The sequence below is a fragment of the Dipodomys merriami genome, unplaced genomic scaffold, assembly GCF_024711535.1.
Source record: "Dipodomys merriami isolate MVZ:Mamm:240054 unplaced genomic scaffold, mDipMer1.0.p SCAF_2, whole genome shotgun sequence".
In the NCBI taxonomy this organism is placed as follows: domain Eukaryota; kingdom Metazoa; phylum Chordata; class Mammalia; order Rodentia; family Heteromyidae; genus Dipodomys; species Dipodomys merriami.
The window spans coordinates 66,190,977-66,479,334 of NW_027203381.1; the positions used below are offsets into that span (position 1 = coordinate 66,190,977).

General features: G+C 38.7%; 3 protein-coding genes, 1 long non-coding RNA gene and 1 pseudogene across 19 annotated transcripts in view; 1 reads left to right on the forward strand and 4 right to left on the reverse strand.

Annotated features, from left to right (window-relative positions):
- Window positions 1-16,395: 16,395 nt before the first annotated feature.
- On the reverse strand, window positions 16,396-27,403 carry LOC138831840 (oxygen-dependent coproporphyrinogen-III oxidase, mitochondrial pseudogene; annotated as a pseudogene).
- On the forward strand, window positions 24,779-47,792 carry Plaat1 (phospholipase A and acyltransferase 1). Of its 8 annotated transcripts, none has more exons than XM_070028702.1 (4): window positions 24,779-24,846; window positions 40,300-40,438; window positions 42,854-43,119; window positions 47,546-47,792. In XM_070028702.1, the coding sequence occupies exons 2-4, from the start codon at window positions 40,300-40,302 to the stop codon at window positions 47,642-47,644; spliced, it is 504 nt and encodes a 167-aa protein (XP_069884803.1). In that variant the 5' UTR covers window positions 24,779-24,846; the 3' UTR covers window positions 47,645-47,792. The 8 variants fall into 8 exon arrangements, with proteins under 8 accessions (XP_069884803.1, XP_069884805.1, XP_069884798.1 ...); XM_070028704.1 differs by lacking the exon at window positions 24,779-24,846 and adding an exon at window positions 26,380-26,425; XM_070028697.1 differs by lacking the exon at window positions 24,779-24,846 and adding an exon at window positions 36,513-36,823.
- On the reverse strand, window positions 28,861-31,396 carry LOC138831649 (uncharacterized). The gene is made up of 3 exons (XR_011373409.1): window positions 31,251-31,396; window positions 30,454-30,553; window positions 28,861-28,881 (listed from the first exon to the last, which is right to left on the reverse strand). It is a non-coding gene; the product is annotated as an uncharacterized lncRNA (long non-coding RNA).
- A 3,622-nt stretch (window positions 47,793-51,414) lies between the features above and the next one.
- On the reverse strand, window positions 51,415-152,354 carry Atp13a5 (ATPase 13A5). Of its 2 annotated transcripts, none has more exons than XM_070029846.1 (30): window positions 152,217-152,354; window positions 132,692-132,865; window positions 131,460-131,606; window positions 130,919-130,989; window positions 130,745-130,825; window positions 124,300-124,369; window positions 119,684-119,818; window positions 114,178-114,250; window positions 112,284-112,412; window positions 106,356-106,484; window positions 102,858-103,015; window positions 100,556-100,744; window positions 97,246-97,307; window positions 94,974-95,124; window positions 92,876-92,962; window positions 92,149-92,305; window positions 88,812-88,929; window positions 84,225-84,349; window positions 83,335-83,498; window positions 80,711-80,836; window positions 78,659-78,738; window positions 76,404-76,446; window positions 73,885-73,994; window positions 69,464-69,560; window positions 67,349-67,421; window positions 63,115-63,289; window positions 60,374-60,576; window positions 57,370-57,458; window positions 54,399-54,479; window positions 51,415-52,367 (listed from the first exon to the last, which is right to left on the reverse strand). In XM_070029846.1, exons 1-30 carry the CDS (start codon window positions 152,274-152,276, stop codon window positions 52,110-52,112), a joined length of 3,615 nt encoding a protein of 1,204 aa, XP_069885947.1. In that variant the 5' UTR covers window positions 152,277-152,354; the 3' UTR covers window positions 51,415-52,109. The 2 variants fall into 2 exon arrangements, with proteins under 2 accessions (XP_069885947.1, XP_069885946.1); XM_070029845.1 differs by having other exon boundaries at window positions 106,356-106,526.
- Window positions 152,355-170,930: 18,576 nt separating this feature from the next.
- Atp13a4 (ATPase 13A4) overlaps window positions 170,931-288,358 on the reverse strand; it is a 125,898-nt gene continuing 8,470 nt past the window's right edge. For 3 of the 8 annotated variants that reach the window (XM_070029847.1, XM_070029848.1, XM_070029849.1), the window contains 29 exons: window positions 261,359-261,532; window positions 253,336-253,482; window positions 248,855-248,925; window positions 248,684-248,764; window positions 246,767-246,836; window positions 244,721-244,855; window positions 235,187-235,256; window positions 222,297-222,431; window positions 218,980-219,150; window positions 217,309-217,466; window positions 216,454-216,642; window positions 214,277-214,338; window positions 209,942-210,092; window positions 207,208-207,294; window positions 206,500-206,653; window positions 205,367-205,478; window positions 201,132-201,256; window positions 197,749-197,912; window positions 196,831-196,953; window positions 194,810-194,889; window positions 193,377-193,419; window positions 192,116-192,225; window positions 188,631-188,727; window positions 186,952-187,024; window positions 182,613-182,784; window positions 181,730-181,923; window positions 180,145-180,233; window positions 176,204-176,284; window positions 170,931-171,599 (listed from right to left, as the gene is read on the reverse strand). In XM_070029847.1, the coding sequence (XP_069885948.1) occupies window positions 171,387-171,599; window positions 176,204-176,284; window positions 180,145-180,233; window positions 181,730-181,923; window positions 182,613-182,784; window positions 186,952-187,024; window positions 188,631-188,727; window positions 192,116-192,225; window positions 193,377-193,419; window positions 194,810-194,889; window positions 196,831-196,953; window positions 197,749-197,912; window positions 201,132-201,256; window positions 205,367-205,478; window positions 206,500-206,653; window positions 207,208-207,294; window positions 209,942-210,092; window positions 214,277-214,338; window positions 216,454-216,642; window positions 217,309-217,466; window positions 218,980-219,150; window positions 222,297-222,431; window positions 235,187-235,256; window positions 244,721-244,855; window positions 246,767-246,836; window positions 248,684-248,764; window positions 248,855-248,925; window positions 253,336-253,482; window positions 261,359-261,532 (3,531 nt within the window). In that variant the 3' untranslated portion in view covers window positions 170,931-171,386. Of the gene's footprint in view, window positions 171,600-176,203; window positions 176,285-180,144; window positions 180,234-181,729; window positions 181,924-182,612; window positions 182,785-186,951; window positions 187,025-188,630; window positions 188,728-192,115; window positions 192,226-193,376; window positions 193,420-194,809; window positions 194,890-196,830; window positions 196,954-197,748; window positions 197,913-201,131; window positions 201,257-205,366; window positions 205,479-206,499; window positions 206,654-207,207; window positions 207,295-209,941; window positions 210,093-214,276; window positions 214,339-216,453; window positions 216,643-217,308; window positions 217,467-218,979; window positions 219,151-222,296; window positions 222,432-235,186; window positions 235,257-244,720; window positions 244,856-246,766; window positions 246,837-248,683; window positions 248,765-248,854; window positions 248,926-253,335; window positions 253,483-261,354; window positions 261,533-273,674; window positions 273,763-288,358 lie in introns of those variants that run through there. The other 5 variants (XM_070029850.1, XM_070029852.1, XM_070029854.1 and 2 more) reach the window with 5 other exon arrangements.

Consider the following 288,358-nt stretch of genomic DNA (forward strand, 5'->3'; position numbering starts at 1 on the left):
GAAAGAAGCAATATTATTAGATCCCATTTTGAGCCTGTACAAGCCTGTACAAGGACTTGTTTGCTGCAGAGTTGGTCAGTCATGGAAACATAGAAAATCAGGTAAGGTCACAAGGCGGTCAAAAGAGAGATGTGAGACTCAAGGCTCAAATCTACTGCTCAAGGATAGGGGTTGGGGATATTTGTGATAAATAAGCAGGGTGGAATGTAAAATGAAGAAAAAAATGCTAGCACCTTAAAAAGAAGCAGAGTAGAAGGTTACTGGAGGTAAAATACCTAGTAGTCATTATATGCAGTGTGTCTTTATAGCATTTTGTGGAACATGTGGCATTAGCAAGGTAAGCGAGTCCTCTCCTTCTTGAGCCATGCATTCAGCCCTGTAATGATAATGCCATATGTATGTGCATAAGAACACAATTAGTAGCACTAGTAGAGCTTAAAGTTAAAAATTATTTAGTTGTCATATAAATTTTTATTAAATTTTTATATAGCATCACCCTTGGAGTATATACACAGGAACATTTCATCTGTTGAGGACAATTAAAAATATATCCTGGGCTGGGAAGGTGGCTCAGTGTTAGAGTGCTTGCCTCACATGCATGAGGCCCTGGGTTCAATTCCTCTGCAACACATAAGAGGAAAAAGCCAGAAGTGGAGCTGTGACTCAAGTGGTAGAGTGCTAGCCTTGAGCTGAAGAGCTGAGGGACAGCACCCAGGCCCAGAGTCCAGGCCCCACAACTGACAAAAAAAAGATCCTAATACTAACAAAAAGCCTCTAGGATATGCCCAGTTTCTTAGAGAAATCTGCTATAGGGTAAAGTGGAAGAGCATCATCCTTTTTATTAAATGCCAGAATAAATGAAGGATTTTTTTAAACTACTAACACCAACCAGATGTTGATCTACATTTATATGACCATTCTAAATGATGTCAGTGATAACTTTCCCATTCAGAGGACCTTCATCTCTGCCCCTGTGATACCAGTATGTCTAGGAATATTCACAGTCATTCCTGTACTGGGAATCCACAACTAGGCTATAGGATCAAACTCTTCTTCCCCTTCACACACCTCATTAAGCCATTTGTGATTGACCTTCTTGCCCTGATATTTAAAGGTTCTTATGAGATTCTAATGGGAGGCATTCTACACAAGTCGATGTTCTGTCATGCTGACTCAGAGCATAATATGGAAATATAAAATCAAGCAAGACAAATGTCTCTTAAGAATGTGACAAACTAGCTCTGATTGAGTACGAAATTATATAAAGCTCCTTTGATGTGGGTGACCATATTTATTTTTTACTTGCTTTTTGCTTCACATTTTAATTTTGAAATACTTTCTTTTACTGCTACTCAGGAAAATATTCTTTCTGGCTTCCCATACTTAAGCCAGCTAATGAATCATTTATAACTTTCCATTAACAGCCAAGTACTAATTTTTACATCTAGACATAATCCCTGTGTCTTTCTTAGACACACCGTATAGGAATCTTCATCACTCTGGGGTGCCTCTTAAATTCCCAGAATTTGAAAAAAATATAAAGAATAGAATTTAAACTTGAAACTGAAAACCTTATTATGTCCTATTTGCTGAATCTTGCACCTTGATCACCTCAGAGTCTAGTTCTACCCACTTCCATCAGTACCCACTATTTTCTGCTACTAGATCCTATCATTTGTATTTTTAAAAAGGCATTAATATATAACAATATTTTAAAAAGTTCATCTTGGACACTCATCATGCTCTGTTTTTAAATACATTTTTCATTGTAAAAATAGTGTACAGAGGGGTTACATTTACATGAGTAAGGTAATGAGTACATTTCCTATGGAGCATTGTTACCTTTCCTTCGTTTTTCCCCTACCATTCCTTCCTGCCCCACCTCCCCAACTCCTCCCTCTCTGCCCCCAACTTGTAAAGTTCGTTATCAACATAATGTCTTGTACATCTCATTGTTACAGTGGGTCCACCTGTATCCCTATTTAAGCATTTTGTTTTTTCCCTTCCCCTCCCCAAATTAGAAAAGTGTATATACAAGATGCAGAGCACCAGAATCAAATACAGTGAAAACAGGGGTTATACAGTGGGAGTGGAACATATCAAAGAAACAAAAAAATGACATAGTACATTATGAGTATGTTAAAAACAATAGAAAGAAAGAAAAAACCACTGTGTCCCTGTCTTGGGGTTCATTTCGCCTATCATCATCTTATATGGTCATATGTACATAGCTTTTGACCTTTTCTGCTTGTCTCAGACATATACTAATTATTACAAATAAAGAAAACCATGGGACCTTGTTTCTTTGGGTCTGGCTTACTTCACTTAATAATTTTTTTCCAAATCTTTCCATTTCCTAACAAATGGGTTGATGTCATTCTTTCTGACGGAAGCATAGAATTCCATTGTATGCATGTATGCATATATATATATATATATATGTCTCTCTCTCTCTCTCTCTCTCTCTCTCTCTCTCTCTCTCTCTATATATATATATATATATATATATATATATATATATATATATATAGACATTTTCTTCATCTGGTCATCTACTGAGGGTCATCTGGGTTGGTTCCATATCTTAGCTATGGTAAATAATGCTGTGAGAAATAGTTGTGCTGGTAGCCTTAGTATGGCCTTGTTTGTGATCATTTGGGTAAATGTCCAAAAGTGGGATTGCTGGGTTATAGGGGAGCTCTATGTGGAGTCTTTTGAGGAACCTCCATACTGCTTTCCAAAGTGGTTGAACAAGTTTACACTCCCACCAACAATACAGTAGGGTTTCCTTCTGTCCACATCCCCTCCAGCATCTGTTGTTGTTAGAGTTCTTGATTATAGCTGTTCTAACTGGGGTGAGGTGGTATCTCAATGTTGTTTTGATTTGCATTTCTTTTATGGCTAGGGATGTTGAGCATTTCTTCATGTGTCTATTGGCCATTCTTATTTCCTCTTCAGAGAAGTCTCCCATTAAGTCTTTAGCCCACTTATTTATTGGGCAGTTATTTCTTTGAGGATTTGTTGTTGGGGGATTTAATTTTTTGAGTTCCAGGTATATTTTAGATATGAGACCCTTGTCCACTGTATGGCTAGTGAAGATCTTCTCCCAATCCATGGGCTTTCTATTGATCTTGCTAGCTATGTTCTTTGCCATGCAGAAGCTCTGCAGTTCCACGCAACCCCATTTGTCCAACCTTTCTTTGATTTGTTGTGTTTCTGGGTCTCTATTAAGACAATTTCAGTCTGTTCAAGTTCCATATTTAAATTAGTATTTCCCTTTCTGGAAGATGTGGGAAATTTGATATGACAGGGAGGAACTTACTGTCAGACGGGCTGGATCCCTTGATGACTTAATTTTAAACTTTGTAAGGTGAGGCTGAGTGCAAACATCGTTCAAATCTCTGTATGTTCCCAGTAGAAGAGTATCATGTTCTATAAGATCTCCTCACTGTGGATGGTCAAATCTCTGTGGTTCCCCATGACCCCTGAAGAGCTTCCCTTGAAGACTTGGCTTGTTCAGATCACAAGAACTTAGGAGCTCCTTTCTTAATGAGTTTCCCCTGTGTATAAGCAATGTTGTAGTTTACCAAAGCAAAGAGGTCTTTTAAGTTGATTTCTAAAGCTCCTTCTCTATGCAGCTCCGCTTTGCTAGGCTCATGCACCCCAAGTTTTGGATACCTCAAATCTCTGCTCCTCAGCAGAGTGCTCTATTTGAGTCTCACTCCTCAAACCCCTCAGGTAAGACCTTAGGGTGAAGGCCTCTCATCCTGGGCTTGCTTTCACAGCTTTCATCTCTTAGGACTCATGCCTGTTGTCTAACATTTCAAAGCCGGACAACAGTTCCTTTGCATATTATGTTGACTTTTGTATTTGTTTTAAATATTATTCCTGACCTTTCAGTACCAGAAGCCCAAGACTTAATTCTTTGTTTTTATTCCATGGTACTCGATTCATTTTCAATTTTAAAGGCAACTTCTTACTAACATTTTTAAAAAGCATTACTTGTACCATTGTGTTTTTTTTAAGAAAGAAAAACATGCTCCATAAAATAGTAAAATGGGCCTGTGATAAATTAACTTCACAAATGCATTTTTCTTGACAGTAGGACACCTCAAAGCCTGAAAAAGCTAGCTCAGATTGCATAATTTCAAGGAGCTACATTACTTTTTTCAAATTCATTCAACCACAGAATCCATTTTTAACAGCTTGTCTTGTGTTGTAGGAGCTTGGGGAAATACTATTTTGTGGTTACTGCTTATTAATTTTATTTTATATGTATATTCCTTATTAAAAGCAAACATAGTGCAGTTGACATTTATTTATTTATTTAGTGCCAGTACTGGGGCTTAAATGCAGGGCATGGGAGTTGTCCCTTAGTTTTTTGCTCTTTAATTAAGCTGGCTTTGAACCATGGTCATGAGGTTTCTGCCTCTTGAGGAGCTAGGATTAAAACTGTAAGTCACTAGCCCCTATCTCTGCAACTACCTTTTAAATTAATTTTTAGATGGAAAGTAAGCTTAGTTGCTCTTTCTCCTTAGTGATACCCTTTGACTCCAAAGTATTCCAGGAAGTCCTTTAGAAGCAAGCACACAGTGATTTATTTGTCTGGGTTCCTAATGGTAAGTGTGTAGTTGTGCCTATGACACATTTCATGAGTTATAAAGAGGTACAATTTCACATTATGAAAACATGTATTTCATCTTGACATGGTTTTCCAAAAGCAAAGGGCATTATTTTAGACATTACAAAATGAAGTCAGCATTTTTCATTCTGTAAAATTTTCGTTGCATACTGCTGTTTGATAAATGAAGTGTCAGGCAGGAGAATGACAAGCAACAGCAGCAGCAGGAAAGGCGGCAACTGGATCTCTTTTTTATGGTTAATAATTAAATTATTTGCAGTGTTTCTTATAGAGCAATTTTCATCCTCCATCATACAAAACTCTGGTACAGCTGATGGCTGTTAGGAGATGGTGGGGGGAGGAGGAGCATTTTTCCCTTTCACATGTCTAAAAATTACATAGAAGTTGCAGAGGTGTCTCAGGCAGGAGGTTGGCTGAGATTCAAGACTGAGATACAGTTTGACTCCTAGATGAACCTCTGCCAATCTCCTGTCTTCTAGATCTCAATTTCCCAGACCAGACAATGTGTTCTTTGGACTGGGTCATTCTAGAGTTTCCTTCTAGTTCTTACATTCTACAAATCCTGTTGAATAATGTTACACTGACTAGAAATTGGTAAGAATGTCATTTCTAAAAAGTATCGCTTTTCTGGCTAGAAGGAGGTGAGCAATATCCCAAGAAGAAAAAAACCAACAACCACCACCAACAACAAAAATATGGCTGTCAAGCAATTTTACCTTTACACCTGTAAACAGAAAAAATAATCTTACTTTTCAAGTTTGGCCTTCAAGACTTAAATAATTCCCCTAATCACAATCAATTTGTCATCTGTCAAAACCCCACATTTTAGCTCTTGCTAAGTGATAAAAGTGATGGCTTTTCTCCTACAACTTTATTTTGACTCAGCTTCCCACTGATAGCAGAAGATTATAAGGCTGGAGAAAGAATTTCTCCCCAAAGATACAATAGGATTTTGCAGAAAACCAGAACAAAAGGTTTCTGAATCTCTAAATGAAACCAGAAAGGAAAAAAGAAAAGAAAAATAAGGCATTCTGATTTCAGTTGCTAACAAAGGCAAAGAAAGAAAAATCCAGTTGCTATGTTACTTCTCCATAAGCAGAAACTGAACACAAAGTGAAAAAGGGTTTCTTGATACTGTACAGCTCAACATTATCTTCAATAGCATTATTGGTTTAGAAACCAGAGCAGAAGGGAAGAATCAAAGATCAAAGCTGTTAGTTTCCCTGGAATCTTCTTTTCACCATTAATAATTAAATCATTAATATCTGAGTGAGCATTATCTGTGGACAGTCTTAGGGAATGCTCTGTGTTCCTGTCATCCCCTGGGCCAGGTGAACTTGGAGAGTTGCCAATTGTAGTCCTTGGGGCTGTGCTTACCTTAGCCCATGTATCTGATTAGGGCTGAAGTCAGTAATGTGGGAGTGGTCCAGACCGAAGTAAGGATTCTTAGGTAGAGACATAGCAAGAGGGGCCATCTCTAAGGGGTGAGGAGACTTGAGCTATAAACCAGAAAAGATGAGTTACAGACTGCTAAGTGAGATGTGAGTTAGGTCTTGGTTCAAATGCAGGAATCGGATGTTTATCTTTATATAATATTACCCAGCTGCAAAAGGTGAAACAGACACCATTTCTGATACTATTTGGGATTGGGTTTATTAAAGAATGAAAGGATAGGAAAAGCAGTTAAAGCAGACAGAACAGGTGTTTAAAAGTGAAAGGAGCAGCAAAAGGGACTCCTTGTACAAGAAAGGGGTGCTGGAGCCAGCATGTCCCACAGTCTCTCTGGTGGGTCTCTAGTCCCTGACTTTATACCACCACCACCGCCATCAAAACATGCCATCCCAAGGTGTAAGATTGTGACCTTGCCTGGTTTGGCCAGCAGCTGAGACACATGCCTGAACATTCATTTTATATGGTTGTGCATCTTCAGAGAAACAAATCTTTTTGTTGCTATTTCCAGCACTCTGGCTCAAGTCTCTTTTATATGTGTGTGGGAGTGTAACATGTGTCCCTTATTTTTAGTATTTTCCCACAAACATTTTTTAAATTCATGATGTTTGGCCAATCAAGTAGTGCTATCACGTTGTCCTACGTCCCATTTTATTCGTCAAAGAGAGCAAGTACAGCGGGCATTTCATTTCATCTTCTCTTAGGCAAGAGAGTGCATATACCGACAACTCGTAGTCTCAACGCAAGTTTTCCACACCGAGTTCAGCCACTCAAAACCTTGCTAAAGCATCTTCTCATGAAATGCCTGACACATCCTTGTGTGTGTTCTAGAGGTTCATTTCGTGAGTGAGGAAAAGAAAAAAGATGCGAAACAAGGAGCAGTCTCCGAGTGGAAGAGGAGTTTGTTGTAGGAGGAAATGGCAGATGATGTGGAAGAGTCAGGGAGACAAGGGAGGTGAGAAGAGAGATATCTAGTTACTATCACACTTCCAAATAGGCTTTCCATTCTACCTAGCAAAACACTATATTGTAATGAAATCCTTATCTTTTGAAAGTTGTTCCCCATCATTATACTGTAGACTCATTAAATACAAGAACCTGCTTCATTATGAGTCTAACATAACCTTAGTCTTGTGGCAAATTCTTAAAACATTTTGAATAGAAGATTGGATCGGTGGGTGAATGTGCAGATGCATGAGTGGGTGGGTGTCTAGATGGATTGATGATCACAACAAGAAGAAAAGAAGCAAGAAGAGTAAAAGTTATTAAGTAGAAGTTACAAAAATATCTAATTTCCCCAAAGCCATCCAGGGCTGAGCCCAGGTACAGGATCTGCTGAGTTTCTTGAGCTGAGAAAGCTCAGAACAAGAGGAAGAAAAAGACATAATATTCAATCAGAAAACAGAATTTTGTATGATAGATGTCGAAGGCTGGGAATCAGAATAAATATATAAATCTGGAGTTAGAGAGAATAACTTGAAAAACAATGGACAGTTAGCAAAAGTAAATCTTTCCCTCTCTATCTATAGGTAGGTAGGTAGGTAGATAGATAGATAGATAGATAGATAGATAGATAGATAGATAGATAGATAGATAGATAGATAGATAGAGATAGAGATGATATGCTTTGGTCTCAATATTGCTCCCATGGCTCCAGCCCAGAATCTTGATCTAAATATGATAGTCCACTTCTCCACCTTTTCAGGTGATGGACAGGGCAGGAAACTTGCTCAAATAATAGTTTCCTGGAGCCAGACCTGCACCAGAAACTCACAAAACTCAACCCTCCAGCTACCTGGGACTCTGCCTCCAACCATTACCCTACTTAAGTCCCTCCATCCTGGCATCCTTATACTTCATGTCTCCTGACTCTCCTCAGGTCTCCATGGCACCCCTATTGAACTTCCCATTAAAATTGATCTGGTCTGCTGCGTTTGCTTTCTGCTCATTTTTTATTCTAATATCCTTATGACTCAGTTTTCTAACAATACTCTCCTCTTGTTTCTGTCTGAAGAACTCTCACAAATACACTGGCCATGAAATGATCAAGGCAATGGACAGTGATCTGTGTTTGAGGGCTCCATAAAGAAAGGGGTGGAGTATGGATACAAAGTTGGTTGGTTTGCATTTGAAAGCCATGAAGCTGGGCAAGTTATGTACAGTGTCTAAAACTTGGCTAGCCCTGGGAACTATAGTCCCTCCAGAGCTAGTGGTGTCAAAACAGCAACACACAGAAACATGGTAAGAAAGGGGGAAGCTGTGGAAACTGACTGTAGCCATTTGTGTTTCCAAACAAAAATGCTTTAGCAGCTGTGATTGAGAAGTTTCTGTGATGTGCCAAGACAAACAAGGTCGCTGTTCTCAGTGCATTTACATTAGAATGGAGTGAATGCCTGCAGATACACAACATGCATTTTTTAAGTTTAAAAAGTCTGGCAAAAAAATAATGTGTGTAACCATACACTGAACTCAAGTAAAGGGATGGTTGGCTTACAGGAATTTAAGACCTAGAGAAATCAGAATAGATACATTTAGAACAGGCCCAGGACAATCCTGAATGAGCCATGACTAAGCTTCTTAAAAATTACTTTTACTATCTTTAGCTGTACAAAGGAGTTGCCATTTTACAAAGGAGTTTATAAATACAGTGCATTTTGATCAAGGTCATCCCTTTCCAATTTTTTACCCTTCCCTCCTCCAGCCACCCCTTCCCTCACTCTTCTTAATTTTGTAGGATATACACTGAATTCTTCAAAGCATTCCCTGCTCCTCTCCTCCTTTTCAGGTTCTTTTAATGAACAATGGAATTCTGTATACACATACAAAAAAGATAGGTGTTGGGGCTGGTATATAATTCTAGGAGTAAAACCAGGGGATGAGAGGCTTTTCCAGTAATTAGGAAAGCACTCTTTTTTTTTTAAAAGCACTACCTTTTAACTAATTTATCTACAGGTCTTGTGTTTTGCTTTTATAATTATTCCAATTTCTTGCAATAGACACAACTAGCAGTTAACCAATTTTATTCCCTCTGGTACCAACAGGTAACTAGCCTACATATTCAGTGAATGGGACCCTAGGACTAAGTCAATACAATGTGAGTAGAAGTTACGGGTACCATGTCCAGGTAAAGGCATTTGGAAAGAGAAGTCCCTCTTCCTCTCTTTTTTTCTTTATGAAGAATTGACTTGGTGCCTCCAGGATGATGTTGTTAATCACAGACTGCAGCAGATGGCAGACACATTGTCACATGGGCACCTGAATCACTATGTGGAGGAAAGCTGACCGGTGGACCAGGAACACATATTTTGGGCTATTATATGAGCAAGTTTGGGAGCTACTATTTTATGTTATGTATATTTATCCTAATTACCTTGATTAATATGAGGGTAAATTACACTGATTTCTTAACTCATAAAGGTCAAAGAGATCATTTTGTCTTTTTTCCTTTTTCTTTGACTATTTACTTGAAGCCATAGTAAATCTGAGGTTTTACTCCAATTTTTGGACTACAGATATGCCTCTGGGGATTAACCAGTCTGTAGTTTTTACAATATAGAGAAAACACCAAGGTCATACATAGGTTACTGAACCTATGTATGTAAAATTGTACTTGGGAGTCCCTCAGGAATGAATGGGAAATGTCACAAGCTTTAATGAGATAGGGAAGTTTTAATTCTTTTTTCTATTTTATTGTAAAAAAAATTGCATGAGGTTTTATGTAGACTTGAGCCACTTTATGTGCAGAGAAATCTATTAATGCTTATCCAATAGGGGTTTCTCTCTCTCTGTCTGTCTCTGTCTCTGTCTCTCTCCATCCCTCTTTCTGCCTCTCTGTCTCTCTGTCTCTATCTCTTTATGTTTGTGTGTAATCGTCATTTTGTTGGCATGGCTGTTTCCCTGCATACACCTAAACAACTAAGCAGAACTGAAAACAGAATAGGGCTTTGCTGTATAAGACTTTAAACTATGTAAATTTGGTTTAATTGTCAAGCATCTGCTGTAAAAGAAACAGGTATGCAGAGTCTAAAAAGATGACAAGCCATATTATATAGTGGTTAAACATTGGTAATACTGCACCTTCAGCAACTTAGAAGGCAGAATAAGAATATTCAAACTCTATAGTTATGGAATAATAGGTAAGGAATAAAAACAGTGTCTGTGTATTCATTGTGTGTGTTTCAAGGTATTACAAAGAAAAAAAAATAAGTTCCTGCAGAGATTGACTGGTTTGAAAGCAGAATGAAGGCTGATAGAAATCTAGAAAATTTGAAGTTGAAAAGCCAACTTCATCTTGGACTACAAATAGTAGGAAATATAAAAGCTGTGAGCCCAAAGGTCTACTAGGTCTTCTCAATTTAATGGGGAAACTCAGTTCTATAACATGGGCCAAAATAAAGCCTTTTTCTGTACAAACTGCTGTTTTTGACATGCACTAGTATACTAACTTCAGAGTTCAGCAGAGAAGTGGGGAAGCAAAGAAATACTTTAAACACTGTGGTTTGGGAAGAACTGTACATACAGTAATAGGCACATGGATTGAATTGCAGCAAACAGAGTTGAAGCTTACAATGTTTTTTTTTTTGAAAGAATAGCATTTCTAAGAGAAACTATAAGCCTTAAAAAAATCCTGATTGTGGAAAATCATTGAATGCCAAGATTTCCAGGCAGCAGAACTAGGGCCATAGAAAACACTAGGGAACTCTTCCAAGAATCTAGGTCTAAGATTTATGAAGATTTTTCCTCCACTGCAGAAAAAGAGTTGTTCAAAGACAATCCATTGGTCTTCCATCCTGTAAATAGACCAGCAACTCTTGTGTTTCCCATACTTCCTTATTCTGAAGGTGGGCTATTTAGATAGACCTGCCTTGATGTTTCAGAGTAGGGACTGGAATAGCAGAAAGTTTTTTATTATGTATAATCAGTCCATTGTAGTCACAGGTTCTACATCTGAAGATTCACCACAGATTAAATATATTTAAAAATTTTCACTTGTACTGCATGTAAGACTTTTTAAAAAATATTCCCTAAACAATACAGTAGTAAGTGCTATTTATAAAGCATCCACATTGCTATATTGGATATTATATAGCATCCAGAGATGATTTAAAGTCTAGAACAGGATATTCATGGGTCATATGCTAATGTAACATTTAAATAAGGAACAAGAGCATCTAGGGAATTTGTCACCCTTGGAAGTAAAAGTAGAGGCCTGAAACCAATCCCCCATGGATGCTAAGGAATGGCTATACGGACAAACCACAAATTGCTATCTCCAGATTGATGGAAAGAACCATATATCTTCAAGAGACCCTGGTCTGGTATCTCTTGTTGGAGTGTTGAAACAAACTAGGTGGGAATTTGAGTTGTCCTCCTTTGGGAGGAAAATGAGGAGAACTTTAAGGTATTAAATGGGTAAAGAAGACTGTACGAGGTTTTGGCTTAAATTATATCAAACTCCATTCACTTCTTTTTTTCTTCAAGTCTGCAGAAAGTACTTAGTAAGGTATTATAAAAAAGAAATAAGTACCTGGCTGGTTTGGAAGAAAAAATAAAGGCCAATAGTGGCTCATATCTGTAATCCTAGACACTCAGGCGGCTGATCTGTGGATAGTAGCTGAAAGTCAGCCTCGGCAGATAAATCTGAGGAACTCTTACATCCAGAAGTGGAAGAGTAGTGCAAATAGTAAAGAGCCAGCCTCAAGTAAAAAGCTAAGAGACGGCACCAGGGCCTTGAGTTCAAGCTTGAGTAGCAGCAGAGGAAACACAAAGTAAAAAGGCCAAGAGGAAGCTGAAAATTCAGATCTGAAGGCACACCTAACTGCATCTGAACTGCAAAGACTGTGAGCACAAAAGGTCTAATATTTTTAGGACTTCAGAAGTGAGAGTGAGTGGGTTATAGCAGAGGAGATGGATTTGATCAAAGTATTTTGTACCCATCAGAATGAACTCCTTTTTTACAAGTAACATATGCAAATAGAAAAAGAATATCAGAAATGCATTATTTTTCCCTAGACAGAATTAGGCTTTTGATTGAGGTATAACTGAGCCACAGACTTATCAAATGTATTTGGCTAAAGAAGTACAGCCTGGGAAAGCCAGCCCTTTAAAATGACCATTATACTTTTATTCCATACAATTAAGTTTTCATCCTGAATCCTGATAATCATTTATTTATTTTCCCTCCAGATTCTTGCTTCTATAAAGGAGTGCAGTTTACTTGGTTAACATGGGTTATTATTTATTTTTAATTCTTGCATGTTTGTGCCATGAGCTGCAAGGCTTAAGAAAGCTACAGTGTTCCCAGAAAATGAATGCTTTGCTTCTTATATTACAAGGCAAAGTGGCCCACAGTTGCACTGGCCTAATCACTTCTGCACCTGGCAATCAATCACTCTTCCAGAGACTGCCGCCTGTTAGGCATCAGCACCAAAAGGACTCTTGCCAACTACACACATGGGCAGAAAAAGCAATTTTGGTCTCTGACAATGATTGAATATAGATTATGCCAAATCTTTGCTCAGTGTCCCTGGATATGAAACATGCACAGAAGAGTTCCAGAATAAGTGGCCCATGCTTCCTTCAGAACAAAGCTGCCATGCTTGCTGCATCACAAATTTACCCATGGCAAGTGCACAATGCTCAAGCTCTGTATTCCCTGGAAACCATGTAACGTGACGTGACAAGTATATTCTCGGAATTCCAAAACACAGTTAAGTGATAAGGAGATAGAACTGGAAATCCCCCCCACCCCCAGCTCCCATGGGTGTAGCTTCCTGGGTGGAATAGTCTGCAATTTAAACTCTCTCCTCAACTTAATCCTCAAAAATGCCTACCTCATTTTGTCCCTTTCACAAGAGTACATTTAAACCCTGATCCTCTCTAAATCAATCTTTCCTTGAATCACAAAAATCACAGAATGTTGGCATAGGAAAGATCTATGGGAAACTTTTTTATGCTTTAAGGGCAGGAATACTAGCCCAAGAGTGAGGAAGTGACTTTTCAGTTTCAGTCAGTAAGCTGCAGATGATGGATTGGAACACCAGGCTTCCATTGATAGGTGGGGATCTAGAGTATTTTTTTCTTTCCTTCATTCTTTTCTTCCTTTCTTTCCAACTTTCTTTCCTTCTTTCTCTCTCTCTCTCCTTCCTTCCCTCCTTCCTTCCTTCCTTCCTTCCTTCCTTCCTTCCTTCCTTCCTTCCTTCCTTCCTTCCTTCCTTCCTTGTTATTCAATAGACTGTTACTGGATAATTTTTCAAGTTGTTAGTTTATTTCCCATTCATTGCATATATTTTAAATGTCTGTGATGCCTGCACAAGCCTGTGATATGTGGGAGATATTCTGTTAAGCTTTACGGGGGATCAAAACCCACAAGGAGCTAGTTCCTATCTCCTAAGAACTAAGAAATATACATGAAATTGATTGTCTACTAAGGGACATAACTTGGATGATTTTGTAGAAAAGGGCCCAAAGGGAACATTCTCTCTCTGCCTCTCTTTCTGTCTCTGTATCTCTTTATGCGAGTACTAGGGCTTGGACTCTGGGCCTTGAGCTCTTTACTCACTGCTGGCACTGTCATTTAGAGATAAAAATATTTTTGACCTGTGTATTTGTGCGGGCTTTGAAAAGAAATACTCAGATCTCAGCCTCCTCAGTAGTTTGGATTATAGGAGTGGGCTACCCACACCTGGGTTCTGTGTCTGTTTTGTAAAGCAGGTGTGACTGACATTAAATAATGACAGACTTAAAGGGAACACTGTGATGTTTTGACATCCATAGATACCCATGAAGCTATCACCCTAGTCAGGCTAATGAACACATCCATCAGCCCACAGAACTGGCTAGTGCCTTTAGGAATCAATGTGTCTTGTCCCTCCTAGGTCCCCCTCACCAGTTCCAAGGGAAACATTGACTTCTTTCTATTAGCATAGATTATGGGTCATTCTGTGCTTTTCATAAAAAGATTGTATTTTTGTATATGTGCATAGTATATACATTAATATATGCTAACATACTAATGTATGTATTAATATACTGTGTATACATATTTCTTTTGATGTCCATCTACATTTTTGTATGTCAGTTTACTCCTTTTTTATTTTTCTAAATAATATCCCACTGAACATGTATCTATCTATATATCTATCACACTGTATATCTATTCATTTTTATGAGGCATTTAAGATATTTTCACCTTGATACTATTACAAAAACTATGCACATTTGCCTGAAGTCTTTACTTAAGTGGGCATGTATTTTCATTTATCTTTAGTAAATACTAGAGAGTGGAAGGGATAGGTAATATGGTAGGTGTTGTACTTAAAATGTTAAGAAACTGCCCAAATGTTTTCCAGCATGGTTGAATATTCTAATATTCTTACTAACAGAAACATGTGACCATTCCAGGTCTCTATATCCTTCCCAACACTTGTTATGATCAGGGTTCTTTATTTCAGCCAATCCCAGAGTGCCCACATTTATCCCTTTATACCTACTGATTTTCAGAGAAGCCGGTAGCCCTTATAGAAAAATTGTATTACCTCATCTACCATTGTGTTCAGATACGGTGCCTGGCATTCTACACTGAACCAATGCATCTATTCACACCAAATGGATGAAGGAAAAAAGATTCTTGCAAAAGAGACCCAACTTAACAACAAAATCAGAAGAGAATGGCAATTTTGGAAAGCACGCAACAGTGAGAAGAGAACTCACCTTGCGAAGTGTGCAGGGGACAGCTCTGGTATGTCCCTGAAGCCTGGTGTCCTTGGAGTGTGAAAGAAACCTTGTTGAAGATCATCTCTTCACAGAAAATGTGTGTTGTCATTTTTATCACTTCTGGGTGACAGCTGGGATCTCTGGTTGAGTTCTTCCCATTCCACCAACATTTTCCCCATCTGCACCTGGTCTGAGGTTATGGTGAGTGGTCTAGGTGGGTGCAGATTTATCATTCCCATTCATACCCCCAAGGAATGATTGGGAAGATGAATTTTTTAAATTAGTTCACAATAAAGTTCATTAGTGGGTGTGTTGTAGGACAGTTGGAGAACTCACACAAGAGCCACACATAATCCACACATTCAAGGTATTCCAGAATAGTACTCAATATTTATGAGACATTTCCTTATAAACTTTAACATATGATGAATTAAAAATATATCCAGGAAGTTGTGCTGTGGCTCAAGTGGTAGAGTGCTGGCCTTGAGCTGAAGAGCTGAGGGACAGTGCCCAGGCCCCAGAGTTCAAGCCCCACAACCGACAAAAACTAACAAAAAAAATCCATATAACTATATGAACAAAAAGATCATGCATTAGATCATGCATTAGGAATTTTGCTATGGCTTTTCTCTTAGAACAAACAGTTGTATATTCTAATTTGAAAAATAGGACAATTTCATTTCACTTTTAAAAAAGCATAAAATGTCTAGGTGTCATACTAGGTAACATTTGCTTTAATTAAAGAAGGAAAATATTTCTCATTTAATCTTCTGAATGAAAAATACTTTCTGAAGTCTGAAGTCACATACTAGAATTATTCTTAGTCCAGATTTCCATGTATAAAGGCCTGGGAAAAAAAACGATCAGAATCCAGGGATATAAGCTTTTGTCTTCAAAGAGTAGAAAAATCTCAACATTAACAAACTATGACTTCACAAAAGAATCGAAAGTATACTTCAGATGTCCCTTATTTAAATAATAATAATGTCACTTTAAAGCTAAGCCTCTGGGTAAGCACTGAATTGTAACACACACAGACTAAAAATGTTTCAAGGCCTTCTAAATAGCTATCATTACAGAAATAAACATTTTATAAAATACTGTGGTCTGTAAAGTATGTGAAAAATCACATCAAAGAGATTTCAGAAATGACAAAGTAAACTTTTACTTTTAAGATGCATTCTGCAATTACCAAGAAGTCTGAACATATTCACTGAATTAAGGAAGAAAAAAACATACCCCAGGACATAACTCTATAGCTAAAATGAAGACTTTAAGAAAAATAAGGACTTTTCTGGTACCTGTTATAATAGTTGTATTCCCTTATCATCACACTGGAAGCTCAACGTAGAACGTTATGAAATAGCCATACAAGATAATTCTGAAAATTTTCTATCAATTGACTGTCAATTAGCTATCTTCCCTCTTACCGGCCCTCACCGACAGGAGACTCATGATACAACCTGCAGCGTGGAGAAGGCTGGAACACTAAAGCACAATGAACTAACGACCTAACCGCCACATAGTAGCAACAGTGCCAGCCAGGGAGGAGGACACACACTAGAGCCCTCCAAACCGCTCGGCCTGCATCAATGCACCCAGTCCTTCGGATGGAGCAGAACTTCCAGAATTTCAGCTTCCTTGGAATTTGCTGAGGGAAAGTGCATGTATTCCCACCGGGCAGTTAGGGGTAAAGACATCAAGATGCTCTCAATCCTGGATCCTGGAGTGAAGAGGCCAAACTTTGTACCTCGATCATACACCAGATTAAATTCTACATGCTGTCCTCTTCGGAGTTGCTGCCACAGCTTCTCCTTGGTGGTGAGGGGAAGGTGGGGTGGGAATCATCACAGTGCTTTTTCACAAGAGGACTGTAAGAAGGAACCACAGCCTGGGCACAGCTCTGCACCAAGCGAATGACATCCTCCTTGGATGGAGAATTGAGATCATGGAAAAAGATCCCACCGATGCCCCTCTGCTCTCCACGATGAGCTAATAAAGAAGTAATCATCGCACCATTTTTTAAATTGGGAGTAGAGATCTGGACCATGTTGGTCACAAGCCTCCTTTAGAGTTTGGTGAAAATGGACGTTGGAGTGAGATCGCATCCACCACCAAACCACCATCAGCTTCTCCTACTTGGAAGTACCAATAGTTGTTGAAATGCATCGTGAGTGTATGAGGGTTCTTGGGATGGATCACAGAACTCACAACCCATAGCACAAAATGGCTTTTTACCATCTTTAGCCTTCAAACGTTTTCCTCTGCTTTTCATTTGCTTTGCTGCTTCCTCGGAAAGGTTTCCATGCACCACAAGAGATGCTCACCCCAGCCTTCTCAACAACACGTCCATCTTGAAGAACGCAGCTGATGCCACCGCCCCCTTCCATCCTCTTCCCATCGATCCACCTAGAAGTCGGCAACTCCATCTACCTGTGCCAAGGCCTGGCACACCTGGGCCTGGGACTCCAGGATCTTTAGCTCCATCTTGGATTTCATGTCACCAGCCGGGTCTCCTCCGTTGCTTGTGCAGGTGGGTCACTGGGGGGCTATGAAACAGCGGCAGCTGTGCGCCAACTCATCCTCCTCGCAGCCGCCATGGGAGGATGACTTTTAATCAAGACTTTATTATGAAAACAGCCTTGAGTTTAATTGAGAAGGGATTGTGATTTCCCTTTTGTATTTCTAAAACAATCAGTGAGAGACTCAGTCATTGGTATTTGGCAGAACTGATGAGTCTACATCTGTACTCACTGGTTGCTAAAGGTTGAGACATCCAGGTCTAATTAAAAAGAGCCATAAAAGATGGATAATGATAGCAAACATTTATTGAAAAGTTAGTGATGCAGTAGTAGTATTCTGAGTACTTTAAATTCTGAGTACTTGGAAAACTCATAACACAGGCTATTTTATGTCATGAGCTGTAAAGCCAAAAGAGCTAGTGTCCTTGTAAACAATGTGTGTATTTTTCCTTAAACTATGGAGGGTATGGGCAATAGAAATAAATTTCCTTTTTATGGCTGTAGCTATGACCTACTGTTAAAGTCATGATCTTATTTTCTGTTGAGGAAATGAGATGAAGTGAATTATCCAAGGTCACATTGCTAAGAAGTGACAGGTCAAGATCAGAATAAGACAGTCTGATTCTAGAACCCATGCTTCATGTTGCTCACCAGTGTTTATTCTAGAAAGAAAAAATACATTCATATTTTTTTAAATGCCACATTATTTTTAGCAAGGAAATAGGAAGAGCTTCCTGAAACATACAATACTTTAAGTTGTATCTTTGAAAAATTTAAAAGTAGAGAGCTTCAGATTTTCAAAAAAATATGTGAGCTTTAACATAATAAAACATAATAGAACTCAACAACAAAAGCCACCAAAGAAACTCCTGTAACACATGGAGGCCGAACAACACACTGTTGAATAACCAGTGGGTCATGGACGAGATTAGAAACAAAATTCAAATGTTCATGATATTTAACAAAAATGATCACACAAATTTCCAGCTCCTCTGGGATACACCAAAGGCAGTACTCAGAGGCAAGTTTATAGCTCTGAATTCCTACATCAACAAATTGGAGAGATCTAAAACCAACAATTTAATGAGACACCTGAACCTCCTTGGAAAAGAGCAGCAAGATAAAACCCAATCCAGTAGATGGAAAGAAACAATTAAAATTAAATCAGAATTAAATGAATTACAATCCAAAAAAATAGAATCAACTAAACAAAGAGTTGGTTCTTTGAAAAAATTAACAAAATTGACAGACCCTTAGCAAATCTTATCAGAAAAAGAACAGAACACACCCAAATAAATAAACTCAGAGATGAGAATGGAAACATCACCACGGAAACAACCAAGATTCAGAACATTATAAGGGAATACTTCTCAAAAATTTATGCTAATAAGTTTGAGAACGTGGCAGAAATGGACCTTTTCCTAGCAAATATCGACATGCCGAAACTAAACCAAGATGAGATAAACCATCTTAACAGGCCCATATCAAGCATTGAAATAGAAACAGCAATAAGAGACCTACCATCTAAGAAAAGCCCAGGACCAGATGGATTTACAGTGGAATTCTACAAGGCCTTCAAAGCAGAACTCACACCAATACTCTTCTAACTCTTCAATGAAATTGAAAGAGAAAGTTTACTACCAAACTCTTTCTATGAAGCCATCATACCCTCATCCCAAAACCAGGCAGGGACTCATCAAAGAAGAGAACTATAGACCCATTTCTTTGATGAACATTGATGCAAAACTTCTCAACAAAATTTTGGCCAATCGACTTCAACAATTGATCCAAAAAATCATACACCACGATCAAACAGGATTCATTTCAGGGATGCAAAGCTGGTACTATATATGCAAATCAGTTCTAAAATTCATCTCAAGAGCAAGGATAAGAACCACATGGTTACCTCAATAGATGCAGAAAAAGCACTGGACAAGATCCAAGATCCAACACCTCTTTATGATGAAGGTTCTGGAAAAACTAGGAATCCAGGGAACATTCCTCAATACAACAAAGGCTGTATATGACAAACCTACAGCCAGCACCATACTTAATGATGAAAAAGTAAAGCCATTTCCTCTAAAGTCAGGAACGAGACAAAGATGTCCACTCTCTCCACTTCTTTTCAATCTAGTATTAGAATGCCTACCTACAGCAATAAGACAAGATGTAAACATAAGAAGGATCCAAATAGGGAAAGATGAGGTAAAACTGTCCCTCTTTGCAGATGACATGATTTTGTATTTAAAGAATCCCATGGACTCCACTCCCAAGTTACTCAAGCTGATTCAAAACTTTGGCAAAGTAGCAGGATATATAATTAACCCTCAAAAAATCAATGGTTTAAAAAAAAACTCAATGGCTTTTCTGTATACCAACAATGAGAAAAGTGTGGTTGAAATCAGGAAAGCAACTCCATTTGTAATAGCCCCACCAAAAAATACCTAGGAATTAACTTAACCAAAGAAGTGAAGGACCTCTATGATGAAAACTTTAAACACTTGAAAAAGGAAATCAAAACAGAACTTAGAAAGTAGAAAAAACTCCCATGCTCCTGGATTGGAAGGATCAACATTGTGAAAATGGCAATACTTCCCAAGGCTATCTACAAATTCAATGCCATACCTATCAAAATTCCAACCTCGTTCTTCAAGGAAATAGAAGAGGCAATCCAAAAATTCATATGAAACAATAAAAGACCCCGAATAGCAAAAACGATCCTTAACAGAAAGAACAATGCTGGAGGAATATCAATACCAAATTTCAAACTCTACTATAAAGCCATAGTAATCAAAACAGCTTGGTACTGGCACAAGAACAGACCTCAGGACCAATGAAATAGAATTGAAAATCCAGAAATCAACTTACAGACATATAGCCATTTAATCTTTGATGAGGGAGCTAAAAAATAGGATGGAAGAAAGACAGCCTCTTCAGTAAATGGTGCTGGCAAAACTGGTTAATCTCTTGTAGAACACTAAAGCTAGATCCTTATATATCACCCTGCACCAGAATCAACTCCAAATGGATCAAAGACCTTGGAGTCAAAGCAGACACTCTGAAAACATTATAGGATGGAATAGGAGAAATCCTAGGTCTCCTTGGCCCAGGCCAAAATTTTCTTAATAGAGACCCAGAAACACAAGAAATCAAAGAAAGGTTGGACAAATGGGATTGCATGAAATTTCAGAGCTTCCGCATAACAAAGGACATAGCTAGCAAGATCAATAGAAAGCCCATGGATTTGGAGAAGATCTTCACTAGCCATACAATGGACAAGGTTCTTATATCTAAATATACCTGGAACTCAAAAAATTAAATCCCCCAACAACAAATCCTCAAAGAAACAACTGTCCAATAAATAAGTGGGCTAAAGACATAAAAAGAAACTTCTCTGAACAGGAAAGAAGGCTGGCCAATAGACACATGAAGAAATGCTCAACCTCTCTAGCCATAAAAGAAATGCAAATCAAAACAACATTGAGATACCCTCTCACCCCAGTTAAATGACTAGAATCAAGAACTCTAATAACAACAGATGCTGGAGGGGATGTGGACAGAAGGAAACCCTATTGCACTGTTGGTGGGATTGTAGTATGGAGGTTCACTCCCCTATGACCCAGCAATCCCACTTTTGGGCATTTACCCAAATGTTCACAAATAAGACCATACTAAAGCTACCAGCACAACTATGTTTATTGCAGCATTATTCACCATAGCTAAGATACGGAACCAACCCAGATGCCCCTCAGTAGATGAATGGATCAAGAAAATGTGGTATATATACACAATGGAATTCTATGCTTCTATCAGAAAGAATGACATTGCCCCATTTGTTAGGAAATGGAAAAACTTGGAAAAAATTATATTCAGTGAAGTAAGCCAGGCCCAAAGAAGCATAGGTCCCATGGTTTCCCTTATTTGTAATAACTAGTATATGTTTGAGACAAGCAGAAAAGGTCAGATAAGTTGGTGTTAGGTGAAATGAACCCCAAGATAAATATTCAAATGCTTTTTCTTTCATGCTATTGTTTCTTACATATTTATAAGATGATTTCTTTGTTGCTTTGTATGTCCCTCTCCCACAGCATAACCTCTGCTTTCATTGTATTTGATGTTGAGATAATTCGTGGAGGGGAAGGAAAAAAAAACAAATTGTTTAAATAGGGATACAGGTGGACCCATTGTAACGATGAGATGTAGAAGTCGTTATGTCAAAAACCGAACTTTACAACTTTGGGGGGGCGGGGAGTGGGAAAGGGGGATTTGTTGTGGAACCGATGAGAAAGGGAAACAAAGGAAGAGGCAAATATGCTTGATAAGAAATGTACTCATTATCTTACTCATGTAATTTTAACCCCTCTGTACAGTATTTTCACAATAAAATATTTTTAAAAAATTAGCTAACTATCAAGTTACAGTATATAATATTATAAAGAGTAGATTCTGTCCATCCATTTTTCAAGACCCTTCATGTAATATATCTTTGTGAATGTGCATGAAAACATTTGAAAGAAATCTGAATAAATTGAATCGGAGTTGAGGCTTTTCCCTTAAAAAAGAAAAGTAGAGAGCTGCAGATTTTTTAAAAAAAATATGTGAGCTTTAGCATAATAAAACATATAGTTAATAAAACATATGAAACATGTTTTAACAATACATATACATGTTTTATTATGTTTACTTATGTAAACATGTGTTATATATTAGTATATTACATATAATATACATAAGCATTATATATTTGTGTGTGTTTTATTAACTTTATGTAATAGAACTACGCAAATAAGAGAACTAAGTTCTCTTTGTATTCTGGCTGCTTGGAACCACCAATTTTTTTTTTTTTGGTCAGTCTTGGGGCTTGAACTCTGGGCCTGGGCACTGTCCCTGAGCTCATCAGCTCAAGATGAGAGCTCTACCACTTAAGCCATAGTACCCCTTTGGGTTTGGAGATAAAAGTCTCACGGAATTTCCTGCCTGGGCTGGCTTTCAATTACAGACCGAAACACTGGCGCCCAGCTTGGAACAACCATTTTTTAAACATAGCCTGGTGGCTAAGCCACACCTGAGTTATGGAATGAAACTTCCTGAACTGGTGCCAGCCATAACTGTATTATTACTCTTCAGTTGGGCAGTGTTGAGCAAGTTGCTTATCTTCTGCTCAGACTGAAAGAGATATGAGATCTTCCCCTCCTTGTATACTCTGTTAGCTGCCCCAGTTTCCTAGACACTGGAAGATTTAGACATTTGACTAGAGACAAAGGACTTTATCACACATGACTACAGCCGTGGCAAAGTATCAGCATTTGTGTCATTTCTCTGTAGGGTGACACCAAGTGGGTAAAGAAACCCCAAATCTTTTACAAAGGGCAATAAGCCACCCTGAGGTGAAATATTGTTTTTATTACATTGGACAAGAAATGCACCAGCCATTTACACCTAAGGGAAACACCATGATTGTTTTTCTATACAAATATCCTTGAAAAGACAGTCTAAAACAAACAAAAAATAACCTTAGCTAATAAAATGTGCAGAAGCCCAAGGGACTTATGGAGAATATGCCAACACTTGTCTGTACACAGTTTGTCCATCAAGGATATGGGAATAATAATAATGATTATTCAACAAGATAGTATTTGAAAATAATATAGAAGGGTTTCTGCTATTTGGAGTAATCAGTAAAATTTAGTGCTTTTGTATTTTTCAAGTTGCTGTAAAATATATAAAATTTACTATCTTAACCATCTTGCTGGATGATAGCTTTATTCTATCTTTAAACTTCTGAGGAACTGCCACAATTATTATTCTAGTTCCTGTTACTATTATTTATTATAATTCTAATTCTTCACTTCCTTCTCCCCCCCCCCCACCAAAACAAGATCAAATAAAACCAAAGAAAAACTTAGCACAATTTCGTTTAACTGCACAAGGTTTTGCAAAGGATTTTCTCAAGATTTATTTATTATCTATTACCCCAAATATATTTCTCACTCAATTTTCTGTTATTTTAATATATACTTCCATCTATCTGTACTCTCTTAGTTTTCCCTCTCTCACTCTTAAAGTTAGCCACAGTTTTGTTCCCAATCCCCAGAGAACAACAAATATTCTTCTGTGTAATCACTGTCCATTGAAGATAGGACTAAAATGATTTTTTTCTGGGATACGACTGTTGGTCATTGTTGTTCCTAGGTATTTTAGCCATGCCCTATAAGAGAGGACCTCATCACCTCACCACTACTGCTGGGAGACCTTGGCTGCATTTTATTTCATTATGCAGTACAATTTACTGCCAATTTACTGTTTTCCCTAAGACTAGCCTGGGGCCTTCATTTTTTATAACCAAAGGATCATTAACGTGTTTTTCATAAATGAGAGAACCAATTTTCCCCTAAGATAGATTCTATAATTTCCCTACAATATACAAGTGGTAGAGGTCAGATTTAGAATAAATAAATAGAAATTACAGTGTTTTCTTCTAGCTTCCAAGGAAACTACTTGAAAAGATTAATGATTTTAAAAACAATCCAGAGAGATTGAGCAGCTTTTTAATTCTGTGTTTCAGAGCTAAACTCATAGTTTAGAACACTTAATGAATCTTTCAGAAAACACACAAATTTGCAGCCAGAATTATAACAAGATAGTACCTGGATGCTTTATATATTTCAGTAAGAAACCTAAACCAACAGGCAGGCAATGATGGTTCAACCTATAATCCTAACTACTCAAAAAATTGAGACCTAGAGGACCTTAGTACAAAGCCAGACAGGTCAGATAAATCTGTGAGACTCTTATCTCCAACTAACCAGCAAAGGGCTGGACTGAGGCATGGCTCAGTTGTCAGAATGCCAGCCAAGAACACAAACATTGAATGAGAGCATAGGGCCCAAGTCCTAGTACACACACACACAATCTAACTATTGTTTAATGTTGTAATGTCTCCATCTTTTATAGCTGAGAGAAAAAGCTATTAACACATGCTGAAAAATTTTAAATGTAAAAATAACTGGTTGTGGGTGAAGTATTTCTTCAGTTACAACTAACTACAACAATTACAAAGAATTTTACTACTCTTTAGCACATTATTTGTAATTGTGAAACAAAGCACCCACTGCCTGAACAATGGAGTGTTTTCCCTTCCACTTCCTTGTGGATGAGATTATTTAGTAAATGAAATTATGGATGGCTGGTTGATTTTCTTTATATTTTCATAGTTTTTCCGTTCTGAATAATCAGATGCACAATTTTAACTTCTGTTCAAAAGCAATCAAAACATTATGTATTTTGTATCAGCATTTTAATGTTTTTCTTTAATGACTAATTCAAGTTGAAACTATTCAACTCTTAACTGAGTTACAAAAATAGAAAGTGATTACATATAGCTTTGAGTTAGGGTTACAGTGTTAGGCAGGCTCAGCAAAGCGCTGTGTAACCAAACTCAGTCGCTCAACTAAGGTGTCTCCTGTTTGTTTGCTCTGGAAAAATCAAGATTTGAAGGGAAGAAGGGCATATTATCAGGTGAGAGAGTATAAAAAGTGTCAATCTTTATCCTCTGTCATGAGAAATCCAGGGCTTTCCCTAGCTAATGTTTTTGTTTGTCTATGTGTTTGGCTAGTTGGTTGTTTGGTTTTTTAATCTTTTGATATTTTCAGAAGACCATGAACAGCCTCATGGGTGCTATATTCTAAAATGGTGTATTCTAAATGGACTCCATATCTAGTAGGGAGGAAAGTATCTTTTCTAATTTTACTCTCCTAATAGAATGTTCTACAATGTCCATTATTTTCTTAATGTTTTTAATAAGTTGCAATTTTCTTTAAGCATTTTGCATTTTGATATCCACTAGAAAGCTATACATTTTAAATGAATTAATTGTATTGACAATTTTTTTCTTAATAGTCTTTGTATTTTCTTTTTTATTTTTTATTGTGAAAATACTGTACAGAGGGGTTACAATTACATGAGCAAGGTAATGAGTACTTTTCTTATCAAGCATTGTTACCTTAACCACTGTTTTCACTGTTTTTGTTGGTATAATTTGTGGAGGGGAAGAGAAGAGGACCCATTGCAACAATGAGATGTACAAGACATTATGTCGAAAAACGAACTTGACAAATTTTTATCTAAGGCTTTTTAAAAACATTGATAAATTCTCCAAGTTTCTGGCTTTCTTCAAAATAGATATTCTTAAAATAGTCAACAAGCACATATCGATGTGTAGCATAAGATTAGCATATAGACATAATTGTGTTAGATTGTTCCTGCCACAAACAGCAGTTAAATGTCTGAGTGCTGACTATTGTCAGTCTAGGAAAGTAGGCAAAAAAGGGGCCAGATAAGACATGAACAACCTGGCTGGTGTTGGTGGTGATTGCAAAGTGTACTGTGCTTTACTGTTTGGTTAAGATGACTTGTGGCATTTGCTAGAAACTTGTTGAGGGGCTTTCCACATTTGAACATTACATTCATTTTATTTTTCAAAACTAAACACCATATGCCTATTCCATCATTCAACAATGCCTCTGTCTCTCTCACTACCTCCTGGCCATTAGCCTACTTTCTATCAATAAATAGTTACATGTAGATTGTCATGTAAACATAATTATATAATTTGTGGTCATTGCAACAAACTTCTTGTACCTAGCACAACATTTTTGAGGTTTCTACATTATAGCCTACATAAGAATTTGGTTCCTTTTTGTGCCTAAATAATATTCAATAGTATAAATAAAACCACATTTATTTAATCTACTGTTTGGTTGATGAACATTTGGGCCGTTGCTCCTTTGGGTAAATTTTCTATTTTGTCAAGTGATTTGAAATTCTTTATACCATGCAAATCTAGAAAGTTCAGCAAGGCAGGAAGAAGTACTCTGTACCTTAATCAGCTCACGAGGAAGTTGAGTCTCCTTCACAAAGTTTATATAGAGTTCAAGCTGCAGAGCCAAGAAGAGAATTTAAGCCTTGTGACAACAAACCGGTGCCTCTTCAGTTCTGCCAGAAAGCAAACCAGCAGGTAAGCTGCTGCAGCACAACTTGTGAGTTGTCAGAAAGCCAGATTTGCAATCAGATTCTGGAACAGGATAGATGACAGCAGGTGAGTAAGAGCAGCTGTTTTTTTTATATCACCTTATAATTTTGTGCTTGGGATGTCCATAGATCATCCTCTGTTTGCCCTCAAAGAGTCAGTGAGCTGCACTTCACTCTCACGCGACTCCCAGATCTTGCAGGGAGACAAGGAATCAGAGCAGAGTGAACTGATTAGCAGGAGAACTCCCTGGTGGAAACAAGAGTCAAGGGAGCTCGAAGTACAAGGAAGTTGATATGAGCTTGTTCCATTTTCATTCCTCCACCGTGCGGTGAACCAGCTTACAGCCACACTCCTGAGGCAGAGATCAGGAACAAAAATAGGAACAATATTCAGCCTTGATACTGAGGAATTCACAATCTACTCTGGAGGACAATGAAACACCCATAAAGACCAGGATTATTATAGAAAGTCGTGGAAGAACATGCAAAGAGAGGGAAAAGAGGGGAAACGTTGCTTCATTGTTGGGGTGATTTGAAGTGGGTTTTGAAATCGAAGAGGCTTTTTAGCTTGTGAAACAGGTGGCAAGTGGCATGAGGGACATGGGGGCAAGGTGCCATCTGTTATGGTCAGGAATTTTAAGCAACTGAATGCAGCTTGACCATATGGTCCAGAGCCTGGGAGAGGGCTGTCCGAGAGGGTGGTAGAAGTAGATGTTGACACCTGAGAGGCAACATGCCATCTGATGCTTGAGATCCTGGAATGGACACTTTATGTTCCACGTGGTAGAAAATGGTTTAATCAGATCAAATTTAGAAGCTTCTTAGGGCCATATGAGACTTAGCCTGGGACAGGTGGTACCGGATGGGCAGGAAAAAAAAATTAACAACAAAAATTGTACACTTTGCTGATAGCTGCACTCTTTTATTTAGTTATTACCTTTCTCTTAAACTTGTTTCTGTTCTTCCATAAACTTGTTTCAGAAGTTTCCAGGCACTGTGGAAATACAAATGCATCTGTCTCCAGATCTGAAGTTATCTCAGTCATCCTGGTGTGATATCACCAAAAAGAAATCCTTATTAATCACATGTGCTGGGCACATGTGGTAACATCCATCAGGCCTATCTGTGCTTTTGTTTGGCTTTCACACCATAGAGCCATGGCAGTCAGTCTAAACATGTCTTTGCCACGGGACCCATTCCAGGCCAATGTGGCCAGTATACATCCTTGAACAATACTTTCTACAACCCCCTGTGCAGTAACCTATAAGATGATCATGAAATCTGGAAAAGACTGATTTGAGAATCAGTAGCCTAAGAACTCTTAACATTCTCTATATCCATAAGCCACAGAACATCAGTATTCAGAGTGTAGCATGAAGCAATGAAGATTCAGGCAGCTCTGGGAAGAATAAAGATTAGTTTTCTGCTTAAAAACAAGGGAGGGAATCTGTTCTTGGCAGTTCTGGAAGACACCTGCTTAACCAGCTCTGGGGCCCTGAAAATGCCATCAGTCAGTTGGGGCAGAGAAAAAAAAGACACTGGAACTCAAAATGTGGTTTCATTCATTTGGATTTCCAGATGCAAATGATGTATTCCTGGCAAAGTTTTCCAGCTTAGTTCAGTGAAGTTTTATGCACACAGTAGTCTAAGCAGAAAGAACTTGGCATTTGTCATCTATCATACATATGGCAATGTATTTAAGAACTTTTTGAAATAAATATTGTTAGAATTCCTTACTAATGAGATTCGCAACTCCATTTTACTTAGAAAATACTTGTTTTCCCCTATGTGGCAATAAAAATAGCTAATCCTACTTACTATTTGTGATTTCTGTTGACTCTTCTTAGTTAGCAATAGAGGTAGGTCTGCATAGGAGATGAGTTGACTGAAGAACAGGAGGATAAGTCACCTGCCACCGCCACATAGCAGTCCATGGATTTTTTTTTTTTACTTTTCAGGGTTCAGCCTGGTCAAGAGGCCATCAGTAACAAGTTCAAGAATTCCATTGAGAGTCAAGTCGTCTCAAGAGCAAGGTGTTCACATTTCATGCCCAATCTCTTTTTCAGTAATGAACAGAACCAAAAGTCATTTTCTAATAGATTGGCCAGCCTGCCCCAGTCTGATAGTGAGACATACTTGATGCGAATGAGAGGACAATAGGCTTATGTCCTCATCCCAGATGCCACATTTAATCAAAGATTTCACAGCAACTGGTGATCTTAATTAGCTCTAATTCACCTGTTTCTTATTGTGCTTTTTTGTTTTTTGCAAAATATATTGGAAGGGACTGGGCATTCAAATGTCATTCAATTTTTGAGTTACTGCCTTACATATCCTAAACATGAAAAGCTTTCTTTTTGCTTTCAGTAGTAATAGACAAGAATAATAGAGTTTTAGAGTGTGTGCTCACATAATCCAGGGCTTGTCTGACAGATGGCAGGGCAGGGATCTGTACATTGAGCCTCAAATGTCCATACCCTCTGATTCTAGGACTGAGATTATGAACCGTTGTTTCCTTTTATGCTAGAGAATTGGAAGTAAAAGACATAGAATCTTGAGATTCAAAGGTAAGGAGGGAGTTATTCTTCCTCTTCTTTGGTCCTAAGGTTATTTTCTAGCCTGACATCTCACATGACAAGTCTGGGGAACAAATCTTTACATTGCTTGACATATTAATTTAGTCATAGTTCATGGAAAACAAAAAGTTGAGAGTTTATTGAGGCTCTCTAAAGCCTACTATGTTTTCTAGACTGTTCTAGAACTTGGATAACAGCAGGAGCCAGAGTTTTCAAATAGAAAAATGAGTTGCTATGAGCCAATGTTTTATATTTACCAATGTTTTATTTACCAGTGTTATTTATCTACTGTTACCCAAAAATCTAGTCTTTGCGCCTTTGTAAAACGTGGGGAGGATCTGAGAAAGAGTCGGAAAGGATCGTCTCTGGTTCTTACCCTTGTTCTTCCTACCCCCAATCCTGCCCTTATCCTCAGAGCATCTGTGTCTCTCTCTAGTGGATCTTGGTGTTTTGTCTTTGTCCCATCCTGAGGAATCCAGGCCTTTGTTTTCTTCATCTGCCTACTGAGTTCTTTCTTCTTGCTATACCTTTCTATCAATCATCTCAAATTGTAAACTTGTGTAAGCAATATTTCCACATAATTACTTGAAATGATTTTCATTTAATAAAAGTTATTAAATTGGAAAGAAAAAACATATAAATGGCTATATTTTTGAGATGCAAAGGTAGATAAAGGTATGAGCATTATAGTATGAAAGCTGTCTACTGAGTGAGTACCTGGATCATATGGGTTACCAAATCTCTAATCAGCCATGTGACCAATCTAGTCATGACATTTTTGTTACACGTAGTTTTCTTCTCCCTTTTCTTTTTTCCATATTATTTTTTATATGTTAAAAAATAATTTATTATCTTTAAGTTGTATGAAGGTGTTGCAATTCAACAAAGCAGTTTATGAATACAATGTGTGTGGATCAAAACATCCTCACCTATTCCTCCAAACTCACTCCTCCTCTCACCTCTCTCATGTTTTTTAAGGTATATATCGATTTTTTTGACTGCATTCTTCTTCTTCTCTTCATTTGTCTACCCCCTCCCCTGAGCCCCAGCTAACTCCCTTCAAGTGCCTGTTTCCTGGTGTTTATTTTGTTGAACTAAATCTACTGAATTCCAACAATACATTTATGTATTTTTTTTTGCATACCACCCAAGGTATTTACTTATATGTTTATTAACCACTTCTACCTTCCACATCTTACTTTTCTTTCTTGAATGTCTCCCTCTCCAAAAGTAGGAAAATATATTTTTCCTAGCCTCTCTTGAAAACAGGGTCGATTTTTGACATAGTTGAAGTCAATAAAATGTAAAAAAAAAAAAATCAGCTAGACAAATTTAGGAGAGACATTTATCTCTCTGGGAAGGCTCTACTTGTAAAAATGGTTGTGTAAAGACATGATGGTGGGAATTTCGACAGCCATCTTGCCTCAAAGAGAAGGTCAAGGAAATGGCAGCAAAACAGAGAAGAACTTGATGTCGTTCAGTTACTGAATCATTCATTTAACAACTGTTTGTCAGATACCTGTTATGTCCCAGGCATTGCATGAACATCTAGGCTTCATACATAAATGAGAAGCTTTATGTTTTACCAGGAGTCAGCCAGTGTCAGGTAGAGTTGCAACCTATGGCAAAAACAAAACAAAACAACATAAACAATAAACTTAAGCAGTATAAAGCAGCTTGAAAATAAAATCAAAGCCCAGAAGCAAAATAAATTGATAAAAACCATCCAGTCCATTAATGAGTATGGATCTCATGAGCAAAAAGTACACATGATGATAAGAATATAAAACAGCCTCAACTATTTTCCCATTACACGGGGAAATGACCGAGCTCAATTCACACAGAACAGTTATTCCTTCTGAGGGCCTTGTCTAGCATTCTAGTATGCTTTACTTATACACTGGGAGTCCTTTGGGGTTGGGAAGATGGGGCTTGTGTAATTGGCCACTGGGCTTCATAGGCTCTGCCTCAGTGCCTTTCACACAGCAAAGAGGCTGATTTTTCTGAGTGATATTGTGCCATAGAAAATTGCATGGGAATAAAAGAGAAACCTGGCTCACAAAGAGATGGAAAATGTAAAGCAGTCTAGATAAAAAAAAAAAAACAATTGGTTGTGAAAAGTATGGCAACCAAGTGTTTTACCAAACAGTAAGACCAAAAAGCAGCTCTTTTCTGAGATCTGTAGACTGTTTCACTGAAGAACTGTTGTTTGATAGAAAGGCAATGCAAACGTCGTACATAATTTTAAATACTTCAGTAAGCATATAAAAATAAAACTCTGAACAGGTGAAGTTTTATTGGGGCTGTGACAAATACCTGGGAGAAGTTAGATCTGTTTCGGCTTATGGTTCATAGATTTCAGTCCATCCTCGGCTGGTGCCATTGCTTCTGTGGTGAGAGGGAACATCATGGCAGGACATGGTGAAACAGAGCTGTTCACCTCATGGCAGCTAGGAAGCAGAAACAGGGCAGGAAGAGCCTGGGGAAAGGCACATGGGATCAAAGTACTGATGATTAATGTAAGAACCAAGTAAGATAATACACATTATTTTTTAAGAATCAGAGAATGTGGAGCATGGTAGCACAATCTACAATCCAGTACTCAGGAGGACCCTGTCAAAAAACGGGACAAGGAATTATACCTTCACAAATGCCACTATTTCTTTATTAGATTATTGATCCTTTAGGTATCTGTAAGTAACTTTACCCTCATTTCCTCTTTTGAAAGAAATCATACCTTCGGAAACATTGAAAGACACATATTCAAATTCCTAGGAATGCCTTTGATAAAACTTGTGGTATTTTCCCCCAGCAGCCATGGAAAACCTGGAGAGGCTTAGAACATAAGTAAAGATGTGTGAGGAAAAGGAAATGATGCTTTTGTTTTGTCAAGCATCCCTAATTAAAAAACTGAGTGGAGGGCCCTGTATTACAAGATATCAATACATACAAATAAACATGGGTTTTCTTAGTAATGTGTGAAATCTCTGAATCCACCCCCTCCCCCCCTCATAATTGCATTTAGCAGAGAAGAACCACCTGCTCCACGCCTGTGTGGAGTAGGTCCCAGCAATCTGTTAGCTTTTCACAGTGTAGTAACCCGCTGATCACCTCCGCAACCCTTTGATAAATACTTCGGGCTGTGAATACACTTACTGAACTTCACAGGTTTCCATGGATACATGAATTTCAGTGCTAAAGCACATTTACTATTACTTTGCTTGTTACCAAGAGTCTTGTAAACACTTATGCTTTAAGATTTTCTGTAGACATTTAGCATTTTATAGAGAATCACTTAGAATTATGTATTACAATGAATGAATTGTATGTTTTTCCCCCATAGGGCAAAGACTCTGCAATCATTGATATCTGTAGTCTACCTTTAGTAATATGCTTTTATATTCAGATCAATAAAACACAATAAGGTCTAACTACATTGTCAATGGTAACTTATAAGTGACATACTTATATAAATGCTATAATAAAAAAATCTGGTTTGCTGATGGCTCATGCCTGTAATACTAGCTACTCAGGAGGCTGAGATCTGAAGTTGCAGTTCAAAGACATCCAGGCAAGAAAGTCTGTGAGTCTTGTCTCCAATAAACTACACAGAAAAAAAGCTGTAAAAGGGGCTGTGGCTCAAGTGGTAGTGCACTATCCTTGAGCACAAAGAGGCTCAGATACCCAAGTTCTGAGTTCAAGCCCCAGGATTGGCTATATCTGAAGTATATAATTATTGGGTAAATTTATTCTTCTCTATATATTAAGCTTTTATATATCTAAAAAGACCTTTGAAAATCTGTAAAGATGGAAGAGTAATACTTTTCCCATTTTGAACACACATATGTTCAGAAGTCCAAAAGGAGACTGTACCCAATGTCATACTGCTACTGAGTGCTGGACCTGAAATTAGAACCTAAGACTCTTGTCTCACCATCTGAGGCTTCTTCGTTGTCATTTTGTCTTTTTCCAGGACAGAATATAGGCCACTTGCAGAGATGGTATACCTCTGTACTTCTTTTGCCAAATGTTGATTGATCTCTGTGCTTCTGCCCTGGATTTCTTTAAATCATTGTCTCCATCTACCTACTTGACTGCCCCAGAAACTTTGTTGAGAGTAATTCGCCAATCTTAGTCACTTATAATAAATTTAGCCAATGGGAAGCAGTAGTCATGGAGAAATAATGAAGTTAGATGTGTGCCACTTGAGGACTCTACAAGAGAACAAATTTCTAGTTCCAATCCTATGAACCAAGCATGAACGATGTGGAGTGAGTGGCAAGCCTGACCAAAGACAAGTCTGAAAAGACAGGTCACTCCAACATTCAAATTAAATAAAAGGATTCTACTTTCAGGCGTTTGATATTTTTTTTTGGTTTGAACTGTTTGAATGACTGTCGACTCATTATGTTCCTATAGATAACAATCTCTGTATTATCTCAGAATATATCTTTGTAAGCTGCAAGTCTTCATATAAACCACTTTAACATTTACCTCATATATGTGTAGGTCTTTTATTGTGTATGTGTGTGCATGCATGTGTGTATATTTTTTAAAGCATATACAGACAGTGGTTATTTATTTTAACTTTACAGAGCTATTTGAGTTTACATTTACCTCTGCTCATTGTTTTCTTTTTTTCTTTGGTTTTGTTTTTCATTGACAAGTAATTGTACACATTGATAGAGTACAGCATAAGATTTCAATACAGATTGCATAAAAAGTGAGTATGTTGATCTATCACTATAAATTTATTTCTTCATGGTGAAAATATTAAAAATCTTTTGTAAATATTTTGAAGTATAAAATAAGTGATTATTAACTTATTATATTATTTTAATGCATAAACAAAGGTTTGGGGGCTGGGAATGTACAACCAGCAGTAGAGCATATTCATGGCACACATGAACACTTGATTAAATTGTAAGGACAAAGAAATAAACAGATAAATAAAGGCCTTTTCTGTCTAGTGAAGCAGGAAGTCTGGCAGAGGAGGGCTGGTGACTTCAGTTCTACCCTAGGAGACCCTGACCACCAGCACCATATGCCAGGTCTCTTGCAACTGCCAGGACCTGAATGTCATAGATTTGTTGTGAGGATCAAGTGACAGCAACCGGATAAAAGCGTTTAGCAAATAATGAACTGTTCTCTCTCAGAGCTTTGCTAAAATGTAGTTTTCACTTATTTAACAACAAACATGACTAAACGATCTCTGTTATAGCGATTTCAATATGCTTCAACCTTGAGAACTCAATGAAGCAGCCCCTGTCAGTGCTGCCCACACAGTACTTCACTTGCATTGTAGACACAATATCAGGAACTGGTTATTGAGTTCTAATCTAACATCTGTTTCAACTGCATACCAAGCACAGCCCTGGAGATCTCAGGATTACAGGCTGAGATTGGGACACACTTTGCCTATTACTGCCCATGCCTCCTCCTTTCTGAATGGAAATGTCATGCTGTGGCATTCATCTGCAGAGTACCACAGTGTGATCAGCCATCTCTCCCATCTGTAGATATGAAGAAAGGCTGAAGCTCTACTGCATGCAAAGGTTTCTCTATTTCCATAAATTCCATTCAGTCATCAAATTAGATTTGCTGCTAACTGAATGCATTTTATCTATACCTGGCAGGGATCTAGAAGCAAAATTACAAGATTTATGTCGTTTTAATTCTATTATGAAGCATTTAATCACAAATACCCCCCAAATGAAAAGCTCATTTATCATCTTTGCTCTGACTGAGCAACTCTCCTTAGTTCTCGTTCATGAATCCATAATGCAGGGAGGAGACTGGATGATTAAGTGTCCGATTAGAGAAAACAGATTAACCTGGCAAACATAATAAATTTAGCTCATAAGCGGGATGGTTTTATAAATGCTCACAAAAACTTTCCTGTTTAACATCATGAGCCATTTCCTTCTGTGATAACTCAATTGAAATTCAAGTTGAAATTCAATTGAAAGTCAAGCTGGATAAGAGATTTGTTCCGTTCTGTCTAGAACCATAATTGTTTCCGGGTGCTTTAAGGGAGATCCCAAACAATCTCTAGTAAGGTAAATGTCTCACTGGGGGAAGCTAACACTGGAGTTCTAGGGGAAGGCAAATCCCTCCTTCCTCCAGTTCTGAATTTGATATTGGTGACAGGGAACCGCCCAGAGGGAGGTATCTTGTGTGTATATTCATTTGCCCCAGATTTTGGGTCAGGGAGGCATACAAATGAGTGTGTGTGTGTGTGTGTGTGTGTGTGTGTGTGTGTGTGTGTGTGTGCATATCTGGAAGGCATGAAGGTTTAAATATTTTTAATCTTTAGTTGTACAGATGGGGTTTAATTCAACATGTCAGTTTGTTAGTACAATGAATCTTGATCAGTGTTACCTGTTCCATAATGTTAAGGCCACTACTGCCACCCTTGGCTGATGGAAAAGCTTTCTTGGGGTGCAGGGAAGTTATTTGTGTGGACCACAGGCTATAATCTGTATTGCTAATGTGCAGACTGAAATATCTCTGGGTTCAATACGATGGGTCATCTTTATAACTACAGCTCAGTTTCTGGCAACTTAAAAGTTTGTTGCAGGAGGATATGAGTGGGAAGGAGGAATATAGTTGTTTAGGTACCGTGCTGAGGCTGTGCTTTGAGCTTTGAGTTTGTTTGTGCTAGTTAGTGGCAGGGCTTATGTTGATGTGCCTCTGATGCCTTAAGGTGAAACTGCCCTTGAGAGGATGGGTGGAGCTCCTAGAGTTGTGGGTCAGGGTCCTGGAGACCATGTCCTGGGACAGAGCATAAAGACTTCATTATGCTGCAATAAACATAGTTGTGCTGGTAGCTTTAGTGTGGTCGTGTTTGTAAACATTTGGGTAAATGCCCAAAAGTGGGATTGCTGGATCATAGGGGAGATCTATGTGAAGTCTTTTGAGGAACCTCCATACTGCTTTCCAAAGTGGTTGAACAAGTTTACATTCCCACCAACAATGAAGTAAGGTTCCTTTCTGTCCACATCCCCTCCAGCATCTGTTTCTTTGTTGCTTTGTATGTCCCTCCCCCACAGTGTAACCCCCGCTTTCACTATATTTGATGTCAGTATAACATGTGGAGGAGATGGGGACAAACAAGTCGTTTAAGGATTCAGGTGGACCTGTTGCAACAATGAGAAGTACAAAATGTCATGTCAAAACCAGCTTTACAATGTCGGTGGGGGGGGAGGGGGGTATGAATGGGTGGGGGGAGGGGGGAGGCTGGGAAGGGAGGTGAAGGGTAAACAAAGGAGGAGGCTGCAATGCTTGGTAAGAAATGTATGCATTATCCTGCCCATGTAATTGTAGCCCCTCTGTACAGTATGTTCTCAAATAAAATAAAATGATATTAAAAAAAAAAAAAAGACTTCATTATGCCAGGGGGTGAAACCAAACCCCAGCCTGAATAAGAACCTGGAAGGCCACGCCCACAATGGGTAGGGTCCTGCTGAGGCCTGGGAGGGGATAGGTGGACCCTGCCTGCTGTGGGCGGAGTCTTGTATGCTGTCTCAAACTCAGGGGAGGAGCCTGGCGATGACACCCCAGTAGGGGCGGGGCTCCGTTGGCCACGCCCCACTCTGGGGTGGAGCCTACTGCCTGCACAACCGCCGCTTGAGCTGAGGGCCTGCGGTCGGAGGACATCTTGGATCGGTGGTGTGGAGTCACGGAGGCTTGGTGTTGATGGATGACTCCGATGTCGGCTGTCCGTTAGCGAGATGGCCCCAGCTGCTGCTGCGAGACCAGTGAGGAGCCGTGACTTGGGCAGCCGCGGCCCAGTGCGGGAAGGCCGCGGGGCCCTCAGCCTGAGAGGGAGGCCGAACGTCCGTGCGTCAACCCGACGTCACAGAGGTCACCGAGGGCGAGTGGACGGGGTTAGAGAGCCGCCGTCTGATGGTCAACCTGCTGGGGGAAACTGAGTCCCCGGGGCGGGGGGAGGGGCAGAACTGCTAACTGCAGGGGTGCAGCTGTGAGGCGGTGGCTGTCCGGGCTGCTTGGGGAGGCTCTGGAGGCCTTCCGCCGGCGGGAACGCGGCGGGGCCTGCAAGGGGACGGGTGGCATCTCAGACCTCGGAGCCGGCCGGGCTTGGCGACCCTAGCTCGGCACGGATGAACTTGTGCTGGAAAAATGCAGAAAGTTCTGCTTAATCCTTCCTTTACTAACCACTCATATCTGCACGGCCGTTGCTCCCAACCCAGCGCTCTGCTCGAACCCGGAAAAGGTCTAGAACAGAGCTGGGTGCTGTAGCTGAGGAGGGCTGCTTTGACCAAGATTCGACCCCCGAGCTGGTACAGTTCAGGTGTGGCCCAAGGATCTATGCAGCCCCCAAGAAACCCGGAGATGAGACAGTGTGCAACCCCAGGGCCTTGTGGAGAGGGGTCCCTGTAGCACTCCTGTGCGTGGAAAGCGCGGCTGGATGGGAAAGGATCCAAATGGCGTTGGAAAGCTGTGGGACAGGAAGTAGCCCCGTCTGCTTCTGTCTCAGGAAGCTGAAATCTGTCTGCTGGTTTGACAGCTGGATATCTTCTTTGGAGAAATGTCTTTTTTGTCGACGTGCTATGACGTTTGCTTTTCTGTTGTCTTGAGAGTTAATACAAAAGCTGTTCTAATTAGTTATTCTAGTTTTATAGTGAAAAAATTTTTTTAAGTGTGTCATTACCGAAGCTTGAATTCAGGGCCTTAAACTTTCACTTGTTTTTTTTTTTTCTCTCTCTCAAGGCTAGCACTCTATGATTTGAAGCATGCCTCCACATTTTCCTGGTTAATTGAAACTAAAGAGTGTCATCTGCCTGGACTGGTTTCAAGCCATGATTCATACTCCTGAGTGCTTAGGAGTACAGGTGTGAGTCTTTGGCACTCAGCTAAAGTTTTTTTTTTTTTTTTTTAAATTTGGAAGATGTCCAATTTGTCAGTTTTTCCTGTGTGTCAATTTTTCAGTATCCTGGTGATACTGCTATTTGAACACAGGGCCTCTCACTTGATAGGCAGACATGTTTACCCCTTGTGCCATGCCCTAAGCCATTTTTACATTAGTTATGTTTATACCAAGACTGGTCTGGACTGCAGTCCTGTTATTTATGACTCCCAAATTGCTGAATGACAGGTGCATGCCCAACCTTTCTTGATAGAGATAAGGGATTTACTGAATATTGTCCATTGATCCTGTCCACCCTCACCTCAGTAGCCAGAATTAAAGGTGTAAGTCACCACTCACAGCCCTCAATTGTAGTTTTGATATCAAATCTAAAGAACCCTTTGTCTTTAGAGAAATTACTACTTTTTCTTGTTTTATAGTTTTACTCTTTTTGTATAATGTATGAGATTTAAGTGGAGAGCTGTTGATAGTGGTGGGATTTTTCTTTTCTAGCCTATAGATTTTCAGCTACTCTAATATCAGTTGTCAAAATTCTTATGTAAAATGGCATATGCCCTTTGCCAGTCAAAAATCTGTCTCCTTTACCTAAAAATAAAAGGGTTGGGACTGGGACCAGAGAGGTATTATTCAAACTTCATTCCTGTAAGTATTGGGATCCCAGGGTCAATGTCATTGGAAGAAGGAGCAGGTGGGATCTCAGCCTGCCTAAACTTACAGTACCAGCAAATAACAATAGGCAGACTGAGAGAGTACTTCACATCATGCACTATTAGTTCTATGACTAGAGGATCTCATTGGATATTTTTCCAAAAGTTGGGATATAATATGTAGTTTTTTGCCTGTCATATGTGATAACAAACTCAACTAGTAATGAAGATACTTAAATAGGGTTAATTGAGAAAGAGCATTTGAAAATTATATTTCAAAGTATTTCCTGTTTAAATGGTGGTTATTATAATCTTGGCTGTAATAATTCTTGAATTTTAGCATACAGCTGTGCATGCTCACTGACTCCTATTCATTAGGAATGTGTTTGTTTATATAGGGGCATGCTATCTATTTTTCCGGATAGAACCCCTGTGGGCAGTTTGTGAACTGCCATATTAATAAGACTCAAACATATTTGAGAGGATGGTTAGACTTAATGTTTCTACAAAGTTGTCTTAAATAGTTATTTTTCAACAGATGGACAACTTACGTGACAGTGTGATGATTGAAGTTTTCAACAGATGTTATACTTGGAAACACCATTGCAATATTAATTGTTGTAAAAAGGATTTTTAGAGTGTCTGAAAAGTGCAAGTCTGTATTCACAGGTCATTAGCCTGTGCTGTTGTAATCATACTTTAGATGATTGGAGAGTTTCCTTTGCTGGCACTTGAATTTATTTTGTAAATGAGCCTCTATATCTGCATTAGAGTGGGATGAAGAGGCGTACCCTATTGTCACTTAGATTCAACTTGTGTCCAGCATTACATCTCCCTTTAGGTTGTGGTTAGATACACATGACTTTCTTTTGCTGCATTACTCTACTTCCACACATAGAAATTGCAAACTTTATTTTTAAAAAACAAACAACTGGTGAGGTTTACATTACCTTTCTGAGAAGTATTAATTTAGAAGAGAAAGAAAATCTTACCAACTTAGATTTTCAGGCACATTCATCAACATAATGATCTTGTTTGCCTTGCATGTGGCCTTGCTTCTACTGTTGACCACCTTACCCTGTTACTGAAATCAATAACTAAGGAGTCAGAGAGGACATGAAGCAGTGAGGGGAATGCTGAAATCTGCGGTGTGGCATTTGTGATTATTGTAATGGCAAAAAAAAGTCCACTGATTTTTGTTGGTGGAAGCTAGAGTGCCTAGACATGCTACAATATACAGCACAATTTTTGAGCAAATAAGTCATATTGTGTATCCTTTATTACGGCTGAATATCTGACTAGACATTCATACGAACATGAAATCTGTGTAAATTAAGTAACAGAATATTTTTGAAGTATAAGGTGTATCTCCCAAACTTGAATGTTCATAGAATATTAACATTTATACCTAACTACTCGTTGATTTTATTATACTGCAGATAAATGGCTAAAGAATTTCTGATCTTATGCTCAAATTCTGACTTTTTCACGTTAAAGTACAAGCATGTAGACACTTTAAAATTTCTTTTAGAGCATATACATAGTAAAACAGAGTATTGTTTCCTTTCATTAATCATTTTTATTTATATAGGGCATTTTAATACATATTTTTAAAATTTAGAATGAAATTATATTGACTGAGAGTTTGTGGATTCAAAGAGAGAATTAACTTGCCTATTGGCATACACATATTGAGTTGGAATCATTCAAAGAAAAAGACAATGAAATGGGTCTAAGTGTTTCATAAGGGATGTATTATAAACAGGGCTTAAGCTGGAACTTCTAGTCATTTGTATCAGCTAGACCATCTTTGTATTTGTCATTGCAGATGGCATTTAATGATTGCTTCAGTTTGACCTACCCAGGCAACCCCCATCCAGGGGACTTGATTGAAGTGTTCCGTCCTGGCTATCAGCACTGGGCTTTGTACTTGGGTGATGGTTATGTTATCAACATAGCACCTATAGGTAAAGTTTGTTTACTCAGCTTCTGGGAGCTTTTGTAATAAGGAATTTCTTGTAATAAGGAATGAGGAATAAAATCAAAACAAAATAAAATGTAGAAAGCAGAAAAATGAAGCTAATCTATGTTTAAGACCAAAATGTCATTGAAGGAATCATGTAGACCAATTTATGGTGATCAGTACATTAAACAAAACTCACGATAGGCTGGGAATGTGGTTTAGTGGTAGAGTGCTTGCTTAGCATGCATGAAGCCCTGGGTTTGGTTCCTTAGTACCACATAAACAGATAAAGCCCGAAGTAGCGCTGTGGCTCAAGTGGTAGAGTGTTAGCCTTGAGCAAAGAAGCTCAGGGACAGTGCCCAGGCCCTGAGTTCAAGCCCCAGAACTGGCAAATAATAATAATAGTAATAATAATAATAATAACCAGATGGGGAAGATATGTGCCACAAATGGCATTCGGTTTTTATGTTCTTATAGATCACATAGAAATACATTTAATTTGAATAACTATTGATGATGGCATAAAATGTGCTGAAAGCTCTTCTAGGCACAAGAGAACATATAGATATCTCCCTGCATGGTGGGACAATAATATATATATAGTAGAGAGAACAAGAAGAAATTATAGAAGTTAGATGTTAAAAGGGAGATTAGTGATATTTTAAAAAATACATCATTGGGATGAGAAGTGCAGAAGACAGGAGATGGGGATGGTAGATGAAGTGATCAGAAAACTATTATAAGTATAGAAAAACTTAAAATGGATAAGAAAAGCAAGATTACAATTAATGTGAAATTGCTAATACTAAAAGCAATCTCCAGATACAGTTCTAGCCACATCAAAATTTAAATTCCATTCTTTGCAGAAGTAGAAAATAAAATCCATTTTAAAATTTATACTAAAGCATTAAAGACCCTGTATAACCAAAGCTTTCCTGAGCAAAACAATGCTAGAGGTGTCATAATACTGGATTTCAAATTATACTTAGTAACAAGACAATACAGTGCTGGCACAAACACAAACATATAGACCAATGGAAGAGACTAGATGATCCAGAAAAAAAAGGTATACAGCTTAAGAGATCTGATGGATGGAAAAAAGATACTTTGGAGAAAAGACAGTTTCTTCAACATATGGTGTCTGGAAAGATGGATATCCACATATAGAGCACTAAAAGTAGATCACTAATTCTTACCCTGTTTTGTAAAAAAAAATCAACCCCAAATGGATCAAAGATCTTAATTCACTATATGCAACTTTGAAACTACTTCAAGAAACACAGGAAAAAAAACTTGAAGATAAAGGCATAAATAATGACTTTGTGAAAAGAACTCCAATCACTTAGTAAATAAGAGCAAGAATTGACAAACATGGTTGTATCCAATTTTAAAATTCCTTAATATAAAATACAATATTCACTAGAGTGAAGAGACAGTCTACAGAAGGGGAAACAATCTGTGCCAACTATTATTCTGACAAAATATTAATAGCTAGAATGTGTGAACATCTCAAAAAAAAATAAGCCAGATCCAGTGTATCACGCCTGTAAGCCTAGCTACTCAGGAGGCTGAGATCTGAGAATCACAGTTCAAAGCTAGCCCCCCTGCGTGAAAGTCCATGAAACTCTTAAAGCCAGAAGTGGAACTGTGATTCAACTGGTACAGAGCTACCCTTGAACAAAAATCTCAGAGACAGCATGCAAGCCCTGAGTTCAAGCTACAGGACCAGCACAAACAAAACAAAAAAAGCAGTAATGTATAAATGGCCAAATCAGTTGGACAATTTTAAAAAGAACAAATTCAAATGTCAAATAAATACATGAAGGAAATGCAAATCGAAACAGCATTGAAATTCAAACTCACATTAGTCCTAACTAATATCAATTATGAAGAAAACAACACAACAACAGATGCTGACAAAGATGTGATACACAAGGGACCCATATGTAAATTAGAAAAACAAGACCCCAGAGGACTGGACTACCACGCAAATTCAGCACAGGAACTTGTTTCACATACTGAAATCTAGTTGAAAGAAGTGTGTGAAGTGTTTAGAATGAGTGCAGCTTAGGTACTAAGGTGACCCTCCTACTAAGCCCTGAAATGCTGATTTTGGAGGATTCAAAACAGAAAAGGTAAATAATAATATCCATACTGCATTAGAAACACAAGGACCCCTATAATATTAATGAATAGGGAACTTAGAATATTCTCATTTAATTTGATCAATGAGAAAGTCATAAATTTTTAGAAAGGTTTTTGTGTCCTGTGTTCTCATTCTTATAGTATTACTAATGCATTTACAGAATGAGTAATTATACCTGATAAGATTGTTATTTGATGGTATCAGAGGAGCAGAGCTAGTTCTTTGGATGATATTGGAGTCTCTGTCCCTTATTAACCAGAATTCTCCTTACAGATGGCATGCCTTCCTCATTTACTAGTGCCAAGTCTGTATTCCACACGAAGGCCCTGGTGAAGATGCAGCTCTTGAAAGATGTTGTGGGAAATGACACATACAGAATAAACAATAAATACGATGACATCTACCCCCCTCTCCCTGTGGATGAAGTCATTCAAAGGTCAGAGTTTGTTATTGGACAAGAGGTGGCATATAACTTCCTGTCCAACAACTGTGAGCATTTGGTGACTTTGCTTCGGTATGGAGAAGGAGTTTCAGAGCAAGTAAGTTTTCTTTAGGAGACACAAGTTTCTTACTTGTAGAAAAAGTTATTTGCTATCATTAGTTATTTGGTATCGTAAAGTTCTCAGTTCTTAAAAGAGCAACAAAACACTGAAAAATATAAGAAGTTGAGTTTCCCAAGATTAAAGAGCAAGTTAGTGGCTAATCAGAATGAGTGTTATAAATTTGGGGCTAGAAGAGACTTGAAGTAAAATCAAGTCCATAGCTGTCTGTCAATCATTGTCTTCTGCTCTTTGAAAAGTTTTCTCATTACTCTACCTTACACAAGTTCCAATTAGTACTTTTGCCTCAGACACTGCAAAGAATGTGCCGAAAAGGATGCTGATCTTGGAGTAAGAGTTCATTTGCTGAAAATATCAATAGCCCTTTGTAGATTCTTTTCCAATCAGGAGGAGAGGCTAACTGATGATGCATCTGTGTGGGTTTGCAAATATTTTCTATTTCCTTGCCATGATAATTTTCAGTCATATATTGTGCTTTAGTATAGATCCTTGTTCATTGAATTTTGGATGCTTTTTAAGGGGTTGACTTTGAAATATCTTAGAGTCTTGTAAGTTTCTACCACTGTTTTGTAGTATCACATTAATTCCCAGTGACCTGGGCTTATGTCAGTTATTCTTTCCCTATCTATATCCCAACCAAGTTCCATCACTGATGACTTAATGCAGAGGTTTATCGAGTCAATGAGACAATGAATATGTCAAATTATTAGAGAAAACCTTCTTTCTCCAAATACATTATGAAACTTCATTTTAAAATCAAATACTAAAATAACTTCATAGTTATTCAACTCTGGAAGGTTGTTTTTAAAGGAGGCTAAAAACTCAATAATAGCATAGGAATCTATGAATATACTGACAACTCAAAATGTATCCAAGGCTTCCTATATGTTGGGGTGGTAGATCAGTTACACCTACTCCTCAGAAATGAGATGTGAGTCCTCTCATGAAAAAAGCTGGCAAAAGAGCTAAGCACTGGTGGCTGATGCCTGTAGTCCTAGGTACTGAGGTGGCTGAGATCTGAGGATTGTGGTTGGTTCAAAGCCAGCCAGAGAAGAAAAGTCCCTGTGAAACCCTTATCTTCAACTAACCACTCAAAAACTGGAAGTAGAGCTGTGGCTCAAGGGGTAGATTGCTAGCCTTGAGCACAAAGAGGCTCAGGGATAGTACCCAGGCCCTGAGTTCAAGCCCCACGACTTGACCAAGAAAAAAAAGAAAAAGCTTGGAAAAGTAGGAAATAGAACATAAAGGAACGGTATATTTATGTTTATTTTTATTTTCATTAGGAAATAATTTAATTGGAAATTCGTTCACATTAGGAAATAGATTAACACAATGAATTTCTATTCACATATAATAAGAAATGTGAGCTAGAAAACAAGCTGCTCACAGACTCATCCTCACCTTTGCATTGGAAATGGGTGGAATGTTAGGAAATAGGCTCCATGCTTCTTCACTAATGACAAAACTGGTCTCTAAATTCACAAGTAGTTTTTGTTGATTGGCTAAATATTTTTGCATATGGGGGAAGCCATTGGTCAAAGAGTATAAATTTCAGTTACACAACATGAATTCATATGGAGATCTATTGTACAACATAGTATCTGCAATTAACATTACTGTTTTATACTTAAATTTTTGTCAAGAGGGTAGATACTTAGATTAGATCCTCTTACCAGTAAACAAATAAAACAAAATAAAATGAAAACATCAACATCAAGAATAGAACTCAACAAAGGTAATAGGGGGAAACTTTTGGGGGTAATGAATAAGTATGTGGTATTACTTATGTTGATGATTTCTTATTTGGATGTATGTTTACATCCAAATACATCAGGTTTATGCACTAAATATCTAGCTTTTTGAAACATTAATCATACCTCAATAAAGTAAAATGCAGTTAAATTGTCCAGGTATGGTGGTTTATCTTTCTAGTCTCAGCTATTCAGCAAGAGGAGATCAGAAGAACTGCTGTTGGAGGACAGCCTAGGCAAAAAGTTAGCAAGACCTCAGCTCAACAAAAAAGCTGAGCTGAGCACAAACCTGTAATTTCACGTATGACAATCCCATAAGTATGACAATCATTATCCAGGCCAGCCTGAGTAAAAATGATAATAACTGACGTGGTATGTAGAGTGCCTGCCTAGCAAGTGCAGGGCTCATCTTCAAACTGCAGTGTCACTAAAATAAATAGCAATTACATTCTAAGAAAGTTCAAAGATTGCATCTATCGGCTTTGACTCTAATTTGGAACCCATTTTCTTTCCACATTTATATCAATATTTATGTTCCATAAAAAAGAAAGTATTCCTCTTCACCCTATAAGCATAGCCTCTTCCACCCTCAATATCTTCTGTGCTCTACCTTTAAATATTCACCTTCCTTTTTGCCTCAGATCCAAGGAAACCACTCATTCCTTTTTAGCTTGTTTCTATACTTTTCTTAAAAGTATATCTGAAAAAGATGGGCACGACCTTTAGTAAGCCCATGCAAGCCAACACAAATACACTCAGACTTTGCTGCGGTGCACCAGGGGTGTCACTGTTCAGGAAAGAGACACTGGCTAACCCCTGCATTCATTTGGAAGCCTGCCAAACAGTATCTGTGTGCAGTCACTCTAGAAACACCTCGTGTTTCACTGGGCATGCATAGATCGCAGAGTGAGACTGTTCAGTGGCCCACAAATAGAAAGGCTCACAAAGGCAGGCGGAGTCAAACTGACAATTTTATTATTCTAAGTAAGCCACAAAATAAATGCTTTGGTGCATGTTAGTTCACGAAGAACATCCTGAGGTGTTAAAATCTATGGGTCAGATGGTCCTAGATGGATTGTTGTCTTCTAGAAAAATGAGTAATTGTCTATTCCCCATGAGGAAACAGAAATGAGGAAGGCAGCACTGTGTTGGTAAGCTCAGTGGTGGAATCCTGTGGGCTGGTCAGAGACTGTGCTCAAATATGACCAGGGTCATATTTATAAGATGATTTCTTTGTTGCTTTGTATGTCCCTCCCCCATGGTATAACCCCTGCTTTCATTGTATTTGATGTTGGTATAATTTGTGGAGGGGAAGGGCAAAAACAAGCCGTTTAAATAGGGATACAGGTGGACCCATTGCAACAATGAGATGTACAAGTCATTATGTTGAAAAACGACTTTACAACTTTGGTGGGGGGGGAATGGGAAGGGATGGGAAGGGGAAACAAAGGAGGAGGCAACAATGCTTGATAAGAAATGTACTCATTACCTTGCCCACGTAATTGTAACCCCCTCTGTAGGGTATTTTTACAATAAAAAATTTAAAAACACAAATATGACCAGGGTCAGCTTTCTGGCTGTTAGACTAGTCTTCTGTCATCTAGCAAAAATGTTTTACTTTGTTTGAAGACCTTGATTCTTAATTCTCAGACAGTAAATGTCATTCTAAGAATATGTGATGACACTGAGGAGTCCAAATGTGACCTTTTGGTCCTAAAATTGCATTCAGATGCATGTGGATAGAAGGCAGTATTAGTCAAGTGCCAGGGAAACCATGAATATTCATTAGTCCCTCATGATGATGATTAATACCCTTAAATTTGGCAGTGTCTGGACTCCTTTATGGACAATTGAGCTTGAGAGTGGCTTATTTTGTCTATATGAGAAATTAATTTGACATGATAGTTAATATTATTATTGACTTTTCTTGAAGTGTGTTTATCAGAACAGAAATTATATCTAACAAAATAAGAGCCTGGGACTGGGAAGGTAGCTCAGTGGTACAGTGCTTGCCTTGTATCCATGAGGCTCTGGGTTCAATTCCTCAGCACCACACAAGCAGAAAAAGCCGGAGGTGGCATTTTGGCTCAAGTGGTAGAGCGCTAGCCTTGAGCTGAAGAGCTGAGGGACAGCGCCCAGGCCCAGAGTTCAGGTCCCACAACCAAAAAAAAAAAAAAAAAAAGAAAGCTTGTAGGTTCTTAGCTCAGTTCACAGCACTGATCTGTTTGACTAATAGAACTCGTTTAGTCAGGAAATGTGCACATGAGCACATGTGGCCACAGAACTTATCCCTAAACATCCTGGTTGGCATGACTTTGGACAAATCACCACTACCTTCCATGTATTGCAGAACAGCAGTAGCACTTCCTTTCTCACCTGTGCACCACGGTAGCAACAGGAATTGTGATCACAATCAGTTTATTTCCTGTTAATGTTCTCCATGTATAGGGATTGTATAACTGTATGGGTTCATCTTTGGCCTAATTATAAAGCTTGTAGTTTTATTTCTTCATCTTCATACAGAATTTTGCCTTGGCATGTTCATTGTACATTAAAACAGGCCTTCAGTGTGAAAAATCCTAATATAACTTTACTTGGGACATTGGCATATCTTTAGCTAAAAGATGCATTTTCTATTTCTTGTTTTCTTTCAGGCCAACCGAGCAAAAAGTATCCTTGGGCTAGTGACAGCTGCTGTTAGTGCCTTCTCTTCTTTGGGCTTGTTTCCAATGAGACGAACAAAATTCTATTAACAAATTACTGAAGAGATATTGGAACTGAAAGAATACACAAGAAAGAGTAAAAGATTTCCTGGGATGAGTACTTATTTTCAGTTCCTCAGCATTGTTCCAAATTTTGATGATGGATAGCCAGTCCTTAATAAATTACTTACTGACATTATCTTCTCATTGAGCCAATGAAGTATATTCTTCTCCTAGCATAGATTTTTCTTAAAATCTATGGCAGCTTAAACAAAAAGCAGTAGCCTTCCAAGTGAAACTGCAAAGGATCTTAACAAAACCAATAGCATATTTTCTTTTACTATAAATGCTGTTTTCCTTTTCCCTAAGGATAGCTATTTTGCTGGAGAGATAGAGAACCAATTATATGGTTTTGAAAGGAATGTTAAGAGCCCAAATTGTTACGGTTGACATTAAATTCATATGCCTTTTCTTGTACAATATGAAACTAAGAAATTAAGTATTTGGGGTAGGCAGCTTAAAGAACTCTGAATGGCAAAACCATTTGAGAATATACTCTTAACTTTTCTGTGCCTGTTTATGTGCTGGAAGGCAGGAAGAGGATAGAAGACACTATTTTAGAGTTTTTCTTTATATGTGCCAAAAATTGGGACTTGAACTCAGGGCCTGGAACACTGTCCCTGAGCCACAGCTCCATTTCTGGATTTTGGGGTGGGTGATTAATTGGAAACAGGAGTTTCACAGACTTTCCTGCCCAGGCTGGCTTTAAACCATAATCTTCATATCCCAGTACCTTAGCTGGGATTTCCAGGCAGGAGCCTGTAATCAAACTACTTTTAAATACCACTGCAGTAGATTCCTTGTTGGCAGCAGATAAAGCAAGGTAGGATGCAGGTCACTAGGTTAAGGCTCCATTGGACTCTGTAACTTCACTCCATACACCACACATCCAGCCTGGCATCCTCCCTGGAACAACATACAACATTCCTGTCAATGGGGTAGGAGTGTGCATGGTGGTGGTAGTGGTGGTTGACAGTGAGATGAGTGAACTAGAATATGGTAAAAAAAAAAATTACCAACTATAAAACTGAACACATGTCTTAGGCCTATTAAGCTAATTTAGACTTTTATTCAAGGGCTATAAATACTCAACAAACTAATTGCAGGGTTAAGAATAACAGTAATAGCCCAGTGCTGGTGGCTCTCACCTGTAATCTTAGCTACTCAGAAGACTGAGATCTGAAGATTATAGTTTAAAGCCAGGCAGAAAAGTCAGTGAGACTCTTATCTCCAATTAACCAGCAAAAAGGCTAGAAGTGGAGCTGTGGCTAAAGTGATAGAGCACTAGCCTTGCATTTTGAAAAAGCAAAGGGATGGCACCCAGGCCATGAATTCAAACCCCAGCACCTACACCAAAAATCAAAATAATAATAATAGAAGGGTTCCTAGGCCAGTCTGCAAAGCTTTCATTTCTCTTCCCTCCTTTCTCCTTAACCAACGCCTTCCTTTCCTATGACACTAACTCTGTCTCTAGATAACCCTCAGACCATCTTCTTCCCAAACCCATCTTCTGTGGAGGTATGAAGTTTAAAAGTATCATTTCACTCTCATTCCAAATTCAGATCTTTGTGGGATTTTTTTAATGTTCTAATCCCAAGTAATCATCAACAAATGAACAGTTTTCTAGAATTGTCAGATTAAGATAAAACTAGAAGTAGCTTGGCTTTTTTGTTTGTTTTTGATTAAAGATGTCTACAGAGCGTAACTCTTAACCCAGAGCAAGAGACTTGGCTTTGGCAGAGGTAGAGCACTGACCAGTGAGAGTAACTGGAACTTGGAACCTTTAGTCCGAAGCTTCTAGAAAATTCTGGATGTCTCCACTCCAGAAAGCAGTCCTTATTGTACTGGGTAGTATCAGAATTACACTTTTGGACTTTTGGGTTCATTTTCTCATAGCAATTGTGTTTGAGCATCAGTGGTTTTTACCCTGAAAAAATCTGTGCTCACAAACTTAGTCATCAGTTCTCCATAGAAACAACCACTCAGGGGGCAGTGCAGCCCCAGACTGCCCATTTGCCAGGTGTTCTTTCAATTGTTATTTAATTTTTGTCAGTTATGAGGCTTGAACACAGAGCCTCGGTACTGTTCCTGAGCATTATCATTCAAGTCTATCACTGTATGACGTTTAGCCACAGTGTCTCTACCAGTTTTCTATTAGTTACTTGGAGATAATAGGCTCATGGACTTTTCTACCTGGGTTGGCTTTGAACCATGATTCTCAGATCTCAGCCTCCTAAGTAAGATTACAGGTGTGAGCCACTGGCACCTGTCTTGTCAGGTACTTTGTTATCAAAATGTTTTTCCAACATTTTGAAACCTTCCTTTTAGCAATCAGTCATGGAGCTCATCTTTATCATGTTCCCAAAAATAAATGTGAAATAAAGACCTATCACCCAACAGATATCTGATAAGTTGTTGGTAAAACGGGAATTAATAAAGGCCAAGCCTTCATTGAATAAGGGATTTTTAAATACCTTATGCAAGTTAAATATCACATTGTATCACTTGAATCTTTTTCACTCTAAAAGTCAAACTAGTGGATGCAAATGTCAGCTCAAGGAAATCTGGCTACCATACTTTTAAGAGTGATAAACATGTTTAAAATTGTATTTTCACAATAAAAAAATTAAATTTAAAAAAACTAAAAAAAGTGATAAACATTTTTAATCATAAGCTGAAAATATACCTTTTTTTTTTGGTTGGTCATGGGACCTGAACTCTGGGCCTGGGCTCTGTCCCTCAGCTCTTCAGCTCAAGAATAGCGCTCTACCACTTGAGCCACAGCACCACTTTTTCTGCTTATGTGGTGCTGAGGAATCAAACCCAGGGCCCCATGGATGCAAGGCAAGCACTCTACCACTGAGCCACCTTCCCAGCCTCTGAAAATATCTTTCTAAAGCCTTTTTATCTTGTTATCAGGAGCCACTAAATTAGGCACATTTTGAAAGAGCTGTGAACACAAGAAAAGGTTAAAAGGCCAACAAAATGTAAGAGGGTTTGTTTTCATAGGAATAAAACTTACAATGTTTATGACCTCAATTACTAAAATACTGAAAACATTTTTCCATTCTGAAGACTTCAGAACTATCAATTAAATGCTATCTTACACAGAATCCACTCCTCATAGATAGGCACATATTTGATACTCATGGAATTGAATAGTCTCCTAGGCTTTTTGGAAATCGCAAGGTAATTTTAAATGTTCACCCAAATGAATTTCCTCTCAACTTCACAATACACAGTAACGCTATAGTGTGCAGAATTTATTCATAAATAATGTACCTTTGTCTGGTCTTTAATGCACATATAGGGTGATTCAGATAATTACGATGAAAATACAGTGTTGAGATACAAGTCTGTCTTAAAACATGAGAATTGCCATGTGTAGTTATAAACATTATGGGTTCCTTCTCTAGGGACTCTTTTTGTTTGGCAGTACAGGGTTTTGAACTTGCTATAATGACACTATACCACTTGAATCATGTCTCCAGGTCTGCTTTCTTACTGTTTATTCTGGTGTTAGAATCTAGGAAACTTTTTCTGCAATGGATGGCATTGAACTGAGATCCTGTAGACCTTAGCCTCCTGAGGAGCTAGATTATAAGCATTATAAGCATGATCCATTAGTTCTCAGCTGCTTAGGATTTTTTTCTGTTTTCCTCTTTTTTAAAAGACAAGCAAGGTTGTGTTTGGGCAGATCTTTGGAATAGAACTGAACATTTTCATGAGTTGGAAATAAACAAGAAATAAAGGTGTGATGCTTTTTAAAGTACAAAGCACATTTAAAGTTTATTATTTTTATAGTATACTTAGGACCTTCTAGGTAACTGACCCCCAGACAGTGTATTTTGGGAATTGCCAGATTTTGATGGTTTGCTCAGGTACTAGCTTTGCCCATGCCAAGAACATATTTAATTACCACAAACCTCTGCAATCCCCCATTTCCACACTACTCTGCTTCACTATACAGTTAGGGTTGAATTTTCTGAAGCTACTTCATATTTATTTATTAAAACCATATGAAAAAAAGAAGAAGAAAGGAATTTAGTGACCTTGGAAAAAATACAAACATAAACATGCTTCTCAAGTGAATGTAAGACTTAAGTAAGCTTGTAATAAGTGTATAACTTTCAAAGACAAAATGTTTGTTTCACTTTCCTTTCTCTTACTAAGGTTCATGCTTCTAATTTCATTACCATGACAGATATCCTGAAATAACACAGTATGAATGCAGTTCATCATTATTATTAAAAATAATAGTCCAAGAATGCATTTTTCTCTGGATAGTAAAGGATGTGATCAAAGATAAATGTAAGGTCAGAATGTAAGGTCAGAATGTTGAGAAATTGCACTTAGAATGCTGGGATGGGGAGAGCAATATAAAGACACACAATTTTCACCTTTCCACATGCAATGGGAAGATGTCACTGTTACACATGCATAATGACAATTCTGATCACAGCCTGGTCCAAAAATGCTGCTCTGTGGTTTGCCCTCTCAATTTGACTTTCCCTTCGGGAGCCTGGTCAGGGTCTTCATAGCCTCTGTTGATATAGAGCCCATTTTTGCCATCATCTGAATATGTCCTGTTGGTGGGAGGCCAGGTAGGGTCAGCTGCCAACTTTCTTTGCCAGATCCTATATTGACTTTTAGAGTAGAATCCAAATTCTTTCTTGATCAACAGCCAGAGCTCTCGATTTTGAAGGACAGCATCCTGGAAAATCAAGTGGGGAAAAGCAAAGCATTGTGCAAGTGTTCTAGCCACCAGGTGGCTCAACGTGGCCTGCATCATCAGGCTACTCCGAGATTCACCATTGCTGCAAACTCAGCTACATCTCCCCATTTCTTCCCTTCAAAATCTGTAGCTGAGAGATCTGCTGAAAGTTTACAGCCTTTTGTCTATACTGACTTCTTGGTCATATCCTAGCTAGTGGCTTACCTAGAATTTTTTGAGTGACAATGATAAAATGATATACAATAATCTACTAAATATCAAGAAAAGCAAACTTGGTCTGGGAATGTGGCTTACTGGTAGAGTGTTTGCCCAGCATGCATAAAGCCCTAGGCTCAATTCCTCAGTACCACATTAACAGAAAAAAGTAGGAAGTGGCACTCTGGCTAAGTGCTACCCTTGAGCAAAAGAAGCTCAGCAACAAGTCCTGAGTTCAAGCCCCAAGACTGGGGGAAAGAAAGAAAAAGAAAGGAAAGAAAGGAGGAAGGAAGGAAGGAAGGAAAGAAGGAAGGAAGGAAAGAAGGAAGGAAGGAAGGAAGAGAAAATGAAAGAGAAAATGAAAGGGAAAAGAAAAGAAGATTTATCACTTGTGCTATTTGCCATGTGCCCCATATAAGGTACCAAATATTAATGCTTGTTGAATGAATGAATGACCTCCAGCAACGTGATAATTTTTGTTTTATATTTTTTGAGTTCTCTTTTCTCTTTGTTCACGTGATCATGCAATTTCTACACATTTATAATAGGAGCCAGGCATGGTGGCACTTGCCTGTAGTCCCAGCTACTCAAGAAGTAGAGGAAGGAGGATGGTAGAGGTAGAAGGATGGCAGACTGAGGCTAGCCTGCTCAAAAGCAGTGAGACTCTGTAAAAAGCAAACTGAAGGCAAATGACTGTGCTTTGGTATAGGTATCAGAGTGTATGCCTTACAAATGTGAAGCCCTGAATTCAGTCCCAGTACTACCAAAAAAGATAATAGAATTAGTCCAAATTTGTACTCCACTAAATTTTCTGCTATACACAATTTTTATGTAATTATATTTCTTACATTTTTGTTTTATTGCAATAAGAATATAGCCACAATCTTCTTAATAATTACCTTTAATTCTATATAATTGCTATATAAGTATTTAAATACAATGTTTAAATTTTACATTTTGCCATGGTAAGTAATAATATGCTGAAAATACATGTAGATTTCTTTCAGCCTCCTTTTAGGTTATGTTTTTAAAATATAGTCTCAAAATTGAATTCCTATACTAAAAGCTTTGAGAAATATTATACTAATTGCACCTTTAAATATATCTATAGATAGAGAGATATATACCTATATATATATATATATATATAGATGGACAGAGATAGATAGATAGGTAGATAACATCTACATATGGTTGATCCCTTTATGCAAGGTAAAATTCATTGCATGATTTTTTTTTTTACCTTTCTCTTTTAAAACCTGCATCTGAACCTTTTGCTGAGTGGATAATTTGCTGACACTGAGTAGAAGAAAAGTGCTAGAAGGGATGCTCTACGAGGGCTGAGATTGATGAGAATGGACAGTGGTATTCTTTGTCCCTTCTCTCTTGATTAAGGAAGGCCTCCTAAGCTTGCTCTTCACTCTAAAAGGTCTCATTGAATTTTAGAGCCACAAGATCACCTGGCCTTGCCTTTTCTAAACTATTGGGAACATTAGAGAAGTCTTAACAAAATGGTTTCATGTGAGGCCCAGTGAGAACCATCTCAGTGGTTTGTTTTCTGTGGCAAAAAGACACCAGGACCATTTCTCAATAGCCTCCAAAATGTTTTGAATCTTTGTCCAAAGAGAACATGTATACTTAAAAAACAAAATACTTTAGTAACTACCATATGTAAAGATCAAAGTAGTTTTCTAAAACGGAATATCTGTTGGAAATGTCACACCCTTCATTTGTTGACAAACAAATGAATATTTGTTTTCCCCTAGAAAAAATATTTTGCCCAGGAAAATATTCAGAAAAATATACGGAATTTACCTCTACAAAGAAGGCCACGCAGAAGTGGGTCAGGGATGCCACCAAAATGGAAACTCTCCATGAAGTTATGGTGGGGATGAACTTTGAAAAAGAAATGAAATCATTACCCATTGCAACAATAAGAAGTACAAGTTGTCATGTCGAAAACGAACTTTACAACTTTGGTGGGGGGGGGGAGGGTTGGGTGGGGGGGTGGGGGGAGGCTGGGAAGGGATGTGAAGGGTAAACAAAGGAGGAGGCTGCAATGCTTGATAAGAAATGTACTCATTATCTTGCCCGTGTAATTGTAACCCCTCTGTACAGTATGTGCACAAAAAATTTTAAAAAAAAGAAATGCAATCATTAGATATTGCATCTCTTCTACTTTAAAAAGCACATAGTCATCATCTTACATTGTCTTACGTACTTGTAATAACCAAGCTTGGAGGGTTAGCATTACTTTCTCTCTTTTCCAACTGATTAGATGGAAGGTCAGTGACGCCCAAACACTGACTCAAAGCCAATAATCAAGGGCAGAGCCAGAACCCAACTGAGAGCTGACTCACTGGGCTGTGCCCTCCCTGGCTTGATAGCATCTATCTAGCAAGCTCACCTCAGGTGACAGTGGTATGATGGAGGACAGCCTGACTCACTTTCATCTGAAATGCAGGGAAGCTGGTGTAAGACTAAACCATTCATCTACTAATTGTCTTGCTTCGGATTCTCCCAAAGAAAAATCCACCTGGAGTTCATTTTATCAGTTAAATTATAGTAAAAGTAAAGTTAGGGCAGAAGAGCAAGTTTACTTTGACTGAGAATGAGTGAAAATGTTTTGAGCAAATAATATTCCTGATCCTGAATTCAATGGCTTTATGAAAAAAAAAAGCCATTTGTATTTTTGCAAGGAGTTTAAACAATACCTTTCAAAGATGCATGGCTCACAAACTGACCACCAGATAGCCTTATTTATTAGCTGTGAGAGCCCTAATTTTCTGTGGTTATGTCCATAGTGAAAGGGTAGCCTACATCTCCAACTTCTGACCCATAAAGGCCTAGGAGTGGGGCTCCCTTAAGGATTATAACCACGAGGTCTTCAATCACACTAAATTCTAATCAATAAACTGATATGTGTTATGTTTGGTCATTTGTTTTCTCAGTAGGGGCAGCCTGATCAAAGTTATGGACTATAGCACATTGGGTAGAAGGGTCTGGGGGAAGATGGGTAGGATCCAAGAGTATATCCTGGCCCTGGCGGGGGCCCAGTGGGATCTCCCACCAACCTGTTGCAGGTAAGCTCCTCTCCAGCTCTTGGTCTGGAAAGCACTTGATTTAGCGTGATTTACTTACACATAAGTCTTCCTTCTTTCTTAGCTTCTGAACAATTTGAGAGCAATGACTTCATCTTATCTTTGTTATCCTGATACTGAGCAAAGTCTAGAGTTCATGATGTTTTGAACGAATGATTCTAGCTTCTCCCTTTGAGGCCTCTCTGCCTTTCTACAGGCCCCTGGCCATCCTACAGTCAATCTGTCTTATACACCTTTCTGAAAAGTCTTCACTGACTTGCTTTGGCATGAAATGTAAACCTCACAGGCTACCCTGGCCCACTTAATCCTTCCTTTATTCTTTCTTCCTGTTCCTCAGACTCCCTCAGTGGTAGACACTCTTCTAAACCCTCTGTAAAGCAAGACTTGGTTTCCATCCTGACTACCCTACATTCTTTGCATTTCTGAGACAAAAGAAGTCCTTTTAGTCAGATAATGTGATGTTAGGAAAATGAACCTTTAAATATGTATTTTAATGTTTTCGTTTCTTTCATGCATGTGTTTCTAACGCATTTATAAGATTATTTCTTTGTTGCTTTGTATGTCCCTCCCCCACAGTGTAACCCCCGCTTTCACTATATTTGATGTCAGTATAACATGTGGAGGAGATGGGGACAAACAAGTCGTTTAAGGATTCAGGTGGACCTGTTGCAACAATGAGAAGTACAAAATGTCATGTCAAAACCAACTTTACAATGTCAGTGTGGGGGGGGAGGGGGGTATGAATGGGTGGGGGGAGGGGGGAGGCTGGGAAGGGAGGTGAAGGGTAAACAAAGGAGGAGGCTGCAATGCTTGGTAAGAAATGTATGCATTATCCTGCCCATGTAATTGTAGCCCCTCTGTACAGTATGTTCTCAAATAAAATAAAATTAAAAAAAAAAGAAGTCCTTTTAATACTTTCTACTTGTATTTAGGCAAAAAGTTATTTCGTGATCAGATGCAAGTCTGTCTCACTTGGCAAAATCCAGCCTGGACCTTAGTCAAGTTCTGTTACTCCATGAAGCCTCTCATGATGACAGTCAAATCCAAAATCATGGCAAGAGTTCTTCAAGCATAGATGGCATCAAGAGGCCAGGACACAGTGTCACTGAAGAATGGTTCATCTTCAATGTACAAATATAGCCTCAAATTCAGTGGTTAACCTTCCCTTTCTCTTATACCTCTCACAATATTAGGTCCAAAAAAATAGATTCAGAACTTGTTAATGAATTTATTTTTAACTCAGTAGAACCTGGATCGAATGATGTCCATTCACAAAAAACTGCACATTGACCATGTGCAACATTCAAATGTTGAGTATGTCTGAACAAAGCATTATTGGCCCATGCGCTTGCATTCTGTTTCCCTTTTAGCATTAAAAATATCTATTAAATGTTTAAAATTACATTTGGAGAATCAATTGTATTAATACATAGTACTGGTAGAATGTGGCTGAATAAAATATGCAAACCCAGTATTTCAGGTTTGAACAAGATAAATGTGCCCAAGGACAACACTAATAATATGAAAACATGTGAGATAAGAAATGTCAGATGGTTTTTCTTTTAGTAAATAGAAATCCACAATATCTAGTGGTCAGAGAGAATACAGAAACAATTGACTTTCAAATTGCAGTATAAATGTGATACATGTGAATCTTACCACACATTCAAATAAGTAGCACTTACCTCCAATTTTTGGTATAGATCTTCACTGTCAGAAAACAGAATGAAAATTGTCATGCCAAAGGCAGATGTCAACAAGAATGAAAATGTATCTGCAGAAACATCAAACATTATTTTTAGATGCTGAAAGAATGTTTCCTGTAATTGGGCACACATTGCAGAATCAATTATCTCTGTTGGGCAAATACTAGATACATCTTCAGATGTGTTGATATATCCTCATATGTTTTCAAATATGTTCAAATTCTTGTAAGATAAAAGGTGATATATTGAAAATCTTTCTCATGAGTCTGGGGCTAGACTCTATTTATTAAATGTATTACAGGAAACCTAAATGAAGTAATCTCCACCCAGGATCCCTGGTGCTTGTATACCTTGCTATGCGATTCCCCTTCCCTTTCCCAAATCAGATAAATGTATATACAAAACAAAGGGTGCCCTGAAATTAAAACAAAATAGTGGCAACAGGGAATAAACCATAGGAAAAAAAGAAAGAAAGAAAAAAGAACTGCAAACAGTACACACACACACACACACACACACACACACACACACACACACACACACACACGCTCTTGTTTCCATTTCTTGGAGTTCATTTTGATAAGCATCATTTTATATGGTCATATGTACATAGCTATTGAGCTATTGTGATCCTCTGCTAAGAATATCCTAGCCATATTTTAGTTACTACAAATGAGCTGCCCCATTTCTTTACTTTGGAGAGACAAAATTCCCAGGATGTGTGGGTGCCAAAAATCACTGCAAAGGCTCAATTACCTCTTGGTGAGCTTAATTTTAACTTAGTACATCCTAGATCAAATGATAGCCATTGATATAAAATTCCACAGTCAATGTCTGATAGGACATGATCTACTTATCAGTCTATATTTTCTTTCCTCTTATAACACATTAAGTATTTAAACAGCATGTGAAAAAAGAAGTTTCATTAATGTATTAATGGATTAATTTCATTGTATTGATATGAGAGAATAAAGCATCTAGATATATTTCAGGTCTGAACTCCAATGACAGTCAAAGATATTAACAGGACACTTTGTAAAATAGAGCTTTAGAGCTGTTTGAGATAAGATTATCATTTAACCAAACGTTTCTGCGAAATAAATGATTCTACAACCCTCATAAGTTGTATTTAAAAATTCCAGTATTGGCGGTCCACTCCTTTCCCTCAGTTCTGTATCAGTTCCCATTAGAAATTGGAAGCAACCACTGCTCCACAGTGTTAGGTAAATTAAATTGGCAGCCGAGGAAAGAGAGAGCAGGGGAAAGGTTTACTTTCAAGCTGTAGGCTACCTCTGGTCAAGTTGGAAACCCACACAATGGGGAAGGGGGGGGGAAGAGGAGGCGGGGAAAGAGTTGAACCACAGCCAGGCCAGAACTTACCAAGACCAGGGGGCAGGAGAAGGTGTAGTCACACCTGATGTGGATGTGACCTCAGGGAGATGGGGCAGGTGACTGCCTCCAGGTGTGCCAGTTAGCTAGGTGACGCAGGTACTGGGCAGAGACTTAGCCAAGAGGAGGGAGGTTCTGCTCGACCTTCCCAGGGAGGACCTTACACACAGCAGCCACTATTTTTGAAGTGAGCAGAGTCCTATTTTACCCTCTGTGCTCATTGACACTCCACTCTCTCATCATAACTTGATGTAGCACCTCTGAGAAGAGGTATCAGCCTTCTTGAGAGGGGTGTGAGGCAGAGAGAAGGAAGGAGGAAGAGAAGAAAAGTGACTTGACCCTCCTGGTGATAAGATCCTAAGATCCTGTTAGTACTGGGGAAGTATTTTAGAGTTTTGGAGTATCCAGCATAAATACTAGACCCTTCCAATGTACTGTGCTAGGCATTTTATATGAAATGCTTCCTTTAAGCTGGATGCTTGTAATGCTGGCTACTCAGGAGGTTGAGATTCGAGGATAGTAGTTTGAAGTCTGCCTGGGCAGACAAATCCAAGAGCCTCTCATTTTCAACTAGCTAGCTAAGAGCCAGAAGTGAAGGTGTGGCTCAAGCGATAGAATACCATGTCTTGAGCCAAGAAGTTAAGCAAGAATATAAGGCTCTTGGTTCAAATCCCAATTTGAGAGAAGAGAGAAAGAGAGAGGGGGAATCACAAAGCTATCAATAGCTTTGTGCATATGATCAATAGCTATGTGCATATGGTCATATAAAAGAATATTTATTGAAATGAACTCTAAGAAATTGAAATAAGGCTTTTTTCTTTGTTGCTGTTTTTCTTTACCTTTTGTCTTGTTAGTAAGATTATCTGTTTGGGGAAGGAAAGGGAGGTACAGAAAGGGTAGAAAAATGGTGAACAGATGCAGAAGTGACTATACACTATGCTGAAAATGAACTCTATAATTTGTGGGTGGGAATGGGAGGGAAAACTGGGAGAGAGCAAGGGAAGGGGTGACATTGTTCAAAAAGAAATGTACTCATTTACCTGACTTATGTAACTATAACTCCTCTGCATATCACCTTATAATAACAATAATAGATATATACTAAAAACAGGAAGAACAAGAAAGAGAGAGAGGGGCAAAGAGTGAGAGAAATAAAGGAAAGAGAGGAGGAAGGCAGGTAGGGTTCAATATAGTTCTCACCCTTAGGATGGGGTTCTAATTATACAGAAGAGGAAAAAGAAGCATGAAATGTTTAAGGTAACTTTTCCACTGTTAAAAAGCTGTCCAAAGACCACCTTGCATTTGAATTGGTTAAAACCTTTTATAAATCACCTTGACATCTATGTTTGGGTAAAAAAAAAAAAAAAAGAATCCTTTAGATTCACAGGACAGGACAAAGACACTATTGGTGTCTGTCCTTACATGGGAATGAATGAGCTTCTGCCCATGGGCTCCCTTACCTGGGCACATTATATGTAACAATCAATCACGAGTAACTCCAAGTGCTTCTACCTACAGCACTGAGTTGCAACTCCAGGGAGGATGGAGAAACAGAAAAATATTCAGAATGCCAAAGTAACTTTCACATACTTACAGTTTGAATAGATGGGTTTTCGAAATGGCTTTCCCTTAGAAAAGATAAATGCCACCGTGATGCAGTTGAAGGTGATTATGGGCCACAGGGTGGTACTCTCAAAACTGACAACGGAACCAGGAACCAGAGTTGCATTTCCAGTCCAGTTCCTTTCCACACTCCCATTGGTTGAGAAATTACTTTGGTTGGCCCGAAAGCACTCGCTACAAAACAATCACCAGCATTTATGGGACCTTCTATTCTCTTTTCACCCGTTAAGTTAAAAAAAAGTTTAATCACTACCATGGGACTTTAGTTTTCAATCTTTTCCAACTGGTAACTACCAAAACATCTTTTGTTCATTTCTTGAAGTGAAAAAGAAGAAATAAAATTCAGAAGCCAAGATTGTTCTTTGGCTGGCACTTCATTTCGGATAAGAAATCTGTCTTTGAAAGCTTGAATGGCAGTTTTCTGGGACTGTTTTAATTCAGAGTAACTGTACCACATGAATTGAATGTGTATGTGTACCTGTCTGTGTGTATGCACATGGATGTATTCTTTTTCATGCGCTTGTGTAACCCTCCTGACTTGTGTCCTGAGTTTGAGTGTTCTTACTCTAATCCTCTCTCCTCATATGTCAAGGGATCTTCCTAAAGGTCTGGACATGACACTTCGTTGATCATGAGGTGTCTATGGTGGTGTTTTGGTACTAAATCAAGTTCAAACTTATCAGATTGACCTAGAAGACATTCCTACTCCAGACCTAATCTACCTTTCTGGCTTTATCTTTTGTCATCCTCCTCCCCCCCATACACACACACACACACACACACACACACACACACACACACACACACACACACACACACACACACACACACACACACACCTTACACTAATAACAATTGTTCTCCTGTTCCTCAAGTACCACCATTTCAAGCATTGAGTCAAGCATGCTGTTCTCTCTAATCAAAGTGAAGTTTATCCTTCAGATCTCGCTATATCTGAAATTACTTTTACTGGGAAATGAATCTACTTCACTCTATTCTGGCCTTTGTTAGTGCATTCCGCGCATAATTTTGTAATTATTTTGCTGATATATATTTATTTCTCAGCTATGGGATGTGAGTTGCCTTAATATGGAAATTTTCTTCTGACATTATTTTGTTTTCTCTCTTTTTTTTTTTTTTTTTTTTTTGTCGGTTGTGGGGCTTGAACTCCAGGGCTCTACCACTTGAGCCACAGCACCGATTCTGGTTTTTCTGGTGGTTTACTGGAGATAAGAGTCTCATGGACTTTTCCTGCCCAGGGCTGGCTTTGAACCATGATCTTCAGAACTCAGCCTCCTGAGTAGCTTGGATTACAGGTGTGAGCCACCGGTGCCTCACTTGGGATTATTTTTTGTTTTACTCAAATTTATAACACAGCATTGTCACTAGGCACAGTTGGGTCGTATTATATGTACTCATAGATTTTTTTCTTAAGATTTGGGCTTTCCCAGCCCTAATTGATATATCTTCTATATTCTTTTTATTTTCCCTTTTCAAACAATGAAATCTAAAACTAGTTTCCTTTAGCTTTTTTGTTTAGCTTGAAACATTTAAATTACTGTTACAACATTTTATAATACAATTCATTTTCTAATAGTGAAAATAATTTTTAATAGGGTTTCACTATGTAGCCCAGGCTGGTCTTGAACTAATGATCTTCCTGTCCCATTCAGCTTTCCACGTGCTGGGATTATAAGTAAGAACAGGCTTGCTAGATTTAATTTTTATTATTCTGAACTCATTGGAGTCCAGAAATGTGGTTTGCAAATAGTAAACATTTAGGCAATGTTTTCTAAATAAAATAATGAAACAATCTGTAGTCACATTTTTACAAAAAGATGGACAGGTAGGCCAGGTGATCTGATGTTTAACACCAAAGAGTACCTGGTTCATTTCACTAAAAAGAAGGTTGAGGGCTGGTTTGGTGCAGCTCATTAGTAAGAGCTAAGTGATTTTCTTGTTTTGCTTTAGCTATACCCGTATTTTTTTTTCTATTTTCAATCAGAATTTGACTTCTCAGAGTTTAGGTAGTCAAATTTAGAGACAAATGTGGTTTTGAAAATGAATGGAATTATTTGTTCCCAATGATACTTGTTGAACTGGAGTCTAAATGAGAGTCTTAAACATCATTTTGTAGTTTTCAGTCTGTGTTTCACTGAGTTTGGTGGCTCCAAGGACTTTAGATTCCAGTGGAGAGAGGGGAATTTATACATGTCCCATTTAAAAAGAGTATTTTCTTTTGTGGTGAAGAAATCTTCCTGAGGGAAAAAGGAGCTTGATAATCTACCTTTATGTTTGAAGAAATTAAAGCCTAAGGAGTTGAAGAGACTTGTGGTATGTAGAATGTTTCAGTGTTTCAATGTTTCAATGCTGTCATGCCATCAACTAGTATTTTGACAGTCACTTGAAAACTACAAAACAATTTAGGCAAGTATCTCTTTTATGTCTGTATCAAGTCCTAACAAACTATGGTTCCAATGCTAAGTCCAACTCACCACCTGATTTTATAAATAAAGTTTTATGGAACACAGCCATACCCATTTACCTACATTGTGCCTATTTTGTGTATCATTTTCTAGTTCAGGAACTTCTCCTATTTACTCATAATTTATGTTTCATAAGCTGGTGACATAATTTTTTAAACTCAAAATATTAAGATATGTCCTAAAGCCAAGTTGGGCGATATACTTAAAACGAAGAAGATGAACTCACCTGTATCGGTAGACCTCACAATACCAAGGCTGTTGCTTCACAGAGAGAAATGCACACACTTGCACAATGCCAGTGAAACAAGTATTCAAAAAGATGGAGAGCAACAGAGGAGGAGAAAGAAGTTGTCCTGCTGGACGATACGGTGCCAGCTTCGGGTAGGCATGAGTCCAGCTCACTGAAAGGTAAGTGCAGTTTTCCCTTTACAACTTTATTACATAAATGATATAAGTGCATATTGCCATGGACCTTGTGTTAGGATTCAGTTGGCATAAACATAAAGCCTATGTTTATGTTTACATGAACACATTAGCTAATTGTGTATTTTGCCTATAGTAATGGGTATTACTACTAGGAGCATTGATCTCATCCATGATTTGATTTCATCTTCGGAGCAAAAAGTAATAAGCTACAAAGTTCTTAGACTAATATTTTAACCAGACATTTGGTGCTAATCCTTTTCCTATAACCAGACTAAGCAGAGATGGTATTTAAAAGAGAGAGATGGGTTTCCACGTGGGTGAAGACCCATTAATATTACCTCTTATTGATGATGGAAAAGTGAAGAACTGGAATGAGGGGAATAAGAGCCTACAAGCCCTCACTTTTCACCATTCCACCATTATGCTCTAAGCACTTCAATGTGCCAGTCACTGGGGTCAGTGCTAGAAGGGTGTTCTGCTCCTTTCTAAATCAACAGGACTACTACAGCTACAGGACCACTACATCCCATCCCGCTGGGAAGAAAAAAAAAAGCCTAAACAATCTTACTTCTTGATAATAGTGTTAAGACATTATTAGGCCATGTTTATTGGCACACATCTAATCCTAACCACTTAGGAAGCAGAGGTAATAGGATTCCAAAGCCAACCTGGGAAATGTTAATACAAAACCCTATATGAAAACTAAAAGCAAAAGAGCCAAAGCTGTGACTCAAGAGACCCTTAATTCATTGCATTTTTATCTTAGTATTTTTTTGATAAATTAAAAGAATTAGAAATAATGAGAAATTAAAAATGATATATAATTTTTAAAAAGATGACTACATCTTACTTAAACACTACATATCCTAATAAGCCCTAGGAAGTAAAATGTATTCAAGTTCTTAAGACATAACAGGAAAGACATGGAGATGTGAGGAGAGATCTGTATTATAGATATGTTTCAGTCCTTGTCCTTATATGTGTCACCTCTACCTTTTCATGGTTTCTTTGTTGCAAAGAAAAAACTAGAATTATATACTTAGGTTTATGTTCATACTTGTAGGGGCAGAGGGCTAGGGAAATGGTATCTATTTCAGGATAACAAAGCTCAAAAGTTGGTCTTCTGTTTTGCCAATGTATGTTCTAAGGGTAAATTCTAGTTTACTCACGTGAACTCTGATTTCTAGTTATCATGTGTAGGATGAGAATGTTGCAATGTTTCAGGTGATACATAAAGGCCCTTCAAACTCATTCTTTCTGAAGCTTTATGTAGCTCAGACTTACGGATCCAGTAATATTACTGTTGTCCCACCAGGGTGCTGGGCTAAAGGTTGGGGGAGGGGTAGAGTGTACATGGACAGAAAAGATAGATCATTTTTCCCCTCAAAATTTCCAGAAGACAATACAGGGAAACTGTGTATTATAGAATTTGGTGGGTCTTTTCCTCCACTCCTTGAGATACATCCTTTTTCATAAGGGTCCCTGACAATTCACACTAATAAGATGACTGATTGTGGATCTGAGAGAATCTATGAATGTCACAAGAATGGTTTGGGTATGCCTCAAAGAGAAACTGTGTGATTTGTATTTGGAAAATTTGAGCTATATATAGCCTGACTTCCAATAGTGGAGGGCTAGGGATGGGGTACAAACTTGTAGCCCATGATTTAGTCACTCACGCTTACACAATAAGATCTCAATAACTCTAAACCTTGAAACTCCAATGAGCTTCTCTGGTTTATGATACTCTGCACATTGTCATAGACCCTGTAAAGGAAAGTCTTCCTGACTCTACAAGGAAAAGAAAAGGAAAGCCTCCTTTGGTATTCTTTTAAGACTTTACCTTGTATGTGTCTCTTTTTGACTGTTTTCTGACTTGTATACTCTTGCTATAACTAAAATTGTAATAGTAAGTCTAGCATTTCCCTAGTTCTGTGAATTGCTGCAGCACTCATTGAAACCAAGGGGAGTGGGAACCTTTATATTTATAACCACCCATTTATTTGCTCCAGGTGGCATACGGACCCCCAAACTTGTGGCTGGTAGCTGAAGAAACATCATCTTGTGGGGCTGGGAAGGTGGCTCAGTGGTAGAGCACTTGCCTTGCATGCCTGAGACCCTGGGTTCGATTCCTCAGCACCACATAAGCAAAAAGAAAAAAAAAAAGCTGGAAGTGGCGCTGTAGCTCAAGTGGTAGAGCGCTAGCCTTGAGCTGAAGAGCTGAGGGACAGTACCCAGGCCCAGAGTTCAGGCCCCACTACTGGACCCAAAAAAAAAGAGAATCATTAAAGTCGTTACTTAAAAAAAAAGAAAGAAAGAAACATCATCCTGTGACGTTTGGTTTAACTCTGGGTAGTATTGAGCACACAAAGAAGGGGCGCACAAGGTGGACTGAGGACAGGGATAAAGAGTAACCAAGCACCTAGATCATAGAAACCACTGGCTTCAGTGCTTGGAGTTCTCTCTGCATCCCACTAGCCATGATGGAATGTGGTTTGCAGACTTCATAAAGAAGCTGTGAGATCAGGTCTAGTGGCACACCCCTGTGATCCCACCTACTTGGGAGGTAGAAGTAAAGATTGCTAGCTGAGGTCAGTGCAGACAAAAGTGAGAAACCCTATTGGAGAAATAAACTAATAGCAAATAACCTGGAAGCACAATTATGAAGCATGAGGCCCTGAATTTCATCTCTAGGAAAAGACTGAAGTAGCCACACCCTCATGGGGATCAACTCCAGAACTTGTTATCCTGACCAAGTGTGCAAAAGCTCAGAAAAAGTTGCTCGAAGTCACATACCAATTCAGAAGCAACACTAGGCCAGTGTGCCATGTTTTCTAATAATGCTATCCTACCTGAATCCATTCCATTCTGATTCTTCTCTAGTGCTCACTGAGTTACCTAGTCTTCTAACAGTAGAGAGGGGACAGGTACAGCATGAGGTCATTCAATTCATTGTGAGTGTTTACTAAGGTCTGGGCTATGAAGTTTTCTACAGGAGTCTCATTGTACCTGACCCTCAGAACACTATGAGGACACTTCTCATGAGGAAAATTTTAATGTCTTAAATTATTTATGAAAGGTCAGAGATTAAGAGAGATGGAAGAGGGTCATGGCCTTGACGTTTGGGCCACGGACTTTGCCTCCAAGCTTCTGTCTACTAGCTTAGGTTTTGGAACCTCCTGGAGTTCCTTTTTCTTTTTAGCACTGTAACCAACAAATCATAAAAATTGCTTTAAAATATCCAACATTATGGAAGAAATATCATTTATTCGAGATTATCCAGCCATGTAAACATTCATATATGTAGAAAAGTATTTAATGGGCTATGAATAGACATTTCCATTCTAATAACCAAAATTGATATTACTGATCACTCAGATACTGCTAAGTTTTGTCATTGGGTTGCTATAATAAAATTTCAATATCAGTATTTTAAGATGCTACATGAAATTCCAAGGTTATTAATTTCTTGCATTGTCTGCTATTCTGTTATTTTTTCCTAACCTCCTGCTGTTGAACAAAGAAAAGAAGGTGACAGCACCATTCATTTTCTGTGTTCTCCCTTGAGGTAGACACCTTTTTCACTTATTAAAAGTTAGTATCAGACTCTGAGTTCCTTGATCAGAAATGCTTTATCAGTGTCATCTCAAAGGAAGGAAATGAACAATAGCTGCTCTAAGCCACACCTTACTTTTGAGAAGATTCAACTATAAGAAAACATTAGCATTTGTTCTCACATGTCAAAGACTTAGCAGAAATCTAGTTTCATGTCAATGTGAGGCATGGCTGAGTAATGGGAAGTGGCTTTTGGGTTAAAAAATCCTTTTCAGATTTTCACTTCACAAACTATAAAGGATTCAGACTATGTCAATAAGGTTTCTGTTATTGGGATATGTTACCACTAATCTAAGCTCAACTCACTTCCACAAATATTACTTTCAAAAAAATCATAGGCTATCAAGTTCTTATTTGTGTATTTCTAGAATCTCACACACAAGTATGACCCGGAAGGTTTGATTTGCTAAAATGCTTACTTGTCAGACAGACCATCAAAGTAATAACCATATCTTGCACGAGATACTGATAATTCCCAAAGATTTGTAGTTGCTATAAAAGAAAAAAAATAAATGTTAAATGTGGTTTCTATCTGCATATTTATTATTCCCAACACTCATTTTTCTTTTTTTTTTTTTTTGCCAGTCCTGGAGCTTAGAACTCTGGGCCTGGGCACTGATGTGAACTCTTTTATTGCTCAAGGTTGGCACTCAACCACTTGAAACACAGCACCACTTCTGGATTTTTCTGTGATTAACTAGAGATAATTTATATAGATTAACTAGACTTGCCTAGGTTGGAAACCATGATCCATCTCACTGGAAGGAATGAGACTGGATCAGTATATGCCAGAATTTACTGCGTTTCATATCATCAATGAGTCAGTCAGACTGGTACCATCTTTCTATCAGTCAGATTAATCTGATAGTTGTCGTTGCAACTTGGGCTGTTGAGTTCTCAATATAAGATATTGAGGCCTAAAAGTTCTTTCAGGAACTTTAGGCTTAAAATTTAAACTCAAGGCCTCAGCTTATTTAAATAGAGTTGTTCTCCATCCTTATCCATGGGTTGGGTCTGCAGCATAGCTTTCTGGGAACCAGTTAATGTTCACAAAATGAACAAGGAGCCTTCCCTAATCAAGCTCATTGCCAACTTTGTAAATAACTGAATAGACACAGAACTTAACTTTCAAGCTCACACTTACAGACTTGAAGTATTTAGGCATAAATGTCAAATCACTACTCTTTAGGAAGTCATCGTCTATAACATCTTTTGAATCTAGCTACCTTTATTAGCTCATATCCACTGACCGAGCTCTAAACTATATCCTGGCTCTGAGAATATTATATATATATATATATATATATATATATATATATATATATATAAGGATTTATACATGTACAAACTATGGCTGACCTCTTAAAGGATGAAACTAAGGCCCAGTTATTTCTGGGTTGTTGTCTAACCATCAGAGTGAATGAGTTCTGAATGGACTAGGTTCTACCCATATTCCTGAACACTTAAGTTCTGCTTCAACTTTTATGGAAAACTGCAAGGCCTATCCCAACTGTTATCTCTTTTATTTCTCCTATCCTCTCTTCTTCTTTTCCCATAAAAGTGGTAAAATTATGTATATGCAGAAAGAGACAGAATAGGGAGACTTTTTCAACATAGTTTTAGTTTTCATTCTAAGATCAGCTTTCCTACCACCCTGAAGGAGATAGTAGCAGCCCACCAGTTCAGCTTCCCAGAGGCAGGGGGTAGATGTTGGCTAAGGGAAAGACCTAATATTGGTCTTGGATGGATGCAGCACTTGAATTCAGGTTACCTGACTCAGTCTAGATCTTATTTCTCCTCACCTGGCCTCTTTATAGCCCCCTGTGTATGGCCTTAGGTGATAATCCACAGGATGCTCTAATCTGTGGTCCTCTCGTGCATCTTTTCACCTTCCCTTACCCCCTCCCCTATCCCCATCAAAAGCAGTGAAATATCTTTTTCCCTATAGTTGTCTTACCCTATTGAAACATTTCACTGTAGAGAAGGCTATGCTTGGACTAATGAAAATTACTTTCAATCTTTATAAAGTTCTAATTCTTAATAGATTCATAATTTAAGCATCTCTTTTCAGCGCCAAAGAACTGCTAAGTCTTTGCTCATTCTATAAGTTTTGGATAGGTTTGTGAGCAAAGCTCCAGTATGGAAGATTTGCAGAATTATAATGATTTAAAATTGAATCCAAAAACTTCTCTCTTTTTTAAATCTCTTCTTAGTCCTTTGCCAAAATTATTCCACAGATGAAGACTGATCCACTTCCTGCTGAGTTATATTTAGGATGCTCTGATGATCTCTTCATACTCAAAGAAAAAGGAACTCAAAGAGGGCAAAAATCCCAACACCCTAGAAAACTGATCCACATCTACTTATTTCTAGTTTCATATTTCATGTACCATTTTACCAGGTTCCTAAGTTTGTAGGCACCATTTTGGGAAATATTATTTATTTATAAAACACTGAATCTTCTGTGGCGGGGACGGGGGGTATACCTCTAAAGAAAAAACCAAGGTTGTAAAAGAAATGATTTTGATTCATACCCAGTAAAGCAGTAAAATTCCAACACCCTGTATTATGCCATACATGGTCAAATACTTAAAGATTCCAAAGGACGAAACCAGAGCAGCTCGGCCCTCTCTGTTCAAAATAAATTATAAAAAATTAGTCACACATACTAGTTAAAATAAATCATATAATTTAGTTGTATACATTAAAAATTATGAAGTCTATATTTCAAAAAATTTACATAGTTTATGTGTATTTTATATTTAAAAACAGTTTGATACTGTTAAATATAATTTTTTGTTATTATTAAGATGTTTTAAAGAGAGTTTTTCATTTCCTGTCAGGTAATGAGTACATAAAACAGCTTGATTTTAATACCCTATTCAAATGCATTGATTTATTACTGATTCATGCTCCCTTATTTACCAAGTCACTGATTCATTCTCTCAGTTACTCTTTCATTCATTCATTCATACTGTCCTTAATCATTACTTCCATCCTTGATTCTTTAACCCCACCTATCCCCTCAAATGACTTTGTGTTTATTTTCACATATGTACATTGACTATTATGGCTGTAATTGCCTACCTTTTCTCTCTTCTTTCATCTGCCTTCCTTTGGAAATCCCTCCTCCTACCAACAAAACATGCTACAGCTTCCTAGTATTTATTTTGTTAAACTGTAAGTTAGTTGTTCAAAAGGGTTATATCACTGGAATTCTCCTCTGTGTATGCCATACTTTCATCATTACATCCCCATTGATTCTTGACTCACTTTTATTTAGGTCTTATGAGATACCAGCTACACTGGGAATCACAAAGAATGTAAAATGTATCAAGCAGTAATTTCCATGAAATAAGATCACCATATATTATAAACACACTGCAACATTATGATAAGGTGCAAATTGCCAAACGTTGACTTGATTATGACTTCTAACAACCTCTGCTTTCTGGGAAATTGTGAGTTCTAGAGGTTCTTAGATGCATAAAGCTAAAGAATGGGAGCTTTCAAATTTTAAGTGGCGTGGATGTGATTAATATTTGAGATAGATAGGTTTGCTGATTTTGATATTTCAGGAAGAACCTGGGGCAGTCATCTAAGCTGGGGTAGAGATCAAAAGATCCAGGCTGCTGGTAAAAAAAAAAACAAAAAACAAAAAAAAACCCAAAAAACAAAAACCACAGCTCAGAAAGTAGATATTCCTCTTTTTTAAAAAAAAATTCTATTTGAGCTGTTATCCTTCAACTGAGCTCTGCCGCAGGATGGATCATAGCAGACCAAGAGACGGCAACGTGAAGAAGCAACACCTGATGGTTCTGCAGTCTCTTCTGCTCAGAGAGGAACAAATCCTCATGGGAGAGACCGCGTCAGTCCTGTTTTTAATTTCCAGCAGGTGACACGGACACTCGTTCTGCTCCAGGACTTTTCTTAACCAAATAGAGACATGAAACTATTAACCACTTTGCCTCAGGCAAGATGAGAAGATGAAGGGTAAGAAATAGACTGGGATGCTCAGGCAGATGTTTTCCATGAGGCGGTGAGGTGCTACCATTTGTTTCTGACACAGAACTGAGCAGGAAAAAATTTTTTTTAAAAAAGCTGAGAAGAAGCCTGGATTGTTTTCCCAAGTCTGACATAAATATTATGATTCTAGCCTTATTCTGTAATTATACATAATTCCAGAAAAATGAAAACACCCAGATTCAAAAGAAAGTGAAATTAAAAAAATTATGTACACAATAAGGAATGTTTGCATGGGACTCTACAATTACTCAGCTCTTAATGATTATGAATTTTAAGTAGCTCACGCGTTTATTCACATATTAGCTAATATCCTTCTAATGTGATGTGCCCAGCTTAGTGATAGGGCATTATGATTGCTAAAAAAATAATGAATTAGATACAGTTCTTATCCTAAATAACCTGAACTATAAAAATTAGTGAATAATGTATCAAAGGATAAAAATGAAAAATGCAAATGTGGATGTATGCATCTAAAAACACATTATCGCTTAGACCCTTCTCCCGATTCCTCCCCCACCCCAGTGCACTTTCTCAGGAATAAGAACTGTCAAGGATCATAAAAGGTAAAATGAGCTTAACAGAGCTGAATCATATCTAATTCTTATGAAGCTGTGAAGTATAAAAGCAAACAATTTCTACCCTGAAGTCTTCCTCTACCATCTGCCACCAGAGACATTTTACATCATGACTTGTATTCTAAACAGCATTTGGCATTCAGAAATTAATTGGGCTACATGCATGAAGAACAGCATCTGATGTTCAAGTACCAACGCATTTTAGATGGGTGAGGTAGCCTCCTTGTATCACTATCCAGGAGGTCAGGCTTTCTACAAGAGCTAATTCACACATGCTCTCCATCTTAACCCACATGGCTCTCATCTAAGAAAGATCCCTGCCAGCTGGGCTAAGTGGCTTCCATGCCACAATCTGAAACGGCCACCCTGTTTGTAAATAAGGAGCTTTCCCCTCTCCCCACCTAGAATTCACTCCTGCGTTCTGTTTACACCAATCCTATTTATCTTTCCAGACCCATGAAAATTTTGTTCATGGTTTGAGTTCTGAAACTCAACTGGAATATTTACTGTATTGTCTGGATGTTCATTTACGTAGAGAAAATTCATGAGGTACATCTCATCATACAACAGGTATAAAATTCTTTGTCTTGTATGGATCTGCATACACACATATACACACATACTAGAATTTAACTCATTCAATGAAGACTGCACTCTTCTTTGACACAGAGAACAACATTTACAAAGAACTGCATGATTTATATTCATGATGGGTATCACATTATTGATGCTATCATTGTATTAAGCCAAGGTTAAGCCAACAGGAATGTAGCCAAAATCTTAGAGAGGTTCGGCAATGACAAATCAGTAAAGTATTAGCCTCTTTGTGCACTCTGCATTCTCAGTCTTGTCAAGAAACATTAGTCCTTACTGCTGTGGGATAACACATGTGATGAGTCAAAATTACTTTGAGCTTCTGAATATCCATGCTTGACTTAAAGGACCAAATTTTCCTGAAAATCAGGGCCTGTGGCACCTGGCACCGGAGGCTCATGCCTATAATCCTAGCTACTCAGGAGGCTGAAATCTGAGGATCACAATTCAAAATCAGCCCAGGCAGGACAGTCCATGAGACTCATCGCCAATAAACCACTAGAAAACTGGAAGTGGTGCTGTGGCTCAAGCGGTAGAGCTCTCGCCTTGAGCTGGAGAGCTGAGGGACAGCATCCAACTCCAGAGTTCAAGCCCCACAACTGACCTCCCCAAAAAAATCAGGGCCTGTGGAGTTGATAAGAGGTGCTACTCTGAAGATAGAAGATGTAAGGATGTGTTAGGTTGAAGAAGAACATGGGTACAGAGTCAATGGAAATGTGTAAAGCTGCCTTGTCTGAAGTCATGAAATTTCAGGTTGGACATTTTCCTTAAAGTAAGTAAGTTGTTGGTCCTGATGGACCAAGGGACATGCTAGAGAGTTACAGGGTTGTCATTTGGGGATAAACCTCAAAGTTTGGTGATGACTTCCATAACACTGACTACATATATGTCTGGAAGTTACCCCCAAGTGCTTAGTAGACAATGAGAAACAGATTTATGAACAAAAGTACAAAACCTACTGTTTCATTTGTAATTTCATTTAAGATATAAATAAAGATCAGATCAGAAATAAAGTGTTGGAGAAAATAAACAGGGAAAATGAACTGCTCTTCCTTCCTTCCGTTGCCTAACCAATCATACTATCTTTTATGTCAACATTTTGAATATTCATAAACTTCCATTTTGGAGCCATACAACAGTATTTGGATAAACTAGTATTGTCCCCTTTTGGCTTTCTAACTCATCCAAAATAGCTGGGAGACATATTCCAGCAAGTATCCAGTATATGAAGTAAAGAGACAAGAAATGCAAACAGGTTTTAAATATCAAATGTCCACATGACAAACCCACCTATTTTTGGGGGTGGGGGTCCGGTCTTGGGGCCTGGGCGCGACACCTTAGCTCTTCAGCTCAAGGCTAGTGAGCCACTTGAGCCACAGCGCCACTTCCGGCTTTTTTTCTTTTTGCTTAAGTGGTACTGGGGAATCGAACCCAGGACCTCAGGCATGCAAGGCAAGCGCTCTACCACTAAGCCACCTTCCCAGCCCAAACCCACCTATTTTTAAGGGTCAATCAGTAAAAGATCATGTGTGTGTGTGTGTGTGTGTGTGTGTGTGTGTGTGTGTGTGTGTGTGTGTGTGTAACTTAGTATTTTCAAACAGCACTAATTGTACCTCAATTTAGTGCTCTATCAGCATTTTTGCCCACATCTCTATCATGGCATTTATGACTTTAACTTATAGTAGAAGTCTGTCCGTCTCCTCAGTCAGATGATGAGCCTGCTGGCCCCAAGGGGAAAAGGGAGGGGAAGTGGCGCTTACCTGATGAGGTGAGGCACACACTCAATGTTGGCTATTTTTGAGGTGAAAGGAGATGCCACTGATGCTTCTTGCTCTGACAGCGAGATGCCTGCATGAGCCATTTTCAGAGCCTGGAATGATTGATCCATGTCAACTCATGATGGCTCACTCCAGATTCTGACTACTCAAATACTAATACACTGTCCATCACATCATTGAGTTGTACCTGGAAATATTTTCTGGGTCTCTAGTTATGCTGTTCTTTAACCTGGTATCTCCTCCCTTTCCTGACCCACAAAGTTACCAATTAAAGAGACATCAATTAAACAGTGAATCATGTTTGCACATATGTGTGTATGTGTGTGCATGCATGCACATGCATCTCTAGGCAGCCCCATGTTCTGTGTGGAAAGAAGATGTCATAAGGAAATATAAGTACTACTTCAAAAGCCTTTTAAAAGTGACAGAATTCAGATGGATTTTGGCTGCGGACCTTCACCATCTCAGCTCTTACATTTAGAAGGCCATGAAAAATGAGGAAAAGAGCTTAATTCCCACCTTCTACTCTACCTGGACCAGCCAACCACTTAAGTGTTAGGATAAAGTAGGAGGCACACAGCAATATCAGTAGATGAGAGACTGGGTTCCACTTATGCTGAACTGTGCTGTCCCACAGCAGTAAGAACTAATGTTTCTTGACAAGACTGAGAACGCAGAAAAAGACTGGTCAATAATCAGGCCAAAGGGCTCCTAATCCTATAAGAAATGTGTGAGCATGAAATGAGATTTGTATTTATGAAGTTCTGTATAATACAAAAGTACCTAGTACCACAGATGATATATACTAGATACAAGTTCAATAAGTATTCAAATATTTCCTCCTTCCTCTTTTCCCCCTAAGTGTATTGTATCTCTGTTAGGTAATGTAGAGTCATATACCATATGTTAGGGTTGTTTTCATGTATACTTCTTTCTTCTATCAAGAGTTCTATAAACTCTTGGGGGAACAGAGACTTATTTTTAGCATTTGTTCTCTTTGTTTTATTTTGAACTCTACATAATTATTAAGAATTGATATTTATTCTACTTTTCAACAACAGACTAAGATCTAGTTTCTACTCATGAAGAATAAGGCAAAAGTATGACCAAAAATTTTCACAGAACTTTGGAGCAAATATGTAAGAGGAAAGTAAAATACCTAGATCTTAAAATATTTAATATGCTTTGGGGTTACAAAGCAATCCTCCTCCTCCTCCTCCTTCCCTCCTCTTCCTTTCTCCTCCTCTTCCTCCTCCTCCTCCTTCTTCTTCACTGGTCCTAGAACTTGAGCTTCTTTTGCTCAAGGCTAGCATTCTACCATTTGACCCACAGAGCTACTCTTGGCTTTTTCCAAGTAGGCTATTGGAGATAAAAGTCTTATGCACTTTACTGCCAGGGTTGGCTTCAAATTTCCATCATCACATTTCAGCCTCCTGAGTAGCTAGGATTACCCATGTGAGCTGCCAGCATCCTTTTGTTCTTTGTTTTTTCTTTAATTTCATTTTTAATATTGTGGGTCACCCCTCTCTCAAGGTAGGCAAGTGCTCTATCACTGAGTTACATATACCCACCTTCTTCATGCAGTATCACACAATTAGCTACTAAAAATTCCTTTATATATGTAATCCTCAAGATAAACTCTTGTTTCAACAACATCTTTAAAACTCACAATATGAAACACATACTTTCCTTCTGTCACGTATGAGAAATAATCTGAGAATCACTCGGCTTTGTTATAGGCTTTGTTATAGTATGTAATGGCAAAATAGCTCAGTCACGATTTCAGTGAGTGCTTTTGGTGAAGCTAAAGTTAAATATGAACCTCAGAGGGGAAGTTTGATGGAAATAAGTAAAATTTACATGTAATTCAAAACTGTAATCCATTTTTAACTTTTCCTTCACTTAGCCTGGCTTCAGTGGCTCACACCTATAATCTTAGCTACTCAGGAAGCTGAGATCTGAGAATCACAGTTCAAAGCCTGCTCTGGGAAGGAAAGTCTGTGAGATTCTTACCTCTAATTAACCACCAAGAAGCCAGAAGTAGAGCTGTGGAACTCTGAGCATTGAGCAAAAAAGCTCAGGAAAATGAATGCTCAGGCCCTGAGTTCAAGCCCCAAGACTAGTACCTAAAGACAAAAACAAAAACAAAAACCCCTCTTTTCCTTCACTAAGACTTTATCAGGTATATACTTTCATTTTATTATTGGTAACACAAACTATTTAAACCAGGTAATGTTGTAAAGTCTCTACTAGGTCTGAAATGTGGGAGTCTGAGTAGCACCTCTTCGTTGTTCCAGGAGTTTCCAGAAAACAGCTGAGTAATTCACCTTAATCTATCTCCCTCCACCCCTCACTCATAGTCAGATAGAGATGAACACATACACAACAAAATGAAGAAATGTTTGCTGGAAGGAGGATGAAGAGACTGACTCAGAGAACTTGGGAGTGTTCAAGGGGTCACTGAGGAACTATCTATGACAGCAGAAGTTATTTCTACTCACCCCACAGTCATTGGCTCCATCTCCACACATGCCCACATAATAACTGCAGGGGAAAGGATATGGAAAATGAATGGTATGACCATACCTTCGCATCATTTCTATCACAACTAACTCATAGGTAATGTGTGTATGGGTGTGTAAGTGTACGCTGAACATACATGCGATCATGCTGAAGGAAAATTACTTGGACAGACATAGTCCCAGAAGAGGAAAGGCCATTGCATTATTTAAATTGTTTCGATCAATCACACTGAAATGGTAGTGATATTGCCAAGGTCATCAGCCAAAACAGTGATGACACACATCAGAACGTGTCCTCTTTCACACAACCTAATACAGAGCTCATCCCCTAACCTGGCTGAATTCTGGTCGCTGATGAGGGTTTAGAGGTCATAAATTTCTATGAGAAACATTGGAGATATAATTTAGAAGACAAAACTAGAGGCAAGTACCCATACTCCTACTGCAGCTCAGAGTGACAATGAAATAATATGCCTCCATCCAAAGCAGTCAGATGTGCTAGCATTTTATATGTACAGGAGTAAAACTTAGAGCTGCTGTCAGAAAAGGAATTTCAGGCACCTTCTATTATTACTAGAATTGATTGGTTATAACACAATAAAGAATTCAGTGACATTTTCCCGAAATCTGATAAAACAATGAAATCAACTAAGGGATGAATATCAGGTTCTTACTGCTGGTTGGGCCAAAAACAAAGACTCTTTTGTAGATCAGATTGGTCAAATGCATATGGTTCAGTCTGATATTGGGCTGAAATATTGGGCTGGATTTGGTATTGGGATAATGTTGGATGGAAATCACCCTATAAGCATATGTACACGTATGTCATCACAGTGCCCATACGAGCTGAGAATGGCTTCCATCCTTCATACGTAATGCATGTATCTGATCTCTGTATCACTCGAATGTCCTTGCCTCTTCTGGTATTCCCTGATTTCAGAAAAAGAATCTGCACAGCCTTATGCACAACATAGATGATAAAACCAGGAAGAAGAAGATGGAGAAATTGAAATGACAGCTTACTCTCAGATAGCATGTGCTTTCCTGAGTTAATTTTGCTTTAGGGACAAAATTTCTCAGGTATTTGAGACATGTGAGTGAATAGGTCACTTTAGATACTGGTCATTTTCCCAGTGGGAAAGCATTATGGGAGCTATTAGGTTGTATTTGACTCTCCCAATTTGTCCTAGTACTCATAAGCAATCATCCAGCGTTTCACTACTCTGTTGTTGTTGTTGTTTTAAATTGCAGTCCAGAAACCGTAAAACTCACAGAAGGCAAAAAGCTGATCTAGTCTCAACAACAAAAAAACTGTTTCTCTCTGATGTAACTTGGCATCTATGTTTTTGAGTGAGATAAGAAAGGACACCGCTATTACAGAGATGCCACTTCACTTCTTGCCAAGAAGGCTAGAAAATTGCTCACCTATCATCTAATGATTCATCCTAGTAGTCACTCCTACACACTCCCATTTTTTCCATGCTAAACTATAAAACTCTTTCCCATCATTTCTTTCCTTCACATTTAAGCAGGAGACCTTCTACAGGATGCTCTTTGAGTACCAAATGGATGCTACAGCAGTGTAGGCAGCTTTAAAATGACCCTCAGTGGTCTGTGGCATCCTGCAATTTATTATCAGTGTGAAATCCACTCTCTTGAATGTAGGTTGGACCTGATGATTTGCCTTTAATGACGAGAAGACAGGAAAACTGATGGGATGTCACTTCTGAGATTAGGATATAGAAAGCAACAATGTCCACCTCTCTGGGTCTCTTTCTTTGTGTCTCTGTCTCTCTAAATACTTCTCTGTGTCTGTTCTCTCTATCAGTCTCTGTCTCTATATTTCTTTTTTGCTTAACCTCATGTAAGCCAATAGTGACATTATGCAAGTTCCCTTTGTGAAATGGGTCATGTCTCAAAGAACTAAGAATGGCTTCTTCCAACCATCAATGAAATATGGAGGTTCTTAGTTCAAAGGTCCACGAAGAGGTAAATCTATCCAGCAACATGAGAGTGATTCTGGTGGTAACGTCAAAGCCTTGAAATGATTACATTCCTGGCCAACACCTGATTGCATCCTTTGAGACCCAGACTTTAACTGAGCCATACCTGGAGTCCTAACCTACAGTTACATAAAAGTGATAAATAATGTTCTAAGCCTCTAAGGACTGGAAGAATTTGTTACACAGCAATAGATAACAGATACATTTTTCCTTTCATGCCATACCACCTACTTTAATTTCTGAAATTCTTCAACAAGGCTTGATTTCTGCCCAGGAGACATTCTTGCAAAAATAGTTCCATTTACCAGAATCTAAAGAGAAAAATAACCATTGCCATATGATTGGTACCCAAGAACATTTTTAAAATAAAAATCCTGAAAACCCATTCCTGGTCTCTGATTTAATATAGCACTAGGAGGTATGTCATTAGAGCTGATGTCAGGAAGGGGAATAAAGGAATTTAATGCTTTAATATAAAACTTTCACTTTAAGCCTTCTATCACAACTCTATTACATTTTTGCAGACCATTTTTTCTAGCTGGGGTGACCTCTAATTAATAATAATAACTAAGAAGCAGCACATAGGGATAAAAATACTTAAGGAAATTCAGCTCTTTTTATTACCTACTGTCTGTCTCCACAGTTCCAGCAAGGCAGAGAAAATAACCATAGGAAAAAAGTTATATTAAGCGAAGCAAGCCAGACCCAAAGAGACATAAGTTGCATGGTTTCCCTCATTTGTTATAACTAGAAAGTACTTATAAACATACAAGTAAACACATTGAATGGTAAAAGGCAAAAAAGTATATTTGGACATGATAAATCATACAGGACTCTAGACATTCACACAATGAGACCAAAGAAGAGATACTCTTCAGAGGAGATCACAAAGGTTCAATTGTAGCTATGGGCATATGATCATATAAAATGATGTTTATCTAAATGCGATCCAAGAAATAGAAACAGGAGGTTCTATGTTTCTTGTTTTTTCTTCTCCTTTGTCACTGTTTTTGATTTCTGTACCTTTTGTCTTATATCTGTTTTGGAGGTGGGGTAAGAGGGATCCCAGAAAAGGCGGAATAAATGGTGAACAAATGCATCAGGGTTACCCTCTAGACACTATGTTGAAAATGGGGGAGGGAGTTGGGGGGAAAACTGGGAGAAAAGGAGGGAAGAGGTGAAACTGTTCAACTGTTTAACTCCTCTGTATATCACCTTTACAATAACAATAAAATTAAGTTTAAAAATTTTTAAGGAAAATAGTGATAGACCAGAAGTTGAGAAATAAGTTCTGATATTAGCTGTGCAAGCCTCAGGAAAATGACTTAGCCTATCTGAGTCTCAACTTCCCATCTGGAGAAAAAAAAAAAGAGCTTGCTATAAGCCTTTCAAGTCCAGATTTGTTGGTCCCTGACTGGCAAGTTGACCATTTTTTTCAGGCCTTGCTAAAAAATAGTTGCTGTCCTCAGCTTTTGCTCCATTTATCTTTTCCACATTGACAGCACAACCCTGCACAGCACTATTTTAAACTAGGACACACAGAGGACAAGATAACAAATGAGGTTGAAAATAAACCACAGGGCCTTTGTTTCCTCCTGCTGTAATTTAAGAATCCAGACAGGCGGGGAATGGAGATCAGGCTGACATGAGCTGGTGGCTTTCAAAGAGGCTGACCCATAAAACAGGAAATACTTTTGGAATGATCTGGAAGTTCTCCAAAGTGGAGAGGGAATGAGGGAGGGCAGCCGAGACTGGATTGAAAACAGGGGTGAGAAGCTGGATCAGAACACAAATTCTGAAGGGTGGCCCTGAGTATGCACTGAGCCAGGTTAGTATAGGTAGAATCAGGAGCTTTCTGTGTGAGCAGTGACTTTTTTTTCCTTTATAATTTTTTATTTACATTTGGTTGTGTTGGGGATCAAACTCAGGACCTTGTACGTGGTAAGTGCTTTATCACTGCACACCTCCCCAACCCATAATTTGCTTATTTACATATGCTAAGTACAGTAGTCTGACTCACTTTGCATACCTTCTGGTATCCAAGGCAAAGTAGCAAAGGATCTCTACATTAGGACTCAGAGATTATCTCAAGAAGTTATAACAAGTTCGACATGAGCCGGGAATTCATTCTACCAAAGGTATCTTGCAAGCGAGCAGTGACTTTTTAGGTATGCTTCCTAACTAACACAGTCTCAGCTGAACATCATCTTCATTGTTCTCTTCCTCTCCGTGCCTCACTAATTTGAAGAGCAAAACAAAACACTTCCCTTCTCGAGTACTTACTTTGAGAAGCAAGCTGTAGAAATGCTGAAAAAGCACCTGATAGGTCTTCCCACTCATTGCAAAATGGTAATGGCTCCCTCTTTCTCCTTCAGGTATGGAACTGTTTCCAAGCGGAATGTAGGCTTCCTAAAATCGAGAAAGAATCATTTCTACATTAGCTATCAAGGACTGTCTCTGCTTTCCTGTGTTGTCTCCTGGAGGAAAATGTGTTCATTTCTCATTGCAAAGTGAAGGGCAGCAAATACAGAATGTGTTACTTGGCTTGGAGCTTTGTTCTCCAGGAAGAGCATTCTCAGAATGCACCCCATATTATATGAATGCATGATACTTACACCTCATGGGTCCTTTCTTAGGAGATAAATCCTTACCAACTAGGAATAGATTACAAGAAAGAGCAGGAAGCATATTTCTACTTCATCCCTCTCCTCACACAGCCTTATGTTTGCGGAGATCTCTTACATTCATTTGTTCAGTTTCTTCACTGGAAAGTAGCTGACTCCTTTTCCAAATGTCTAGGTCCTTTCTGTACCTGATCCCTATCTTTTGTTATGACCCTATTGAAGCAGGTGACCCTGAATGAAGATGATGTTGCCCAGATCTTCTTCTTCTTTTTTTTTTGGGGGGGGGGTCCGGTCGTGGGGCCTGAACTCTGGGCCTGGGCACTGTCCTGGGCTCTTCAGCTCAAGGCTAGCACTCTACCACTTGAGCCACAGTGCCACTTCCGGCTTTTTTTCTTTTTGCTAATGTGGTGCTGAGGAATCGAACCCAGCCTCATGCATGCAAGACAAGCACTCTACCACTGAGCCACCTTCCCAGCCCTGCCCAGATCTTCTTCTACATCATTGCTATTCCTGCTCCTAACCCCCTCCCCCCATTCCTGCCACCTGTCAGTGTTCCCTTTTTCTGTGTTCCAGGCCCACTTAGCTTCTAGCAGCAAAGGAAGCTTCTGATGATGTCAATGCATGTACAGCCTCCACACCTGACCAGTTAATGGTTTTTCATGCAACATTTCTCAGAGAGCCTTACATTTTTGTAGGACTCTGAATTCAAGTACTATAGGAGATGAGAATATTCCCTTCTTTAGAGAAAAATCAAGACCATGTATGGTGGTTCATGCCCGGGAATTCTAGCTAATCTAGAAGAAGAGATCTGGATAATTGTGATTCATAACCAGCCTGGACCAAAAAATTAGCAAGGCTCCATCTCAATCTGTCGTCCAGGTATGGTGGCATACACATGATACATACTGCAAAACAACTAAGAAAGGGCATTTAATAAAGCACTCCACCGGACATAAGGACAGGAGTATCTTTTACTTGTACTAGGAAGGTAGGAAGTGGAAGTATAGAAAGCCAGAGAGGAGGAAGAAACCTAAGACCATGAAGTAACTTCCTCCAATGATAACCTAAATTTCACCAAACATATTAAACCCCTGAGTGAGGTGAGGGCTGTTCGCTAGTTTGTTAAATTCCTGAGTTCTGAGTCTGAGGTCTAAAAGGCCAGGCAACACATATTGATGGAGAAGCAAGTGAGCGCACAAGGAAAATAGCAGCAGAAGGATGAAAGGAGAGAGAGGGAGGGATAGAGAGAGCTATCATCATTTACATCCTATGTGGTTGAAGGGGCAGGGCCATTTTGTACAGTTGTGCAGTTGGTATGGTGCACAAATGTCTACTCTACACTCCACAATCTGAAAGGCTGCTCAGCCTGAAGCAAGGGAGCATTTCTGTAATTCCTCACCAGGAGGCCTCTCTCTTTGAAGTCACACAAAAGCATCAGTGCTACATTTAGTGATGGGATGTCAAGCTCTGGCCATTCTCGTCATATGAAAGAGCTCTCTGTTCTAAGTGCACAGGATGACTGCTGGCTAAAGACACCCACCACCTGTCAGCGTTGTGTCAAAGACACAGTGTAAACAAAATGCCCATGAATTTTTGGTAGGAAACAGACCTGAGTCTGGTTTCTGCTGTACAACTCATCAGTTTATGTGATTCTATTTTCTTTTCTTTTCTTTTTTGTTGGTTGTGGAGCTTGAACTTAGGGCCTAGGTGCTGCCCCTGAGCTCTTTTGCCCAAGGCTAGCCCTCTACCACTTTGAGCCCCAGCACCACTTCCAGTTTTCTGGTGGTTAATTGGAGATAATAGTCTCATGGGCTTTCCTGACTGGGCTGGCTTTGAACCACAATTTTCAGATCTCAGCCTCCTGAGTAGCTAAGATTACAGGTGTAAGCCACCAGTGCCTGGATTTGATTCTATTTTCTTGTATGTGTTCTGAACAATTAGCCTAACTGCATAGGGTTTTGTAAAGATCAAATAGTAATTACATAGGTATAAATCAGACATAACAACACATGGGAACCCCTGGAAAAAGGGGATGATAACATCTCTTCCACTCCAGGGATTCTGAGTTGTTTGGTAAAGCCTGCATTCAGAAGCTTGGACGACAGCAACTGCACTACACATCCAGGACTGAGTTGTGCTCAGAGATGCTTTGCAAACTATAGCCCTCTGGACAGATGTGAGAATTATTACTGCAATGACTTCTACAGCTGAACCAGCTGTGCTGTACCAGGGCCATATGCCACCAGTGCAGGCCTAGAAAAAGGGGCTTCTATATTTGCTCACATTCTTCTTCCCAGGTCCAGTCTCTTGGTTCTCTACCAGCTGCCAAGACACAGATGCAGGAACATGCTCTTCTGGCTCATTGGCTTCCACAGTGATGACTTGACTGCCTGGAGGAATCATTTCGGAATTCTTTGCAACAGTAATGGCTGTTTGAAGATTGTCACCTGAGATACAAAGAAATTTTGGCCTTGTTTTAGATACAAATCTAGCAACAACCAGTACCGAGTTGCCTCCTTACCACCTTTCTTTATGATCTTTGGGGATATTTATTGCTCCCTGGTTTGTTTTATAACCATTTATCTTCTCTTCCCCCCACCCCAAACTGCCTCTAGTGGGTAAACACTAAGTTCACAATACTTAGCCTTGTTTCCAGCCCGCAGTGAATGTGCATGTAAGCTCTTCACAACTGACTGACTAGTCTTGAGGAAACAGATAGTGCTTAGTAGCAACCATAATCAAATTCTCCAGTCTGATAGCATAAGGCCATCCTTGAAATCTGGGACACTTAGAGCCAGACCATGCTTGGGTTTGCAGAACACATATGTCATGCCTGGCTTTTATGCCCTGGGGACCATCAATCAGAGCTCACATCCTTCACATAGAAGTCTTATTGGGACTTTCTATGACAGCACATCATCTGTCCTCATGTTTAAACATTCACCATGAGCCTCCTGATACTCTGCAGTTCCTCACAAAGAGTAATGGACATTATACAGAGAGAATGAGATATGGACCCTGCCTGCAGAGCTCCTGGACCAGTTACACAGGGCTGCTGACCACAAGGAACAAATTGGACATCAGAGTACCTTCTTTTCTGACTCAGTTGCAGTGACTCGTTCAGCACATTATATCCAGGATAAAGTTGGATTGTCATTCCTCTAGAAACAAACCTGTAACCATTATGGTCCTGATGTGGGCCTCACTCAGCTCCTTTAAGACCGGTTTGGTTTCCTTTTTCAAACGATTCTCCATAATGAGAAGTCCCAGAAATGTTAACTCAGACTCCACTTTCTCCCTTTGGATTCAGGAGAAAATCAATATTAAAGCATAATTACTTAGTCTCAGGAGTTGATTTGCTTATCTCTTCTATGTCCACTGTAACATTATTCCCAAAAGCCAACCTATGGAAACAGCTCAATTATTTTTCTTTCTTTATTTCCATTGAACTTCATTTCCATTGAACAACTTCCCATTTCCTTCCTCCACTAGTTCTTGATAATCACCATTTTATACTCTACTTCTAAGAGCTTGATTACTTGAGACATTTTCATATAAATGGGATTGTGTAGTACTTTTTCCTCTTCCCACTGGTTTATTTCACTTAGCCTGATGTTCTTAAGTTTGTCCATATTGTCTCCAATAGCAAGATTTTCTTACTTTTTTCATTTTTTAATTGTCAAGGTGGTATACAGAGGATTTTCTCACTTTTTAAGTCTAAATAATATTTCATTTCATGTATATACTACAGTTTCTTGAGCTATTCATCCATTGATGGATATTAAGGTCATCTCCCTTTCTTTGCCATTGTGAATAAAGCTGTAAAGAACATTGAAGTATAGTAAACACCTCATTGAAACCTTGATTTCAATTCTTTCGGTTGTATTGCTGGACATGGAATTATGAGGTAGCTGGATTATATGGTTATTAATTTAACCATCTGAAGACTAACCACACAATTTTCCAGAGCAGTTGCATTATTTTACATTCCTCTATTTTCTCACCAACACTTTAATCATCATGGGTGAGCTTGTTATGGTTTTGATTTGCATTGTACTCATGATGAGTAAAGCTGTCTTATATGGAGAAGGTCTATGCAGGTCCTTTGCCCATTTTATTTTTTAAGGTTTTTTTATTGTAAAAATAGTGTACAGAGGGGTTACAGTTACGTGAGTAAGGTAATGAGTACATTTCCTATTGAGCGCTGTTACTTCCTCCTTTGTTTTTCCCCTCCCATCCCTTCTCTCCCTACCTCCCAAACTTCTCCCTTCCCGCAAATTGTCGTTTGTTTTCTACATAGTGTCTTGTACATCTCATTGTTACAATGGGTCAACCTGAATCCTTGTTCCAGCATTTTGTTATTTCCCTTCCCCTCCCCAAATTAGAAAAAATACAAGATGCAGGGCACCGACATCAAATACAGTAAAAACAGGGGTTATACCGTGGGGGAAGAACATATAAGAGAAACAAAAAATCACATAGTACATTTTAGATACATTAAAAACAATAACAAGAAAGAAAAAACAACAACAACAAGTTGTGTCCCTACCTTGGGGTTCATTTCACTTAACATCATCTTATATGGTAATATGTACATAGCTTTTGAACTTTTTTGTTTGTCCTCAACTTATACTAGTTATTGCAAATAAGGGAAACCATGAGACCTATGTTTCTTTGGGCCTGACTTACTTCCTTACTTCACTTAATATAATTTTTTCCAAGTCTTTGCATTTCCTAACAAATGAGGCAATGTCATTCTTTCTGATGGAGGCATATAATTCCATTGTATATACATATACATATATATATATATATATATATATATATCACATTTTCTTGATCCATTCATCTACTGGGGGGCATCTGGGTTGGTTCCATATCTTAGCTATGGCAAATAATGCTGAGATAAACATAGTTGTGCTGGTACCTTAGTATGGCTTTGTTTGTAATCATTTGGGTAAATGCCCAAAAGTGGGATTGCTAGTCATAGGGGAGCTCTATGTGGAGTTTTGAGGAACCTCCATACTGCTTCCAAAGTGGTTGAGCAAGTTTACAACAATGCAGTAGGCTTCCCTTTTGGCCACATCCCCTCCAGCATCTGTTGTAACTGGGGTGAGGTGGATTCTCAATGTTGTTTTTATTTGCATTTCTTTTATGGCTAGAGAAATTGAGCATTTCTGCCCACTTTAAATCAGACTTTTTATTCTTTTGCTATTTAATCATATTACTCATATAATATTAATTACTTATCATACACATGGCTTGCAAATATTTTCTCCCACCCGTAGGTTGTTGTCTTATTCTGTTGATTGTTTCCTTTGCTCTGCAGAAAAGTTTTATAGTTTAGTGTTCATATACAAAAGATACAGCATATGTAAAAGGGAAAGATTTCTGATTACCAGTTGGAAATGGAAAACACTTAAACATAAACTGGAAACTGTGAACCTCCTAGAAGAAACATAGGGTTTTAAAAATTATATTTAAGTAGTTATACAAAAGAGTTGACATTAACAAAGCAGTTCGTGAAGTAATTTATGCTGATCAATGTCACCCCTTTCCACATTTTCACCCATCCTTCCCAATTAACCCTTCCTTCCCTCTTCTTAATTTTGTAATATTTGATTCTTAACTACATTCTCCTCCTCTTCTGCTCTTCATCTGTCCATCTTTTTCCCCTCAACTCCATCACACCCTTTTGAGTACTCACTTTTTGGTGTTTTATGTTGGGGAACTGGCCTTTGCCTTCTTAAGGAATTACACTATTTGAGCTCTCCCTTGAAGCTACCATAGTTATGTTAATGTATTTGTATATACTTGCACTCAGTCAACATATTTACTTACAAGTATATAAGCTAAATCTATCTTCCACATACAAGGAAAAACAATTTTGGCAATGATTCTCTTAGATGTGACACCAGAAGCTCAGGCAATGAAATAAAAAATAGACAAAGGTTTTTATTTCTGTTTTACAACTCTTTCATTCCCTGCTTTGGGCATTTTGTCACTTTGACACTCCACCACACTGCCAGTCTAACAGTGGCATGGTGGCATGGGTAAGCACAGTTACTGTTCCAGGTACAGCTCTGTCTCCAAGGGCTGTGTATCTTGCTCTCTCCTTTCACTCAGATCCCTGCTCAAATCTCTCTCCACAATCTTGCCTTCTGTCATTTCCCCACTAAAACCATTTAAGACTTGACAATTACCTAATGCTTTGTAGATTTTCTTTATTACCTATTTCCCCTGATTGATATAAAATTCTTAAGGACAAGAAGTTTATTTTAATCACTTCTGAATGAACCCACAACTTCCTTGAACATCTAATACACTAGACCAATGGAAGGGGTTGACATTTAATGAAATATTTCTTTTGTTTTTTTAATCTAGAGTGATTTTTTTGGCCTAAGAATCTCAATAAACTCTTTTAATTCTCTCTTTGTCACTCTAATTTTAAAGATATGTTTTCTGTTCCTGATTGGAAAACTTTGTTAAATATAATTTGAGAATAATACACTTCAAAACTCTTATCTCTACTGTTTGAAAATAGAAACTAAATCGCATACATGATGTGCTCCTTGTGTCATCTGAAAGAAAAGGGTGATAGTTGGAAATCTAGCATATTTGATCATTTTCTTATTTTAATAATAATATCTATTTTACTATTAGTTCTCACATGAGAACAGAGCCTCATAGCTATGTGGCAGGGTTGATTCCTATGCTCTATTACTAGCTATGTAAATTTTTTCTTCACACAGGACCTTAACATTTACTATTCAAATCGGTGCTTAATAAATTACAAAATCCCATGTGTTTGGGACTTTGCTTGTTCAATAACAACCAAAGCCTAGAATACTGAATCTGTGTGTATTTTAAAATGAGCTTTGTGATTGCATATCAAAGACTAATGTCATGACTGGAAGGTTGATTAGAAATCATCTAACTCCACAGTTTTCAAATGGTGAACCAGGCACAGAATAAGGAGAAAGATTTGTGATTATCTTACATTTAATAATATTGAACTACAGATCTCTGTATCTTATCTGAAGGAGCCAATTGTTTATAAATAAGGGTGGTGTCTCTATCATCAACATAAATCAAATATAAATAATAATATATAAAAATCGATTCAATTTTTGTTTTTCTCTACTTTATTGTCATATAATTTTTTAAATAATCTTTCAAATCTGAAGAATACTGGAAGAAAATTAATATATAGGTTATCCTTTACTGAGGACAATTTCCTCTTAATACAATTAAGAATATTGAATGGTATGTCTTACAAGGAATTGAGTTTGTGCTCAATGTCTCCCTAGATCTAAGGGGGATATAATTGTGAGCCCGGAAAATAAACCCAAGTCTAAAGGATTCTGAAAACCTTTTACATTTTCAACTACTTCCTTCTCTTAGCCCCAGAGAGATACCTACGTGTATGTGAAACACCCAAATAAATCATAATGCTCATGGATGTAAGGAGAGTTGCTTATTTGTAATGGGATGAGAGCAGAGACCAAGGTGGACAGCATAGTATGACGCAGAGCAGAGGCAACACATGGTATCTGGGAGTCAGAAATCTCACCTTCCATTGGTTCTTTCCCTAGCCAGCACCGTGACCTGAACAAGTTTTCTCTAGCCTCCAACTGCCAGGTGAGATTGGTTCTCAAAAGAAGCCTCCTGGTGATGTGCACTGTCCACCTACCTATCTCCAAGACTCCCTCACTTCATGCACACAGAGCCTGCGCCAGTGTGAGTTTCTGATTTCTTACCTTTCTAAGTTCTCCACTTCTGAAAGCCTTCCTGTCTTCAGGGCTCTATGGGCAAGGGCAATGACACGGAAGCCTTGCACTGTGTAGTTCCTCAGCTCCTGGGGGAAATTCTTGGGCACTGTCAGGAAAGAGGGAAGGAGTAAGTGTACGGTGGTGCTCAAGGCTGCCAGCTGTTCAGCAACTGCAGAAGGCTGTCACTGCTCCTTGTTTTAACTTTCCCTTGTTCATAAAAGTGCTTTAGTAGAATAAATACTTTTAACAACAACCCCAAACCACAAACAACTTCATCAGCGCATCCTCATTGCTCTGATGGAAATAATTGCCAAAAAATGTATTGGTTGCCCACTGTGCTGTGGACTGTATGATCGTGGCCCCCCTCCAATTCATACATTAAAGACTAACTCCTAAAATGACTGTATCTGGACATGGAGACTTTGAGATCATGAGTGGAATTATGATACAAGAAGAGACAAGAGATGACCTTCCTGAACTGTGTGAAGATAGAGCAAAAAGGCTACTATCTTCAAGTCAGAAAGACAGCCATCACTGGGAACTGAGATGGCCAGTACTGATTGATCTTAGAGAAGAATTTTAAGAACTATAAGAAATAAATCTCCTGTGTTTAAGACAATCCGTATTTTATTATAGCAGCTGACTAAGGCAAATTACGTGTCCATTTGACTGGGCTCAGTTAGGTCAGATCTTACATAAGTAAGACAAACAGCTCATCTTCTAAATCAGGAGTTGATAAAGTATGGTACACAAGCCAAGTTTATTTCTTGTAAATAAGGATTCATTTGAACATACCCGTGCCTCTGTTTATTGCCTATGGCTATTTGGGAAAGACAGTGGCAGAGTTGAGTAATAGATTTGAATATGGTATGGACAACAAGGCTTAAAAATATGTAACTGGTACTTTACAGAAATTTTTCAACTCCTGCTTTAGATGACAGATAACATGATGCCCACATATGTTGGTGTGTTGTCATGGTGACTACATTCATATATTATAAACTGTCCATGTGGAGAAAATGCACCACAGTGAGAAGTATAGCAGCCCAAGGAGAAAAAAAAAACTGGGTTCTGTTCAGCACTCTGTTCCTAACTAGCTTTCTAGCTTGGCCATGTTGTTTCTCTTCTGCATTTCAGTTTCTCATACAAAAATGAAAAGATTATAGAGCCTTATGTTGCCACTTAACCATACAATTTCTGTCATTTTGAAATATTTCTGGTGATGGGGATTTACTTTCAAGGAAGAGGCGACCCTTCATTTCTCACATGGAGTTATGGAATCATGGAAGCTAGAATTAGCCTATGTGAAAGGTGGTCAGGATTGGAGGAAGCATTGAAATCGTGGTCCCAAGGGAAGAGTAGCAGATGAAAGGCCCAGCACTTCCTGGTAGAGCAGGGGCAGCAGACACTGTCAAGCTTAGAGTCATGAAGATGCTCACTCTGCCTGCACAGCTGAAAACAAAGCAGAGCAAAGCCAAGTACAGATATGGTCTGGGAAAAGGGACGTCATGGGAAATACAAGGAAAACCAAAGTCAAAAAGAAGAGGAGGATTTGTTATTATTATTATTGTTGTTGTTGTTGTATTATACAGAGGGGTTACCATTTCACAACTCAGCCAATGTATACATTCCTCCTTTGGACATCATTCCTTCCTTCATTTTCCCCATTTCCCCTTCACATACCTGCCCACAAGTTGCATACTTCATTTTCCACAAAGTGTATGATGAATATCATGACTGTATTCATTTACCCTTCTTCCCTCCTTTTCTGCGTTCCCCCCTTTGCCCAAGTGGGGCGGAGATTTTTAAAGTTTTTTTTAAAATATTACTTGATGCTGGTGGCTCACGCCTATAATCCTAGGCACTCAAGAAGCTGAGATCTGAGAATCGTTGTTCAAATCCAGCTACGCAGTAGTCCTTGAGACTCTCATTTCAAATTAACCACCATGAAGCTGGAATTGGAGCTGTGAAAACTAGGTTAAAAAACAAGGTTAGAAAACTAACCTTGAATGATAAAGCTAGGGAACAATGCTCAGGCCCTGAGTTAAAACCCCAGAACTGCCACAAAGACAAATGCTAAGTGAAGTAAGTCAGACCCAGAGAGACAAAGGACACACATGCTCTCTCATATGTGGAAGCTAGAACTAATGTATAGATAGATGTACAAGTAAACACATACAGGGTTGTAAGCAATTGCACACAAATGTATTAACTGAAGTATGGTATTTGCAAGTGAGAATTCAAATTTTAAGTCCTTCAAAAAACTAACTCACAGCCCTCCAAGAAACTGACACTTGAAAAGGTGTATGTGTGTATGGGGGGCGGGGATTGGGAAGGCCAGGAGGAGAGGCATAAAGGAATAAAGAGTGGAGGAGAGGAGAGAATGCAGCCAGACAACCGAGAGGAGGGCGTGGTTTGAGAGAGATTAAAGAGAAAAATAAAAGGGATGACATTGATCAAGGTGCATTATACTTATGAACTGATTTGCTGAATAGAAGCTCCTTGGTAGAGCTACTTAAAGACAATGAAAACATAATTTTAAAAGAATCTCCACATACGGAGAAAAGTGAAGAGCAAATTGTCACAAAATCTAGCATTTGTGTACAAGCCGATGGCCACCAACAATCATGAGGAGAATGCAGATGAAAATCAGAGCCCAAAAGGCCAAATTTATCCAAATGAACTCATTTGAATGCAACAGGATTCTTACAAATCTGGCTGTCACATAGAAGGTGATGTGTGTAAGACAAAAACAATGATGTAAATCATCTTATAGTCTGGTCTAGAAAGATAAAATTGCTGTAACAATGATTAATTACTGTCTTCTAATATCTAATTCACTCTAATTACTTTTTCCCCCTAAAAGCTGTATCTCTTCACATTCTCCTTCCACTGATCTGTCTGAGCCCATCATAGTGGAGCCTTCTAGCTCTTCCTAGAGATGAGAGAGAATTCCTGACAGCAGAACGAAAGCCACACACTCCATCATTGGTTTCCTCTGAGGGCTTAGCATCCTCCTCCCTAGTTTCCTGGGAAATGTGCTCCACAGCTCTCTGCAGACAGCCCCACTTTGGTGGTCTCTCTGGACTATGGTCCAAGTCTTCCTCTCTTTCTCTCTACCCTAAAATTTTCCCCTCTGCTTCAAAAGATCCTCTGACCCACTTTCTCTCTACCCCGAAATGACTTTTGCTCCACCTTCATTGATTGCCATCCGTTCTTGCTGTTTTGTGATGGGGTGATGATTGATGATGTTGGTGTCTGCTTTATCTTTGACCATTCAAGATTTTTGTTTTTATCTCTTGAGAGAGAGAAAAGGTGCCAGTACCTGATTCAGGTCTGCAGAACCTGGCCACCATCTCTGGGGCACCTTTCATGTAGACATGGAAATGTCCCTCCCCAGCCAGCTGAGTGATCACAGACATCCTCTGCAGGCTGGAGGAAAATGGAAACTGGCGCAAGATGGTGATGGCTTCCACGGGACTCTGCAAGGGCATCAAGGAAAGGGAGCTCAGGAAGACTCAAAGTGCTACGTAGCAGATGCACACCCGTAAAACTGGTTTGCTGGCAATGAGCCCAGGCACAGTGTGAGGTAATATGTTTTTCACAAGAGTCATATTTTTCTGGCTCCCGTTTGATCTGCTGCAAGATAACTCTCCCTTGGCTTCCTAGAGAAACCCTAATCACCTTCCAACCAGAGCTCACCTCTCTGACTCACTTCTCTCTCCCAGGAGCCGTTTTCCCTCCCACCACTGACTCCTACGGCTCTTTCCCCTAGCCTGTCTTAGAGCACTTGGTACATTGTATTTCACTTATTTGCACCTGTATTGATTTCCTACCATCTCGGCGCTTCTCCCTCCCAGAGCTCAGCACATCTTGCTGAATGAGTGCTGAGTAAACTAATGGATGAATTCAAGCCTGGAAGAATGGTCAAGTCAATGGTGGAATGCATTAAGATACAACTGAGTAATAGAAACATCAAATGTGTGAAAGCCAAAGAAATTCTGCCAATTGTAAAGGGAATAAACGGTATGATTCAGAGAAGCAAATCAGACCTGACTGGCTTTTGGTCCTGGTCTTATTGTTGGGTTTGAATTTGATGTGCCGAATTTGTACAAGTCCATATTATTATCTTCCATTTTCTGTTACAAAATGAAAACATTTATAAGATTCCTTGGAGAAAAAGAAGCAAGAAAAGGGTTTTCATATATATTTTTTATCACACTTTAATCTTTTCAATACCCCTTTCACATATTTTCTCTTCCAGGACAATCAACTGGATGTCACCATTGTCAAATTTCTATTGTGTTGATTTATAGTGTATATATTATATTATATTATATTATATTAGAATGTCAGAAAGACAAACACACTATAAATATATTCATTCCATGTAGTAATTGATTGAAAAAGTGCTAGCTGATGCTCAGTGGATTAAGTAGAAATGTAGTCTCCAAATTTTGTGGAGCACAACAGTTCTCAGATGAGTCAGAGTTCTGTTCTTAGATCAGTATGAGACTATATCCTTTTGAGGTATTTATGCCACTCTTAAGTTAGTTAGCTAGAGAGTAAGTTAGCTGCTAGCAAATAAAAAGCATATTTGAAATCATTTATATTATTCTCTGGATATTACAATGGTAGGAGTCAATACCACCTATAAACCAATGTTAGCCAATATTAAAACATGGGAAAGGAAATCGTATATACTCAATGAAGAGGGAAGATAATCAGAGCAGAGTATCTAGTCTCCACCCTCACTTGGAAGAATCATCCTTTCTCACATCTCAATTTCTTCTGGAAAATATTCTCATACCTTTTCCAGAGCTGAAATTATAAATAAGCTATGAAAACATTTTCCCTTCTCCACTATGTTTAATGGAAGATTCCTAGCAAAGAAAACTCAAGATTGTTTCTGACTCCACAAATAAAATGAGCAAATTTTGCATTTTATGCTTTGTTTGGGTGGACACAGATGCTCTGACAGACATTCTTACAGAACAAATAAGAAAGATTTATGTACCCAAAGTAGACCCCAATGTCTACATCACTTGTATAGGTAGGTTGACTCTCCTAATAGAAAAGAGGGACCCTTCAGCTCAAGGTCCTATGTAGTAACAGGACTGCAAGACATCAATTTCTAATGATACATGTAAGGACATTCTGCATAGTAAATATACTCATTCTTTTCCATTGAGATCCACAACACTGGTTACTACCTTGTCTTGTGTCAAAAATTTCTTCATAGCAGGTACTCACATTTAAATTTATTGATTTCAGAAATTTCCCTTCCTACCAGCTTTTCCCCTTAATAAATTTTACCACCAGTAGAAAAAAAATTCCTTACTCTCCACCATCATGTTGTGGACTTTACATCCCTGAAGTCATTTATTTTCATTCTTTTACAATGATATTTAAATGCTGCCCTAGCCAGCAGGAGGCTCTACAGTTTAAGACTAGCTTGGGTTACAGAGCAAGACACTGTCTCAAAAATTACCAGTCAGTAAATGCATACATAAATAAATGCTGTCCTGTATTTTATGTGTCATTACAAGTGGCTTTAGAATTCTGTTTTGGGAAGGCAGCAGAAAATAATTAAGTATCTAATTAATGAATGCTTTCTACTTGCTTGGCACTTCATAGTGCTAAACCTGTTTGGTCTCATGGTCTTAGTGTTCTCTCGAGTCTATGAATGCGGTATGATTATCCCAGATGTACAGATGAAGAGTCAGAATTCTGGTTCTGGGTTCATACCACAGAGATGGTTTCCTCCCCAACACAGCTGGACAGTATCATACTCAGCCCAAATGGGTCTTCCCGTTTGGTGTGGATAGCTGTTCTACACAATAGAGTAGATACCATCCAGTGTGGCTATTTCAATGTAAATAAAATTAGCTAATAATTCAGCTCATCCATCGCACTATCCCATTTCAAGTGCTTTGATAGCCACAGATGGCTCTGCCTCTCCAAGGGTGTTTGGAGAATACTTGTATTCTGAATTGTACTATTATTGTTGTTATTGTTGTTGTTGTTATTAATGAATATCCTATGCATGAATCTTCTCTGTATTTTAACAAAAGTTCCAAAATCTTTAGCTCTTCCAGTAAGGGCTTCTTCAAATTCTGCTCATTCAACTGAAATAAGCAACGGCCTTACCCAAGCAGTGCCTTCAAACATTTTGAGGTCCAGAGGGTCTCCTTGGATGGTCCCATCCAGAAGGATCAGAGAGTGGCAGCTGGCCATGGCTGCACATAGAGGGCCCCATGGTAAAGCTTTGCCCGACGCAAAGCTATGAACCTCCTGGAAACTGGTGAGGGAGACACTTCAATGGAATTGTTCGTGTACTCTGTCCCTCAAATCTTTCTAAGGTAATACCTCATTCATTAGCTCTACCTTCAAAACCCTTCAGTGGCTCCTCAGGCTTTGGATGACTAAGTTCAGACTCTAACCTGCTCCAGTTCCATCTCATCTTACAGTTGCTGCTTCTACTAATGTCCTTTATGCCCTGATTCTAGATCCAGACCAAATTTCTTTACTTGTCCAGGAATATCCCTGTCCTTGATGCCCTGCTCCCTTGCTTTCTTCATTTTTCAGCCAGAGTATAAAGCCTGCAAGTGATCTTTCTACAACCTTTCTTGGACATTGATATGAATTTCCTTCCTAACTATAATTTCAGAGGGATCAGATACAATCTTAGAGACGTGGAATGTGACTTGTGGACAATCTAAACAGTGAAGAACTAGACCTATGAAGGCTGTGAAATTCCCTATAAAAAGCCATCTGAGCTGGGCACCGATGGATCATGCCTATAATCCTAGGTACTCAGGAGGCTGATATCTGAGGATAGCAGTTCAAGGCCAGTCCGGTCAGGAAAGGCCTTTATACTCCTATTTCCAATAAACCACTTAGAAAACTGGAAGTGGCACTGTGGCTCAAGTGGTAGAGTGCTAACCTTGAGCTGAAGAGCTGAGTTACAGCTCCCAGGCCGAGTTCAAGCCCCACCCCACCACTGACCAAAAAAAAAGCCATCTACCTAAGAAAGAAAATCTCCAGATTCATGAAGTGGCGAGGGTAGGAAAGAAGATTGCCTGGTGGCTCCCAGGAAGTAGTCCCACTAATCAGCTCTTTGGAGTTTATCACCATCCCCTAAAACTCCCAGCCCAGACATCGTGCCTCTAATACCCAACTTCCTCCTTGATAGTATAGCCTGACTCAGTTTACTTTCCTTTGTCCCACCTTACAGCTGAACAATGATTGGTCCAGTTGCTTCTACTTCCCCCAAAGCTTCAGAACACTAGAAGCTCACAGACTAATAGAGGAATAGAAGCTGCAAACATCCTTTCTCTTTCAGTGCTGTGGCCTATAATGGCCCTGCTTGTTTGGACAAAGGACTGGTTGGGACAACTGAGTATCTAGGAACAGACACACATGTGAGTAGAGATAGAGCCTTGTCTTCATCCTAGAACATCTTCTACAACATCATCCTGCCCGGCCACCTGTGTCTCATGACTATGCTGCATCTGGTGCTGTCGCCATCTTGGGGAGTTTCTGTGTGACTTCTCTGACTGACAGCTGGTCTCAGCCCAAATCAGGTATCCTTGCTCAAGAGCAGAGGTCATCACACTCAAAATGCAAAGGCAAAGCTTCGCTCTCCTGAAAGGAAGCTAGTAGCTCAGGGGACATTTCCTGGGGAGGGTCCTCATTTCCTTCTCTAGCTCTGTTCTGGGGTAGGTATGTATATGACTATCTGCTCCTCTCCCTAGGGTCAGCTTATCACCCATATCTGTAAAATTTCTACTTAGGCACCCTTCAAAACCAATCTCAAGTGCTATCTTTTTCAGGTGGTTTTCATTGATCCACTAAATTTCAAAATAAACTTCTACCTTTACTCGCCATGTTACAATAAAAGCATCAAGACTGTGTATTATATCAAGTGCTCTTTATTGCTTCTTCCCTAGTCTGACTCTCTGCGTTCATAAAAATAATTTTAACAGACTGGCTTGTCTGCTGAAGGGAAGAACATCTGAATTCCTTTTCCCCACTTGACTGCATTCCATGAAGGAAGAAATGGGGCTCTTTTTTTCTGGGTCCCCCAACCTTTTCTGTACTAGCCACTCAAGAAGGCTTTGTAATCTTTAGTTAAACATGGTACTAATTTCACTCTTTTCTCCTCAGTTTTATTCAGGTGCTTCCTTAATTACCCAGTTTGTTGTACTCCATTTTTTCATGTGATGTTTCAGCGTCTACTTTTCCTGTCTGCTCCAGAACGTAGAACTCATTTAATTAAACATCCTAGAAAAACTGGGAGCTGGTTTCAGCCAAATACTACACATACGCGACGTGACCTTTCATTCCTCCACTGTGTAAGGATGGATTAAACTAAGGCCACCCTCCTGCCCCATCTCCCATCTTTGCTTATGGGGCCTACCAGCTGTCAGCAGCGGGGACAGTCCCCCAGAGGTCCAGCCCATCTTCTGTAAGAGTGCCTGTCTGAATAAAAAAACAGAATTGGTGTTAACCTTGAGGCTTTTATGTCATGATTTACATAAGACCCAAGCTTCTAAGAAATTACAGTCGATCCACCTGTCCAAATCCCTCATTTGTAAGAATCAAATTTTAAATCTGCTGACACATAATTCTCCAAAGACCAAGGTCATCAATCAGGTGATTCTACTTATGACAAGAACACGCAAGTGCTTTATTTGGGTTTTGTCGATTGTCAAGCTCATTATTGTTATTAAAAGGGGAGACCCAATAGGTGGAAATCCAACAAGAATCAACTCTATTTAGTACCTGATAGCTCTCTTGAGCAGAGTTTAGATTTCATTTCATTTCTTTCATTACTTCACAATTTTCCATCGTACTTTTCTAAAACTATGGATGCTATGGTAACTGTCCAGATTGCTAACAAAATGCTGATGAAAGGCCTTTGGGATTATGGAGAGAGACAAAGGCTAATAATAAATATCAATTAATGTCTATGATTTTATTGTTAGATGCTTGGGAGAGTGGCTTTGCTGTGTTAAGGGAAAGTGTTTGTCAGTTAATGACCAGAGAAAGCAAAGTACTGGGTACTATCTATCACAGCATTGTTAATTTCCTCCTCATTGTTCAATTAGGAATTAAGCAATTCATTCATTCATTGCAGATCCTAGCATCTTACTTCAGTAGCCAGAAGCATCATGCCTTTCCAACACCTGGAGGAAGTGGTCACAGCTGCTTCAGCACTAAGGCAGAAAGGATATTCCCAACACTGTGGACAATCCTGCTTCAGCACTGACTGCCCTCCACCCAGGTCCCTGACATGGATTTTCATCAAAGGTCATCTCTGTATATGACCTTGAAATTTCTAGTTTCCTATCTCGTGACAGCCTGTATCATTACAGCACACCATAATAGAATACTATTTTATGGTGCAATGTTTACTGTGTTTTCCCTTCTTATAACTGAGCAGAGAGAGTAGAAGCAGGGAGAAATGAGATGACCAGTCCCAGTGGACAGTGGCCTGTGGGTTGGAGAGGCAGAAGCTTTCACCAAGTATATTAAGTAAATCCTGCAAGGCAAAGACTATTCTGAATGAAAGAATTAAGGAAACTGCCTTCTGAATTAAAGAATTAAGGAACCCATTTCATCAATTCATTTCAACATTACAAAAAAGTGCTAATATACCTGTGTGTTATTCTCTGAACAACTGTTTTTTAGAAAGCTATCAGCTTCATTTCCTTCCTGTATTCTATAAGTGCCCCAACCTGCACATTTATCTTCCAAATCACCATGGGTTGTTCTATTTCAAAAAGAGTTACCAACTTAATTCTTACTGAAGTGTTTTCCTGATGATGAGATTACATTTTAAAGCATCAATATTTTGAACATGAAAAGAGAGATAATACTACAGCAGAACAGAGATGAGATTATGCTATTTCTCTATGTGTGAAAATGACCCTTATACAATCAAACTAACCATAAATAGAAAGAAAACTAAATTATCGTTGTAGTTCTAAAGAAAATAAGATAGAAAAAGAAAACCTCTTAGTATAAATACAAGCCCAGACTTGGGATGAACTGAATAAATAGAAAGAGAGAATTTATCTTTTAGAATTTCTAACAAATCAATTAAAAATAGAAATATATGTGGAAAATATACTGGGAAACCTTGTGATAGATAGCTTCTAAATTAAAATAATACTAGAGGGTAATTTAATTAATTGTGGAGCACTTTTATCACATCACTTTGACTGAATTTTAGAATGTGAAGTCCTCTCTCTGCCATATCTCTCTTCCAACCTTTCTTACTAATTTCCACTGATAAAATAAAGACACTTGGAAAAATGTCACTAGGGGCCAGGTTTGTGTGTAAAGCATCAATGTGATCCCTTTGGAGGCTGGTACTGGAAGATGGAGAGTTTCAGACCAGTCCAACTACATGGTGAGTTCAAAGCTAGTCTAGCCTTTATAGTAAGTTTAAAACTATACTGGGGAGGGGGTAACAATGCTTGGTAGGAAATGGACTCATTACCTTCTTCATGTAACTGTAACCCCTCTGTATAGTATCTTTACAATAATGCATATATTAAAAAAAAACTAAACTGGGTTACACGAAGGAAACTATCTTCAATAAAAGTAGGGTAGGGAGTTACTAGCCACTAATCTTCTTTTTTTAAAAAAATGGTAAGAACACCCATTCTTCTTCCTGAAAAGTCCTTAATTCTTCATTTGCCAATTTAGACTTCTGGTGGCATTCCAACCAAACAATCCACTTTCCAGCACACCTGGGATCATCTGTCCCCAAATGCTGCATACCTCTCACAGTTCTGGACCAAACATAGGCCACTTCTGAGTTAGAGTGATCCTGACAATGGACACTGCAGCTCAGAGGCAACATTTCACCCACAGCAACTACGCAAGAGCTGTGTACAACTCCCATTTCCCCTGCATCCTCAGCTAGACAAGGAGCTTCTCAATAGCTAGGAAGGTCCCGTTCCTGGAACTCTATCTACAATGGATCTTTGTCAATTAGGGTTTACTTAAAAATAACCAAAACCTTCATCCATTAGTCAAGAACAAGAGAACTGAAGACTGGGAGGGACCAACCCAGACCAACTGTACTACAACCATTACATCAGGCCTGGTCATGCTGAGGGCAGGCTCTGAAATGGCAAATGACTGGTGCTCAAATTCCTCTAGATTCCCATGGAAGAATCATGTGAGGGGAGTCTCTGGACTTGCTTGAGAAGTGGCTCTTCCTACGTGCCACATACTCTCTCCTGTCATTTCTCTAGGCCCTTGGCTTAGAGTGAAAAGGAGAAGGTACAAGTACTGGTCATTGTTTACTCCCTCCCTTTCCTTATAAGAAGCTGAGGAGGAGAGAGGAAATGCTCACTTAAGCTCTAGACAAAGCAATGCTCACTTAAGCTCTAGCCAAAGCACTTCTGGGACAACAAATGTTCCTTAATTTGTGCCTGAAAAGGACAATCCATCATAAAATGTATTAGAGCAAAAAATTGCTTTAAGCCCAAATAAGGCATAGAAAATACTAGAAGGCAGAATTCCTGATGGGATAGCCGAATGCCACCTTTCAAGTCAACAAGGTAGCCATCCAGCATGCAATGTCAGACTAGCTCACCACATGTTCTTATCTGTAAATTACCGTGCTAGACCAAACTCTCTCTCTGACGTCCTTTCCAGGTCTCCTATGCCTCAGAATTATCACTCATCAACTTGGAAAGTTCAGAACCTACTTTGTCAAAGCACACGAGGTTAATTTGCCCACACATGTTGATTCTCTGTGGAGAGATACAGAAGATTTTCTGTTTCTTCAGTCTCTTCTGGGCATACACAATGCCTATGGTCAGAGCAGCTGGGAGCACAGGAGGGACTGTCACCGTGAGGAGGATCAGGGCCATGGTTGCCGTATCTCTTGGAGGAATCTGGAGAGAAGAGGGACATGGAAACATACCGATCCAGCATCATAGCCTGGCACTTTCCTGATCACTGCCTCATGACATATAGAAGGCCTAGAAGAGACCCTGGCTCAAACATGCCTGAATATTCTCCTGGCTCCCATAAGAAGATATTTGAAGCTGGTTTAAAAATAATCTTGCCTCCCACAGCCAATTGAAGGTCTCAAACACCTATTCCAAGGAGTCTTCCTGCCTCTTTCTGAATCCATTTCTCTCTCTATTCACCATTCTTCCATGTACGTTCTGAGCTTAAGACAGGAGGGATAGACTTAGGTGATAACATTTAATTTAGCAGCTTAACTGATAGCGTCTAAAATCTCCCTCCCACACACCAGCCTGCCAACTCCTTCGTACAACGGCTAAAGGATGATGAGCTAAGCACTCATTCATCTTTGAATTCCTTCCATGTATCACTAGTTTCCAAGCCTGATCCCCACACAGGGTCTGGAGTAGAAGAAGCACTCAATACCCAGACTGAAAGAAATGAGAGCCAAGACTCTGCCAAGACCTCAGCATGTTATTAGCTATAGGGAAGTCAATATTAAAGTTCATTTGCTGCCACTGCAGCATTCAGCCAGCGACATGATTTAATTAGTCTTCACAATGGCTGCTTGTTCCTACCATACACACAGAGTTTTGACCCTAATGATTTATCCTTGCACCAGAGGCAGCCAACAGGGCCAGAGGTTGTGAACCACAAGAGATGAAGTTGGGAGCTCAGCTTGCCCCTTGGTATACATTAGACCCTGGTTCTACCAAGGCAGCTGTCATTCCTTCACCATGCCAAGGTTCTCATTTCTGCCCTTCTCCTCCTTGTTTCTACTCCCCAAAGGAAGCACACAGCCTCACATTCTGGCCCAGTTGCCTTGTCATTCTGCCTACTTCCTCCAAGGCTCTGTTCCATTCTTTACTAGTGACAAAATACACTTGCTTCCCTTGCCATCCTTTGTCCACAAGAAGGAAAGGAGGCTTATTTCGGATTAAAATGACTCTTCAGGGGCTCAGTTTTAGAAAGAACACTGCCTAGAAATTCGTATGATTAGGTTCTTGTCTACCAATAATCTCTCTCTCTCTTTCTCTCTGTTCCTCTCTCTTTCTGTCTCCCTCTCTCCTCACTTGCCTTCAGTATAGACACTGTGATTAGGCCACACATGCCTGGGCTCATAACTAGACTTGGATGCTTTATTTACTATTTCCTCTACTTTCTGACCAATGCACACTATTATGATCTCAGCAGGGCTGAGATAGAAACTATATGGTACAGAAGCAGACTTTCAGGACTAGAACAAACCTCAGAGGTCAGAGTAACAGCCCATCTCTCCACTGGCCACCCTACCAGTGAAGAGAGAGGCTTCATCCACATGAACCCAACACCCTCTAACATCAGGGTAGCAGTGCTGTAAAAGTAAGCATATATTTCATTTCAGATTCCAAATAGAAAGCATGAACAAGCTACAGATGGCATAATGTGTTGGGGATTACCTGGGACATTTTTAAGTACTTTAGAAAAGAATTCAGACCAGACTTGTTATTCACTATCCTCTTCAATCTGATCTCTTCTTATCTTGTTGGACTCCTCTATTAATTGCTGATGGGTTTTGAAGACCCTTGTATGTTTCTTTGATTCTCCCTCACTCAAATTAGAACACCTTTCCTATACTCTGATCTGATGGACTATGTCTTCCTCAACTTAACTAGGCTTGAGAAAAACATATTTCCTCTAAGATTATATGAGCTTGTGTACCCTTCACTCCAAATCAAATGATGGAAACAGCCAATGAACTGTATGCACAAGTGCTCAATCCAAGATGATTGATTTGCCACTAACCCGTACAGCTGTTGAACTTAAATGAATTAAAATGAAATACAATTAAATGTTCATGTCTTAATAATGATGCATGGCTAAGTGCTACCATATTGGACAGTGTACAACTAGAATATTTTTACTTTCTAAGAAACCTTTTAGACAGCCTTGATTAACAGAAAAAGTAAGAATAAGGGGCATTCTTACCTAACCCTCCTGAGTTAAGTCAAACTCTTGAGAAAGCTAAATAGGAAAAGCCTTACCACCATTACTTACTTTATGGTACATGTATATACCTAGGCCATAGAAAAAGGCCACAACACCGAGGCAAGCCAGGAACACCATGAACTTGAAGGCATCGCTGTATAGTTTGAAGTTCAGAGGCCGAGGGTACAGGATGGATCTCACCAAGTCTCCTTTTGCTGTGTTATAACCTACATGAAGATGATCACAGACAAGTAAAATCTTTTAATCTAATTTTTCTCCAAGTCCAAAGTGGGTGGGCTATTGGAGTGTGGACTGAATGAAATAGAATTGTTCTGACCTATTATATTTGCCTTCTCTGTTGTAAGTTTTTGGGAACAATCAACGCCCCTCACTCTGTTTAGTTCTTCTTGTTCCTTGGGTCAGTGCCTTGTGGGCAATATCTCATTCACCCATGGGCTGAGAAAAATTAGACTAGGAAGTTGAAGAAACGAGATGCCAAGAGAAGAAGAATATAAAGCAGATATATCTTGAAAACAGAAAGATAAGAATAATTGCAAATTAAGAAAAAAGTATTTTGCAGGGTAAGTTCTTAAGTGTGTGTGTGTGTGTAAGGCTTCTGTATATGTTTTGTGCTCCAAAATCTTTCCCATTTTCTTAGAAGTTCAGACTTCCAAGTACAATATTCAAGGTTCTTTTTTATCTTATCTACTTCTTCCTTACTGTACTGATCTCATAACTATTCACTGGTTCCCATAGATGCTTGTACTTCCTTCTTTTGTATTTTGTAAACACAATTAGCCTATTCTTCCAGCTTTAAAAAAAATAAGTTTTGTGAAACTATCATACAGAGGGGTTACAGTTATATGAACAAGGTAATGAGTACATTTCTTATCAAGCACTGTTGCCTCCTCCTTTGTTTTTCTCTTACCATCCCTTCCCTCCCACCTCCTCAACTACACTCCCTCCCACCTTCCACCTAAATTGTAATGTTTTTTTCAACATAGCATCTTGTACATCTCATTGTTGCAATGGGTCAACCTGTATCCCCTCCTCAAATTATACCAACATCAAATACAGTGAAAACAGGAGTTATACTGTGGGGGAGGGACATACAAAGCAACATAAAAAAATCACATGGTACCTTATAAATATGTCAGAACATTATAAGGGAATACTTCTCAAACCTTTATGCTAATAAATTTGAGAATCTGGAAGAAATGGACAATTTCCTAGCAAATATCGACATGCCAAAACTAAACCAAGATGAGTTACACCAACTTAACAGACCCATATCAAGCATTGAAATAGAAACAGCAATAAGAGACCTCCCATCTAAGAAAAGCCCAGGACCAGATGGATTTACAGTGGAATTCTACAAGGCCTTCAAAGCAGAACTCACACCAATACTCCTCCAACTCTTCTATGAAATTGAAAGAGAAAGTTTACTACTGAACTCTTTCTATGAAGCCATTCATAACCCTCATCCCAAAACCAGGCAGAGACTCATCAAAGAAGAGAACTATAGACCCATTTCTTTGATGAACATTGATGCAAAATTTCTCAACAAAATTTTTGGTCAATCAACTTCAGCAATTCATCCAAACAATCATATACCACAATCAAACAGGACTCATTTCATGGATGTAAAGCTGGTTCAATATATTCAAATCAATTAGTATAATTCACCACATCAACAAGAGCAAGGAAAAGAACCACACGGTTATCTCAATAGATGCAGAAAAAGCATTTGACAAGATCCAACACCCCTTTGTGATGAAGGCTCTGGAAAAATTAGGAATACATAGAACATTACTCAATATAATAAAGGCTGTATATGACAAACCTTCAGTCAGCATTATACTTAATGGTGAAAAACTAGAGCCATTTCCTCTAAAGTCAGGCATGAGACAAGGATGCCCACTCTCTCTGCTTCTCTTCAATTTAGTATTCGAATGCCTAGCTATAGCAATAAGACAAGATACAAACCTAAAGGGGATCCAAATAGGGAAAGATGAAGAAAATTCTTCCAGCTTTATGTCTTTCAGTAAACCCTTGCCATCCCATCAAGCTTGGTTTAACATGCCACATCACCAAATAAGTGTTTCCAGGATATTACTTCCATACTTCTTATCCAAAACAATTATCTCATTACTTGGAGTCCATGTAACACTTGGTAATATGACATCTATCATCACCCATGTTTTACTAAGCTATAAGTCCATCTGTCTCCAGAAACAAAGTATAATCTCTTTAGCATATATTACACATTATTTATTAAGCCCTCAGTTCACACCACCTAGTAAATACCTGAATTATTGGCTGCAATGATTGAGCACTAAATACTCTAGGTATGAGTCAGAATTGTAAGCATAAAGTTCATTTTATTCCTACTATGTGAGGGACACTTGGTCTTCTTAAACATGACCTTTTGTCTTTGCAGAATAAGGTAATAGCTTGAGAGTCTAAAATCTACCAACTGGTTTTAATGCAAAACCAAAAAAGGTTATGTTTTTAATGAAAAAAAATCTGTTAGGACAATTGAATAACAGGCCAAGATAAAACATGGTGACATAGAAGGGCACATTGTGTTTTAAGTCCGTGACTATGTGAAATAGCAGAAACAAGTCAGGAATGAGAACACCAGGTTAGGACCAAGCCACAGAAATCCTTCGTAGTGAAATGCTATGTAAAAGACTAAACGATTGCTGCTATCTATGGAAAGGGTTTGGGTATGGTAGGTGTGAGCTATTCCAAGCTAGGTTTTGAAAGTGTGACTTTGGTGACAGGTTGAGGAACAGTTTAGAAAAAGGTTAGGACAAATGTTGAAATTGTCCGAAAAACAATGTTTTGTTGTAATATTCAAGACATGAAATGATGAAAGCCTATACAAATTAGGAACCACTGAGAGGAAGGGTGGGGACCAGGACTAAAAAGGTACCACTAGAAGGCATCAATCAAATGCTGCACACAGCCAATGAACCATGTGTGCTCATTTGGTCTGAGATAAAGTGAGGAGTTAAAGATGCTATTAAGAGCCTAGACAGTTATACTGTGAACAGAGGCAAGACAGGAGGGTGAGTTCCCATTTAGATAAATGACTTTTGTGTCTATATAGCAACCTGGAGGTGTTATACAGCTGGGAGTTTGATACTCAGTCTACCATGCAAGCTTTTGAAAAGGAAAGGCCCTCGGTCATTTTGGTTGACTTTTTTTAAAATCACTCAAAGCAAACACGGAGGCAATCATGACTCAAAGCAAGCATCAAGCAATACATCAAAGCAATGCAACAAGCCTATGGACACAAGCCAAGCTATGCGCCTAGTTTTGTCTTTCAGAACATTTCTATCATCTGTACCTAGCATTCATCTCATCACATCCAAGGTCTAAACTAATAAACCATTCGGATCAAATGGTAGAAACTTGGAATACAAAGGTCTGGTTAGAAAAGAGTATGGATGGTTAGAAAAGAGAAGGTGGCAAGTTGTAAACTCCTAAACAAAATTTCCCTAATCCACTTCTGCTTGCCACTAAACATGACTTCAGTTTACAAAAATAGAACCCACTAACCTGTCTGTAGTACAACAGCTCTGACTGGGCCCTGACCAGAGGGCCTGACCTGAATCACTTCTGTTCCACAGAAAAGCACGTGTTTCCGGTAGTCCTCCAGACTGTGGGATTTCCAAGGCATGGTGTTGTCTGTGTGGGACAATGGTGTCTTTGTCACAGGTATACTTTCTCCTAAAAAAGATTGCATTTATTTCTGTTGATTCTGGGTAAACTCTGAGAGTTATATGCAACTATTACTTACCATTTTTAAGAAATTATACAACACTCTGAATGTCTAGCCCCTGAGTCAGATGATGGTTAAGCATGCTGGTAATGCAAGCAAAGGTAGACTCTTTTCTATTTCAAATATTTGTCTTAGATCTGTTTATCTTTGCTATCCTTAACCTGAATGGCGTGGAGTCATTTAAAGATGTCACCTCCCAAGCACTGAGTGAGCCTACTATATTACAGACAGTAAAAGATCTGGGAATAACATGGCTACTCATTGTTATTTGTCTTGCATTCACCTGCTTATTCATTCATCCATTCCAAGTGTTCATTCTGTACTAGGAACTATATTGGGTGACGAGAGCATGATAAACAAACAAGACACACAGAAACCCTGTCCTCATACAGACAAGAAATCCTGGCTAGAAAATAGGAGGTAAATTACTAGGTGAATCCTGTCCATCCTCCCCTTCATTATTCTATTCTTTTGCTGAAAATTCTTAGGCTTTCCCCTTTTTACCATTATTAGATAAAGCCCCAGCTCTTTTTATTATTTTTTAAGTAAGTACTTGTACAAAGGGGTTTTCAATTCCACAAGTCAGGTTATAAGTACAATGCATTTTGTTCAATGACTCTTGGTCCATCATTCCCCCTCATCTTTCCCCATCCCATACTATACTTGAGCCCAAACTCTTTTTAGATAGTCCATTCCAGTAAACTGGGGGTCCTGTACTTCCCTTTACTGACTCCCTTCCTGCTGCTATCAGTTCTCTTCCTTTCCCTGATGTCTGTAAGACAGAATATGCAAGGTACAAAGAAAATTGGCTAAGTGTACAGAAAAGATAAATTTCAAAGACAAAATAAAAATGTTAATAACACTTCCTGGCTTACAGATTTAAAAAGCACTTGAATGAATTTAAAATTCCATCACTTTCCTACAAAATGTTCAATTAGAGAGATATTTTTTATCACCTTTCTAATTCTGAAATTATACTATGTTGATGATGGTTATAGATTTATAGAGTTATATTTCTAGATAATAGCTGATGACAGGGACTTTGACATATGTAACTTTTCATACTTATCATTATCCTTAGTGGTATATAGTAGGTTTAAAATACATATTTTTGCGTAACTGCACAGATGAATTAAATAAAAGCAATTACTAAGGTCTTTCTATTATTGTTTTTTCAACACTAGTTTCCTACCATAGTATATTTTTCACAATATAAGGTGCAAGAAGATATAAAATTTTTATTAGTATTTTTGAATATTGTTCAGGAAATTCCTTTTAGCCAAGCATTATCTCTGTACCATTTTCTCTAAAACAGTTATGATACTCACTTGTTGTATGGGCTTACCAACTGAATTTTAAATGACTTTATAAAACAGGTGTAGAACCTTTTGCCAAATCTCTGAATCATCATACCACGTTGCTTTAGGAATTAGTTAGATACACAGAACTTACTCTACCTTTGTATCAGAGATATTAGTTTACAGTCTACACTTTGGCTAGTACGATATAAATGAACATTTCTGCACACAGGCAATGAAAATGGCAATAGACAGATGTTGATTAATCACAAATGAAAATCATCTGGAGATTATGTCCCAAAGACCACGGTCAAATTAAATGTTGTTACACAGAGACAGTTTTCAAGTCTTTTTATTACTTTTACAGAAGAACTCTCATGCTTCAGGCCTACTTGGGAGCCCCCCAAAGGAAGGATTTACCTATAGAAGACTGGGGTTTAAGAAGGTGGGGCTGTTTTGGAGGAAAGTACTGTCATCACTCACTGTCAACTGTGGAGCTGGCTTTTGGGACCAAAAGACCCTTGCTGCTGTCAGATGGAGAATCTCTCTCTTGTCCCCAAGGAGCTAGCTGCATCTTCATGGTGCCAGTATTTGAAATGTCCTGTTCTCTTTATTTACATTTATTCTTCAAAGAAAAAGAAGGCAGAAAGGGAGCAGAAGTTCTGACTTATCCGCTGATTATAAGCTTGTCTGACTACGTATGAATGTGGAAAATTTGACAAGGGGAATTTTTATATTCCAGCTCAGCTGGCTATATATTTCCTGCACAGAAAATTCGTAGTGTAATGAGAAGAGGGAGGGGAGGAGAATTGTGGCAGTCTGAAAGCCAACTCTCTCCTCCAGAATTATCCCTAAGAGAATGAGGAGGCAGTGGTCATAAGGCTATTCTCTGGGTACAAAATGTTCAGGTCTTAATCTTTTGTTTTTCTAAATAAAATGTAATTCTTGAGAGGTGTGGTGGCTCAGGTTTGTAAATGTAGCACTCAGAAGGCTTAAACAGGAGAATCATATTCCAGACCAGCCTGGACTTTATAGTGAGACTCTGTCTCAAAAATACAAAACTAAACACCCACATAATTGTTGGAAATCTCTGCCACTTGTGTATTGTCATTTTCTCTTCCTTCCACTAAATGTTAGCTCCACATAGGCAGAAAATCTCTTCTGCCTCCTCAGGACAGTAACTCTAGTAGATTGCATCTTAATAAACATTTGTGAGGTGAGTGAATGAACATATTAACAACGTGACTCCAGATCTCAAATGCATTGCTTTTTATGTGACCAAAAGCAAATTATTCATCAGCTCTGGGTTGAGATTCACTAACTTTAAAAAAGTTACAGATTGAATGAGATAACATTTAAAAATATTAGTGCAAAATCTCATACATATGAAGAAATAAGAAAAGTTAGCTATTGCTCTAAGAGAAAAAAATTTAAATATGTTTTATTGGTATTGTAGAGGTGATGTACAGAGGGGTTATAGTTACATATGTCATATAATATGTACATTTCTTTTTGAACCATACCATCCCTTCCCTAGCTCTAATTTTTTCCAAGGGAAAAATTTGAAATATCATCACATTCTCCATCCATGAGGATGTAAAAACTGAGGGCAGGTGGCAGTCAGGTTGACTCTCTTTCCAGGGAGACAGGCTCACACAGCTTCGCAGCTTCAGAGTAGAGCAGAAATGGCAGGAAGAAGAGCTATACTACAGCATAAGCCCCTCTCAATGTCCCATTCCTAGGGAAGCCACAAAAGCATTGAGGAGCTGTTAACTGATGGGAATAACTGAGAATTCTTCAAGGATGGCATAGTGAATACTTGCAAAGGTGCTACAACTAAAGCCAGGTGCTAGTGGCTCACACCTATAATCCTAGCTACTCAGGAGATTGAGATCTGAAGATCATTGTCTGAACCCAGCCTGGGCAGGACCATCTGTGAGACTCTTTATCTCCAAATTAATCATGAAAACACCAGAACTGAGCTGTGGCTCCTGTGGTAGAGCATTAGCCTTAAGGACAAAAGCTCAGTGATAGTGCCCAGGCCCTAAATTCAAACCCCAAGACAAGCACACACACACACACACACACACACACACACACACACACACACACACACACACACACACACACACACACACACACACACACACACACACACACACACACACACCTAAATAATTTTTAAATGCCAAAATAAAAATTTTATAGCAACTTGAAGTTGAGCTTTTGACATAGCTGAATTTCAGCGATAGGGTTGGGCAGAGGAGATGGGAAGGAGGAAGTCCTACATTGGTGGGTACTGTGAGTAGGGATACTAGGTAGAGAGTAAAGGGGAAGGGAGGGAGGGGAAAGGCAGCAGCCTTAGAATGATCTTCCTCTCCTATTAGATCCTTTGTGTTTGTGGGCCCGTGCCACTCTCTAGTCTCACTTTTCCTTTGCTCACGAAGCAACCTGGTCTCTCTTCACCTCAGTTCTTTTATTTGTACACTGGTGTTTTAATAACAGTTCATCTAATTTGTTTCATGTCATAAGTGAACTTATACATGACTTATAAAATAGAACTTTCTATAGAAATGCTAGTATTTTCTATACTTACTGCTACATAAAAATTTACTATATAGGCAAATGCTTATTTTTTGTATACCCCTGACACACTCATATACACACCGGAGTCATATTTGTGAACAAACACCAAGGACTACCTTTTTGTGTGTTTTTTTTGGGGGGGTCCGGTCATAGGGCCTGAACTCTGGGCCTGGGCACTGTCCCTCAGCTCTTCAGCTCAAGGCTAGCGCTCTACCACTTGAGCCACAGCACCACTTCCAGCTTTTTTTTTTTCTTCTTATGTGGTGCTGAGGAATCGATCCCAGGGCCTCAAGCATGCAAGGCAAGTGCTCTACCACTGAGCCACCTTCCCAGCCCCAGGACTACCTTTTTGGTTCCAGGAAGTTAACTCTAATCTGAATTGTTCACAGTCCTTTTCTTAAATATAGAGGAAGACCTTGCTGTGTGCTGAGCATGCTGGAACTTGAACAATTTTGAGGAAACTAATTTACATCTCTGTCTGCAAAATTGGCTTTCATTTTCCAGTACTTAGGCTTCATACATGCTAGTGCTGGTGACAGTTTCCAGAAGTGGACTTTAGGAAAAGCCACTTACTAGTAATGGTCATGGAGGTTAATTTTTAACATTTTGTTGCATGGCAGCATGCTTCAGCATTTATAATTTTCTGGAACTCTTTAAGTTCCCTTAAACCAAGGCAAGTTCTGTAGCCCAGGTCTGTGAGAAGAGCAAGAGAAGACTTAAGGTAGGGACCTTTCTGCCTGGCCTGCCTGTGATTCCACTGTTCCGCACTGCCAATCTGCTGGGAGATGAGAGGCACTGCAGCATTTGAGTGAAGACAGTGTTCCATGAGCCTGATGTTTGTCTGTTGGTTGCTATAGCAACATGCTGGATAAAAGATATGATCAGTATGCAAATCCTCATTGCAATCATTATAAGGAAGTTAGATTCTAGTGCATTAAAGAGGTATTTTGTAATTATACCGAACATATTTATGTTTACTACATTTTCCAGTCTCATTTTTAAATTAAGAGACCTATTTTTAATGTGAATTCTGCATCTGCCAAACAACTTAGAAGCAGATAATAAATGTCCATTATATTGAAGTTTTTTGTGTGCTTCCCTCCTCCTCCCAGCCCCAAGTTTATGCCACTTGGAAACAGAAAAAACTTAATAGCCTGTAAACAGATAGTTTTGATTTTTGTGTTGCTACATAATCTCCTTTATATGCTGCGTTTTGTGGTTTTTATAAGCTAAAGGATATTTTATAAATAGTACCTGCCCAGTTAGATAGATACAAGTAGACTTTTAAAAACTACAAATGAGAAGTAGGACCACTTGAACTGAAACTAGAAGCCCCATTTCCTTCCCAGTGAGATCAATTAGATGTGCAAATCTAAACCAGACAGAATTCTGATTCCGTCTTTGTTCCTAAGAGTTAGGAACCAAAGCCTGAGTAGTTTTTCATCCATTGCGAATGGGGCGAGATGACATCTCCACATTCTTCTGACTGTGAAGGTTGGTGGTTTTAGGTTGTGTTTTGTTTTTGTATGGATATAAGCCACCCTCTAACATGTTCAAACTTCTTTCATTAATCACATAGGAGAGTAAGGAGTTCGTCCAGTCTGTATTTATTGTGGTTTAATTCTTCTTATTATGCATCGCCTGCTTATATATATATTATGTCTTTATTTGAATGAAAAGTCTGGATTCATTTCCCTCATCTGTCCTTGGATATCTGAGCATGGGGCCTGGTGAAAGGTTGAAAAATATATGTTGATCTCACCTCATAACAATTGACCTCATGTAAGGCAGAAAGGAGGAAGCTCAATGATAACTGCCTACCTGTGAGCATGCCTTCATTCATTACACAGCTCCCATCAATGAGAACAGCATCACATGGCATTTGAAACTTCCCTGGAAGAATAAGAATATCTCCAGGAACCAAGAGACGAGATTCCAGTTCCTGTAAACCTACAAACAATGAAATCTCAATGACTCACTGACATTTACTGAAGAATTCAGAAGACTAAGAACTCTCATCAACCTGTTGGCCAGAAAGTTGTCTACCTGTTTGCCTGCTCCAGCCCTAGCCCACTCACCTGAAAATCCCAAGAGAATCGGGATTAAAGAGCTGATGCATCAAATATAGCAGAGGAATAATCAGCCACAAAATCTTAGTTTGAGCCTAGTACCTGGTCAGTGTCTTTGAGGGCCTTGGTCAATACAGAAGTGTCAGTTAGGTGTTGCTTGCTCTTAATCTGTGTTCCTAACATGCTATGGCATAATATGTCTCTTAAATTTTCCAGAGGGTTTCTGACTTGGAGGTGGCACTGTTGTTGCTGTTGTTGTTGTTTTCATTGAATTGTCTATTTTGTTGTTAGATAGATAGACAGTCAGACAGACAGACAGACAGACAGACAGACAGACAGACAGACAGACAGACAGACAGACAGACAGACAGATAGATAGATAGATAGATAGATAGATAGATAGATAGATAGATAGATAGATAGATAGATAGATAGATAGATAGATAGATAGATAGATAGATAGAAAGAAAGGGTGATGTACAGAGGGGTTACATAAGTACATAACTCATATGTAAGTATGAGTTAAGTCAAGTAATGAGTACATTTCTTTTTGAACAGTGTCACTCCTTCACTCTCTCCCAGTTTGTCCCTCCCATTCCCACCTACAAGTTGTATAGCTCATTTTCAACATGACGGCTACTGAGTATTACTGCTGAATTTGTACATCCTCTGTCCCATTCTCTCTGTGCCCCTTACTCACCCAGAAACAGATAAGATAAATTTACAAACAAGAAAAAAGGTGCAGACAACAAAAACAACAACAAAGGAAAAAAATCTCTTGTTTCCACTTCTTGGAGTTCATTTCAAAAAATGTTATTTTATCTGACCATAGGCACGTAGCTATTGAGCCTTTGTGATCTGCTTACCCGAAGTCAGACATGGTAGTGCATGTCTGTAATCCCACAGGGCAAAGGCAGAAGGATTGGGAATTTGAGGCCAGCCCAGAAAAGGTTATGGAGACGCTATCTCAAACACAAAACTAAAGGTCTGGAGCATGACTTAAGTGTTAGAGTGCTTGCCTAGTAATCACAAAGTCCTTCGTTCGTTCCCCAGTACTCTCTACCCTCAAAGGAAAAAGCTTACCCAATAATAGTCTTATGAATGAAATAAATGAAATATGGATGGTAGAGAACATTTTCAGTAATCCAGACATTGGGCTGGGATGAAGGCCAGGCAAGCATCAGGCCTGGGGTATGAAGTGAAACAAGGTAGTCACTAGCAGGGCCCTATTGCTATAAGTTTCGTATCAGAATGTTCTTGCCTCAGATTTTATGACTTGTTTGTCTCACCCTAGTCCCAGTACTATGCTCAATCAGACAATCTTCAGTCAGGCAGTGCTGGCTCATGTCTATATTCCTAGCTACTCAGGAGGCTGAGATCTGAGAGTCATCATTCAAAGCCAGGTTGAGCAGATAAAAACTCCAGACATTTTATTACCCATTAGCCAGCAAAAATCCAGAACTGGAGGCAAGGCTCAAGCAGTAGCATACCAACTGTGATCAAAAAGCAAATAAGAACACAAGGCCCTGAATTCAAGCTTTTGTATCAAACAAACAAACAACAATAACAAAAAGACTAACTCTCCTTAATTAATACCTCGGGAGAAATGAGACAGTAGTATGCTGAAGGCAAAAGACAACACTTACCTTTGTCTTTTACAAAGATGGTAACCTGGACTTTGTTGTGATCCTCCACGAGGTTGTGCAGCTTCACTGATTGCTACCAATGGAAAGTCAGAGACATCAGAAAGTCCATGTCTTGAGAACCATACGATCTAACGCTTCCCAAACCCACTTGTGAGAAAGCCAGCCACCTGACCCTCCACATGCAGAAGCAATCAAATTCATTAGTTGAACACTATTTTACTCCTAGGAAAAAGAATGCACAGACTCTGCCTCAGGACCTAAGCCAAGGGTCCAAGGTTTCACTGGTTGAGGCTGCACGTGTGGGCTGGGGAAAAAAAGCAATGCACAGATTATTGCTTTCCTCCTGTTTCCCAGCCTGGAAGCCACAAAGCTACATTGAATCTGTAAGTGCCTCCCACTTGTAGGAGCTGACAGAGGTTTATGCTGAGCCACCCCCTGTGAAGAGCTATGCATGTCCATGCTGGCAGAGTTGCAAATGGAAATGTTGCTGCCAGGTCTTGAATCTCAGTGCTGCCATTTATGACTTAACCTGTTTAACGCCCTTTGGGCTCCTGTGAAAAGGGTGATGATAAAGTGTATCTACTTTGTAGAAGTTAAATCATGTAGCACTATGTTTTATTCACTGTATAAGTATACACTGGGAAAGACCACATGACAGACATCAGCTGGCAAAACTTGTTGGGTACAGAATTGACTGATATATGCTTTTGTAAAACAGAAAAGACAATGGGACAAAGAAAGAGATGGAACACTGTCTCCTATAAGAATCCAGGAGACAGGAAGGAGGAGTTAAGAGATTTCATGTACACACTTCTGCCAACTGTCATCCTGAGTCAATGTGACCCTGGGTCAGCCAGGACAGGGCAGTGGCTTAGGAAGACACTGGATGTCAGTGACTTGGATGCTTCTAAAAAGAAGTTTTAAAGATTGCCAACAGTACTCTCCTACAGCTGAACCTAACCATAATGTGTTTTCCTTTCAGGTGCTAAGTCATTTTGCTCTATTCTGATGTTGATTCTTACAAATGTCATCATGAGGTTAAGATCGGCTTTGCTTACATTTATTCAACATTCCCTAAGAGATTCAGTGTTAATATTTATAGGAAATTTTTTATTATTTACTTCAGTTCTGCATGAAAAGCTAAAACTTAGACTAACTTGGAGCAGTTGAGTGGAAAAAGTTATATTACTGTTGGTTAACAATGAATATAATGAATATGTATTCATGAATACACATTCGATGTTCTAAGGTGGCTTCCTAAGGTTTGTCTGGGATGTGTATGTAAATGAGGGGTTACAGAGAGCAAGCCAGCTGAAAATCTGTTTTGAAAACAGTAGTGTCAGTTAGGACTCCTGAACTGTAAGTCTGGCTTACCCGCTGGCCAGCCACGTTTCACCTTATATAAGTTAGTCATTCCTTTTGTAAACCAATAGCATTAAATTGAATTAATTTCAAGTTACTTTCAAGCTCCAAAATGATTTTATAATGATTTATTTTATGTCAGAGATTTATCTAAAACCCTTAAGGCTTCATAAAAAAATACAAAAGGTATAGAATTGACTTAAATTATTTTTATGATAATTTTAAATGTTGAATAGCTCCTATGTGCTGAAAACTATTGTCAGCACTATTATTTAATTTTTAAAACCTTGGAAATTATTTTAGAATGGCAGTGATATAAAAGCAAAACCAGAGAAACTGGGGGTTGGGAATGTCAAAGTAACTTGCCCACAAGCATGCACTTTTTAAGAATTGAGACTGATAAAATCAGGCTCATCTGACCCTCAACCATTTTCTGTTGATGCTCCCACTGCTTGAAAATAGGTTTTCCCTCCCTTAAGAAGATAAATACCCTTCCTTTTACATTTCTTCAAGTTATTTTCTTGCTCAGTAACTCTTTCAATCAATGCCAGCGTAACTTCAGCCTCGCTTAAGCGGATGATAATCAACATATTTGGAAGTGGTGAAGGATGAATTAATAGTCCTTGACTGTAATTCTCAAGCCTCATTATGCTGTAAAGCTGGATTTGTTTATCAGACTTAGCATGCTGCATAGCCTGCTATGTTATTGCGAGGACTATTCCCTAGAATATTCAGCCCAGCTTTCTACTAGCAGACTCTTTCTCATCCTTCTCATAAAGCCCTGCTTTAATGTCATTGCTATCCCCTAAGTTCCCTCAACCCCAAGAATAATGCATGGTTCTGCTCCCTATGCTTCTGTACTGATAAATTACACAAGAACTGCCTGTTGTCAAGAATCCCCTGCAAGGCTGGCAGGACACAGGAGAAAGGGATTGATTATGTGGTCACCTATGTAGCCCTAGAGTCTATCACGTAGGAGGCTCTCTGAGCATATGTATTTAATAGAACTGAATGCTTTTACTTCGCCCAACTACACTGGAGTAGGATAATGTTAGCATCCTCAGAGCTGATGTACTCAGAAGCTCTATGTGCATTGGTTTCTATGACAACCAGCCAGCTAGGAAAAGGCAAGTGTTGTGAGGCTTGCTATGATTGCAAAGTTCGTTGCCTGATTTTCATTAGGCCCCCTCTGGTTTCTCTAGTCCCTCTTCAGTGGGATCAGGATCAGTTTCCAAGATTAATTTGCATATTGTTATTATTCGGCATCTGTTGCTGAGTGTCTTTGTGTTTGCTGTGGATGGATGTCCTCCAGAGATGAGTAGGGAGGGCATTTCACTTGTGACTGAAGACAAAGCCCTGGGGGCCAGAAACTCTCATTATCTGTGATCGTTTTAGTACCCCACCTTTTCCCTACACCTCACTCTCAGAAATAGAGTGAAACTTTTGAGCTAAGGAACTGCAGCTGGAGTTTCTTGATTTAGGTAAGGTAGGTAGGGTCTATGCAGCATGATTTGGGCCTAGAGTAGCATGTGCAGGAAGATACCTCCTTGCAGTTCTGCGAACATCCTAACAGCTCTTCATATCATAATTTTCAAAAGCTTGTGTTTGGGCTAGGAATGTGGCTTAGTGGTAGAATGCTTGTCTAACATGCATGAATCCCTGGGTTCAATTTCTCAGTACCACATAAGCAGAAAAAGCCAGAAGCAGTGCTGTGGCTTAAGTGGTAGAGTGCTAGCCTTGAGCAAAAGAAGCTCAGGGACAATGCCCAGTCCCTGAGTCCAAGGCGCAGGACTGGAAAAAAAAGAGCTTGTGTTTGTTTAGCTAAGTCTAATTCAGTGAAATGATGGAATTTAGTATAGTTCAATACACTGATTTGGAGATGGCAATGAAGGCTCCTTCCTGCATTTCTGCCAACCTCCTCTCTGCAGATAGATATTACTGTCACAATGAAGTTCATGGGATAGCTTGAGAATGTGCTCCATAGGAATGGGTAGTACTTTGGTTTGGAGTTAGGAATCCTGAGGCTGAAGGCCACAGCTCCTGGCAATTGGGTAGATCTGAAGAAGTCACTTACTTTCCTTTGCCTCCCAAGGTAGGAGAATAGAACAATGACATGGCTCTCAGTTTATGACTTGTTACATAGGCAGATGTATTATGCATGTGGGGTCTGTTGCAAAGTATGAAGTGCTGAAAAAAAATACTGATTCTTGAGGGCTTTCGACTTAAACTGTAAAGATAAAGTTTCAGGAAACAAGCTCATTTTGTATGGCTTTACCAGATGTCTTACATGTTGAGTCATGAAGCTTTCAAAACAAATTCCACCTGCTAATGAGATTAGTGTTTGTCTACTAATTCCTTTTCTTCTTTTGAAAGAAATCCTTTGCAGCCTTGTCAACAAACCTGAAGTTCTCATGTTACTTACTCACTAATTTTGGCAAACAATTTATGGGTTCTAGTAAGACATAGAATCTTAGTGTTTAAAGCTCATAAAGGATTATAAATTAAATACTCAGTAAATCATAAATTGGATAAAACAGGCTCAATGCAAAACAGGAAAGCCCAAATCCATAAAGGAATCACATTTGACTTGACATAATTTTTATTGTATGGCAAAAGTCAAAAATCAAAGGGAAAATAGTAGACTAGAAATAAAAATGTCCACATGTATGGCAGATATAAAGAACCTATCAATACAAAAGATAAATGTAAAAACTGAAAATGTGTCTACTTTCATTAGCAATCAAGGAAGTGGATATTGAAACAGCTGTTTTGAAAAACTTATTGAAATTCAAAAAATGTATCAGTACATAAACTCATTGCTATTAAGAATCTGGGAAAATTGATAGACTGTGTGCTGCTGATAGAATTATTTCCTTTGGAAGAAATTTTTTAGCAGTGTCTATTACAATTCAAATTGTACCTGTTCTTTGATCTAGCAGTCTGGATTTTGGATGTCATGTTAAAAGTACAAACATTAATGCATAAGCAGATGGCTATGCCATAGTTATGTTTAATTTCACATTATTTGCATTGGCAAAAACTGGGGGAAAGTAATCTTAAATTTTTCTATAAATGAGGGAATGCTTAAATAGACTATGATATATCCTTGAATTTTATACCATTATTTTTCATATGATTTAGACTTATTCGCTTACCTGTTACATATATATATATATATATACACACACACATATATATATGTATGTATGCATCTAGCAGGTATAGTATACATATTAATGTACACAGTAAGATCCTATTTAAATTAAAATAAGTGTTCAAAAAGTCTTGCATAATATTTGCATCTAAAAGAGTAATAAAAAGAAGCACAAAAGTATGTTTAGGTAATAATAGCATTAATAAATAAATATGTATATCTAGGATGTTGATATTTGACTATTATTCTCTATAACAATGTTTCATACTATTATAGAATACCCAGCAGTCATGATTATGAAACTATACAAAAAAACGCAGATTCTTGTTGTTACCCTGAATATTTTCACTTAATAGGTCAAAGTACAGACTTTTCTAATAATTCTCTTGTTGTACTACTTCCCTATAAAGTCAAAGCTTTCTATAGCCCTTCCCTTCACTTCCACTCAGAGATATCTGTATTTCTTTTGAGTTTTCTTAAGGAAAGGCATACTTGGATCTGGAGAGGTAGCTCAGTGGTAGAAAGTTTGCCTAGTATGCACAAGGTCCTGAGTTTAATTTTTTTTAAGTATACCTGTATTCCAAATGAAGAAAGAGATATCATAAATGAATCTTAAGAGAAAGATTGAAATTTGTCAGAAACATTAAGATGGAGTATATGTAGAATGAATGAAGTACTTAAGTCAGGGGAAATACATCATGGGATCTTGTCTCTTTATGGACATGCATAGTTGACTCCCGCTCCTCTCTCTTCAAAAGTATGACTGACACTATGCATCCTTCTCCAACACTCAGCCTTTCCCAAGATTCATAGACACAGCCTTAAGAGTACTTCTGAAACTAAATTCAAAGAAGCTTTCAGCTAACATTAGAGTTTTCAAAGAGGTTTAAGTCTATCTGACATTTCTATGATCTCCAAAGATCTCACATTTGCTTTCTTATGACTTAAGTTTGGCTCTCAGTGGAAATTTTATAGGATTTCAGGTCTTACCTGTCGCAAATCATACACACTTAAAACAATGGAGATAAAGGTCAAAATGATGATGGCCACGGAGTATTCTATATAACCCTGAGACAACCACAAAGTCAAGGTGAAGGCTTGGAACACATAGAATGGATTTAAAACCTGTAGGTGCAAAAAATAAGATGAGTCACATATAAAGACTTTGGTAACAATGAAGATGATATTGTTTCTTCATAGAACTTTTACTTATTTATTTATTTATATATATATTTTTGGGTCCGGTCGTGGGGCCTGAACTCTGGGCCTGGGCACTGTCCCTCAGCTCTTCAGTTCAAGGTTAGCACTCTACCACTTGAGCCATAGCACCACTTCCGGTTTTTTTCTTTTTGCTTATATGGTGCTGGGGAATTGAACCCAGGGCCTCAGGCATGCAAGGCAAGCGCTCTGCCACTGAGCCACCTTCCCAGCCCACTTTTATTTATTTTTAACAACATATAAAAACCTCTGATGTGTAACAATGAACATATAAGATGTTATGGGATAAAAGTAAAATTATTTTAAGTATTTAAGTCAGACCCATAAATGATCATTTATATTAGTTTTTGATTTCCAAAAATATTTCACCAGTCACAAAATCTAAGAGTATTTTTATGTTCTTAAACGTATTTATCTACAGCAGAGAAGAAAAATGATCCAGTCTTTTTAAAGTGAACCTTGATTTTGAATAGTTTTATTATAGGTTTATTTTTCATGTAATCTTATGATTCAGACATAGTGAAGATATCCAATAAGAATGAAAGACTCTGGTGGCTTTTAAATAACAAGATTTATATAATACATTGTGGCAAGATCCTTTGCCAGTTAGTGAAGTTTGCATGCCCTTCCTTTGAACATGGAGAGCACAGAAACATACAAACATAGTGAAAATTAAACAGCCCATTGGAACATAACAATGACTTTTCTTGGAGAAGTGTCTTCATGACTTTATAAACTAGATAAAATACTATAAAACTACTGGTAATTTTCTTACTTCTGCTTTCTAAAATGCCCTAATATATTAAATAAAATTCAACTTTTGACCTCAAAATGAACTAATACCTGGCTAATAAGTTAGTTGACTCTACTTTTTTTTTAGGGTTTCTTAAACTCTTAGACACATACTGTGAATTAAAGGAAGGTTTTGTGCTTGTGGCTCACACCTATAATCCTAGCTATTTAGGACACTGAGATCTGAGAACTGTGGTTGAAAGCCAGCCTAGGCAAAAAAGCCTGTGAGACTCTTATGTCCAGTTAATCACCAAAATGCCAGAAGTGGATGTATGGCCCAAGTGGTAGAATACTAGCTGGGGAACAGTGCCCTGGCCCAAGTTCAAGCCTCTACTAAGGCACAAAAAGGAAAGAGAAAAGAAGCTTTTGTTCATTAATGGTTCTTATTATTTCTATCTCAACTGCTCTCCTTACAAATTATAGCTCTTGAATTTGCTTGGTAAAAAAAATAGTCTAATTGTAGATGATATACTAATGATGACATGATTTGGGGTTTATAAAAATCCAATAGAAAATAGGTTAAATACTTCTAGGAAAAAACAGCACCTCAGAATTAATTTAATCCCTCTAATCAATATTCTTTTGAAATGAAACGTAGAATAATTTTACTTCTTTTTTTTTCTTACTAAATGCCTAGCAAACAGGTGCCAGGAAATACTAGCACTCTATAGACAAGCTTGGTACCTGGGAGAGTCTCCAGCAATTTAAAAACATGGTTAGACAAGAACTTTATAAAAGTAGCTTGCTAAAAGTAGTTGGAGAGGTTATTCATATATACAGGGTATGGGAAAGGAAACATGAAGAATTTCTGTACCTGATGCTCCATCTTGCTATAAATTTAAAACTACTCTAAATAAATACTCTGGATTTTCTGTTTTTTTCTGAAATCAAACAAACATAAAAAAAATTCTGATACTTTTTTGTATTAAAAAAGCCCAAGTTCCAAAACAAAATGGCCATCTTCATGGATTAGAAATCGACTAAAAACATGTAGCACTGGATAAGAACCAATAGGTTCTGGATTTAAAAAACAAACAAACAAACAAATAATGATAGCTAAAAAGCTCAATTATAGAGCCTATTGGAACAGAAAATACGGCCCAAAGGGGAAGGAAACAGAAACTATGGTGAAAAATGAGGAGATACTCCATAGTGAGGGTTGATAAAAGTCATAACCAGAAATGGCTCACCACCTGGGAGTTGAGGGAGCTGAATTCTTGGTACAACCATGAAGTGGGCCAAGCCCCATGCAAGCTGTCAGAGTCTGAATCTGACAAATTGCTGAGGGACGAAGATTGACACTCCCAGTGTAAGCTTATTCTAAACAAGCAACCCCCTAGGACCAGTTTGGAAGCAAACAGAACCATCAGAGGAAGCTAGCAAGCACAAGTTAAAAAAAGGGGAGATGGGAAAGGAGGAAATTGTCCTACTTAAGCTTAGCAGACAATATAAAAATTAATAACTTCAATTGTGAAAAAGCAAACCAGTTACCAAAAGAAGCCACTCTCAAGAAAATGGAATGCATAAAATAATCAGTAAAACACCAAAATAATGCATTTCAAATTCTGAGAACTCACAGAAGTAATACTATTGCCCCACAGTGTGGCTAAATATTTGTTTGCCCCCCCACACACCACCACCTAAAAAAGAATTCACATATTAACACCTCTAACTTCTGATAGAATTTGGAGATGGAGCTTTTGGGGAGTACATAGGTAGTTTATATAAGGTCATGAAGTTGGGGTCCTAAGGTGGGATCAGTCTCCTTGCAGGAAGATCAAGAGATGAGAGTTCTCTTTTGTTCCACCATGTGAGAATCCATGAGAGTATGATGGCCTACAAACCAGGGACAGTGCCCACCAGGAAGAGAACAGACAGACTCCTTGATCTTGGCCCTTCTCATCTCACAAAGTATAAGAAATTGTGTTTTCTGTTTAAGCCACCCAGTCTATGCTCTTTCCTTTCAGTAGCCTAGCATAGCCAACACCTCATCACCATCACCTAAGACTTAAGAAAACAAAGCACTATGAGAAAGTATTCTAAAACAGGATTATTAAGAGGATGGGCTAATGAGAGGGATTAGATACATGGTAAAGGGAAAATAGGACATATACAGCCAGACTGCTCAATGTACATTGATGATCAAGGAAGTGGGAAATGTAAAATTAGTCTGGGGGAAAGGGGTAGATAGAAGAGGGCAGAATGATGGAAGGAATGACTCTGATCAAGAACCACTGGACACTTACGATGGACATATTAAATTGTAACCCCCTTGTACAACCTTTTGAAGTTCAGAAAAAAATCATCCAGTAAAAGTTTTGTTTTGTATTATAACAATAAAGTTGTCAGGTGCTAGTGGCTCACACCTGTAATCCTAGCTACTCAAGAGACTGGGATTTGAGGATAGTGAAGCCAGCCTGGGAAGGAAAGTCTATGAGACTCATAGCTCCAATTAACTATCCAAAAGTCAGAAGTCAAGCTATGGCTCAAGTGGTAGAGTGCTCTTAGCAACACACACACACACACACACACACACACACACACACACACACACACACACACACACACACACACACACACACACACACACACACACACACACACACACACACACACACACACACACACACACACACACACACACACACACCATAGGCACAGCACCCAGGCCTTGAGGTCAAGCCCCAGAACCAGCACAAAACAAAACAAACAATAAATTTGTTTCATTTTTCATAGAGAAAAAGAAAAAAATAAAAATGTGAATTTAAAAATCCTGTATATACACTTCTCTAATTTGTGGAGAGGAAGGGAAAAAAACAAAATGCTTAAATAAGGATACAGGATGACCCATTGAACAATGAGATGTACAAGACACTATTTTAAAAACAAGCTTTACAACTTCGGCGTGGGAGGGATAGTTGTGGAGGTGGGAGGGGGAAAACAAAGGAGGAGGGAAACAACAGTGCTCAATAAGAAATGTACTCATTACCTTGCTCATGTAACTGTAACCCCTCTGTACAGTATTTTTACAATAAAAAACGTACCAAAAAAAGAACAAGAATATCTTACACTGGGAAGAGATCATAACATGGATTTGAAACTTAAATAGTGGTGACTGAAATGGACCACTTCAAAATTTTCAAATGAAACATATTTATTCATTGAAATTAAGTAAAACTAAAAATAAACCTCAATAAGCAGACAAGGTAAAGACTAAGCCATTGGCAGAAACAAAAAGAAAGTGATAGAGAGAGAGAGAGAAGGATGAATGCAGTCGTCATATTCAATGTATAAATGTGAAAATGGAATTAGTTAAATTGAGGGGATAGATGGGGCTGGAAGAAATGGAAGGGAATGATGGAAGAGGTAACACTGATCAAGATGCAATGTATTCACCAACTGACATATTGAATTGAAACCCTTTTGTATGACTGAAGATAATAATAATACATAATAATCAAGCATAAACACGAAAAAAGAAATTGCATGAAACACAGATTTCATTCTCCTTGAATATCCATGTGCCACTTGTTTCCTCTGAGTTTAGAAAGTAAAAAGTAAGGAGCACACTTTTTTCTCAAAAAGAAAACACTTACCTGTTTCACAAGCAGCTTCCATATTGGCTGGATTTCAACCTCAATGGCATTGGGCCCACACACTAATCTTCTGTGGGAAATTATTATCCATTAGTGTCACACTTACAAGCTCAGGGATAAGTGAGTACAAGCCAAACTGACCACAAGCTTTTTCTCTGACCTTTAGCAAGTTGATAGCTTCAATTAAACAGCAATGTACAAGTGATTTCGGAGACATCACCCTGAACTACTAATATATTTTTAAAGGGAAAGTCAATGTACGATGAGAAAGGTTGATTTTTTTAACCTCTACGTTTAAAAATGACCTTAGTATAATCCAATGAGTCAAAATAAAATTAGAAAGCATTCTGAAGTATTTTTAAACTAATCTGATCACATTCTAAGACCCAGTAAAAAGACAAGATACAATGTGCTAGGTGGGTTAGGCATTCAGATTCCCCTGGATGCTAATGGTCATTGCTGTAGTATCTTGGAATCTTCAGCACCTAGGACAGATGCTTAGTATGTGAACTGATTGAGCAAGTGTGCTAGAAGTTGACCTATGGTCTCATCTTGTAAACATATACACACAAAGTATAATATATGTACGTATATTACACATTGTACAATGAAGATTTTATAATTTACAACATTCTTATATAAGACTCATGTGATCCTCATATTATTTAAAAGGAAAGGATTAATATCACCATTTTGCCAATGTCCTCAAAGGTAGACCTATCTAATATTCATCATAACAATATAACTGTAGAGCAGAGATGACAGTGTTAGAAACTAAACTTAAGCTTTTAGGGGATTAACTCCTGTAATCATGGCATCATCCCTTCAAGATTTCATTATTTTGGACCCTAAAGAAAACCTGTCTCAGGTACTCAGAGCTAGAAAAAGACAGAGTCAATGTCCCTGCTCTGTCCTCAGTGGCTCCACTTCACAACTCTGCCTCACCAAGTACCACTTTGATATAGCACCAAGATATATCTGAGAACTGTTCATCTGACTTCTAAGCCAGGGCTTTTTAATGGAAATTACTGATCGCAAGGAACAGAGAGGCCTCCTATCAAGATCTTCTGACTCCATACTATGGTACCACCAAGGCTCAAGGGTGTTAAGAGGTAGAGGTGAGAAACAGTCATGTTGTTCTGTGACTTCATTGAAGTCCAAAACTTCACACTGATGCTTGGATGCTCTCCAGATTTCATGAATAAACAGTTGTTGGCCAATTGTGAGAATTTCTCAGGACCCTTAACTTTGTTTCTCTCTTTCCTGCTTTGGACAATCTTCCCACATTCTTCACTTTGGAAATGCCTGCTTAGTCACTGAGAGCCAAATCTGTGAAATGGGTCAGACATAAGGTTTGCATCCATCTAGGCCTTTCTGCCTGAAACCACATGTTTACATTACTTTCACAGTTGCTCCATTCAGCACCTCTGTGTGTGGGCTTTCCTTAATAGCTCTATTGAAAATAGCTCCTCTGGAGGGAGAGTTATAGCTCCATGGCAAGAATGAAAAAGAAAAAGCTACCCAATCACCAATCTATATTCTCTTCATCTCTTTTAATCTACATTATTTTTCTACAACATGTGTATGGGCATTCAAAATTACCACATGTTTTTAACATGCTAATGTATGTACAAACAACAGACTCCATTGTTAAGTTTTCAGAGGACACTGATAGATTCTGAAAGCCAAAAACAGGGCATGATGTATAAATTACTCATCAATTGACCTGTTGGATTGAAAAAATAATTTGGGGAGTGGAAGGGAAAAAACAAATTGTTTAAATAGGGATGTACAAGATGCTATGTCGAAAAATGAACTTTACAACTTGGGGGGTGGAGAGGAATGTAGTTGTGGAGATGGGAGGGCAGGGATGGTAGGGGAAAAACAAAGGAGGAGGCAACAATGCTTGATAAGAAATGTACTCATTACCTTGCTCATGTGATTGTAATCCCTCTGTGCAGTATTTTCACAATAAAAAATACTTATTTAAAAAATTAATTAATTAATACAAAATCAGTAATTCAATGTCATTTGCTTATATTTGAAAAAAAGTATAATTTTGGAATGAATAGCCAAATGAAGAGGGAATCTTGAGAGTGTCATTTGTAAAATGGGCTTGAAAAAATACACCTAATAAAGTTCCAATGTGATAGTGAAATAACTATGTTAGCATTTAACCCTGGTAATTATCATGTGACAAGTTCCCAGTAGATGGCAGCTAAGACAGTTTAACTCCCTCTGGCACAATTAACTCTATTTTTCTCTCCTTCAGCACTGCTTTCTGTTTTAGTAACAGCACTTACCTCATTGAATTAGCACATGCATTTATATGAATTGCCTGTCTCCTCAAATTTCCCAGACTCTCTTTAAAGGCAGGAATGGAACAAGAATTATAACACTGGATCCAAGTCTTCCTGAGCTCCACTCTTCATAGCAATATCAGAAATCAGTATATCAAACAGGAAGAGCCCAAGGGAATTGGACCCTCAGCTTGCCCTGTAAATTGCTTTTTACAACCTATGTGCTGCCTTAGGTGTGTGTCTAGGTTTTGAACCTTGATAGGAAAAGTAGTCTAGATACAAGTTACAATGATATTCATTGTAACTTGCTGGATAAATAGTTGGAAGAGCTCCATTCCTGCCTTTTCACTGTATTTGATGTTAATATAATTTGGGGAGGGGAAGGGAAAAAACAAATCATTTAAATAGGGATACAGATTGACCCATTGCAACAATGAACCTTACAATTTAGGTGTGGGGGGAAGGGAGGGAAGAGGGGGGTAGCTGAGGAGGTGGGAGGGAAGGGATGATAGGGGGAAAACAAAGGAGGAGGCAACCATGCTGGGTAAGAAATGTACTCATTACATTACCTTGCTCATGTAACTGTAACCCCTCTGTACAGTATTTTCACAATTAAAAAACTTACTTAAAAAAGAGTCTAGGAAATTTGAGGAGAAAATTAATCCATGTAAATAAATATGTGTGCTAATTCAATGGGGTAAATGCTGTTACTGAAACAGATCGTGGTGTTGACAGAGTACCTGCTCAGTGTGCTGCCACAAAGTTATATTTTTTTGTATTGTTTTGTTTTTTTTGTCGGTCATGGGGCTTGAACTCTGGGCCTGGGCGCCATCCCTCAGCTCTTCAGCTGAAGGCTAGCGCTCTACCACTTAAGCTTCAGTGCTACTTTTGGCCTTTTCTGCTTATGTGGTGCTGAGGAATTGAACCCAGGGCCTGATGCATTCAAGGCAAGTGCTCTACCACTGAGCCACCTTCCCAGCCCCCCACATTCGGCTTTTTTGAGTAGGTTTATTGTTGTTGTTGTTGTTGTTATTTTAATTATAGATGAGAGTCTCACAGACTTTCCTGCCTAGGCTGGCTTTGAACTGTGATCATCAGATTTCAGCCTCTTGAGTAGCTAGGATTACAGGTGTGAGCCACCCAACCTGCACCAGGCCTGCATTTGCATTTTTCAGAAGCCTAAACGAAGATGGAAGGTGGGCTGAATAATAGTTTCATACTGTCCTAACAGGAAGACAACCTGGCTAAATGAGAATCAGAATTGCCTCTCTTCCCCTGTAGGGCTCCTCCTTAAGAAATAAAGGGAGGGAATGAGAGAGAAAGAGGGAACAGCTTACACTAAGCAAAAGGAAAGAAATGTACACATCACCTGATTTGGAAAAAATAGCTGTAGTGTCAAAGTTTGTAGAGTCCATAAGTTTTATAGACCACGATAATGACAATGCACCTTGTTAAGGTTAAAATGTGTTTGTAACTTCAACTAAGTATCACTATCCCACAATATTGTGAAATTTATGTAATCACTTAATCTCAATTTAAAAAATTAAAAAGAAATAAAGGAATTACCTCAAATGTCTACAAACTCTTTGTCTGACACAGGTATGAGGATGTAAAATTCAGCTCATCTGGGTGAAAAATTGGAACAAAGAACATACCAGACAACTTACTTGCTCTCTTCTTGATGGCTTCTGGCAATTTCTTTCCAAGGTAAAATCAACTGTCCTGATATCTTGATATGCTTTTACCACAGAAAGGTGAAAACTAGGTAGATCTGTGCATTGTGTGCCCAAATGCTAGAATGCCTATAGATTTTAGGGTTTTTTTTTTCATCATTGGAGATTCTTACATGCTTCTTTTCCTTCTTCTTCATGGTACTCTTATTTTTTTAAGTATCTTATTTATTAATGCAAGTCAGTCTAAATTCATTTGGGAAACTGGCAAGCTACATAGTCAATCACATTTCATTTTTTTAATGTCCTCAGTTTTACCTTAAGAAATGAAAGAGAAAATGTTCCACATTCTAATTTTTCTCCTTAGACATGCCTATAAAACAAAATATGCCTATGTTTATAAGATTATTATCTCCTCTATTTTTCATATTTGGGATACTCTACTCTGTCTTGCTTATTAGATTGTCAACTTCTTTATTGTGTGGACCAGATTTAAATTTAATTATGTATGATGTTTGATAAAGCTTGGCACTTGATAAATAAGAACGAATGTGAGCTAGCTACACTAATGGGAAATCTTTCCTGTGGAAATGGTTTCCTACGCAAAATCTATCTATCTCCATCAATGTGATTTCATAAATGCTCGAAATCAATCCTTTAAATATCTGCACTTAGTGTTATTAAACCAATATGTTTCTAATGACTTTGAAAACTCTTTTGTATTTCAATGTGTTAAGCAGTCATCTCACATCTTCTATAATGATACCATTTCAAAGACAATTTGAAGTCTTGTCCTGGTCTAGATACCTGACTCATTTTTCATACTTGTCTGGCATTGTAACAATATAGAAAATTTTAGACTTGGTTTGTTTAAGAATCATGGGGGATTTATAAGATTATTTCTTTGTTGCTTTGTATGTCCCTCCCCCACAGTGTAACCCCCGCTTTCACTATATTTGATGTCAGTATAACATGTGGAGGAGATGGGGACAAACAAGTCGTTTAAGGATTCAGGTGGACCTGTTGCAACAATGAGAAGTACAAAATGTCATGTCAAAACCAGCTTTACAATGTCGGTGGAGGGGGAGGGGGGTATAATTGGGTGGGGGGAGGGGGGAGGCTGGGAAGGGAGGTGAAGGGTAAACAAAGGAGGAGGCTGCAATGCTTGGTAAGAAATGTATGCATTATCCTGCCCATGTAATTGTAGCCCCTCTGTACAGTATGTTCTCAAATAAAATAAAATTAAATTAAAAAAAAAAAAGAATCATGGGGGAATACTTCCTAAAATGCAGAACTTTGCTTCAAAGTACTCCTCACTGATACTATCAGAATTACAAAAATGGCAGCTCAAACTACTATTTTAGGTAGCATATTTCTTCTTAACTTGAGAATTAGTGTTTCTGGGTTACTACAAAGAACACTAGGCAAGCCATGGAGCTAAAACTGGCTGAGAGGTGAAGAGAATTATTAAGATTCTGGGGAAGACTAGCATTATTCCTTTTTAGACTCACCAAGATTGGCCATTTCAAACAATACTTGATGGATGCAGGGAACTCCTGCACTGTGAGATAATACATTGTAACTTTGTCTTAATCAGTGGGTATGTACACATTTCATGATGGTATCACTATGATTGTCTCTATCTCACTAGCCAGTGAATGTCTCTGAAACAATGACTACTACTTTCTCTTCAAATTACTGGTTCCTTGAAAACTTCCTGTCACATCAGAAGCCTGTTGTTGACAAACACTGACACATTTATTTATTCATTTCCTCCACAAACATCCTATCCTTAATCAGGGACTATTCTGGGTGCTGCAGGTACAGCAATAAACAACACAACAAATCCTCATTTCTAGGGCTGCTTGTTTGTAGGGAAAAATGCAATCTGAATTCTGTCTTTCTAGCTCCCAGAAGATCTGGAGAACTAAAAAGTTAATTTTATGGAGTGAGTCAAGACCTTTCATTTTATTTGGGATGGCCCTGGGGCTTGAACTCTAGGGCCTTGGCTCAGTCCCTGAGCTTTTGTGCTCAAGGCCAGCACTCTTACCACTTGAGCTCCACTTCCAACTTTTTGTGGTTAATTGGAAACAAGAATCTCAAGGACTTCCCTACCTAGGCCAGCTTCAAACAGTGATCCTCAGATCTCACCCCGCCCTGAGTAGCTAGCATTATAGGGGTGATCCACCAGTGCCTGGCAAGTCAAGATCTTTTGAAGAAAGAATGAGAAGAACTACATAAAAGAAAAGTACTCTACATGCCTGAGAGAAAAGATCATATTTTTACTTGATTGCCTTGATCTTTGAAGTCTTTTTAATAAGTTTGCTTCAGAGAAGCATATAGAATATCTGCCTGATGCCAGCCAATGATATCAAGCTGGTAAAGCATTTCGACAACAATGTAATTAAATGGCCTTTTTAAGACTTTATTTTCCTACCTGCAGAGTTCCTCTCCCAGGAGCACTAAAGATCCTACCTGACTTCTTGCTCCTCACTGGTCAGACCCAATCCAAATGTGTGGTGGATGTCATAACAGGAGTTGCTGTCCTCTAACAACCTAGGATGTGTCCGGAACAGGAACTTCAGTTCATAAAACTCAATACGCCAGTACTATACCCCTGATGTGCTAGAAAGAAAAAGTCATACTTACCCAACTTTCCGAAACCGCTTCTCCAAGTAATCCCAAACGTACCTGATTTTCTGCACTTGGATACATCGCAACTGTAATCACAAATGTGATGGGACAAGTGTCATTTATGAGGTGAAGCTCATGAAAGGAAAGTTATTCAAGATCCCCATGGGATCTCACTTCTTTGACACATAGCTGCCATTCCCAGCCCAACGGTGTGACAGTCAGAACTTTTCATCAATAAACACATTTTTATCCTTTTTTCTACAAACACAACATACCATTGTGTTCTAAAATAAGTCACTTACCAGACAGGCACTGGCAGCTCATGCCTATAATCCTAGCTACTAAGGAGGCTGAGATCTGAGAACTGTGGTTCAAAGCCATCCTGGGCAGGAAAGTCCATGACATTCTTATCTCCAAATAACCACTGGAAAACCAGAAGTGGTGCTGTGGCTCAAAGTGGTAGAGCACTAGCCTTAAGTAAAAAAAAAGCTCAGAAACAGTGCCTGGGCCTTGAGTTCGAGCCCCACACAGCTGACAAAAATAAAGAACCACTTACTTTTAATTCTGGCTTCATTACAGCTTGGTTTATGACAGAGTGGCGGTCTGCCACCAGAGGTTCTTTTGAGTTCTTGCTTATGGGAAACTTCAGTGTGGCTAAGTAGAGACAGAACACCTTCTTCCTCATATATCTTCGAAATTCATCCTAAGAAATACAATCCCACTCAGAATTTCTCAAACATACTATTAAATAAGCTGCTCAATTAACCCAATGCACAAGACCAGGAGTTCCCAAAGCTTGGGAAAAATTGTGTTTCTAAACAAGTGTATCAGTATTTATTATCAGCTTCACCCCAGTCCTAATGAATTAGAAACTGTGGTGGTGAAGTCAATAATCTAAGCATCAAGGAGCTCTCCAGAGGATCCCAGTATGCACAAGATTTGCAAGCCACTAAGTTAGAACATAAAGGGAGTAGGTACTTTGTAGGATAATTTTTAGTCTAGAAAAAGTCTTTTTTTCTCAATTTTTAGATGACATCTAGGTTTTAAGATGTCTATTACCCTCTTAAACGCATATTTTTGAAACAGTGAATGATCATTCCAATGTGACAGTGTCCAAGTTGCTACTGAAGAGTTCCTAAGATAATGACCCACTGCTGTCAGCCTGCCATGCCAGACATTTCCCCAGAGCTGAAGGGAAGAGAATGTCTTTCATTGCTGTGTTCAGAAAGATCACCAGATTGCAGAGACCACTGTTTCTTCTCCTGTTCCAGTCTGGGAAAACTCTTGACAGGGAGGAAAAACAATGTCTTTTTGAAATATTGGCTAGTCACTATTTAGACCTCAAACATCATCATGGCATTTCTTTCTTTTCTTAGATCTATATTTATTGCTATATGACATTCACTAACTGTATATTTTAGGGGAAACAGTGTGATATTTTAGCACATATATACAGGATATAATAATCATACCATGGTAATTGGCCTACCAATCACCTCTTTCATTTATTGTTTCTATGTGTTGGGAACATTCAAAATCTTCTCTATTAGCTATTCTGAGGTATTCAATTAAGTGTGTCAACTATATTATCCTACTGTGCTATAGAACATTTGAATTTATTTCTTGTACAACTGTACTGTTGTGCCCATTAACCATACTTCTTTATCCTTCCTTCCCCTTGGCTTGATGATATTAACTTTTTTGCTCCCATCTATACATGAGAACATGCAATGCTTGTTTGTCTGTGATGATCATGGCATCTGAAATAGATAACACGGAGGCACATACTGTTGTCCTCAACAAGACAGTGTCTGCTTCTTGCAAAGTACATGGGACACAGTTGCTCCACACCCTCCACTCAGGCCTCCAGTAGAACACCAGTTGAAGGACGCCGCAGGTCAGCATGGATGTAACCAGGCACAGAGCTCTCCGGAGATTCTGGGTATGGTAACCAAACACCTCCTAGAGAATAAATAGAAGAACAATTTATTTTTAGGTTTCATATGAATATATGATTTTATTTCAAAAGACACAAACTTTAGACATAGGGGCATTGTGTGAGAAAAATCCTGAGCCAGACAATTGGATCAGGTTGACTGAATCTCTCAGCTGATATACAATGATAATGAGAACAAAAGCAAGCACTACCCTATCATTTTAAAACATTGCTCAGGAATAGAAAGAAAAGACATATTTAGTTGCTTCTACTTATTCATAAGCATCACCTCAGATTTTTTATTTATTTTTATTTTCATTTTTCATAATTTTTTAAATATTTTTTGAAAGTGCCTCAAGTTTTGACCCAGATTTGTTTTCTTTAGGTATATTTTAAAACATCGATATGAGTTTGTTGGAGAAAGATGATAAAATTATGACAGTTATAATCTACATATTCTTCCAGCTTTTGCCACATTCAAATTTGTTTTATAATAATATTTGGAAGTGTAAATAAATATTCTGTTTTAAGGGACTGTCTATGAAAGGCTTTCAAAAGGCAGCTAGGTAGTAGGTTACTCAACATTTGTCATAAACTGAATAGACTTGAATACAGTTTTAGGTGAGACATAGTTTTGGTTATTCAAAGTCAATTTCTCACTTCTAGCTTCTACAATACGTGTTCACTTTATGAATTTTAAAAAGTAAAAATTGAAGTCCCAAGAGATGCTGATCCTTGTAGTTGGGATATAAGGTTCTGGTTCTTGGTGGCCTTGTTGAGAGGGGACTGGACCATGAAGACATGAATCCTATCTATGGATTAATTCACTGATGAGTTCCTAGCTGACAGGCTATTAAGAGGAGAGGCTTCATTGGAAGAAGTGGGTCACTGGTAAATTCTGACCGAAGGCATTCCTCCCATCGTTCTCTCCCTCCCCTGACTTCCATTCGGTGAGTAGCTTTGCTTTGCCAGGTCCTTCTGCCATATTTCTGCCTTGTCACACTCAATAGCAATGGAGCCTGTTAGTCATGGGCTAAAACCCCTGAGCCCAAATCAACTTCTCCTCATTTAAGTTTTGTTTCCTTCGGGTCTGTGTTTCTTTCTTTCTTGAGATATTTTTATAACAGCTACTAACACACTGAAAATGAACGATGCTTATTGTATTCCTATTTAAGGCTTTGCTGAACTTCGTTGTGTTCTTCTTTCCTATGAATCTGAACTCCAAGATAGCAGAACTGTAATGTGAAGAAAATTGGTTTTAGCTGAATTTCCATAGAACTTTTGGAGCTCAGACCAGTTCAGATCATGGTATCATAGAACAAATCTCTTGGCATGATTCTTTGGAAACATTGTCATCTTATTAATTTCGGGAACATGTTGCTCTTATTGATTTTTCTAATAACTCAGTGGTAGATGATTATAGTAAGAGTTGTTGAAAGTTATTCTAAAGACAATAATAAGTGTTCTGCCTATCTCTAGCTATGTGATCTCAGGTACTTCATTTCACTGTGAAGGAACTAATCCTGTACAAACTAATTAGAAATATGAAACTTACAAATTAGTTGTGCTCAGATAAAACCATGTCCATAAACTTGCTCTTTAAAGTAATTACAATGTGGAGAGCTCCTAAACAAGGTAACTCATGTGGGAGAAAGAGTTCATTAAATTTATAGATGTACTCTTTTTTTTTTTTTTTTTTTTTTTTGATCTGGTCATGGGGCCTGAACTCTGAGCCTGGGCGCTGTCCCTCAGCTCAAGGCTAGCGCTCTACCACTTGAGCCACAGCACCACTTCTGGCTTTTTCTGCTTATGTGGTGCTGAGGAATCGAGCCCAGGGCCTCATGCATGCAAGGCAAGTGCTCTACCTCTGAGCTACCTTCCCAGCCCCTAGATGCATTCTTTTAAGATTATTCATGAAAATGTTTAAAATATAGTACACAAACATTCATTAACTCTGATTTTAAGCATATTTTCAATTCAATTTCTACTTTCTGTATCCATGTTCCTTCAGTTTCTAAAAAGCTTGATTTTCATTAATGAATTATAGCTTTCTTAGAACCATATAAAATATATATGCCAGTTCACATATTATGTGATAAACACCCATTTTGGGGGTTATTTTCTAGGGGGCTATTGCCAAAGCCCAGTTATGTGGAGAATAATTTGAAAAGGTAGTTCAGCTTTAAGCTGAAATGGGCTTATTCTTAAACACATCCTCTTTTTTCTGTTTATTTATACCCAACAATGACTTTGGGAATCATAATTCTGTTACTTCCTACATAGTTGCTTTTTAAGCTAAAGATTAATTCAGAATTCCAGCAAGATTGCAATGAAACCATTGCAGACATATACTTCTAATATCATAAAAAACTAGAATAGTTTTTTAAGAATGTGAACTGTACCGAGAATTATACAAATGATTTCATCTTTCAATCAATAATCTCTCACTTGGAAATATACCTTAATGAAAGAATGCATGCAAGGCAAAGCAAAGGCTCTATGTGCAGTCTATAACAACAAAATGATTAGGAGAATGGAACGTGAGCAAAAGTTCAGGGGGTTGTGAAGACAAGGGCCTTTTGTTAAGTGATCACATCCACATGTATGGCATGAATGTACAAACCTGGAACTTTCTATATTACAATGACAAATGAAAAAAAGAATACACAGAATGACTGACATACACAAATAGCAACCTCAAGAAATTTAAACCAACTGTATCAAGGGTTACATTAAATGTGAATGTTCTTGATACCGAAACACAAAGATGACTAGGCTGGAAAATAAAGGTAGACTGTGTAGTTTGCAAGGTACATACTTTAAATATCAAGAAGCAGAAAAGTTAAAAGAAGGTAAGAACATACCATGCAACACTGAGGAAGAAAAGTGAATTCAGCTGTATTAATATTAGACAAAACACATTTCTTTAAGGATATTAAGGGGAAAATATCAGAGAAAAGGAAAGACTTCATAAGCTAAAGGGTAAACTTAATAGAAAGGAAGCATGATTGTATAAATTTCTGTGTGCACAAAATATAGCTTCACCGTTTATAAAGTAAAATTAGTAGAATTTAAATCCACTCAGCACTAGAGATTTTGATCCACTCCCTCTTGCTAACTAATAAACACAAAAATCATTAAAAACACAGAACTTCAAACAACATCATTTAGCTAACATGGTGAAGTAAACAAATACAGAAGTGTATAGACAATAACTGTAAATTTCAATTTTTTTGCTGCTTCCACTGAACCAGATGGTAACTTTTATACACTAATGAGATCTTCCATAGGCAATGGCTTGGCAAAGGTCACCAGAATGGGTGCACAGTTTGGTATGGCTACCTCTCCCTGTGCATTTAAAGGCTGAAGAGAAAAACTGACTTAGATTACATCAACTCTATTCAATTCAACAAATATAAACTAGCATCTAGGGGCATTGCTGGCTTCTGGTGCAGGTAATGCTTGTTAATGCTAGCTACTCAGAAGGCTGAGATCTGAGGATTGCAATTCCAAAGCCAGATCAGGAAGAAAAGTCCATGAGACTCTTAACTCCAATTAACCACCACAAAAAAACAAAAGTGGAGCTGTGGCTCAAGTGGTAGAGTGCTATCTTTGATCAAAGAGAGGAAAGAAGGAAGGAAGGGAGGGAGGGAGGGAGGGAAGGAGGGAGGGAAAGAAGGAAGGAGCAAAGGAAAACAAAAAAAAATTGGATTGAGTCCTTGCTCAAGAGAAGACTCACAAGGTAAACTTATATATCAAGAGAAAATTCCAGCACAAGAGCAAAGCACTAGAGCATGTGTAGAAGGGAGTCAAAGGAGGCTGAAGGACAAGAGTCCTCTCCAGAGGAGAAAGAACTATTTAGCACCAGAGAAAAATTCAAGCCCCAAATACATGTAACAGAGTTCAATTTTTTTTTTTTGCGGGGGGGGGGGGTCCGGTCATGGGGCCTGAACTCTGGGCCTGGGCGCTGTCCAGCTCAAGGCTAGCGCTCTACCACTTGAGCCACAGCACCACTTCCGGCTTTTTCTTTTTGCTTATGTGGTGCTGAGGAATCGAACCCAGGGCCTCAGACATGCAAGGTAAGTGCTCTACCACTGAGCCACCTTCCCAGCCCCCAGAGTTCAATTTTTTTAAGTAGTCATAAAATAGTTGCCTAAATTGATCATATTCTCAGACAAAATACATTGCAATTAAACTAGAAATTAACAAAAAATATAACTTCTCAAATGTTTAGCAACACATTCTAAATAACATGTGAAAGTCAAATAAGAAATTACAGGGGAAGCCAGGCGCCGGTGGCTCACACCTGTAATCCCAGCTACTCAGGAGGCTGAGATCTGAAGATCACGGTTCAAAGCCAGCCCAGGCAGGAAAGACCATGAGACTCCTATCTCCAATAAATCACTCAGAAAACTGGAAGTGGTACCGTGGCTCAAGTGGTAGAGTGTTAGCCTTGAGCTGAAGAGCTCAGGGGCAGTGTCCAGGCCCAGAGTTCAAGTCCCAAAACTGACAAAAAAAATAATAAAGAAAGAAATTACAGGGACATTGGGGAAGATTTTGAACTGAATGCAAATGAAAACTAAGATGTCAGACCTCAAGGGATATGGTGAAGGGACATCTATAGTTTTAAAAGCATAGAAGAAAAAGAAAAGGAAGTTTAAAATCAATAAAGCAAGCTTCTTCCAATTCAAGAAGTCATAGAAAGAATTGCAAATTAAATCTTATATAATATATGAAGAAGGAAATTTTAAAGATGAGTGCAGAAATGAATAAAATAGAAATCAGACATACAATAGAGAAAATCAACAGCCAAACTGGTACTTCTGGGAGATGTAGAAAATGGATGAACTCATAAATATAAATCCAAATGGTTTTGCGGTTGTTAGCATACATTCAATCTTAGCCAACAGGGTGACTGGGAAAGACAATCACTAGTTCAAGGCCAATCTGAGATATATAGTTGGTTTCAGTTCTCAAGTGGGGAACTCAGTGAACCTCTATCTCAAAATGAAATTTACACAGAAATAAAGGGCAGGAGATGTAGCTCTGTGTTAGAGTGCTTTTATAGTGCACATTAAGCCCTGAGTTCAATCCTATGATCCACAAATAAGAAAGAGAGGGGTAGAATCAGAGGGGGAAAGAGAAAGACAGAGTGGGGGAGGGAAGGAGGAAGGAAGGAGTGAAAGAGGGAAGGAGAAAGGGAGAAAGAAAAGAAGGAAGAGGGAGAGGGAAAGAAAGGGGAAGGGGCTGGGAAGGTGGCTCAGTGGTAGAACACTTGCCTTGCATGCATGAGGCCCTGGGTTCGATTCCTCAGCACCACATAAGCAAAAAGAAAAGAAGCCGGAAGTGGCGCTGTGGCTCAGGTGGTAGAGCGCTAGCCTTGAGCTGAAGAGCTGAGGGACAGTGCCAAGGCCCAGAGTTCAGGCCCCACGACCTGACCCAAAAAAGAAAAAAGAAAGAAAGGGGGAGAGGGGTGGGAGAGAGAGGGAGAAGGAGAGGGAAAGGGGATACTTTAATTAAAAATCCTTCCTAACCAGATGCTGTTGGTTCATGCCTGTGATCTTAGCTATTTAGGAGGCTAAGATCTGAGAAATGTGGTTCAAAACCATTCTAGGCAGGAAAGTCCAGAAGACTTCTATCTCCAAAGATTGGCAAGTAGAGCTGTGTGGCTCAAGTCCTAGAACTGGCATAAAACAAAAACAAAAAACCAAGGGGTAACAATGCTTGTCAAGAAATGCACTCATTGCCTTACTCATGTAACTGTAAACTCTCTATATAGCATCTTTACAATAAAAGAAAATTTTAAAAAATCTTTCCTGCAAGGAATCTTTAAGTCCAGATTGCTTGTGAATTCTTTCTAATATTTAAGGCTGGAGCAGTACCATTCTTATTCCTGCATCTTTGCAAGTCGAGGATATGAGAAGATACTCCTAACTTGTTAAAAAGCTATATTCAGGTACCTGAATCCAACAGGCATGTTGTAAGAAAGGAAAATGATGGACTATGATCTATTATAAATATAGATGAAATCGTTTATCTAACCAAAGCAGTGATATAATAAAAGGGTAATCCATTTTACAAAAATGGTATTTGTTCTAGGGATGTAATAATGTGAAACCAGCACTTTGCAGTGTTAATATTTGGGGGGGAATTCAGAAGGGCATATCAACAGATATAGAAAAATACAGGTACAATCCAATACCACTACATGATTTTTTAAACAGTCTTAAGAATCTTGGGAGGTGTCTTCTTCCTAGCATGTTTAGGGTCCGAGGTTCAATCTCTAACACTGTAAAGAAACATAAGTCAGGAAACCATGTCTGGATGGAAAGCCAAGATCATATTTACTGATGAAATAGTGAATTTTTCCTCCTGAGCTCCACGTGAAGTAAGATCCTCAAGGATTATTACTAATATTCATTCAGTAAGTCACAGAAAAGAAAAAAATAGTTCTAACAACTGGAAAAATTAAGTAAAACTCTCTATGCTTGGATAATTCAGTTACATATTTTTAAATATCCATACATGAATTTATTAGCATTGCTGAATACTAGGTGGGTATAGAAAATAGTTGTATTTGTTTATGCTAACAACTATATGACAATTAAGTAAAACTTTTAAAACTATCAAGAAAGGCATTCAATTACCTTATAATAAACCTAACAAAAATGTGTAAGAATTTTGTATTATTAGTGAGAGATAGTAAAGACCTAAATAAATGTAGCAGCATATTATGTTGTATAGACTCTTACAATCTGATTTAAAGTTTCATCAAACATTTTGTGTGGCCATTAGTTAAATGATTGTAAAATTGGTATGAAAATGTAAAGAACTTAGAAGAGTCTAGACAATAATTCACAAAGGAAGTGTGGTGAATTCATACCACCAGAAATGAAGACATACTACAAAAGCACAGACATTAGGTAAATAAACCATATACAATACAGAAAAAAAGAGCAACAAAGAAAATTGAGAAAGTTAAACCAAATTCAAAATTTCATATGAAATGAAAAACATATTTAAATGTGAAACTTGAAACAATAAAATAATTTGAAAAATCCTAAAGGAACATTTCATGAACTTCTTTAGCTTTTTGTTGTTGTTGGTGGTGGTGGTGGTAGTGGTGGTGGTGGTTGTGGAGTCTGAACTCTGGGCGCTGTCCCTCAGCTCTTCAGCTCAAGGTGAGTGCTCTACCACTTGAGCCACAGCACCACTTCCAGCTTTTTTCTGCTTATGTGGTGTGAGGAATCAAACCCAGGGCCTCATGCATGCAAGGCAAGCACTCTATCACTGAACCACCTTCCCAGCTCCAGCTATTTATTTTTTTATTTTTTATTTTTGTACCAATCCTGAGGCTTGCAATCAGGACCTGGGTGTTGTCCCTGAGCATTTTTGTTCAAGACTAGAGCTCTACCACTTGAGCCACAACTCCACTTTTAGCTTTTATGGTGCTTAATTGAAGATAACAGTTTAACGAGCTTTCCTGTTCAGGCTGGCTTCATACTATGATCCTCAGATCTCTGCCTCCAGAGTAGCTAGGATTACAGGCATTAGCCACCAGTGCCCAGCTCAAGTAGATATTTCTTAAATAGAAATATACATATGTGTATTGGACATCATTAAAATTAAAAGCTTCTTTCCATTCAAAGATCTTTGGAGAAAATCCATTGATTTCTAAGCCCTATTATCTCTATATATGAAAAAGGATTCATATTTGGAATGAATGAAAACATACTGCAAATTGATTCAGTTAAAACACAATAAAGAGAAACAAAATTCTGAATAGGAATCTTTCAAAAGAGGACTTCAAAATTGTCTATACTAACCTAGAAGATTTTTTTATATCATATCATTTAAGGAAATACAAAATAAAGGTACAATGTCACAGCCTAAAAGAGCCAAGAAAACTAAGAAGAAACGAAGCCAAATACTGACACAACCAAATTTGAGTATTTCCTCTGAAGTCACATAGTGGCTTAATGATGTAATCACAGAATGGCCAATTTAAAAATAGATTATATACAGTAATGATAACAGCATAAAGTAACTAGAACTTTTGTTACACATTGTTGATGGAAGTGTGAATTGATAGAAACATTTCATCAAACTCTATTGCTAAGGTATGACAACTAATGTATTCTTGTATAAGAATATTCTTTTACAAGAATACCTTTTACAAGAATATTCAGATCAGCTGTATTCATCAAGCCTTCAACTGGTAACAATCTAAAAGTCCCTCAACAGAATAATAATAATAATGTGTGTGTGTGTGTGTGTGTGTGTGTGTGTGTGTGTGTGTGTGTGTGTGTGTGTGTGTGTGTGTGTGAGTGCCAGTCATGGGACAGGGCCTGGACATTGTTTCTAAGCTTTTTGTTCAAGACTACCTCTCCACCATTTGAGCCACAGCTCCACTTCCCACTTTTTGGTGATTAATAAGAGATAAGAATCTCATGGAATTTCCTAATTTCCTGCCTGGGTTAGCTGTGAACCATGATCCTCAGAACTCAGCTTCATGGGTAGCTAGGATTACAGGTATGAAACACTGGGCCCAGCTAGAATGATAATAAACTTTGTTTGTGAGTTTATTTGGAACATGATCATATGGAAAATAATTACTTAAAAGAGTTAGATTGGGAAAGGAAAAAATTACAGCTTTTTTGCAAAGTTAATAAATAGAGAAGGGCCAAAGAAGAGATTTCTTTTTTCTTTTTTTAATTTAATTTAATTGTAAAGGTGATGCACATTACCTTACATAAGTAAGATAATGAGTACATTTCTTGTGGAACAGTGTAAAAGAAGCAATTTCTGTGGAAGCAGGAGGTCTGGTGACCTGGGGAGCTGGTAGCTATACCTTTTTTTGAGTGATCTGTACAAGCAACTCTCACCAAAGCTGTGGTGAAATCGCATCCCTAACACAGAGCTCCACCAAGACAAGAAAAGAGGATTCTGTAAAAGACAGTTCTCAGGTCTGAGGATATCTTATTATCAAAATGCCAGCAGATGATTTTCCCTTATCTGTTCCAAAGAAAGCGGGGAGCAGGGCAGGAGAGGAAGTTCAGCTGAAAACATAGAGGAAGCAAGAGAAATAAAGGGACAAAGAAGCTTGTAAACATCAAAAAGCAATTTTGTGAAATGTATGGTTCCTTGAGCAAAGATGAATAGAAGCAATGTTTTCACTTCCTTGATAAATTGTTCTCATAAACATTGCTGAAACTCCTTTCTAAATCGGATCTCAGTTTTTCACAACGGATCTGGCTAGTATGAGATTTGAGATTTGGGGCTTAACATCATCACCTTGTATTCTTTTAGCAAAATTCTCATGTAGATTGCCAGGTCTTTTTTTTCTCAGTGTATCACAAATGTTTCTATTCTGACCATTTAATTTCAGTTTTAATGTTTTAACAATTAGTTCTCTAATGTAATCAGTTGTAATCAAATCTACTAATAAACTCAGGGTGGCGAATAGAGAGAGAAGCAACAATTTATATCATCAGAAGAGAAAAGTAAATAGAACCTAGGCATGTTGAAAATGTACAGATAGTGGGAAATGAATGAGGTCATAAGGACAAACCCAGTGTACATGGCTCTTTGGGATAAAATAACTTTTACCTCCTCCTATCCATCTACCTCACACTTCAATTTCCCTAACTCTCAGTTTCCTTGTCTGTCCTTAGGAAAATAATACTAGCACAGGGCTGGAAGCGTAGCTGTGAAGATTACAGAGAGGCACGGTAAGTAAGGTGTTAAGTGAAAAGGATAGTCCAGCAGTGGGAGCAGGTGTTTTGATAATAGTTTCAGTCAAAGGAGAGGCAAGGTGCCTATTGCAGTTTTGGGGTGAAATATTCTGGGTCAGAGTTGGTAATGGAAACAGGCTGTGTTTGTCAGACCAAGAACTGAGATCTGCCACCTATTAGTAGAGCTGAAGAGCACGGAGGATGTCATATCGACCCTTTAGTTTTCTTTCTAAGCAGCATTGTAACCTTCACTTTTTTTTGTTCGGAGCTAGGATCTGAATTCCAGATGCCAGAAATAACACACCTAAGTCCAAAGTACAGAGAAAGAAAGGAATGACAATAAAATACAACACGCTTTTCACAGAAGTGTTGTCTAACATTACAGCTGAGCTCCCTATCTAGACCCAACACCATAACCTCTGTTCATTATTTTTCCTTTTTTTTTTTGCCTTCTAGAAGCTTTCACATAGGCTTTGTGCTCAATCACTATCATCCATGATTTAAACTTACCAGACCATGTTTTTCACATAAAAAGAACAGCTTTGAGCAGCTGGTTATAACACAGTGGCTGGTTATAAAATGCAATAGCAGTAATTTTGCATTGTAGCTAAAAGCTGTGGACATGTCCACATGAGAAAACCAAGCTAAAAACATACTTCCGCGTCCTTTAATGAGACACATGACTTTGGGACATGGGACTTTGGGGACAGACATCTTCTGATGCCTCAACTTCTTCCTACCCTAAATAGCACTAATGACAATAACTGTCTTCTAAATGTGTTGTGAGAAATGAATAAGATGATGCATATAGGCCAGGTGTGGTAGTACATGCCTATATGTCCAGCTTTGCTAAAGGCACATGTAAGAGGATCACAGTTTAAAACCAGCTTAGGGAAAGTTAGCATGAGATCTTATCTGAAAGCCAAATGTCAAGTGGTAGAGCATTTGCCTGGAAAGTGTGAGGTTCTGGATGTAGTATCCACTACCAAACAGAAATACAGAGAGAGAGACAGAGAGACAGAGAGAGACAGAGAGAGACAGAGAGAGAATGCATCCAATGCACATAGCACATTTTGAGCACTCAGTATGTGTGAAGAGTTCATATTACCTTGGGTACTACACAATTTAACAAAATGTCAGTAAGTTGATAGTGGCTAATCCCATTGGACTCATTGTGAAATGATTTGACCACAGGCAACATGGAGAACAAATGTTATTTCCCAAAGTGATTGATCCAATGGCTTAAATGGAGTTTTTACTTTCCCCAAAAGGGCACAAGTTGTCAAAACTGACATCAAGTAGAAGACCAAAAAGAAAACCACTCACCTTTGTAGTGTATGAAGCTGGAGAGAAGGGCTTTAGGATAAACGCCTGGTTAATTCAAGGATTAGCTGAAAGCAGGAGCTTTATGTCAAAGTATGCACACTCACACCAATGCGTGCATTCCCCATTCAAGGGGAAAGCACTGTAACAAAACACCCTGGGAACTCTAGAGGCCTGTGGGGTGAATGGCTGCAGGAGATACGACTTGTAAATGGTGCCAGTAGAAAACTCTGGCGGTGTGCATGGGCATTTGACCTTCTGCAGTTATCTTGTCAAAAGACAGGAGGAGTACTTGTATTTACTCATCTCAGTGATTCCTACCATCCTGGCCCTGTTACCCAAATTACCTACCTCAGTCTTTCTTCTTATCTACCTTTTGGAATGTGCCCTTTTGGTTTTACCCATAGCTTCCATAAGATAGCCCAGGGCCTATCTGAACTTAGAAAGCAGAGTTTGTGGGGGACACAAGTTTGGGTTTACCATCTCTGTTGGTTAAACTCATTCCTTGCCCCATGGATGAAATAAGAATTATAATTCACTGTATGGATATATTCTTCATCTGTCGCCCAAGAATCTGCTGGTCAGAATTGACAGTGTGCTACGGCTGCTGCTTCAGCAGTATGATCTTGTGCCTGTCACTTCCTGTTTGAATCTCCTGGTCAGAATTGACAGTGCACTACCTCTACTGCTTCTGCAGTGTGATCTTGTACCTGCCACTTCCTGTTCCTGAGTTCAGTCACCTAAACTGTTCTATTGCGTGCCCCCTACACAGGCAAATGAGTGAATCAGTGGGTGAACCAAATGCCTTGGAATGGGTGTTTCTGTTCCAGAGTTCAGAACACTCAATCCAGTAATCCCACAGCACAAAGCTGCACATTTTTTTAACTCAACTAAAACATAATGAAAGTCATGCAAACTACCACGATTGCCTTCTGTACACAGTTGTGCCTGTTGTGATTGTGGTCTGAGTTCTGTTGTGTTGTTCAGGTTTCTCTTTTTTTTTCTCTTCAGCATAAAGCATTTTTATATTTTTTAAATGATCTTTAAGTAGTTGAACAAAGAAGTTGATATTCAATGAAGTGGTTTATGACTAAAGTACCTCATCATCAAAGTCGCCCATCCCTCAGTCTCATCCATCCCTCAAACCTCGCTTTTCTTAATTTTGTATAATATACATTGAAATTTTTACTGCATTCTTTGCTGTCACTTCCCTCCCCTGACTCCACCCTGGCCCTGGCTTCTTCTCTTCATTTGTCTGCTCCTCTTGTTTGGGTTTTTTCTTTGCAATGGTATGTTAGGTGTTTCCATGGTTAGGAACATTCCAATAATTTTATAGAAAGTTAACTTTTTTAGGTGGTCCTTAACTTTTAGGCACTGGCCAAGGAGATCTCATTTTATAGTTTAGCTTTATTCAATGATGCTAAAATTTGTTAGGCATTTTGTTTTGTATTGTGGCACTACTAGGATTTGAACTCAGAACCTAGGCACTTCTAGGCAAAGTACTCTACCACTTGAGCCACTGAGCAAGTCCTTTTTCCTTTTAGTAATTTTTTTCAGATAAGGTCTCAAGTTTTTGGTGGTGGTGGTAGTGGTGGTAGTAGTGGTGGTGTTTTTTGTTTTTTTCCTTTTCTGGGATGGCCTCAGACCATCCTTCTGCCTTAGCTTCCTACATAGCCGAAATTACAGATGTGACTGACTACCATGTTCAACCTATTTTACCTTGTTATCTTGTTGTTGGTTGCTTTTTATTAAAGCAAGAATCATATCACCACGTTTCTATCATTATTAATAATCTACCCCTTGTTTTCTCTACACTGACATTACAAACCTTATTTTTTTACATATTAGATGAAAGAATATTCTTAATATTCTATTTTCTTATCTCTTCTGCCAATGCATGAAAGTTCATCTCTTTAGTGGTATGATAATACTGTCCCTAGTTAAGGAACCATATTCATATAGTTATTATTCTTTAAACTTCTGTTCTTGGTATTGCCATCCATGGCCATTTAAATGGTTGTCACTAATCACTAACAAACACTGGTGTCACACACCACTCTTTTTTTAGAGCAAAAATGTCTTACATTTAACTTTCATGATCATTCTCTATGTTGAAAAACAATGTAAATTTTTCTTGAGGACTATCTTAGTTGTCATGTAATCTTCATGGTAACCTATAAAATCAACTTTATTATATAAGTACTGTTACTTATGTTTCTAAGTTCTCATTATTTGTAGGTCCAAGGAACCCAATCTTGGGAGATATTCAAAACAATTATTGGGTAATTCAGTCTGTTATGTTTCCCCCTTGTGCTTGCTTTCCAGAAGAGACATTTTAGATGCCAGCAGTGTGACTCCAAACCCAGTACTTACTGCAGAGATGAGCACACTGTCACTCTCATACTGCTCAGAATGTCAGCTTGTCCTGCATGTTGTCTTCCTGCAAGCTAAAGTCCCATGAAGGGCTCTTGTTTGGTGGGAAAATAATGACAGAGCAGGAAGTGTGGGCAACAAGGTATTCTGACACCTAGGCTGATTACCAAAGACAGTTTCTATAACCAGAATTTACCATATATAAAGTCCTTGGGACAAAGTAGCATGTGCTCTTAATGACTATTTGAGGAATAAGAGCATCACTGATCAGAAACAGACCTCACAGATTATTTGGTTCAAATTTTCTGCTAGGAAAAATAGCTCTATACCATTTTTGGCAGAAGAATATCTATTATCTAATTAAGACAGGCTGCATGCTCTCTTGTTGGTCTGATGTGATGGTATAGGAGTTTTCTTTTGCTATATAGCAAACTTGGCAACTTAAAACAATACAAAATATTATCTTATATGCATTGGGAATCCATTTAGCTGATTCTCAGAACACCAATTCTCAAGACTGAATTCAAGATGTTATCAAGGGTGAATACCTTCAGAAGCGCTGAAACCTCTTTCTTTCAAGTTTGTATTTTTAAAGCATGATTTAAGTCATGTATTTTTTTTTTGAAAATTGTGGCTTCTATTACCTTATTGGCTAGCATCTGGTAGCTTCTGTCAATTCTTAGAGATAACTCAAAGTTCCTTGCCACATTGTACCTTCCATCGTCAAATGGGCCAAGAAGAACTTTCCTACCATTTAGCCCCTCTTACATACCCATGTGTTTTAGTGGTGGAGTGATGAACCCAATTGCATTCTAAATCCTGTTTGAGCATTAAATACATCAGGAAAGGCACATCCTCTTTAAAAGGTTGAGTGAGCTTTACCCAGAGTCTTTTTTAATTGGCTCAACTGAGAAACACTGATTACACCTATGAAATCCCATTTGCTATATGACATAACATAATGATAGAAGCTATGCTCATTACATTTATACTCAATGTGACAAGTTTATCTTGTTATCAAAGTCAAAACTCACTTGTAGGATGTCGTATTAAGACTTCCTCCATAGTAGTTGGGAAGTTCTTCCCTAAGGAAGAGCCTCTACTTAGTACCCCACATCAGCCACTCGACTTTGGGAAGGCAACCACCATGACTGCTCTCTTGGGAATTTCTGCCAACGTCTTGAAAACAGTTCTGGATTGTGATACATAGAATTCCCTCCAAGTAGGCTATAATTCTTGACATTTCTCTGGAAATACAGGTTCAGAAATTAAATATAACTTCCTAGAGAGTCCCTAAAAAGTAGAGATGATAGCCAAACTATTTTTATTTCTTCAATTCTGTCCAACAGACTTCTATTAAAACATTCCAAGATGAGATTTTTTTATAACTATATCAGTCTGAAACCCAGCCATGATGAAATCAAGCGCTTCAATTGCATCTTCATGCATGGCTAATAAGAGCATGTTGCCAATGTTCTCACCTTGTATGTTCATCATAATTTAAATCAAAAAGTCAACGGTGAGGCATGTTATAATGCATCTTGCCAAGTTCTCTCCAGCAATCTACATGAGAGAAATTTTAATGTTGATTATGTTGCTTATATTATTATCTCCCCCTCACAGCAAGGTGTCAGTAGAAGATTGACGTGCTTACCTTCATACAACATGCTAATTTAAGTGTTGGCAGAATGTAGGAGAAAGCTTTTAAATTTTAACATTTCACTTTTCAATAATCATCCTTTGAGTGTTTGTGGGAGAGTAAAACTGAGCTGCGAGTCCTATAATGGGAATTAAGGAATGCACAACCTTGTATGAAATAATTGAGATACTCCAATATCATGATCTTTTTTGTACCAACTCTTTACATGTTATTTGTTTTTGTAATGGTAGAGTTCAAGCAATTATCATTCCCCAAGTTTTAATCAAAGAAAGTGGAAATGTGCTCCACATCAGTTTTACCTAATCCAACTTGCCTGCATCATCCATTTGCACTTCATAAATGAAATATGAGTGAACCTCTTATATTTCATAGCACTTTCCATAATTTATACATGACTCTTGTGAGTCAGGAGGCAGGAGTCAGGAGGAAGGAGACAGCGGGCATGGTCCAGAAACATTTCCACAACTATGTAGCTAACATATGATTTAGTCTCCAGTAAAGCCCAGGTTGCTGTCTAAGATATCAGAACTCCTCCACTGGCAGAAAAAAAAATTGCCATGTGAAATGCTCTCTTATCTGTTTTGTCTCTTCCAATACCAAGCAGCTATTTTTTTTCCTTCTGGAGCTCTCTCATTAGGTTTTTGACACCCAGGCAGTGAATGTCTGCACAGAAGGGAACAGAAGGGGACTAGTTGGGCTGTAAAGCCCAGATGAGTAAAGTATCACTTGTGACTAAGAAAGGAGCCAGAATCAACACTATCTTGAGAAAGTATACATGGCCAGAGAATTCTGAAACAGAGGCTAAGGGGTGCATGTATACCTTCAGACTGCCTAGCTGAGAAGAGACAGAATGATTATTCCTCCTAGAAGGGTAACAATAATAAAACAATACACCCTTCTCACTGGCTCATTAAGAACTTCTTTACTTTTGCTATGGGTGTGGAATATTGCATGGAAAGTAGTCAGGAAAAAATCAGTCCATGCATATTCTCTCTCTCTCCCTCCTTCCCTCTCTTCTCTGTCTCTGTCTCTGTCTCTGTCTCTGTCTGTCTCTGTCTCTGTCTCTGTCTCTGTCTCTCTGTCTCTCTGTCTCTCTGTCTCTCTGTCTCTCTGTCTCTCTGTCTCTCTCTCTGTCTCTCTCTCTGTCTCTCTCTCTCTCTCTCTCTCTCTCTCTTTCTCTCTCAGATCTCATGGACCCCACACATGTGGGAAAAGCAGCACACTGTCCTGCTGCTGTTTGATTGATGTTCCAAAACCTAAGAAGCCCAGTTGTGACCTACCCACCATTTACATTTAGGATGTGATATTTCTTCTAGCATTTCCTTAAGTGATAGGGAACAGCTTTTTAAGTAGTGTCTCTATTTTACAAATGACTTGGATTCTATTAGTTGGCCTTATAGAGCCAAAATTCCAATCCAGCCCACCATGAGGCCAAGCACAAAGGTCTCAAGGTTCTTGGCTCATCGAGGATCTCTGTGTGAAGGATTCTGTGGACTGTCAGTAAAGTTGCGCATCCTGAGGGAACTTCAAGGGGGAAAAAAAGCAAAACAGAAAACTGCAACTGGAAAGGTCAAAGGAAGCTCTTGGGCAGGATAAAATTTTAGGAAAAAGAAAAGTGAAGGAAAAGGGGTCTATTTAGCTCTGTGGTATGGTGAGGAAATTGGGGAGTGGGAAGAAGATTGAGAGAGGAGGATGTCTCTTCTCCCCTGAGGCTGTAGTGTGGGTGAAATGAGAAACTGCCTGTCAAACACCCAGCACCTGCCCAGAACAGCAAGCATTAGCTTTTCCACAAGGCAGAGGAGATAGGGCCTGAGAACTATAGACAGAAATGAGACAGAATTTAACTTTTGAAACTAATGTGATGATATATATCCATGCTGAGCTCAGCAAAATAATCTATGACAGCCTGAATAATTCACAGGACAGCCCCCGTTCAGTTAGGTTCTTCCTCGGTGTTTGATTGAAAGAATGTATTATTTGCTCCAACAGTTGTCTAGTTTTCCCCTCAAATCCTCTCATACGATGACAATGGATTGTTCTGATTAACACAAGTACAAGTCAGAGTGGTCCATGATAAACCCCCAGGAAAGGGAGAGCCAAGTGCGGAGGGACTGTATCCACAATTGGTTGGCCCCCAGTGATGGTATTCAGCCATGTCAACACTTCTGTTAAACCTGCTCGATCTTTTTTGTTTGGATTCACTTCCAAAGCGTTATAATCAGGCTATTTCACACAAAACTTCACATTTTTTGGCTTTCCTTCTGAAACCCTGTAAATCCAACAGCATTGGACTGTTGATTAGCTGGACAGCTGGAAGCTGTCACAGCTTCCTCTTTAGTTTATGCACGCGGGAGCCCCCAGGCCCATCTGAACCACCAGGTTTACCTGTGGCCTACAGTCAGATTAAACTCTCTGCTCTCTCTGAGAGTGAGATTGGTGAAAAAGAATTCCTCCTCCAGCTTCCTTTCCCCAGAGCACGCTGTCAATGTGAAGCCAACACTGCATAATTCTGAATAGGGGTTTCCCGTGGATATCTCTAGAAATGTCTGATCACACACAAGAAAAAAAGAAACCGTGCACCATTATTTAACTATTTGATACACATACTTGTCCTGTGACTGGGAGATTAAAATTTCTGGTCTATCCATTCAATACCTATCAAACACAATACCTAGCTAGAAAAAATAAAGACTCATAAGGTTTTCATGAACACTCATCTATTTGGTCATAAACTTTTAGAAAAAATAAAGACTCATAAGGTTTTCTTGAACACTCTTCTAATTGGTCATAAACTTCAGACCCAGGACGGAATCATTCAGCAGTGAACACAGGTGAGTAGATTTTAATTCTTCAAATCCTTTTAGTCTGAAGATGTTAAAGCATTGTAGCATCTTCACAAGCCTCACAGGGTACAATAATGTACAAATAAAGGCTACATTTGCAATTCTAAATTTTCTTGGCACCACATTAAAGAAGGGAAAAGAAGCAGGAGGAATTAATGTTTCTAATCAATTCTGTTCAAGTTACTTTATCCACAATATTGTCATTTCAGTGTGCAATTAATCTAAATATTATTTATGGGCCTTTTTGTTACATTCTTCAAAGTCTGGCATGTATATAACACCTTTCAGTTTGGATCTGTTTCTTTTCAAGTACTCCAGAACCACAGATGGCCCCTGGCTTCCTTGTTGGATAGCCCAGCTATAGACAGAGCCACTTATTTTCTTTAGATTAAAAAATAAGATCAGGTGGAAACAAAGTGGGTATGGATTTCCCATAGCTTATAAGGAACTGGGAGGCCATGCAGGAAAGTAATACCTTCCTGAAATATGAAACCCATACTCTGGGTTCTTTTCTGCCCACAGTGGGATCCATGCCCCCCCCCAACTCTACCTTTGCCTTTCTCTCTACTTTTCTCATTTACTAACTATGGTCACTATTGTAGTGTGGACCAGTTACAGTATAGACAAGAAATGGACTGCATTCCCAGGCTGTCTGCTGCTGGCTAATGACCTTGGCAAGTTACTTAACCTCCCTGGTCTGATTTCTTTTCTATGAAGTAGGATTCTTTCCTTCTTTGTTCTGAAAATTCAATGACATTATAAAATATAAACTCCCAAGGAGCAAGTAGATACTATAGAAGAGTTATCACATTTATAATGATCCATTTTCAAGATTTGTGCATATTTGGTGGAAGAGATAGTAGGGAAAAAGAGTTATAAACATGAGATTTTTTAAATATGTGCTAAAAAAAAAACCCCACCAAGCTTTACATAATTTCTTCTTCAACACTTGGTGCTGAAAACCCCTCTTGAGTTTAGCAAAAAAAAAACATTGATTCAGCCTAAGGTACTCTGAGCCCAGGTCAGGCAGACATAGGAAACAGGAGAAAGAAAAAATAAATAAATTGTTTCAGTTTTCACCTGTTTTTCCAATCCCATGTGACACAAATGAGAAGGGGCTCATTTCTCAATTATAACCATGTGGGGATGTATCCCGGCCACTCTGCAACATGTCTAGGAAGCTGCTTCACATGATTCATCACACGTGCAGATGGCAAAAACTCTAATATCCAGAGGCACAAGTGGCTCAGCCCTTATAAACCTCCTGCTTCCCAATTGTGCCTTGCAGCTTTCAGAGAGCTCTACCAGACCAAAACCTTTTCAGTCTAGAACCAGTACTGCTAGTGTTGTGGTTTATCTTTAATGTAGTTAAAAAGAACTCCTGACCACAGCCTTGGGCACTTTGGGAGGAAAAAAAAGCTATAAAAAAGAAAGGAGAACTCACCAATTCATTCTCCTCTCCTTGGTTGAGCAAAGCCCGGTGGTCCTTATTGTTCGTGTCCATCTAAAGCAGACTGGTTAGGGTCCTTGAAGGAAATGTCAAAGCCACCTGGACTTCTGAGAGTTCAGTCTGTACTTGTCATTGCTGTTCTCAGGTGCTTATAAAATCTGTTGGCACATACCTTGCCTATTAGACCAACAAAGGAGAGAGAGAAAAAAATTCCTTTCCTCAACCACAGGATTGGTCTGCTAATCTATCTGTTTGATGTCTGGGTGTTGGTTTTTTTTCTTCCTACTGTTTATTTACTGAGCTAGATGTGAGTTAAAAATGATGAGGGGGAAAATAGTTATTGAACTAGAAAGATAAATAATTTCACAGGCTCTCTATAAAAATCTCAGTCAATGAATGAGAATATCCATTTTGCTCAAAATCTAAGACAAAAGCCTTTACCAAATGGAATTTACATATGAGAATATTAAAGGCAGCAAGGAGAATTGAAAGGAGGGAGTTTGACTCATGATGGGAAAATGTAGGCATCTTTGGAATCAGAAAATCCTGAGTTCTAATTCCTGCTCTTTACTGATGACCCTAGAAAAGCCACTTAGGAAAACTGAAATTGATGTTTTAGTGTGTGAAATGTCGATGATGATTATACGCTTGATAGTAGGACTTAAGATGATATTTGTAAAAGGCCAACTGTCATACCTGCCATACTCAGTAAGAGACAAGTAGTCATCATTATAACCATAATCATAATCATAATGTTTAATCAAGAAGAGAGATGCTTTTTAAAAGTAAGCTATAATAATTTTATTTCTTTCATTTTTGCTTTACAGTTTATGAAAAGTTTTCAAATAACAAGTATACGGTGGGAGGAGGTGCTAGAAAAATAAGAGTATTGTCATTATGTCGAAAACAAACTTGGTGGGGGGGAGGATGGGAAGGGGAAACAAAGGAGGAGGCTACAATGCTTGATAAGAAATGTACTCATTATCTTGCCCATGTAATTGTAATCACTCTGTACAGTATTTTCACAATAAAAAAAGAAAAATAAGAGTATTAAGGATTATATCTTCTCCTAAATTTGATATTGTCATAAAAATAAGAGGGGTCAATATCTCATGATAAAGTTTTTATTATTTTATTGCCTTTTGTTCTATCAATCTACTCCATTGACTGACCATGGAAAAATAATTCCCTAAGAATGAACTAGTAGAGGTTCATACTTTCTTTCTATTAACTGAGATAATTATCAGGTTCTTTGAACAGCACAGGAACTGCAGGAAAAATCAAGCGTTCTCTGGCCTGGTGAAAGATATGGCTGATAAGACTAACGGAGAATTAGGGATTTCATGCCACAAGGCTACTGAGGTACTAATAGTGAGGAAGTTACGGCATCACAAATGTAATCCAAACTAACGTTAGCTCAAATTTATAGAAAAGAGTTCTGATTGTAGTAAAGCAAAATTGTGTAGCAGTCATTATTCACTTTCTACCTGTCAGCGATTGCTCATATTTCTTTCTAAATGACCACCCAGTTTGTCTGGAGAGAATGATTTCAAGTACTTGTTCTCATAATGAGTTGTGATTTGTCTAAAAGTGGATGAAAGAACCTGTTCTGATCAATTAAATATATGATAAAAAACAGCTGGGGACAGGGACTTATGGGAAAGGTTATCCTGTCCTCGTGCTGAAAGAGAAAGCCATTGTTTCCTCCTTTCCTTTGCAAGTGCATGTGAAGCTGCACAGCTTGGAGCATTGGGGTTATATGGGTTAGGTGGACAGAAAGAATCATCATTTCTAGTCTTCAAAGCTCATTAAGTGATAACCCAGTGGGTATTGTTTCTTTCACCTTCCTTTTTGGCAGGGACAAGTTTCATCATCTCCTCTTCCCGGGACCTAAAGGCAAACAAGATTTGGGTATTTTCTAAAAATTTCAAACCTGTCTGGCTAATTCTTCTACACACTACTATAGTTTTTCAATGCTTTCCCATGGTAGAAGTATGAATCCACATTTGTGATGGTGAGCAGGCACTGCTGGAGTAATGGAACAGACGGTCCTCTACACAGTGTTTAGAAGACTCCGATTCCTTCCATCTACAGTACTCACATCTTCAACATGTGTTTGCCAATACTACGATGACTTGATGAAAGGCAAAATGCATCCAGAGCCATACAGGTAGCCATACATACCAGCAAAAAATAGACCAGGAATGTAACCTCTCCGTATATCAAGAAGAAGAGAAGAGCTGGTGGTTACCTAGCTGTCTCTATAATACAGAACCCTAAACAACTTCAAAAAGCAGTAACAATAGACCAGCCTGCATCTCTAAGGATTTCATCTGATGAAACAGCAAAATCATGCAGAGTTGACTCTTAGGAGAGACCGAGTGAGGAAAGCTTTCATATTGCAAATGTAAGGAAAATTGTGGAAACACAAAAGACTCTGTAGATGGCAACACAGTATGGAACAGTTAGGCTACATGTTTGAGTGACATTGTGAGCTCTTTTCATCAACCACAAAGGTGAGGACAGTAGCTGAATTTGGGCACATGGCTGATCCTATAGCTGAATAATGAAATCAAGCTCCTGTCTATCTGTTCATAAGCAGAGCCAAACTTTCTTGTTTCTTCCATTCAACACAGAATAGAATGAACAGTTAACGGTTACAGTTACCTGAGCAAGGTAATGAGTACATTTCTTATCCAGCATTGTTGCCTCCTCCTTTGTTTTTCCCCTACCATTCCGTCCCTCCCACCTCCTCAAGTACACCCTCTACCCCTCCCCTACTCCCTCCCATCCCCTACCCCTACCTAAATTGTAAAGTTTGTTTTTTGAGATCATTGTTGCAATGGGTCAATCTGTATCCTTATTTAAACATTTTGCTTTTTCCCTTCCCCTCCCCAAATTATACCAACATCAAATACGGTGAAAACAGGGGTTATACCATGGGGGAGGGACATACAAAGCAACAAAAAAATCACATGGTACCTTATAAAGACATTAGAAACAATAGCAAGGAAGAAAAAAACCACTTGTGTCCCTATCTTGGGGTTCATTTTGCTTAACATCATCTTATCTGAGCTTTTCTGCTTGTCTCAGACATATACTAGTTATTGCAAATAAGGGAAACCTTAACTAGTTGTACAAAGATGTTTTTATTCAACATGTCAATTTATGAATACAATGCAACTTAGCCAATGTCACTCTTCCCATCATTTTTCTCCCCTATCTTTCCCAACCCCACCCATCCCCTCAAGTTCCCTAGATCCATTTTCACAGATGTTTACTGAGTATTATGAGTGTATCCACCATAACTCCTTTCTCTCTTTATTTTTTTAAATTTAATTTTATTGTCAAGGTGATGTACAGAGGGGTTATAGTTCCATACATAAAGTAATGAGTACATTTCTTGTCACACATTGTTCCCCCTCCCTCAAGTTGTGAAATTCATTTCCAACATATTGTCTTGTGAGTATCGCTGTTGCATTGACTCATCCTTGTCCTTTGTCTCACCATTTTATTGTTTCCTTTCCCATCCCCAAATCAGATAAACATATATACAAGACACAGGGCACCAAAATCAAATACAGTGACATCAGAGGATAAACTAAAGGGGGAAAAACAAAAGAAAAAAGAAATAACTTCACACAGTACATTAAAAACAATAACAAAGAGAAACATCGTATCCATATCATTTCGATTATCCATATCATTTCGATTAACATCATTTTATATGGTCATATTGAGCTACTGTGATCCTCTGATAGAACTATCCTAGACATCTACTAATTATTACAAATGAGGGAAACCATGGAGCCTGTTTTCTTTGGGTCTGGTTTACTTCACTTAATATGATTTTTTTACAAGTCTTTTCAATTTCCTTACGAATATAGTGATGTCATTCTTTCTGATGAAAGCACAGAATTCCATTGTATGTATATATTACATTTTCTTGATCCATTCATCTACTGAGGAGCATCTGAGTTGGTTCCATACCTTAGCTATGGTAAATATGCTGCAATGAGCATGATTGTGCTGGTAGCTTTAGTATGGTCTTATTTGTTGACCTCCTCTCTTTAAACCCCACTTCCCACGGACAAGTGTTAGCATTGTAGTATTCATTTTGTTAAACTTAATTAATCAAAGGGATTACACCATGGGAATCTATACCTGTATACACAGTATGTAGTCAATTTGATCATATATATATATATATGTACATAGCTCAGTATATATTTGCATATGTTTCTATTTTATATCTAGCTTCCACATATGGGGAAAATATGTACCCCTTTTCTCTCTGAGCCTGCCTTGCTTCACTCAATATATGTCCATCCATTTCCCTGCATATAACATGCTCTTTCTGAGCTCCTTATATACTTTGGTTATCACATGTTTGTTAGAAACAACTAGCAAAGATGTTCTACCATTTTGTAGGCATTTCAGCTGTACAGAAGCTTTTTAATAGAAATCTCAGTGCTTTTGTGAATAGGAGACAATGGACATTCTCATGAATAGCTATTGTGTCTGATGAAAAAAAATTGTTTTAATAAAATGAAAAGCCAGCAGCTGGTAGCTCATACCTGTAATCCTAGCTACTCCAGACATTGAGATCTGATGATTGCTATTCCAAGCCAGCACAGGCAGGCAAGTTCATGTGATTCTTATCTGATTCTTATCTCCAATTGACCACCAAAAAGTCAGAAGTAGAGCAGTGATTCAAGTGGTAAAGCACCACTGAAAAAACTGAAAAAAAAATCAAAGAGACAGTGCCCAGGACCTGAGTTCAATCCCCAGGATGGGCACTAAATAGACAAGCAAACAAACAAATAAATAAATAACACTATACATAAAGAAGCAATTTATAACTTTTATAATTATACTAAGGTATTTTATGATTAGAGAAAAGGTGTATGCATTGTAATGGATATTAACATGGTACTAACCAATAAATGTATCATAATAAAAGTAAGACACCTGCAAACGGTAAAATATGGGTAGCTATTCAATCATTCTATTGATGTACCATCTTCATCTCATGACTTACTGCTTAGTTTTTGAAAAAAATATTGAAAGAAGTGAATTTTAGTTTTGAGGATGCTAGTCAGAAATATTCAGTATATATTTTAAGTATAAAATAAAGTTGAGTCTTGCTCTATGGAAATATTACAACTCACATCATGCACTCTGTTTCACTCTACTTGAAGAAGATCTTTGACAGGAAAAAGAAAAACTGGAAACTAAATTGGATCCAGAGGATGTTTCTCTAGGCTGTTAAGGCATTCAATTATATTTGGTTGGCAAAAAACAGTCCTTGGGGGCTGGGAAGGTGGCTCAGTGGTAGAGTGCTTGCCTTGCATGCCTGAGGCCCTGGGTTCGATTCCTCAGCACCATATAAGCAAAAAGAAAAAAGCTGGAAGTGGCACTGTGGCTCAAGTGGTAGAGTGCTAGCCTTGAGCTGAAGAGCTGAGGGACAGCACCCAGGCCCAGAGTTCAGGCCCCACAACTGGACCAAAAAAAAAAATCAAAAAAAAAAAAAACCAGTCCTTGGTGGTGTAACAACAGCTCACCAGTCTTTCCAGCTCTCTTTTCCTCAATTCTGCCCACACATGAGAAACTGTCATAATGCAAAATACTGTTCAAGGCCTAATGGTAACCCAAGATGAATGAGGCACACATCCTATCCTATCCTACTGAGCTCAGTCTACTGGAGATATCACCTTGAACCCAAGTCTCTTTTTAAAAACATGATTTGGGGGCTGGGAAGGTGGCTCAGTGGTAGAGTGCTTGCTTTGCATGTATGAGGCCCCGGGTTCAATTCCTCATCACCACATATGCAGAAAAAAGCTGGAAGTGGTACTGTGGCTCATAAGTGGTAGGGCGCTAGCCTTGAGCTGAAGAGCTGAGGGATAGTGCCCAGGCCCAGCATTTAGCCCCCATGACCGAAAAAGAAACCACATGATATTTTAATCTTTTAAATCATAAAATGACTTGTTGAATCGAACCCCCTTTTACAACTATTGTAAAGATTTTTTAAAATCCTGTGCTAGTTCTATCTGAATCTAAGGCTGACATGTTCTCCACTTTTCCTCCATCTGCTCCTGATGTATATCACAAAAGAGATTTGAAAAGTTCATCTCTCATTGCCCAGCCCAGGTTTGGCTTGTCAGTGATGTACCACTAATATTGCTCTAAAAAGTACTCTTCTTCATTTACATAGATCCATTGAGGCATCTCTCTTCTACAGAAAATAGAAAGTTCAAAGTTTGTTGGCAAAGATGGATGTTGTTTGAAAGAGACCAAAATGTCTGCAATATCTAACCCAAAGCAAGAAAGCCCAGGGGTTGCTGATTAAAGCAGGAAAAGCTAAAGAAAAGCCATATTCCATCTTCCACACTCATGGCTGACTCCAGATCAATGAGGGCAAGGCTTTAGCTCTTCTTCCAATGGATTTTCTCTGGGGATCTCATTTCGGCTCCTATTCTAGGCATGGCTGCCCTTAGTGTTCCCTCCATAGAGGCAGAGACCCAAGTTTAGGTAGCTTAGCTAGCTCTTCTATGGGCCTCAAAGGAATCAAGTACCAGAGCTTGGATTAATTCCCATGCTCTACTTAGTTTTTATTGTAAAAATGAAGCTTTGTGTATTGCAGATGCTGTTAATTTGTTGTAGATCATTGGAGCACTTTTTTATTTAATTGCTTCTGTTTTGAATTTTTTAAAAAAAATACACTGCTTCTTAAGTCATCAAATAAGTATTCATTCATTTACACTCTCATGGAGTCAACTCTATTTCACAGGCTCTTTTTAACCCCAAGCTTGGTAGCCCTCACTTTTTGCCAGTCCATCAACTTCACTGTAGAAATCATTCTCGTAGCATTTGATTTGGAAGTTCACAATGGCTCAACACATTTAAGGGGAACATTCATTCATCTTCAAATCCATGCACTTAGCATGGGGAAAGATTGATAGGGTAGATATTCCATAAACATAATGTGAATGAATAAATCACTTTTTTCCTGCTTGGGAAATCTGTTTATCCTTTGGGTTAATCAATAACAGAGTGGAAAATGATTGTGGGACATATTGTCTGTGGTCTGGGCAGATCCCCTTAGAGATTGCAATGACTACACAGATGCTATTTGTTTGACTGGTGACCTATCCTTGCAGCTCTTGTCAGAAAATGGCTCATTAGCCTTTTGTTTGGGGCCCGTTTGTCTATCCTAGCAAGGACCAAAAGTATTCAGGGTTTATTCTCTATCCTCAGACTGCCCACAGATACCTGAACTAATGACTGACAAAGACACAAATCTTAAACTCCACTCCCCACAGCTTCTCTGTAGCATGAGGTTGAGGTTAAAATGTTTCCTTAAATCACATTCTTAGTCACATTGTCTCTCTCTCCCACACCAGTTTCTCCATCAGCACTTTTCCAACTTCAATAATAGGAGCTAAGCATTCCTAATATGTGCATATTCTCAGCCAGAGTGGCACCCTCGGCCTATTCCCTCTGGGAGAGGGAAACTATCTACCATATATGTGGTTTCACATCTTTCTACTGTCTTACCTGGTCTCACTCAGTCTTCTCACTTCAAAGCCTCTAGTTTCTGCTCTCTCGAATTTACAATTGTGTGTGCAGTCCAACTGAGTTTGTTCCGATTATTCTTCCTGTCTCAGATATTGAGAATGGTACAGGGAGAATTCAATAGTTTTTTTTTTTTTTTTACGCTGCCAGAAAGGTATTGAGTATTGCCAGGGACTTTAAGATTGCCATCAGCTTATGCCACTGTGCTCTGTGCTCTATGTATTTAGCTATGAAAGAACAGAATGTCTGTCCAATCTAGTATTGTGGAGGGTTTTCCAAATGAGTAGCCCTAAGAACAAATGTACCCCAACCACTGATTGTGTGGCTTGTCTGAGAGAACAGTGAGTACCAATGAAACTGAACAGCAAATGTTAACTGTGCTTGTCAGGTAAGTCACCAACCTCAATCTACCCAGTGGCCAAAGAGATGCCCAGTACTGTCACATCAAGACCTTGGTGAGCTCTGAACTCATCCCTGTTTCTTTCACTACTACTCAAAATGCCAGCACCCACTAGAACCAGGAAAGGGTATGAACAGAAGCAACATGCCACTTCTGGTTTTCCATGTTGTCACTATGGAAAAAACAGGGCTTCAATACAACTTGTCATCTCAAAACATGTGCCCAAGAAGAAGAGGCTGGGATGAGGTGGGTGATTTAGAAAGATGCGGAAAGGGCATATGCAATCCAGGATGAGCTGGGTCTCAGATCTGCCTCATTGAGAACATATGGCGGTATGTTGATGTCTTAAGGCAAATCAGTTTCTTCCTCCTTGGTTGTAGATGTCGTCTAGTGGATGAAATGATGATTCCCTTAAGATGTTCAAACCTGTGTCTGGTCTAGAAAAATATTTTGTTCTTCTTTCTCTGAAGGGTGATCTAATTTGAATACCTTAAAAAGTAAGGGGTTTGTATTTTTTTCAACTAGCTTGAGGAAGACAGTTATTAGACCTCATCCTATATTACTACCCTTGGCTCATGGGTATGTTTTCCACTGACCTGGAAATCAGCAGCTGCTTTTTGTTTTCGGTCAAAGATACTGAGGCAAAGGGCAAGGGTAAATGGCCTCACCTCACAGGAGAGAAGCCTGTCAGCAGAATGTCTCACTCAGGGCCACTTTGTAGTATAGAGAATGCACAGAGACAAGCACTATTTCCAAAGAAACACACACACACACACACACACACACACACACACACACACAATTCCCTCCATGCAGGATAATTAGGCAGGAACAATTGTGTATGAGTCTCCATGGGGACTAGTGCACATTTAAGAGAAAATAACTTATTCTTTTAGCATTATGTTTCCTAAACTTTATTTATCTGAATTGCCTAAAGAGTTGATAAAGATAGAATTCTCTGGGACCCAGCCCAGGGAATCTGATTGAGCGTCTGTCTGAGGTTGGGCCCATGAGTTTATTTCTAATAAGCTCCTTGGAGACTTTCATGCTGGGTCAAGTTTGAGAACCATGTTCCACAAAGAAACTTATGAATCCCTGTGAACTATCCCCTAGAGAGAATGTGCTACTCAAGATGTGGGAGCAAAAAGAGCCACTGAACATTACCTATAAGGACATCAAAACCTGGACTACTTTGCACAAGTCTTAGTATCTCATTGGCCGTCTCATAGACTTGAAAAGTCTGCAGCAAGGGGCAGTGGAAGAAATGGATGATAGGAAAAGAAAGGCTGAAAAGTAAATTATAGAAAAAAGAGCCAAAATCTTAAAGTACAAGTGATTAATTCTACAAACAAAAGCTGGAGGTTAGCAGAAGCAAAGGCAGAAGGAAGAGGAAGAGGAGGAGGAGAAGAAGGAGGAAGAGAAGAAGGAGGAGGAGGAGGAGGAGGAGGAGGAGGAGGAGGAGGAGGAGGAGGAGGAGGAGGAGGAGGAGGAGGAAGAAGAAGAAGAAAGTTAAAGTAATATAGCCTGGCCCAAGTGGCTCACATTTGTAATCCTAGCTACTCAAGAGAGCTGAAGATTAAGGTTTGAAGCCATACCAGGCAGAGAAATCTGAGAGATGCTTAACTCCAATTAACCAGCAAAAATTACTGAAGTGGAGGTGTGTCTCAAGTGGAAAAGCTACAAAGACAAAAAAAAACCCTAAGAGAAGTCCTGAGTTCATATTGGGAAAAGAATTATCTAATATACTATACTATACTGTAATGCAGCTAAGTAAATCTGAATAGCTAGTAAAGCATTCTTATTAAAGTAGAAATGCATTCATTCAATCCTGGAACTATGTTGTGTATTCACTGCATTTATTTGTTACTTCTGAATTCCTTTATTTGGTCTTTTTTTTATATTTACAACTCAGATTAAATAGGTATACTATATGAAAGGCTTAAAAAACCTCTTTATGTTGGGTGCCGGTGCCTGTAATCCTAGCTACTCAGGAGGCTGAGATCTGAGGATCACAATTCAAAATCAGCCCGGGCAGGAAAATCCGTGAAATTCTTATCTCCAATAAACCATCAGAAAACCGGAAGTGGCACTGTAGCTCAAGTGGTAGCGTGCTAGCCTTGAGCTGAAGAGCTGAGGGACAGTGCTCAGGCCCACAGTTCAAGTCCCACCACCGACAAAACAAAACACAAAACACAAAAAACAAAACAAAAAAAACCTCTTTATGCTTGGTGTCAGTGGCTCACACCTGTAATCCTAACTGCTCAGGAGGCTGAGATCTGAAGATAGCAGTTCAATGCCAGCTCAAGCAGGGAAGTTTGTGAGTCTCTTATCTCTAACTAGCAAAAAACTGGATGTGGAGCTGTGGTCCAAGTGGTAAAGTGCTAGCCTTGAGAAAAGAAGGCTCTGGGACAGTGCTCAGACCCAGAGTTCAAGCCCTAGGACTGGCACATGCAAATTTATTCTTTCTCTCCCTCTCTCATTCCCTCTTTCTTTATCTCTCTCTCTCTTTCTCTCCTCATAAACTTGAGAGATAAAACAAAACAAGTTGTGGGCCACATTTAATCTTCTTTGGTATTTTTTTGATTATGAACGAGCTTAATAAATGATGATTGTATGCCAATACTATGGAAACAGATGTACAGATATTAATTAATTTGTTTAAAATTACAATCTGAGAAGACTGAATTAAAAACCAGACCTGTATGAACCTTACTTTTGAATGATTTTTGCTACTATAGTTTGAACTCAGTGTCTCATGCTTGCTAGGCAAGCTCCCTATCACTTGAGGCAGGTTCCTAGCCCCTTTTGCTTTATTTTCAGAAAGCATCTCTCATGTTTTGGCTAGGGCTAGCCATGGACTGAAATACTTCAACTTATGCTTCAACTTATGTAGCTATGCACTAATATGCCTGGCCCTAAATTTGTATTTTTGTCTACCATGCCACTGCTAAAGACATTTTTGAGATGACCCCTGATGTTGTATCAAACATTGGGTTCCAGTGGAAAATCACCTAAGGCAGCTAGCAGGGCTGTCTCTGGGCTACCTCAGACCTGTTTTAACCTTGCACAGGTGCCAGTACAAACTGTTGCTGCCTTGAACTACCCACTGTGCCCCCAGGACACCTGTGAACCTCCCTGGCTACTGTGCTAGAGTGAGATGTGGGAAGTTACAATGATTCAGACTTTCCCAAGTATGATTCTTGGCCCCTGGACCAAACTGGATTCCAGGATCCATCGTGGGAGGGTCTAAGCATGCAAAATTGTCCTCAGATCAAACCAGTTTCCGATTAGTCACGTACCATGGGTGAACTCTTCAGGTTATTTCAGCCTCTGACAAATTCTCAGGGCTAGCTTTGGGCTGGGCCAAGAGAAATCTGGCTCAACTTACAGGAAAGGATGTGGAGCCAGCTGTGGTGTCACCTCCTCTTGGACTCGGTTCAGTTCCTGGGTAGACCAGGCCTTGGGGTTCAGCAGTGCTTTCTCAAGGGATCCTCTCTGTAGATGTCCTTCTGTAGATTTTTCTAATTGTCATTCACCTTGCGATGAGGTTTCTTTGGCATTCATTACCACCTACATTCCCTTGGCCACATAAACCTGGGACAGTAGCCAAATACAAGACCATAGAACTCCTGTAGTCCCCCCTCAGTCACTGAGAAGGTCACAAAAGTCCATCACACAGAATGCAGCATGTTATACTCTGTTTCTCTCTGCTTTTCTCTTTCCCAGCCTGGGTGAGCACTGTGAGCTGTGAGTCACTATTTCTAACTGATTTCCTCAGCATCTAAGGTGAGGTTTGACAAGTCTTGCTTGAACCTGAGACAGGTTGGTGGCCGAGGCCTCAGGATGTAATGTGCATGGTCTCTGGGTCATCCTTGGCCATTCTCCATCTCTCTTCACCACTTCCTTTCTCTTTTAGCCACTTAGAGACATACTCAGACTTGTTCACGTCTCTTATATGTCTCTGTGTGATATTATCAGCCACTACATCATGCATGCTGCACCTGGGTCCCCACATTCACGCTACTACCAGGTGACAGGCCATAGGTGGTTCCTCTCTACCACAGATAGAATGGAATGTGTATTGTGTGTGTGTGTGTGTGTGTGTGTGTGTGTGTGTGTGTGTGTCTGTCTGTCTGTCTGTCTACCTATTACATGCTACATGCTTCCACTTCCCACAGGGTTGGCTATTAAGACTTAATATGCTCTTTAACCACTCTCTGTCTCCCTCCATCCCTCCCTCTCTCCTTCCCCACCATATATATATATATATATATATATATATATATATATATATATATATATATATATATATATATATCCTTCCTTCTCTCTTTCCCTCCTTTACTTCCTCCCCATATTTTTGTCTTCCTTCTGGACCCTTGCAAAAAGAGTCCTAAAAGTGGAGTCAACCAAAACAACAAAATAAAAAATTCCATGCACCCTTACTCTTTGTTTTACTCCACATTTGCCATTCATAAATAAACTTTTTTCCTCGGAACTCTCTTTCCTTGGGTTGAATCTTCTCCTGTGAGAAGTCCACACATCTTCATCTAAGTGAGCAATGTGTCTTGCACATGTTAAGAGAATCCTTGTAGCATATATTTAACTCTTCTAATTCCATGCCTCATTTCTCACTATATCAACGGGCAAGCAAACTTATTAAAGACAGCATTATAACCACTATATTCTGCACTTCTGGTTGTTTTTATTCATAGTATTATTATTTCTGTTAGATTTCTTTTTACTGAGTGGAAAACAGACGTCCACAGTCAAAGGAGGACAAACAAATCAAGAAACTACCTGGGTGGTTATATTTTTTACTCTATCATGTCACCACTGCTTGCTGAGGCTCTGATATGTGCCTGAGCTAGTACAGAGGAGGAAGATGAAAAGACTCAGACTTGGCTTCTATCCTCTGAGAATGGACTCTCCAGTCAACATAGGATTGGATGGGAGGGAGAAATTTGTAACAGTAAGAGACCACAAAACAAACCTGCTAGCTGGGCATCAGTAGTTTATATCTATAACCTTAACTGGTTTGAGAACAGCTTGAAAACATTAAGGTCATGAGACGCCCATTGTAACCAATCTGGGTACAGTGGCACACACTTGTCAATCCAGCTATGCAGAAAATATAAATAGGCAGATCATAGTTCAAGCTGGTTGAGCACAAACCTATTCAAAAAGCAATACAAGCAAACAAGGCCAGAGAATATGGCTCAAATGGTAGAGGGCCTGCTTGAAAGCATTAGGCCCTGAGTTCAAACTCCAGGACCATCCAAAAGCAAAGTAGCATACCACACAAAAGATGGCCATGTAATATGTGACAAGTGTTCAGGAATGTGAGTACTCATTCTTGGCTCAGCAGGCCAGGTGGCATTCTAACTGGACATTGAAAACAAGGTGGGATTGAGATGTGTGGAAACAAAGAAGAATTGTTAAAATCCCACTGAGGAGGGAAAACGAGTACTAAAGCTGGGAATAGTCGTTTGCTGCAGTAGAAAGTACAAAGGGCAGAGGTCTCTGAATCAGACCAGATGCAGTCAGGGCAAAGGGCCTCGAAGTCCTTAGTAAGCAATGTGCGCTCTACATGGCGATTAGGGAAACTACGTGGCTTTCTAACCACAGACATGGCATCAGATTTAGGCAGAAACATTTGTGGAGACACAAAAAGAAAAAGGAGAAGAGATTCCTCAGTCAAGAGGCTGAGTTAAAAGAGACCAGTTAAGAGGCTCTTTTCATCAATTGCCTGGCCTAAAGGAGAGGAAGTTTTGCATGGGACACTTTGCTAAGAGCATCTTGGGCCATAGGGACTGAGTGAAGCAGGTATAGTTAACACTCCTGGTTGTGAAACCCCGGTTTGTGGTTCCTAAAGTGAACATCCCTTATCCACCAACCCTCTTGGGCACCATGCAGAGCTGCCACTTTGGGTCTACAATGCACCATGAATGGTGCCCAAAGCCTTGGGTACACACAAGAAGACACCATGCCACCCTTGTCTACAACTTCAAACTCAGAAACCTCCATATGTAGCATGCGTGTGGCCTTTATCACATGACAGAGACTCGTCATAGTTGCCATGGAGCTGATACATTAGGACTGAGTCAAAAAGGAAACGACAGTAAGAACACATAGCTCCAGGGTCTGCGTGACTCCTTTGGACGTTTTAAGTCAGCCATGGGCAGGGTTCATGGCTGAATGAACATTCTGTAATCTTTTTTCTCATGGACTAGCTAATTCAATCAGCAGAATCTGGCTAGGAATGATGACAGTAACAATTACAAAGGTCTCAGAAGCCAGCAGATGGACCTGAATTTTAGATTGAGCTCAGCCATTTTCTGTGGATGCAATCTTGAAACAATAGCTCCTGCTCAATCACAGCCGTCAGAAGGATTGCACAAGTATGACTCAGAAAGTAAACAAGACTAGTGGGATGAAGGCATCCTAGATAAAATGGTCAGGGAGAGGTTCTTGGAAGAGTTGAAATATGAAGGGAAAGGATCGGGCCTGGGCATGGATTTGGGGTTCCTGGGAAGCTTAGAAGGGGTTCCATTTCCAAGCCTCTTGCAGAAACTCCAACAAAGTTGTGTTCTGTTCTTGTTGTTTATTTGGTTGAGTGCTTGCTTGCAGATACTGTGGTTTGAACTCAGGGCCAGGTTTGCTAGGCAAGTGCTCTACCACTTCAGCTCCCAGGCCTTCATGCATTAGTAATTTTCAGATAGGATCTTGTACTTTTGTTGAGGCAGCCTTGAACTTTGATCTTCCCACCTCTGCTTCCCATATATATGAGATAACATGCGCGAGCCAATACACTCAGCCTTCTTCTTGTTTGCTTGTTGCTTTTTCATTTAAATTTGAAGAAAACAAGTTTAGAAGGTCATTTGAATAAATCTAATGGAAACCACAGAGCAGACCAAATGTGGCATGGTGCAGCACTCAATTGTGTGTGTGTGTGTGTGTGTGTGTGTGTGTGTGTGTGTGTGTGTGTGCATACAAAATCAACATGGTTCAAAGCCAGCAAAAAAAAAAAATCTATGTAACCCTGAAAAGCTCTGCAAAGCAAGGGTTGAACAAAATTTGAAGAGAAATGTGGATTTTCTGCTTCTGGAAGCTGCAGTCATAAAGCCAAGCTTTATCCAGTCTCATGAAATAGGCTAGTAGGGAGTTTGTTTTATGACTTTTTGCCAAGCTGTGGGAGTTGACCTTTTCAGTGATTGATGGTGAGATTCAGGAGAACTTCTATGAGAAACTCAGAACCCTTCCTGGAGGAAATTATACTCATGGTGGCAATTGCATTTGATAGTTGCCTTGCTGCCAGCTTGTTTCAGTGTTGCAAACTTCTCATTTAGGAAAAAAAATACATTAAAGAATGACACAGCAAGGAACTTGCTGATAGAGGACTTGCATCTGAGTCCAGGCCCTCTACCACTTGTTGTGTGTCCTTGACCACATCTTTGTGCCTTTTAGAGAGCCTGGCACCATTAGAAGTAAGAAGATATTAATTATTGCTCAGTTTCCCTCCTAAGATTGTTACAAGGCTTACATGAGAGAAGAGTGAAAGTAGTTTGAAAAACATAAAGCCCTGTTTATAAACCAGAGAATAGTAGCATCTGTGGTAGGGTTCAGAAATGCCTGGAACTTCCTAGAGATATCATCTTGAGTCACCATTACTGGAGTAGACCATTCCATTTTGTTAGCCCAAGTGAAAAACTTTATTGAGGAGAGAGGTTAAGACATTTTATAACAACAGGATATTTTACTTGCTTCTTTGGTAGAGAGTAATTTACTATCCCAAAAACTAAATAATCAGAATAATCACTCTCCATCACCACCTGGACAAGGGTGGACATGCACACTTCTCTAAGTACACAAGGACACTGAGGGCTCAGATGGATTTCCATCCTCAGACCTCTACCTATATAGTAAGGCGAGACAGTCAGCATAATTCTCTGCAAGTAGAAACTGACACTTGGAACTGAAAGTATGAGGACTCCTTCAAATGACTCACCTCATGGAGTTAGGTCCTTTTCTCTTCAAATCCTGGTCAGTTCTTTAATGGCATGCAGCTCCAGGCTCACATTTGGAGCCTGGAGCCATATCCTTTTTTATTTTCCATATGCTTTCTACTACTTGCTTGGGAAAGCTCTATCTTACTTTTTTCCTGATGATCCTCCAAATACCTGAGTACAGCTGTGAAACTCCCCCAACTAGGCCTTTCCTAGGCTAAACCTTCCTTGTTCTGCCAAACATATCTAGTTCCAAGAAAAGAGTCTTCAAATCTATTTTGATAAAGAAGTTATGGCTGATGTCTGGTAGAGAACCAGAATCCTCTGACTCTGTTTTCTGCCAGCCATTAGAAAGATACTATGTTTGGTTTTGGTTGATTTTTTTTCTTCATTTTTGGAATTTTATTTTGTTGGTTGTTTTTTTTTTTGTTTTTTTTTTTTTGTTTGTTTGTTTTTTTGTTTTGCTTTGCCTTTTGGAGCTACTCTGGATTCAAGTCAGGGTCTTGCATTTGAGCCACACCCCAGTATTTGTTTGTTTTTAACCCACCACTAAACCTGGGAGTGGCAGGATGCTTGGCATTCATTTGAACAAAGATCCTGCTATTGCTTGGTGCCACTTGGCAAATAGGACATCTATTCTTTGCCCAATTGTAAGAGAGATCACAATGAATACCTAGCCCTACTGGAGCTTTTTAATTGGGAGCTATTTGGAAGCAAAGTAGGGCTTGCTCAGAAAAGCTGTCTTTGAGGTCTGGGTCCTTGCATCTCAGGTTTTTTTCTTCTGTATGGTAGGAGATTAAGCTTTACTTTGTTGAGCTTTAGTAGAATGGTACAATTCTAGTGACTTGATAGAAGGAAAACCACTTGGCAAAGGATTAATTTAAGTATGACTTCTACACACTACCCTTGCTTATAATTAGGTTGGAGCCACCTCCAGCTGGCCCCATCCATAACCTTCTACTTATGGAAAATGAGTAATATTACTTACTTTAGAAAAGAGTCAGAGCTGTCATATCACTGTTATGACTAACCTTGCAAAAGAAAACATTTATTTCTGTTCCAAGAATGATCCTGTAGGCTCAGAACATAGATTTATCCTCAGTCTTTGTTTCAGAGAAGAAGCAGGGGTAGCAAGGTAACCAATGGTTAGGAAATACTTTGTTTCCAGAATCAGCTGTAGCTCAAGAGTCATCAACCATGCTTAAGAACTCAGTCAGCTAAAGGAATGCTAGCAGGTGCTATTGTTAAGGAAGCAAACACTGCTGGTGACAGAACCATGCCCCCTAACTTCTATGTAAAACATCCACTTAGGGTTTCACATAAGGAAATTTTTGTTTTGAAAATACTATGTGTGGATGTTTTACTGAAACTTAGTGTTTTCCACGGATCCAACAGAAACCATGTGCTTTGTATGCTAAGTGAATCCAAGACACCCAAGTTGTCATAGTAATAAAATTGTGGAAATTTTAATTTTCAAGCAACTAATGCCTTAAACGTAAGATATATATATATGTATTAGAGCAGAGGACTAAAATCCCCTAGAATGGGTCTTGTGAGATGAAGAATTCCTAAAACAGAAGAAGGTCATGGTGTCAGAGAGGACACATTTAGTATTTGGCACTAGTGTTTTTTGCTGTGCTCTTTTCTTTTCTCCTGAAGAGTACAAGCTAGGCAGCTTTAAAATGAAAATATGGGGACTCAAAACAACTGGGTGCTGGTGGCTCATTCTTGTAATCTTGACTACTTGGGAACCTAAGATCTAAAAGTACTGGTTTGAAGCCAGCCTGGGTAGACAAATCCTCAAGATTCTTATCTCCAATTAACCAGTAAAAGCTGGAAATAGAGGGGTGACTCGAGTGGCAAAGCATTAACAGTGAGCAATGAAGCCAAGTGAGAGCAAGAGGTTCAAGTCTCAGTACTGATACAACAACAACAAAAATACAAAGCAGATAAAACATGGTGTCTCACATCTGTAATCCCAGATAATTAAGGGGTAGAGACCGGGAAGATCATCATTTGAGGCAGGCCTGAGCAAAAAGTTAGTGAGATCTCATCTCAACCAATAAAATGGGCATCTGTATACATGGCTGTCATTACAACTACATAGGAGACCTAAATAGTGGGGTGGGGGGGATCAAGGTCCAGTCTGGCGAATGCAAAAATGAGAAGTCTTCTCAGAAAAATATCTACAACCTGTGGTAGAATGCCTATGTAAAAAGCCTGAAGCCCCTGAGTTCATAACACACACACACACACACACACACACACACACACACACACACACACACACACACACACACACACACACACGAATAGCATAGCACTAATAAGGTCATATGCCTAGAGGGAGAGTTCACTTTCCACTTTCCCTATGGGATAACAATGCGGGCTGAGTTGTAAATCACTCTATGGTGATACTGTCAAGCACTCTCATGCACTGTAATCGCCAGGGTCACCTTTCCCAGGCCACACTAAGTATGGAGGCTCTTAGTTGATATGGTGGAGCCATCAGGCTGAAGTAATCACTTGAAGGACAGCTGTTCCATAAGCATCTGAGAGGCTCGTACCTAGAGCAAGAAACAATCTCATATGTTAAAGTGCTAAGATATGGGGGGTGGCATGTCTTTGCGGTATAGGCAGAACTTATCCTTGGTGACAGGTAGGAAAAGGCCAGCGGCAGAATAAAGCCCCACAAATCTGAAAAGTACCGCAAAGAAACCAAACAAGTAAAGTTTGGGTTGATAGCTCCCATGCATTAGTTTTTCCACCAATAAAGCAACAATGCACAATCTTTACATGTTACAACACTATGAATATACAGAGTATGACTCCCTCCCCAACTCATTTTAAAAAAGAAAAAAAGGAAGTATTATCCTAAGAAGAAAGATGACCTATTTTCTATCTGTAGCTTGCTAAACTCTTGGCCCATTAAAATACTTGATCCAGTCTTTGTTCACCAGTTGCCTTCAGTGCTTTTAAGAAGTCAAGAAGAAAGTCATCTTCTGGGGCCATGTCCTTCTTCGTAGAAACTGTTTTATCAGACATTAATTTCATCACTATGATTTGGCAGGCATTCTCAAAACTCTAGCTGATCTTTGAAGAGTCTCATTGCTTTAATATCAGTAAAATGGGTTTCGTTTGTTCTTGTTTCTCTCCCACCCAAACTTGGATATCATGTTTCTGTCAAAGTTGCTCCTCATTGCTCTCAAACACGGGATTGCTGTAGGACACTGCCCTTCCATATCCAGGCATGTCAGAGTAGGAGATTTGGTTTATTGGGGGCCAGTTGTGGTCATTTGCCAAGTTCCTCTGCCATATCCGATACTGGCTTTTTGACTGATAGCCAAAACGTCTTTTGATGGTCATCCACAAAGTTCGATTTTCAATAATGGCTTCCTGCAAAATTAAAAAGAAAAGTTACTGCTTACAATCAGATATCCTGTGTTTTTGGTTACCTCATTCCACTGATTCTAATCCAACACAGCTATGATGTTTGCTTTGTGTCTTAGAAAACTAAAGGTAGTTTCATGGGCTTGCTCCTGGCTTTTCCCCCTACATAACTTTTCTGGAGGAGAAAGAATAGGCAGGTTTAATCACCTGGTAGTTAATCTGAAAGTGATTTACTTCAAATATGTGATATCTTTTGATTTAAATTTAAAATCATTCAAATTCTATACTCTACACCACATCACATCCAAATTTTATTTAATACGAAATTATGCATTATGCAATTATTTATCACCACATAGAAATGGCCATGGAGGAGATGTGTCTTGGGATCACCCTGGCACATTCTTGTAGTGTCCTGTATACAGTTAGTGAAACTGGAAAACCTGGAGTTGGAACAATCTAGCTGAGCTCCCAGCTCTAAAAGTTACTATGGGCAGCCTATCTGAGTCTCTTCCATATGTTTGTTGTAACTACCTTCACAAAATGGGGCAGGGCACAGAATACTGTTTGCCATATGCCTACCCTTCTCAACTACTCACTTAACAAAGCTCTGAGCCCTGTTCACACTTGCCTCCGACCTTCACCTACACTGAAATGCATTTTTAAGATTATAACAATTATGCTTCTCTGCAAACAATTTGGGCTGCCATTTTATTTCAGGAATTAGGCTGAATCTTGAACAGAGCCTGAATTAGAATCCAGAGTATATCAGAAAGGTTATCACCTCCATCTTCCATTTTTATCACAGGCAGTCACAAAGGTTGATCTTGGTAGACGTTATCGTGAAAGAAACAAGGAGGACTAGAACTGAAATACATGCTGATCCATGGTATTGTTGCCAAGTTGGATAAAAAAGGTGAACTTTATAGGATCCAAAAACAAGTTTTCAGAGACATACTGGTTTTCCTAGAATCCACCCATCTTTACTGTTCGAGATGTGTCACCCACAAAAAGGGTAGAGAATGGCTTTTCTGTGTTTTCCTCTGAAAACGGCCCAGCTTCTGGAAATCTGCTGCAGACCCACATTGCCAGGTTCAGTTTAGGGAAACCTGAGGGCTCACCTTGCCAGACCTGTCAGTCTGCTTTCCCACAGCAAAGATATTTTGTTCTTCACATGTAACAAGAGAAATGCAGTTCTCCTTACAGCTGGGCTAAGGCAGGAACACTAACTTTAAATTTTAAAGTCTACCTTAACTCCAGGAAAACCTTAGCAATAAACCTTTGTGTAAAACAAATGGAAGGAAACCACAAGCGCGCGCGCGCGCACACACACACACACACACACACACACACAGAGTGAGGAGAAAGAGGGAGGGAGTCAGGGAAAGGAGGGAAGGAGGAAGGGAAAGACAGACTGAAAGACAGGGAGAGAAGAGTGAGAGTTTTGGGAGACATTGTCATGCTCTTAACTTCCCCTGGAGCCTTTGTCGTTCAGAGTGTAACAACCTGTGTCACTTTGCCTCTCCCAAAAGGGAAACTGAATCAGGTGATAGGTCCTGTCACCCTGCAATGCAAATTAAATGCAGATCAGGAAGCAAACATTTTTTTTAAAGCCCTGATGAGAGTCATTCCTTACAAAAACTAACCCATGTGTTTTTATGCCTACCCGAATAAGTTGTGTGTGCTTGTACACATAAACCTACACACCTATAATTAAAAAATAGGAATTCCAAAAGCTATGCACATGTTTTCCCTTGCCTATCATCAGCGGGATGATAAGAAGGCTCCATGTAAGGCCTCATTTGAATCTATTTGCCTTCTGCACTGCTCTGAGATACACATTAGCCATAGAGTTAACTCTGAGATTCAGATTGGAGAGGCACTGAGTCAGGCTTCAGCAAATCAGATAATACTCAGATCTTTGTAAAAGGAGGCCAGCCATCTTTCATGCCAACCCTGCAAACAACTGTGGTCCTTCTGTGCCATAGGCTGGGCAGGCAGAAGGAGTTAAAAGCTCATCATAGCAGTGCTCAGAATCTTTAACATCTACTCCTTGAGACACCCAAGGGATCACATCTCGTTGTCCCATGACAGCCTGGGTCTTTCCCTATTCTGCTAGGATCACCATCTGAGACAAGGAAATCTGGTCTCCATAATCCTTGATTATAACTACCTTCACCAAAGGCCGAATGACTTCATATAGTCCCTGATTACCTGTTGATCACAGGGAAGCAGGTGACTGAGCCATTGGAGGCTGTAGATAATGGGCTTTGAGTGGGAACGGGAATGGGAATTTTCAACTTAGAAGCTACTGGGAACTCAACACTAAACATTCATATGCACATCTCCTCTACTGTTTACCCAATATAAGAACCAAAGAAGAGACTTTACTTCCCTGAGCATAAAACTACTCTATTTGCTGAGGTGAGTGGGAGCACTTCTTGCATTTAATGGAATACTTACTTAGCTCCTGCTAGAACAAAGCAGGGTTTTAGGTGCAGGGACCATTAACATGAGTTTTTGCTAGCCTAGTTCAGTGGCAGGAGAGAGAAGAAATGAGTATACAAATAGCTGTAGCACTGACTCCTTTACACACCCACCCCTAGCAAAATGCTCTAGGACATGGCACATGGTCAAAAACACTCAAGGAAGTGATGAGTTAAAAGAGTGACTGAAAATAAGGAAGTGTAAGTGCCACAGGAAATGATAGAATAATGAAGAATTATTATTTTTAAATACCTACAATGCATTTTATGCTGTTCACATTTCAAGGTTCAATAACTCCATGTGGGAGGTATCATTCATTATTAGCATCATTTTACAGAGAACTAAACAGACCCAAAGAAGTGGAGTAACTTGCCCAAAGTCAGACAACAGGAAAAGGCTGGAGCCAAAACTCACACTTAAGGATTGCCCCTGAGCCTGTCCTTTTCACTGCCAACAGGCAGAGAAGGGAAGGGAAGGGAAGGGAAGGGAAGGGAAGGGAAGGGAGGGGAGGGGAGGGGAGGGGAGGGGAGGGGAGGGGAGGGAAGGGAAGGGAAGGGAAGGGAAGGGAAGGGAAGGAAGGGAAGGGAAGGGAAGGGAAGGGAAGGGAAGGGAAGGGAAGGGAAGGGAAGGGAAGGGAAGGGAAGGGAAGGGAAGGGAAGGGAAGGGAAGGGAAGGAGCAGTAGGTACAATGGGTGTACAGCATACCATGGTGTTTCTCTCTCTCTCTCTCTCTCTCTCTCTCTCTCTCTCTCTCTCTCTCTCTCTCTCTCTCTCTCTCTCTCTCTCTCTCGTGCTTGTACTGGGACTTGAATTTAGGGCCAGGGAATTTCCCCTTAGCTTTTTCACTCAAGCTGGCACTCTATCACTTGAGCTACAGCTCCACTTCTGGCAAAATTGGAGGCCAGGGGCTCATGGACTTTCCTGACTGGTCTGGCTTCAAACTACAATCTTCAGATCTCAGCCTCCTGAGTAACCAGGATTCCAGGCATGAGCCACCAGCACTGTAAGAATGCTCTCTTATTAATTTGATTGTTTTAGAGATCATGTGGTTTAACCTAGTATTCTCGAGTGTGCTGCCTGAACCAGCCACATCAGAATCATTCAGCACACTCTACCTTACAAGAGAGGCTGAGGCAGCAGAATCACAAGTTCCAGACCAATCCAGGCTATGTAGTGAGACCTGTGTCAAACAAACAAGCAAACAAAAACAAAACAAGGACTGGGAATGTAGCTCAGTGGTTAGAGTACTTTTCTAGGCTGTGCAAGATCTGGATTTTATCCTCAAAAGGAAAAAAAAGCCACATGCAATGTGAGTTCCTTTATATGAATTTTAGAGAATGGATGAATCCATAGAGACAGAAAAGGCATTAATGGCTCCCAAAAAGTAGGAAGAGAGAGAAGAGAATGGAGAGCAATGGTAATGGGCAGAGAATTTCTTGAGGGATGATGAAAATATTCTGGCCCGAAGTACTATGGATAGATATATGACTCAGTGACTGTACTAAAAACCACTGGATTGATGAACTTTTTATAGTGTTTGAGTCATATCTCCATTTCAAGATGTGAATTGTGTTTGCATCTCTATTTGTGGAATTAAAACAAAAATAAATACCAATCAAGGCGCTGGTGGCTCATGCCTGTAATACTAACTACTTAGAAGGCTGAGGTCTGAGGATCTTGATTCCAAGCCAGCCCAGGCAACAAAGTTCATGACATTCATCTCCAATTAATCACCAAAAATCCAGAAGTGGAGCTATAGCTCACATGGCAAAGTAGTAGCCTTCAGCAAAAATGCTCAGGGACAGTGCCTGCGCCCCAGGACCAGCACACGCGTGCGTGCGCGCGCACACACACACACACACACACACACACACACACACACACACACACACACAAGCTAGCAACTTAAATATTGCAATTCCATTCTCCTTAGCCCCACTTTCCAGATGTCAAAACTAAGGCTTCTTTGGATTCATCAGAAAAAAACAAAACCAAAAACAGAAAACGGTGCTCATAGAAGAAAATAGAAAAGTGACAGCAATGTTGACTAAGGCCCAAGCCACCACTACCACACACCACACATGAATATGTACAATCACGAGCAGCCGTGGGAAGACACTTACCTCCGCAATCAAGGACACAATGAAATAGCAGGTGAGTAAGATGAGCATGGAGACCCGCCACAGGACGGGAGTGCAGAGCAGCTGGCAGGAAACAATGAAGCACAGTTAGTCAGAGGACGAATCTATGTTGGAAAATAGTCATGTATTCACAGTGTACATTAGGATATAAATCATGCGTGTAGTATGTATATATGTATGTTTTACAGACACATGTACATGCAAAAAATTTTATGAAGATATGCATTAAAAGCGTGAAAAGATTATAGTCAGTAATTCAATGATTAGGGTATTTTTTTTAGCTCCCTTTCTTTATAATTTCAACTTTGCAATGAAAATAAATAATGATTAAAAACCTGTGTGGAGCCTACTGCCGGTGGCTCATGCCTGTAATCCAGCTACTCAGGAGGCTCAGATCTGAGGAACACCATGGTTTGAAGCCAGCCTGGGCAGGAAAGTCCATGAGACTTTTAACTCCAATAAACTATTCAGAAAAAGCCAGAAGTGGTGCTATGGCTTAAGTGGTAGAGTGCTAGCCTTAAGTACAAAGAGGATTAGGATCAACACCCAGGCCGAGGTCAAGCCTCAGGACAGGAAAAACAAAACACAGAAAACCTGTGTGGTCCAGTTGCTTTGGGTATTATGGGGTTTTGTTGTTGTGTTGTTGTATTGGTGCTTTTTGTTTTGTGCTGGTATTGGGGCTTGAAATTAGGTCGGGGTACTGTCACTGAGCTTTTCTTTTCTTTTTTTTTTCTTTTATTTTTTTTGTCAGTCATGGGGCTTGGGCACTGTCCCTCAGCTCTTCAGCTCAAGATGAGCGCTCTACCACTTGAGCCACAGCACCACTCGGGTTTTCTAGTGGTTTATTGGAGATAAGCGTCTCATGGATTTTTCTGCCCAGGGTGGCTTTGAACCGTGATACTCAGCTCTCAGCCTCCTGAGTAGCTAGGATTACAGGTGTGAGCCACAGGTGCCTGGCTTCACTGAGTTTTTCTACTCGATGCTGGCAATCTACCACTGGAGCGGCAGCTCTGTTTCTAGCCTCTTTGGCTCATTAATTGGAGATAAGAGTCTCACAGACTTTCCTTTCCAATCTGGTTTCAAACTTCAGTCCTCAGATCTGAGCATCCTGAGTAGTTAGGATTACAGCTGTTAGCTACCAAGCACCTGGTTTGCTTTGTTATGTTTTTAAGATGGAAGACAGGAAGGAAGAAACTCAGTGGGCACCCTGTGAAGCCATATTGGAAGGTGGGGCGCTCTTGTCTCTGAGTTCCTATTTCTCCTCAGCTAAGTCTTGCTTTAAAAAAAATAATTTTGGATTTTTAAATTTTAAATATTTTTATTCTAAAGATACTGTAACAAAGGGGTTACAATTATATGAGCAAGGTAATGGGTCCATTTCCTATGGAGCAGTGTCTTGCTTTTGAGCCCTAAATCCTGAATGCCACCTCAGGATCATGCCTACAGTCAAACAACCTGGCCCCTCACATGGATGCTTCTGAAGAAGTAATTGGGGCTGAAATCAAGCTTCCCCTGGCCCACTATCTCTCTGTTTGTGCCAACCACTTCCTAGGCTGGGTGCCTGATATACAATGTGCTATATGAGTTATTTAATGAATGGCCAGTGGAAGAAAGAATGATCAATAAAGCTAATGGCACTCTGCTGTGCCCAACATTGTCTTACATATTCTTTCACACTGGTGGGAGGAAAATGGATACAACTTTATAGAGAATAATATTTTCAAAATTAAAAATTCAAAGCTATTTCTATGAATTCATTCCTGAGATACACTCTTCCACATGACTGAAATGATATATGTACACAGTTCTTTTGTTGCACCTTTGGAATCATAAAACCTGGAAACCAACTAAATGTGGAACTACATATAGATTGTGGTATATACCCTGAAATAGAATACACATGTCTACAATATAAAATACTATGTTGTCATGATAAAGAAAGAGAGTGTTCTTATATAGAACAAACATCAAAATGTCCTGTTCCAATAAAGAAGCAAGGTGCAGGACTGTGTGTGTGGTTGGGACCACATACACATTAAAATGTTCCATTCAGATCCCCTGCTGCTGGGAAGATAAATACACACAGCCATGGAAATATTCCATTCAGATCTCCTGCTGGTGGGAAGATAAATAATGGATAACCCAAATGTTGTGCTCAAAATCCAGCCCAACTTCCACCCAAAAGCCACACACTTCTTCCCATGGGCTGCTCATGGCCAGTACTTGAGGACAGCATGGATTCCCATGATACTCATTTCTGTGAAACAGTAACCACCCTAGTGAGCAGCTTTGGCTTAGCCGCCAACTGCACTGCAGACTGAGACTCTGCTCATCCAGGATTCTCTCCATCACAAGGTCAGACATTCACCACAGCAGCAATGTAACCTCTCTCTCCTCCTCACCTTCTTTCCCCACCACACAACTTCACCAATAACTCATCCCCGCTGTGGACATCCATGTCTTAGAATACCAAACAATGTAAGTGTTTGCTGCTATTGTCTTAAGAAAATGTGGGAGAAGACAAACACACAGGTGTATATACACATCTCTTCACACATATAAAATAACTGTACACATATTCTAAGTCTGAGTAAAGAAAAAAGTAACTGTGAAAATGCTTAAAATAAAATGGTACCATAGGTTACTGCCCAAGAGGGGCTGGAATGGAGATTTCAACTGTCCTTTAATTTTCAAATTTTAAATCGTATGATGTATTATTCTCTACTAAAATAATTAATACGATGTTTTTAAAAGTAAGCAGTATCTGGGTTGCAAAACAGCATGATTGCATCTAAACTAAAATAAAATTCATAAATTAGTCAATACACATTTATAATATATACATTTTAGAAGATGAAAAGATGTAGTGAGTAATGTTATGGTGTTCTTCCCTTGAATAATCTACATTCTCCATAATGAATTCATATTTTCTATGAGATAGTAGGAAACATGACTATTTTTAAAGTGAACAATAATTACTTGGTCATGCTGGCCATGACTCTACACAGATTTCCACCCCCCCCAAAAATGCAACAACCCCCACCCTTATTATACCAAAGCTTGTCTGACATCCTCAAAGACTGAAGAGTATGATTAACTTGTCTTAAATTTAACTCTTCAGGATTGAGACAGATTCACTCGTGAACAAAGGCTTTTTATTTCCAAGAGTACTTAATCTAATCAATAAAGAGAATTCATAACTGTGGTAAATGCACTACATAATGATACATATGTTGATCCTTGTTAATATGTCATGCCACTGATGAGTTAGAGGCTTAGGAATTTAGAAAAGGCCTGGCATGTTTCCAGTCCCAGCAATCAGTAGAAACTGGAAGATCTCAAGTTTGGCAACCCAAGGCCAGCCTGAGATACAGAGACCTAGGCTTAAAATAGAAAAGTAGAAAAGGCTGCAGAAATTGAATAGGTTTTTCTATTGTTTAAGTATTTAAAGTTATGGTGTGTTGGAAGGCCTCCAAGTTGTCTCAGTATTACAATATGTGAGAAAGTGCATGACATTTTAACATTAAGTAGGAATGCACCAAAAACATGCTTACAGATTGGAGAATTAACCAAAAAAGGTGGTCTGGGCGACGTATTTTAAACAGCTTCAAATGAGAACACTTTAGGAGGACAATCTCACATTGGAAAGAGAAAAAAATCAATACATATATTCTTCTCATCTTTTCAAAGGAAAATATTCAATAGTTTTTCAAAGGCTATCTTTCATCTCAGGAAATCAAGACTAGATGGAATTTTATTTCCTAATCAGCTTAAATGTTAAAAATAGATATAACACCAAATTCTTTTCAACTCTGACATCTGAAAGTACGTAATTGGTGTCAAGGATCCAAGTCAATTGCAATCATGGCCTGTGTTTTTGAAGCTGATACTATACAACTGTGAATCGCCACGCTGAGACTTACGTCCAAACTCCTGTACAATACTGGGATATCGGCAAATAGAATGAAGAGACACACGCTGAGCTGGACAACCAGCACAAGGACAAATGTATCTGGGGAAATAAGGACATAGCTATCATTTTGAGAAATCAGAGTAGGAAGTATCGTATCTGTTCACAGACATATCCTAGAAGAATGCCAATTGAGTACGCTTGATTTCTGCATCCAGGCACAGCCTGGTGACGGCAAGTGGGTCTCACCTCTGCGATCTCAATGCATGTCCTTGAGCAATGTGGGGCTTTTCATGTGCACGATCGTGTTTTGATTCATAGAATTAATATGTATAAAATATAGTCTCAAATTCTTTGGCAGGACTTTTGGGTGATTCACACCTGGAATCCTAGCTACTCAAAAGACAGAGAGCTGGGGATTGGGATTCCAAGACAACCCTGGGCAGACAAATCTGTGAAACCCTTATCTCAAATTCACCATCACAAAGCTGGAAATAGAGCTGTGGCTCAAGTGGAAAGGCTAAAGGACAATGACCAGGCCCAGAGTTCTAGTCCCAGAACTGACACACACATAAAATTAATAATAATAATAATAACGCTTTGAAGATATTTCAAATATCTGATTTCCTTTAATACAAACCATTTACCTCAAATCCTTTCCAGGAGAACAAGGAAGGCTGAAGATGAACAGATATTTAAATTGCAATTATGCAGATATCAGCATCCAACTGTTTCCTTATCTCAAGGAGGAAAAAGGTACAATTTTCCCTGAACATACAGATTTTTATGAGGATACTGATGCTTATACTTGTGAGTTTTCCCAATGAAATCCCACCCAAATGACAGTCTCCATCTAACACACCTCCCTGTCCCAGAATGTAAGACAATGGGAGGAACTTCAAGAACCTGCACAAATCTCCATATCATATCCTCCCTACCTGCTACCACACAATGCCCCCTTCACTCTGGTCTTCATGGTTCCATCTGAGACAGGTTCCATCTGAGGCCTTACAATGCTTTCCTCACCTCTCCTAAGATGAATACTGACTTAAAAAAAAAGAAGTTGGGCACTGGTGGCTCACGTCTGTAATGCTAGCTACTCAAAAGGCTGAGATATGAGGATTGTGGTTCAAAGACAGCCCCAGCAAGAAAGTCTATGAGACTCTTATCTCCAATAAACTGCTCAGAAAAATCCAGAAGTGGGTACTGTGTCTCAAGTGGTAGAGCATTAGCCTAAAGAAGCTCAGGGACAGTGACCAGGCCCTGAGTTCAAGCCAAGGACCAGCAAACAAACAAACAAAAAACTAACAAGTGAAGAAATAAACCCATCTTCCCAATTTGAGATAATTCCAAGACAACAACTAAAGGCAAACTTTGGGTGAAGTGACAATATGGAAATAAAAAGCTTTGGTACATAACAGAGTTTTAAAGGAAGGGGTAAAGTACCATGAGATTAAGGCTGTCCTACACTCTGGCAAAGAAGTTAGGAGACCCTAATGCAGAGACAACTCTGCATTTGGGTCCTTTCTGAGTGACCTGGCCACTCTAATGACTTTTCTAGTGACCTTTCACCTCTGACCCCATACAATTCTACTCACAGTTTGTATAGGTGGGTTGCCGAAATGGTTTTCCTTTAGAGAATGTAAAAGCCACAATGATGCAGTTGATTGTTCCCAAGAACCATACAGTTGTGTTCTCAAAACTTAGGAAAGCACTATTGCTTCCAGTTTTTTCTAAAGCCATTGAAGAAATGGTCATGTTTGCAGTACTTTCATTTTTCACTGTGCAAACACTAAAAAAGAAACAGAAAAAAATCTGTGAAGTAAGATGACAAGCCCGTAGGGTGCATGTGTATCTATAAGACTCCATACCAAACAACCTCAGAGCAGACACTCAGCATTTCTGGAATTGCTTATGCGTTGACAAAGAATACACTGAAAATTAAAGGCAAAATCAACAAACACAGATAGACCTGTGAAATTATATGATAGACAGATAGAGGAGGTCTTACATACAAGCATATAAAGGTACACACATAGTTCCAACTAGTTGTTTATTTATATGCGCTTATCAAGTAGAGTCATATTTTCCCTTGAATGGTTTAAAGATCTCTGATAATTGGCCATAATTTATCACTTAACAAGGTCAGTTTTCACAAGGGTAGGGCATTCAGTTATGGCACTGAGATATCACTTAAACTGAGCTGCTTGAACTGGAACAGACCAGGCAAACTATAACCCATCCTAGATATAACAGATGGTTGGAGATCATTATCCTAGAGCACAGCCAAAGGCAAGCACCACAGATGACAGCATCAAACCGTGCTACGGAGAGGACATGATTGTTAGAAATTTGTCGAAAGGAGTTAAGAATGCCAAAATCTTGGCAGGACGAAGACATGTTTTCCTCCCTTTGTATTATCCAGATAATGTTTGATAGAAATTAGTATCTGAAAAACTAGATTTACAGCTGTGATCGTACCTGTGCACCTCCATGGAATACCAAGGCTGCCTCCGAACCAGGACAAAGCCCACAATATGCATGACCAGGCTGAAAAGAATGTTGAAGGTGACGGAAAGCAACAAAGGTGGAGAGATGAGCCGTCCTGCAGGTCGGAAAGGTACCAGCTTGGGGTAGGCACCATTCAGATTCACTACAAAAGAGACCCAGTATTCATATTTGTGAGAGCAGGGAAATGTTATATTCTTGGTCAGAAGACCCATATGGCTTCTTTGGAGCCCTGGTCTAAGGAGAAAAACAAGCTGAGGGAGTGAAGTGGTTAATGGATTTGAACTTCAGACTATGAGGAATTCTTAAAAGAGCAGCTACAGGACAAACATCAGATTCCATTTTTTTGCCTACTAATAAGCAATGATTATTAAGTCAAAGGTAAAGAAATGATAAAATGCTCCTTCTTATACTCTGCTTGTGGGAACCTAAGTTAGGTGAAACTTTTGCAAAGCAATTTGGCAGTAAACATAGAAAGATGTTCCTTCCACTTTTAGTACTTTATCCTAAGGTAAAAAATCATTTTTTAATGTGTAACTATGCTCATTATAACATCATCTCCAATAAATTAGGGTACATCTATGTTATTAAATGACATTCAATGACAAAGTCAGGCATAGCGGCTCATGCCTATAATCCTTGCTACTGGAGAGGCAGAGAAAAGGAAGATTATGGTTCAGGCCAGGTGGACAAAGAAAGTTAGTGAAATCCTAACCCAACAAAGGAATCTAGGCATGCTGGAACATGTCTATCAGCCTGGGCATGTAGGAAGACTAGGTAGGAGGATTAAGGCCCAAGACCAGCTTTAGGCAAAAATGCAAGATACTATGTGAAAAATAACTACCCTCCCTCCTCAAGTGGCTGGGATAATTCAACTGGAGAAGTGCCTGACTTGCAAATACCAGGCTCTGGGTTCAAGCTCCAATGGTATCAAAATAATTAATCGTAATAATTTTAATGACAAATGAGGAACGGCATTACAGAGCAAGCACCCTCTGGAGAAACACTGAACAATACACAGGAAATGTCAGGAACAACTTTTCCAGGACTCTGAAAAACAGACGAAAGTACATAGCAACAGAGGAAACCCTGAATCAAAAGGAAAATTTTAAATGGAAGGGAAGATTGTGGCATTGAAAATCCACTTGCTTTGTCTCTCTTCAGCTCAGGGCAATCTTCAAGATGGAATCCTGCATTCCAAGTGAGGGTTCCTAGTCCCTAGCGGGGTACACGGTAGGCTTTACATACCAATTCCTGTGCATGTTTGTTCTCACCTGTCTGGTGCTACATGAAGAAATGGTGATGTTTACCCAGGGCAGAAAAGCAGCATACGTTGTTTGAAAAAATTAGAAGCTAACAATCTACAGTTGCCTTAGGCAAAAGCTTATCGTTGAGCTATAAAACAAGCACCTAAAGCTTGGGAGGAAAAGGTAAGGAAACTCAATTTGAAAAATGAGGACATTCAGAAACACCTGTGTGTGCACCGTGCACTATGAAAAACATATGCATGCCTGGGGCAAAAAAAAAAAAAAAAAAAAACGTGCTAGAGAAGGACCCTGCGGGGTCCTTCCATACTGGGTGACCTTGACTCAGCACAAGTCTGAAGAAGTCATGGATATGTAATCAATTGTAGACGCTGAGCAGAGGTGTTTTTGTTCATTTTTTAAAATTCCTGAATTCAAGGAAAACTCTTCCAACACCTTAGTTAATCAAATCCTAAGAGCGGTAACTACAAAAGTAGTTTAGGAAAGTCAGGAAATAAATGAATGACTATAACCTTCAACTGCTAGATAAACAAAAATACCAAGTCTTAGAGAAACAGAAGCATCTGATTTCTAGAGTTCCTACCTTCTACTGCTCAAGAGAACCATATAAGGTGAAAGAAATCACCACTGAAGAAACACATACATTAGATGTACTAGGCAGAGGTATTTAAATAGCTTTCTTACATATACTTAAAGAATTAAAGGAAACCATGAGCAAAAACAACTAAGGAAATCAGGAAACCTATGTAACCAAACTGAGAATTCAATAAGAATTTAGAAATTTTGGAAACAAGGACACAAAGTAAACTATGGAGCTTGAAATACAATGAATGGCATAGGAAAAAAAACTGTAAGATGGGTTCAACATCAAATTTGAGTAGGCAGAAGAAGAAACAACAATGAACTTGAAGACTGGAGAGTTTCTTTGATCCAGTTGTGGACCAGGAAGATAAAATAGTAACAGATAATGAACGGCCCCATATATTTCAGTCAAGTAGACTCGCATGCAGTATATAAGTCTCAGAAGTAGAAAAGAGAAAGAGGCAGAAAGAATACTTGAAGAAATAATGTTAGAAAATTTTCCAAGTTGAACAAAAGACATTAATCTGCACATTTGATAAGCTGAAATAATTATAATAGGTTAAGCCCAAAGAGATCCACAATAAGATAATTCAGTTGAACTAGAAAAAGCAAAACACAGGAGAGAATTTTTAAGGCAATGACAAAAATAGTGATTCATCTCCATACAGAATCTTCAGTAAGATTATTAATTTCTCATCAGCAACAGCTTTATTCATAATCGGTGAAACTAGGAAGCAACCAAGATGAATGATCCTTCAGCCAGTAGATGGAGAGACAAACAGAGGCATGACAGACAGTAGAATATTATTCAGCACTAAAAAGAGAAGGATCTAAAATGCACAATTAAATACAGAAAGAAAGAAGCCAATCTGAAAGGGCAGTCTTCTGCATGATTCTAACCTTATGATATTCTGAAAAAGGTAAGGCTCTGGAAGAGAGTTTAAAAAGATGACATCAGTTCCTGGGGATGTGCGGAAACAGGAAGGATAAAAACACAGAGCACAGTGATTTTCATGTCAGGGTGGACATGTTGTATGATACCACAATTGAAATATGGATACTAAGTGGTACCATCTTGGCATCTTAGTGGATGATGAGAACTTCCTGAAAATTCTAGAGATGGAATTCCACTTCCCCACCTCCACCCCCCGGGTGACAGGCCCTGAATTCCTAGAAGTAGATGAGATGGAGACTTAGACACTAGGTTCCAGGACCTGCCAGACTGGTACCATGAACTTACAAGACTCTTTGAACTCTTTGAGCTTCTAACCATGAACCTATTTAGGTTCCTCACCCCTACTGCCATAATGCCATGCCTTGTATCTCCCCACTCTCCTCAGGTCACCATGGTGCCCCTCTTCAACTCTCCATTAGAGTTGATCCGCTCTGTTGAGACTGTTTTCTGCTCTTTCTTTACTCTGACTCCCTTGTTGCTCAGTTTCCTAACATATTAAGTGCATTGGAAGCTGTAAGTTTTGGAAGGACATCAGTCTACTTGCAGTCACCAGCTTTGTAATAAACATCTGATTCAAGCTCTCAAACTGTGTGTGTATCTCATGATCGAATTCCAATATAACACAATGATGGATACACATGTTACATGTGTCCAGACTCAGAAGGAAGACATAAGATCAGGAAAAACCCCAGCGTAAGCTCTGGGCTTTGGGTGATCCTGATGTATGAATGTAGGCTCATTGATGACCCAAAAAATATCATTTGTAGGAAGGTGGAGAGGGGTAGAGGGCAAATGAGAAATCTCTGTGCCTTCTTTGAATTCACAATAACTGTAAAGAAATAAAGTCATAAATTTATGTTTGTCCTTATGCAGGAGACCTGGGGGGATAATTTATAAATTTGTCAGAAGGTGGGAGGAGAGGAGAGAATATTGGTGAGATTGCTTTCATGCTCTGTTCTACATGCTGAAACATAAAAGCCATTTAGCTTCTATATGTAATAAATTGGGCACATCTTGCCTTTAAACAATCCCTAGAAACACTGAAGTCAATATTCCTGATGTTCAAGGTGCTTTTTTCATTTTAAATGTTTATCATTTGTTTATGAAAACCTCATATTTTGTAGAAAACAGCAAAATAAGGAGCTTTTCCTCTACTGACACCTGTGGTATTCAAAAGTGTTTTTCTCTGTATCTCTCTGGGTATCTCTTACTCTGTCCCGTCTTTATCTCTCTACTTTTGTCTCTCTGTCTCCCTCTGCCTCTCTGTCTCTCTCTCTGTCTCTCTCTCTGTCTCTCTCTGTCTCTCTGTCTCTCTATCTCTGTCTCTGTCTCTGTCTCTCTGTCTTTCTGCTCCTCTATGTCTCTCTTTCCTCTCCTCTCCTTTCCCCGTCCCCCCCCATCACCCACTACTTCTGCTACTCCTCATGGCAAACCATCTTTCTGGGGTATAGGGAAGACAGCTAAGCTAAGGGGAGTATCTCTAAGAAGAAAGTTTTCAAAGGTCTCTTACTTGTTACACCAATAAGAGTTGTAATGGCCAGATCTTGGAACAGAAACTGGTAATTTGAAAGGCTGTTGGTCTCCTGAAAATTATTTTTAAAAAAGCAGATGAAGAAAAGTTAGGACATTTGAATAAGTTTGACATGAATCACACTGGTTCTCTTACTAAAACATTGGTTTTTTTCACGTTGTTACCAAGGAGAGGATGGGTGAGGGATCTATAGGGGTTGATGGGGAGGTTGGCAGAAGTTCTGAAAGCCAAGCCCATAAAGCCCTTGCAACAAGGAGGGCCTTGTGCTTTCTGGCCTGGACCCTTGTGTGTCAGAGTGACCCTATGTTAGGGGAACATCTCCCTCCAGTAGATCCTTTCTCTTCCCTCATTTCTGCTTATCAACAGAAAAGGCAGGGTTTAGTTGGCACAACAAAAGTATGTATCCCTAATAATAACAGTGACAGGTGTGTAGGAATTTTATTTAAATTTTACTAAGGGAAAATGAAAGTAACTGAGCCCACAACTGATGTCTTTGGCTATTATTAGATGAGATGATAGAAAGTCTTCATCAACTCCATTGTGCTCTGGAGGAAACACTGTTCATGTATTACTGACTTCAGGAACCTTGCTTCCTTATCCCCTCCCCCCATTACTGAAAAAAGAGGATGATGTATTATGTTTCATTCTGCCCTTGTGCATAAGGAGTTATAATGATTCAAAAATAGGACTAAATTAGGATTATAAACACCCTAACCTTATCTTGTCCACTAACTATTAAATATGAAACCATATTTGTAATCTGAAGGCTGTGGGACTAAACCCTTCAACCTGGGAGATATAGAAGGAAATAGAGGTAAACCTAGATATTTACACCACTCATAAAATTACACCACTCATAAAAAATGAGCTCATAATATTGAATTTATAGGTAATAGGTATATTCAAGCACCTTTTATACCCTATTGAATTACAAAAGCCATTACAAGACATGTGTATGTTTACCATATGATATGCCAGTTTTAAAATCTCCATATTCAGGGAACAGAGGTGTACCAGACTCTTGAAACTTAACTGTTAAATGTTCAGGAATGTTATGAGCCTGTTGTTCGACAGTGCCAATATCAAAACTTAATTCATACAAATGTGCATTAAATCAGTTATATTAAAAACAAAAATGACAAATATTAAAACTCGGAATTTCATAATTATTTTCCCTTATTATTTTTTGTTATCTATGTTCTTAAGTCTATCAAGAATTCCTATATCTCTCTGGTATATGTGGACATACTGCTTCTGTGTCTTTTTTCCCCACCCTACAATCAGGGATGTCAAAGAGATAGCTTGAAACTGGCTATGGGGAATTATTTACACCACTGAAATTGACAAGCATCCACAATCAGAGAAAGCCAGTTATGAAGCACTATCCCATGCTGAGAAGCATCTCTTTGACATAAAGTCAGCTAGAATAGTGTCACCCTTGAATTGGGTAAGTAAAAGTGACAATAAGAAACAAAGTAGGATATTCAGTTATGTTCCTCCGCTACCACTAGAGAAGTAAGGGGCCAACAACTTTTCTTGTGTGCATTTTTCTTTCTTAAAACCTTAAGGATAGTTTTAGAAGGGCTCTTTGTGCTCGAATATTCAATCTGTCATCTTTTCCTTAAGAGAAAACCTTGCAAGAGCCTGAGCTATCATACCCAGTAGAGCAGCAGCACACCGACATACTGAATCATGCTGTACAGAGCCATGTACTTAAACATGCAAAATGAGGTAACGAGGGCAGCACGTCCTTCCCTGCATAAGAAAAAAAGGAATGAAATGAAGGCAAGTCATGAGAAATCAGTTCAGTTACTCTATGCTGTTCACAACACACAAATCTGAAGTCTAGCTATATACTTGCTTGTCTGACAGACAGGACAGCCTTGAGCCAGTGGGAACAAATTGCACTAAGTGACAAAGATGTTTAGGAAGGACCAGTTGCAGGCCAGTGTCTATAGCCTTGACTTCACAATAGACCCTGATTTACAGTCACTCTTGTCTCTTCTGAAGGTGTTGTTTTCACTCCCAACTCAGAGCCCAGAGACTTGGGAGCTAATCCCCATACTTAATGCATCCATGCATTAATGTGACTTTGAAAATCACTACCTTTAGCCAAGCACCGGTGACTGTAATCCTAGCTACTCAGGAGGCTGAGATCTGAGGATCAGGGTTCAAAGCCAGCCTGGGCAGGAAAGTCCATGAGACTCTTATCTCCAATAAGCCACTAGAAACCCAGAAGTGGTGCTGTGGCTCAAGCAGTAGAGCGCTCACCTTGAGCTGAAGAACTGAGGGATAGCGCCCAAACCCAGAGTTCAAGCCCCACGACTGACCAAAAAAAGAAAAAAAAAGAAAATCACTACCTTTGTCTCGGTCTCATCACCATCCAATGAAGAATATAAAGGAGATTACAGGCTTTGAAGTGATTTTCAAACAAGTACTTCAGGAGTTTGGGAAGTGTTTGATTCAAGTTTCACTTTGGTAGTCCCAACTTTTTCTACAACTGAACTAAAATAATGTCTACATATAAATTAGTCTTTTATCACATTTAAATAGACTGGACACAATGTGTAAGTCCTTTGTTTATTGTTGGTTGGCTTTTAGTAAAGAATATGTATGTAAAGTGTGAAATAAATTACTTGTGGAATGCTACTTCATATTTCCTTTGGAGATCAAATAGGGAGGGTTTTAACTTACCTGCAGTCCTAATGATTTTCTGTGATTCTAATACCTGATCTTCAAACCAGATCTTTTCCTGAATCAATTTGCTGCTACTGCCCTTTATGACCTGAAGGTCATTTCTTTTCCTTTCCCAAGACACTCCCTGCTCCATACTCAAGCCACAAGCCAGCCTTTCACATTGCCTATTGTGTTTTCTTGACAATATTAACAAAAATCATATACTAGTTATTGCAGATAAGGGAAAACATGGGACTTACGTTTCTTTGAGTCTGGTTTACTTCACTTAATATAGTTTTCTCCAAGTCTTTCCATTTCCTAACAAATGGGGCAATGTCATTCTTTCTGATGGAGGCATAGAATTCCATTGTGTGTGTGTGTGTGTGTGTGTGTGTGTGTGTGTGTGTGTGTGTGTGTGTGTGTGTACCACATTTTCTTGATCCATTCATCTACTGAAGGGCATCTGGGTTGGTTCCATATCTTAGCTATGGTGAATAATGCTGCAATAAACATGGTTGTGCTGGTAGCTTTAGTATGGCATTGTTTGTGATCATTTGGGCAAATGCTCAAAAGTGGGATTGCTAGGTCATAGGGGAGCTCTATGTGGAATCTTTTGAGGAACCTCCATACTGCTTTCCAAAGTGGTTGAACAAGTTTACACGCCCACCAATAATGCAGTAGGCTTCCCTTTTGGCCGCATCCCCACCAGTATCTGTTGTCATTAGATTTCCTGATTATAGCCATTCTAACTGGGGTGAGGTGGAATCTCAATGCTGTTTTGATTTGCATTTCTTTTATGGCTAAAGAGTTGAGCATTTCTTCATGTGTCTATTGGCCATTCTTATTTCCTCTTCAGTATATGTCTAGGACAAGCAGAAGAGGTCAAAAGCAATGTACATATGACCATATAACCTGCTGCTAAGCAAAATGAACCCCAAGATAGGTTTTATCTGTTACTGTTCTTCTTAATGTACTTATAATGTACTATGTGATTTTTTTGTTTCTTTTGTATGTTCTTCCCCTATGTTATAGCCCCTGTTGTCACTGTATTTGATTCTGGTGCCCTACATCTTGTATATGCATTTTTCTAATTTGGGGAGGGGAAAGGAAATAACAAAACACTGAAATAAGGATACAGGATGACCCATTGTAACAATGAGATGTACAAGACAGTATGTTGAAGACGAATTTTACAACTTTGGGGTGGGTGGAGAGGGGATGAAATAATTGGGGAAGAAAGGGATGGTAAGGGAAATATAAAGGAGGGTGTAACAATGTTCAATAGGAAATGGACTCATTACCTTGTTCATATAACGGTAACCCCTCTGTACAGTATCTTTACAATAAAAATAGATATTAAAAAAACAAAATCAGTAAGAAGTCCCTTTTTATAAAATCTCCCTTAAGTCTGTCACTGTTCCCACTCAATAGATATTAGTCAAGTACATTAAAAGTATTTTAAATGGGAAAATCTAGTAAAGTCATAATATTAAAAAGTATAGCTGTAGATTAAACACATTTAAACAAAATCAGTTCTAATCTACTCTGTGAATGCTTAAGCAGTTTTCTCTGGGCCCCCTTCTTATTGATAAAGGAAATATTATCTCTTCCTACATCTTTAGAATGTTTTGAAGTATTATCAACTACAAATCATTGTTTAGATCATAAGCATTTACTACTCAGAATAGCCAATATAGCCTCAATGCTTTCTCTATCATCCAAAGAAAATAGAGCAGAATCACATATTCTGCTGGGGAAAATAAAGCACCAGACAAAATCTTAGTGGGAGTAGTAAAGATTAATACAAATTTTGAAAACTGAGGTGGGAAAGAAGCCCCCCAAATCCTTGCAAAGCAAGAGAGAAGAGAGGTAAATGAGTTTCTCTCCATCTTCCAAGATGAAGCACAAAAACAAACACTTGAAAAAAATCAAGAAAATGACTGTCACTTCCAAAGAAGTAACAAGTTCTAGATTCCAATCCTCTCAAAAGTAATCTACCCAATGACTTCCATTAGAAATGCCACTGCTTGCTGAGTGCTGAGGATTCATGCCTATTGTTCTAGCTACTCAGGAGGCTGAGATTTGGAAGATAGTGATTCAAAGCCAATCTGGGCAGAACATTCCATGAAGCTTCATCTCCAAAATAACCAACAAAAAACTGGATTCAGGGCATAGCTCAAGTGGTAGAGTTCCATCCAAGGAAGGGAGGGAGGAAGAGAGGGAGTGGGGATGGAGGAAGGAGGAAGGAAGAAAGAGAAATAAAGAAAGAAAGGAAAAAAGAAAGGAAAAGCTTCTCTCCTAATGTTCTTTGTAGAAAGCACAGGATGTAGTATAATGATAGCATTTTTCCACAAATCACCTTCCCCACATAGGAACACAAAGTTGCACTGACTGGTCTTTCCCAGGCAGCATAATGCTATCTTTACCTAAAAGACAAGAGAAAGAACACAATACTGGGTTAACTTACTTGATAAGGTGAGGTACACACTCAATGTTTGGAGTTTTGGAAGTGAAAGGTGAAGCTACAGATGCCTCCTGCTCTGATAGAGAGATGCCCACATGCGCCATTTTCAAAGCCTGAAAGCGAAGATTCAGTTTATTGCTTTTGTAGACACACATTGCTCTGCTGTGGCCACAAAAATAAATAAGATCACTTGTGACTGTAAGATTACTCGTGGAGCTGGGAAGGTGGCTCAGTGGTAGAGCGCTCGCCTTGCATGCCTGAGGCCCTGGGTTCGATTCCTCAGCACCACATAAGCAAAAAGAAATAAGCCAGAAGTGGCGCTGTGACTCAAGTGGTAGAGCGCTAGCCTTGAGCTGAAGAGCTGAGGGACAGCACCCAGCTGTCCCTAAGTAAGCCAGGCCCAAAGAAACATAGGTCCCATGGTCTCCCTTATTTGCAATATCTAGTATATGTATGAGTCAAGCAGAAAAGGTCAGATAAGGTGATGTTAGGAAAATGAACCCTAAGATATATATTTAAATGTTTTTTTTTCTTTCATGCATTTGTTTCTAAAGCATTTATAAGATCATTTCTTTGTTGCTTTGTATGTCCTTCCCCCACAGTATAACCCCTGCTTTCACTGTATTTGATGTCGGTATAATTTGTGGAGGGGAAGGGGAAAAACAAGTCGTTTAAATAAGGATACAGGTGGACCCGTTGCAACAATGAGAAGTACAAGTTGTCAAGTCGAAAACGAACTTTACAACTTTGGTGGAGGGGGAGGATTAGGTGGGGGAAGCGGGGGGAGAGGCTGGGAAGGGATGGGAAGGGTAAACAAAGGAGGAGGCTACAATGCTTGATAAGAAATGTACTCACTATCTTGCCCATGTAATTGTAATCCCTCTGTACAGTATTTTCACAATAAAAAAATAAATTAAATAAATAAAAAGATTACTCATGAGCCTTAACACTAAGAAGAAGGTGACTGGATTTCATTTTGCCTGGTTCATAGGAAAAATGTGGCACTGAGAACTGTTGGCCAAAGATGTGGGGGGTCCAGTTCTGCCTCCTTGAGTCTATGACAATCACTGAGTCATTGTGTGGCTTTAGTCAAAACCCTCCCAAACCCTCAGCATCATGACAAATGGAAATGTTACTTCCCAGTAGATACTGTATCCATAGGGTTCCAACCAGAAATTCTGGAGAGATTATGAAACAGTCCCTCCCCCTCTCCTCCCCTCTCCCTCCCTTCCCCCCCCCCCCACATACACTGGCAGTGACTTACCCCACAGTCATTGGCTCCATCTCCACACATACCTACAAAGTAACTAAAAGGGAACCATGTGAATTGTAAAGGAGATCAGAGCTATCTTGCCAGCTAACTTCTCCAGCTAAAAAGACAAAGCTGCCATTATCACTACTTAGATTGGGAACACATTATTTGTGCTAAGGGAGTTTTCCCTAAGAGTCTGATTAAAAGTGAAATGGGACTTGGTAGCTTCTACAACAGACTAAAAAGTGCAACACAGCATTCCTGACTGTTTCCTGTGAGCACTGGAATGTTCAGAGAGAGAGGGCTGACTCAGCTACCATACAGGGATATTCACAAGTGTTTGATCCGATATCAGCATAGTGGATAGGGGACAAGATCTACAAACAGAAGATCTAGATTTTCACCTGTTTACCTTACTATCTTAACCATCACCTCCCTCCTCTATAAACTGGTAGCAATATGAAAGGAGTGCTGTATGAGGAAATGCCTTATAATGCCTAAATGATAAGTAAGCATCAGGTGCTATTAATACTAACACAAGAGGAAGTGAACACTTGTACTCAAGGCCAGCTTGGGCTACATAGTGAGACCTTCTCTTAAAAAAATAATCAGGGCTGGGAAGGTGGCTCAGTGGTAGAGTGCTTGCCTTGCATGTATGAGGCCCTGGGTTCAATTCCTCAGTACCACATAAGCAGAAAAAAAAAACTAGAAGTGGCGCTGTGGCTCAACTGGTAGAGCGCTACCTTGAGCTGAAGAACTGAGGGACAGCACCCAGCCCCAGAGTTCAGGCCCACGACCCCCACACACACACACAAAAAAAGCAAAAACATCTTATTGTCAGTCAGTGAAAGCATAGTGCGCAATCTAAAAGTTGACCAAAGAAACAAACGCATTTCTCTGGATGAATACTTCTCTTTGGAATTATTGACAAAGATGGATAGTAGGCTTCATAAAGCACAAGCACTCTGTGCTATAAGGTAACTAATTTCCTTCCAGGTTTTTGTTTTTAACCATCTAGAGAAGCTTGAGAAGCTTCCCTAATGACAGGGTCATAGACTAGGAAGATGGAGGAGAGAGAGTGGTAGGATATGACTACAACATGGCTACACAAGTAAGTTCCAAGAACAGGAAGTAGAATCTTAACTTATAAGCGTTTTATTTGAACTATTCATTCCATCTAGAAATGGAAGCTCTTTTTGTACCATTTGAGTCAGAAATAAGGTTTCCTATAATAATGCTTTCATATTACTGTAATCTCTTTATGTAAATCTCTCTATTATACTTGTGATGATAATTTAAAAATATAAAGTAATAACTATCATTTGCCCTGGATAAGAATCACTGTCCTAGCCCAACTGAGAGTTTCTCTGGACCTACTATCCTCCCTCCCCGATACTGTCAGGCCAGCATGCAGTTCACACCACTTGAACTAGCAAAGAACTTACTCCAGTTTCTGAAATTCTTCCACCAGATTGGATTTCTGTCCAGGAGACATTCTTGCAAAGATGGTCCCATTGATCAGTATCTATTTAAAAAAATCAGTTTTTTTTTCAAGCAGCTGGTTATATGTGACATAATTGAAAACAGAACATTAAGTGGTGATGCTCATGAATGAAAAAAATTGTTCCTGAGACACCATTTTTGTGTATGTTAAGACAGATATTGTGATGATTACATGCCTGTAATCCAGAGATTTGGGAGGTAAAGGTATAAGAATCATCATCAAGCCTAGCCAGGGGACAAAAGCAAGATTCTGCTCTGTTTTTTCTGATTCTGCTCTTTAAAGCATTCTCTAAATAGCTGGGCACTGGTAGCTCACCCTTGTAATCTTAGCTACTCAAGAGGCTGAGTTCTGAAGATCACTTTTCAAAGCCATCTTGGGCAGGAAAGTCCCTAACACTCTTATTTTCAATAAATTGCACGAAATTCAAAATTGGACCTGTAGCTCAAGTAGTAGAGTACTACTAGTCTTGAGCAGAAGAAGAAGGAGGAGGAGGAAGAGGAGGAGGAGGAGGAGGAGGAGGAGGAGGAGGAGGAGGAGGAGGAGGAGGAGGAGGAGGAGGAGGAGGAGGAGGAGGAGGAGGAGGAGGAGGAGGAGGAGGAGGAGGGGAAGGAAGAGGAGGAAAATAAAAACTTAAAGAAAAGCAACCTGACCCAGAGTTCAAGCTCTGGGATGGCACAATAAATAAATAAATGCCATTGCCTGTGTCCTTGCTAGTTGTTGCTTAGCAAACATGAGACTCTCAGTTCAAGCCTAGTTCATTATACCAGATACTGAGATCTTTGTCACTAGGAAGTAATAGTGTAACCCAAATTCAGTAAAGATGATTTTATGAAAGCCAGGCACTAGTGGCTCATTCTTGTAATCTTAACTACCCAGGGGACTAAGATTTAAGAATCACAATTCAAAGCTAGCCCAGGCAAGACAGTCCATGAGACTCTTAACTCCAATTAATCACAGAAAAAGCCTGACATAGCGTTGTAAGTCAAGAGATAGAGTGCTAGCCTTGAGCAAAAGGAGATCCAAGACAGTGCCTAGGCCCAAAGTTTCACACACACACACACACACACACACACACACACACACACACACACACACACACACACACACACACACACACACACACACACACACACACACGAAAATAATGGCCTATTGGAATTTAGTCTAGCTACCATGAAAAACAAGGACCTGAGTTTCATGGAAATGGAACCAAGAGGGTCTGAGAACTGAACTTCTTTCAGGAGAAGGAAACGAAGCAACTGCTTCTCTGGAAATTGTTCAGAACTAGCAGGAAATAGCCTAAAGATGAAATAGTACCTATTGACCTTAACTTAGTGACGACCAACTTAGGATGACTATGTCATCCTATCTAGACTCAACCACTTATGAAATGCGCTGTCATCCCAAACCTAACTTGAACTAGGGAACACATATGGTTTGGAGGTCTAAATGCCTGTATCAGCTCTATCCACCAAAGGTCCAGTCTCTAGACTAAATGCTTCTGTGATAGAGCTATGGGCATTCTGCTATACTTGGCAGTAAAGTCAGCTTAGCATTCACTCATGGTCTTCATTCTTTGACATATAAGTTACCTTCCCCATATGGTAAGTTTGCTCTTTGTGAGAAAAGTTTTTGTTTGACTTTCTTCAATATATCCTCTGTATAGAAAATACACTAAACATCTAATGGAAATCTTTTATTCTTGGCTTCCTTCTGCATATTTACAACATATCTGCTATATTATGAGACCCTACATGATGAGAAATTAGTGAGAGCTACCAAAAATCAGTCCTTAATACTGACAGTTCAATACTTAACTAGTAAAGTCTATTGACAGGATACACAGTGATCTATGCAGAACTAGGCATAGTTGGAATTTTCAAATTGTTTAGGTTCATGCTAAATAAGTAACATACATGATCACTGTTTTCACAGCGAGATCACTGCTGTCTTCATACTTACCTTTGGCAGTAGGCTGTTGAAATGTTGACTTATGACATGAAAGGATTTTCCACTGAGGGCAAAATGATAACTTCCTTCTCTGCCATTGTCAGAGACTTCTTCCCTGATGTTAATATAATTGTCCTACAAAGCAAGACACCATTACTTTATATTCCTTCATTTGGTAGAGTGGTTAGAACCACATCCTATCTGAGAAAAAGCAAGGACGTCAGTCCAAGATAACTCTTAAAAATTCACCCCGAAGCCCTGATGCCTCAAAAAGCTTTCTCTTCAATGGATGAGTCTTTGTACCTCACCATCACAAGTGAATAGGAAAGTAATGCTTACTCCTGTCCTGGTCTCAGCCTGATTTGATCTCAGTGAGTCCCAGAGAACACTGCATTTCACACATTTCAAGTGTAAAATACAAAAGCACTGGAGCTGAACAAATCGCTCCCTGAAGTGAGATCTTACTATTTTTTTTTCTTACAGAATTATTATTGTTCCACAAGGACACAATGGAAATAGAATACTGACAAGCCTAGAGATAAATGAATAATTTTCTTCCTACCCTGAAAACATAATCTGATTTTCCAGTCACAGCAGTCTCTCTCCTAAGGACTAAATCCCCTTTGAACCCAATAGGTTGACAAACAAGAGAAAATGTGGGAATCCAGTGAGCTTGGCTTACTATACTCTTTCTCATACAACGACAAGGTCTTATGGGTATAAGGGTGGATTAGTCTTAACACCTAGAAAAGCACAGTGTGAAGTATATGAGAAGCTGGCATAATTGAGTTCATTGAAGTGCATATTTGTTAGCCATCTGGAGAAGTGTGTTGTGTCTAGGTCACCTTGACACCTGTGCCATCACAGCTGTCACTTGCCAACACTGTGAGACAAGTTGAGTAACACCACAGAATCTGTGTTCAAGTATACCTGATTCCCATGTGGAACAGGTTTCTTTTCTTCAACTAGTTTCCAAGATATAGATGCTGAGGAAGGCCCGGGTGTTTCGTTTGCCTCAATGAGAATGATTTTCTGGCTTTCAGAAACCATGCCAGACTTTCTGGCCACCGTTATTGCTGTCTGAAGATTGTCACCTACAAGAAAGGAACGGCATCTCAAGATGAAGCTAAAGCCAAGATGAGGTGTCAGTCCTTCTTTTATTAATGAAAGTAATTTCTAGGGTTTCCCCCCCACCGCCCCAGCCTAAATGAATCTTTTCCTTGCTCTGATTCCTTTTCACCAAGTTACTTCATGACTTATTCATATGTGTATCCCAGAAGAAGAAAGTAGGAATCTAAAAGCAAAATGTAAATCGATTTCTGCTATTTGCTAAGGGCTTTGAAAACCTTTAGAATTTCCCTCTTGGGTTAATACAACACCCAGTTGTTTTGCTTCTAGTCAGGATGGACTGAATCCACTACTCCCTCTGATTACAACTGAAAAAATCAAAACAAAACACAAAAGCGAAAACCCAAAAAATATTAGAAAGTAAACAAAAGCATGTAAACTGTTGGGGAGACAAATGTAGAAAAGCAACCCACAAGTGGGAGTTTCTCACTTTTTTCACACGGTTTTGAGATATCCTACTCAGAGCTAATCAGACAGTTAAAACTTCACAAGAGACCCTGTCTTTTGGGAACCCCTGTAGTTGTAAAGTATGGACAAATACTGGGAGAAGACATGGAAACTTATTCACTACAACCACTAATCCAGAGCTACATCCTATGTCTAAAGTAACTAGTAAAAAAGCAGGAATGGAGGCGTGTTTCAAGTAGTAGAGCACCAGCCTTGCAAGCAAGTTGAGAGATTAACAGGTGTTGAATTCAAACCCCATATAAGCAAAAAAGAAAGGAGGAGGAGGAAGAGGAGGGGGAAGAGAAGGAAGAAGATAATAAGAGTAAGATTAAAAGGAAGGAGGAGGAGGAGGAAGAGGAAAAGAGGAGGAAGAAAGCATCGAGGAATTTGACTGCAATATCAAAACATTAGGGTTCTAAAGCCACACTGACCACAAAACAGAATATAAATACTTAATAGATAACTTGAAAAAGATAGTCCACATTGAGACTTGTGATTGTAAAATGTAAATACAATCATAAGAAAACGGAATTAAAGGATGGACCTAGGAGACTTGTATGAGAGCTACCATGTGAATAATAGAAATTCCAGAATGAAAAATAATGATAGAGAACAAGGGCAACAAATTAATGAACAATAGATGACGTTTTACTGGGAGAAAAAAAGGTAAAGTAAAAGTTCTTTCTTTCAAGTTTAATTAGTAAGAAAAGAAAAAGACAAATATATGATCATAACCTGTTAGTATTTCTAAACTACAAAGTTAAATAATAAAGACTACATGAATGAAACAATAAGTTTCCTACAATGGATCGGCATTGTATTTATATAATACCAAAAGGCAAAAATAAATCTTATATACAGATCATAAAGAAACAAAGAACTGTCAAATAGAGAAAGTTATTCCAGATTACCTAGAAATTAGAGACTATATCATCCTTATTTTATTTAATTTATTTTTTGGTCAGCTGTGGGATTTGAACATGGAGCCGGGGTACTGTCCCTGAACTCTTTTTGCTCAAGGCTAGCACTCTACAACTTTGAGCCTCCTCGACACTTCTAGTTTTCTAGTTGTTAACTGGAGATAAGAGTCTCACTGACTTTCCTGCTCATGTGGGTTTCAAACCACAACCCTCAGATCTCAGCCTCCTGATTACCTAGGATTACAGGTATAAGCCACCAGCACCAGGTCATATCATCCTTCCATCCCACCTTTCTTGCAAACAACAAAGGAAACAGAAATTTCAATATCAGGAAAAGAGAAATTAAAGGAGCCGGGTGAATAGTGAAGGACTCTCATTTATACGTGTAAATTGCTATGGATAGATTGTGAAAATGTGTAATATAAACAGTAAAGACTTTTTGAAAATAGAAACAGCATAAGGAAAGGGAAACTAATAATAAAGCAACTCAAGATATAAAGGTCTGACTGGGAACTATTAGAGGAAAAAGTAAGAATATTTTGGATATTGGATCTTGGATCATGGGAGCTTGAATGAGGGATGAGGGAGGACTAAGTACAGAAGAGGAATTAGAAATATTCCAGAGTTTCTGACAAGGGAAGTCAGGATGGGGTCAACACTTTGCTGGGAAAGTGTTGTGCCTTAATGATAGAAATAATGGAGTCAAAAATATCTGACTCTGGCATCAGTGATGACACATGCTCAAAAATTCAGCCTCATTCCTGTGGCTCACCCATGTAATCCTTTCTACTTGGAAGGCTAAATTCTGAAGGATGGAGATTGATGACCAGCCTGGGCATTAAAGTTTATGAGACTGATTCTTCTAAGAGGGCTGGCTGGATATGGTGGTATCCACCTGTTATCCTAGCTAGATTAGAAACCTAACATAGGCAGATTGTGCCCAGGCATGATCCCAGGCAGGAAGCAAAATCCTCTCTTAAAGAATAACCAGCAAAATCAGAGATGGAGGTAAGGTTTGGTGCTAAGAACATTTAACAAGCTTGAGGACCTGAGTTCAAACCCCAGTACTGACATAAAACAATAGGAATTAATCAGGTAATCAATTGTTTGTCTCTAGTCTCTTTCTCAATTAAAAAGTCATAGTCTGGGAGAAAGTGAGGGAAGGGGTGACATTGTCCAAAAAGAAATGTACTCCTTAACTGACTTGTGAAATATAACCCAATAAAATCATATTTTTAGCTATGTTTTCCATTGAAAATCATTCATTAAGAAACTTCACATGTCTGTTGAGTGGTCTCTTCTAATTACTCCTAGTTTGAGTAAGCAGGGGTTTAGATTTAGAAGTGGAAAAGACAGTATATTCTTTTTATCACCACAGTTATAGATGCTCTTATTGACAGGCTTTCAGTGTAGTTACTAGACATGTTGGCTAAGCATCCTTCTTCTCCTAACATTTGACAATAAAAATCATAGTGTTTGCATTTGCATGGTCCCAATCTTTCTGTCATTCTGGCCTTATTTCAAATGTCGCCACTCAGAGAGGCCTCTTTCATCTTCCATGTCTTAAGCATATGGTCAGGCACACTTTATCTCAATACATTTATTGTAACGCAGTATGTGATTAATTGATTGATTGATGTTTTTCCCTCCTATCCCACTGAAAAGGAGGCCAGGTGAGCGCTGTAACTTTGCCTTTCTGTTGCCTGTCTCCAGCACCTGGAATGGTGCCTTGGGCCTGTATTAGGTAATCACAACCACCAACATTTGTTAAACAGCCAATCCCTACATCAAGTTCTCACTGTATATTGTGTTCAATACCTGTGACCATTACTGTTTTTATCCGAGCGGAGATGAGCTCTTCCAAGACAGGCTTTGTCTCTTCCTTTAATCGATTCTCCAAGATCAGTAGCCCCAGAAATATTAGATCTGATTCTACCTTCTCTCTAGGGAGAAACACACACACATATATATATGTAAGACTATATGTGTATTTGTGTATGTATGTGTATGTGTATATATGTGTGAATATACACAGAGAGAAAGATGAGAGATTGAATCAAAATATCACATTATAGCTTACTTACACTAATTAAAACAAAAAAGCAAAGACAAAGATTCCTATCAGTGTGGTCCCACTCACTCAAGCCCTGGTCTCATTTACTATTTATGTGCCAAGAACAATCCTGAAAAAGAACAGGAGGAGACATAGGGGATATTGAGGGATTTTTGTTGGATGGAATCAAGAGGAAGGAAAATTATGAAACAAACAACCAAACAAATGTCATTTTAACCTTTGTAAAGAATGCATGAGTCTCTCCTACCTGCCTGATTTTCAGGACCTCACCCTCTAGCCACAAGGAGGCGTTCTAGCTGGGATACAAAGTGGCAAATGAGTGAAGCAGAAGAAAAATGTTTTAAAGTGCTGGTTTCTCTAGCAACCAAGGCTATAATCAAGTCCATGTTAGCCACGGGAAGGATGATATAGGTCAACAAAAGGGGCCTCTGTGTTAAGTCCAAGCTCTTCCCTCTCTTCTCCCTCTCCTCCTTAGAGTATGGATGTTTCTACAAATAAATGAGCTCTCCAAGGTTCCTACTCTCTATGAGGACATTTGTAGAAACAGTCTACTAGACTCAGTATGGAGGGGGTGGGGCTGCCTGTCATTAGGGATTTGGAAGACTTGTCCATGATTCAGTTACTAAGACAGATGTACAAGAACAAACCCCCAGCTCTGGTAATTCTGGCTCTGATACAGATGAAAGCATCTCCCTGAAAGCCCTCTAGTTTGCCCTATCCATCTCAAAAGTTGGCCCCCATGTCAGCCTGGTCATGACTTCGTTATTGATGCTCCTAGAAAGCTTTTCATACCTCCTTCAATGGGCAGCAGGAAACGGACAATGTTTCAGGTACTCAGCTCAAAGCAGATTTTGAAGGATGGCTTTCCCCAATGCTCTGGGCCTGACATTTAAGTCTCTTTACAATCTGGTTCCAAACTATCTCTCCAGCTCCATCTCTCACTAAATAATTCCACCCTGGCTCCAGCTCAGTTGATCTACTCTCCATGGATAAGCTCAATATGTAGCCATCTCCAGACATTGGCTCCAAACTACTCTCTAGGCTTTCTTTCTTATTTCATGGAAATGGTTATGAAGTCCTATAATTTTCTGTTGATATTATTCCTATATTTTGAGACACAATTCACATGCTTTTCTGCTGTTAAAGGCTTCCCCAGATAGAAGTAATTATTCCCTTGGTTGTCTTACTTTTGCTTCACTTGGGTACATTTTATTTGTCCATATAATTAACATTCTTAGCCTTTTTTTCATCTACTTCTTGATATTCCCTAAGCTCAATCCCATCTGATTCAAGACTGTATTTATTGATGCCCACATGGTACCACACCCAGGAAGAGCTTGGAAAAGGTGTGCCCAGTTGAAATGTTCTGATGATGCCTGTTTGTGGCCACACAAGCTAGAAAAACAATCCTTTCTTTTATACGGTTCTCAATGAAAACTCAGACTCCATTGGTATTCACTAAGCAACTAACAAGCATCACAAACAGGACTGAGAAAAAGAGAGAGGGAATATGCAGAGACAAGGCTATAGCATCTCATGGCCTCAGAAAGTCCATATTTAGCAATGAGGAAAAGATCAGCCATGGGCCACTTTGTTTATACTTAAAGCTGGATGTAGAAAGCAGAGTCCTATGGAGATTTAGAGGAGGGTACAATCATTTCTGGGTAGGATAATTGGAGAATCCTTCCTGGAGGAGGTGATTTTGATCTGGTTCTTGGACAACTTATCCAATGCCTGGTTGAGGGCTTACAATAATTCTTGTAACCTCATATTCAGGTTTCATGGTTTAGACAGTGTCAGAGATGATACAGCATGGGCCAAACACAAGTTTCCATATTAGGCTGAGGAAGGGCTGAAGGATAAACATCTAACATATTCCATGACCCACCTTACTAGTAGGAGTTCTAGCTCTGACATACAAGCTCTGTCGGTTTCAGTAAATAAGATAATCAGGAGACTGGTTCTATTCTTAGCCCACCAGTGCCTTGCTGTGTGTCCATGGCTTTCCTTATCCGGTAATGACCTCATTATTGAATCTCTGAGGTTTCTACTATCTCTACCCCCCCTCATTGTTTTTCCCATGACCCAAGAAATAAGGTGTACTCCCTTGAACACTCATAAATTCTGAACCTTCAGGTAGTATGTTCTTTCTTCCTTCTCCCTGCACAGCCAGTATACTTCCTCCGGAAGCATCTAACACTAGTAAAGAATGATGGCAGCAATAGCAAGTGACATCTGCCACCCGTAGCATTATACTTCATGCTCTTTAAAGCCATGTGATTTTTAAGGAAATTTATGCATAAAGTGGGCCAAAAACATTCAAAGTAATTCTGATATCAGTGGTGGACACACCCTGAGTAATCATACCCAGGTACACATACATGCATGCAAACAAACAGACAAAACAAACACAGAGAGAATGACTCCACATCCTACCTGCCTTCGGAATACTTTACTAAATATTCATGAACATCTAAAATTGCTTATACTTATCCTGTCGGTTTAGGATTACACTGTTGATACTATAATGTTATGCCACTATATCCTATACTGTGTTAGCCTTAAACAAGACTCACATTTTGTATGCTTCCCTTCTCTATCCTGTACAAATATACACGAAGTATTCTTGAACACTGTTGACTTTTTTCAGACCTGTAACTACCCTCTTAGGAGTTTTATAAAGAGTTGTTTACTATTTCTCAAAGTCCAAACTTCAAGGCATTTGAGATTATACTAGGTAGCCCACCTGTATCAGTCTGCACCTGTAGCTGTCACAGACTCAATGATTCTATCTCTCATGCAAGCATTTTGCTCACTGTTGTTTTCATGGAGCCAGATGTGCACTTACTAAAGTACTACTTTTTACTAGGTTTATGTTTCACTTTTTTTTTTTTTGCTTTTAACTCTATAGGAAGGTATAACATTTACTTTTTGTTTTTATGTGCAGGTAATGTGACTTATAAGTTATTTGTAAGTTCTATCTTAGTATACTGACTGCAGAATCTAAAATTTAGTTATAACTACAGCAGGTTGAGCCCAATTTTTTTTTAAACAGATAGGTTAGGCTTTCTAAATTTAAAATAACAAATGAACCTTAATTAACTCAAGAACAGTGTAACCAGTAGTGCATTGGAAATGGCTTTGAAAGCAAAATAAACATGGTAGCCTAAAAACAGTGGAAAATAAAACCACAACAAATAAAGTAGAATCATGATTACTGCAGTCTCTTTGAATTGTTGAGCAGTTCTGTTTTAACATATATATATATATATATATATATATATATATATTAGAAGATATATTACATACATGTTATGTTTAGATTTTTCCCAGAAGTTAAATAGCTGATCTATAGTCCTTGGTCAGACCTCTAGCTAAGTAGAGGGGCATATGTGTGTGTGTGTGTGTGTGTGTGTGTGTGTGTGTGTGTGTGTGTGTGTGTGTGTGTATGTGCACTTTCTAAAATGAGATGAGCTCCCCAAGGAAACTATTTCCCCAAGGAAACTATTTTTCTGTAAATATTACCTAGGTTATATAAATCTAATATATGTTTGCTTGTTTCATTATGATGTATATTTTTATTACTCTTCATCAGGCAAATGTTATGTTTCATTACTTCCAAACAATCCACCAACTATAGTTTTCCTCTAAATGTGGGTGTGATCACAATGCTAAACCCTGAAACATTAGTTATTGTCATCTGACTGTCTTTACAAAGATGTAGAATTGCACTATATTTTACATTTTATATACCTACTTCTCCTAAATTCTCTCTGTTGGCATTCACATCTGCTTTGAGATTTTTGACATAGCAAGGATGGCTAGATCCCTGGTTAGCAATACTTAGAGACACTTCATGTACAAAGGCTGAGTAGCCCCATTGCTGCGTGCACCTGTCCAGCACCCTTGAGTCCCATCCCCGTCTGGTATGTCATCTTCCCACCATAGCATCTAGTTTTATGAAACTCTTCTCCTTTACCTTTTCAAAGCAATTGTATGGTGGTCAGATTCCAGCTTCTTGTAGGCTAGAGCTATGACCCGGAAACCCTGTGTTGTATAAATCTGAAGTTCACTAATAAAACTAGGTGGCACTGTTAAGAAAACAACACAGGATTAGTATGTGGCATTTACTTAGGCAGAAAAAGTCATTACAAACAATTCTTCTAAAAATGTTACACGAACAAGTCATAAGATATTGTCAAGGATGACTTCTTAGACTCCGGTGAAGCTGACATGACATGGTACTATATTTTAAACATGAAAAAAGATAGAGAACATGAAGAATTCTTTCTCTCCAGTTTAATCATCATATTTGTTGAGGGTCAGCTATATGTTAGGCTTTAGTAGTACAGAGAATAAACTTGAAGCTTGGCTCTAAGGCTCTCTGTTGAGTTGGGTAACAGCTACTATACTAATTCTATAATCAAAGAAGATCATGGCTGTGATCCAGCCGTCACATCAAGACAGAGAAGTGCTTGAAAGGGGGGTAATAGTTGGCTGGAAGGAAGTGAGGAGGTGAAGCAAGAAAAGCCCTTTGCAGCTGAGGGACCACTGTGTCCTCCCTGCATAAATGAGAGAGCAAGCCTTGAGTAGTTGGCTCTGCTCAGGTAGTAAAGACAGATAGTAAAGTCAGTGTCTATGATTCTCTAGGACTTTGGGAATGTAGGTTACAGCCTATGGGATAACAGTGAAAGAAGTCAAAGCAAAAGAAAATTAATGTAGCTGTGATGGAATTCCCTATCAGGTCACCTCCTGGGATATGATTGGAAGCAGGGAGACAATTTACCAAGTATTGAAATGATGAAACATGGGACAGCCTGAACTGATGCAGTAACAGGACTATGGATTATCAGTGGATAACACAAAGGCACTGAGGGACAGAGGGGAATCAGGGATGATTCTAGAATTAGGGTACCATTACCCAAGATGGTAAATTGGGAATTACAGCAAGGGAGGAAGGTAAGTATGATGTGGGTATTGAGTTGGAATTGCAAAGAATCAACCAATTAGTGATGACTAGTCAGCAGCTGGATTCTAGGATCAGGAGTAGGGGGGGACAGATTTGGCTATAAATACAGATTTGCCCATGGGAATCCAAGTCTGTCCACCAACCTGTCTCAGCTTGGCAAAAGCTGACCACTCTTTCTGGTGCACCTTTCATAAATGCTAGTCGGTCCCCTCCTATCTCCTGGACAATGACTGTCATCCTCTGCAGAGCTGATGAGAATGGGAACTGGTGCAGGATTGCAATTCCATCCATGGGAACCTGGGTGAGGAATGGGAAAGCAAGAGGAATATACTGGTACAATTTCTAGTTACTAGAAATTCACTACTCCTCTTTTAATTCTTATTTTAGAACATAAAGAGGAGCACCTGTGGCTCATGTCCCTAATCCTAGCTACTCATAAGCCTATGAGGACAGCAGTTCAAAGCCAGCCCAGATAGGAGAGTCCATAAAATGTTTATCAACAATTATCCACCAAAAAAGCCAGAAGTAGAGCTGTGGCTCAAGCATTAGAGTACACATGCACACACACACACACACACACACACACACACACACACACACACACACACACACACACACACACACACACACACACACACCTTTCATGGATAGTACCCAAGGCTAAAACCAGCACAAAAGAAAGAGAGAAGGAGAGAGGGGGGGAAGAAAAACAAAAGGAAAAAATAACTCATCATTTTTCATCCCTGAAATTCAGAGTCACAGCTGTGAACTTGTGAACTTTCAAAAATTGTGTGTCAGAGGGAGTTTCCATTGTGTTTGGGTGTTAGGGGGTGAACGGCATACTGGCTTACCTGGTTGGCTGTTTTGCAGGGCTTAACTACCATGGCATGTGCTGGCACTCCCTTGATGTGGAAATCATCCCCAGAAATTGCCATTTCCTATTTCACAAATGAGATATTTCACTGCAGACGTCTGTTTATTGTCATCTATTGATTCTGTGCTCAAGCCTTGCCCTTAAGAAAATCTTCCAACCAGCTCAATATGCTTATAACACCTCTGCCCTCTGCTAGAAGGAGGTGAGCCAGACATATTCTACCCACCCTAGCAACAAAGTAAATAAAAATAAAACAATGCATTGGAAATGCTACAGAACTTGAAGGACAGATGCGCCTGAATTATTCATGCAATTTATCCAACTTTCTCTGTTGGAATGTGGTGCACAAAGGCTCATTTCTATTTCTGAAAAGCTTAACTTGAAAATGGTGAGCCTGAATGGCCAGACTTATTTTGTATGAAGCAGGCACCGTGCTGTCTTTCTTTGAGTGCAGTACATTGTTGATCCTGCCATCCCCTACCTGTCTACTTCAGATTGATGGTCCTTTAGGACAAGGTAGGTGGGGCCGGGACACGAATGTACATGGCTAATGTTCCCTAATTACTATAATAATGACTCTAAATTATAGTCGAAGAAACCCTTTACCTAAAGATATGGAAGCACTTTGTAATCATCTCATCAAGTGGCTGAAAAACAAAGATCTCAGTGAGGAAGTTGTAATCCCAATTTAGAGATATAGAAACAGTAATCCAGCAAGGATGAAGGGGATTGGCAAAATTACACCTTGCTATGAAATCACATTCTGCTACTGGTGGAAGGACACAGGTGCTCATCATGGGTCCCAGGGCCTAGTCTGGAAACAACTGCAGAGATGGAATGGTGTCTGAATAGTTGAGGACATATGTTTCCTGATTCCTACTTCCTCCCCCACCACACACACCTAGCTCAGCCAGAGCAACTCCAGCTATTTGGTTTTTTTAAGAGTGCTTTTGAATAGATTTCTTTTTTTTAAATTTAATTTTATTTTATTTGTGAACATACTGTACAGAGGGGTTACAATTACATGGGCAGGATAATGCGTACATTTCTTACCAAGCATTGCAGCCTCCTCCTTTGGTTTACCCTTCACATCCCTTCCCAGCCTCCCCCCTCCCCCCCAATCCCAATCCTTCTCCTTCCCCCCCTCCCCACCTCCCCCCCCCCACACCGACGTTGTAAAGCTCGTTTTGGACATGACAACTTGTACTTCTCATTGTTGCAACAGGTGAATAGTTTTCTTTTAAAGAACAGATTCTAGCTCTTTCTCTTGTTTTACAAGAACACCATGGTCGTGAGAGCCAAGGCCTCAATACAAGAATTTCACAAGGTTAAGAAGTGAGAGCAGAGCTGAATCTAGAACTGGAAGAACCTCCTGCACTATAATATTTGCTCTTAAATCTGGTTCAAAGTCCCAGAAGGAAAACAGTAATCAACAATGGGCCTTTCTTCGTGTCATTCTCTAACTTACAAAATCAATAAAAAAAAAAAAAAAAGATACTGTGTTAACAGGAATAAAACTTGTGGCCACACAGAGTCTGTGGGTTTGATCAAACCTTGGGGAAAACAGTGTTTCCAAATTCCCAGGTTCTGGAAAACATCTTTTTCATTATGTATTTTTAATCGAAATGTAATTGTGTGTATTTATGGACACAATGTAATGTCCTGATCAAAATATATACTGTACAGCTATTCTGCTGGGCTAATTAATGTATCCATCTCCTCACTGAATTAATTCTAGAAAACTTTGAAAGCAAATGTTGCTTGTAGACTGCAGAAAGAGTTGGGATAGATGGGGGAAGAATGATGGAAGGGATGACACTGATCAAGATGCACTGTACCCATAATCTAACAGAAAATGCAGTGTACTCAAAAGTTAATGGAAACCCCTTTATACAACTACTTAAAGTTATTTTTTTAAGAAATAAAAAGGAAATAAAACTTGAATTCAGCTACAACAAAAAAGGAAGAAAAACTGGGATAAATAATTCACTTACTAAAAAGCAGTACAGGCTCCTGCTTTGTTGTTTAGCTGGGTACCGTACAACAAAGCAGGAACCCCTGACTACTTCACCCCTTTACAGCAGGAAATAGCTACAGAAGAAACTTCCTCCGCCCATACCCCCGGCCTGGTACCCCTATTTTTATTAAACAACAAAGTGGGGAAATGTTAGCAGTATGCCCACCTTTGGTCCTCAGCTCCACAAATACCTGAGCTCCTTCCTGCCCTGGAGTTCAGGCCATACGTCTGGCTACTTCCTCTCTCCACCCAGACCCACCTGAGCACCCACCTAACTCACTTCATGCCCCTAGACCCTCCTGCTACCTGGATAGGGAAAGGTACCATGTGCCCCCTCTGGGGGGGAAATATGGCTCCTTTAATAAACCTTATAATAATCTTTAAAAATAACAGTAGAAAGAGTTGATAAATAATGATATAGGTATTACAGTGATATTAATATTAGTTAACTTACAATAGGTGCCAAGCACTGTACCAAGGCTTTTTAATTCATTGTCCCATTTAATCTTTGCAACAGTCCTACCAATGTAAGATATTACTATTTGCCGCTTTGTGCAGGTGGGAAAACTAAGCTTAGCCTTACTGTAGCCTCATTCCATATTACATATTTATAAGTATTAAATGGCTGTGATAAAGCCTGTGTTGGGCTGGTATTCCAGAAGCCTCTTAGATTCTCTGAACAGCTGAGGCTTACCCAGGTGGTGGCTTCGAACATTTTGAGATCCAGAGGGTCTCCCTGGATGGTCCCATCAAGAATAATCAAAGAATGGCAGCTGGCCATTGCTGCACACAGTGGGCTCCAGGGCAAAGTCTTGCCTGAGGCCAAGTTGTGGATTTCCTGGAAACTAAAGGAGAAAGAGAGAGAGAAAGAAAAGCTTCAGTCCTAATTCCCTCATGGTAAAATTGGAGCTTTGGGGAAGTGAACATCTTTTATTTAATATGTCTTGATGCATTACATACCACTCTCCAGTCCTCCCAAATTAAGAGTACTTCATTCAACCATCATCCGTAGGCAAATTTACTGAATATAAGAAATGTCCCTGAGGTTCTTTCAAATTCTTTTTTTTAGCCTTAGTGGGGATTTGAACTCAAGTCTCTGCACTCGCTAAGCAAGTGTTCTACCAGGTGAGATCCTCACTCTCATCACAACTACTAGGCCACGTTTCCTAACTTTGTGAACAGGATAGATCAGCTCAGATACTAGTGGTGTGAAGGTATAACCCCCTTGACCAATCTTTCAGGGTGAGGAGTTTCTTCCATAACTCATTCCTAACATATTTGATGTCTGACCCACAGTGGCAATCAAGAAAAGAAACATTATAAGTAAATGAGTATCTGAGTTGGTTCCTGGAAATCTACAAGGTGATTATAGTAAAGAAATGATGGCTTGGGATGGTTAAAAGAGATAACATTGAGCAAGATGCAGTGTACTTATAAACTGATTTGTTGAATGGTAACTCCTTTGTACAACTACTTAAAGATAATAAAAACATACGTGTTAGAAAAGCAAGTCTTACGTGTACTAAAAAATGAAACATGATATTGGCTATTTGTTCCATAAAATTAAAATGTAAACCATAAATAAACAAATAAACAAAATAAAAGCAGATTTTAAAAAAGAAATGAGCACCCACAAAAAAGTTGTTTGAAAGCCTGTGCACCCCTCTCTTCAACTCTGGCATCATCTAGGGTCCATATTGACATATTGATCCCAAGCACTTCCTGTGAAAAGTGGCCTCATCTACAATCTATGAGAAAACAGGTCATACATATAGCTCCTTCACAGAGTAGACATCATTGAGTTCAACCTCAGCCCCACTAGCAGAATGCAACTTGCCCACTGCAGTCTTACTAGCCAGTTCCTTCTTGCATATGCAGTGCAGTATTTGGCCTGCAAAGCAGCCGGTCACATTTGAAGCACATCTGAGTAGCAGAGATGACATCCTATGTAAAGCAAAGTCTGCCATTCAGAATCTGCTTGATGTCCTTCCTCCACCTGTCATTTTCTTTCTTATTTGTGGATCAGCTATACTCTAACCTTTACCACTAGGCCAAGCCACAGGCTCAAGATACTGTATCCGGCCTTCCTTCTATGAAGATGGGGTTTGTGGGCTTTTCTGCCTGGGCTGTCTGGATCCTTGATCTTTTATGTCTTAGTCCCGCAAGTAATTGGGATTATAGGCACAGTCCACCAGAGCCCACTTTGAACATTGCATTTCATGAAGTACAGTCTTAGGTGCTGTAGCTTTTGTTTTCTAAAATCACTGATAATTACACTATTAACCTCAGAAGTTCTGCCATATTGCTTCCTGGAGTTTGCATTCAAATTTCTTTATGTCTCACTAAGAGTTCAAAACCTTTGACTTATTATTGACCCTTTTGTTCCTACCTACCTACTATTATATGTCAAAGAATATGCCATCTTAGTGGTTTACAATCTGCCATATGGTATTTTAGCAAATTTCTAAAAGGAAGGTGATCATCAGCAGTATTGTTAAAACAGAAGCTTAAGCTTTTACTGAAAATCAAGGCACATTTCAGGAAAAGAAAATCATATTTTTTATAATGACACACATCCTGGTCATCAGTCTAAAATTCTGACAATGTAATTCTAAGTGTCAAAGGGTCGGGCCAGATTCTGGTTGTCACAACAAATATGTAGACCTCTGTATTGTATTTCTATTTTTGAGTATTTATGATTTGCAAGCCCAGGTAGAATTCAATGGCTTAAAGTCTCTGTCACATGGATAAGAGATTTTAGAGCTGAGTTCTCCTTTACTCTGCAGATAGTTAATAACTTACAGAATAAGTAGTGGCAGAGTTAAATCTATTTTCTTTCATTTCACTAATCAAATTCATCAAATTATTTACTTTAAGGTTTTATGTGGATACCAGACCCAAAAGATAAGCATATGTGTAAACACACAGAATCATGTATTAATACATATATACATATACATATTTGTGTATAACAATGTACTTTGATATACTATGCATATATATGGAGAAGCCAAAATGAAATCCTTCTGTACAAGTTATTGACAATAATAAAATATAAAATTGCTGTCTGAGACATTTGCAGCCAGCTCTGCCCTCTTTGAATAGAGGATGGAAGAAAGGACAAGAGGAAGAGAGTCAGGCTTACATAATCATTAACCTGCACCTCATATTAATTGTGTTTATTGAAGTATAATTAGCCAATGTGACACGTAGCATTTCCAAAGTATTGTGGATAATATCAATTCCAGAAGAAGAGCATTCAAAAGATAGAACATATTTAATTGTTTCCAGATAGTTAACACATTCTTACTATATGTACCTTGTGCAGTTTTCTGACATAAAGGACACAAATATAAAAAAGGAAAGAACAGACAGACAGGTGCTGGGTGGCTCACACCTGTAATCCCAAGGATCACTGTTTGAAGCCAACATTAGCAGAACAGCCTGTGATACTTATTTCCAATTAACCACCAAAACCCTGCAAGTACAGCTGTGGCTCAAGTAACAGACCACTAGAGCAAAAAAGCTCAAGGAGAGTACCCAGGCATAAAAAAGGGGGGGGGGTGTCTCAACATGCCCATATACTTGAATAAATTTTAACAGAAACTGAGCAAGAAACCAAGTATACATACATCCAAACTCATCCTCTTAATAGTAATATAGAGAATTCTAGAAAGCATAAGATTTAGGAGATGTTTCTTCTATAGACTGAACTGATTAGAAGCTCCAGGATTGTATTTTTCTTTAACCTAGAACATAGATTTGTTTACAAATAACATTCTACTGTGCCAATAGTTTAACCAAATACAGTTAAAATATTTTTTTTTATTTTTTTTTTGGGGTCCAGTCGTGGGGCCTGAACTCTGGGCCTGGGCACTGTCCCTCAGCTCTTCAGCTCAAGACTAGCGCTCTACCACTTGAGCCACAGCGCCACTTCCGGCTTTTTTGTTTTTGCTTATGTGGTGCTGAGGAATCGAACTCAGGGCCTCAGGCCTGCAAGGCAAGCGCTCTACCACTGAGCCACCTTCCCAGCCCTACAGTTAAAATATTTTATGGATAAAAGTGTGTCATGCCTTCTGCATCAAAGAACCACTGAAATATGGATACTTGATCTAGGTAAAGCTATCTTGGCACCTTGCCTTAAGCTCCTAATTGTTCCTCACCTGGCTTGCTTTGCTTATGTAAAACACTTTCGTTGTGTTTAATTCCTCATACCATATGTGGGGGTTTTATTTTGCCTTTATAAGCTCTGTGCTATCTGCATTCGGGGCTGCAAGTCTTTGGGGACATGAGTCTACTTGCAGATGCTGGCATTTTAATAAAGACTCCCAATCCAACTTTTTAAAGTGTGGCTTCTCTGTATTTCGCTAACCGAATTTCCATAGAACACCACGATATACCTTTTGCGGATACAGTGCTTTATGATTCAGGCTTAAGGTTTACAAGAAAATGATGCCATTTTCAAACAAGATGTCACTGTCAAATGCAAGTTGTTTAATATTATGATCATCTTGAAGACCATATGAGCGGTAACTAACAAAGAAGCAAACTCGGAAATGGCCACAAGAGGGCCACAGTGTGTAGCAGAGCAAATCCTTGATAGGAAGTTGAAAACTAATTAAAAAGAAAGAAAAAACAGAAACTAGAATTCCCAGAATGTGAATGCCATGGAAAATGAGTACACTAGCTACAGTCCCACAGATTTTTTCCTCTTCCTGGAATCCAAGCACAAAATCAGTTCAAGGCAACGTACTCCCTCCTCCTAGACCATTAAAGTTTGTTTATACCTTAAAGACTATTAGTGCCCTAATAGTCTCTGTTACTTATTCTGTGTCAAAATTCCCCCTTTATCTTCTGGGTTTGTGAGTGGGGGATAAGACACATGTTTCAGGGACACCTGAAAGAATTCAAGAGGGAAAAAATGAAATTAATATTGCCAACATCCAAATGTATTCACTAGTAGTTTTGGCAATGAGCATGGAATTCTGAAAAGAAAGAAATTACAATATGATTCACATAAGGAACTCACCCATTTTTATCACAAGGCAAGACGCCCCAGAGATCCAAGCCATCCCTCGTTAAGGTACCTGTCTAAACAGAAACAAGAATACAGATTATTCGAAAGATCTGGCCATCCTGAGTCAAGACAAATACAATGTATTTTAACAGTAAAAACATGTCACAAGCATAAGATCACATTGGGCACTTTAAGAAGAGTTACAATGAGGTGAGCATCTAGATTCCAGAGGAGATGCACCAGTAAGCTTAAACCAGCTCTGTGACAGGATAGCCCTTAAATTCTGTGAGGTTTTTGGTTGTTGCTGTTTTTGTTTGGTTTGGGGTTTTGTTTTGTTCTTGTTAAAAAAAAAAAAAGAAAGAAAGAAAGAAAGAAAAGAAAAGAAAAGAAAACAGTATCGCCCATCCAGAACTCAGAGGAGGGCTTTGAGGATTTAACCATAGACTTGAGTGGCTGAGAAAATCTCTGAAATGGGTGTCCTAATTTTGATAGTAGGTATGTCAGAAGAAACAAGTGATGGAATTGGACTTTTACCTATAGAATTTGTTTGTGAGAAAATGAAAGTTTTCTATTTGGTTTGCTATTTGATGTCTGTTGCTATTTTTTTTTCCAGTGCAATATAATGGCTGAGAACTTAGATTAAGTTCAAATATCATCTGTGTGACTGGGAAAATGACCTCATCCCTTTGTGTATCTGAACCTTTATCTGTAAGATGGTATTAGCACATAGAGTTAATGTGACAGCTAAATGAAATGATTCCAAGTGACATATTTAACCCTTCACACATAGTAAGAGTTCATATCAATGGTGACTCATAGTTACCACCATTTTCCTTTCAATTAATGATCTTTGCCCTCCCATTTCTTTTTCAATGCCACCAATATGATCTCATCCATACAAAGTCTTCCATGGTGATTGCTGTCAGTTTGATCACAAATAATATTGAGTGGTGACAGAAGGCAGGTTACTCTTCTGGTCTTAGTATGTCTCTCTGATTCTCCACTAATTATAAAATACACCTTTCATCCCCTCTGAGCCTTCAAGGTACTTACTGCTCAGTAGGTACAAAACTTCAGATTCAAAGATATAGAACATTCCTCAAGACAGAAGATGAGGATGGTTGCGGAACAGTGAAGATGTTCTTAATGGCAGTGGACAATTTTATTTTACATAATTCTATGCCAATAAGTTAAAAGAAAAGACAATATGGCAGCAAAGACCTCCAGTGGCCCCCTGCTGCTTTAAGATTATGTCAATTTCCCTTAGACATTCAAGTCTCACAAACAGCACTTCCAGTGCTAGAGTCCTTCCTCGGACCCAACAAGAGTGCCACACAATCCTACCACCAGGCTGCAGCCCAGCCTTGGTTGCTTAGGATACCTGTCCTTTCTATTTTGTCCTCTTACAATCCACCTTCCTCTGAGCTTATGTCTGTATAGACTAAACTATACACTCAAGAAAAGTTGGAGTAAAAGGCTGGCCATGAATAACTAGAAACAATCAATGCTAATTTTCAGCAGCAACCAATAAATAAGGGTTTGTTATGCTGGCTTACTGTAATAAATCTCACAGGAAGGCAGAGTTCAGCAAACTATCTCCCTCTTTTATTCACTTGGTAATTTAACAACTATTTATTGATAATTGACTATATGCCAAGCATTGTATTTTGCATTAGGGATATAGCAGTGGCCGTGGAAAAGGGATTGAATTTTTCTTTAATGTTATTGTTGATGTTTGTTGTTCTCGTTGTTGTAGTTGTTTTCCGCTACCAGGGCTTGAACTCAGGAACTTGCACCCAGCTTTTTCTGCCTTTAAGTTGGTGTTCTACCACTTGGGTCACACCTCCAATCTAGCTTTTTGCTGATTTTTTCTGACCATGGTGACTTCATAATTCCATCCTCTGATCTTAGCTTCCTGACTAACTTAGGATTACATTTGTGAGACAAGATACTATTTCATTTTATTTTTTTTTAATAGAATGTCAAAGCTGAGACATTCCTAAAAGATTCCCATTCAGTTACCTACCCTTCCTTCTCTAAAGCATAGAAATGTATCTTTCCACCATCTGCTACCTAAATCAAGATGAAATGAAGCCAGGCACCCACATTCTATGCTTTCTGTCTACCAGAAGGAAAAAGCACAAGGATGACAATAAACAGCCATGAGAATGAGGGTCAAGTACACATACCTTGTCAAAGCAGACAAGGTTTAATTGTCCACATACGTTGATCCTCTGGGGGCTAATGCAGAAGATGCCTCTCTTCTTCAGCCTTCTCTGGGCATAGATAATGCCCGTGGTCAGGGCAGCTGGGAGGGCAGGGGGGACTGCAATTGTGATAACATCAAGGGCTTTCTTTATCACCTCCTCGGGAGCTTCCTGGAAGACACACATCCCTTAGCTATTACAAATAAATCAGTTTTGTTTTCTTCTTGGGGTTGAGTTCTAAGAAATAGTATCAGTGGGTCAAAGGCTGTAACTATGGCTCTCAATATCTTTTTCCAAAGTGCAATGAAAAAGCTTGTAATCCTTCATACTGCTACCAGCCATGACTCGTTTACTATGACCTCACTCCTGGGTATTGAATTTTATTAGTTACAAAATGCCACTTTATTGGGATAAATATATTTCAGGTTGAAAGGGGGGAAATGGTGTAAAGTATGAGGAAAAGTACAAGAATAGACACATCCTTATCTTTCAGTAAACACTATGTGTGCTCACTCTCCCACATCTGATTGCTATTGAAGAACTTAGTGATCAAAAGGGAAGAACCATGGAAGGGGTAGCATTGATCAGGATACAATGTACTCTGAAACTGACATGTAGAACTGGAACTCCTTTGTATAACTACTTACGGGTAATAATACAAAGAACGTAGTGATCTACTGCTTGTACTGGGAACCTCGGAGACTGTGAGCAGGTTCCAGTGTTTGACTTTGTTTTCTGGGTTTGGAAACCGTGTCTTTGAATAAGATTAACATATAAAGCATAAACAACAGAAGGAGGAATGAACGTGTGCATGACAAAAGAGCAAAGGCAGCTTACCCCACTGAGCACGTAGACACACAGAGTGTAGATCATGCCGACAGTGGCCATCCCTACAAGGCACAGTAGGAATCTGATGGCGTCTCTGTAGAGCTTAAAATTCATTGGCTTGGGGTAAAGAATGGCTCTCACCAGGTCCCCCTTGGCAGTGTTGAATCCTGAAACAGCAAACACCCATCCCGCTATCTTAGGATGACAAATCCTACTGCATTTTCCAAACCCAAACACTGCCTTCACTTTGCACTAGAGATAACTGATGCGGTGTTTAAACCCAATGGCCAATGGAATGACATATGAGAAAATACAGGCTTGCTAGCATGGACGTATTTTACCAGAGTGTAGCACTCTCTCTGGTCTTCCTTTCTTGTACTTCCACCTTCAATTCACTCCAGATACAGGAAACCCCTCACAGTCAGCACAGAACACAGCTTTTTCAAGTATCGCTTAAACTTTTGACAAAATAGCTCATGAATGCATACCCACACTACGCATATACTTCACTGAATTAAAACCAAGTGGCCTAGCAAAGGCTGAGGGACTCATTTCCCTAATACTTTCCCATGTTTTCCGTTTCAAGCCTTCCAGAGAAAGACCTTGAGAGCTGAGTTAGAAGACCTGAACGCCAGAGCCAGCTTTGCCACTTTCTGACGGCCATTTTTGTTTTAAAGTTGACTTCAGTGGTATGGCCTCAGCCTCTTCCTGCACAAAATCTGATAGCCAGAGATCTTTGCTCTGATAGTTTGGTGTGTGGCAATAGTTTATAAAACTATAACGCAAATAAATAGGGATTGCTAAAAATAAAAATAAAAATAAATAGGGATTACTGTCATCAGAATTATTATTTTCACTGAAATACATATTGGGCTTTGGATTAATATTGGGTCAATATTGGGCATTGGGTCAAGTGTCAAAGGCGTAGACCATAGTTCAGTTGGAAAAATCAGCATTTAAGATACAGGTTTACAGGCATTTGGCTTGTTATCTCCACTGAATTTTTCTTAATAAATTCAAGGAACTAGACAAACAGCAGAAAATATTTCACTAAAAACAACAACACAAGTCAGGTGCCAATTTGTATGATCCCAGCTACTTGGGAGGCTAGTGGCAGAAAACGTCTTAGTGAATAGTTACACGTGGTGGTGCATGCTTGTTATCCTAGCTACTACAGGAAGCATAATGTATGTGGATTGTACCCAGGCATGCACTGAGGACAGGAAACAAGATCCCATCTTAAAAATAACCAACAAAGCTAAAGACTAGAGACATGTCTCAGAGGTAAGTGCCTCTGCTTAACAAGCACAAGAATGTGAGCTCAAATCCCAGTCCCCACCCCAAATATTCATGCCTGTCATCTTAACTATGTGGGAGGCTGAGACTGGGGAAATTGCAGTGCCTGGACAGCCCAGACAGAAAAGCCCACAAGACTTCATTTCAACAGAAGAAGCTAGGTGTGGTATCCTCTGCTTGTCTTCCTAGCTATGACTAGAAGTCTAAAATAGGAGGATACTACTACAGGCACACCTTGTGGGCAGGAACTGAAACCCAGGGGTAAAAATTACCAGCACAAAAGAGAGTTCTGTGGGACAGCACCTACCTAGTACCTTTGAGATTCTTTCAAACCCTGGTGCCAACAAAAATAAAAGTAAATAGCACAAAGGAACAGCTCCTAACCAGTCTGCAGAACCACTGCTCTCGCAGGCCCCGAGCAAGCTGCTTTGGCCTGGATGACCTCTGTTCCACAGAAGAGAATGTGGCGTTTATAGTCTGCTTCACTCTGCGTCTTCCAGGGTACAGAGCTGTCCAGCTGGGGTAATGGAGTTTTCATGACCGGAATACTTTCTCCTACAGAAAACAAGCATCACATATTGTAAGGTGGGATGCCTTCACTCACAGACACCAGACATTCACTCAACAAGAATGAGACCTTTCCTGGACCTATCGTATGGCAAAGACCATGGGCCTTGTCACGAGAGATCTGTAGTTGAGAGAGAAACATGCAAATAAAGAAGTTTACTGCCATATTATAAACACTATGAGAACTCTAAAGCCAACATGGGTATTAAAATAAGCTGGAAATATTAAGGAATAGCAAAATAAGCAGTCTAAAATATGTGGTGGGGAGAGTAAGGAGCCATGAGGGGTGTGTAGAAACCAAGACATGGAGAGCCCTAAGTATTTATCGCATAGTTAATTACTGAGATGTTTTCTGTAGGCATTGGCAATCTGGGAGGATGGGAGATACTCAAGTGCTTTAACTAGGGGGCTACTATCACACTTATGTATAAGAAAGATAGCACGATGTCCATGGTGCTGTGAGAGAGGTTGGAGGCTAGACATCCAGGTGGGACAATCCACAAGCATCCAAGCTGGAGGAAATGAGGTCTAACCTACAGCAGTAGGAACAGAAAGGAAGTGCTATATTCAATCAATAAGGAACTTGGCTGGGAATATGACTTAGTGGTAGAGTACTTGCCTAGCATGAATGAAGCCCTGGGTTCAATTCCTCAGTACCACATAAACAAACAGCAAAAAAGTGCCAGAAGTGGTGCTGTGGCTCAGGTGGTACAGTGCTAGCCTTGAGCAAAAAGAAGCTCAGGGATATTCAAGCCCCAGAACTGGTGAAAGAAAGAAGGGAAGGAAGGAAGGAAGGAAGGAAGGAAGGAAGGAAGGAAGGAAGGAAGGAAGGAAGGAAGGAAGGAAGGAAGGAAGGAAGGAGCTACAAAGCAAACCTTGGGGAAATTTTAATACTAACAGGTCATATGGATAGAGAAACTTATAACAATTTCTTTGTTCCTTGTTCCTGACTTGGGAGGTAGAGTAGATGGTGTCATTATGTATCACAGTAGGGATTATAAAACAAGAGGAAGACTCATTTGGGTTCCTGTGACTTGGAGATGTCTCATAGAATAATCATGTCAAAATGCCTGTGTGCAGTTGTTTATCTGGTTCTAGAGCTCCAGAAGACCTGACTGTCTTGTCAGAGCTCACCAGGTTATAAATGATAATTAAAATCACAAAAAGAAATAAGATTACTTAGGAACTCAGTGTAGTGTTAGAAGAGGAAAGGACAAAGGCATAGCTCTGAGCAGCACCAATAATTAAGGAGCTGGAAGAAGAGAAAAGGCAGAAGAAATTGGGATATCATGTGTCTTGAGAAGAGAAGAGGTTTTTCAGGAGCAACATTAAGAATAGACAAATGTAGAAGCAGAGGTGTGGTTCACAGCCTTCAGTGAAACAGTGAGGCAAGAATGAAAAGCCCTGAGTTCAAGCCCCAGTACAAGCCTAAAATAAAAGTATTTTTAAAGGAATAGCAAAATGTGTCAGTGCAATAGGGGAGAGTTTTGCAGTGTGTTGCAATGCCGTTATACAGGTATCCTTAAATGGATGTAACAATCCTTTATTTCAAGATAAGGTTGAGCCAGGCACTGATAGCTCATGTCTGTAATCCTCCCTCAGAAGATTGGGGTCTGAAGCTAACCCAGGCAAACAAATCCAAGAGACTCTGATCTCTAATTAACCAGCAAAAATCTGGAAGTAGAGATGTGGTAGTAAAGTACCAATTGTGAATGAAAAAGTTAAGCAAGAACATGATGTCGTGAGTTCAAGCCCCAGTATTTGTTCACACACACACACACACACACACACACACACACACACACACACACACACACACACACACACACACACACACACACACACACACACACACACAAAGATGAAGTTGAAGTTGTCCAAGTAACTTTGGCATGTTCTGAGGACCAGACTTGCAAAGCATCCTATTAGTTTTTGTAGAGTGGTCAGCATGAATCAGAGCAACATTCCAGTATTTAGCATCTACGCTCAGGAAAATAGTAACTGGCATGGCAAAAGCCCCAGTGTGAAGGAGCTTGTATAGACTGGCAGATTCTTGTGTGGATTGAACATGACTTGTCATGAGCTGTCCAGTATTTTATCTGTAAGTTCACACTGGAGGGAGATATATGTTCTTGTCTCCATTTCATGTCTTCCTGATCTGTCTGGGAGAAATGAATTGGATATGGACTTTAATAGGAACCATAAAACATCAATGTACTTTTCCAGTGTCCCATTTCATCCTGGAAAATGATATTATGATTCTTCTTTATCTTACTGAAATGGTACAACATCTCATTGTTACACTCTGCAAGTGGCAAATCAAAGCAATGTGAACTTGAACACAACACTTCTTAATCACTAAGCCTGTAGGATGGGATAACTTCTAAAGCTCTCCTAGATCAACAATCTACTTATGGATAAAATCCAGCCTGTCAAATTTATTGTGTACATATTTCTGTGCCAGCACTGAGAGTTGAACTCAGGGCCTCTCACTTGGCTTTTTCTGCTCAAGGCTGGCAATCTGCCACTTGAGCCATAGCTCTACATCAGGCAAATAAGAGTCTTCTGGAATTTTTCTGCCCAGGCTGGCTTTAAAACAGGATTCTCTCATCTCAGCCTTCTGATAGTTTGGATTACAGACATTAGCCATCAGTGTCTGGTTATCATTTATTTTGAAAGTAGCAAGCCAGGCCAGGAAGAGCTTAGACCTAACTTTGTGGTTTTCAGGATATCATTGATAGTCTCAGACCCTCCAAGGTTATCTGCAGACAAGTCTTCTATAGGAGAGATAGTAAAGAAAAAAGTAACAAGTCGTTTTGAAATATTAAATGACCCTTGCAATCGTTTAAGGTAAAATAGGAGGGTTATAGTATTGCTTTGTCCAAGAAGGAAATGATAAACACTCAAAAATTTATGATCGTGTTAAATCTACCACATAAAAAGCAATTTTTATTTGAACTCCAGATCCATCCACAGCAGGACCAAGCAAGATTTGTGAAGAGAGAAAGGTCACACAGAAGCCCCCCCCCCCCGCATGTTTCCGAGAGCCATTGTCATTCAGAAGAGCCAAGACTGCAGTGGCTAGGAGGTGAGACTGACCACAGAAGCTGGGGGCTGTGGAGATGGAAACATACCCGTCAGCATGCCTTCATCCACCACGCAGCTGCCATCAATCAGGATCGCATCACATGGCATTTGAACTTTGTTCCCTGTCAAAATTAATAAATCTCCAGGTACCAGGAAGCGTGATTCCAGCTCTCGGATGCCAGCTACAAGTTTGAGCAGACAGAGCTCAATCAAGTTAGGTTCCCACAAAAACACAAACCAACATGAGCCAAAAAGCAACCAAGGCTTGTTAAAAAAAAAATCATTGATTCAAATCTTAAAACAAAGTAATCGATAACAAACTACCTAACAGAAGCTGCTGGGTGACAAAAATTAATAAGTAAAAGCATTCACGACAAACTCAGAAACATGCGTGAATCTTACAAAAGATCAATATTCTTAATGCAGAATGAGTCCTTTAAAAAAGAGAGATGTGTGGTAAGTAAATGTATAATAAATTGCTATATATTTTCACACATGCACACAAATATACATGGGTAGCATCTTAAATATCTGAAAATTTGATCATTTTTATTCGTAAGAGAAATAAAGACTTCTTCCTTCCTTTATTTTCCCCTTGCTTATTGACTGCCTGATTACCTTTCCTGCTTCCTCCAGTGTGCCTTCCCCAAACTATTATGGCACTAAGGAAGACAGGCAGCCATGTAGGTGGCTGGGTAGGGTGAGATGGGGTGGAAAGCTGATGTGGTGCATTAGATAGAAACTGAATCGATGGAAGAATATTCGCATGGCCTTGGCTCTGACAGAGCAGACCCCAAATCATAGGCAGATCTCATAGCCGCAGCTGCCTGCTTTGGGATGTTGGAGTCTGAGCAAGCTGATACAGGCGTCCATCTGGAAGTGAGATCAGCCATGATGGAGTGATGGATAACTGACTGATCCCATCCAGGCTGGACTGATCCAGTAGGTCAATCGGTTGATGTTGATGAGAACCAGTTCTCATGGCAAGAAAAATAGAAAGACTAGAATGAGCCCTGTGGCTTAGAATCAGATATCATAATCTAGATGGAAATGTGCAAGGATCTATGAATATATATGTAAATAATATTTTGGTAGGCCTATATTCTAATTCTTTCCTCTGAAATGCCTAAGAACAGCAAAGCTCCAATACCTCCTGCCCATTTTTTGGTCTTCAGATTTTATTACCCTTTTGAAAAGAAAAAAAAAAGAATGAAGGTTGTTTAGAAAAATGGCCTGTTACAAAGTTTGAGCCAAGAAACATATAATAAAATCCCAAGTAGTGTTTTGTGACACTGGGTAGGAAAATGCTTGAATAACAGTGGAGACAAACCAAGAGTAAAGTTGTAACAATTTGACCATCAAAGCAAATAAAAATTGTAAAATAAGTAGGGCCAACAAACAAATAGAAATTCATAAATTCATAGTGGCAGATAAATGGATAAATAACTGAGAGGCAAAGATATCTTTTCCTTGCAGTGAAATTGCAATTAAATCATTAAGAAGGGAAAAATTAGAAAAATCATTATTTGTCAAGAATCAGAACGACAATTAATGTAGCAAAAAAATGTCAATGGAGACTAATAGGGGAGAGTTGAATGAAAATAGTCTATTTATGTGGTCTCAAGGCATCTCTCAACAAAATACCCATCAATTACAAAGGGGAAAAGAGCACATTTACAAAAGAGAAATCTAGCAGATGCCATTTAATTAATCATTTTGAGTTAGCATCACTAGTAACCAATCAAATTTAAATTACATACCACCTGAGAGGAAGCAGGAAGCCATAATATCATGTCTATAATTCATCAGCCAAAACTGAATAAACTGAATCTAATGACAAGAAAACATCAGACAAATTAAAGGACTTTCTATAAAAGAACCAGCGTTGGGAGAAGTCAAGGTCATAGATTCAAGAAAAGTTTGGAAACTACTGAAAAGGAAAGATATGGCAAACAATACTACTGAGTGACACTAGTGGATTTCTTTCTTACAAAGAACATTATTGAGACAATTGGCAAAACATGAATAGGATTGGACCATTGGCTGAGTGGTTTGTCAATTTTAACATCCTGCTTATGAAAGAGAATGTCCTGGTCTGATAAGAGTATCAACTTAGCCTAGGTATGGTGACTTATGCCTGTAAACCTGGCACTGGGCAGATAGAAGAAGATTCAGTACTCAGGAGGCTAGGATCTGAGGATCACTGCTCAAAGCCAGCTCGGACGAGATGCTTATCTCGAATTAACCACCAGAAAACCAAAGTGGCCCTACAGCTCCAAGTAGTAGAGTAGTAACCTTGAGCAACAAAAGCTCAGAGACAGTTCCCAAGCCCTCAGTTCAAGCACCACAATGAAAATAAACGAATGAATAAATAAATAAAATGTTATTTCAACTATTCTTTCAGCTTTTTAAAATAACTTCCTTAAAAAAGAGAAATCTATGCTGCTCAGCTCTCTGATCAGGAAAATCTAAAAGTTTTCTTTCATATTCTGTTGGCAAAGTATATGGAAACAGACACCTATTTTTAGAGTAAATATAAAATGATACAATCTCTATGGAAAGAAATTTGGCAATGTTTAACTACCAATGCACCTCTAAATTCGTTCTTTAGCAAATTTACTTCTCAAAATCTATGCCAAATATATATTGACAAAAAGAGAAGAAAAATCATACCCATGTGTTTTTAATTAGTATCAATCCATTCATTATACAAGTAGGGTTTCACTGTGACAATTCCCACACTCGTAAACAATGTATCCTGATCACTCATCCTATCATTCTGCCTTCCCCCTTCCCCTTCTTAAAACAGCTTCAACAGGTTTCATCATTCCATTTTCACCCATGCAAAATTTTCAACCTAGTTCATTCCCCCCTGTTAGTCCACCCCCCTCACGACACTGCCACCACACCCAGCATAGCCTATTTTGCTTTTTTATCAATTTTTCAATGTGTATTCACTGAACCAAGGTTTTACATCATAGTATTTTGAGTGTGTACATGTTATGTTTGTCTCAGGATGACCTCTGCATTGCTTTCTCTTTTCCAGACCCATGACTCAAACGCTTTCTGCCATCTTCAGACATTATTGCAGAACTGTTCACCTTCCCTCACTTTTCCCCCTCCACTCCCCTCATCCCACTACACAGTCCTGTAGTTAGAATCATGTTCCATGTACACATATATATATATGTGTGTGTGTGTGTGTGTGTGTGACAAAAAGTTACATAGGCGTGTATGTGTATATAAACGTATATAGAACATGATTCTAACTATATATGTGAATATGTGTATATAAATGTATGCATGTATGTAGGTACATATATGCATTTATCTATTACATGTCCATGAATATGTACATCTTATAGCTTTCACATATAACCAAAACCATACAATATTTTGTATTTTAAGCTTGAGTAATTTCCCTGAAGATGACATTCTCCAATTCTATCCATGTTCCTGCTAATGGCATGATTTCATTTTTCATTATAACTGTATAATATTCTATGGTATGTATGAACCACATTTCCCTTATCCATTCATTTGTTGTGGGACACCTCTGCTGATTCCATTATTTTTCAATTGTGAACAGTGCTCAATAAACATAGATATGCCTGTATCTTTCTTGTCTATTCATTTACACTCTTTGGGATATATGTTCAATAGTGGTATGGCAGGATTATTAACGTAGGTCTACTTTGAGGTTTTTGAGGAGCCTCCAAACTGATTTCCATAATGGCCACACTAGTTTGCATTCCTACTAGCAGTGTATGAGGATTCCTCCTCTCTAGATACACAGACACACATGCACACACACACACACACACACACACCAGCATTTGTTGTTGTCTGTTTCCTTGTTGGCATTCTGCCTGGAATGAAATGAAATCTTAGTGTATTATAGGTTCTCATATTATTCATAGCTAAGTATATATATAAATCAACTAGCAATTTGTATTTCTTCTTGTGAGAACTGTCTGATTATTTCAATTGCCCATTTATCAATGGGATTATTGTACAATTGTTTGATGTTTAATTTTTTGAGTTCTTTGTATATTCTGGGTATTAATTCTTTATATAATGAGTAGCTGGCAAAGTTTTTCTCACATGTCATGGACTTTGGCTTTGGTCTAGTAAATGTTTCTTTTGCTGTTCAAAAACTTTTTGTTTATTGTCTATCAATTTTTGTTCTTCTATTCTGGACAATTGGGGTTCTATTAAGAAAATACTTGCTTGTGCCAGTACTTTCAAGGTTTCCGTGTATTTTACTGCAATAGATCTGATGTTTCTGGACTCATTTTGAGTTCTTTTTTCTACTTGGAATTGATTTTTTTTTTCTACCTGGTAAGAGAAGGGGGGTGTCAATTTTCAGTTTGCTGCAAGAGGATAATCAGTTTTTCCCATCACAGTTCATTGAAGAAGCTGTCATTTCCTCCTCAAAATTTTACTACTTTGTCAACAATTAGATAGCTAAAGTCAAATAATTTTAATCGTGAGTCTTCTATGAACAGTCTTTTGCTGGCTTTAGGGTCTTTTTTGCCAATACCAAACTGCTTTTGCTGTAATGGCTCTGTAGTATACTTTGCAGTATGATATTGTATCTCCAGTGTTGCACGTTTTATTCAGAATTGCTTTCACTATTTGGGGTCTTTTATACTTCCATATGAATTTTTGGATTGGATTTTTCCCCATTTCTATGAAGAATGACATTGAAACTTTGATGGGTATTGCCTTGAAGCTGTAGATTGCTTTTGGCAGGAAGGCTGTTTTCACAATATTGATTCTGCCAATCCATGAACATGGGAGGCCTTTCCATCTTTTGATGTCTTCATTGATTTCTTTCCTTGTAAAGAAATAGTTTTCCTTGTAAAGGTCTTGCATTTCTTCAGTTAAATTAATATTTACAAACTTTACTGCGGTTATTGTGGTTAGAATTGTTTTCCTTATTTCTTTCTCAGCTTGTTCATTGTTTTTTAATATGTTTTTAATGTAAAACTACTGTACAGAGGGGTTACAGTTACATGAGTAAGGTAATGAGTACAATTCCTATCGAACATTATTACCTCCTCCTTTGTTTTTCCCCTACCAACCCTTCCCTCCCAACCTCCCCCAACTCCCCTGCCTTCTGCCGAAGTTGTAAAGTTTGTTTTCAACATAGTGTCTTGTACATCTCATTGTTATAATGGGTCAACCTGTATCCCTATTTAAGCATTTTGTTTTTTCCCTTCCCCTCCCCAAATTTGAGAAGTGTATATACAAAATGCAGAGCACTGACATATAGGTTTGAGGCTGGTTATGTGTGTATATATACCTGTTCCTTTATTAAGTTCAGGTACATTCATGATAGTCCAAATTTCTTCAGAGATTTTATCACAAAAAGATATTAAGTTTTGTCAAAAGGTTTTTCTGTGACTTTTGATATAATCATGTGATTTTTTTGCTTTCATCCAGTTTCTGTGATATATTATTGCATTTATTGATTTACATGTATTGAAGCGTCCTTGTATTCTTGGGATGAAACTAACTTGATTGTGCTATATAATCTTTTTAACATGTTGTTTAATTAATTTGCAAGGATTTCCTTGAGAATTTTTGCACCAATGTTCATTAAATAGGTTGGTTTATAATTGTGTCTTTTTCTTACGCCTTTGTCCAGTATTAGAATGAGAGACATACTTGTTCCATGGAATGAGGTCAGAGTGTTCCTTCCCTTTCTATTTTAAAGAAAAATTTGAGGAGCATTGATGCTAATTCTTTATAGTTCTGGTAGAATATGACAATTGCATCTATCTGGTCCTGGGCTTTGTTTTGTTAGATTCTTTTGTTATTACAGTAAACGCACACCTTTTTAGTACCACACAATTAGTAATAGTGCCTGATTTTAAAAAAAAATTCCATTAGAGGACCAATTAGATCAATAAAAATTCCTCCATACAAGAGTACTATGCAGCTGAAATAATGAGTAGATAACTATGTGCACAGCTATTTACATATGTAAAATATAGACAACAGGAAATAGGGTTCAATATGCTTTAAAGACCCATATTTGTTTTTTTAATGCATTTTTTATTGTAAAAATACTGTACAGAAGGGTTACAGTTACATGAGCCAAGGTAATGAGTAAATTTCTTATCAAGCACTGTTACCTCCTCTTTTGTTTTTCCCCTACCATCCCTTCCCTCCCACCTCCACAACTACACTCCCCCCCGGCCCCCTCCCCGCCTAAATTGTAGAGTTTGTTTTTCAACATAATGTCTTGTACATCTCATTGTTATAATGGGTCAACCTGTATCCCTATTTAAGCATTTTGTTTTTTCCCTTCTCCTCCCCAAATTAGAGAAATGTATATACAAGATGCAGAGCACCGGCATCAAATACAGTGAAAACAGGGGTTATACCATGGGGGAGGAACATACAAAGAAAAAAAATCACATGGTACATTATGAATACGTAGACACAATAACCAGAAAGAAAAAACACTTGTGTCCCTAACTTGGGGTTCATTTCATTTAACATCATCTTAAACTGGAAAGACACATATTTGTTGTAAAAGTGTAAGTATATACTGTATAAGACAATAAGTTTGTATTGTCTTAAAAGTATTCATGTGTGTATCGAAACAAAAAACTATTAATTTGTATCTGACTTGAATATAATTTGAATATACATTTAAGAATCATTTTTTTATAAAAAGACTAACAAATGTAATTGTTATGAAGAGGAGAAAGGACACAGGTTTGAGAGGTGAAGGAGAAGAGAAAAATTCCTCTGAACAATGTCTGATTTTCAAAAAAGTGAAGATAAATTTCCAGGATATCTATGAAAAATAAAACAAAAAATAAATTTTGAGAGCTCAACTAAAAGTATAAAAGAAAATAAGCAATATGAACTATCAAACTACTGGCTAATCAATGAAAGAAATGAATGACTTTAAAGTATATTGCCTTAAATAAAAATTTATGCATTTCCACTGAGATATTACAGATAAATTGGGGGGGGGGCTCTAAAAATATCCAGAGTTTTTTGTGGACTCATATTGATGCTGAGAATGTTGGTTTGTTTATTCTGAGATTGACAATGGTATAAAGCAAATAAGCAAATTGTTTCTATCATCAAGAATTGGAACATTTAGTACAAAGTTGAATTACAAACTAGCTCTAACTAAACTTAAGCTGGAAATGTCAGCATGAACTCACAGTGCATTTTGTCTTTAAAATAGAGATCTTTTGAAAATACCTCAGTTTAAACAATGACTCACACCTTACACTCTGATTGAGATGTGTAATACCATATCTACAGACCAGGGGAAAGTGAATATGTCTGAGTTTGAATGAGCTTAATAAAACTCTCAATGATTATTGGGGCCAAATCAAAAGGGGGGAAAAACACCTTTGAGCCAACCGAATAGTTTTTAAAAGGAAAGATTGGACACATTTGAGCAAAAAATAGGAACAAAACTGTAATGGATAGAAATGATACCGACCATGTTTAATATCATGAACTTAAAAATGTGCCTTTGCCACAGGGTCTCCACCAGCAAGTCTACTATACACAGATCACCCATTCCCTACTTGAGGGCAAGAGACTTCCCCCATCTCCATCCACCATTGTGTGGAGGAAAGGCATACACAGTCACCTATATGTAAAAATATATACCTTTGGAAGACACTAGATGATTAGTCCATTAATTAGAAAGTTTGTAAATAAAGAGAAAGTATCCATAACTTATCCTTTCTTAGTTGAGGAGTATTTTTCTTATAGAAAAAAACCTAATAGGTAAAAACAGCATGCTAGATAAACATTTTTAGTTCCTTAACGACATATAATACATCTAAGGGATAAGCCTTTCTGTCTATTATGATACAAAAAGAAGAAATTTAGTAGGGCAGGGAATGTGGCTTATTGGTAGAGTGCTTGCCTAGCATGCATGAGACCCTGAGTTCAATTCCTCAGTACCCTATCAGTGAAATTTAGTTATTATATTTTTTCAGTATATAATATCAGACGTAAGTATTCTTGCCAAAACTTAAGTCTCTTACTCTACCTACTAAAGTAGAGGAAGTAAGTAAAATTGAAAGCATGTTAAATAAATAATTCCATCCGTATGCAACCACTATAGCTAGACTATGTTAACCACATGTCAAACCACTAATTTTCATAATAAAAATTTACAAGGAAAATGTAAGATATGCATAAGGAAACATGGATTAAAATAAAGGAGACATATTTAATTACAGAATATGGAGATCTTGATTCAGAACAAAACAATATATTTGATATTAAAGTATATATTTTTCTATATTTTACCAACCATCCTAATATATGTATAAAATAAGATATGTATGCTAAGTATATGTGTGTTAGGTATTAATGCATATACTCAATTTGATTCAATGTGGGTACTTTGAACACTATGAGTTGATATACCTAAAAGTAATGGGAGTTGATTTAGATGCAAAATGGATTTTAAAAGAGTTTATATTTTAGAACTCTATACTAAAATTTCAAATGAAGCAATATGTAAATAGTTCCAAAGTAATCCATGGTAAGGAAGTTAGCAAAAACAGATTAAAAAAAAAGACACAATGAGTTGATAATTATTCAATCTAGGCAAGAGACACATGGGGTTTTATTATCACATTTTCTCTAATGTGGTATATGTTCAAAATGCTTCACCATAAAAAGTTGAAAAAGAAGATAACATTGCTAAAAAAAAAAAAAAAAGAAAGCAAAATTTACTTCTAACTAAGGTGCAATAAGAAAGACCAGATTTATTCTCTCACCTGAGACATCCAAAAACTATATGACCTTATAAAACAATACTTTGGGAGCACTAAATCACAAACAACACAATAGACAGCAACAAAAAAAAATAAAATAAAATGCTCATTATTTACCCAGCTTGCTGTCTTTGAAAGAGTTCTCAAGCCATTGTTTGGGGAAAGAGATCCCAGACAAAGGGGTCTGTGTTCCTCAGACCAGAACACAGATGAAAGTCAAGTCTATGAAGAAGACAGTAGCTTGAGGTCACTGGACAGAGCACTGGAGAAAAAAATTACTCAAATAGAAGCCCTCAAGTCAATAGACTCTCCTATTTCATATACAATAAACTATGATCCACACACACATATGAGAGACTACTAGAGAACAAAAACAATTTATATTTAAAATGTTTATAGTAGCATAAAAACTATGAACCTCTTAAGAATAAATCTGATAAAGAATATATAAGATTTATACACCTAACTCAGGAACGAGACAAGGATGCCCACTCTCTCCACTTCTCTTCAATCTAGTATTAGAATGCCTAGCTACAGCAATAAGACAAGATGCGGACATAAAGGGGATCCAAATAGGGAAAGAAGAAATAAAACTCTCCCTCTTTGCAGATGACATGATCTTGTATTTAAAGAATCCCATGGACTCCACTCCCAAATTACTCAAGCTGATTCAAAACTTTGGCAAAGTAGCAGGTTATAAAATTAACCCCCAAAAATCAATGGCTTTTCTATATGCCAACAATGAGAAAAGTGTGGCTGAAATTAGGAAAGCAACTCCATTTGTAATAGCCCCACAAAAAATAAAATGCCTAGGAATTAACTTAACCAAAGAAGTGAAGGACCTCTATGATGAAAATTTTAAAATCTTGAAAAAGGAAATCAACACAGAACTTAAAAAATGGCAAAACCTCCCATGCTCCTGGATTGGCAAGATTAACATCATGAAAATGGCAATACTCCCCAAGGCTATCTACAAATTCAACGCTATACCTATCAAAATTCCACCCTCATTCTTCAAGGAAATAGAGGAGGCAATCCAAAAATTCATATGGAACAATAAAAGACCCCGAATAGCAAAAACGCTCCTCAACGGAAAGAACACTGCTGGAGGAATATCAATACCAAATTTCAAACTCTACTATAAAGCCATAGTAATCAAAACAGCTTGGTATTGGCATAAGAACAGACCTCAGGACCAATGGAATAGAATTGAAAACCCAGAAATGAACCTACAGACCTATAGCCATCTAATCTTCGATAAGGGAGCTAAAACAATAGAATGGAAGAAAGACAGCCTCTTCAGTAAAGGGTGCTGGCAAAATTGGTTATCTACATGTAGAAAACTAAAGCTAGATCCTTATATATCACCCTGCACCAGAATCAACTCCAAATGGATCAAAGACCTTGAACTCAAAGCAGACACTCTGAAAACATTACAGGATGGAATAGGAGAAACCTTAGGTCTCCTTGGCTCAGGCCGAAATTTTCTGAATAGAGACCCGGAAGCACAACAAATCAAAGAAAGGTTGGACAAATGGGATTGCATACGGTTGCAGAGCTTCTGCAGGGCAAATGACAGCTAGCAAGATCAATAGAAAGCCCACCGATTGGGAGAAGATCTTTACTAGCCATACAACGGACAAGGGTCTCATATCTAAAATATACTTGGAACTCAAAAAATTAAACCACCCAACAACAAATCCTCAAAGAAACAACTGCCCAATAAATAAGTGGGCGAAAGACTTAAAGAGAAGCTTCTCTGAAGAAGAAAGAAGGATGGCCAATAGACACATGAAGAAATGTTCAACATCCCTAGCCATAAAAGAAATGCAAATCAAAATAACATTGAGATATCACCTCACTCCAGTTAGAACAGCAAAAATCAAGAACTCTAACAACAACAGATGCTGGAGGGGATGTGTACAGAAAGGAACCTTACTTCATTGTTGGTGGGAATGTAAACTTGTTCAACCACTTTGGAAAGCAGTATGGAGGTTCCTCAAAAGACTTCACATAGATCTCCCCTATGATCCAGCAATCCCACTTTTGGGCATTTACCCAAATGTTTACAAACAAGACCACACTAAAGCTACCAGCACAACTATGTTTATTGCAGCATTATTTACCATAGCTAAGATATGGAACCAACCCAGATGCCCCTCAGTAGATGAATGGATCAAGAAAATGTGGTATATATACACAATGGAATTCTATGCCTCCATCAGAAAGAATGACATTTCCCCATTTGTTAGGAAATGGAAAGGCTTGGAAAAAATTATATTAAGTGAAGTAAGCCAGGCCCAAAGAAGCATAGGTCCCATGGTTTCCCTTATTTGCAATATCTAGTATAGGTATGAGTCAAGCAGAAAAGGTCAGATAATGTGATGTTAGGAAAATGAACCCTTAAATATGTATTTTAATGTTTTCGTTTCTTTCATGCATATGTTTCTAACGCATTTATAAGATTATTTCTTTGTTGCTTTGTATGTCCCTCCCCCACAGTGTAACCCCCGCTTTCACTATATTTGATGTCAGTATAACATGTGGAGGAGATGGGGGCAAACAAGTCATTTAAGGATTCAGGTGGACCTGTTGCAACAAAGAGAAGTACAAAATGTCATGTCAAAACCAGCTTTACAATGTGGGGGGGGGGGGGAGGGGGGTATAATTGGGTGGGGGGCGGGGGGAGGCTGGGAAGGGAGGTGAAGGGTAAACAAAGGAGGAGGCTGCAATGCTTGGTAAGAAATGTATGCATTATCCTGCCCATGTAATTGTAGCCCCTTTGTACAGTATGTTCTCAAATAAAATAAAATAATATTAAAAAAAAAGAAAAATAAAAATATCTGCCCTTTGAGAAGTGTTACAAATGATAAGTCACAGACTAAGAGAAAATACTTACAAATCATATACCTGACAAAGATTGCAAATTTAATGAGAAAACAATAAAATAAACAGAAGAGTTGAACAGATACTTCAAACTATACAAGAGGCAAATAAACACTGGAAAAGATGTTCAAGGTGATTAGTCATTAGGGAGTGCACACCAAAATGAGAGATTATTCTACAAAGGAAAGTGGTTAAAATTAAATGGACAATCATTCATACCACAGGTTGGCAAGAATATGCTCAACCAGGATTCTTCCACATTGCTGGTGGAAATGTCAATAGCACTTTGAAAAAGTCTTTGTCTACCAGTGACACAGCCTTGCCTTAGCCGGGTACTTTCTCACATGAAATGAAATTTTATGACTATAAAAAGGAGGAAGTGGTGCTGTGGTTCAAGTGGTAGGGCGCTCACCTTGAGCTGAAGAGCTGAGGGACAGTGCCCAGCATTCAAGCCCCAAGACCGACAAAAAATGCTCACATTATCATTATTTGTAATTATAGGAAGCTAGAAGCAATCCAAATATTCCTCAAAAGGTGAATGGATGAACAAACTGATACATTCCTCTCATGAGATACTCTCATCAATAAAAATGAACATGCCGTTTATAGTCTCCAAAGCCCAAAATAGAGTGTTAAAGGAAAAAGTGCACCATGTATATCTACAAAATTCTTAATTGAAAGTTATTAGGGGAAAAAAAAACAAATAAATGAGTGTCCAAGTGTAAGGGTGACTAAGGGGGAAATACAATGGAAGACAATTTAGGAGGTGATGAATTGCTATTTTCTTCACAGTGGTTATGGTTTGGGGGTATATGTCCAAATGTATGTCCAAAATGTATGAAATTATCTACTGTAAACCTAATCAGTTAATCATATGTTAATTCAACCCCAAGAAAGTAAGTTTCCTTCTTAAGGTCAAAAGGTCTCACATTCACAAATGTAAAAGAAAGTTATAGCCAGGCACAGTGGCTCACACCTGTAATCCTAGCTGCTCAGGAGGCAGCTAGGCAGGAAAGAGACTCTTATCTCCAATTAACCACCAGAAAACCAGAAGCGGTGCTGTGGCTCAAGTGGTAGAGCATTCACCTTGGGCTGAAGAGCTCAGGGATAGCACCCAGGCCCAGAGTTCTAGTCCCACAGCTGACCAAAATAAATAAATAAATAAAAGAAAGTTACATATGAACATGACAGTAGAAGGTACCATCAGAAGCACAAGTTGAAGTCTTCTCTGACTCCAACTGGATAACCTATGAATCTCAAAGAATGGAACTTACCTTTTCTTCCACATACAGGGATTGTAATTCTATTGTGTGATTCAACTAGACGATGGAGTTTTACAGATTGCTGGAAAAAAAAGGAAAAACAGAGAAAGATTTGTCTATGTGAGTTTATGTTCCAGGTATTACTTGGCAAGATGCTGGTCCTCTGAAAAGATGGTACCCTGTCTTATTGCTAATATAACTGATCATAGCTGTCCAGAAATGAAAGGCTGGATAATCTGATACTCAACTGAAAGGGACCTTTGCTCAGTCATAAGTGTGTATTCTTTAGCAGAAAAGAATTTCCTAACATTCTCTTCCTACTCAAAAGAACTTTTGAGAATCACTAATTCGTGGACTGATCTTTTTAGTAAATAATAAGAATATTTGTCATTCAATATGTGTGTATGCCTAAATAGTATTACTTCAGTTTGGGGCTGTCCTGTATCAGAGTTTCTAGATCATAATTGAACAAGGAGTTTTGCAGACTACGCTATTTCCTTGTACTTGTAATATATGAAATATAGGAGAGTTGAGAATAAATCACTGAGACTAAAGAGACGTATAATAAAAGTATATCTAATTTTGCATCAAAGGGGGAACCTATGCAACAGTGATACTCACAGGACAATATGTTGGAAATTATCTGTACAACTTAGGGGAGATTGGGGGAGGAGAGGGAAAGAGGGAGAAAAATGAGGGAAGAGGTAACAAGTTAGATAAGAAATGTAATTATTATGTAACTGTAACCCCTCTGTACATCACCTTGACAATAAAATTTTTGCTTGATAGGAAATGGACTCACTACCTTACTTATGTAACTGTAACCCCTCTTTACATTATCTTTACAATTAAAATATATTTTAAAAATACTGTAAAAAATTCTTAACTGGGAGACTTCCTAACTGGTTCTGGTGGAGTTAAAATTCTCAGTCACTCAATGTGGGTTTTTTTAATCCTGGTTTTATCATGTATGATATTTCTAAATCTCCTGGCTTCAAATTATTCATAAATCTGCTAAGTAAGTACTAAGCAGGAAGAACAGAATAGGATAAGATTAAAGGGCTTTCTGGTACTAACTTATTCTTTCATTAATTTGCACATTCACTCAACAAGAACTGAACAGCCCTTACTATGCTAGGAACTCTGCTAAGAGGTTGGGATAGAATGGTAAACAATAAAACATGGGTGCTCACCATTGAGAAATTACAAATCTACAGAAGATACTCACATACACAGGTACAAAATTACAATCTATAATAACAAAGGAAGCAAGGTGCTTTTGGAGACTATCCACCAATAGAAATCAAAGAAAAACTCAAAAGCAGGAAGTGACACTGAAGCTAAGACATGAGGAGAAGCCAACCTATGGACATAAAGAAAAAGGTCAGGTCAAATGACAAGTCCAAAGAGAAAAGATGGGTTAGGAAACAAAATGTGAGTGTGGCTAGAAAACAGAAAGCAAAGTAGGCTGGCAAAATAATATGGGAGGAATCAGCAAGAACAAGTACAGAGCACAAGTGCACTAACCAGGGAGAGCAGTTATGAGTCTGGATAGGGCAGTGGTCCTGGAGCTGTACAAGGACTTCATGTAGGGCTACAAAGTTAAAATGATTTTCACAGTAATACCAAGACATCAATGTGTGGGGGAGGATACACACATGAGAGAGAAAGAGAGAGGGACAGAGAGACAGAAAGAGAACACGCAGATCCTAGGGCTTGAACTCAAGACCTTGACACTGTCCTCGAGCTTTTTGCTTAACGTTAGTGCACTACTATTTGAGTCACAGCTCCACTTCTGGTTTTTTTGCTTAAGGTTAGTGCACTACTATTTGAGTCACAGCTCCACTTCTGTTTATTTTTTTTTTTTTGGTGATTAATTAGAATAGATTCTCACAGACTTTTCTGCCTGGACTGTCTTTGTGCTGCAATCTTCAGATCTCAGCCTCCAAAGTAACTTAGATTGCAGATGTGAGCCACTAGTGCCCAGCTGTAAATCTCATTATTTTACAAGTGTTTAGGAAATCTTTCCAGAGGTTTAATGATGTGTAATATCACAAGAATACATATGAACAGTTATAAGAATTCAGATGTCTATTGAAACAAACATTAGAGAAATTTGCAAAATTGTTTTTATAAGAATGTCACTCTTCTCACTAAATTATTTGCATTCAGAAAATATAGTTATTAGCTGGGTGCCAGTGGCCCTTGCCTGTAATCTTAGCTACTCAGGAGGCTGAGAGCTGAGGATCACAGTTTGAAGCCATCCCGTGCAGAAAAGTTCACGAGACTCTTATCGCCAATAAACTACTCAGAAAATGCTGAAAGTAGTGCTGTGGCTTAAGTGGTATACCACTAGCCTTGAGCACAAAGAGCTCAGGGAAAGCACCCAGGACCTAAGTTCAAGCCCCAGGAATAGCGAGGGGGGGAAGGAATAAAGAAAGAGAGAAAGAGAGAGAAAGAGAGAAAGAAAGAAAGAAAGAAAGAAAGAAAGAAAGAAAGAAAGAAAGAAAGAAAGAAAGAAAGAAAGAAAGAAAGAAAGAAAGAAAGAAAGAAAGAAAGAAAGAAAGAAAGAGAGAAAGAAAGAAAGTCAGACAGAAAGAGAAAGAAAGAAAGAAAGAAAGAAAGAAAGAAAGAAAGAAAGAAAGAAAGAAAGAAAGAAAGAAAGAAAGAAAAAGAAAGGAAGAAAGAAAGAAAGAAAGAAAGAAAGAAAGAAAGAAAGAAAGAAAGAAAGAGAAAGAAAGAAAGAAAGTCAGACAGAAAGAGAAAGAAAGAAATAAAGAAAGAAGGAAGGAAGGAAGAAGAAAGAAAGGAAGAGAGGAAGAGAGGGGGGAGGGAGGACTCAATACCTATGTGCATACAATCATATAAAATGATGTTTATCCAAATGAACTCCAAGAAATGGAAAAGAGGTTTTTATTATTGTGGGTCTATTTGTGGGTCTTTTATTTTTCTTTCCTTTTTTCCTTTGGTTTATTCCCTTTTGCCTTTGTATTTGATTTTTGTATCCTTGGTCTTGTTTGTAAGTTTATCTCATTTGGGTAGGATATGGGGAAGCAGAGAAATAGTGGGAACCAATTCAACAGTGATAGTCACTAGGTGCTATGTTGGAAATGAACTATCCAACTTGGGAGGGAGGGGAGAAGGGAGGGGGGGAACTGTGAGACACAGAGGGGGGAAGTGACAGTGTCCAAAAAGACATGTACTCATTACCTAACTTACATAACTGTAGTCTCTCTGTACATCACCTTGTTAGGAAATGGAAAGGCTTGGAAAAATTATATTAAGTGAAGTAAGCCAGGCCCAAAGAAACATAGGTCCCATGGTTTCCCTTATTTGCAATATCTAGTATATGTCTGAGACAAGCAGAAAAGGTCAGATAAGGTGATGTTAGGGAAATGAACCTTAAGATATGTATTCAAATGTTTTTTTCTTTCATGCGACTGTTTCTAACACATTTATAAGATGATTTCTTTGTTGCTTTATATATCCCTCTCCCACAGTATAACCCCTGCTTTCACTGTATTTGATGTTGGTATAATTGTGGAGGGGAAGGGGAAAAACAAATCGTTTAAATAGGGATACAGGTGGACCCATTGCAATATTGAGATGTATAAGTCGTTATGTCGAAAACGAACTTTACAACTTTGGTGCGGGGGGGGGGGGAGAGAAGATTAGGGGGAAATGGGGGGAGGATGGGAAGGGATGGGAAAGGGAAACAAAAGAGGAGGCTACAATGCTTGATAAGAAATGTACTCATTATCTTGCCCATGTAATTGTAACCCCTCTGTACAGTATTTTCACAATAAAAAAAAGAAAGAAAATATAGTTGTCTCTAAAACTGTATTTGTGTCCAATAATGAGGTACTTCTTTTAAATGAATAAGAAATAACCATTTATGGTTCTAAGTATTAATTTCTAAAAATGATAGCTAGAGACACATACAACAAAAATAAAAGCTCCTTAAGATCCTCAGTGTTTTCTTAAGGGTAGAAAGAAATCTGGAGACAAAAGTTTTGAGAATTTCTCAAATGGAATTTTAAGAGTCATGGTGAGAGTTAGATGTCCCTTGTAAAAGCATCAGTGGAGATGCTTGGAAGAATTTTAGCGTGAAGCATATGGCACCAATAAGATTTCACGTGGCAGTTTTGTGTGTCAGTACTGGCATGTGAACTCAGAGCCTTGTGCTTGCTAGGCATGGACGCTCCCGCTTGCGCCATGCCATGAGTCCCTACTGCTTTCATTATTTTTTGCATAGTGTCCCATATTTGTGCCTAGACTAGCATGAACCATGATCCTCCTATACTTTCCTCATAGCTGGGATGAAAGGTGTACATTCTCACACTGAGGATTTTTTAATTATTATTAATTAAGATAGAGTCTTGTGAGTAGAGAATGATTTTTGCTTATCTGGCCTAGAATCACGATGCTCCTCATTTCAGCCTCTTGAATAGCTAGAATTAGAGGTGTGAACCACCACACCTGGTCTGGTTGGCACTGGAAAACTTTTGAAAGCCTGAACCTTATAAAAGCAAAAATGGATACAGGGACCATATGGGAAATGAGTACCAGGTAGGAGATAATGGTCACCTGAACCAAATAGAGGACTAGAAAAAATGAGTGGTGCCAAGTTCTGTGTAAGAGGGAGGATCAGTAGGGCTTACTACATTATTGAGAGAGAAAGTTTTGGTAACAACAGGGTTTCCATCTCTGCAGTTGGATGGACTACATCCTATCACAATAGGTAAACCTTAATACCAGATTAAGGAGAGTTTGGTTCCATGTCAGATGTGCTGAGGTAAGGTAGTTTGGGACATGAAGGTAGAATCAAAGTGCTTTGGAAATCACAAGTGATGTTTAGAACTGATATAGTTAAATTTGAAAGCCATTATTAGCACATGCCTCTTAGAAATCACTGTATAGACAGCTATTAAAATCATGAGGAACCTCTCATGTACTCACTTAAGATTACTTGAGTGATTTTTTAATAGCTAGGGAGAAAATAATTTAATTTTCATATAAAAGAATAAATATATGTGTTTATATTTGCATCACTTGACTAAAAACTTTTCTTGAAAGAATGTGCAAGAAGCTAATAAAAAAGAGTTGGTCAAGTAGAAGGGGAGAATATGGAGCTTTTACATCATATGCATTTTCAAATCGCTCTGGTTGGAGTCAGCCATTTAAAACACAAACTAACAAATAACAAAAACGACCCTTAACAGAAAGAACAGTGCTGGAGGAATATCAATACCAAATTTCAAACTCTACTACAAAGCCATAGTAATCAAATTAGCTTGGTACTGGCACAAGAGCAGATCTCAGGACCAATGGAATAGAATTGAAAACCCAGAAATGAACCCACTGACCAATAGCCACCTAATCTTTGATAAGGGAGCTAAAAAAAAGAATGGAAGAAAAACAGCATCTTCAGTAAATGGTGCTGGCAAAATTGGTTAATCACCTGTAGAAAACTAAAGCTAGATCCTTACATATCACCCTGCACCAGAATCAACTCCAAATGGATCAAAGACCTCAAAGTCAAAGCAGACATCCTGAACATTACAGGAAGATTGGCACAGGCCAAATTTTTTCTAATAGACACACAGAAACACAAACAAATCAAAGAAAGATTGGACAAATAGGATTGCATGAAATTACAGAGCTTCTGTATGGCAAAGGACATAGCTAGCAAGATCAATAGAAAGCCCATGGATTGGGAGAAGATCTTCACTAGCCATACAACAGGCAAGGGTCTTATATCTAAAATACACTTCGAACTCAAAAAGTTAAATCCCGCAACAACAAATCCTCAAAGAAACAACTGGGCAGTTGTTTAATAAATAAGTGGGCTAAAGTGGGCTAAATAAGTGGGCTAAAGACTTACAGAGAAACTTCTCTGAATAGGAAATAAGAATGGCCAATAGACATATGAAGAAATGCTCAACTTCTCTAGCCATAAAAGAAATGCAAAAATAAAAACCACACTGAGATTCCACACCCCAGTTAGAATGGCTATAATCAAGAAATCTAATAACTACAGATGTTGGAGGGGATGTGGCAAAAAGGAAAACCTATTGCATTGTTGGTAGGAGTGTAAACTTGTTCAACCTCTTTGGTGAGCAGTATGGAGGTTCCTCAAAAGACTCCACATAGAGCTCCCCTATGACCCAGCAATCCCACTTTTGGGCACTTACTCAAACGATTACAAGCAAGGGTCTACTAAAGCTACCAGCACAACTATGTTTATCACGGCATTGTTTACCATAGCTAAGATATGGAACCAACCCAGATGCCCCTCAGTAGATGAATGGATCAAGAAAATGTGGTCTATATACACAATGGAATTCTATGCCTCCATCAGAAAGAATGACATCGCACCATTGTTAGGAAATGGAAAGACTTGGAAAAAATTATATTAAGTGAAGTAAGCCAGACCCAAAGAATCATAGGTCCCATGGTTTCCCTTATTTGCAATATCTAGTACATGTGTAGGACAAGTAGAAAAGGTTAAAAGCTATGTGCATATGACCATATAAGATGATGTTAAGCAAAATGAACCCCAAGACAGGGACACAACTTGTTTTTTTTCTTTCTTGCTATTGTTTGTAACATACTTATAATTTACTATTGGATTTTTTTGTTTCTTTTGTTGTTCTTCCCCCATGGTATAACCCCTGTTGTCACTGTATTTGATTCCGGTGCCCTGTATCTTGTATATATACTTTTCAAATTTGGGGAGGGGAAGGGAAAAAATAAAATGCTTAAATAGGGATACAGGTTGACCCATTGCAACAATGAGATGTACAAGACACTATGTTGAAAACGAACTTTACAACTTGGAGGGGGGGGGGAAGGAGGGAGGAGTTCTGGAGGTGAGGAGGGCAGGGATGGTAGGGGAAAAACAAATGAGGAGGTAACAATGCTTGATAGGAAATGTACTCATTACTTTACTCATGTAATTGTAACCCCTCTGTACATTATTTTTACAATAAAAATGTATTTTAAAAAAACAAAAAATAAACAGAGAGAGGAAGGTGAGCTTGAAGAGCTAGAAAAGAGCAATTGGAAAGGATGAAGAGCAGCTATAAATGAGGCCAAAGGAAAAGAATTCTTCACAAAGAATGCAACAAACATTTGGACACAGCCAAGAACTATAGTAAAACATGCACTAAAAAAAAGTCCAGCTGGGTGCCAGTGGTCCTAGCTACTCAGAAGGCTAAGACCTGAAGACTGTGATTCAAAGCCAGCCAAGTCAGGACAGTCCATGCAACTCTTATCTCTAGTTAACCACCAAAAAGCTGGAAGTGCAGCTGTTGTTCAAGTGGTAGAGTACTAGCCTTGAACACAAAAACTCAGGAACAGTACCCAGGCCCTGAGTTCAAATCCCGGCCTGGCAACAAGAACAACAAAAATGCCCACTCCATCAACTGCAAAATGTCAGCAATCCAATGAAAAGTAATAAAGGATATAAATATTTTATGGTAAGAGAAATGCAGATAGCTTAAAACACAAAAAACCACCCAACTTAGAGTGGAAAATATGCCATCAAAGTTATAGAATTCTATTACACTTACATTGGCAAAGATAAAGGCAATAGCTATCTACTATCAGGAAGAATGCAAACTGGCCTTACTTTTTAAAAAGCCATTCTGAGAACAAATATTAAAATAATGTACTTTGGCTGGCTTAAGACTAAATCATTCCAATTATAGAAATATTATATTCCCATATCAATATAAATATAGATACATATGTACTATATTTACTTGCTTTATAAATGTTTATTTTACATCTTTTTATAATTTATCTATGCAAAGTATTTCTATATATGCATATACATGTAAATTATAAAAAGTAAATATGCAAATATCCTCATTGCAGCATTGATTTAGTAAGAGAAAGACTAGAAACAATCTTAAAAACTCCATTAATAGCAGACTTATAAACTATGGCAAAATATATTTGTCAGGGGCTGGGAAGTTGGCTCAGTAATAGAGTGTTTGCCTTGCATGCATGAGGCCCTGGATTCGATTCCTCAGCACCACATAAGGAGAAAAAGCCAGAAGTAGTACTGTGGCTCAAGTGGTAGAGCACTAGTCTTGAACTGAAGAGCTAAGGGACAGCGCCCAGGCCTAGAGTTCAAGCCCCACTACTAACAAAAAACAAATATGTGTGTGTGTGTGTGTGTGTGTGTGTGTGTGTGTGTGTGTGTGTGTGTGTGTGTGTGTGTGTGTGGTATGGAAAAATATTCAAGATAGATATATTAGGTAAAAAGAATGCAAGTGCAAAAGAGCATACTTAGTATCTACATAATATATTTCTGTTCCAGAAAACAAATTAACTCATATGTATTTAATATTACTCAAAGTATACAGAACATCTAGTCCCAGTAGATTCTTCTGAAAAGGTAACCTGGGTACTAGGAAATTCTGACTGGGAGAAATCCTTAATGTTGGAATTTTTATTTTTACCATGTATTTTTACCATATATTGACACTGCTATTAAGGAAAAATTCTAGCTAGTTAATTGTTTTAAATTTAAAACTGTGGGTTTTAAGATCGTAAAGGTGATCTTACCAAGAGTGGTTAAATGGAGTCGTGAGAAGGAAGTAAATCATCATAAATGATAATGGAAAGGAGGAATGAACCAAAATGATGAATTGAGGAGAGTGACCAGAAAGACTCAAGACATTTTCAAACTGAAGAAAGGTCCAAGAGAAGCTGAAGGTAGAAGTATGGGGGGAGAAGAAGGGAAAGACTGTGTTGAGCTTTGTTTTGAAGTCTGGAGAAGTTTGAGAATGTTTTAGCATTGATGAGAAGGCTCTTGGGGAGAGGAAGAGGAAAGGAGTCACTAATGGACTATATTGTAACCCCAAGAAGGTGGGAAAGAAGGCATGATGTCTGGATGATTATGATGATTGGGGAGAAAAGGCAGGGCTACAGGAGAAATCAGTTCACAATGGGAGAGCAAGAAGTTGAGCAAATTCCTAACTTGGGTTCCCATCATCTCTGTGAAATGAATAGTGAGATTATCTACTGATTTAGAGGAAAAGTGGACAATGGAAAAATGGGTATGTCAGGAAACTAAAGGGAGACAATGCTTTGAGAATACTTAATCTCAGAGAATGGGAAATTTCTTGATCAGAGATATACAGAAGGTTTGCACTCATGGATTTACAGTGAGATCAACTAATCAGTTTGTGCAATTTTCTTCCAGCCTCACCTGATACCCTGATAATAAAGGCAATAAAGAAACTCAACAGTTTTAAATGGAGCTTTGACAAATGAATACCATTCCAACATAAAGGGGAAAGGAGTTCATACTGACCAGAGTCCTTCATCAGAAAGACTAGGACTTGAGATGTGAGGGAAGAAAATAACTACTGTATTAAACATTGGCAGTTGTGTGTGCCAGATATTTACAAACATGGTTTAGTTTAGCATAGACTAGACAATGACAATTTCATGATGCATCTTTCTGAGGAAATGACAGTGGAGTTACTTCTGCTCTTTTTCTGAGACTGTAGGAGTCATGGGGAAACTCACCTCCCTGAGATCATACACTGTCAAAGCAATGGAAATGATGGACATGAGTATGATGGCAAAAGCATATTCCTTGTAGTCTTCGTTGAACCACAAACAGACGCTGAAGAGTTGGAATACATAAAATGGATTTAGAACCTGTGGGCAAATAATGACACAGGAAGACAAAGGAGATGTTTAGGCTTCACACAGAGCTGTTTATTAACTTGTTTTTATAACCATAATCATGGCATTAATTATTGCACACAATAAAGCTAGTTTTCTTTTTTATTAAACTCTATCAGGAATTTAATGTATAGACACTGAGCTAGGCAACTTTACCTGAATTGGCTCTTTTCATCCTCATAATTACCCCCATACACCAAAAGTTAATACTTAGTTCCATTGTAAAGATAAAGAAACTAAGCTTGGATCTTGAAAAACTTGCCCAAATCAAGACTTGTCACCAAATCAAGACTTGTCACCAAATCAAGACTTAAATAGCGTAACATGTTCTGATCCAGAGAACTTAATTTAATCTCTGCTACAATTTACTGAGTAGCGCCAAGATTACAATCATCACTGGTTATGGAGATAGGACATCTCCAATCTACATTTCCTGGCCTTCAGAAAGATAAAGTATTGGTTCGATTTTACAAAGTCACTTTCTAGTCTATAGTTCCTCTCTATGACCAGAGAGCTGCTATATCCAATGTCTTTAAGGAACTTTACATTTTTCCATGCGTATAGAGCTGAGCAGAATGAAAGTGGTTCAAGTCAGTCTAGGTGGAGCACATGGGAGAGAACAGATGTTAGCTCCAACAACTGTAATACTGCTATGGTTAAAAACAACTATGTCTTCAACTTGTTCGCCATCAGTCTAATCAATGGGAATGGAAATCCTGGCCTGTGGTTAAGAAAGGCCAACACCAAACCTTTCCCTAGGAGTTTGTTTTGCTTGCTTTCAGTCACTCTGGAAAGCGTGCAAAAACATTAAGAAAGTGCTTTGAATTTACCCATATTTTTGAGACAAGGAACAATGGAAGTGGAGAATAGATGATGGCCCAGAGTACTATTATATGGTCTTAGAGAGAAGAAAAATAAAGATAAGCCTAGTAATGGAATTTCAAAAGAGAAACTGAGAAAATTAACCTAGTAATAAATGCTGATTACATCCTGTTTCCCTCTTATACATACACTGAAATCATTATAACTTAACAAAACCAAGAAGGTAAGTTTTATTTCCTGTAGCTTTGGGTGTTGAAGAAATTGTACATGTTGTCTAAGAAAAAGATTATTGGTTTCTCTTTTTAAAAAAGCTCTTACTTTAGTTTCATGAAGTTGAAACAAGCTAAGCAGCAGAGTATTAAAAAAAAAGAAAACAGGAACCTTTCATTCTTCCAAGTCACCAAGTAATAAGTAGTCACATGAAGGTCCCAGGTCATATTATGTCAGGTACTATGCAAAAGAGGAATTTAAAGCAATAAATAGGAGCTACCAAGAAAATATGCCTCAGCTGGACACTGATGGCTAATGCTTGTAATCCTAGCTACTGAGAGACTGAGATATGAGGATCATGGTTCAAAGCTAGCTCAGGCAGGAAAGTCAGTGAGACTCTTAAGTTCAATTAACCACCAGAAACCCAGGAGTGAAGCTGTGGCTCAAAGTGGTAGAGTCATAACCTTGAGCAAAACAGCTCAGGGACAGTCTGAGTTCAAGCCCATGACTGATAAGAAAGGAGAGAAGGAAAAAGGAAGAAAGAAAAGAAAGAAAGAAAGAAAGAAAGAAAGAAAGAAAGAAAGAAAGAAAGAAAGAAAGAAAGAAAGAAAGAAAGAAAGGAAGAAAGGAAGGAAGGAAGGAAGGAAGGAAGGAAGGAAGGAAGGAAGGAAGGAAGGAAGGAAGGAGAGAAATAGAGAAGGAAGGAAAAGAAGAAGAAGAAAATATGCCTGGCATTCTTTCTTTAATATCCCCCAATTTTACTTAATAACAAGTAGCATTTCTGATAGTTTGACTAGCACCAAAATGTCTTTGTTTTCTATCCAACACCAAAAGAAATACTGGAACAATTACCTCTTTGATGAGCAGTTTCCAGATAGGTGTGATTTCCACATCAATAGTATTAGGCCCACATATGAGCCTCCTACAAGGAGAGATCATAGATCACTCAGTCACTCAGAGTGACAATTCCAGAAAGGTTCTATTCTGCCCATTCAGAAAAGATTCTATTCCAAGTTCCCTTTCTCATTTCTGGGATTGACTGAAGCATCCCTTGTGCTATAACATTCTAATTCTTTTCAAAATCCACATGGGAAAAGCTGGACAGTCATGCTACATGACTTTAATTAGGTGGTTATTGCTACTTAGGAGGCTGAGAGCTAAGGAACATGGTTTGAAGCCAGCCAGTGTAGGAAAGTATGTGAGATTCTTCTCTCCAACTAACTACCAAAAACCTGAAAGTGGAGCTATGGTTGACGTGGTAGAGTGCTCTCCTCTTCAAAAGGACCATCACAAAGGAATGGTAGGGTTCCGTGGTGCAAAAACAATAAAGATGCACATATTACTTCCATTAACCTCAGTTCTCTCCAATATTTTTCTAGATTGTAACTTAGGGGTCTAATATTACCCACTGTCTTGTTCAAGTAGCTTCAGGGTTTCTGTGTTCTTAGCTAGGTTTTCCCCCATCTCTGACTCCATGGAGATAAAACAAGACTATCATTAAGATTTAACAGAATAAGATAATCCAGGATTTTAGGAACAAGAAAATACTGTGGGAGGCGGGGAAGGGAAGTGAAGGGTAAACAAAGGAGGAGGCTGCAATGCTTGGTAAGAAATGTATCCATTATCCTGCCCATGTAATTGTAGCCCCTTTGTACAGTATGTTCTCAAATAAAATAAAATACAATTTAAAAAAAAAAAAAAGAAAAAAAAGAAAATACTGTAACTATTTTCTCACCCTGGTTTAGAAGTCCTCAGAAGTACACAAAATATTTTAATGTGAATGGAAAGGTCTGGACTCTCAAAAATAGCCCAAAACACAGAATTAGATACCCATTTAACTGAAGACTCACTGATATGTTTCTTTGATCTTGCAGAAGAACAACGTGTTAGATGAAATTTTGCTAGGGAGAGCACTAAGCACACTGGTTTTGCCTTTCTCGTAGATACTGAGATCAAATAGCTTTGCTGAACATATTAAAAACAGCACTCCTCAACCTTTAATATAAACACAGATAATCAGGGTGATGAAATTCTGAGTCAGTAAAATCAAGGTGTGCTCTGAAATTCTGCATTTCTAATAAGCTCTTGGGTAATTCAGATGCTAAAAGGCTCTCCAGGTCTTTCCAATGTGCTAGAAATGGAGTTCAGGGAAGTACAGTCACAGAAAGGGAAGTACAGTCATAGAAAATTAGGACCAAAAGCCCTTCTCCGCCTTTTCACAATTGAGTAATGAAGGCCCAAAGAGAAGACAGCATTTGCTCAAAGCTACTGAGACTCTTGACATTCAAGAATCCTCCCTAGTCCTTGTTTCTCTGCTAGTAATTGATTTGGAACTGCGGAGCTACACATCTTCCAAGGCATTGTTTTGATGCTCTATAATTACTACTTAACTGTATTAGCATGATATTATATGTATTCCCTGATTACGATCAAAACAGACTCAACCCTATTATTATCATAACCTTGAGAGGCATCATGTAGAGTAGAAAGTATATTAAACCTGCAATCAGAAGTGTAGGACAGGTTCTTCCTCTATCTTGTCCTATCTGTGTAACACTGTTCAGGCCATTACACCCCTCTGAACCTCAGATTCCACTTTATATCCTAGAAGGTAGCCTGATCTACCTCACCCAAGGGTTACTCTGAAAATGTGTGAGATAACATTATGGAGATTTAAATATCCGACAGTTAAGAGAAGTACTTACGAGGTTCCCTATTTAACCAGTAATAATCCTTTTGAGTTAATATAAACAACAACACGCATAGTACCTAATCTCTTGCTCTTCTGTTGTCAGACCTGCTCCAAATTTTAGATGTATCTTTGTAGAACTGAGCCAGTCTTCCAAAGAGCTAAAATAATGATGAGAAAGATTTAGGTTACTGCTAATATTTTTGAGCTAATATTTTTCTTCCTTGGATAGAATTATTAAAATAACTTACCCAATTTTTTGGAACTGTCCTTCTAAATTATTCCAAACATATCTTATTTTCTGCACTTTTATGCATCTCACCTGCAAAAAGAAAAGTTACTAAGAAAACTGCTAGTTTGAAAAGTAAAGAATCTGCAACAACTCAGTGGCTTCCAATACATTTATGAAAGAAGTAAAGAGAGAATCCTGAGTGTTTATGTAAGGGTTTATCCTTTCCTAACTGACTGCGCTTTCTTGCTACATAAATGAAATTCTTTTCAGAAATCATCTAATTTGCCTAGATCATGGGCCTACTACACAGATAAATATAGGAATTAATCAAATTCAATGCCTCTGTATTCTACTACTTTATAGCCTTATATGAAAACCAAATATATTCTAGAGAAGATCATTATAATACATAGCTCAATACTACGTCAAAGAAATAAAAATACAATAAAACAAAACCCATTGTCTTAAAATGTTGTAGGGCAAGTTATAGAAGGTGCAATACAGGTGATGGTATCTGACCAGCAGTACTGAAGAACTGGAAGAATTTTGCCCAGATGAGAAGGAGCAGGGACATTTCAGAGACTGGACACAAGTTAGTTGAGGGGGAAAGGCAAGAGAGTAGACTTAGTTGACCACAAGTTAAACTGGAGAGATAAAGTAGGACTCAATTCTGAGCAGGCTCAAATGCTAGAATAGGCACAGAGGTCCTTATCTCACAAGTAACAGCCTCATGGCATGACCTATAGAAGACACACTGAGAAAGGTTGGCCAGCAAAAAATACTAAGAGAGAAAGAAGAAATGATTGCAAGAAAATGTGTTCCAAGAAATGAGTCTCTGAGGTCACTGCTGGCAGTGGAAAGGAGAGGAAATATTAATGCTTATGACAATTTTGCCTTCTTACTTCTGATTTCTTTAAGTGACTTTATATAGGAATCTGAACTTCTATAAACTGGTGACCTCACTAATCACAAAGAGAATAAGTTGAGCCTCAAATTTTGCTATCAAGCAATGGATATAACCTCAGACCATTCACTGGACACATCTGGAGAGCCTTAAATCATATTGATGGCTGGGTTTCAATGCCAAGAGTATGTAATTTGTCTGCAGTGCATCTTGGATACAATTCTTTTCTAATATACAGCCACAGTTTGGTGTTCAAAATTTCCTGTGTCTTTGAGAACTTCAACTAAAGTTCCCAGCATCTTAGTTTCCCCAGGAATAAGTTGAAGTAACTGGCCAAAGTATATCTAAATTCCATTTTAGCTCCTCTCTATGTATTCTACACTTACAAATAGTATAATCAGTAAGACCAGTAGATAAGTTCTAAAACTGGAAAGAACATCTAGTTGGTGCAAATAAGTACCCAACATATTTTTGATCCAATAAAAAAGAGAATGCTTTTTTAAGTACATCAACTAGAAATACCGTTTAGATCTCTAAGCTCCTAGCTGACGACAAACAAGTTGTGATCTTACTTAATAGACACATTGGACAGATGCACATATTTGATACTTCCCAGATAAGAGTGTTAAGCCCTGTAATTTTAAAACCTTTTACAAAAAAAAGATGTGTTTCAATGAGATTGGTTTCAAAATCAATTATTAAAACTATAATCTATTTTCAATTGATTTTCAGTGTGCAACTGAAATGATTTATCACTGGTAATAATGCTTCTTTCACACTAAAGGAGGAAAGAATATTTGGCCTTAACCAACCCTAGGGCTTGCTAGCTATCATGGCCCACAGAGGAAACTCTCACTTCTTACCTTACCCCTTAATTTAAGTTTCTGTATTCCTTGTGATTTTGAAAAATAGAGCTACTACTTACCATTTAATATAAAGTATATTTATATGGTATATTTACTATATACTATTTTGCAAATCAGAGCTACTATTTACTGAGCCTTTTAGAGTTTATCACACATTATCATTAGTATTTCCCATCATCCTGGAGTAGAGTAGATATCATTTTCATCTTCATTTTGCACCTGGAGTTCATTTTGATTATGTCACCCACAAGGCTGACATCTTAGCTCCGGGTCCATCTGGCCCCAGAGCTTAGTATCCCCAAGGATATAAAAGACCCAAGCTGAACTCAGAAGAAGATCTGAAAAATCCTTTGACTTCAGATTTTAAGATGTATAAAGGAAAGTTATCTAGTTTCCTCATTTCATAAACTCAGAACTGTGTGTTGAAAAGAATTATTAAACAAACTGTGAGGTTCCCTGCTCAGTTTGAGAATCTACATGTAAAGGCTGTGAAATGAGAATTATTAGCACAATAAAACACAAAATATCCATAGATGAAGTCATCAATGGGAAATAAAAAGGTTACTAGTTAAGTTTTATTTCCAGCAAGAAGTAGATGAGTAGGTCTGTAGGGTGTCAACCAATGCATGAAAGTAAGCAGGAGATAGTGAGTTCGAGTCCCAGTTTTGGACAAAAGAAAAAGAAATGGAATGGTCTTCTGACCATTTCTGAAGCTCTTTTTCACAGCGAGATGGATGACTCCAGTCTATACCTTTTCAGCATCTTTCTGATTCCCCCAGCAGTAAGGCCTCTTTACTAGAAGTTTATCAACTTTCTCATCACCCTCAGGGCCTTTGGAACCATTAAAAGATGTTAAAAAATAAGGTTTACAAAGAGTGGTTAGAATTTATTTGCTCAATTCCTGGAACTTGAGACCAGGAGACAGTAACTAGGCAATCTAACACCTGTTGTCAGTGAATTTCATCTTTCTACTCAAGAATAAGGAAGATTTATTCTCCCCAGCCTCCTCTCTATGAAGAGCAAGGACATGCCCATACGTACTTAATAGTTACAAAACAAGTATATTAAATGCTATGAGTTTTTTAAGTTTCATCCAATGCATTTATTTCAGTGAGATTGATTGCAACATACTTTATTACTTTAAAACATATCCATTTGATATTCAGTTTGAAACTGGAGTAATGAACACTCATTGGAACATGTAAGAGACTCTGCCTATCACGGAAGCCCTGAGAGTCCATTTCACATGCAATCCTACACAATGGTCCTTAGATCTCCTCTTGACCTTCACTAAAATCATAGCTCTTCAGTTCATAGCTTCATAGTTGCTGTCATGAAAGTACCTAAATAGTTAACATCTTGGAATTCTTACAGTCATTAGTGTCAAAATGACTGAGTCCATAACATCTGCTGTGACAGTAATGAAGTTTCAAATACAGCTCGTTGAAGCTCACAAATCACTTTAATATCCATCTTCACATTTTTGGGTCCTCATTTTATAAATAGGAAACTCAAGACTCAGGGAGCCATTAACTAGATCAATTCCTAATGTCCTAAGTAGATAAATGGAGACATCCAACCTGGAGATCAAAATTTTTCATTCTAAGAACCCTGCTCTTCCTCACATTCTGCTTGTCTATTTGTGATTTTCTTCATTTTCCTTCCCACTTATTTGTTTGATACAATTAAAATGCTAGAACTTCAGGGAAATGCTACTGTGAGGCCATGTCCATAGACTGATTTAGGAAGCTTATTTCTCCAAGTGAAATGCTCCACCTAAGAATTTAGGCTATCTGCTCCTTGGAGAAGCTTGATCCATTTTGTTTTGGTTTATTCTGGACAGTTGAGACAACTGGGTTATAACAATTGAGAAAAGAAGCACCACTCAGCAACTGACTTTCATCATTTCAAAAACGTGACCTTTCTGTTCATAAAACTAATTCAAACCGTTGTCTATACATTCACAGATGTAAGAGAAGGAGTTCTAGTTTCTGTGTTTCTAATATAAATCTTGGCTAGTTATAATTCAAGAAGTACTCATTTAACGTGGCAAAAGGGAGTAACCTGAATACATTTCAATGTCTGAGTTCAATTGGAATAAGTAAATGTCCTAGGATATTCCTCCATGGTTACATGTAATATGAGATTAACCCTGTTGTACATATCACCATTCAGACAAAGATGCTAGGACAAAGGGTAAACTAATTCATCAGTGATATTCATTAGACATTATCATGGAAATAAACTATACAACCTGGGGGGAAAGGGGAATTGGGAGAGAAAAACTGAGAAAAAATGAGGGATAGGGGTAATACTGTTTAAAAAGAAATAAACTTATTACCTGACTTATGTAACTGTAACCCATCTGTACATCACCTTTACAATAATTTTTTAAAAGAGTCAATTTATCCATCTACAATGGACCTGACATTTAAATTCTTGGAGTTATTGAGTTTCACCAATTAATATTAGAGATAGACATTATTATCATTTTATAGATGAGCAAACTAAGGTTTATCAGAGTTGAGAAGTTGGCCTAAGGTTGCACCATTTAGATGGATAATAGTGAGATTGAATTGAGCTCTGTCTGACTATAATGTCCATGCTCTTTAGAGTGATGTACACTGTCAAATGAAGGCTGGCATACTGGGGGACCTGAATTTAATCTTAATATTTGAGGAGAGAAAAGGCTGAATGTCTATCATCCGCAGTAGCTGTAAGCTTTCTTACCTTTAGGTCTGGCTTTCTGATGGCTCTATTTATGATGTATTCCTCATCTGTAATGAGAGGGTGGTCAGGAGTGAGACCAAATGTGCTGCTTAATGGTGACAGGTAGATCCATAATACCTTTTTCCTAGAGTAAGTTTGGAATTCATCCTGAGGAAATAGACACCGAAACCCCCATGAAGTTAAGAGAACTCATCATGCTAAAATTCAACCTGAAAATAAATTACCATTATATGGGTAATTTTGTAAGTATATTAAGTTAGTGAACATGCTTTGGAAATACAAGAGGGGGAAAAGCTTGTCATTTTCACTGGGAATCTGTACACAAACATGAGGCACTGTCACATAGAACAAAGCTTGAGAGAGAAAGGTACCTTCTTAGAAGAGAGCTCATTTCTGCCCTTGTCTTCCAATCCATAAGGTTATAGCTATATGCAAAATTTCTCAGGCAGAGAACAAATGAGCAAGGATTTCTGTGATTCTCTTTAAGTAGAAACCAAATCAACTGAATCATCCCCATCAAATTCTACCTCTTCTGCAACTCAAGACATTACTCAAGTACTAGTAAAAGCTAAGGAAGGGTATTAGGCCCTGTGTTCAAGTCCCATTATTGGCACAAATTCCACCTCTTCCACAGCAGTCCCCTTAACATACTCTCACCAGGAGTGGGGATAAGAACCCAAACCTGTCACTACGCTGCCTCCTGTAAATATTAATGGATGCTCTTTATTCTCATAGTTTTTCTAGATCACCTCAAAGGTCATCTCATCTAGGTAATTTCACAATTTATCTAAATCATCTTGCTTTCTTGTGGTTCTCTCTCCCTCAGGGAGACCTGCTGATTGGCTGAGAAACATTGACAGTTTATATGGAGCATACCCAAATGTACCTATCAAGATGTTGGCACAAAAAGAATTGAACCTACCTGAAATCATCTCCTTTTGCAGTTTACTGATGACCTCACCACAGGATAGGGAAGGGGGGAGGGGAACTAAGAAGAGTACAGTCTTGATGAACCACAATGATACCTAAGAAGTTTATGTGATCATAGTAGTCAGTATCTGATTAGGTAAAGTCTAAACATAAAGCTCACTTGGAAGTTTGACAACCATAAGGAGCTAAGAAGTATCACAAAGGAAGTCAACTCCAGGAAGTCAGTGCTTGGGGATTGTGAGTCACCACCATACCTATATGTGCCTTGAAGATAGATCTGAGCAGAGTCTGCAAAGGGAAGAGAGAGAGGAGAAATCACAGTAGTTGTAGCTATTGATCCTCCTCAGGAGATTGACTCTTTTCCACTTAGTGTATGCTATAGCTGCATCCTTAGCTGGAATACATTCCCTCATTCCTCTCCAAAGTCTTTACATGGCTACATCTCAACCATTTCCTCAGCACCCAGGTCAAAAACCAGTTCCTAGGATTTGTCTTCCCTTTGCCTGTCCTTCTTACCACTCCTCTCAGTCTGTGGATAAGGTCCAAGTCTTACATGTGTCTCTGTTCCAGGCAGGCCTAGCACAGCTTCTGAGCAGGAGGTAGGGGAGAGAGAGAGACAGAGACAGACAGAGACAGAGAGACAGAGAGAGCACTAAGGGAGGGAAGGAGACAGAGGAAGAAATAGAAAAAGATACCAACAACAAACAATAGGGTACAGGAAAAGAGTAGGAGAAGGAAAAACAACCTTACTAGAAATTTGAAAGCTGATGAATTAATTTGATTTAAATCTGGTGAAATTAATTAGGCACAATGATGCACACATGAAATCCCAGCGCTTGGGAGATTGGGGCAAGAAGATCTCAAGTTGAAGACCAATCTGAACTACTTGGCAAGACCCTGTCTCAAAAAAAACTGATAAATAAATTATTAATCCTATGCAGTTACTTTCAGAGCCTGAGTAACTTAAGATGACTAAATTTCTAGTAACTTAGTCAACAAATGGATGAACATATTCTAGGTAGGGTAGAATAACAAGCCAACTCTGTAGAAAACACTTGGACAGAGTTCAGTGTTATATAAGGTTGGCCCCATCAAAGAGGATGGTACTACAAAAAATAACTGACTTTCTAAAAGTAAGGACCAAATGGGAAAGCACATATATAATACTTTCCAAACTAAATCACAAAATATATGATTCCATACTCTAAATAATAATAATAATAATAATAATAATAATAATAATAATAATAATAATAATGGCCTCAAAACTATACATCTTATGGGCTTCAGAAGAGAGAATGTGTTTCTAAAAGATACATACAATTGCATATTCCTACTTCCTCAACACTGGCATTTTGCATTGGTATCTTTGAAATAAGGTACTATTAGAAACCATAAAACTATTTATCACAGATTCAATTCAATGTGCTTATTTAAGTGAAGTAAGAACAGCACACATGCTAGATTCTGTAGAGGAGGAACTCTAAGCCAGTGACCACTATCTTCAAACAACCTCTAATCTAACAGAAGGAAAAGTATAGACAGAAATGTAACAGAATGAGGAAACCCTTAGGACTTAGAACTAGGTTCAAGTTCTTTGTTCTAAGTCAACTTTCTGTCCTTCTCATCACCTTTTAACTCTTACCCTTTTGGAATTCAAGAAAGTCTTTATGATTTTATTAGCTTAGTTAAATGTATGTACTCAGACCATAAATGCCTACCTCTCCTAGGTAACACTTTTCATAGCTGGATTTTTGTGCATCCATCTGATAAGCTCCATGAATGATGTCTTTATTTGTCATTATGTTTCCCTGACTTGCACCTGCACATGAATGAGCACTATATATGGTGCCAACTGGAATTCATTGAATTTCTGAAGGAAGGAGAAATGAAAGGAATTCCTGGCCCCAATATTTAGTCGGTGGTAAACTTGTTCTCTGTAACCTCATCTGTAAGACAGCTAATGACAAAGCTAATTTCCCTGGATCATGCATGGAATTTTAATGAAGGCACATCATGAAAAGCACAATAGTCAGAAAGACAGCTCTAAGAGAAGGCAGGACAGGTGAATAAGTCCCTCTAGATCTGGGACAGGGAATGAATCAACAAGAAAGACACAATAGAGAAGGTAATACATGGTTGAGGAATGAAGATTTTTTTGATAAGTAGTTGTTTTGTTTTTTGTGCTACTGGGGATTGAATTCTGAGCCTCCCACAGCTAGGCAAGCATTCTACTACTTTAACTATGCCCTCAGCCCTTTTGCATTTAGTTTGTTTTTCAAAGAAGAGGGTCAGTCTAACTCTGGACACTAGAAGAAGCCTCTCTCTACTTCCAGAGTGTCTGAGACCACAAGCAGGTATCACTGTGCATGGTGTCTATATCTAGAGACAGATAGAGGTAGAGAACATTAATTTCTAACTAGACTGTCACTTGTAAGGACAGGGATTTCTACCTATGCTGTTCAGAACCTATATCAACGTCCAATACCTTGCTGGTGTTCCATAAATACCTATTGAGTGAGTTAGTAAGTGGATGCATATGAGAAAGGCAATATCAGAAAAAAAAGTATTAATAAAAGCATGGAAAAATGGTGTCATTCTGGTAAGGAGAGCATGAGTTGTGAAAGAAAACACCTCAGAGAAGTAGGAATGGAAAGTGATAAGGGGTCAGTAAACACAAATATTGCTGACTGAAGAGATTCTTGATGGACTGGTGGGCTTTAAGATGCCACTTGCATGACTAATTTGCAGAGTTTCTACATTTTGAACTAAAGCTCCCTAGCCCTGACATCTTCAACTAAAACTGAAGGGGAAAACATGTTAAAACATGAAAATGAAGTGCCTTAAGTCAGGCCTTATATATCTGCCCCTCACACAGCTCTCCTCTGCGCACACATCACAGGCTTTGACAGTCTGTGACATATAATAACAAAGAAGGAGAAAATGTGTTTATAATTATAACCAAGATGGAAGCTATGGAAATCATCAGGAGCATTTAATTCAAACCACCAATGAATGTCAATCATGTGATTTGCATAGAAACATAACATTGCCACAAATACTGCTTCAAATTCAGAAATAGATGATAAGTAAAATGCCTCTTTAAAATTTATAGAAATAAAAAATGTAATTACTCTTATCTTTTGGAAAAAAATCTTCTGCTTAATAAGAAAGAGGGAACTGAAAATAAATTGGATACTAAAGATTTTCAGTAAGTACATCATGACTTTTTTAACGTTAGAAAATAACAACCTAATCAGTATCTGTCATAATGATCTGTAATCTTACCGGTGCAAGATTGATGATAAATACTGAGCACTGATTTTTTTAATAACATGAAGAACAGATATGCAACAAATTTTCAGGTAGGAGTCACCAAGTGTCCTTAATGGAAAGTTGTTACCATCTAGCTATTATAATATAATTCAAATAAAATCATTTTTAAGTTGTTGTAATTTTAATGCAAACAACCTAACAGCAGACTTTTAAGACCATGAAAGCCCAGAACATATTTTTAATCTAAGTTTCAAAGAGTAAGAATGTTTGAAATAATTGAGTTCTTGTCTAATTACTTAAAGACTAATTTAGGACCTCATTTATTTGGAGAGTCTCTGGCTGAGAAAATCCATTTGAAATGACACACAAGAGCAGGTAATTAAATAATTAAAGTTGAAATCAAGATGGAAAAGGCAAGATGGGAGTGCCTTGAGACTGTCTGCTTAGCTCTGGGGTGAGTGGGGAGCAGTAAAATTAGGGGAGGTGCTTAATAGACTTCACAGAAGCAAAGAAGGAACCAGGGTGGTGGTACTCAGCTGCCAGGAAGCCACCAGTGTCTTCCTGAGTCTTTTTAGTATATGTCAAGTTGCACAAATGATAGCATACAATTAGAAGATGTCACCTGGCTAGAGGAAGAAGACTCAAGAGTCATATGGTGGGATACATTCTCCCACGTAGGTCTTGGGAGGGCGAGGCAAGCTTGCTGGGTGATAAGGTGGGTACAGGGTCCAGATGAGCAGGGCCATTGGACAGAGATGTTCCTTAAATACAGCAAACTGTTCTGCATGGGAAGCTTTGTAAGCTACCCAAGCAATAGCGCGCGCGCGCATGCGCACACACACACACACACACACACACACACACACACACACACACACACACACACACACACACACACACACACACACACACACACACACACACTTAAAAGGGTATTTCACAGTCTGAAAATCATTTATGTATTTACATAATCTCACTTCATCCTCATACCAGCTCAAGAAAGGACAAGTACGAACCCCATTTTCCCAGTGAAGGAATGGAGGTCCTGAGAAGTTAGAGAATGAACTAACTGAAAGTGCTAGGACAAGAAGTCAAACGTTTGACTCCAGATTTCAAAGGTCTGTCAGTGCGTGGCCATTTTAATTTATTTTTTCATTCTTAGTAGATTTTTCTCTCATTCTCTTTCATTTTCCTTTTACTTGTTTTCCTCTGCAAGTCTTTGTTTTCCTCCCTTTCCTTCCCACCTCCTGGCCCAGTTCCACTTCCTGCCCTGATCTAACTGCCAGCAGCTGAGATGCTGTTGGAAACAGCAGGAGGCTTCTCTGCTTCTACCACAGCAGAACTGTTGACCTGTGGGAACTGGTTGGGAGTAGTTGGAAGTTCCTTCAGGGGGAGTTTCTATTTTTCTCATGCTAGTAAATAGGAGCCTCATTGGTTCTTAGATTCACATGTCGCCTCTCATAAATACTTACATCTCTCATAAAATAAGTCTCTCCCATATAAGAAGTGTTAGTATTTATGGATAAAACTTTGCTAAGTCCAGGTTATTCTTCTTGAGACTATATAAATACCTATTATCTGGGCCATAAATTTCTTTTCCTCTTCCAAGGACACAGTGAGCTAATTAATGAGACCTATGAATATTTATAGAAATGTTTTTCAACATGTGCTTTCTTATTTTCTTACCAGAAGCATAGGCATTACCTGAGAACTTATTAAAACAGCAATCTTGAGCCCAAATCCTAATCTCATGGATCTGAAACTCTAGGAAATGGGCCTAGCAGTCTGGGTTAGCAGGCCCTTTTGATTATTCTAATGCCAGTTAATATTGAGAACCACTGATCTCAGTTTAGTTCAGTGGGACTGGCCCTGCACCAGGACCCAGGATCTGTGTGACTAAGTCCTAGTTCAGCTCTCCCTCACATATGAGCTCAAGTAGATTGTGCCACCAACCCAAGTCCCATTTCTTCATTTATCAAATGAAGAAGACTCCAAGAGTAAGTGCCAGGCAGCTTTCTTTCATTCACATGCTGAGTCTTCATGAATCATGCTTTGAGGCATTAGTGTACAACACTCTAGCATAACGTCATCAATGGGGAGTTAGTCTTTTGCTTCTTCAAGGTCTTAACATATGAGAAAATCTCAACATTCTCCAAAATCCCTAGTTGAACTTGTGAAATGGACCCTCAGTTATTACTTCTAGCCTGATTCACATGTCAGCCAAGAGGAGACAAAAGAATGAGTTGTTAAAGGGGCCTGGATCCAGAATGGAGCAAGTCAACAAATTTTATCCAATTCCAAATTTCTGTGTATGTTATTCCAACCTGCAATGCCGAGTTTTGTTATTGTTATTGGTTATTTTTGTTCTTATTGTTTAGGGAATTTTTAGCCAGATATAAGGCTCTAAGTGCATAAATAAATGTCTATTTAGAAAAGTAATTATATATGAAAAGAAGTTAAGCTACTAACAGAGTCTGATTTATCAAAGTTGGTTGTCATTCCAGGCATTTAGTCCAATTCCTTGTTAGAAACACTCAGGACATCAGTCAGAAGGAAGTTCTCCAAGAGACTGTCCTTTTTCATTCTCAGTATGAATATTGGAATCAGCCTCTCAGTCACTCCATTGAATAGGGTCATCTGCAGGAACTGGGAGGGCAGCGATTGCTGAGTTAGGAAGTCCTTCCCTTGTCACTGTCCTGCAGGAATGATACACCGTGCTTGACACATTAGTTCTGAGTGCGACAAGGACGTGGGATGAAAGCAAATACTGTACAGAGACCCTCACCTGATGACAAAGCCCTGGAGCAGCAGACAGAGACAACAACCTCAAGGACAAGTATGTTTGCAGAATGCAACACACTCTGTCAACAACTATGGCTCTTTCAAATCAGCAGGGAAGACAGCATCATTCTCAAAGGGTTGCTCTTCCTCCAGAGGTCATTCCCTTAGAGGTCATTGTGAACACATCAGGCCTGGAAGTATGACTCAGTATGACTCAACTACATTACTCTAGTTTTCTAAGCTATTAACATAGTTATGCTCTGTTCTAACATTTATCAAAATCCACTATTTTTATTAGTAAGTTTTTTATTGTGAAAATACCATACAGAGGGGTTACAATTACATGAGCAAGGTAATGAGTAGATTTCTTATCAAGCATTGTTGCCTACTCCTTTGTTTCCCCTTCCCATCCCTGCCTTCCCATCTCCTCCTTCCCCCCACCAAAATCCACTATTTTTAAAGGCATCTCTGTGAACATAAATCTTAATAAATAACATCATACAGAAATACTTTTGGGGAGGAGTGTAGTTGTGGAGGTGGGAGGGAAGGGATGGTAGGGGGAAAACAAAGGAGGAGGCAACAATACTTGATAAGAAATGTACTCATTACCTTGCTCATGTAACTGTAACCCCTCTGTACAGTATTTTCACAATTAAAAAAAACTTTAAAAAAATGAAATTGTGCCCATACTGGGACTTGGACACTAGGCTCCAGCACTGTCCCTTAGCTTTTGTGCTCAAGGCTGACTGGCCTCTCTACCAGTTGCGCCTCAGCTCCACTTCTGGATTCTTGGTGGTTAATTGGAGATAAGAGCCTCTGCTGGACTTTCCTAAATGGCACTCCTCTGATCTCCACCTCCTGGATAGCTAGGACTACAGATGTGAGCCTATGACTCTAGATGCAAAGCTGTGATGGATCCTCAGACCTCTAAGACTGGAGCTTCTACCTGTCACCTGCCATGTGTGCATCCTCCTCAACCATTCCCCAATACAATATCCAAGAGAGAAAGACCCCAGCTGGGGTCTTTACCACTTACTGTGGTTCTCAGCAACACAACATCTGCTTCCTGCAAAGAACACGGGACACAGTTGGCCCATACATGCCAAGCCGGTCTCCAGTAAAACACCAGGGAGAGGATTCCAAATGAGAAGATGGATCCAGCCAGGCAGAGAGCTTGACGGCAGCCTTGAGTCCGATAACCAAATATTTCCTGAAACAGAATCAAAATGACTTTAAATATTTAATAAACAGTAAATGAAGAGATGCCAATTTAAGTGTTGAAATAGAAACAGAGAATAAATAGATGAGCAGCGTGAAGAGAGGGCAGAGTAAGGAACAGAAAGAATGGGGCAAGATCCCTAAAAAAAGAAGTTTCAGATACCGTCTCTGACCTTCAAGAAAGAGCCATCTAGCAAGGAGGCCCGTAATCAACAGTAGAAGCATCCGCTATCCTATGCCAGGCATTGGCCCAGCTACCCAGAGATGCAGGTTAAGTCTTTCAATCATCTTGATCCCTGTATTATTCTTGATATACTTGGAGTAGAACAAAGTTCATTCTCTGCCTGGGGCATTTTGGTTCATTGGAGCTGCCACTTGCTGAATATATGACCCTCATCATCTCTCAGTTTGTCATCCACAAAATGGAGTTATAGTACTCACCTTACAGGATTAAATGAGTATACTGCTGCTATGACTTCATACAATTTCCTTGACATTGACTTGAAATTCTGGTCCTGGTATATTGGCAATTAGATCCAAGAATTGCTAAGGTTAATAATTCTGCTCCTACTTAGGACTACATCTTACATTCACAATTAGAACATCAAATTTGGCATCCACAGTCTTCTCTCTTACCAGATACAGACTTCATTATCAAGCCAGGGGGTGATGATTCATACCTGTAATCCCAGATACTCAAGAAGTTGAACTCTAGAGAAATGCACGATGAAGCCAACTTAGGCAAAAAAAAAAAAAAAAAAAAAAAGACTTCATCTTTCAAAATAACTGGCAAAATGCTGGGCTGAAAGCACGGCTCAAGTTGAGCAGCAGGGTAAGTCCCTAAGTTCAAATCCCATAGCTAGGGAGAAAGGAAGAGGAAGAAAAGGAAGGAAAGATAAAGAGACTTCATTATCAGAAAAGGTTCTGTGATCCTTGGCTCAAAGCTGCTCTCATTTGTAATTATTAGGCACATCTTATTACAGTCAGCACATTCAGGAGGTGAATAACATCCTTAGGCATTGCCTATACTGGGTATACTTTTATAAAATGCTCACATTAACTCAGAAATGCAAGCTCTTGACTTACTTTGCCGTGTGAAATGTATTTCCTGGCATGAGTTTGTTTTTGCCTCAAGCTCAAGCTATTGCTCTTCAAGTGCCAAGATTGAAATGCAGCAATGCTCTGTTAATCCCACACTGAGCAGATCCCAGTTCTGAGTTTTCTATATGTCCTGAGTTCATCCATCATCTTTTCCCATGTGCTTTGCAGTGTTGCTATATCTTGGCATAGTTCACCTCCCTAACCTCATCATTTTATCACTTTTTACAAACATAGTTAAAAGGTTCCTTATTGAACTGAGCCTGGTGGCTTAATCCTGTCATCCAAACTACTTAGAAGGCAGAGATCAAGGGATTGCAGTTCAAGGTCGGCCTAGGCAAAAATAAGAGACTTTATCTCAGTGGCTGGGCATGGTAGTGTATGTGTTATCTGAGCTATTGGGGAAACGCAACGGCTCTGGGCTCAGTGGTACATACCTGTCATTCCAGCAATACAAGGTAGCAGAAATAGAAAGATCAAATCCCAGGCTAGCCCAGAGGAGAAAAAGAAGACCTTGCCTTGAAAACAACTAATGCAAATAGGTATGGCTCAAGTGGTAGAGCACCTGCCTGACAAGCACAAGACCCTGAATTCAATTGCCAATACGAAAGGAGAACAAAACCTTCCTTATCTTACCAGACAGCTGAAGCCCCAGGAAATCTTCATCTCCCTGCACTATCTGTTCCATCACACTGACCTCTCTGTTATCATCTGTTCTGTTATGGGCTATGCAACAAGAGCCCTCTGTAATTTCCAAAGTTTCTTCATGCTTATTCTCAAGATAAAGTAGGCAGGAATTATTTACCTTCATTACTCAGTTAAGTAAGCTTAAGTTCGAAATTATTACACATAATAACAGCTATTTTTAGTAACTATTATTGATAACAATGCTAACAGCTAAAATTTACATGGCACTTAAATGTCCTTTGCCAACTATTTTGCACATATTATTCCATTTAGTTGAGAAAATTAAATAGGTTTTCCCAAGACATACAGTTCATAAGTAACTCAAAACAAGGCCTCCAGTCTAGACATTTGCAGCACATGGAAGATCATGTGGACTGGCCATTTCTACTCTTAGTGTCTTCTTTATTTTATATTTAATTTCGTATTCATTTAATAAATGTTTATTAAAGTAGCAGCCAGCTTGGCGCTGGTTAGACTCTTTGTGATTCACACAGAATTTTAGTGTTACTAGCTGGGCACTGATGGCTTATGTTTATAAGCCTCGCTACTCAGGAGGCTGAGATCTGAGGATTGTAGTTCAAAGCCAGTCCAGGCAGGAAAGTCCATATGACTCTTATCTTCAAAGAACCAGCAAAAAGCCAGAAGTGGAAATATGGATCTAGAGTTTAAAAAGCCAATCAAAAGTGTGAGGCCTTGAGTTCAAATCCCACAACCAGCACAAAAATATAAAATAAAAAACAATGTATCAGCCAAATAACAGGTATATGCCAAAAACAAAGATAAATAAGACAGTGTCTCTAACCTACAGAAGCTCATTAATTAGGAGGAAAAACACAAAAAGGTAAGATAAAAACAAAAAAAGCAATGAAAAGGTTATACAGGAAAGTGAATAAAAAGTCATCTGAATGAGGCTCTATTAATAATAACACTAAAGGTAGGTGCCAATGGCTCAGGACTGCAATCCTAACTACTCAGAAGGTTGAGATCAAAGGACTGCAGTTCAAAGGCAGCCCAGGCAAGAAAGTCCATGAGACTCTTATCACCAGTTAACCACTAAAACAACTATAAGTAGAGCTGTAGTTTAAGTAGTAGCACTCGTCTTGAGCAAAAAAGCTCAGAGACAGTGCCCAGGTCTTGAGTTCAAGCCCCAGGATCAGCACAAATAGTAGTAGTAGCAACAACAACAACAATAATAATAGTAATAATAATAGAATAACAGAAAACCAGAGTACCCAGGCAAATAATCAAAGCCTCCCTGTTAGCCCACAGTGCCACTCTGAAAGCTTCCTACTCTATAATACAATTCCACTTACTGGCTCATGACCCATGACACATTGCTAAATTTTCTGTACAAAGGATGGGGAGAAAATGTTCACAAGGAGAGCTCAATTATTGCTTATTGAGCTGAGTGAAATTGTACTGAGTTGAAGTGAGTTGCATCACAGGGACTATTAACAGATACTGGGTTTAAATTGTAAAAATTAGCATGGGGCCATTATTATCATGGGGTAGCAATTACTTTCTACATTGACAGAGTGCCTTGCATCTCTTCTGAGTATGCTGTTGGTAACTCTCCTGCTACCCTGCACTCTCCCCACGCTGACTTCCCAGGGCGGAAAAAGGATCAATAAGCCAAAAGAGAGAGCATTAGAAAAATGTCAAAGAAATAATACACAAATAGGAACATTCCTGGCAGACCAGGTACATTCCTGAAAAGCACAGTATCCCTCTATCCTTCCTTATCCTCACATTCTTCTTCTTCTGACCCTGGGTATCTAAGTTCTATGCCTCCCTAACAAGCTTCACTTCTGGCTCCCAGGTATCTAGGCATCTCTCTTATAGTGCCCCCTAAACTCAAGAAACCAAACTGTGTACTACCCAAAGCTATAGTTGAAACCTCTCCCATCAATAAGGTCAACAGAGGGTCAGAATCAGCCCTCAGAAGAACACACCAGGACACATATATACTACTTCATAGATTCAGGAGAGATGCTGCTCCAGAGGGTTCATCTAGTGGGCCAGTCAAGCTGATCTTTCAGAGTTTATTGGAATGTGTGTGTGCATGCGTGTGTGTACACAGGTGTTTGGTACTGGGGCTTGAACTCTCAGCCTTGTGCTCTCACCATTTTTTTATTTAAGGTTGGTACTATACCACTTGAAGAATGCCTCCACTTCTACCTTTTCCATCTATCCTGGCTTCAAACATCAATCTCAGCCTCCTGAGTAGCTAGGATTACAGGTATGAGCCACCAGCACTTGGCTTATTCTCAGTATTTTAACTTAGGATCTAATACAAATAAGCAGTTTGGAATACAGAAGTGTATAGACAGCAGAACACAGAAATGCAAGCAAGAGTGACAACTGGAGCAGGGCAATGGCTGCCCCCAATAAAGCTGCCTAGGGTGTCATTATGTGTGGGCCCACCCCATCCTGTGATCATCGCTCAGCCTTCTGGACACAGATTGCCAGCAGAACCATCTCTCTAGGGAAGATTCAAGGTCAGCATATCTCAAAAAAACCTGAAAGCCTGACCAGATACATATATGGGCTATGTTAAGCACTATCCTGCCCTCAAGAGCATCAGCTGCACATTGTGACTATGCTGCTAGAGAAGCCCTATTAGGCTCTGGTATCTTCTCTGGCCATCTGTGCCTTCATTAAACACATCCGTTCTGTCAATCAAATTGTATTCCAATCCTGTTGTCCTAGCAGTCATTTAGTCTCCTTGAGACAAGGTTGGATTTCTCTACAAAGTTTCATTAAACATTTAAAAATATTCCTTTTCTTTTGAAGGATATGATGCTTATTAGGTGGGTGCTCTATCACTTGAGCCACATTTCCAGCCTTTTTTAAATTTTTTTTGGCCACTCCTAAACTCTGGGCCTGGGTGCCATCTGTGAGCTTCAATTGCTCAAGACTAGCATTCTACCACTTGAGCCACAGTGCCACTTCCAGCTTTTTTGGTAATTTATTGGAGATAAAAGTCTCATGAACTTTCCTGCTGGAGCTGACTTTGAACCATGATCCTCAGACCTCATCCTCCTGAGTAACTAGGATTATAGGCCTGAGCCATCAGAACCTGGCTACACTGGTTATCTTTTTTTATTTGTTTTTTAAATAAGTTTTTTATTATGAAAATACTGTGCAGAGGAGTTACAAGGTTACACATGAGCAAAGTAATGAGTACATTTGTTATCAAGCATTGCTTTTCCCCTACCATCCCTTCCCTCCCATCTCCACAACTATACTCCGGTTTCTCTTCAGATCGAATAAATCTTTCGCCTTTACACTGGTTATCTTTGAGGTAGGATTTTACTTCATCCTTCACTATGATACTCCTACCTGTGCTGCTTCACGTTGCTGAGAGTACAGGCTTTGCTACTACACCTAGCCATTGGTTGAAATGGAGTCTCTACACTTCTATGCCCAAGCTGATCTTGAACCCCAAACCCCCACCTCTGTCTACCAATTAGCTAGGAATACAGGTTTGAGATACTGAACTCCACAAAAGATTCAATTTTAAAAGTTAATCTCCCTGGAGATAATCTCTGTTTTCTTATTAATTTGGATGCCTTATATCGAATGTTAAATAAAGATAGTTTCCCCCCTTGCTCCTCCCTCTCTTTCCTTAATTTCTGCTTTTAGTAGTTTGTTTGCCATTCTTTAGTAAAAAAGATAGCCTCATAAGATCCTAAGTTAATTTGATGTTGAAATTAAGGAAGGAAATCCTTATCCTGAATAACCTAATTTAGAAATGTGGAGTTTCACAAGGAATAGGTTTGGGTTGCAAAGAGGTTTCCTGTAAGTAGTTCTTCACAATTTATTTCAGCTCTCCGTTTTTATTTTCACATTAAAAATTATGTTTTCTACTTTTCTTTTAAAATAAATCAAGAATTATGAAAATAGTGTCCTGTCCCCCTGAGAAGATGAAGAGAAGGAATGACAAATCATCTAGTTAAACACAGCTGGTCATGGTGGTCAAGGCCTCCCAGACTGACAAGGCTAAAACAGGAAGTTTGAGTTTAAGTCCTGTCTGAGCTACAAAGGGAGACTCTGTATCCAGAAAGGAAAGAAGGAGGGAAGGAAAGAAAGAAAGACAGAGAAAAAGATAAAAGAAAGAGGAAAAAAAGGAAAGAGAGAGAAGAGAAAGAGAGAAAAAAGGGAAAACGGAAAGGGAGAAAGAAAGAGAAGAGAGTGCATCTGTCATTCGGGCTTCTGTTCTGGCTTTTCTGGTGAATTCCCAATTACTATTGTGCAGACCTTGCTAATTTCCCAGTCTTGTATGTTACTTTACAGGAAAAAATATTAACAATAAAAAATAATCTCTAACAGTAACTCCCTCACAGCTGAGTCTACTTTCTATCATCAATCAGTGTTGATGGGATGACATAAGGAGGCCTGGATCCTTAGGAGCCAAATGGCCTGAATGCCACTATTCCTAGTGGCAGATAGCTGCAATGTCACTTAACCCAATTCCATTTCCCAATTTGGAATGTCACTTCACTTCTCCCCATTCCCAGCTTTGGAATGTCACTTCTCTGGTCACTGACTCTCTTTTGCTCTTGCCACAACTCTACCTCGTGTGATTTCCGTGAGAAACAGTAGGCAACATCTGTACCAAGTGTCAGACTTTTGAAAGGAAGAAATGATCATTTAAAAAAATGTTCCAGTGCTGTAATCCCCAGCCTAAAGTCTTCACAATACCTCTGTTTTCATTCAGGTTTGCAATGGTGTCACTCCTTGAAACAACAAACTAAATTTGACAAAATAAGTACTTAGAAGACGAAATATGTATTGTCATGAGGGAGAGGGCTACCAGAGTGGAGAGATGAACAAAGAGAAGAAGGATGGGTAAATGCCATCATAATATTCAATGTCTGATAGAAATAGGTCATTTTAGGGGATAATTGGGGTCAGGAGAGATGGAGAAGAACAATGGAAGGAGTAACATTGATTAAGATTCATTGTACTATTAAAGACAATAAAAAAAAGGATGAGAAAAAAATCACCTATGTCTAAGGCCCAGGGTGAGGTAAGATAAATTTATCATTCTCCAAGTACTAACAGGAAGATGATGAATTTAAAATAACTATAATTCAGGACAGAAAAACATTAAGTGCCATACAAAAAAAGCACAGAGGAAAAAATTAGTTTCAAATGGTGAAGAGGTCCTACTGAGATGATAATTAGCAAAAGCCTTCCAGGAAAATTGCTTCTTAAAATTTACTTGGAAAGAAACTGTAGACATTTCAATAATTGGGAGGAAAAAAAAAAGAGTAGGAGAAAGCCGACCTCGAGTAGAAGGCACTCTTGCTGAGTCTAGAAACAAGGAGAATGGTAAAGGCCAAAATGTCACTTCAACAAGAGGCTCATGTAGTATAGTGTGACAATCCAGTCACACCTCAGCCATAGGTGGACCTTTCAGGGCTGCCCTGAAATGAACATTCCCAGAGCTAATAGGGACAGAACTTACTGCCCATGTCCGCTCTAGCAGAGCAGGTCTGATGATAGATGTAGGCAAGACAGTTCTCCTTGGGACTTTGAGATCTTTTGACTAATCAAAGTTTCATATCCTTTCCTTAGCCAGCATGTTGTCAGCCTGAGCTATGGAAATCCTGGTTACACCAGTAGGCTGGTTAAAAGCTACCCATTCCACCCTTTGGCAGGAGACAAGATGGTAACACCTACTCTGAATAATTGTCCACCCAAACTTGGACTGAAGGCCATGAAAACACACAGTTCCTGTCTGCAATGACTTCTTACTTTGTTCCCATTGCTCTAACCACATATTTTCCCATGTGTGGTTTTAATACTCATAACCCTATAAAGAAGATAATTCAGCCATGGGTCAGAACAAGGAAGATAAGGTTCAAGGAGGTCAGAGTACATACCAAGAGCCACCCAACTGGCAGATATCAAAGCCAAGGCCTTCCTAATGAAAACTCTTTCCACCCAACAAGCCTATCCCTCATACAGGTCTTCCCTCCTCCTCACTTCTCTGATATTATTCTCATCTGCAGTGTCACAAAGGGCAGTGCTTGAACACTTGCTGATTGTTTATATTTGCTAATGGATGTGCTGCCCAGACAAGTTCTTAAAGTTCCTTAAACAGGTTTTCCCAAGCATCAAACTGCAAAGTGAGAAGAAATGGGCCAAGCGAACTCCACCCAGCTAGACAGCGATTTCTGTAGACAGTATGCTAATCTCTGAGTCTTAGTAAACTTGGGCAAGAGGTATTTTCTAGGCTCTACTGTGAAACTTCTCTTGCTGGAGATATGTTTGGTATAATGAGGACTAGAGTTGGTCTTTGCTCCTGATTGCTGACACAAAACTAGTAAAGCTCTTTGAATCTGCTCGAGAATTTAAAGACGTTTTGTTCATTCTATTGAGACCTTTTAAACCATACCTGGATTTGTCTTAAAAAGTGAACATAGATTTCATGAAACCCTAAGGTTTCTCCTGGGCCTCTGGATAGCTTTAGGATGGGGGGGGGGGGGCTACTGTGCTCCTTTAGTGAGGGGAGAGAAGTTAGCCTGCATTCAAAAACAGTTTTACCTGTATAATAGAATATCCATGAGAACCTCTAAATGATAGGATCAGAGAGCTTTAGAATTGACCCTAGTATCCAGAAGCCAGGAGAGTATCACACCCCAGCTTCACCTCACCTTATGGACCTCATCATCTGGCCTCCCATGGTTATCTTTTATAGTAAGTTGAATGTCTTGAATAGTTTTGTGAGTCATTCTAACATATCATTGAACTTGAAAGAGTTTGGAAATCACTCAACTTAGTGACGACTCAAACAAAAGTATATAAAACCTGGAGATCTAATGCATGAGACCAGCCTCTGAGCATGTAGAGCCTGTGGATCTGACATTAACTTTGGTTAGTTAATAGCAGAATTTTTAATTGAATTATAGAGCATCCATTTGAGATCTAGAGAATTAGTTGATGTCAGAAAGAGAAAAAAACCCACATATTTTGCCCCAGAAATGGAGTGCGGGGAGGGGGGAACACACCAATATTTTTTTGGGGGGTCCGGTCATGGGGCCTTGAACTCTGGGCCTGGGCGCTGTCCCTCAGCTCTTCAGCTCAAGGCTAGTGCTCTACCACTTGAGCCACAGCGCCATTTCCAGCATTTTTCTTTTTGCTTATGTGGTACTGAGGAATTGAACCCAGGGCCTCAAGCATTCAAGGCAAGCGCTCTACCACTGAGCCACCCTCCCTGCCCCACAGACCAATATTTGAAAGCACTGACACATGAGCATCTTAGACTGTCACTTTATCCAAACAGCCCACTTTTTGTGCAATAGACAGACCCATTTTGGACCAGGTAAAGTGGTTTATGCCTGTATTCTCAAGCTGAAGAAGAAAGATCACGTGAATCCAAGAGTTTGAAACCAACCTAGACCCATCTCAAAACAACCCATTTTTTGAAAGCAGACTGATATCTATCTGATGCTAAGTTGAAGATTTGCCATAGATGTAACCCAATAATTTCACTCCAGGTGTTTTCTCTACAGAGACATTCTGCATGTGTACCAGAATATGCAAATGAGAAAAGTTCAAAGCTGGATACAATCCTAAAAATCCATCAACAACAAATCTGACTTTTATAGTTAAGTCTCACAGTAACTTTTTCTGCCATAATAAATAAGTAAGCTCATTTTTATGCAATAATATCAGTTGCATAAACAGAATAAGCAAAATAAGAAAGAATATAATATGATTTTCATTATATAAATTTTAAAAATATTGTCTAGGGGTGCATACATAGTTAGAAATTTATTTCTAAAAAGGCAACGGAAGTCGTATAAGAAGTTAATCTCCAGATTGGAGGAGAGTCACAGGGATGGGTGATAGTTAAGGAGGCCTTAGGGAAACTTCTGAAATGCTAGAGCTATTCTGTTTTCTATCTTAGACAATGACCATATGGGTTCTGACTTACTATTGAATTGCTTATTCATATTTTGACACATTTATGTGCAAAAGAAATGGCAAGTCATAGAATTAGAAAAGGTGAAAGAGAAAATAAATAATTGGTAACAATGGGGAAATACTTAGGAGACTATTGCATAATAAGGAAAATCAGAATCTCTTCTTTTTTTGAAAGAGCCTACTAACCTGAAATAGGATAATTTAAAACATTAAATAAAACATTAAACATTAAATCAATAATTTAAAACATTAGATGCTGGGCCAGATAAATAGAACGACCCTGATATCAGGATCATTCAACTCTTTTGTTATTATTGAAGAGATACAAGGACATCTTAAGGGTTAGAAAATAAGAATCCAATAAAAAGGTCACATTCTCAAAGCCCAGCTATATCATAATTAACAATTTTTGCATATTATGCTCTCAGTTTTATCAAAATAAAACTGTACTATGATATATTTCACAATCTTCTATTCGATGATGCATTATTTCCAAGTCACTGAATATTTACTTCATCTGATAATATATATTCTCATGGACCAACTAATATCTACAGCAACTGCTTTTGTACAAACTAGCTCGACAGTAATGAGTGTTCACTTTATAATTACCATTAAGCTGGATATATCCTATACACTTTTGTGTAAGTGGGCCATATATTAGTATGTGCAAAATTTATATAATATATAATGTTGACATATTTCACAATAAAAGAAAAGAAGAAAGTATCAGACACTCTTAATATGATTGCGATAGTACTTGCAAGGCTCCTTAAATCCAGATGTTTCAGTATTTATGCATATATACACACACAAACTGACTAAAGAATAGTATACTTAGGGGAGGGGGTCCAAAGGCATAACTCGTCTGAATAACTAATGAACTGCTTAAAAATGAATACCAGGAAGTGAAAACACTTGTGGGGAAAGGCAAAGTGGGAAGGCCCAGGTAGCGCGGGGGGGGGGGAGGGGGGAGGAAGGAAGGGAAGGTGAGCACATGTAGTCATTATATTCAATGTACATTATGCTAAAAAATGAACTGCGTGACTTGAAGGTGGAGTTGGGAACAGGAAAAAAATGAGAGAATAATGAAAGTTGTAGCATTGAACAAGATGCATTGTACTCATAACCTGGCTTCTAGAATTTGTAACCTCTTTGTATAACCACTTAATTCTTTTCTTTAAAAAAAATCCAACTGTTTCCCTAATTTGTGGTACTGATTTAATGAAAGCCCAGTCTGCTACAAAAGTTTATACCCTAAATAGTAGCTACTCTCCCACAGAGTCCAGATATTACACAAAGACAACACAAGAGTGACCCAATTTCCAGTTGCTTTCATGTTCACATTTTTGTTTGTGTATTCATGGAGAAATACTTTTATTTATCCCATGGGAAAACAGTAAACAAAATGTTTGGCTCTTCTTTGCTTTGTCACTTTATGTTCTGATTATTTAAAGTAGGTGGCATTTTTAATCTTTAAATAGTTTATTATTTTTAAATAGTTGTTCAAAGGGCTTTCAGTTCCCTCACAATGCATCTTAATCAATGCCACTTCTTTAATTTTATGTCGACTTAAGGTTGACTCCAAACCAAATGAAAGAATTTACTTAGCACATTTCTTTTAAATATTTTCATATAGTGACACGGTAGAGAATGATCATGTTTGCAAACATCAGAGAAGTGGGTAAGTCTGATAAGAAGATGGAGAGATGAATATCTCAACATTCTTAAAAGTCTCAGGGCTACCCCTGATGCAGCATTTGGTAGTCTTGCTTTTCTTGGACTCACAACAACACAACATCCTCCTCCTTCTCTGAGTTAATTAGAGTCCTTTTGGATAAAGCTACTTCTAATATAAATATGTTCCTATAATTACTCACCATTTTTTGTCATCTCCTCAATCAGAATAAATCTATTACCTCCTCTCTCTCCCTCCTCCTCCCCTCCCCTTCCTCCCTGTCTCTCTCTCCCTCTCTCTCTCTCTCCCCCTCTCTCCCTCCCTCTCCCTCTTTCTCTCCCCCTCTCCTCTTCTCCTCCCTCCCCCTCTCCCCTTCTTCCTCTCTCTCCCCCTCTCTTTCCCTCTCTCTCCTTCACCCCCCCCCACAGTTGAATGACCCAAAAACCTGGAAACTTCCTTTAGGACTCTGTTCCTCATTCCCCAAACATCTAATTGGTACAAAGTCTACTGATTGTCTAAGAGACAATTTCTCAAACTGGTTTCCTTTTTGCCATTTCTAATACCACTGCTTTATTACTTCAACCTGTGCTCTTTCCAGATTTACACACACACACACACACACACACACACACACACACACACACACACACACACACACACACACACACTAAACCTGGATGCATCTCTGCTGTGGCTATCCAGATAGCTACAGAGAAATCTGAAAAACACTTACCATTTCGTTTTCCTACTACTCATCATCCCAGCTTGCCCAGGATGTGAGACTCACAGTGTCAATATCCAGAAAACTGGGCAAACAGATCACATCCTGGAAGATGCACAACGTTCCTTCTAATCTCCCTCACATTATCTTTACAGTCTCTTCTCTCTGTCCTCCCCTCCCCACGTGCGCCCTGCCCACCAGCTTTGCCAAACTGCATTCAGTTCTAATGGAATGTGCTTTGTTCTTCACATCTCAGTACCTTGGCACTGAGAATGCCCTACTCCTTATCTGGGCCTTCTAGTGAACTCCTATTCCATCATCAAGATTCTTTGTAAATGTCGTTTTTCACTAAAGTGGCAAACTGTAGCTTTACTGATGTTCTCTCAGCAACTGTACATGCTGTTATCAACATGAGCCTACCAAGCTCTGGAAAGAAGGAAGGAAGGAAGGAAGGAAGGAAGGAAGAAAGGAAGGAAGGAAGGAAGGAAGGAAGGAAGGAAGGAAGGAAGGAAATCATGTTGGCAACATTTATCTAGATTACCAATGGTTGTACATATTAGTGGGGTACAGTGTGATAAGTTGACATGTGTTCAATGTGCAAAGATCAAATCAGAGTAATTAGCATATGTGTTATCTAAAATATTTATCTTTTGTGTTGGATATTCTTAAGATCCTTCATCTATTTTGAAATATACAATTATTGTTAAGTCTAGTCATTCTACTTTCCTATATAAGAGTAGAACTTAATACTCCTAGTTTTCTATTAACTAACATTTCTCTATACTCCCTCACCCACAACATTTAGCAACCTCTATTCTATTCTCTGTTAAATTTACACATATGAGTAAGAATGTGTAGTATTTACTTATCTGTGTCTGGCTTATTTGACAAAATGTAATTATTTTCAGTTCCATCTGTATTATGAAAATTGATTACATGTCATTCTTTTTCTGAATGGATAGTGTTCTACTATATGCATACCCACTGACCAATTGATGAACAGTTAGCTTGTTTCCATTTATTGGTTATTGTGAACAGTGCTTAAATAAACACAGGAGTGCAGAAGTTCCTTTGACAAACTGATTTCACTTTCTTTGAATACATATACAGGAGTAGGTTTGGGTCATACAAGAGTTTGAGTAGTTTGAGGAACCTCTGTACTGTTTTCCATAATGGTTTCATCAATTTACCTTAAAGCATGTAAACTTTGAATCAGTAGAATAAAAGGTATGCTTTTCTCATTGCTTCTTGAGGAGGAATAAAGAATTACATGTTTTATATCTGCATAACATCCAGCCCACAGAAACTCATTGAATGTCCTTCTACATGGTTTGGCTGTTAATGTAAAACTGACAGAGATGGATGGCATAAAGATCTTTGCTGAAAGATATATCAAGAGGAATTAAAAGCGTATCTAAATGTAGTCCAAATGTAATTGTCATATATTTACCTATACTTAAAAAAATAATCAATCAAAAGAGTTAAACTCTTCCACTCAAAATAATCACTGGAAACTCTTGAAATAGCTTTATTCCCAATTAGATAATGAGTTTTCTGCCCCAGGAGGAAATTATTCTTTCTACAAGGGTCATACAGCTCCCATCTCCAAGATATACAAGCTGTATCATGGGCCTCAAGATGTGACTACCAACCATAGACATCAAAATCATTTGAGCACTATTAAAATGAAGATTCTGGGATCACCACCCTAAATTCCAAAAGATATGGCCAGGGGAGTAGAGCATCTCCACCTCAGTATTTCAACTGTTTCATATCACAATATCATTTGGGAGTTTCCAATTGATTCAGCAAAGGATACTCTCTTATTTGGACAGGTGGAAAATGAAATAATGTTTTCTGTAAAATGCTACTGTGGTATTTAAATTTTACTTCCTTGACAAGAATATGTGTCTATCATCTTTGATTTGCTTCAAGCACCTGCTATAGGAACTTAGAGGTAACAGGACCTTAATAAGATGAATTTCACCAGAATTTGAATGATTTTGAATAAGTCTGGAGGAGAAATAAAAAAAAAAGCTGTCATTTTTACCTGCTAAATTGGTCAACAACTTTGGCAAGCCATGAAAGCTGGCCAAAGGAGAGTTTCAAGAACATTCTTGTACAAACTAGTTAGATCCTTCATATAGTGGTACATGCTGCAGGAAAGCAGATACAAAATTTATGAAGACCTTAGAAATATCCATAAGTTTCTTTATAGATAATACCAGTAAACTGTAAGGTAGGTGTATATAATGTAATATTTAGAGCAACCACTAAAATAACAATGGAGAGATATACTCAAAAACTTTATACATAAATCCAAATCAAATTCTGAGAGATTTTCAGGTAACTTGCAAGAATACAGGAACAGGAAAACAGAACAAACAGGTAACAAAAAAGGTAGACATGAATTCTAACAGATTAATAATTACAGTAAATATAAATAAGATAAACATATCAATTAAGTTACAGAGCTCATCAATGTGCATAAATATGAGGTCCATAAGAAACTTCAACCATAATAACATAAGAAAGTTGAAATTAATGTAAAATATGGAACAAGTAAACTTAGCCAAAATAAGAAGACAAGAGTAGCTATAGTCAAATAATTAGACTTCAAAGTAAATTACTTGAAACAGAGAGAGACTCTATATAATTATAAAAGGTTTAATTTAACAAGAAGACATAGTCATCTTTACAAGTGTTTGTAACAGAGATTTTATATATATATCCTATTATATATAAATATATAAATATTTATATAACAGAATATATGATCTCTAAAATTCTATTATATATAAATATATAAATATTATATATAATAGAATATATCTCTATATATTTATATATAAATATTATATATAACATATTCTATTATATAATAGAAAGGGACAGAAAATATTAGATATATAAATAGGCATAGATCGATATGGAGACAGACAGACAGGTAGATAGACAGATACACAAAAGCCAGGTACCAGTGACTCACACCTGCAATACTAGCTACTCAGGAAGCTGAGATATGAAGATCATAATTTGAAGTTAACCTGGGCAGGAAAGTCTGTGAGATTCTTATTTCCAATTAACAACCCAAAAAAGCCAGACATGGAGCTGTGGCTCTAATGGTACAACACTAACCTTGAGCAAAAAAGCTAAGGAACAGTGATCAGGCCCTGAGTTCAAGCCGCAGGGCTGGCACACACACAAAAAAAAATAATAAGAAGAAAACACACCTAGTTTTACCCATCTTACACAAAAATCAACTTCTAGAGGCCCACATCCTTTAATATAAAACCCTAAGAAAAAACATTGGAGAAAATCAGAGCCTATGGCTAACTAAATAATTCTATTTTTATTATTATTGTGAAAATACCATACAGAGGGGTTACAATTACATGGGCAAGATAGTGAGTACATTTCTTATCAAGCATTGTTACCTCCTCCTTTGTTTCCCCATACCATCCCTTCCCCTCTCCACCCCTCACCCCCACACCCCATACCACCACTACCACCACCACCCACCCCGCCAAAGTTGTAAAGTTCATTTTTCGACATAACATCTTGTACATCTCATTTTTGTAATGGGTACACCTGTAACCCTATTTAAACAGTTTGTTTTTCCCTTCCCCTCCACAAATTATATCAGCATCAAATACAGTGAAAGCAGGGGCTCTACCCTGGAGGAGGTACATACAAAGCAACAAAGAAATCATCCTATAAATATGTTGGAAACAATCGCAAGAAAAAAAAAACATTTGAATCCTTATCTTGGGGTTCATTTCGCCTAACATCAACTTGTCTGACAGTTTCTGTTTGTCTCAGACATATACTAGTTATTGCAAATAAAGGAAACCATGGGACTATATTTCTTTGGGCCTGGCTTACTTCACTTAATATAATTTTTTCCAAGTCTTTCCATTTCCTAACAAATGAGGCAATGTAATTCTTTCTGATGGAGGCATAGAATTCCATTGTGTAAATATACCACATTTTCTTGATCCATTCATCTACTGAGGGGCATCTGGGTTGGTTCCATATTTTAGCTATGGTAAATAATGCTGCAACCACTTTGGAAAGTAGTATGGAGGTTCCTCAGAAGACTCCACATAGAGCTCCCCTATGACCCAGCAATCCCACTTTTGGGCATTTACCCAAATGATCACAAACAAGACCATACTAAAGCTAACTAAATAATTCTTAAACTCAAAAGCATTGTTAACTCAAAAAGTACCAAAAACACTACCATAAAAAAAAACTAAATGTCATCATGAAAAAGTCTTTGGAGAAGAGGAAGAAAAAAATCTACTGATAAGGAAAAAATTTCTACGAGTTTCACCCAGTAACAACTACACATCCTTCAATGAGTGAATGGCTCTGGAACCATTATTCAGCAATTTAAAAACTAAACTTCATACACACAACAACCTAGATCAGACAGAGAAGCTGATTTACAAAGCTCAAAAATTTCAAAAGTGATATACTTTATGTTTACCTTTACATAACAATGTTGAAATAATAAATTTATAGAGATAGAGAGTACATTAGTCATTACCAGGAGGTAATGCAAGTGCAAGTGGGAAAGAAAATGTAGCTATAAGAAGACAAAAATAAATGATTGTTATTATGATAGAAATATTTTGTATCTTGACTGTATCAGTATTGCTATCCTGATGTAATGTCATAGAATACTTTTGCAAAATGTTACCAATGGGGAAAACTGGATAAGGTACAGAAGAGCTTGTATTCTTCTTTTTTTTTTTTTTTTTGCCAGTCATGGGGCCTGAGCTCTGGGCCTGGGTGCTGTCCCTCAGCTCTTCAGCTCAAGGCTAGCACTCTACCACTTGAGCCACAGTGCCACTTCTGGCTTTTTCTGCTTATGTGGTGCTGAGGAATTGAACCCAGGGCCTCTTGCACGCAAGGCAAGCACTCTACCACTGAGCCACCTTCCCAGCCCAAGCTTGTATTATTCTTACAGTTGTATGTGAATATCTAATTACCTTTCCAAAGAAGGAAACAAAAGATAAATTAGTTAGACTAGGTTATTGCTAAGTGATTTCTATATCTGAAACTCCATGCTTTGAGGGTATTAAGAATCCATTTTAGTGACAAATGGCAGAAGTATTTTCAGTACATGAAGCTTCCAAGCAACTTGCAAAAGAAAGACAATACCAAAATAAGGCAGATTCTATACATTTACATCTACTTAGAGTCAAGAAAAATAGGGCAGACAGGGGCAAGTTCCCCATACAAAAAGAGCGGATAATGGAGAATCTCTATTAGAAAGAAACAGGTTTGCCAGACGCTGGTGGCTGGTGCCTTGGTTCATGCCCATTAGTCTTAGCTATTCAGAAGGCTGAGATCTGAGGATAGCAGTTCCAAGCCAGCTGAGCAGGATAATTGGTGAGACTCTTATCTCCAACTAACCACAATACATACATACATACATACATACATACATACATACATACATACATACATACATACATACATACATACGCCGGAAGTGGAGCTGTAGCTCAAGTGGTAGAGCACAACTTTTGAGCAAAAAGCTCAGGGACAGTGCCCAGGCCCTGAGTTCAAGCCCCAGGACTAGCACCAGAAGAGAAAAGAAGGAAACTACCTTCAACGCAGGCCATCATCACTCATCAATGTACACTGACCTCTCCGACATTCTATGCAAATCCTTCCACTCCACTCAGTCTAGCTCCTTCCAACACAGTTAAGCCAGCACTGGAAGATGAAAACTTGGATAAACCTAACCAACTATGGCAATGGTGAATAGATTAAAATAATTAATAAAAATAGTTAAAAAAAATAATGGAGCTGGGAATGTGGCTTAGTGGTAGAGTGCTTGCCTAGCATGCATGAAGCCCTAAATTCAATTTCACAATACCACATAAACAGAAAAAGTCAGAAGTGGCACTGAGGTTCAAGTGGTAGAGTGCTAGCCTTGAGTCAAAAGAGCTCAGGGACAGTACCGAGGCCCTCCTAGTTCAAGCCAGCCCCAGGACTGGCAAATAATTAATAATAATAATAATAATAGCAATGATGGAAACAGAAAAGATCAAGGATCAACAAAATTTTTGTTAAGTACCAGATAGAAGTATTTTTTCAGTAAAAGAGACATATGGTCTCTTTTACACCTACTCAGCTTTGCAAAAAAAATTATTTACAAAACAACTTGGGATCATATTTATTCATAGGCTATGAGTTTCAGACATCAGACAAGGAGAAAAATAGGAACATTAATTTTTCCCAAATGTGGCGTTAGTACCTACCTAACAGAGTTGATGAAAACTTAAGATGAAAACACTTAGCAATGGGCACAGAACCTAGTAAGTTGTCATCATCACCATTGTTATCATCATCATCATTATCATCATGATGTTATTCTTTTTACTAAGAACGAATCCATCTTTTCTAACATCTAGATGGCATCATTGGTCTGGATCTTGGTAAGTAAGGGGCAATAGTTTCTACTTCATCCTTCCTGGCTGATACCCATTTGACCCTGAGTCTCTGTGGATTTTAGAGGGAAAACCACACCAAATGAGAATGGAGTCTTTCTTTTTTAATACTGCCTGTTATTGTTATCTTGAAATAGTTGTACAAAGCAATGCCAGTTCCACATATTGGTTTGGGAGTACAAACTGCATCTTGATCCATGTAACCCTTTTCATCATTCTCCCCCATCTCTCCCAGCCCCACCCATCCCCTCAATTTACCTGGTTCCATTTTCTCATACCTACCTAGAATATTATACCTACATTTGCTCACTCTTCCTCTTTCCATTTGTCTGTCCCTCTTCCTGTTGCCCATCTCCCCACCACAGACAGACTATGTTCCAACTTACTGGTCATCAGTTTGTTAAAACTGCCTGTTTATTGGTCTAAGGAGTTACATCATTGAAAGCCTCCCATGCAGGTATCATACTTTAGTTAATAGTTTGTGTATATACACATATGATCTTATATATGTTTAGTTACGTACATATATATTTCTAATTCAGACCTAACTTTCACCTAGGAGAGAAAACATATACCCTTTGTCTCTCTGAGCCTGCTTTAATTCATTTCACATAATTTTTTCCAGGTCCTGGATGGCTTCTTTAAACCATCATGGTAAGTATTTTTCTAAGGGCTTTTGAGGCAGATGTGAAAGAACTATGCCACATTAAAGGCAGCTAAAGAAGCTGAGTACATTTAGACTGAAGAAAAGATACCTGGAGGCACGGAGATAAGGAACGTTTAAGAGCAATTTTTAAATACAGGAGGTGTGGAAATGAGAAAGACTGAAACTGATTTCTGACAGGTGGCCCCAGAAGGAAAAAGAAGTTGAACTAATGAATTGAAATTAATGGAACTCTGTCTCAACTCAACATAAGGAAGATTTTTTTTTAATAGTCAGCACTATGTCTTAGAAGGACATGGTTTGTGTTATGGTAAAAGGTCTTCTCTGAGGGTATTTTAGCAAAGGTTGAATGGAGGAAGCAAGGGGCAGAAGGTCATACAAACTCAGAGAAGTCTTCTGGCCTGAAACTCTATGATCTATGAAACAGATGAAGTAAAAATAAATCAATCATTTATTTCCCTAGATTCTAAACCTCTCTTTTTAACCTTTGTACTCGCATGCTATTTCATATGATTCTGAAATAGAGATCTACCTAGCTGTTTTCATACATCATTTATCATTCATCCCAGAAATATATTTTTGTACTTATTATAATCAGACATGATTTTAAGGATTGGTGAATAAAAGAGTGAATAGTTGAACAATAAGTTACTACAAAATTAATCACAAACATATCATTTTGGAGCTGGATGCTACTAAGGAAGCTGAAATCTGAGGATTGGGATTTAAAATTAGATGAGGCAGAAAAAAAAATCTCCAATCCTCTTATCTTCAATTAACCAGCCAAAAAGTCTGGAAGTAAAAGAAGCATGGTTCAAGTGATAGAATGCCAGAGTTGACTGTAAAAAGCCAAATGGAATTGAAAGAGCCTGAGTTTGGGCTGGGAAGGTGGCTCAGTGGTAGAGTGCTTGCTCTGCATGCATGAGGCCCTGGGTTTGATTCCTCAGCACCACATAAGCAGAAGAAAGCCAGAAATGGCGCTGTGGCTCAAGTGATAGAGCACTAACCTTGAACTGAAGAGCTGAAGGACAGCATCCAGGCCTAGAGTTCAGGCCCCAGGACTAACAAAAAAATAAATGAAAGAGCCTGAATTCAAGCCCCATTACTGGTACACACACACACACACACACACACACAGAGTGTATCCTTTGGTAGTAACGAAATACTCTGTTTTTGTATTTTTCCTTTTCTATTTTTCAATTGGCCAATTCATTTATATGTAGACACTGGGTGTCCAACTTTTTAATGTTCTTAACATTAAAAATTAAGTTTTCTCCAGCACTGAGATCTTGAATAAAATTTCAGAAAGAGATTATTGAGTTTTTCTTCCCATAAACTTGAATCCCTCTTCCCCCCTCCCCCCCCCACACTAAATCAAGCCTTTACTAAAGAAAAAATACTGAAAGCTGTGACCACAGGGGACAGAGTTTGATACCAAAAATAATGGAAGTTGTAACTCCTAAGGTAGGAGCAGCAAAGGAAGGCTATCCAGGAAACTTCTGAAATGTAAAGGCCTGCACTTGGCTGCTAGAGCTCTATTCACCCTGTAACATGCTCTATACGTCCAAACAGATCTTTTATATGATTATGATGCCTTTTGCATATAAAATCTCTAAAAAGAAATTTAACAATTTTCTATCATGATTCCTTCTTAAAATTTCTCTAGTATGGTGAACAGGAAATTTGGCTTCTGGGCATCAATACTCCATCCATTCATGGCAATTGAACCACTAATGAGAAAATGAACCCAACCTGAGACCAAGACTCCACTCTTGAGTGGGGAATTAAAAGCCTATACAGCCCTACAAATGTGCAGACCCTTAGAAAGATGTTGCTCAAGTTGTAGCATACTAGCCTAAGAAAGGTGAGAGTTCAAATCCAGAGTTCAAATCTCAGTACCACCAAAAGGAAAAGTTATGATATTATACAAAAAGAACAACTGGTTAATAACCAGCTTATCACAACAAAACCAAGATTTATATCCAGAAAGGTTTGCTGCAATATTAATCCCAAGGTCATAAACAGAAAACTATCCACATATATAACAAAGGGCAATTATTAAATATTATTATATATCCATTAAAAGAATGCAACATATTTTAATAACAGAGAAAGCATAGATATGTAATGCTAGCAGGTGAAAACAACATAGAATTGTATGCAGTATGAGTTAAATGTAATAGAAAGAAAAGTAGCACAAAAAAGTGTGAGGATGATAGATACCGCAAACTAAATACTAATAATATTAGTCTTGAGTGGTGGTTATCACTTTCCATGATGTACGCATTCCTAGCATTGAACATGTTTCACTTTTAAAATCAGAGAATTTTTTGTGCTAGTTCTGTGACTTGAACTCAGGGCCTGGGCATTGTCCCTGAGCTTTTTTTTTTTCTCAAGGCCAGTTCTCTGCCACTTGAACCACAACACCACTTCTGGCTTTTTTGGCACTTCATCAGAGATAAGAGTCTCATGGACTTTACTGCAGGAAAATGGCTTTAAACTGTGATCCTCGGATCTCAGCCTCTTGAGAAACTAAAATTAATCATGAACTACAGGGCAAAAATCAGAGAAATGTTTCTTGAAGGGTTCTTTTATAGATATCTAAAACACCAAATGAAGGCTTTTTGTTTTTCTCAGGCAAAGATGCTTACTTTAGGTGATGGTGACCATTTTAAGCAGTTCAGACTAGTACACCTTTTTATTGACTATTGAATTGGAAATTTTATTTCCTTATTTGTCATTGCTTTGTTTTGTTTTATTTTGTTTTGCTTCTTGGAATGAACTACTCAACCTCATTTTTCTCACTCTGGGTAGTAGAATCTACACCTCCCATTTTCTCCTGTCAAAAAGCATCCTTTAGTCTTCTGAGCTGACTCTTGACCCACCCTAAGAGTGGACATGGGACCACAATCATGGCTTCACCAAGGTGTGTAAACAGCACAGCTCTTCCAGTCAGTTCTCATAAGACTGAACACACATTTGGATAACACTACTGAAAGACAGAAATGGTGCCAGGGAATATATAATCTTAGATTTATCAGAGGGTCTATGTGAAATTTGAGAATAAAAAGTAAAGCCAGGACTAATGAACCTTTTGCTGTCTTCTAGATCATTCTGTACCTGAAGATGGTACTATACTGGATTTTTTAACTGTACTAACAATTATCTTTGATTTGAATCAGGTAATTGCAATGTGTGTAGCCATCAAAAATAAGAGAACAAAATTCACATCCTGAATCAAAAATTTTTTTAAAAAGAACAAATAGGGAAGGGGTGACATTGTCCAAAAAGAAATGTACTCATTATGAAACAGTAACCCCTCTGAATATCACTTTTATAATAACAATTTAAAATTTTAAAAAGAAAAAAGTAATTTCTTGGCAGCAGAAATGCCTCTGGTTTAGACAAAAAAGTGAAATATGATATAATACCATTTAAACAAGTTCTTTTATAACTTAACATAGTAGGTACACATACAACACGAGGAGGCTTATGGGGAAAAAAAAGAACATAGAGGGCTGGGAAGGTGGCTCAGTGGTAGAGTGCTTGTTTCGCATGAGGCCCCTGGGTTCGATTCCTCAGCACCACATAAACAGAAAAAAAGCCCAAAGTGAGGCTGTGGTAGCGCACTAGCCTTGAGCTGAAGAGCTGAGGGACAGCGCCCAGGCCCAGAGTTCAGGGCCCACGACCAGACCCCCCCCCCAAAAAAAAAGAACACAGAAACTTCCAAGTCGGGGCTGGGAAGATGGCTCAGTGGTAGAGCACTTGCCTTGCATGCCTGAGGCCCTGGGTTCGATTCCTCAGCACCACATAAGCCAAAAGAAAAAAGCCGGAAGTGGCACTGTGGCTCAAGTGGTAGAGCGCTAGCCTTGAGCTGAAGAGCTGAGGGACAGTGCTCAGGCCTAGAGTTCAGGGCCGACGACCGACCAAAAAAAAAAAAAAAAGACCATTGAAACTTCCAAGTTAATCTCACACATTCTTTTAATAGCCTGGGTTAACCAAATGGTAGGGATAATGATTAACATGTGTTCTACTTTGATTTTCAAACATCTTCTTTTAAAGGACCTTTGATTACAAAATGTCAAATGACACAAAGAACATCACATTCACCCTAACTACCAGAAGGGAAAAAAAGACAACCCACAAGGTCATAACTTTTTTGAGCCCATCAGATAGGTGATCAGGAAAAACAAATTCCAAAGAAGGGCAAATGTCTTCAAGAAGAGAAAGGATAAGATAATGTTTTCATTGTAGCACAAAATAATGGCTGCTATGCAAGCCATTTAGAAGAAATCTGTTTGAATTTAAACAAGTTCAATAAAGCCCTTTATAAAATATTACAAGTCTAAAATTTTCAGGCCTAGAGAATTCACATTCACTAAGAATTCCTTCCCCACAGGCACCACCTGTTTCTCATGAGAAAGACAACTGGACAGAAGTGGATCTGTGGAAGAGTTCCTTTGGGCAAAATGGTACAAAGATGACTGACAAATGGTTCCAGAGACAGGTTCAACTTCCTCTCATTTCTCATTTCTCTGATCTCTTCTCTCTAGTAGATTAGGGTGCTGAGATGAGGCAGTCATTGCCAGAGTTGAATTATTTTTCAAGAGGAAACTCTCCCAATTCACAAGTAAAAAAAAAAAAAATCCACCAGTGCTGGAAGAAGGATAGATGCAAAACATTCCACCATTCATCAGCCTGAAATGAGGACTCTACATGAGTATCCAGCCCAAGGAAATAGCTAAAGGGAGGGTAAGAAACTCCCCCCACCACCAACTAAAAGATGGTACAGAGAGGACGAGCAAGAATGTTAAAACTCTGTCCCAGCAGTCAAGACCCTAAGGGGCTGAGATCAGTCTGGAGTGGATAGCTTTCTTGAATCCAACCATAAGCCTACATGGAATAGCCAAACGAGACAACGACCTGTGGGGATCTGAGGAGCATAGAGACCACTTCTGTGATGCAGGTGGGTTCAAAACTAAAGATAATCTGATCCCATGCTTCTGCTTCTGTTCCTTTCTGGACCTAAAAGATCAGAGACATATCTACACCTCTTTAGAAAATCAGGCCTTTTTGTCTCACAAGCTCAAAATTACCTGTTTTTGATGCTTCTTAAATGCCAAATTTGACCAAATTGTATATTTTCTTACTGCCTCCAATGTAAAAATTGGCATTAAAAACCCTGTTAAGTCAGGAAAGAAGAAATGTGTAATATATGCACAAAAATCTTTAATTCCCCTTAGAAGAAGCTCATCTAATGAATTCAATATACTATGGAATGTAAAGCATAAAATAAGATACAATCCCTACCAATAATAATTCACAATATATTGAGGGAGAAAAATAAACAAATGATTCTAATATATGACTTATAAATCTCAATGCCAGGAACTCACATGTAGACTAGATGAGGAAGACAGAAGTGTGACCTCTGGATTCCCTGATGATAAATGAAAGCAATCAGATTTGAGATGAAGTGTGATGGTTGAACAGGACAGTGATGGCCAGGGATCAGGTTGAAGACATGTTCCTGGTTATGAACAAATGTAGGCAGGCTGAATGTGGCAACACACACAGATCATCTCAGCACTTGGAATGTTGAAGTAAACAGATTAAAGTTCAAGATTAGATTGGGCTACATACTGTAAGCCTGTTGAGAGAGAGGGAGAGAAAGAGACAAAGAGACAGAGATAGACACAGAGACAGAGAGAATGAGAAAGAACATGTGCAAATGGAAAGAAGAAGAAGGAAGGAAAGAAGGAAGGAAGGAAGGAAGGAAGGAAGGAAGGAAGGAAGGAAGGAAGGAAGGAAGGAAGGAAGGAAGGAAGGAAGGGAGGGAGGAAGGGAGGAAGGGAGAAAGGGAGGAAAGGAGGAAGGGAGAAAGGGAGAAAAGGAGGAAGGGAGGAAGGGAGGAAGGGAGGGAAGGAGGGAGAGAGGAAGGGAGGGAAGGAGGGAGAGAGGAAGGGAGGAAGGGAGGGAAGAAAAGGGACCAAAGCACATTTTATATATGAATAAAAGAATAGCATAATGAAACCTACTAAAACTTTTTTAAAGGCTAAGAATGATATGAAAGAGTAATAGAGGTAATGGAGGGGTGAATTTGAATACAGTAATTACATATATATAGAGAGAGAAGTTGTATAATGAAGCTCCTTTGTACAATTAATATATGCTAATTTTAAAGTTTTTAATATATTCTAAAAAGAGTAAGAAAGCAGATCACATTTACATGGTTAGAGAATGTGGAAATTAAACATTTGCCTCTTTGATTGGCTGAAGGACAAACCTACGCAGAATATTTAGTGTTTCCAAGTTGAAAGACAAAAATCTGTGCTTCAAAAAAATCAATCCTATTTTTCCATTTAAAATCACATAGAAGTAACTACTTTTTATATTTTTCAATCTGTCCAAACTTATATTTGCTTTGGAACTAGTCTCAAAACTTGGATCATTGCTTACAATATTATCTTCTACGTACTGAGTATGAGCCTTGAGTATAAAAGTCTCAACATTTTCTGGCCATAGGTCTCCCAAAAGCTAGTCAATTCTGGTGACTACAGTCTCAACCAAGACCCTGTGCATACATCATATGAAGACAGAATGGGAAGAGAGTCCTAGCATGAGGAATGTTAACAATCCTCTGGAAAGCCTGGAGGACAATTTGGCTCCCTGCTTGTTCTTTTCCTGATGGGGCATTCAGGGCATAGTGTATTCCTTGTCCACCTTCAGCCTAGGGTTATACTGAGAGGGCTGCACGCTGAGTGGCCATTCTTCCACAGCTAGAATTTCAGGCAGTTTACCAAGGTTTATGTGACAGAAATCTGGATACAGCTGCAGGTCATTTAGGTGGGTGGTCCTGCTAGGAATATTCTTCATAATACCTTCCATTAGGAGTACTCCACAAAACTTTCCAACCTGAATCTAAAAAGGACTCTCCCTGGACATGTCAACAAATTGCCAGTTTTTCGGAGGGCCAAGTCCCTGTGCTCTGTCGTTCATAAGTATGAAGACTCTCTGAGGTTCAGAATTGATTAATGATGGATGGCTACTCTTCTTTCCCTCATTCGCCAGTATTTCATACAGTATATATTTTTAGCTCTTCCTAATACAATGGCTCCTAATATGTTTTCCTCCCCTTAACTAAGAAAAACAAAACTTAAAGTACTTTGAAAAAAAAATCAACAGTACCACTGAAATTCAAGAGGAAATGTACTTATTACCTTGCTCATGTAACTGTAACCCCCCTGTACAGCATTTTTACAATTAAAAAAATACAAAAAATATTACACAGTGATTTTATGTACCTGTTTAAAGTAGAAGAGAGGTGACCATAATTTGAGTTATGGTTATGAGAATAAATACCAGCAGAGTCAATATCACAATGTTCTCCAAACCCTTCATGTGTTTCTTTCAATACATGCTGCTGATTTGTCCACCTCTGCAAGTAAAATAGCACATCTAGAATGTTACTCAAATGCCAGATACTAGTGGTTTACTAAACCCCTGTAATCCTAGTTACTTAAGTGGCTGGGATCTGAGCCAGTTTGGACAGAGAAATCCAAGAG

Bases quoted from the DNA above. Each gene is read 5' to 3' on its own strand.
- Plaat1 (XM_070028697.1), top strand. From the start codon at position 36,668: ATGGCCCCAGCTGCTGCTGCGAGACCAGTGAGGAGCCGTGACTTGGGC. The intron at 36,824-40,299 runs GTTAGAGAGCCG...TTGTCATTGCAG, and splicing joins ACCGAGGGCGAGTGGACGGG to ATGGCATTTAATGATTGCTT. The intron at 40,439-42,853 runs GTAAAGTTTGTT...TTCTCCTTACAG, and splicing joins TATCAACATAGCACCTATAG to ATGGCATGCCTTCCTCATTT.
- Atp13a5 (XM_070029845.1), bottom strand. From the start codon at position 152,276: ATGGACACGAACAATAAGGACCACCGGGCTTTGCTCAACCAAGGAGAG. The intron at 76,447-78,658 runs GTAGGTGGTATG...TTTCCCCTGCAG, and splicing joins GAAGAATTTCAGAAATTAAA to TTATTATGTGGGCATGTGTG. The intron at 60,577-63,114 runs GTGAGTTCATCT...ATTGTTTTGTAG, and splicing joins TGTGAGGTCTACCGATACAG to CGAGTGCTTTCGGGCCAACC.